The following is a 288,358-nucleotide window of genomic DNA, read 5'->3' as shown; positions in this document are numbered from 1 at the left end:
AATTCCATCTTCCAAAATTCATATTATTCAAAACAAAAATATTATATGCCAACATCATTTAACCAGTCACTTAAATGAAATTCAGCAGTAAGATTCCCATTCTAAATCCAGAAGGACAAATGATCTCATCTGAAAGCCTGTCAAACTTTAGGTTGTGAAACTTTAGTTTGTGGATATTTTTATGAGGTTTAAGGTAGAATAAGGGGAGGTTTATTAATGCAAATATTTTGCTGAGATTTTCTTTGTCGTGGGAGGGAGTTGGACTAATGCTACATTTCTGGAGTGGGGGAAGGTTTGATATCAGCCAAACAATTTTTAAAACCAATACCAACCTAACTGCTCAACTTCAAACTAAAGAAGACACTGAAAATTTAAATACATACATCGTATTTAATGGGGTTGTTACTAAAGACTATTTGCTTCCAAATAGAATCTATTAGGTATGTCCTAATATATCTGAGAGTATTTTGTTTAAAGAGGCAAAAATTCATTCTTTATACCTGCCCACCATCAATAGAGGGACCTCCTGGTTACTTAAACACTGGTATATTTAAATACTGGTTATTTAAATACTGGTATATTTTGGGTGGTTTCTTGACAATGGGAACTTTGTGTTGCATACAGTCAAAACAGCTGTGTTTTCCAACTCGATCTGAAATTTTGGACATTTGTCACCTTTTGTTGCTGTTGTAGTGTTGTTGCTGCGGCTGTTGGTTGTGGTGGTGGTGTGTATGCGTGTGTAGATGTAATTTAAGATAGGAGGAATACATCTGCCACTCAATTACGGAGTGTCATCAGTTTAAGGCGGCAGCTATTTCATGATTTCTGTGTGAAGCTCTCCCTGCAGTACTGCGTGATCTTAACCAACGGGACAAGTGATGCCCTCGCGCTATAGTGGAAAGAGCACTACTTTGTCTGCTTCTTAGGAATCCCGAATTTTCACTTTGCGTCCTGTGATTGTGCTCTTCCCACTGCGTGCCCTGGGCCTCCGTTTTCCTACAGGGAAAACCGAAAGCGTCAGGATGAACGTTTCCCAAATCTCTGACGTTGCAAATCTGTGAGTCTGAATAGTAGGAGAAGAAGGCTTTCCAGTGGCAGGAGTTCACTTGGTAGTTATTTCAGACAGCAATCATGTAGGCATGGGGATGGACAAAATAACCATCTCGTTTTTCTGGAGTCCTTGTGAATCTAGCTGACACTGAGGTGGAGTCGTGGGAGGATGACAGGCCCATCTGGAGGGCAGAAGCCAAAGTTGCCCCTGTTTGGTGTGCTCCTTCTTGACTGCCTCTTCCTAGGGCTCCTTCCCAAGTTTTTCCTCCCTGCTAGCAGCAGCCTGCCCTCTGCATGGCATAAGGCTCTCTTCTGGTTCAGAGCCCACAGCTGCAACCCCAACTTCACTCTTTCCTTTACCATCATTGAGTGGTTCTGCAGAAAGAAGGGCTATCTCAACTCCTTATTAGCAGTGTTACCCTGGTTCTCCTGCCTGGTCTAACACCATCACATGTGAGCCCTAATACATGTTCTCCCTGTGTCCATCACCTTCTCTAGAGCCATTCAATTGCTGTTTCCCCAAAGACATGAAGTAGAGCCCCAGGCACGAGAAGTGCATCACAAACACAAAGCAAAGTCATGAAATATGGGTAATGATAAATTCAGACCTATATTCTACTGTTGTGACCAACAAGCCTCTTCTAGATCTAACCCACGATGAAGTTCAGGGAAGGTGCATTCCCCTAAAGTAGCAGATTTTATCTCATCCTTACTGCGACTGTAGACCTACTTTGCAGATGAGAAAACTGAGACTCAGGACCAAAGATCCTGACTAGGACACACACAGTGAGTAGAAGAAATGAGGGTGAACCCAGGCTTTCTCCGAGTCCTTTCTTCCTTGCTTTCCTCATTTCTCAATTTTCTGCACCAGTCTCACTCCTCTCTGGTTGACCCCCAATCTTTGATGGTGCACTTTACATTCATGCCTCTACAGATGGCATCGATCTGATCAAAGGAAGCCTGCCTAGAACGGAGATGAGGTTTTGAAACCAGGTCATTTCTTCAAGCAGCGAGCAGTATCACGTGCTTTCCAACACTGATAATATCACTGTGGGGAGCAGGGGTGGGGTAGGGCGTTGTTTAACATGGCAGGTTAACTTGTCTATAGCTGAAGAAGAGCAGCCAGATTATGAGGTTCTCTGTGTGAGTTCTCCCAAGAGACATTCTTGGGTAAGTAGAGAACATCGTTTGGAAGGACAACACGATCTGTGAGCGTGGCTGTAAAGACAACCAGATGTCCCTGGCATCCTGAGCCATGGGCATCCTGGGCATCCAGACCCACCGGCATTTCCAAATTTGATGACTGAGGAAGATGCACACAGGTGCATAAAATCGCATCATAGAAATCACTCTTTCTCTAGGTGGTTCAATCTGGCAACTCACACTCTGAGTTTACGTCTATAAATTAGAGTCGGAGCTATAGTGTCTTCTGACCTCGGTCAGTATAGGGCAGGAGAGTGGGTTAGTGTGTCAGCAGCTGGAAACACAAGTGTAAGGCAGCCCCATGGGTTTTGTTTTTTAATGAAGATTGAGGCTCAAAGCAGTTTAATAACTGTGAATTCATACATCAAGATCAGAAGCTGGTTGACCTTTCTTCCAATCCAGTACCTGTTAGTATTTTCCAAGCATGACACTGAACCATCTTGTAACTGGGGGCCGCAATCCCCAAGTCTAAAGGTTACGTGTAAACAGGAGCCCATGGCATCTACACAGCTAAAGTGCTGAAGGCTACACTAAAGACCTAATCTTCCAGAGCCTTGGCATACAGAAAAGTTGGAAAAGAAAGAGAATGGCCTGTCGTGGCTGTGGAGTTGGGTCACCTAGGTGAAAAGCAAGGTGATCCTTGGGAGGCTTTGGAGGAGCTCGTGGGTGCCAGTCATTCATCCTACAAAAGTCAGCGCTCCCATCTTTGGAATGAAGTGCCAAACTTCTGGTCTAAGGCTGATTTCAATGCCCATCCCAATGTGTGCATAAAGTGAGGTTAACACATCTGGGTAAACAGACCACAGCTTCCTCCAAGGCTCATGGCCTGTGTTTAGAGGTCTGAATACTGCATAGATATTGCTTCATTTCTCTTCAGAGTGTCCCCATCAAGCCTCTGGAGCCATATTGCCACCCTTCTGAATCCAAGGGGAGTCTTGGTGATGGGGGGACGAGTAGAACATGTTCTGAATGGGGATGTGAAGGTTCTATGGGAGCCTCTGGTTACTGAACCTGAAGATGCAGGCTCTTGCCTGAACTCACCAATAGGAAGCAAGGAACCTGGTGAAAAGGTCCAGTGACCTCCACTCTCAGGTCTCTAGAGCAGGGCTCTCCCCCACTCACTCAAGTTTAATAAAAAAAACTATTAGATGGTCTTAAAACCCTTCCAATCAGTTATCTCATCTGTTTTCAAGTTCCTGCAGTTGGTGCCTTTTACCTCAGTCAGCATGTTGAGAGAGAGAGAGAGAGAGAGAGAGAGAGAGAGAGAGAGAGAGAGAGAGAGGACTTAGAAAATAAAAACACTTTGTCCCCACCCAGGAGATAAGAATCTGTTGAATTCTCTAAGCCCAACACCTTAGCCTCCTTTCAGTCAAGTCCTTGGTAGGAAGTCCATTCCTCTGAGTTCTGAGGAATGGCGGGCTCGGCCAGTCCCCACCTCACCAGCCTGATAGTTTTTCCAGACCAACTCCTGCTTGGTGTTGTATGGCAGCCTTGAAGCTAACGTCTGGTCTCATTCATTCTCCTAAGTCCTCTAAGGCTAGTCACGTAAGGGGGTGTCCCTCTTCTCTGCTCCTAGCCCCACTTCCCCCTTTCTGAAGAGTCAGCCGTTCTGAAGCGTGACAGGGAACCCAGACTCACGGGTCTTCTGGGCTGGCCCTTTGCAACCTAGACCCAGGCGGGGCGGCGCAGATTGGGTGGTGGAATCGACAAGACAGCCCCGGGCCACGGGCTCAGAACCAGCCATCGCAGGCGAGTGGTTGTAAAGGGGTTTAATTCTTATCGAGAGGACAGCTCCTGGAACCCTTGTTTTGAAGCTGGCGCATGCACGGAGTGCTAGATCTAGGATTCAGGGGAGCGGCGGAGCCAGGAGATTTCCAGCCGGGAGGAGCTGCTAGGCGGGCCGTTAGTCCGGGCAACCGGCGTCGGCAGAACGTCGGGCAGCAGCAGTGTGAGGGGAAGAGAAACCAGTCTGGCTGACATGTAAACAGGGGCTTCCATCTGGACCCGCCGCCTCAGCCGGATCCTCAGACAACACTCTCTTGCACCCCTCCCCACCTCCAGCTAGCCTTGTAACTGGCTCCGGGTATTGGGGACCTCAGCTAGCGACAAACGCTACCCCTGCCCGCGCCGCTCTCGGCCTCTGGCAAGAGGAAGCTGGCGGCCAGACGAGTGCCCGGCGCCGGAGCCAGGGCGCCCGGTTGCCGGGTGGGAAGCGACCCGGCGGTCTCCAGCCCTAGACTCTGGTCCGCGCCCCGGTTCCCCAGGTTTCGGCTGCCGGGTCTTGCAGCCTCGCGTGCGGCGCGGTAGAAGCTTATGGGACTCCACTGTGGCGCGAGGAATAAGGGGTAGATAGCCCTCGGCGGGAAGGCTGGCCGGCCTCCTCGGAAAGGGGGGACTCGCCACCCGCCCAGAGGAGACCGCGCAAGTCGGAGCGCGGAAGGAAGGGTGAGCGGCCACGTCTTCCGGGACCCCGGCGCCCAGTCCTCCCGCAGCCCCAGTCGGCCCGAGTCTCGAGCCCACTGCCCCCTGCTTACCTTAATAGTCCCGTCCATTTGGCCAAGTCTGCAGCCGAGCCCCCCAATATTCCACACATTGACCCGGTTACAGCCTGACCTCGTAGCCCCTTCAGATTAGCACGGTGCGGCCTCTCTGGCGCCCTGGGCCCTCCCTGAGTGCCCCCTGCGAGCGCCCTGCCCTCGCTCCCCTGTGCACGTTTGTTGTTGTAGCGGATCGAAAAAGAGACAGTTAACCGGATGAAACTTTTTTTCAGCTAATTTTGGGAAGTGACTTCACTTTGCGATCGGGGAGGAAGTCCTATCTCTCTCTCTCTCTCTCTCTCTCTCTCTCTCTCTCTCTCTCTCTCTCTCTCTCTCTCTCTCTCTCCTCGCCCTCTCCTCTCTCTTCTCTGCTCTCTCTTGTCTTCCCTCCCCCACACCCCCTCTTCCTCTCCTTGCCTAGCCCTGCTTTTCGCATCACTCGCTATATAAATATACGCGGAGATGCCCAGATACATTCATGCACTGCGCACACAGGATACTTGCTCCTGGGAGATAAGAGCTGGCCAGGAACAATGACGGGGTCTACGCCCAGTGTCCGCGCCCTGATTCCTGCAGTCTGCAACTCCCCCCCCCCCACCTTCTCCCCCCACCAAATCCAAAGCCAAACGCCTCTGGCCTCTTTCCTTTCCCTTGGGCCTTTGGCCGAAGGTGGCCCTCCTGACTCATTCACTTTCCGTTTCTTCCCACAGATACATCCATTAATGCCTTTTCCAGCCGGAGTCAAACTTTTCGGGAATGGGAGGAAGAAGGCGGGAGAGTTTGCTAGGAAAGGGAATAACCTGGCACCGACGCTAGAGAAGATTCGGATGTAGATCAAGGTAAACCGACCATTAGAGAGAGAGGGGGGGGGGCAGGGAAGGAAGAAAGGAAGGAAGGAAGGAAGGAAGGAAGGAAGGAAGGAAGGAAGGAAGGAAGGAAGGAAGGAAGGAAGGAAGGCATCCGAACGAACTTTCAGCATCAAGCGCTGAACTCCGGAACGGCTCTATGCGGATTCTGGGTGCCGCGGACCTGAGCTGTCAAGGGTGTGACTCAACACCTCCAGCTTTGTTAGGAAAGCGGTGCCCACGCGTGTGCGCCTCTACTCCCGGCTCCCCACGCCTGCTAAGGGGTGGACCAGGCGCATCTTAGGCTACTTATCTACGCCTTTTGGTGTTAAATCCTCTCTGTAACTTGTGTGTATTCGACTGCCAAACCTCCGCTCAGCATCAAGTTCTGCCCTTCAATACTATCGCAGCCATCAAGAAACTACTTTTGGGCGAGCGTGCCCTCTACACCAATTGGCAGCACTGGGGAGCGCGGCACCCCGCGGTTGAGCACAGCCCCAACCTTCTTCGCTGAGACCCAGAAGTCCGAGGGTTTGAGCTGGGGACTGTCATCCCCACCCAGTGGCGTGGCCCTCTTTGCCCGCCTAGTTCTCTCTGAGATCTCCTACCTCCCCTGCTGGACCCAGGAGCGGTCTACTTAGGCTGCCTCTGGGGTACCCGCGCTCGCGGCCTGACTCCCTTCTCCCCAACATCCAAAATAGATTACCTTATCCACGCTCTTCAGACCACGCTGTGGACTTCCTCACTTTTATTTAAGAGTCCTCCCGGGAAAAGAGGGTGGGGGAAATCCAGAGCAGATCCGAATAAATTGGAAAAAAAATTCAAAAGGGTGTCCACGGCAGCAAAAAGGTGACTTATAAATTCTTTATTTCTTCAGGAGCAATTGCGCTCCCTCGCCTCCCTCCCTTCCCCTCCCCCCTATCCAAATTAGTCTCATCAATTCAGCTCCAATTTGGGGTTCGAATACAGACACGGGTCTGAACGTGACCAGACCTGGAGTGGCGGCGCAGACTGCCAGCAATTGAGACTCGGTTTACTGTGGGGGGTGGGGTGGGGGCCGGGCCCACTCCCCCTCCTCCTGTCTGCTTCTCAATCCAGGGGTCTGCTCCGGGGCTCCCCTGGGACCGCCACATCTGGTTACCGCTAGCGGGGTCAGTCCCCCCCTTTGCCTGGGGCCACCAGTTCTGGAGTTCAATTAAAAGAAATCAGGCTTAACCCTTTCCTGCCTGCGGCCGGGCCGCCCGCCCTCTGGCTCTTCCAACTTCAGCGTTTCCACATGCTTTCCAGAGAGGAAAGAGGTTAAAGGGAAAGGAAGAATGAATTACATCCTTTCAAACCCCAAATTGTTTCCTTTTCAGCCCAGACTCTACAGACATTCAAAGGACAACGTAGTTTTCAGGAGGGTGCACCCAAGCCTTACCGTGCTTCTCTCTGCCCCCAAAGGACTGTTTACTTCGCCACGAGGTCCCCCTTCCAGGCACTGGACAGACAGAGGCCACTAATAGCCACTTCACATGTAGTAACTAACTCAGTCCCCCTTAGAAAGCACCAAGTAGCAGGCAACCATTAGGTTTTTCTTTCCAACTTTTTTGATCTGACAAATGACAGTCATCTTCACTACAGTGACCAGCAGTCGCTGGAAAAACCCCTGACTTCTCTGAGCCCAATTTCTTCTCTCATCAGTGCTGCTCAAGGAGAATCCAGATCAAAACGAAGACTTGAACTCCCATCTTAGCTGGGAAACTTAAAGAGTGCTTTTGTCTCTGCCCGCAAAACTGACACTATAAAACACTTTCTCGTTTTTTTTGGGCGGGAGGGGGAGGCTAGCGTGTACACACACACACACACACACACACACACACACACACACATCCCCTTGCCCCACATAGTTGGACATAGGGACCACTGCAGTCTTTGGCTATTTGCCACCAAACCCTCCATTCACAGGGATCTCCACCCAGAATAAGGCTCAGTCCCCCGGTTTGAGCAGATTTGGGATAGGATGTCAGATTCCTTCCATCCTATGTTGCCGCGCTGGTGGGCAAGTTTGCTTGCTTATGTAACTCTGGGTTTGGTACTCCACTCTATCCTCCTCCTGGTTCTTTTTTAAATCCCGAAGGGGGGAAAAGCCCTAACCAAACACAACAGTAAACAAGTCTGCCCTGTTTAATGTGGTTACCACCAGACATCTGGAAAGATGGTTTGATCCTGGCAGCTCACATTGTTTTCATGAGCAGCCAAAGAGAATATTTTGAATGTTTGCATTGAGACAAATTGATAGAGAGCCTGCGGTGAGGCCTGCTGCAAATGAAAACTGTCTTGTGCTGGGAGAGGGCAGGTCCCTCCCCTTCTCTCACTTCTCACTCCCCTTCCCTTTCCTCGCCCTCTTCCTTCTCCCCCCCTCCTTTTCTGGCTCTCTGTGGCTCTTATCCATCCTTTCGCCTGCCTGTCTACCAGTCTAGCTCAAGAATGGCAGTCCCTGCCCACACAGTGGTGGACGCCCTCTTTACCGGAGCTCCAAGGACTGTGGGCTTCACTGTTTCTCAGACTGGGCCTGGCAGGGAGCTAGAAGTTGGTAAGGTACCATCGCAGCAGTTCCACTAGCTCATTCTTCCTCTGATTTTCAAGTCAGGGGAAGCTCAGAGCCAAAGATGCCAGGCTACACATTTCTTTTTATAAGCCACCAACTGGAAAAAAAATTTCAATAGCAAAACATCCTGGCTCACATTTCTAAGTTGTATAGAAGATACAGCCACGTGGGTGAATATTTAGGAAGCATTGAATTTGGAGAATTTTCATTAAAGCGTTGATGAAGCGACTTGCTTTGTACCATACACACTTGACAATTTCAAAGATGCGGAAGTCCTGCTTCCCCAGGGAGGAGAACCGCCAACAAAACGTGTCTTGGCTCGCTCAATGTCAGCCCTTTTGACCGGGTCAAGACTTTCCAGACGCAGGCTTCCTGGGCTCCTTTGGTCCCAGCCTGGAACTGGAGTGGGAGGACCTAACAATCGAGCCTGAGGTGCCTTCGGATCCTGCAACGACTGGGTCATTTGAAGCTCCTAAAGGTGCCAGGTCTGGCAAAGCGTCTTGGGCCAAATCTTTTCCCAGCGCTCTTTTTTCCCAACCAGTTCAGAGGGTATCTAGCTGGCAAAGCAGGAGGTGGTGGCTGGGGAAGGGGGCGGGAGAAGGGGTGGGCAGGCGAGCGCCAAAACTCCAGACTGCACAACTGCAGCTTCAAGTGTCTGGCCTCTCGCTCGAGGCCATAATTAATTTGAGATTTATTTTTATTGGAGAACTCGAGTCTCGTCTGACCTTAGCCAAACAAGGCAGCTTGAGCCGCCCCTGGATGCGCTTGAATGCTGGGGACTATTTCTGCAGGAAGGCTCTGCAGGCGCGCCTGCTTTGAATTTGTTTCTTAGACTTCATCCACTCACAGACTGAAGGAAGATTTAGAGCCTCTGCTCACCCAGCCCACTCCCCACGTTCATTCTTGCTTTAGCACCGACCCAGTTCAAAACGCTACGTGGGAGGCCACAGCGCCTACAGAGCCGCAAGGGGGGTGGGAGGGTTCAGGCCAGAAGGGTCTTGGAGACCCGAGTCCCAGGCAGTTGGAAGCCGAACCCCCAGACCACTCGGCGTCATTGAGGAAACCCCCGAGGGAGTCAGAGGCTGACCAGAGAGCGCAGGCTGACAGGAGGTGGAGACCAGCCACGACCCTCATCCAGTGGCGGCGCCTCGATGGGGACTATGGAGGTTGCCGGTGGGTTCAGCTTCTGGAATCTCAGCAAACCCGACCTCCCAGTAGTCCCATACAATAGTCACTCCAAATATATCGACCACTGTGCTTGAAGCGCAGCTTCAGGACCTGCACGCCAGATACTTATGGGCAGAGTCTCTGTGCAGGTTCAGGATCCAGCAGCTTCGCCTTGTCTGGGAGCAAAGGTGGGTAGGGAGGACGTCTCCCCCAGAAAACCGCTTGGGCAGAATCCGCAGGCTGGTAGACTGGAGAGCAGAAGAGCACAGCGAAGAACAGAAAGAGAAGAAACCTGTCAGGCTTGTGCAGGGGTGGTGTGTGTGTGTGTGTGTGTGTGTGTGTGTGTGTGTGTGTGTGTGTGTATCAGATCTCAAGGATTTGCCCCCTCCCTAGATGGAATTCGTATTTCTTCCAGCACTATGCTATTACGGGAAAGAGTTACTGCTCTGGGTCTTCTAGTCCCTTTTCCACCCACCTCTCAACCCGGATGCCATGTTTGAAAATTCAGGCTGGACCACCCAGCTCCCTGGTTTCTTAACTTCTCTGAGCCAGTAATCCGTTTTGTACAATGACCTCTGCACAATGCCTCTCAGAAGCTATGGTAAACAAGCTTGGCAGTCACTACACAGTCCTTGGTGTCTGTGTCTTGAACTTGCCCCTTACAAACTGTCACATTAATCTTCCTGTGCAAAACAAACCACCCCTGGGTCATAGTAATAGTAATAGTATAATAACAGGGCCTGGCACAGGGAGGGAGCTGTCAATATCACCATAGAGAGGCACCGAGGACTCCTTGCAGGGTTCTCTAGCTCCCAGTCTGAGCCCTCAGTCTGCAGTAAGCAGCATCCAGAGACTGGGTGGAGAGGGCTCCTTGTCCTTCAGGGCAGGATTCAGCTCCTGGTGCCTGGGGCCAGGTCACCTGGGCTCCCTTGTTTGTCAACAACCCTGAGCTGGTGCAGACAGGGAACAGCAGGGGCTTGGCAGCTTGTGTCCCTCTGGCAAATGGTTGGTGAAGGAAGCCTGAAGAACAGACCAAAGATTGTCCCTGCCACGCAGAGATCTTTCACCATCAATGCTCTCCTTTGTGCAACAATACAAACTTTGTGGCTGCTGAAAAATCCATTTTCCTCCTTGAAAAGAGCTCCTGCGGCAAGCGGCTCCCGTGGCAACCCACATCTCTCACAGGGCCTCTTTGCCCACCCCAGGTTGCTTTGCTACATAGTCCTGGACCAGCTTGCTTCTCTATGACCCTTAACCCTGGGTCAGACCCTGGGCTTCCCCTTTGCCCTTTTGGTGTGTGTGGAGGGGTTATTATCTCTGAGGTTCTGGTTCCTGGTGTGTGAGCTGGAAAAAGTCTGCAGCCAGGATGAGGGTCATTTAGGACACTGGGTGTAAAAAGTTGGAAGATACCTTAGTTTGGCTTTTATGCTGGGAGAGGTGAGGAGGGAGGTAGAAGGAACTATACCTCTGTAAAACTGGCCAGTTTTACCAGAACCCTGATTCCTCCAGTCTGATCTCATAGTTTACCCAGGCACCTCTTGGGAGCCATCCATTCATCTCTGCAAGGGCTAATTATTGACATGATTTCACTCCAGTTTCTCCCCCATCTCTCCCATCATTGCTTAGTCACCCTTCCTGGAGCAATCCTCCTGGACCCTTCTTGAAGGGAACACCACTGCCTCTGATTGCAGGTAGACTGAGAGAAGGTGTTGTCTATTGCCAACAACTTTCTGAGCCCTGTTAGATACATAATTAGTGCTCCTTGGACCTGGCAGACAGGCCTATGCTCTGCCTTCCCCTTTCCAAAAGCTGGAGAATGCTGAGCCTGGGTGTGCTGGCAGGACACTTGGGGTAGGTCTTCTGGGTGAAGAAAGGAACCCAGTCCTAAAGGAGGTTCCTTTGCAACCTCGGGTGGGTCTTTCCTCCTCCACCTGGTTCTTGGCTGTGTGAAGTGAGGCCCAGTCTCTACCCTGGGATGGCCATCCAGTGTATACTCTTCGTTCCACCCACCAGAAGATTTTCACTAAACGTGTAACCCAGATGTCCCAGTCTGGGTTTGTTTACATTCTTGGGAACGGTTGTGGAAAGGGGAAAACAACCCCTTCAATGAGCTGTCAAATATAGCAATCTGAGTATTTGAGGGGTAGGCAGGCTTTGGTGGGTTTGACGGCCAAGCGAGTCCATCCAGTAAAGAAAATAATTGTGCTCATATATTTGCACAAAGTCGCACGCATGCTCACATGCACATCCATGCATGTTGAACAGGCCAAACAAATCCGTACACATTCACTCATCTGCAAACATGTGCACATGTTAAAGCAGGGCACCTACTGTGTGCCAGGCGCCCAGTGAGTCACACAGGTTTACATCTGCTTGTACACCCCCCAGTAGGCCCACTCAGTCTCCCAAAAGGGAGATCATGATGACTGAATAGCTAAGGATTTCCCTCTTTTCCACCCATTTTTACCCCTTGAAGGAGAACCAGATCAAAGGCCTAGAGTAGAGGTGGAGGAGACCTGTTTAAAGATGCTGTCTTGTCTTACCTTGACATAAGACGATGTGTCAGGGACAGTCTGAAACATCTTGTGCTAAAGAGGAACAATCCTCAAGGCTTCAGAAGCAACCTAAGTAGGAGAAATTTGAATCACTAAAAAGTGGAGAAAAGGTGAAGACCCGATGGTCTCAATAGAGAAGGCCACGAGATACAGAGGGGCCTTTGAAAATCTGTCTGGTCCTTTGAAAATCCTCTGTGTACGGGACTTCAGGCCAGGATATGGTAAGGACTGAACCAGCTCCCATGCTCTCTTAAGGACACACCAGACACTATAGCCTTCTCAGTAACTTGGGTGGCGAGGCATCCTGATTAGAGGACAGAGAGAGTCTTCAGGAAGGGGAGTGTGTTCTATCCAAGCTGCAGGTCTCCAGAGAGCAGGTCATAAGAGTCACCAACAGGCTCTGGGGCAGGGACTTTGTTTTTGGTGCTCCCAGTACCCTCCCACTAAGCCAGGCTAGGGGCACACTTTCCATCCATTCGAGGCTATGGATGTCCTAGGGAGGAAGACTCAGCTTCTGAGGTCTGTGGAGGCCCCTTTCAGAGGAACTAACATCTCCCTCTTTTGAAAGAAAACAGGTCCAGAGCAGAGCAGAGGATGCTGATCAATGGGCTCTCATTTTCATGGCTGAGGAAGTGGATCACACGGTCAGAACACTTGGACTGGAGAAGCAAAGCCACTTAAGGTGTCAGGTGCATATGCCCGGGCAGGTCTGTCCCCTGCTTTGATTAAGACTGGGGCTGTGGCCTTCTCCCTCCTATTCTTCCTTCTCTGAAACCATCTTTAACAAGGCAATCCCGGAGCTTCTCCAGCAGCCAATGTGTTTCTGATAAATCACTTTTCTCCCTACTAACAAATTCCAGCTTTTTTGACTTCTGAAGTCATAACACACGCAGGTACTAGTTCAGCGACTAGGTGTGTATTCTCTGGCTCTTGCATTTCCTTTCCTGATTCAAACCCCAGCACCTTCTTTTCACTCTCAAAATTTTCTCTGAAACCCAGGGCTGGTTTGCAAGTAGAGCGAGGGAGGTAGAAAATAGAGGAATGGGAGGAGGATCTGCTCAGAGAGCCCCATATTTTGTGATCACTACCAGGGCAGTGGTGGCTGGGATATGGGGGGAGAAGGAAGGCGGGAAAGAGAGGGAGGGAGGAGGACAGCAGCATAGAGAGACAGGCACACCGAGAGAAGGGATCCCACCCAGCCAATAGAAGCAGGATACTCACCTTTCAGGACACCCTTGACAGCTAAGCCCAGGGGCTCCAGGAGCTCCTAACTGTGGCCTCCATGGCATTTTATGTCCCAGCTCTGGGGACTTTGACAATGAGGAATTAAACCTAGTAGGTGCCTACAGTTGCAAGTTAGACCCGCAGCCTCAGCTCAGCATATCTTGGAGGCTGTTGGAGTCACCAGAGTTTGAGCGAGCCAGCAAGGGCTGCAGGTTTCCTCGCCTGCCTGCCTCTGGCAGCTCTGTGTGTCCTCTTCCTCAGACTTTCCCCCTCTTGTAATTTGATTTCCGTTTTCTTATCCATATTTCAGCTGCTGTCCGACGAACTGTTCTAAGGAGACAGCCACCCATCTGCCCCCAGCTGCCTTTCCAGAAACCTCCCTATGTTACCAGGAAACCTCTAGGAATACTTAGAACCCACAGAGGCATCGTACACAGACACACAGCTAGGAGACCAGGCTGAACACTTCTGGGAAAGATTGAACTTACTGCTGTGTAAATAAAGGCTTTCCAGACTTGGCGTTTCTGTAGTCCTTATTCATTTCCATCCAGGCTCCTGTTTTCCCGCTTGCCACTTATCTGAGCCCCTCTGGAATACACTTTCCGGCCACCTTCTTTCTTAGCCATCTTTAAGAGCTGGGTAAGACACACTCATCATAGAGATACTTTTTTTTTTTTCCTTTCTGGGGTTTTGATTTTCAGAGTTCAGGCATTGAAAAGCACTCGTTAACAAGTTGTTTTGGTCTTAGTTTGTGTTTTCTTGGGATTTAGAATGTTACTCATTTCTTCTCTTCTCCTGATAGAAGAACCTTGGATGGGGCTCAGGTTTCAGAGACCATGGTCAGGTCGGAGCCCAGCCCCCCAACCAGGCCTTTCTCCCCAAGGCTGCCTGTCAATACTGTCCAGTTGCCTTTGTGTATCAGGGTGGGCAGATTTCACACCTTTGCCCTCTCCTTGACGAGTCTGCAGGGGAACTGCTCACCAAGCCTGCCTGGATAGCGCTTGGGGAACAGAGTGGTGAGCCTTAGCTTTTAATTTAGGTGTCTGGGAAGAGGAAGAGGTGATGGAGAGTAGAGATTGACGTGTATCAGTGTGCAAAAATAAGCAGACAGCCACACACACTTGTGTGCCCAGTGCTGTTTCTCCTCTCTCCCCCCCCCCCACCCCCCGTGCAGTACTGAGATTCCTGGATGCTTTCGTTCTGAACCCTTTGACCAATCTAGTTTAGTATCATTCCTCTCCAGTTCTCCGCCTTCCCAAGTGGCTCTGGAAATTTCTGACCAAAAGGCAATTGACAAAATTCCATTTCAGGAGAAAGCACACTTATCTACCCAGATCTGCCCACGTGGGGGGCTCTGCTGAAGACCGGAGGGCTATTCATTATTTCCTTTTCAACAATATCCCGATTTTCTCTCCTGTCCCTCCCCCAAAGCGCCACATATTGAAACATTTTGCTCCTTAATAAGAGCAGACCCAAGAGCTAGAAGGTGAAAGGCCAGCCTGGGACCGTGACTGGAGCTGCCCGGGCTCCTTGCCCACAAACCATGTTACCCCTCCCAACACATTCCTGACCACAGCTTAGGAAAACAAGGCTGCTGAGGAACAGAGGGGGCTAAAGGACTACAGCCACGGTCCCTGGAATTCTGTTCTTTGGATTCTTGGGGAGATGTCTTCTTTCCCAAACGTCAGCATACTAGTTCAAACAATGGTCAGTAAAAAAGACCGTGTACATGTGCATCCTGTATTTGAAAGATAAGCTGTCTTTCGCAAAGGAGAGAGAGGTTTGAAGGGCTTCAGCTTGACTAGAGGGAGCAAGGATGAAACAAATTGTTTAGTGTCTCAGCGTCTCTGGTCTGACTCTGATACCCACCCACCCCCCGCGCCCCCATCACTCCCTTCTGTTTATTTGCCTAGGTTTGCAGTGTTGGTAGTAGGAATTGGACCTAGGGCTAGGTAAGCGCTCTACTACAAAGCTATGTATGTATGTATGTATGTATGTATGTACTTAATGTTTTGAGAAAGGGTCTCATTAAGTTGTCCAGGCTAACCTTGAACTTGAGATCCTTCCATCTAAGCCTCCCAAGATCACACGTCTGTGTAACTAAGGTTCTGACTTTTGGGGTGGGGGGGAGACTTCTAAAGGATCATTTAGTTACCTCCCTCTTAGCCAGTGGTTATCACCCTTCCTAATGTCGCCACCCTTAAGTACAGTACCTCATGTTGTGGTGACCCCTCCCCCAACCATAAAACTATTTTTGTTGCTACTTCGTAACTGCCGTTTTGTTACTGTTGTCATTGTTGTGAATCGTAATGCAAATATCTGATATGCAGGATATCTGATGAGTGAACCCCGTGAAGGGGTGATTTGACCCCCAGCAGGGTCACGGCCCACAGGTTGAGAACTACTACTCTAAGCTCCTCCTTCCTTGTGTTTCCATAGTCGCCAGGCCATACTCATTTGCTGAAATATCTCCTGGATGTTCTTCTCCTCGTTCGCTCATGAGCTCCCTGAAGATAGGCACAGGCGTAATTTCCTTCACAGATGAGGTCCTAATGTCCACGTAAATGCCAACAAGTACAGGGAAAAAAAAGAAACACTTACCTTTACCTAATGATCTTTCTCCTTATGGGTGACTAAAGAAATGAATGCAACATAAGCCAGAGCATCACATTGGTGCTGACAGCGAAGTTTTACCTACGTCGTTCTGTTTCACTGTCTGTGGTGCTTTTCCCACCTGGCACCAGGGTTCATTTGCTTCATTTACACACACGTGGTTTAACCAAGGACCTGCAGTGATCCCATCCTCAGAGGATGGCGGTGGTACCTGTTCGAGGCTCTGTAACAAAGCCTTGGTATCTGAGTCTTAGTTCTTACCCTTCTCGTGATTGCAGGAGCCAGAACGGATATTCATTCTCAGAGGTAGCAAGCGACCAAACCCGTGGTTTAGGAAAACATGTGAGTAGATAATGAACAGAGCATACTAGAGAGCCCCTTTCCGGTATAACATGCCTCCGAAACCTGGTGTGTGTGAGCGTGTGCACACGTGCAAGCGTGTGTGTGTGTGTGTGTGTGTACAAATTTGTCTAGCTGCCAGAGGCTGAAGCAAGTGGGGAGGGTGAAGAAGGAGGACTCATTAAAGCTAGCCTGCACCTCCAGGGCTTTCCAAAAGAAGGGTGTCGAGTCCATTCTTGACAGTTGGTTTCTACTGAACTGATTCTTGACTGAATTCAAGTCTGTAGACTTTCCACCCAGAGTCTAACAAGCAACACCAGGGAGGCCAGGAGAACAAGGAAGAGCTGAAGATTGGCCTTTAGGGGGCAGGAGAAGAAATCTGGGTGGTACACCATGGTTTATCCGGCAGTTCTGTGATTCTAAGCAAGACAATAAGGACTCAGTTTCTAGTCTGGCAAATGATGCTGATGCCCTTAGATGATGATGAAATGTGGTCCAGTCTGAATACTTTAGGTTCTGTGAAAGTGTTTAGCCGAGAGTATTAACCTGGAGAAGGGCAGGAATGAACGGCAAATCAATGTGCTAAGGTCTAAGGGACTTAACATTCCAGTATTGATTCTGTTCCTAATCCTGGTATTCTTGACTGAGCCGTGTGGCTTCAGAATGTCTATGCTGATGCCTTGGGTTCCTCACCTGAAAGCACTCCAGAATGTGAAGGACTGTAGTAGACAAGATATTTAAAGAGACCACACAGTAAAAAATAAAGCCAAACAGTTGGGCTCTAATCCAATATGGTACGGGTCTTTGTAAGAAGAGGGAATTAGGTCCCAAGAAAGACTGAATCGAGAAGAAAAACGTTGTAGAGATGCGAAGGAAGAAGACACCATCTTCCAGCTGAGGAGGGAGGCCCGACCTGCTAGACACGTGATCTTGGGCTTCGACTGTCCAGCATGGTGAGAAAATACATTTCTGCTGCTTAAGAATCCTAGACCAGCATTTTGTTTGGTAGACCTACCGAAGATAATTTCATTTTGCCACGATTTGGCTTTTCCAAGCCAGTCAAAGGGACTTGACAATGCTGACCATTTGTATACTTTCTCTGGGACCTACTACCTCAGTACCAGTTTATTATATATCAATAAAATGTTTGTTCATCTGCTTGCTCCTTTTGTTCCATCTTTGGCATTCTTTTCACTCAAAATAAAATCCAAAGGCACATTAGCCTTAGCCTCTTTCATGTTTTTTTTTTCCCTAAACTTTTCCTTGTAATTATGGGAAAAGAGGGAAGTTCTTTGAACACACAATTTCAGATTTTCAAAAGGAACCAATAAGGAGGCACCTTCCTTATCTCCCATCTTCTGAGGTCTCTTGTGGCCCTTGACAAGCTGCAGGTATACACCGAGTTCCTGGATATTTCAGGGACAGAAAGGGAGTGGGGAATCTGGAGAGGGAAAGAAGAAGCCCAGGAAATAGAGGCAAACACCAAAGCAAAATCCAGTGACAGAGTGATTGGACAGAGGTCTCTGCATCCCAGGACACAGGTGTGACCTGGCTGGACCTTTGGTACCCATCGTATGGAACTTGTCCCACCCCTGGCATTCTGACCCACAGTCTCAGTGGACAAAAGGGTCTTAGGAGGGATAGCAGGGAGCTGATGGGGCAAAGGGTCTATATGCAAAGAGGGGCAGCTGAGCACCCTGCCCAAGGCAGGCAGACACTCTCTCGGCTTACCAGCCCAACATGCACAGGGTTTGCCGAGAGGGACAATGACCAGTGAGAGCCATTGTAGACTATGCTGAGGCCAAGGGGTATGCCCAGGTCAAAGATTTTATCAGCCGCAGTTCCAGTCCTTCAATTCCCTCAGCAAGATTTCTTAGTTTTATTTTAAAATAGATATCAAATAATAATAGTTTTGTTAGATAATCCACTATACCTGTTCTAGCTAAAATTCTCATAACTCTGTATCTAGTCTAATCTGAAGCTCTTTTTTTTTTTTTGAATGGGTGGGATGTATTTTCCATGACTCTCTCTGTATAAAATTGTGGAATGGACCTTTTTCAAAAATTCCAGCATAATTCTAGAAAAAGCTGCTTTTTCTGACTGAAGAGTGCAGTTGGCTCTTTCATTCCTGTATGTGTGCTGGGAGGGAGGGGCAGTCAACAGGAGGGTCCTGAGCAATATCGATTCGTCATCACGGAGAAGGCAAGAGATTGCAACGCGTATGTTATCTTTGCTTCATCAATCTGGCCTTACTCAAGCCTGAAGAGGAAGAAAGAGAACAGAATTAAAAGAAAGCACTAGGTTCAGGACCCCTTGTAGGAGAAAAATCACCATTACTGAGAGGTCATCAGCAACCCTAAAGGGTTCAAAGCTTGATTTCAAAGAGCGAGAGAAGTGGTCCACGCGTTGGAGCTCTGATGGAGAAGATGATGTCTGCATTCATTGAAACTGAAGCAGTGCCCCAAACCTTTGGAGGACGTGCCACAGAACTGCAGAGCACAACCCCTGGAGCCACTCAAAATAACAAAGAGCAGCACTGTCTGAATATTGATGCTATATTATTTGCCCCTGATTTTCCTCCGTGAGCTCAACTGGGGTGTAGTATAAGGAGCAGGAGAGAACGAAAGAAAAATCTGGATAGAAGCAACCCAGTGTCAGTTATATTTGACATGGAGTCTCTTGCATTTGTATGCGTGAAGTTCGTTGAATAGGTAAATAATATCCTTGATACAAATGTCTGAGGATATTCTTTGGAGAAACAAGTAAGATCCACGAGTCTGATATGTTCTTGTCATTACTTCAGTGACCTTCAGGTTTAAAAGACAGGAGTATGGATGGGTAGGTGGGGTGGGGTGGGAGTAACGGGCTCCAGATAAACACTGTCTCTCCGTATTCCTTCATTATATGTCACAGCTGAGCACAAAACAATGTGCCCAAGTTAACACAATAAACACTGGGACTCACAGCCTTGAGCGTCCCTCTGAGGGAACCTGGTTTCCCTAGATAAGAGATCAAGCGTGAAAGGCATGCTTTCATTTTCTTGATGTATGTTTTTAAGCCAGATTTCGGTGAACTATGTGTGTCTTAGATTTTGGAAAACCTAAGAGAGGAAAAGGGGGACATATATTTACGTTAAAATTCTGTTTTTTTTTTTAAGTGATCAGACTTGGTGGGGTGTGTGTAACACATTTGCTTCAAAATGGTGGGCACTTGGGAAAGAAAAATGGATGGGGGCAGAGGTTAGATTTCCCTCTATCCAGCTTGCAAACTACGTCTCAGGCAAATGGTCTTTAACTGTTGGTTACTGAAGGCGTCTGGGAGGAAAAGATGGCTGTGAATGATCTGAGAGCACCCTGTTCTTCAAGCATGTAAGCCTGCCTCCATCTCTCCTCTCTCCACAAGTTCCTGCCTTGTAAAGTGAGTTGGTGGCCAGGCGATGATGGTGCATGCTTTTAATCCCAGCACTTGGGAAGCAGAAGCAGATGGACTTCAGTGAGTTCAAGGCCAGCCTGGTCTACAAAGTGAGTTCCAGGACAGTCAGAACTACTCAGAGAAACCCTGTCTTGAGGGCAGGTGGGGAGAACAAATGAGTTGGTTCCTATGGTTGCAGGAGCATGCTTGATTTTAAATAGTGACCTCTATCAGCTCAGCTGGCCACCTCTGCTAGCTATCTTGTTCTTTCGAGGGTCACATCCTGTCCATTTTAACTAGTATTTTATCTAAATGGCCCCAAACTATGAAACATCATAACTAAGGGGGAGGGAAAACCTCAGAAGCCAACACAGGCGAGGGCTCAAGGGTACTTCTAGCTCCAAGCTTGGGGAGCCTGACCCCCCCCACACACACACTCTGTTTTTGCGTGCTCTTATTCCTAGCTGATTCCAGGGTGCAGTCAGGGATGAGGGCCGGGGGCCCTCAATTTGCTATGGCAGCAAGACGCATGGTGAAAGTCCAGCAGTTGTTTGGAGGGATTTCCTCCAGTGGACCGGCCTGGGTGGATGATGGTCACGGTTTTCGGTTGGGCACTCCTTTCCATTTAGAATCAAACTGAAATTTGGTTTGTATTTCTAGAAGAGCAATGAGCCCTGGCTGTGGGGCCCAGAAGCCGGTCAGATGATAAGCACTTGCAATCTTGGGTGCTTATCTTCGCCTGTATCTGGCCTTCTTGCATTTATAAAGTAAATCGGGAAATCTCCCCGCAACAGGCTTTCCTGTGGAGGCTGGCATTTCCTGCCCTCCCCATTGGGGACAGGAATGGAGGGAACACAGGGCTGAAACTCAGTCCTTCTCGTTGCAGCTCCTCTGTAACCGCTTAACTGCTGCAGGGAACGTGGAAGTCACGGAGTACCACAATGCACTGGGCTGGAGTTGTGGAGGCAGACGCGGCCACACAGCACCATCTTTGCGCAAAATAAGAACACACACACACACACACACACACACACCACAAAAGCACATTTAGTGTATGTGTGTATGTATGTATGTGTTACTTGGGGAAAATGGCTAATATTAATCAATGAAACTGCTCTGCTACTGAAAAACTGGCCTTAAATTGCTTAAAGTTAAAGTATATTTTAACGTACTGGGGAAATAGCATAAAATCCTGATTAAACATTTCTTCCCGCTAGAGACAGGGTGTCATTATATAGTTCTGGGTGTACTGGAACTCATTATACAGACCAGATTGGCCTCAAAACTCAGGGAGATCGTCTGCCTGTCTCTGCCTTCCAAGTGCTGGGATTAGCTATCACTGTCCTGGCACAATTAAATATATATATATTTTTAAAAATTATAATCTATGTTGCCTTTGTAAAGGGAATAAACCCTTCCCACCCACTCATGTGTTTGATTCCAATGTGACTGAATTTGCTATCGGACGGTCACCCTAACGAAAAGGCAAAGGCCTCATTTCTCTCAGAAGATGTGAGTTGGGGCAGAGTGACCTCACTCTCCCATCATCACCCCTCATAACACAGCTGGTGCCACTGGGAGGCTCTGACAGAAACTTGTGCCCAATTTCTAGATGATTAGAGTACCGAACATAAACTGTTTCTTTGCTGTTGAAAATGATTTAAATGTGTATTTTATTACTAAGCATGATGACCATTGTCACTATCTTTAGCTTGCCCAGTGTCCCAAGTGAATCCCACACCTGAGCATCAGCAGGGAGTTTATGGAAGCTTGTGTAGCAGGGCAGCCCAGGGAGAGCCCGCTTGGCCCGCGTCAGTTCCGCTCTTCTGTTCCCAGGTTGAGTTGCTCTTGACTCTGCTGCCAGAGCTGACCGTGTGGCTGCTTGCTACGATGGTTGGTGGCGGAGGCTTCCCTAACAATGCCGGTTCCCTGTTTCTCATTATGTCCGGCTCATTTTTCATGCTTACAACTTTCAGTGTAAGTCAATGAATAAACAAAGGATTTAATGTCACCCTCTATTTCCCTCCTTTCCAGCCTGGGAAGGAGAGTTACAAAGACAGGACGGAGGGGGTCACACACCCAGCTTTGTTTCTGAGATGCAGCCTTAGTGCCCTGCTCGGGCTCAGCACTGGTTCGAGGTTAGCCGCCAAACTGTAGCCGCTGAGCTGGTTTTCCCTGCTGTGGTCCAGTGTTCTGTCTAAAATCCACCTTGCAGTCAATGGTTAGATGTCTTAGGTCGCTGAGGTCTGTGAGTCCTTCAATCTTTCCTCCTTTTTCATGACTTGGATATTTTGGAGCATATTGGGAAAACGTGCTGAGAGACAAGACTCTGCAGGTGTTTGGATTTGTCTGGAGTTTATTTATAATCATACTGAAGTCATGCAATTTGGAAGGCGCTACTGAGGTGAAGCCCTTTTTGTGGCATGTTAGCCAGGAGTGCAAGACCCTGATCTGTCTTCATCGCGTTTGTAGCATTTGGCTTTGTGTTTCTCTCACACGATGCTTAGGATAGGACAAAGGAGAGTGTGGAGTTCACAGTTCTGAAACTCCAGGCTGTCGTTAAGAGGTTCCTGCTTTGGGGGTCTAGCAAGGGTACGGAACTGCAGCAGCGGAAAATGGGCATGGACAGAACCAGGAAGCAGAGAGAAGAAAGACGCGATTGAGAAAGTGACAACCCCCTTCCAGAGCACACCTCTAGTGGCCAGAGGACCTTGCAAAGTGTTCTACCCTCAGCCACTAAAGGACCACAGCATCTCACAGTATGGCTCTCACTCCAGAGGCTATCCCTTTAGCACATTAACTTCTGAGGAATGCTATCTGTATCCAAACCATAGCAGCAGTAATGCTAACTTTGATTTTTTGAACAAAACGCTCCTGGCCAAGATTCTTTATTATAAACTTACTATTTTTTTTTGACAAGAGTTTGAAAGAAGATACTTAGCAATTGGCAAATACTTTTGTGGGGAGACAAATGCCTGTTTCTCCTTACTTTTTCTTTGCCTCATTGAGTTTAGCATTTGTTGGTGGGTTTTACATTGAGAAATAATTACAGCGGTGTTTTAAGGGTGATTTCACTTATCCGCTCTATAGTTGTTCTTTGGAACATGTTTGTGTGGAAGAGTTGTTCCGGGCCAGGCCTGATGCTACCAACTGCAATCCCAGTACTCAGTAGATTAAGACAGAGGAGGAGAGTTCCACACCAGCTTGGGATCCCCTGTCAAAATCAAAGCAACAGAGAATTTTTTCTTCCTTTCTCCTTTACATATTTGTTCGACTCTCTGTTCCTATCTGCGTAGATTTACATGACATAAGCCACTATTTTTTTTTTTTGGATTCTAATCCATTATTGTCACCATTTATGCTGTTCCTTATCTTGTTGGAGGATATAATAATGTTTGACCTGAGCTGCTGGCATCATTATTTAGCATGACACGAATGGTGCAGTACTGAAAATATAAAGTATGGGTTCTTAAGAGATTAAAAGTACTAAGTCTCCAAAGTGAGAACCGGAAGTCCAACGATAGTGTGTATGCATAGATTTTAATCTCTCTCTCTGTGTGCCTGTGCACACACTCAAGTACACACACACACACACACACACACACACACACACAATATTTGTGGTTTTTTGATACAGGGTTTCTCTGTGTAGCCCAGGCTGTCCTGAAACTCATAGAGAATTGTCTGCCTCTGCCTCCTGAGTGCAGGGATTGAAGGCATGCACCACCATGCCCGGCTTGTGTTTATAATTATATCTGTTCTCCTTCTCTTTTCTTTTTAGCCTGGGTTTTTTTGTAGCCCAAGCTGATCTCAAACTCACTCTACCAGCTGAGCTCTGTTCCCAGCACTAAATTTTCATTGCAAAATAAAGATCTCTAGAAATGTGATTATATATTAAGGACTCAAAATGGAACTGACTTAATAGAGTTATCAGGGGCCACTGGTGATTTCTATTACCTAACATCAGAAGTGTGCTTCGGTGGCAGGAGTCCAGCTTTGGGCAAACAGTTATGGGTTTGTGGCCCATCTCTGCTCTGCACCGCCTGCAGGACTCTGGCCTAGCTGCTTATCTGGCATTCCCAAGCCTCCATTCTCCTGTCAAAAAAGTAAGAGTTGGTGACAGCCACCGTATCTAAGGACTATAGTAAAGATCAAGTTATTATATATAGAAGCATGTAGCATGCTGGCTGGAACTCTACTTTTGGCATTAGCCATATTAATAAACATTAACATTAAATTCCCCAGGGTACAAATCACTTAATTAATGGAATATGGTTGCAACAACCTGAAGCAGTCAGCTTTGGTCACGCTGGCCCAAGTGTGTATCACCAGAAAAAAAATTCAGGGAAAGAAAAATCCCGAATCCTTTACATCAAAGTCAGTCCCCTCACAAGGGGTGCCTTCATAAATTTTCATTTACCAGGAAAACCGAAGGGATGAGTGATCGATTGCGGATTCACTGTCACACCGAGTCAGGCAACGTGGTAAGCAGCCTTCCTTCAGAGCTGTGTATTAATACAAGAAAGCTCCTGGTTCCTGGGCACAACCCCTCAGGCGTGAGAGGGGCAACAGTTGTGTTTGCCTTCCAGGAGTCATCTTGTCCAGCTGATAGACTGCCCTCTTTACTCATCTAAAAATGAGTAGTATTCGTATAATGCTCACATCTTCATGACTTTCGGATGATTGCAGGAAACGCCGTCGCTTTTATTGGCTCCAAATGCTCATCTTTTGGCTACAGAGAAGATCTCTGGCATGGTTGTGGCTGGAGAAAGGTGTCGTCATCGCCCGGCACATAGGATTGCATACTTTGGGATCCGTGCGTGAGAGCGGCTGGAATCTGAGGAGAAAAGAAAAGCTGTTTGCACTCAGAGCCTGTGAGTGCTCCGGAGGTCTGACCTGACACCCTGACTCGGGCAGGAGTTCCTGCATCTCCTGACCGCGGGGAGCCGGGTTTGCTGGGAGCTCTTACACGTAAGAACCTTTAAAAGTTTAGAACAGGATAGACCGGAAGGGATCACACAGGCTCAGGGGAGGTTGAGAATACACTGGGCACCTTTGTTCAGGTACCGACACAGCTGGAGACCTTGGGACCTGGAAGAGCTCAAAGAGCAGGCTGGGCTCTTTCCATGGTGGGTGAGTTTGAGTCTGCCTTCTCCAGTTCCATTTCCTGCCTCTAACTGCCACAGCTTGATCGTTGAGACTTAGCCACCCGTGACTGCCGAGGGAAATAGGGGGAAAATTGAGCGGCAGCAATCATCTCTTCTCCAGGCACAGGGCGAAGTGGGAGATGACTGAGCCCCGAGCAGGGCCCATCAGTCACCAGCGCAACCCTCAGTCTTGAAACCCTTCAGGATTGGCTTGGGAATGCTTTGAGCCTTGCGGGGAGCTCTTTGTGCACCACAGGTCTTTTACTTTGCGCTTAGGAATAAAGAAGGACAGAAACAATGCATAGTCAAAGGACAATGTTTAAGTTCCAGGGAGGGAGTCAACCAATCAGTAGGTAGAAATGAGACCAGGAAGGGTAGAAGCCAGGGTTTTTGCCCTGGTTGTGCGGGCTAAAGGATTGTCCTATCTGGGCATTCACCATCTGGGCTTTTCAATTATGAAAGTCATTTTCCGTCTCTCAAGCCTCAGTTTTTGAGTCTTATAAGTGGGAATCTCCCACTGAAAGTAGGCTGAGCTATTATGAATGTCGATGTCCTGAAGAGTATATCCCAGGTCCGTGTGCAGTGAGCCCTTAAAACTTGATTGAAAACAAAAACAATTCCCCAGTGGCTAAAAATACCCTGTTGACACAGGCCTGTCTGCACCCCCCTGATCTTACATTTTATGTGCAGCAATTTATGTTTTTCCATTTTCGTTGGCTAGGGTCCTGTGTTTTGAAGGTAAGGTGTGGGGAGTCCTTCCGAAGTTCAGTGGGAGACAGGGAATCGGATATAGCTTTTCTCTTTGGAAGCGACTTTCATCCAGATTTAGGAAAAAAACAATGTTTAGGCTCCACTTGCTACTGTAACCTCTAGTCCTCTGCCAAGTGGCAACACAACAAAGACAGCCTCCTTTTCAAGTTTCTGGTTAATAAAACAACACAAGGCAAGACAAATAAACAGAAACAGAAGGCTGGGGTTCGCATAACTCAGTGTTCGCATGTGTAGAGCTAGGCCCAGCCTCCGCTTGGACGGCAGACGGTGTGTCCGTTGGCCACCCTCCCTAAGACGGACTTCGAAGACTGAGGTTCTGCTGGTCTTTCACACAGATGCCAGGGGAGTCTGGGTGACTTGTACAGACCCGTGGCCTCATTGTGGTTTGTTGTTGCTGTGTGCCGTGCCCTTTAGCACCGGGATCTGTGCTCATGAAGAAGCTTCGTGGATGCCTGCATCTCAAGGCCACAGCTATAGATGTGCTGGTTGGGAGAGTGCACGCGGACGGATGGGTGGTGGTGTGCCATTTGGGAGACTGTGTAGAAGAAGGGTGACACAGGGCATATTTCCATGACAAGGTCAAGCTCCTTTCCTATTTGTGATAGCCCCTCTAAGAAGTCACTTGTGAGTCAGGTGAGAATTTGAGGATTCTTTCTAAAATCCGGAGGTGAGGGCTGTCGAGGAACGGGCTGTACTTAGCAGTATGGTGCAGGGTTCTGGAAGCTTCATGGAGTTCTTGCAGCTGCCTGGTCCCACGATTAGCTGCAGGGCCTGGGAGGGAATCTGAGTATCATGGGGAGGGATAACCCTTGCTTTCATCCCTCCCATTTTTTATCCCTTGATGGGAGAAAGAACTCATCCCATCTCTGTTTTCTACCAGGAATCATGGGGGAAGTGACTTTCATCACAGGACTACACACAAACTCCCTGTGTTTCCCAGCAGTCTCTTCTGATGTGCGATGGGGATTTCTCAGCTCTCCTTCTTTGCTCTCAGGAGACATCTTCAGGCCATTATGAGGTAGTAGCTGTGGACCAGCTGCTGCTAAGCCCTGGAAACAAAGAGTAAACCCAGCACTTGAAGAAGGAATAGAGATTTATGACGTTCCAGAGGAGAAGCTGTTCATGCAAAGAGGGGAAGCCAACTTCCTTGCGATGTGTTAAATAATGTGTAGAGTGGCTGTATGTTCCAAGGAACAAATGAGATGACAGGAGACACGGGTCGGTGCGGTTTGGGGGGACACCTGCCCTGTCAGGACTGTGTGGAATTTGCATCTTGAGGTCCTCAAGCCTTTTGCTTTTCTTTACCCTGTAGCTTCTCCTATTTTGGGTCAGTTTTTATAGGATCCCGCCTGGGGGAATATAGCCCCTGTATTCCTCTCAGAATCTCCATTGGATCTCACTTCCTTAGTGAGTGTTTTTTCAGACCACGTACGACTCAACAATCTGAAAGTTTGACGATGTCCTCAGCTGGAAGCGGGCATTGAACCATATGCTTCACACGCCTGTTCGGGAAGTGCAGTGCGACTGAGCGATAGCCCAACCCTAAAAAACTTTTAAGTCTTAAACATCTACGGGGTCTGGAGGCTGAGCACAGACAGAGCGCCCCGCCTGTCCTGTACTGTGGACTGGTGTACAGCTATTTCCTATGCTATCTGCTCCCCAGGGACCCTCGAGCCAGCCTCTGCTCCAGGCATAAGGAAGATTTGGCAACCTGAATAAAACAAGTCCATTCTCCCCACAAACGCCTGGCTCAGGAGCGGTTATAATAATTGCTATGTAGTGGCTTTGACAAATAGCACAGGCTGTCAGCACCTTCCTCACTTCTGTGTGGGTGTGCACTGTGCGGTTGTGTGCACATGCGCCTGTGAAAGCGTACAAGTGTTTGTGTGTCCGTGTGTGTGGCGGTCAGTGGTCAGTGTAAGGTGGCTTTCTCAATTGCTCTCTGCCTTTGGATTTTTGTTTTGTTTTGTTTTTGGTTTTTTTTTGAGAGGGTTTGTTTCTCACTGAACCTGGAGCTCATTAGCTCAGCTAGACTGACTGACTAATGAACTCTAGGGATCTGCCTGCTCTATCAGGCAGCACCAGGGTTACAGACATACTCTGTCATGCTTGGCTTTATAGTGGGTGCTGGGGATACGAACTCGGGTCCTCAGGCTGTCACAGCGGGTACCTTATGGACTAAACAATCCTCCCAGCCCCTTATCCTTGCTTTGTAATAATAAAATAAAAAGAGAGTGCATGTACATTCATGTGTGTGTGCATACCTGTTGGGTGTGTGTTCATGTGCATGTGTGTGTGTGTGTGCCTATGCTTGTGTGTGCATGCCTGTGCGTGTGTGCATGTGCCTGTGTGTGCATGTGCATGTGTGTGTGAGTTCATGCCTGTACATGTGTGTGTGTGTGCATGTGTGTGTATGCCTGTGCCTGTGTGTGCATGTGCATGTGTGTGTGAGTGCATGCCTGTACATGTGTGTGTGTGCATGTGTGTGTATATGCCTGTGCCTGTGTGTGCATGTGTGTGTGAGTGCATGCCTGTATATGTGTGTGTGTGCATGTGTGTGTATGCCTGTGCCTGTGTGTGCATGTGCATGTGTGTGTGAGTGAATGCCTGTATACGTGTGTGTGCATGTGTGTGTGCATGTCATGTGTGTGTGCATGTGTGTGCATGCCTGTGCGTGTGTGCATGTGCCTGTGTGTGCATGTGCATGTGTGTGTGAGTTCATGCCTGTACATGTGTGTGTGTGCATGTGTGTGTATGCCTGTGTGTGCATGTGTGTGTGAGTGCATGCCTGTACATGTGTGTGTGTGCATGTGTGTGTGCATGTCTTGTGTGTGTGCATGTGTGTGTGTATGTCTGTGCCTGTGTGTGCATGTGCATGTGTGTGTGAGTGCATACCTGTACATGTGTATGGATGTGCATGTGTTTGTGCATGTCTTGCGTGTGTGTGCATGTGTGTGCGTGTGTGTGTGTGTGAGCTCACGCACTGGTGCACATGCACTGAAGTCAGAGGAGAGTGTCAGATCTCATGGAGTTTCAGTTACAGGTGTTTGCAGGATGCCAGGCTCATTACTTGGGTGCTGGGATCAGAACTCCAGTCCTCAGGATTTCACAGTGAGTCCTCTCAACCCTTGAGCCTTTTCTTCATTCTCCACTCTGTGTTTCTCCTCACTTTTAAGAAAAACAGTAAGTTGTCACCATCTCTCTTCCCTTTCCCTTCCCCCATTCTGTCCCTCCTTCTTTCTCTCTCTCTCTTCTCCTTGGTGTTCACTGGCAACTGTCCTCTGATCCTAAAGGAGGCTCCCTTGAGAACCAGGTTGCCGCCCAGACAAAGGCTGATAAAGACTGAGTCCTGGTTGTGTGTCCTTGGAGTCTTCCCAACTTCTGTGTGAATCCAGCTGACGGCCAGATAAAGCTCATCGTTGTCTGAACTGTTTGATAGGAGATGGCAGTCAGCGTGTTGTGAGTTAGAGCTGACTGAGAGGCAGTTGATAGAAACTGAAATCGTGCTCAGAGTCTGGCTGAGCCGTCAGGTACCAAGCGTGTGTCTACTCCACCTTTGCATCTTGGTTTCTGAGGTCGAGGAGTGTGGCAGCTTCCACATTTGTCAGTCAGCTACATGTGTGAGAACCAAGTGTAAAGCATGTCGGACCATGTGCTGTCACCCCCATTTGCTAGTTCAGTCCCTTAACCTTCTATACTGAACAATGACAACATAGGGCAACCTTTCCAAGAGATCATGATGCGTCAGGCCCGATGCCGATGCTCGGATGGCCTCGCTCCTTTGATCTCCATTGCAACCCCACAAGTATGCAGTTACACGCCCAATTTGCAGAGCAAGATAATAATTAGAAAACTCAATAAACGCTTTCAGTGTTACCGCAACTGACAATGGTGGCATTTACTCATCAATAGTTCATTTGAGAATGAAGCTAACTGCCTGAGGGTAAGTTCAGGAAACTGTCACTTTCCCAAAAATTGCTGCTGGTCTCAACCTTTGAATGGGACTTGCTCCAGTGTGAGCATTTCCTCGCCCAGGCTTTCTTATTTAGTCTCCTTTTACTGCTTCCTAGTTCCCTTCATGAGTAACCACGGCACTTGTCTTACTGATAGAGGCAGTTTGTGCTGGTGCTGGTTTGCACCAAACCTACAAAAGTTGCGTGTGTGTGTGTGTGTGTGTGTGTGTGTGTGTGTGTTGGATATCGGGTTCTGAGGTTGGCACAGCTTCTGTATTAGAAGGGTGCTCTTCTACTTGTCTAGACCAAGACCTTTTGTCCCTCCATATTTTTTATGTCACACCGAGAGTTAATGTGCTGTTGGCATCTGATAGTAGAGTTCTGCTACTAACTAACTAACTAACTAACTAACTAACTAACTAACTAACTAATAACTAACTAAATTGCTGCTAAATGTCCTCTCATGTGAAGGATAGCCCCTAACATCCAAGAATTGAGCATCCTCAGACATTACTGGTGCTGAGGAAAATAAACTGGTTTAGACTTGTCAAAGACCAGTGTTGACTTTGATTTGTAGCCCCTGCAACTCGATCAGTGATAGGGTAGGCTGTCTTGACCTAGGGTGCTATGGGGTGTCCTTGAGTATTCATAAAATGGGGTCCACACTGGGGCTTAGTCCTGAAGGTGGCCAAGTGTCTTTCTACTAGAGGAGAAACAGGCTTACAAGATGAAGAATTCTCACTTGAAAGAACTGAGGTTGGTTTATATACACCCCGTGACTAGATTGGGTGGTCTCTAGTGCAGTGTGGTTAGCTGCAGGTAAAATTTAGGCCATAAAGACTCATCCCTCTCCTCCTCCTGATCCTTTCAGGTGTACTGCTATTGCTGAGACCTGATGGCTCTCAGCTCTCACCCAGGACACCTTTATTTCTGGTGTCATCCTCTTGACCATTTAGGGGAAGGCCCTTTATCATGGTCCATCTGTCTTGTTCTTCTTAGGGACACACACACACACACACACACACACACACACACCATCTTACACGCTTAGATTTGCTTTTCTGATGCCCAGGATCTTCGATTAAAGTTTAAATAACAAAACCTTAAATCTTTTCTCTTAATCCTTTTGGTATATGAGGTCACATTCTTCAGTGCCATATGATGCTTCTGGGTGTTGAGGAGTTAGGATGGATGAGAAGGAAAGAAAGATAAAATCATAAAGATGACCATGCCAAGATCTGATTTCATTACATCAGAGAGTTCATAGATTTTTCTCACCCAACTCTTTGGAGTTAGAAAGGAGGTAGAGGTGGCAGAGAATGTTTTTATAGGTTTTGCCAGATGTTAGAGACATCTGGCAACTGGATGCTCATTTTTTTAAAAAAAGAATTTTTGGTGGTTATGCTCATAGGTTGCAGACTGGGAGTTGAAAGCTTGCCCTTCTAGTGGCCCTGAGACTGTATGGTTTTGAGGTTAAGGATTAAAGGCACACGTCCCCCACCGCGTGCCTCCATTTTGTTATTTGGAGGTGAAGCATTCCCTGTTTCGGATAACATGAGTTTCTAGCAATTCTAAACTATATATTGCAGAGTACTTATTGAATGACAGGCCCTGTACTAGGCTCACTGGTCATATTTTCTTCCTTTCTCTCTGTCTCTTTATATCATTACTGTTCTAAAAGAGGTTTTTGCCAACGCTTTTTAAAACATGCCATTCCTTCCCTTTGGTATCTGAGTGGATATCCCGCTTTAGACATAAACATATTGCTCCCATGTTTTGTAGCTTTCCTGTTACCAGCCCCAGCATGATGCTTTTGTGGCTGTTTGCTTGTTTTCCGCATGGTTCTGATGTTGTGTCTTGATGTTACACACGTCCAAGAGCTCAGCTTGCTTAGAGAAGCTGCTAGGTGGATGGTGTCAGCTATGCCTGAGAAACCCTTCACATAGTATCAATGTACACACTCCATACTCACTGCCTGGGACCTGTATTGCATATGTTTTAGGCTCCAGATGTGTGGAAGAGTTGATACATTTGAAGAAAGCTCTATATATTTTACTGGGAAGTGACTCTTGTACGGGAGGCAGCCTGGTGAAAAAGGAGACAGCATTCATGACTCAAATTCATGCTTCACAAAAGGAGATCCCAAGCCAAGTTGGGTACTGCGTATTTGCGATCCCAGCCCTTGGGAAACCGAGGCAAGAGAATCCCAAGTCTGGGGCCAACCTGGGCTACATAAATGACGTCATGAGAATATGTTGGGCATGTGGACCAGCAGGCTGACAGAGAAGGTGTGAACAGAATCTCACCTCTTTCAACATTCTGGGACCAGCACCAAAAAGTTCATTTATTAAGAACAAGTTTCTGCCAGTTTGAGTTGTTTTCTCAGTGACCTACTGGTAGCTCTGATTTAGGGAGGCTTTCTGGGGTCCCCAGATTGTTTGCAGTAGCAGAGGGAAGCAAAAATAGAAGATAGGATCCAGAGTAAAACAGTTTACAACGGTGACCTTGAGTAAGGGTCAGCGAGAAACAAAAAAGTTTAAATTTTAGGAGGCTAGGAAAGATTGTGATTGGGTATCCGTACATAGGCAACCCAGACAGAGTCTACAAAGATTCTGGGAGATGTAGACCCAGAACTCTATTCTCTGCCCCTCTAGACCATTCTACCTTTTGCAGTGAAGAGAGACCTGGAATTCTTAGCACAGAACCTGGAAAATTAGGGGTCTGTAACTGATGAAGGAGCACACCAGTGCCCTGGAAGGCTCTCTCCTCATCTGTTTCTAGAAGATCTGTCTCATTGTTTGAACATTGTTTGAGACTTAGCACAGCTTAGAATATTTACCGGAAGTTGGCCTGCTTTGGCATGGGTAGGCTCTCTGTGTTCAGGTAGGCCAGCAGGTGTGGCATCTTGTTTTCATAAACCAGTGGGCATTGATTGGCTTGTCAGGAGGCCCTCAGCTTCAGAGTGGGGAGGGCAATTGCAAGAGAAAGAAGACAATGTTTTCTGGAACTTTTCCTGCACGCACAATGATGTGTATCCATCCCTTCAACTCTCAGAAAAGAAAGTTCAAGGTAGGAGAAGAACCAACAATCAGCTTCTAGCATGGAGTGGTTCTCGTTGTTCTTGTTGTTGTTGTGTTTTTATCCCAAATGTTAAAAAGAGTATTTTGTGAATGATTTTACAACAAACAAAGAAAACAGAATAATGACTGTATAGGGTATCAGCTTTCACTCACTGTTTAGAGATCACTACCCCTTGGGGTCCACCAAGCACTGTCTACTCTATAAAGTTTCCATTATTTCATTTGGTCAGAAAATTCTGTCAGTTCATATTTTACTAAGCCTGAAAAATTTTTAACTAGCCCTTTCCATATCTATCAAGTTCAAAGAGATAGTATAGTTCATGTATCAAGTGTCCATAAAGTTTAGCCCCAGAAGTGAGGATTACGTTTCCTATATTCATTGAAAATGTTTTCTTTGTTCAGTGGACGGCTTCTTTTAGGCTCATGGGCGTATGCTGTTATTGTGTGGTGGACTTAATTCATACGCTCTGCCTAGGTGACTCCGGCATCTTTATGTTCCTGACCATCACCTAAGATGAAAGCATTAAACTAAGGTAGACTTTAAGTATCTGGGCGTCTGTTTAATACAGCTCCTCTCCGTAATACTTATTTCTGGTCCTGGGCATCAAAGAAAAAAATGAAAAGTCGGCCCTGTCCTCTTAAAAATACGTCAAGGGCCCGCAACTCTTTAACAACACAGGAAATGTCAGATATTATATGGATATAAATAACTCAGTAAAACAGGGTTACAAGAACATCTGGCTTTGCACAGTTCCACGTACTCGGCAGGCTCAGAGATATTCCAGTAATGCTATCCAGTCACTGGGCTGTGGGGCACAGAAGGGAATTTGAGTGTCGAGTGAAAACTGGGCTTGTAAAAAGGTCTGAGTTGTTATCTGTCTAATCCATCCTAATCTGTTCAGTCATTTGCTCTGGGGGCTCTTAAGAGAGGAACACTGACCCTCACTGGAAGCCAGTCTTTTAGACAGATACCCTGGGGACCCCAAGGTTAGGAATGGAGGGCAGAAGGTTAACGGTCCGAAGGAGCAAGCTGCCCCAATGATAGCTAGGAGATCATTTTTAAAAGGACGTCTCAATTTTCCAAGAACTTCCAGGTCTCTTTGGACTCTGATGTTCTGGAAGCCATCTGCAGGGGCAATGGTGGCCTGCCTCTGCTTTGTTCTGGCTATTGCGCCTCTTGCCCCATAGGCTCAATTCTCGGGTTCTCTACCTCATTCCACTGATCCATATTCTCTAATGGAAATTTTTCCTTTGACTTTTAAGGTCTGGTTTCTTTGGGTTTTGGGCAAACTACCACTGGGGGAAGACAAGGTGTGCATTTCAGACTAACTGGTATTTATTTCACATACACCAACTTAAAGAGAAAGTAAAAACCTCAAACATATACACACATGCACACACACATGCAAGCACACACACACATCACACATGCACGCAATACATGTATGCACATGCATACATGCATATACACAGGTACACACATGCACATACATGCATGCACACACACGCGCACATACACACAGGACAGCTGAGGTTTATGGTTTTTCTCTATATCTAAATTATGAGATTCAACATGATTAAGAATAATAAAGAACAACATTATCTGTGTCAAAGGAGAGCAGAGAGAAATAGAAACATAGCTGTGTCTTAGATTCCCTGGGCTCATTGCCCAATCATGTTGCCACTTAATTCCTCTGTGGATATTGGTGATTATTGTGGGCTAAGCACCATGGTGGGTGAATCTCCAAACCTCATCTGGTCTTCAAGTGGGCTAGCACCTAGTGGAGCTTCTCGACATGACCAAAGGCGATGATGGCAACACCATGTTGTATGATTCAATAGAGTGCAACCTTAATTATAAAATAAGATGAACCATTTGAAATTATTTAATAAAAATAATTCACTTGAACATCTCTTGCCATCTGTTGGCATATCTATTTGTATTTCTATATTTTTACTGCTTCAACAGTGTTCTTTTTATATTATTACTTTTTAATCTTTTTAATAATTTTGCCTTGTTTATTTTATTTTTAAAATACATTTTTAGTTAAAATAGAATTACGTCACTTTCTCCCTCTCCTTTCCTCCCTTTAGTCCTCACGTGCCTCACTCTCAAACTGATAGCTTCGTTTTCTTTGGTGATTATTATTACATACATAGGTATATATGCATTTGTCTGCACAAATGTGTAAATAAAACCTGAGTGTGTTTTTAGCTGCTTGTGTGCATATGGTTTTAGAACTGATCACTCTGCATTGAATGAGCAACAAAAGGGATCATCGCTGGGTGAGGCTAATTCCTCCTCTATCACAGTCACAAGTTACCTATAGAGACGAAGAGACCTCTTCTTTGTCTCAGGGTGAGACAGACCCATGAAATTTCCCCCTTCCATGTTAACATGACAATTGCCCTTGTTCCATATTGTTTATTCAGCCATTCCTCAGAGAGACTGTTTGACGGCAGACATCCTGGGATGTGGGCTTTTATTGTCTTTCCACCCCACGCTATGCTCCCTGAGTCGTACTTGCAGGACTTGTTACATGGATGCATCTGTTGGGCTTGGCTCCCCATGGCCTCTTGAGCTCTGCGTTGTGTCCAGTCATGGCTCTCTGTGAAGGTCTTCATCAGCTGTAAGCAGGGGCTTCTTTGGTGAAAGGTGGTAACTACACTTACCTATGGATATAAGGAGAAAAGTAGAATATTGTAAGGAATTATGCCAGTCCAGAGAAGTGGAGGTAGTAGATTCTTTTCTAAGGTTCATGACCTCATTATCCCTGGGAATCTGGCTAGGTTTCTATTGCCTTGCATTATTTCCCTCCTCTTGAGTGGGCTTTAAGACCAACTAGACAGCTGTGGTTACCAAGAACATGTGAGTACCACTTATTGCACTCTGATGGATAATTCCTTCTTTTTCTGTTTCTTTCTTTTCTTTTTATTTATATATTTATTTATTTAATTATTTATTCATTCATTCATTCATTCATTTTGGACAAGGTCTTACTGTATAACCCTGGCTGGCCTGGAACTTGCTGTGTAGACTATGCTGACCTCAAACTCACAGCACCATAGTTAATACCAAAAAATAAGACAGAAGAGATGACCAACTCAAATCATCAGAGACAAATTAATTAAAGCAAGCTTTTTCATTCATGTCAGTGGTCAGCACTGAATATCAGTGAGAAAGGCAAGACTTTTTATAGCTCAGGGGCAGAGGGTTTCCAATGGGAGGAAATAGGTGAGATTGTGAACACAGAACATGACAGGTGGTCAAACAAGGTGACCCCCACATGTAGGTAGAACAAGATGGTCATGGGTGGTCATACAACTTTTTGAAACAAAGGTAGGGTTGCAAGATGGCTCTAAACAACTTTTTGAAACCAAGACGTGATTGCCATTCCTAGAACAGGCAGCCGAGAACTATTTATGGTTAAGATTGCAGGTGGGGCATAGCCCAATCCTCAAGAAACATAGATTGAATCATGAAAAGGAATGAGCTTAGTTTGTCTTTGCTATAAGACAGCTTTTAAGCCTAAGATGGAGGTTGGCTGGTTCTTTACCACCTGCCCCTGCTTCCTGAGTGCTGGGACTAAAGGTATGATGGCCATCGCACCCTGTTGCAGCAGCATTCTTATGACTAGGACATAAACATCTTAAGGATGGAAGGGATTATTTGGATCTACCCTCATCAAGATGGCGTATGGCAGCAAGAACAAGAGGCAGCGGCCATTGCACCCACAGTCAGGAAGCAGAGATGAGCTTCCCATGCTCAGTTGCTGACTCCTTCCTACTCAGTCTGAAACACCAGCCTGTGGGATGAGACCACCTATTTTTCTGGTGAATTTTCTCACCTTAACCTAATCTAGAAAATTCTCAGAGACTTGTCACTTAGTGAGAATTTATCCTGCCAAGCTCATAGTATTGACCATTACCAAGAGAGTTTCTGGAACTTATTTGATTGCAGAAGAGCATGCCTAGAACTCAGGAGCTGAATAGAATCACTCTGCATCACCAGGAAGCGGCAGCTCTCCAGAACAGGAAGTGGCAGCTCTCCAGAACAGGAAGTGGCAGCACTCCAGAACAGGAAGTGGCAGCACTCTAGCACAGGAAGTGGCAGCCCATGTCAGGAAGTGGCAGTGTTAAACCTAGTCTATTATGCACCACGAGGAAAGACAGGGACAACATTTATGGTTAAGATTTTATTAATTCACCACATAATCAGGTCACTGATCAATCAGGACTGCAGGAAATGGACTCGGGGGCCTTGTTTCTCCTGAAAGCCCTGAGCAGGGGCAGAAGTGGGGTTTATAATCACAAAAACGCAAACATTTGCTGTAGAATTACAGTTACAATTTTCACCAATCAGGATTTAGAGGTCAGGGGCTTTCTTGAATGTCCCATCATTGTCAATTGATATACAACACAAACCTTTCCATCCAACCAATCAGATTCATTTTTCCTTCTGTTGTTGGTAACTGCCATAATGTTTCTAGAGAACTAAAGATGCATAACAGCTATTTCTATGGTTTAACAGGGAGGTTGGTCAGCCATTGGAAAGTTTTCAGCTCCTCTAGAGCTTGGGAACCTGGACCTTATTTCACCCTATGGGTAAAATGGAGCTGGAAGTTAAAATGGCAGTACTTAGGCCAGAGTGTTTTTGGCTGCTCCCTTCAGCAATGAGTCTGATTTCTTTCAAAGCAGGCAGGAAGACTGAGTTGATCTGAAAGAAATCTTTTCATTTGGAGTGATAATTTAGTTTTTGCAAGGCTCCTAAAGGTTCTAAGGTGCTTCCTTTAACGTGTATATTTTGTGTTCTTCCTCAAATAACCATATTCCTTCCATTCCTTAGCTAACTGACTGATTCAGCTACTATGAATTAAACTCTGGCATAAACAGTTTCAGATGGCATGACTGTTTGTTTTTTCTACCGATGGTAAAATGATGTAGGAGAATTTTCTATCAATCTGTTTCTTTCATTGGTTAATTAATAAAGAAAACTGCCTGGCCTGATAGGTCAGAACATAGGTAGGCAGGGAAGACAGAACTGAATTCTGGGAGAAAGAAGCAGAGCCAGGCAGAGGCAGAGAGCAGACGCCATGCAGCCGGCCGCCAGGCCAGACATGCTGAATCTTTCCCGGTAAGCCACTACCTCGTGGTGAGATACAGATTATTAGAAATGGGTTGAATCAATATGTGAGAGTTAGTCAATAAGAGGTTACAGATAATGGGCCAGACAGTGTTTAAAAGAATACAGTTTCTGTGTAATTATTTCGAATGTAAGCTAGTTGGGATCTGGACAGGAACACAGCCTGCCGTTCCTTCTACAGTAAAACCCAGGGCCTCCCACATGCTAAGAACAGTTCTATCAACAAGCCGCATCCACAACCTCAACCACTTTGCATCCAGGGTCTAGGTGCTAGGGTCTGGTCAAGGATACACCTTGCTTTCAAGTCAGAGAAGGAAAGACCAGTAAACAACAGCAAAAGTATAGCACATGGGCATTATGAACTCCATGTTAGAGCTGAGAAGCAAGGTAAAGATTTGGGTAGAATGCAAGGTCCCAATGTGATGTGTTAGAAGTTATTCATAAACCAGAGTAAGCTTCCCTCAGAATATTAGCAAGTCTGGTTAGCCTCTTGCATGCCAACCTCTCCTGACTCTGTCTCACATTAATTGGATGCTATCCCTGTTCCCTTCCATACATACTCTGTAGATTTGACCTCAAAGTGGTCTTAACACAATAGTCATACTGTAGACTGAATAGGCTGCGTGGTGAGTTCCCTAGCATGTGGAACAAGTTTCTTAAGCTTATATGATGGCAGGAGCCCAGTTGTCCCAGCCTCTGCCACAGACCACCTCCCCGCTGAGGTCACCTCCCAGTCTGCTTGCTTTTCTGTGATTACACTCTGACCCTTCCCTTCTCATGCTCTTCCAGGGACTTGACAGAACAGGCTACACCCAGGCTCCTTCAGGACTGTGACACTGGCCCGTACATTCCAGGAAATTCGAACTGACAGAAGGCCCTGCCTTCTGCTGTTGCAAAAGTGGCTTTAGTGGAGCAAGATGCCAGCCTGAAGTCCTTGGCCAAGCTAGAAATCTGCAGCTCCTCATCCAGAGATGGGAGTGCCTGGGGGCTGAGTGCCCTGGCAGCCGTGACATAAAACACTCAGGTGAGGCATTTTCCGTCTGGCTAAGCAGCCCTCATTATATTGTCAAACAAGACTGCACTGTGCAGGAGAAACAGAGACGGACTCTTGTTGGATTGGGATGAGAGCAGGGAATTGTTTGACTCTGAGGTAAACGTCTCTGAAGCTGGGGTGCCAGGCAGTGTTTTCACCGAAGGAAGGGCCGGGAAGGTTCAGCATGGAGACTTTTGGTGCCTCCTGGTGCGTCCCAAGCCCGTCCTGCCTGTGGCGGGTCGCAAAGAGGCCAGGGTAGTAACAAGGGCCCTCCAACCTGCACAGAGTTTCCCCTCCACCACTGCTCAGAACCTTATTCTTGCTGCTGGAGCCCCTGACTGCTGCTGTCTCACATCCCTCCTTCTGGAGACGCCTGGGAAAATGATCTTGCTGCTGCCATATGTTGTTTTTAAGATTTTTTAAAAAAAGGTTTTTTTTTTGCCTTTAGCAATAGTGATTGAACTTAAGCCCTCACGTACATCAGGCAAATGGCCCAACACTGAGCTGTATTCCCATATATCTCCAGATATTTTTATTACCTTTTATATTTTTAGTTTTACCTTATTTTTTTTTTTTTTTTGGAAAAAGGATCATCATGTATTTCAAGTAGGCCTTGAACTTGTGATCCTCCTGCCTCTCATTTCCAAGTTGCCGGGGTGACAAAATGTTGCCAGTGAGCCTAGCTTAAAATAGCTTTTATAAGCTTTCCTAGATAGGAAAAGTTTAACGTTAGTTATTCAGTCCTAAGGATGCTCAAAAATGTGTACATGCCAATGCTACTGAGCAGCTAGTTGGGTTCGTATAGGAGGTTGTAAACCAGGTGAAACCCCTCCAGATGACTATGCCAGGGTCTTCCTGGCAGAGAATATTTGCATTTTAGACTGTTTAGAGCTAATGTTTAGAAAGCAAATCTTCTTTTTATTTTAAATCAGTACTGGGCATTGAACGTAGGGCCTAATACGTGTTAGTCAAGTGCACTGCCAGTGAGCAACAATCCCAGCCCAAAGTCATTGGTTTCCTTCCTTTCTCTTCCTCCTTCTACTTTAGGAGATTGGGTGATGATTGAATCTAGGACCTCATGTGTGCAAAGCAATCCATCCGATCTCCGATCTATAACACCAACCTGGTGAATCCTCTCCCTTTTTAGCCACTGACTTCTGTCCTAATTTTACTTTGAATCAGTAGTGTGTGTTTCTCATCCAAAACTCCTAATTGCATCTTTTCTTTGTTTCATATTTCTGTCTCTGGTGGTGTGTGTGAGTGAAGGTCCAAGGCTGAGGTTGAAAACCTTCTCCATTGCTCTTCTAACCTAATTCTTTGAGTCAGGGTCTCTCAATCAAGCCAAGACATCACTGGATACTCTCTCTTGCCAGCTTGCTCCATGGAGCTTCTGTCAATCTTCCCAGGCATTTACTCTGATCAAGTCCCTCCTAATTGTTTTAATCGTAAGCCCATCTTCATAGATTTGAACTTTTAAGACAGAATCCCTGGAACTAGTTCTTGTAGACCAGGCTGGCTTTGAGCTCACAGAGATCCACCTGCCTCTGCCTCCCGAGTGCTGGGATTAAAGGCATGCATCACCACCACCCTGCTTGAGACAGAATCTTAATGAGTAGCCTGGTTGGTGCAAACTCACAGAGATCCTCCTATCTCTGCCTTCTGAGCATTGGACCTAATGGCGTGTGGCACCATGCACCGTAGCTTTGGATTTTGAAGTTGCCTGTATAGGAGGTGCCATTCATTCACTTAGAACCCAGCTCTGGGTGGCACCTTCACCCTCTTGCCCCCAGCCTCCCCCAGCCACAGTGATTGGCTCAAATGTGGTCACATGAACTAAGCTGGTCCAAATGGGTAGATACATTTACCTTCTCTCCTGTGTGGTAAGGATGAGACGCCTGGAGCGACCACAGCTGCTCTGTGGATGGGAGAGAAGTTAATCTGAGGATGAAGGGGAACATCAAAATGGGCAGGAAAGAAAAGATTTGCAGGGAAAGAACACAGATTGGTCACACTTAACCTCGTTAGTGCTGTTAGCTTCAGTCTAGCCCCTGTCAATCACTCTGAATTGGGTTGTCTGTACCTGATAGCACAAAGAATTATTGACCAATATAACTTCTCTCCTACCGGAAGACTGATGTCTTTTCCTTATACATAACTCATAAAACACAAAGATGAAAATAAAAATCAGCTACAATTTTGACAAAAAGGATAATAGCCACGAAAGCTTTGGTGTTCCTTTCTCATTTTTCTCGGGCAGGAGGTAGAAAGTTAGATTTATTGTACTGAATACTCTTACTGTATGAAATTTCACGTGTCCCTATCGGGTCATTAAAAATGATTTCCAAAATGACATTGTATTTTGGCTATTGACTATAGTTATTTTCATAGCTGGTATCACTCAACTGTTTTTCAATCTGCTTTATATCTTGTGTATTACTTGGTAATCTCTCCCAGTTTTACTTGTGGGGTTCTGTTTTGTTTTTTTTTTTTTGCTTTTGTTTGGTTTTCTTTCTTTCTTTCTTTCTTTCTTTCTTTCTTTCTTTCTGTCTGTCTTTTCATTCTTCCTTTCTTCTTTCCTTCCTTCCTTTCTTCCTTCTTTCCTTCCTTCCTTCCTCCTCCTCCTCCTCCTCCTCTTCTTCTTCCCATTATAGGATCTCACTCTGTAGCCCTGGCTGGAATGGAGGACAGGGAAGAGGTCCTCGCAGGACCAATCTGGTATGGTTCCACAACTGGTGTCTAAAGGAGCCTGGGAAGTAGGTGAGATCTTTCCCTGCAGAGGGAAAGCTCTGAGCAAAGAAAAACTTTAAAGTCACTGTGGCTGGAATTTGGAGAGAAATGGTAAGGGACAGGAGAGAAGGCAGGGTCATCACAGAAGGGACCTTAGAGGTCATAGAACTTGTTTTTTTGTTTTTTTAAGAAAAATAAGAAGCCAAAGAGTTTTCATCTAGAGAGTGAACAGTCAGGGTGTCAGGTTGGCAAAGCTCGACAGGATAGCGGGCTGGTGGGAGGATGGGGGAATTTCAGCAGCCTGGCTGTGGCTGGTGCTCACAGAGGTAGACAGATTAGGCCAGAAGGATACCAAGGAGGTTCTGAGCAGGGTTAAGTGTGGACAAATGGAAGAGAGAGTCCCCTTAGTATCTGTCTCTGCTTGTGTATGGATGCTGTGTACCTGGGGAAAGGTGTAGGAGGAGGGCCCGCTTGTTCATCCCGGTTGCTCAGATAACTTAGTCCCGAAATAACCACACAAAAACTATGTTATTTAAAACACTGCTTGGCCCATTAGCTCTATCTTCTTATTAGCTAACTCTTACATCTTAATTTAACCCATTTCTAGTAACTGTGTATTGCCATGTGGTAGTGGCTTACTGGGTAAAATTCCCTGAGTCTGTTTCTGGAGGCTCCATGGTGTCTCCCTGACTCTGCTTTCTTCCTCCCAGAATTCAGTTCCATCTTCCCTTTCTACCTAAGTTCTGCCCTATCAACAGGCCAAGGCAGTTTCTTTATTCATTAACCAACAAAAGCAACACACAGACAGAAGGATCTCCCACACCAGAAAGGATCATGGGAGCCCCAGGGAGAGGGCATGAAGCATGGGCATGGTCTGTGTGACCGGGAACTTAGGAGAAAATCTTGGCTAGAGAGGCACATTTGGAAGCCTATCTAGAGTAGATAGAACCCACAGTGAGAGCCCAAAGGAGGGGGAGTAAGAGGAACCTAACTGCTCTTCTGGTCCAGTAGAGCACCCACATCTACTAACTGGCTAGAGAAGGCGACACATAGGGGTATCAGAGAGGAGAAAATATTAAACAGTGATGTCACTACAACCAACCCAAAGAAAGGGAGCCTATAAAAAAAAAAGGAAGGGAAAAAAGAGCTTAGAGCTTTCCAGTGCCAGCGGGGTCTGCTAAGGGTAGGACAAACACGCCTGTGAGATTTTTATAGCATTTGAGTCTTCAGTTTAATTAAGAGCTGTATATCGGCAGCATTTACAATTGTGTAAGGAGAGCTGCGGAAACAGTCTTGATGGGAAACGGCTAAGAGTTCTGCTGGAAGAGGGAACAGTAAGCAAAGGGTGCTCAACTTTGTCTACGACTATTCTGTGAGATACTTTAAAACTATCCCGGTGTTAATGGCCAGACCAATGACGTTGGAATTTCTCAGTGTTAGACTGTATGAGATAATTCATACAGTTTCCAGGTGACATTAATATATAATCAGTAACCCTCAGGGGAAACGGAACTAAACCATTTATAAATACAATCCCATCTCAGTAGCCATGAGGGCCAATTCAGGCCTTTCTCTGAATGCTAAGACCTTTGAATACATGCGTTTTTGAAGTCATATGGTTATCCTTCCATACACTTCAAATCATCTCTAGACTTCTTGTGCGACCCAAATGTCATATGACTATCATTGTAATATGCTGTTCAAAGAATTGTGACAGGAAAAAAGTCTCCACACATTTAGTATGGATGTATTTTTCTTTTTAAATGTTTTTGATCAATTCTTGATTGACTCACAGACGCAGAAACCAGAGACGTGGTGGGCAGGCTGCGTGCTGCAAGGACTGGAGAGAGCTGCACACTGTCGACCAGAAGTAGCTGTGTGAAAGTGCAGAACAGACATAGTTGATTCTGCAAAATCTTGAGAAAATAATATTCCACGCTCAGTGGAGAAAGGAGTGGTTTGGAGTAGAACATCTCATTTTTTAACTCAACTCTCGGCTGTTTGACAACTTTGAAAACACTTTATAAAGGTGCTGTCCTTTAATAATACAAGGCAAAGAGTAAAGTTGCTTTAAAAATATTTATTTATTTTTATTTACATGTGTGTCCTGTGTAAGCTGATGTGCACCATGTACATGCAGATCCCTGTGGAACCAGAAAATGTGGGCTCCCCTGGAGCTGGAGAATCAAAATGGGGACCCTCTGCAAGACAGGAAGTGCTCTTAAGGGCCAAGTCATCTCTCACGCCCTAAAGCCCCTTTTTAGTTTGACTTATTTAAAGACAAACTCTCACTCTGCAGGCTAGACTGATGTGGAACTCACTGTGGTGCCCAGACTAGCTTCCAGCATACAGCGATCCCCTTGCGGCAGCACCTCAAACACGGGCACCGCAGGCAAACACTGCCATACTTGGCTAACTACTGCTGCCTTGGGAAGCAAAGCCTATAGATGCTGTGGCTCCTGAGTCTTCTTACTTTTCCACGTTCCTCTTTCTGTGTTTTTTGATCCAGATGGTAGCTGGGCAATACCGTTTCCCCTCTGCATTATCGCTGTTAAAACCACTTCTGACATTGGCAGTTCATGTACCCATGGTAAACACAACCACTCAGGTGCCATTTCCCAGCTTGCTGCTTGCCCCCGACCCTGGCTCCAGGCTTCCTCATTCTTGGGCTGGGTAACCCTATCTCAAAATATGGTAGAATACTCTGTCTCATGAACACTTACATGGCTGAGGGTGCTTTCCTATTACCACAACTGAAAGACGGCGGCAATAAAGGCACGCTTGCTTGACTTCAGTGTTCTTTCTCCAAAAATTGCCCTGCCAATATCTCTCTCTGGCCCACTGTAGAGAGCACAGCTTCCTACTATGCGCTTATTGGGCCTTTTCCCTGTCAGCCTGCCTTTTACAGTGACTTTCCAGAATGAGGCAGTTTGTCCCCAATTGTGTTTGGGGTGTAGTAAAGCGTGTTGGTCTAAGTGCTTTCCTCTGAGGTGGGATTCTGGGTGTCCCCTCGTTTCAGCCTTTCTCGTTTGTTCTCAGGATCTCCGCTGTGCAGATACAAGGCCTGTATTTGCAGCCTGTATTTGCAGCCTCCAGCGCTCTGTGTTTTCATCATGACCCACTTCTGGAAGAATTTTTGTGTTTCTTCTACAACAGCCCTTTGCTTTTTCTGTAATGTCAGTTCTACTCCCTGCCCCGCCCCCCGTGTTCAGCGTTATTGTGCTAGTATATCTTTCACCCCATTGAAATTGCTCGCTGTCTAACTCAGTTCTCTTCCAGTTCCCCATCCCCACTTCCCTCCCTTCCTCCTCCTTTCCCTCCCCTATCTTCTCTGGCATTCAGCTGACATCATTATCATTCTTCTAGTCTGTGATTATCCACCCCCATCACCATCAGGTCCACGGGCCACCAAACGAGCTGCTGGTCAGTACGCACAGTGTGGGGGCTGCCTATGTGCACTCTGTGTACCCTTGGATGGCTTGAATTCCCTCTGCTCCCATCAGACAGGCATCTGGCTCCTGGGGTTCTTATCTGCCTCGTCTCTGTGTTGCCACTGAGCGCCCCCTTTTTGGGAGGCAATGCACCCACTTTGAAGCCTCCAGGTGACCGCCTGACCACAGACCTATGTGACCTATGTGAATTAGGGGGTGCACTGACTGGTCCTGATCCTGCATCCCAAAGCAGGGCGGAGTGGGAACAGGTTGCAGGATTATCTTGCCCCCACATCCTTGACAGCTTTATTCATTCAAGTTCACTGGGACGTCCTTTCAGATTCTGTCAATTCTGTTAAGACTTGAGCCGCGCGAGTGTTTGTCTTTCCCGGTCTTAACGAGAATGTTAAGAAACAGAAGAAGCTTTAGATAGCTAAGATCCAGGCCAGGTGGAGTTTCTTGATCACATTTTAAAATGTGTGTGGTGGTGCCATAAAGCAAAGCCTCAGTAAGTCAAGAGAGAGCTTTTTGCACAGATGAGCAAAGGGTGAGCAGGAAGCCTGCAGCAGGTGCTTTGTGGGTTCGTGGGTGTGTCACCCTCCCATGGCTGCCCTCCCCTTGGAATGGATGTTGCTTTTTGTTGTGCTTGGAAGGGCTCCTACAGGCCCAAACTCCCTTCATCCTTAGTCATGTTGATCTGTTTCTTTGAACTACTGGGGGGGGGTTGCCTACATCCCCTAAAATGGTCCCATTCCTTTCTGGTAGAGTGTTTAATCTACTTACAAGTCAATGCTGTGATCTGCTTACAAGTCAATGCTGTGTAGCCTGAGGACATTGTGACACACCCATTGAAAAAACACACATTTAAATATACATTGTGGCTTGAAGTAGAAGAGGCATGAAGGGGAAGAAAAAGTAAAGGGGGGGAAGAGAGGGTAACAGGAAGGAGAAAGACAAAACTGCATGTTTTCTCTCATATGTTCAAAAATAAAGGTATACTATATATGTAAACACACAGTATATATATATACATATGTGTATGTGTGTGTGTACACACATGTGTATATATGATGTACATACAGAAGAGTGTTTAATTGGAAAGGAGAACAAGAGTAGAGAAAGAGGTGGAGAAGAGACTGGGAGAGCAATTAGGGCTGATGTAAGCAAGGTGCAATGATAAATGTGTTTATGAAAACGTCATAATAAAAGCTGTTATTCTATATGCTGTATTGGTTACTTTCCATGCTGCTGTGATAAAATAGCTTGGTGATCACAGCTTAATGGAGAAAGGGTTTATTGGGCTCCATAAGAGGGTATAGTCCACCATGGTGGGGGAACCATCCAGGCAGGAACTGGAGGTTTGTGGTCGCATTGCCTCGACAGCCAGGAAGAAGGGAATGGATGGAGCCCTTTATCCTCTTGATTCAGACCAGGACTCCAGCCCATGGAATGTTACTCCCCACAGTTAATATGGGTCGTGCTACCCCTACCTGATCTAGATAATCTACCACAGGTATGCCTAGAGACTTGTCCTCTGGGTAATTCCAGATCCTGTAAGGTTGCTGATATCAACTATCCTGTATGCTGATCAAAAATTTAGCTTAAAAAAAATCTTCCCTTGACTTTTCTTCCTAACAGAGAGGAGAGGAGTACCTTGTACCGCTAGCCCTGTAGTTCCTCACTAATCCTTAAGTTTATGGCAATGAGTTGGATCTTGGTAGGTGGGGTTAGTTGCTAGAGGAACCAGAAACTTTCAGCTTCTGTCCCTGACTTCTGAAGAATGGAGGAGGGGCTAGAGGTTGAGTTTAATTATCAATGATAATAATAATAGTAATAATAATAATAATAATCACTTAATCCACCTTGCTCATGAAGTAAAGCTTCCACGACAGCCCTGAGCTATAGCACTTACACAGCCTGAAGGTTGTCACCGCAGTCCATGTGCTGGAGAGAGGTAACCGAACATCACCAACACAAGCTCAAGGTCGTTTTGTGGGCCTCGCCCTATTTAGTCTTCACCTGAATACTCATTTGTATCCTCCAAGTCTTTTAATAATGGTTGGTAAGAGATAGACTTTCAGTTTTAGGACCCATTCTTGCAAATTCTGAAACCAGTGATGGGGTGCTGGGGAACCCCCGATTGATAGTCTGTTGGTGGAAAGTGTGGTAGACCCATCTTCCTGATTGACCACTGATGTTGGGTTTTCTTTTGGGGCAGCCTGCAGTTTGGGGAACCTGACAAGACTCTAGTGGATAACGTGAATGTGAAGAAATCCAACTAGTGTAGGAGAAAGCCACATATTTGCCGTCAAAGTTCTTGGAAGCATAGGAAAAGCCAAGTTGTTCATTGATTTGCTTGCTTTGCTTAGCTGGTCTACCTTGTGTGTTAGAGGAGGTGTTGCTGGCACACTGAGCCTTTCAGGTGCTCAGTAGAAATCCCATAGGCTTAGCTGCTTCCTGAGTGAAACACTCATGGAACAATCAAAGGGAAGAGCTTTAAAGGGTTCTCTGGAGTACTTACCAATATTTCCGGGTACACCTGGAAGTCAGAACTTATTCCATTCATTTAATAGTCACCAATACACATTGAGAACCTACATCCTTCAGGCACTGAAACAGGTGCTGGAGTCTTTGCTGTGAACAAGACATCCTCTGTCATAATGAAACCCATCACTCTGCATGCTGACTACAAAACTCATCCCTCCAAAGACATTCTTGGGCATCACACAGATTATACTTTATTACTGGATACAGACAAATAACAAAATTGTGTGAGCTTAGATTTCAACTTGGGATACCCTGAGAAAATGAAGGAGGGAATTAACTAAGGGAATCTCACTGGATGTAGGGAAACTCTCTACAAACAACAAAAAAATTATATAAAACTGAGTCATTGCTTAAGAAAACTCTAGTATAGAAGAATGGGCTCCTAGATTTGAATAAAAGGAAAAAAAGCCAAGTCCATCAATTCAAAGTGAACACCAAGATTCAGCTGAGTTGGGTACTAAGTGTGTCTGGTGACTGGTAAATGTCTCAAATCCTGGACACAGACTACTTGGATGTGAAGCTCCCATCACTCCATTCCCTAATGAGGGGCTTGAAATTGGACCATATACTTAGTTTCTGGACCTTAGTTTTCCAATATATCAAATGAATGCAACAGTAGTATTTACCCTAAAATGTTTAATTAAGGATGAAATGGATTACTGCATGAAAATATTTAGAGTAATGTCTTGTATATAGCAAGTATTTAATACTGGGTTAGAGTGGGCACTTTTTAAAAAAAAATTAATGTTTCAAAATTAGGGAGAACAAAGCTCTGAGTGTCCTGGTGGAAAGAACATTTAAATAAGAAATAACGGATCTGAAGCTGTCTTTTCATCTCCAAGAGTAAAAATTAGGAAATATTGATATGATCTAACAACTAGTGACTCTGAACAGAAACTGGTGTGGGAAGTCTTTATGTATATGTATTGCTTTTATTGGTTAATGTTGGTGACTACATCCATCAAACCTGAGAGAACATTTTTTTGTTTTCAGATGGGTTCTGCTTACTGGCAGCAAGTAGGAGCGCTGTGGCTCCTTTAAGAAAGGTCCTCCTGATTCAGCAGTAGCAGAAAACAAAAACAAAACAAAGCAAAATGAAAACAAAAATAAAACAACTCCCCACCTCCCATCCCTGCACAGTTTCGAAAGGGAGACTTCCTGGTCTGTGCTGCCAGCACCAACTCTGGCTCTTTCAGGAGCCGAGCACTTGAACAGGGTCGGTAAGCAAGTGCTACAATCTGCTCAATGGCGCGACATAGAGCCGCTGCATACCGGGAACTGGGGCGGTGTGCACAGCTTGCAGAGGTGGTGAACATGCCTCTGCCATGTTGGATTGGTGGAGCCAAAAGGCAAAGCAGCCTTGGCCCTAGCCGTGCCCACTTAGCATTAAAAAAAAGTGCTCCTGGGCAAAAAATAATTACAGATAGGCAATTAAGACATATTCAGATGAAAAAGACCTCTAAATGGATCACAGTGTTAGATAAATGAATGTAGGCTTGAGAGAGAAGAAAAAGAGTATAAACAGTTATTATATAAAAGAATACAGACAGTCATAGATTAAAGGAGGAAAGATAATAAAATAAATGTTAAACTTGTAGAAAAAGTAATGGAGTAAGAAAAATAAGCCACATAAAGATGGAGAGTCTGGATTATGTTTATTATTGTGTTCTTTGAATTTTTGACTGTGAATGTGCTAAGTATAGAGAGGCATTTCATTGTAAGGGCTGCTAAGCTAAACCAGCATATATGTTTTAAAGGTATCTTGACTTCAAAATTTGGGTGTAAGGATTTGCTGTTTTGGAAAAGAGGTTCTGCTTTTGTTTCCACAGAGGATGAGAACCCATGAATTCCTTCCAAACTAAAGAGATTTCATGGACCAATACCTCCCAAAAGGTCACTTTGAATGACCCCCAAAATACTTTACCTAACAAAAAGCAAGTAGTAGTTTGGAGAGAACTATGCTCAACTTCCCAAATATTGTTTATAAATGCTTGTTTGCATTTAAAGGGGATTATGCTATAGAGATGGATACTTTGCATTGGTATGGATCTTGTTTTATTGATATAAATTGAAGGTCAATTTTGTTATATGCATATTTCTGTTCTTGATTAAGGCATTGTATTTGTTCAGTTCATTTAAAATGTACTGTATAATTAAGAAATACAGGTTAATAGATAGCCATCAATAATAGTCAGACTTGTCATCATGTTAGTTAGGTTTTCTAGATATATAGAGATGTATTTCAATTAGATAGGTATTCTTCAAATCTTTCAGAGACCTTCAGAATATGGAATATAAAATGTTTTAATAACTTAGGACTTTTCATGACATGAGACACACTTGCTACTGGCAGCACCAATAACTTCAAGAGGAAGATGGGCATTGAAGAGGCTCCTTATAGAGCTTATTAGCCATTTGGACAAGAAACTGCTCTTTCTTTGACTGCTTGACTGCTGAAGTTGCCTAAGGAAGTTGAGACAATCCTTCAGTATTCTTGCTTCATGAAAGAGTCTTCCAGACATTCTGCTGGCCACAGAAGAAAGTGACTGACAAGCAGTCAATATAGGCAAAATTTTCCTACTTCATGGAAAAGTCTGCCAGATGCTATGGGTCTATAGGCTGAAGATAGATGCTCTAACATTACAGAAAAACTTTGGGTGACTATCCAGGCAATGAGATATCTCTGTCAATTCTAGAGTTTTAGAAGTTGTTTACAATCCACTTCCTGTTTACTTAGGTAATATATTCTTCTAGAATCTTTGATGGAGTTGAAGAATAAATAGTTACAGTTATAGTTTTCCTTAGTTATGATAAAAGATAAAATAGATAAAAATATTATCACTATACTTCTTGCTTGATAATTTTTTTGCTATATGTAATTATACAATGTTAAATTAAAAACTTTCTTTTTATTTAAACAGAAAAGGGGAAATGGTGTGGGAAGTCCTTATGTATATGTGTTGCTTTTATTGGTTAATGAATAAAGCTGCTTTGGCCAATGGCTTAGTAGAATAGAGCTAGGCGGGAAAACTAAACTGAATGATGGGAGAAAGAAGGCAGAATCAGTGAGAATCTATGTAACAGGATACAGATGCCTCTACTGGAGCCTGCAGAAACCTTGCTAGTAAGCCACAGTCATGTGGCAATATACAGATTAATGGAGATGGATTAGTTTAGGATATAAGAGCTAGCTAGAAATATACTTAAGCTCTTGGCCTAATAGCATCGCAAATAGTATAGTTTCTGTGTAGTTATTTTGTGTCTGGGCAGCCGGGAACAAATGAACAGCCTCCCCCAACAAGAAACCTTGTACATTAGTGGAAGGTGGCCAGGGAAAGAATACAGCAGAAATTCCTGAAAGTGAATGTACACACCATAGGAAGGTAAGAAAATGTGAAATATTCCTTTATACTGTGTGAAGATGTGTCACTGTGACTGGTTTATTAAAGAGCTGAATGGCAATTAGCTAGGCAGGAAGTGGTTAGGTGGGATTTCTGGGGACAGCGGGATTTGGGAAGAAGAAAGGAGAAGTTGTCTGCCCAAAGCAGATGGGACAGACATTCAGGAGGAGAGGTAAAAGCCGCCAGTCATGTAGCAACATTTAGATGAATAGAAATAGCTAATGTAAGTTATAAGACCTAGTAGAACAAACCTAAATATAGGCTGAGCATTTGCAATTAATTCTATGTCTTCGTGCCATTATTTGGGAGCTGGCAGGACAGAGAAAGACTCATTACAAGGGAAGTGCTAATATTGCTTTCCAGTGGAGCAATTGAAGTATGTGAGGCAATGGAAGTAAGGACAAGTTTTGCAAAGGCTGCCTTTTGGCCAGCTAAGAGCAGGGGAGACATCATGCTCTAAATATCATGTATATTGGAATGGGGGAGAGGTGGGGACAGAACACCTTGGCAGGAGAAAAGAGAGGCCAGTTTTTCCAAGCAACAGCAGAGATTGTATTCCAAATTATGTGTCTTAGAAATAAAGAGGTAACCTGCAAGGAAGAGGAAATTCCAGGGAACTCTTTGGAATCTACTCCCTATGGTGGGATGCGTTGCTCAACCTTGATGCAGGGTGGAGGCACTTGGTCCTGCCTCAACTTGATTAGCCAGGCTTTGTTGACTCCCCATGGAAGGGTTTACCTTTTCTGAGGAATGAATGGAGAATAGAAAAGGAGGTTGGAGGAGAGAATGGAAGGAAAATAGGGAGAGGGAACTATGGTTACTATGTAAAATAGATAAAAAATTTAAAATAAAAAAGAAGGGAAAATACAACTACACCATAAAATAAGAAAAAAAAAGAAACAAACAACTTAAAATCGGTGACAAACGTAAATTAAAAGAGCAGCCATGGAAGAACAAGTAATGATGAGAAGTTCAATCATACAAAATGCTCAATACATGGAACTCTGGGTGAATTATTCATCTTCCTTTTCCTGCTTCTCCTCCACATTGTTGTTACTATAAAATAAATATAAATAGACCGGATTATTGGATAAAAAGCAGAGACTATCAGACCAAAGTTTCAGAAACTTGACTAATTTATTTGCTGTCCCTTAGGACAACAGAGAAAATGACTAAGGCAAGGAGAGATGCTTCTGTTCTTCTAGAGGACCTGGGTTTGATTCCCAGCACCCACATGTAGGACCACAACCACCCATAACTCCGCATCTAGTGGGTCTGACACCATTATCAGAGGGTACCAGACATGCACGTAAAGCACAGGCATTCATGCTGCTAAACACAACACTTCTAAAATTGTAAACTTAAATAAAGAATAAAATAAAGGAGTGAGGGCCTGGAGAAATGGTTCAGCAGCTAAGAGTGATTGCTACTCTTGGAAAGGTTCAGAGTTTGGGTCTCAGCTCTCCTATCAGGCAGCCGACAATCACATGTAACTCCAGCTCCTGACCAGGGGATCGAATTCCACCTGCTGGCTTCTGTGGATATTCACATGCATGTGCACGTATGCATCTACACACACACACACACACACACACACACACACACACACAACCCTAAAGTCACAAGAAATAATATAAATAGAGGGATAAGCATTAGAGCACATCAATGCTGAAAAAAAGTTAAAAAAACAAAAATTAATTGTATAACAGTTTAAAGGCACATAACAGTAAGAACTGGTATGTAAACCTAGAAAGTGTAATTTACAAGATATATATAGAACATGAATGAACTTATATTTAACAATCAATGCTAAAGCAAAGAAAAAAGCTGACAAAAATGCATTCAATAATTCACAGTATCATGTGGACAAATCAAATAGGGTTATAAATAAATGTTATAACCAAGAATAAGATTTAACTACATATTCATATGTACATGTATTAGGCTTATATATGTAGGAAGTTAGACAAAATTCAATTTTATACATATGTTTATATCCTCAGATTAAATGTGAATTTTCTTATAAGGGACATTTACAAAAATATTGCATGCCTTGATAAATTGAGAAGCTAGTATTTTGTCTTTAATGATTATATTCAGATTATCATTTAAGTAAAAGTAAGTGATTAAACAACCCAAGAACTCTCTCTCTCTCTCTCTCTCTCTCTCTCTCTCTCTCACTCTCTCTGTGTGTGTGTGTGTGTCTGTGTGTCTGTGTGTCTGTGTGTCTGTTTATGTATGTGTGGATGTGGGTGTGTAGGTCGACAGTTGAGGTCAGGCATCCTCCTTAAATGCTCCCTACCTTGGATTTTGAGACAGGCCTCCTACAAACCTGCTATTCACTGATTCCACAGCAAGCCACATGCATCCTCCTGTCTCACCTACCCTATGCCGCGATTGCACGTGTGTCGCTGGCTTTTTCCATGGATGCTGGTGATCCAAACTTAGTCTCTCTTTTTAGATGACTGTGGGGATTCCAAATTCAGTTTCTCCTGCTTCCATCATAAGCACTTTACAGACTGAGCTATATCTCCAGCCCCTCAAAAACCTTCCTTACTGGTAAATTAAGACTCTAAGATTACCCTGAATTAAAAAAAGAATAAAAGGCAAGATTGAAAAGCCTCTAAACTCCATGTGTGGTCTTGGTACTTGCCACAGGAAGGTATCAAGAAGCATTTCTCCATCCCGAGTTTGCTCGGTGTTGGGCTTTAGATATTATCTGGCTACCAGCATAGGAGAAGACCATGGCGAGCAGAAGAAGCTTGACCTTAGCCTGAAGAAGAGACAAATCCAGGCTTTCAACTCCTTCCTCTCAGATGGCACAATAGCAATATTTGCAAGCTCTTGGTGGAACAATTATGCTTCTCTACATATGAAATCAAAAGGATCCTGTGAGAATTCCAAAGACTTTCTTTTTGTAAAAACTGTTACGTTTTCAAGAAAGTTAGATAAAAACATTTAACTTATAATTAGATAAAAATATAATCAGCTTTGATTTGAAATGGAATGTTTCATTATTTACAATGAACACATCTCCTTTTTAATCTTCATAAATAACTTTGACTATTTTAATTGTGTTTTTCAAAAGATAAAATCTTATCATGTACTCCTTACTGGCCTGGAACTTGGTATGTAGCTCAAGCTGGTCTTGAACTGACAGAGATCCACCTGCCTCTGCCTCATGAGTGCTGGGATTAAAAGGGTGAGCCACCATGACCTGAAACATAAATTTAAAAAAAAATTCTTAAATTCCATGAGTTCATACTGTTGCTGTCTTTTTTTTCTTTTATTACTTTATAAATAATACCAATCAACATTCCCACTTCCTCCCCTCCTCCCACTTCCCTTCTGCTCCCCCCCCACACCCTCCCCTCACCCCCTCCAATCCTAAGAGAGGGCAAGGCACCCTGCCCTGTGGAAAGTCCAAGGCCCTTTTCTCTCCATCCAGGCTTAGGAAAGTATGTATTCAAAGAGAATAGGATCCCAAAAAGCCAGTACATGCAGTAGAGACAAATCCCAGTGTCATTATCATTGCTCCCCCAGTCTGCCCCAATTGTCAACCACATTCAGAGGGCCCAGTTTGATCCCACGCTCTTTCATTTCCCAGTCCAGCTGGAGTTGGTGAGCTCCCATTAACTCATACTGTCTTCTTTCTAATATCTTCTTTAATTTAGGTGCCAATGAAATATAATGATGATACTTTGATATAACTACATTTCCTCTTTAATACTGTCAGTAGAACATAAGTTTCATATGGAATAATGTAATTTATGACTTGGTTGAAATATGGGCATAGAGAAAATTTTAAGGACCAAATGTGCATGTCACCAATGGTTATTTTTGTTTGTCTTTGATTTTTCTAACCTAAACGTTGCTGCTATAAGAGATATCTGGAAGCCAAAAGTAGAGTGGTTGTTTAGCATGCATAGGGCCCTAAATTTGTTTCCCAGCACTGAAAAATAAATGTAAAAAAGGGTGGGGGATGGGGAAAACATCAAGACTTCAAAATAAGAATTGAATTGTTTTTGACATTTTCCTTCCTCGGTGCTGTCAGAAACATTCATTTCCAGTGCCATTTTTCTCCCTGATGTATGTGCTTTTGGAGTCAGGTTTTCTCTGTGTAGGTCTGCCTATTCTGGAATTCACTCTGTAGACCAGGCCCGCTTCAGACTCACAGAGACCTGCCTGCTTTTGCCTCCCAAGTACTGAGATTAAAGGAGTGTGTCTCTATGATCGACTTCCACTGGTTTTTATATCGTGTTATAAAGACGCCCAAGTTGGAAATATAGAACATATTTACACACAGTTGGTTAGCTTGAGTTAAACTTCTAAACATTTAGACATACGTTCTATCTTTCCACTTGTGTCCTTGATCTGCCTCCTGCACATGTTAAGGACAGGTCTGTCTCCAGAGCCTGGCCAGCACAGTGGCATACTAGACTGTTCAAGGGGACCTGCATCACAGAATGTTTTAAAATCTGAGAATCTACTCAGAATCTTTGTATCACACAGTATAATGCAAACTTGTACTCCGTAAGTATTGGCATCATCTCGCTCCTGCAACTGAGAAATCACACCATGAAATGAATACTCAGACTGCTTGGGAACGGAGAGCTTCGGGTTTGGGAATCTTTTCATAGAGATAATGCAATAGCTCGAGGACAGGCCCAAGTCAAACACAAAATTTATTAATGTTCTGCATATATGTACATACCTAGTAGCAAGGTATTTAGTGTAATTTAAAAATAATTTTGTACATGAAATCTAGTTTTGTGTGTGGATTTTCCACTTGGGTTGCCATTTAAGCTTACAAACTATTTTTTAGCTGAAAGCTTGGACTTCAGCATTAGAGTGGGTCAACCTGTGTTCATTTTTTCCGTTGGTGTGCAACGGAAAATGACATTTCAGCATAACCTTGGCAAGAACAGAAACTTTTAAATAGGGGGAAAATCTGAATGGCTTGGGGGCATCTGCTGCCCTTGCAGTCTCTGAAGCCTTTCTCACTTGTCCATTGCAAATGTGGTGAATGATGGTGATGGTGATGGTGGTGATGGTGATGGTGATGATGGTGGTGACGATGATGGTGATGGTGATGATGATGGTGATGATGGTGATGGAGATGATGATGATGATGGTGATGATGATGATGGTGGTGACGATGATGGTGGTGGTGATGGTGATTATGATGATGGTAATGATAATGGTGGTGGTGATAGTGATGATGATGATGGTGATGGTGGTGGTGGTGGTGGTAATGGTGATGATGATGATGATGGTGGTGATGGGGATGATGATGATGGTGATGGTGGTGATGGGGATGATGATGATGATGATGGTGATGATGATGATGGTGATGGGAATGATGATGATGATGATGATGATGGTGATGGTGGTGATGGGGATGATGATGATGATGGTGATGGTGGTGATGGGGATGATGATAATGATGATGGTGGTGATGGTGATGGTGGTGATGATGATGATGGTGATGATGATGATGGTGACTATGGGGATGATGATGATGGTGATGGTGATGGTGGTGATGATGATGATGATGATGGTGATGGTGATGGTGGTGATGGGATGATGATGATGTTGGTGATGGTGGTGATGATGATGATGATGATGGTGATGATGATGATGGTGATGGTGGCAATGGGGATGATGATGATGGTGTTGATGGTGGTGATGATGATGATGATGATGGTGATGATGATGATGGTGATGGTGGTGGTGGGGATGATGATGATGATGATGGTGATGGTGGTGATGGGGATGATGATGATGGTGGTGGTGATGATGAGGATGGTGATAATTCAAAGCATGAAGGATTTGGAGCAGACCATCCCTACATCAACACAACCTATCTCTATAGATTCCTGGAGGCATACCATGTCTACTCCTCATTCTGTGTCTTCAGGTCTAGTGCAGTTGCTGGAGGTAAGTGTTTGTGTGATAGAAAGTTTCTAGAAGTTGCAAGAGGCAGTTTTGCCTGGTGTTTCAGAAGTTGGTACTGAATCTATAGTGCCTGGGCCCAGAGCCTGACTGGACCAAGGGTATGCTGGATAAGAATTCTATCTCAGATCTCCTATCTTGTGCTCTCCTGGGGATGCTGGTGTGAAGGTGAACCAAATTAAAATATTTAAAGGCATGGATGAGCCCTCATCACTCAACAGGCACTATTTATGCCTTTGCCTGTTCAGTGGGGCCAGAGTTGATTAACTTTAGTTGAATTGAATACCCACCGAGGTTACTAGAAGCCCATGAATGTGGACTATATGGCAAGTGTACAGAGAGAATGGGGCCTAGTCTGTGTCTGACCTGGACAAGTATCATAAGGGACTTTGAATGAGTAATCATGGATCTGGGAGCAGTTTATCTTATAACATGGTCCTGAGGGCTGTGGGTACATATAGCAGAAATCTCAACTTCAGTTCTAGACAGGGGTGCCTTTTCTCTGCGTTCTAGTGACCCTGGCTATCATCTGCCTGCTGAGTGTGTAAAAGGGAGCAGAGAAGAAGTCTTACACATTAAACACCAGTGTTCCTCTTTACAGTGTCAGCAGGAAAGATCCCAGCATCTGGGTCCCTGTTTCTACCAGGTCATTATGTTTCTTAGAACCTGAGCATCCTTTGGTGTTCCTGTTTGTCTTAGCTTATGGCCAGGCAGGCACCACCTATGGGTTAATGGGGCACAGGTTTATCTTCCAAAACAGTCCTTCCTCTCCTAGACTTCCTCCCAAGTTTCCTGTTTCTATCAGCACCCACAAGCTCTCATGGTGGCAGTGAGCACTCCCCACAGGCTGCTTTCTTCCTCCCTTTCTTCTCTTCCTTCCGGGTTCATCCTTATCTCTCTGCTACATTCCCCACTTGTCCCAAATCCTTAGACTTCCTCTTCAAGTTCCAAACTAGGATTTCAGAGAGCTTGAGGCATCCACATCCTTTATTAGGGACAGAAACCTTCCTGGTTGATTTTATCATTGAATACGGTGGTTATTTTGGTGTCTGGTTTTGTTTTTGAAAATTAACGAGAATTAAGTAGCTGCCATCGTCTACCAGATAAAGCTGGCATAAGACCATCACAGTCCGTGCTTCTTAGTGGGGACAAAGATTGAAACAAAATTTTACACTGTGTTTTTTTATGTGATGTTGGGAACCAAACTCGGGGCCTTTTACATGCTAAGTCCTTAGCTTTTGAGATTTCAAATGTTGTACAAGATGGGAAGTATCAGCTGTTTATATTATGGAGTGAATTAGCTTCTGGGTCTCCTACCCTATGCACACCGCATGAAAGCTGTGTGATTTTCAGAATTAAGATGTTTGAAAACCGAGAAAAGGTGACCTTGGTAGTCTTGTATGAAGTTAGGCACCAGAACTATGACTTTCTGTCCATCTGTCTGTCCATCTGTCTATCATCTATCTATCTATCTATCTATCTATCTATCTATCTATCTATCTATCTATCTATCTATCTATCTATCATCCATAATGGTCTGAAGGTCTGTTGGTTTCTCTATCTTATCTACTATATCTATCCATTATTTAACATGGGGGCCTACAAGTAAAAGTCATTTCTAGATGACACTATTCTTACTTTCGGGGAATCCAAGAGTAAGTGCGCAGCCAGTGCTTGCATGGAGCTCCAGACAGCAGGAAGGCTGAGTACACAACTCTGAATCCCAGGAAAATGTACCAGGAAAAGCACAGATAATTTCTCAGGACCTTTGAGCTGAGCATGACCTGGAAGCGTGAACCTAAGCTTTCTAATTGGAAATAGTAGGGCAGGGATCTGATGGGGGGAGCAGGTTACAGCCCAGACTGTGGGAGAGCCCAACAGGACTTGAGGAGTGAAAGCAGCTTCCCGTGTGGTGGTTGCATGCACAAGAGACATAAGAGGGCCACAAGGTGTCACTGTCCCAGGGTGAGTGGGGCAGTCATTGAGATCACAGTCAGTGAGTGTGGGAGGGAGCACCTCCTCTGACTGAAGTCAGATCAATACTGTGATGTTCACAGTTTCCCTATAAAATCGAAAATCTTATAGGATGGAGAGATGAGAAGGAAGACGTTAAAGCCCAATGTCACAGGAAAGGATGAAACAAGACTTTTGAGAGATCTGGGTTGTCCTTTGATCTGGGTGTTTGGAGGAGTGGAAAATCCCGTGGGACACCTCTCCTCCCAGCTCTGGAGGCCTGTGCACAGTGATCAAACAGAAACGAAAGCAAATGGGGGACGTGGAGTCACCATAGCAAGTGAATCCGAGGTCCAATAGCTCGAGTCTGATTTTCCTGTACGGATTTGACAGGGATTGAATTAAGCCAATTTGCCAAAGCCTCCACTCTCACGCGATTGCCTCTTTGGAGTTGATCCCTTTGGAAGAGAAAGAGTAAGAAAGAAGGAAGCTTCCAGATTCAAAGACCACTGATTTCTGCTGAAGGGGGTACAGACATTAGTCTGTCTGTGGCCTGTTCTTACTAGAGCAATCCTTAGAACATCGCGGATGGGTTGTATGGTGACCCATGCCTTTAAATCCAGCACGGTGGAGAATGGAGGCGACAGAATAAACAAGAAGGGTGCAAGAGAGGGCGGCTCCTGAGAGAGACACTCCAGCTACCTGTATGCGAAGCCTAGCGCAGAGTCAGGAGCCCTCTTCGTGTTTCTGGTCGGTCCTGCCAAACTTTATTATCTGTTTTTTTGTTTTTTTAACATTTCAGTGATGTCTAACTCATGGGCACAGGGGCAGAGACAGGGAAAGGCAGAGGCAGGGCTTCAGATGTGGCTTCACGATCTCAGCTCTCCCTATGATGGAATCGGAGGTTGCAGTTGGAGCATGAGGCCAGTAGGGGGCAGACTCCCGGAAGGTCCTGGGCAGTGTAGCTCTGCGGCAGTTAACTCTTTCAGAAAGAAAGAACCATGGAGGTATTGCAATACTGCACTCTGTGGACAGTGCACAAATGCTGGTGGCAAATTCAGGAGACCCAAATTAGGGTCTTCCTGGGCGGATTTTCTACTCATAAAGAAAACAGAACAGGAGCATTTGGATTCCCACACATCTCTAGGCAAAGGCTGCTCTAAGTAGACTCAGTTTATTGTCTTAGAATGTGTTCCCGGTCTTTGCTGTTAATAAAATATTAACAGTGTTAGCTTTTGTCTTTCAAGTTCTGCAGCATGTCTGCTGTATTCCTTACACTCAGACCCAGAAGGGCCGTTATTTAGGGCAGCAGGCAGGGTTGACCTAACCTTGGGTGTGACAGAGACATCCCTCCTTACCCTTGCACACCACAGATAGCAAGTAACCCTCTCCCCCTCCCTCAAAGCTTCAAGCCTCAGGCACCTCAATTGCTGAGCTCAGGTCCTGGTTGCAACCCGGACAGGGGAGTGGGGGATGGGGGATGGGGGTGGGGGTGTTAAACCCACAGCACAGAGGCACCCATGAGGGCCTTTTTATTTGAGGATTCTCAATTCTGTCTTGAGTCCTAGGCCAGTTAGGGCATTAAAATAACTTGTTCTCCAAAGCGTGTCTCTGAAGTCAGCTACAAGGAGACATACTGCTTACGCCAAGACACTGGTCATTGCCTGTGACCTCTGTCCCTCCCCCTTCTCCCTCTTGTCCGCTCAGCTTTTTTATTTTTACATTGCTGGCAAGTCACAGTTTGTTCTATGACATGCACGCAGAAGTCAGGGGACAACTTGTGGGATTTTTTTTTCTCCTCCGTATGTGGGTCCTCGAGACCAGACTCAGGTCATCAGGCTTGGTGGCAAGTGTCTCTTTACAGGGCCACCTCCAACTACTTTTAGCCTTCTGCTTTTCTCTGCTTCTCTCTTGTCTCTTCTCATTTCTCCACCCCACCCCACCCCCAACTTTTGGAAGCTGCTAGAGTTCAGATCTTGGATGTCTCACAAAGGCCCCTTGGTTAAAGATTTGGGAACTCACCCTTTGTGTTACCGGAGGTGGTACAACCTTTGGGTGTTGGATCAAGCGGAAGGAAGCCCAGGCGTTGGGGTAGTGCTTTTGGAAGAACCTTCAGGCCCTCAGCTCCTCCCTGCCTGCATCTCTCTCTGCTTTCTGGCTGGGTAAAGTAGACAGCTTTGTTCCAACACTCAGGCCCTTTACTGACTCACAGGGTCACAATGCAGCAGGTCACCAATGATGGATGGAGACAAAATGAATTGTATCCTTTAAATTGATCGTGTTGATCATCTGTCTCAGAAAGTCCATACAGAATCTTCTTCCCACGTTTCATTGGCCTGTGCCTCTTTGAAGGACACTTGCCATGGTACATTTTCTGTCTCACGGTGACTAGGGACATAGCTGTGTGGTCAGACACCAGTCTAGATGGTGCAGTGCATATAAGCTCTGGAAAACATTTCCATCTTCAACACATTGCCTTTCATAATAGGTGGGCGGAAGGGATCAGATAATCGAGGAAAGCCCTGCCTCAGGAGAAGAGACCGAGATCCAGCCCCAGGCAAACAAAGAATTCTGCCTCTATTCTCAAGACGATGAACCACAACTTCACCACTACCAGAAGCACCTCACAGGCTGCATTTCCTCACTGGCTGAGCACCTGGAGTTATCTCGAACCCTCCTTTATTACTTGGTTGTGTAAGCCTGGCAGAGCTTTACCTGTCCTGTGTGCCCTGTCTTATCAGCCCCGCTACAGGTTTGGCCTCCTCCAGTCTCACAGCTACAGCCTAGACTCCCACTGAGAGCTCCCTCCCAGCGGTCAGTGTCCTACCCCACTGGCCTCTCACACTTTCCCAGCTGAGCACTTCACTGCGGCTGCTCTTGCATCTCACAGACGCTTGGGAGTCCCTGGGTTCTCTGCTTCCTCTAGGCCACCAACCTGCTCCACTCTGTCTTCCCCTTCCAAGCGTCTCTGTGGGAGACTGAATGACACTGTCAACCCTTGATTCTAAATGTCCATCTTTATTAGTAAAGTAGTATGCTGCTCTATGAGCCCCGCCCCAGACCTTAAAGTGTGTGTGTGTGTGTGTGTGTGTGTGTGTGTGTAGAGCTGCTAGCTGTTGCCTTTGGTCTCACAGCTTAGAAAGCAGTTTCCAGCCATATTGACTTTTTCCCAACTGGTTTCCTAACGCTACAGTTTTATTACTGAAGTGCCCGCTTTCCTACCTCAGCCGGTACACAGGGCTTCTCAACGGCATCTTTTCCCCACTTGTTTTTAGTTGGCTCCTTCTTCCACGCCCCTGACTTGATTAAACCTCTTCCCTACTCTCTCCCAGCCCCTCACTTTGCTCATTGAGCTATTGTCTTACTGTGTTGCTTATTCCCATTTTAGTGGAAAAGTGTATTATCTTTCGGGTACTTATCTGTCTCCATACCCTCTTGTGTCCTCCCCACTCCGCCCCCCACTCTTTCTAAGGAGTATCTTTGAGGCTGGACCCCTTCAGGACCATTTCCTCCTTCTTTCCAGAAAAAGGACCATCAGTAACTTTGCCTTCTGTCTGTCCCTAGGTTGCCAAGCCAACATTTGAGAGATCTACAGGACTGGGGATTCAGGAAAGGTCATATTTCTTTGCTTGGAGCCCCTGCAAGTACTAGGAGATTGTGAGGCCAGCAGGGAGGAGGGACACCTGCCTTTCTCCAGAGTTTGTGAGAGAGTCAGGTAATACTTAGGGGTCAAAGGGCCAGCTTGGGGGGGGACTCTGGACTTCATCTAATTTCCCAGTTGTAGATCAATTCAGCTGCTGAGGTTTGGAGGATAATGTGGCTGCTTCCACATTGGCCCTCAATACCAAATAGACTGGTTTTTTTTTTCTTTCTTTGTGCTCACACTGTCTGTCCAGGTGAGAGGCAGCTGAGCCCGGTCCCCGAGTAGTCCAGAGCAGTCTTCAGGCCCCCTGTAGGGCTAAGGATTTCCCAGAGATTGCTATGGCCAGACCTATGCTTACCTGAGTTAGGACAGAGGCTGCTGATTCCATTTGGGGACCTTATCTTTAGGGACATTTGGAAGCAACAACGATGCTAGAAAGAGGTCTGAAGATCTGACACTTGTCATTTCTATTCTGGCTCAACTGTCAATCACAAAGGGGCACCTAGTATGGCCAGGCTGATGAATATTAGCTGCCCTTAAAAGCTTTGTGTGCTTTGAAGGAGAACTGAAGGATAATACTTTAAACATTCCATTTTCATTTGTTGTTTGTTGTTTTGTTGTTTAAGTTACCTTTGAATTGGATTCTAGTGGGACCCAAAGTCTCACAGGGTGGGGATAGAGATTTTTTCATGGGTTTTGGGTGAATAATCCTTACAGGCCTCCTTCGACAGCCCCTGCAGTCACAACTTCACCTGAAAGTCTTTGGCAAAGAGGCCATAAATGTTTCTCAACAGAGCAGCTGAGGTTCCCTGGGAAGGACCTGTCCTGCCTCTTCCTTAGTGATGGCCCTGGAAGCCCTCTTCACTCTAGTGTTTTTTATTCTCTGAAAAGGAGAGGTCTCAAGTCACCAAAAGGTGGAACCCCAGCAGGACACACGGGATCCTCCCATCCCAGGGGGCTCTCACTGCACCCACTTATAGCTGAGCCCTGTGCCCGCGCATCCTCCCCAGACCTCGTCACATGCTCGGCCTCAGTGCTTCAGACCAGCTCCCATGGCGCCTCTTCTGCCAAGGTTCTGGTGCCTCCCTATGGAACCCCATTCTGTCGTGATATCACCCTCCACCCCTCCTGATTCCCCTATACACCGGGCTCTCTCCTCCAGCCATCTTTGAGTGTCTCGGGAAAAGGACTGGTGTCTGCCCTTCTCTGTCTCTAGAAGCTCCTAGACAAGAGGCTGGGAGACCAGGAAGGTTTCTCTGAACTCATGGTAGTTCGGATGAAGAGTTCAGGGCAGAAGAGACTTGGAGGGGCTGCCTATCCTCAGACCTCAGCCTCTTAGCATATCAGGACAAGCGGGCTGTCGGCTACATTGTACCACCTGCATCTGGCCAGCAGGGGTCTCTGCAAAGTAAAGTTCGTTTCTCTGCTAATTCCAAGGGACCGAGCCAGATCAAGAAGCAGTCTCTGGCGGAAAGGGTACTCAGGCTATGAACTGCTGTCCTGAGAGGCCTCTTTCGGAAGAAAAATGCCCTTTTAATGAGATTTCCTTCTGGAAGCAGTGTTTCCGGACCCCTCTCCACAAATAACACGGCTTCTTGGTGTTGCCCTTCTACCCCAAACTTACTTGTCCTTTTCTTAAAATGCACCATGCCTACAGGAACTCACCTTTTAAGTAACATAGCTTATCTAGTTAGAGAGTGCTTTCTGAACTGGCTTACCTCTCCTACATCTGCTGGCAAATAACAGGATTTAGAAGAAAAAAATCAAGAATATTAAGAATTTGTAGTTAGAAAAAATTGGTATTCTTTTAAAACTCAGTAATTTTCTGTGGCTTGTAGACTGTCCAAATACAGTTTACTGGCTTCTTTCATTGCCAATGTGACCTTTCATTTCCTCATCTTTTTCCCACAATGAGGAATCATCGTATACCTGCCAGAAGGCTTTATCAAAACAAGAACAAGCATTGGAGAGAGTGGGGAGAACCTGGAACCTTTGCACAGCTGATGGGAATACAGAATGGTCCAGCCATCATGACAACTGAAAACTACCAGGTGACCCAGGCGATCTTCTGCCGGGGCTTCCCCCAGAAGACCCAACGGCAGCATGACGAAGAGACCGCTTGCACTCATGGATCAGATGCGAAAATATCCTAGGAATCCACTGTGGTAGATACTTACAGTGAAATATGATTTACTCTCGGCAATCAGGAAGCCCTACCACATAAGACAGCACAGGTGAACCCGAGAACCTGCCTTTTATGGGTACGGACTACCAAGAATGAGAGTCTCACTTGAGTTCCTATTAACTGAGTATGTATGCTGGGCCAGTCACAGTTTCTTCTTTGCTCTCCCAGCAGAGGCACGTCTGTCAGTGAGCAGGGACCCCAGGGTGCAGTCTCGTTGGGTCTCCAGGTCCCATCACCTGGGCTCAAACCTGACTTGGCCAATCATCAGCGGTGGTACTTCTTAAGCCACTGTGGGCCTGGTTTCTTGTTGTTGCAGAGTGGATAACAATATAACCTAAACACAGGGTCTGTGAGGACCTGGGTTGGTGCATCTGAAAACAAAGATGCAAGGCAGTAAGGGGGGATAAAAGAAAGAGAAAAAGAAAAAGAAAAAGAAAAAGAAAAACAGCCGCTTCCCCCGAGACATGGCTCTGTGTACTCTCTAGCCAGGCCTGGGAGACTTTATCTGCAGTAACCGGGTGTGTTGCTATAGTTCCCGAAACACTACTGTAAAACAGTTACCTACTCAGCAGTTAGGCCGTGGAAGTCATTTGGAGCATCTCTGGACTTTACTGTTGCAGGAGCCGGGGTCCTGGAACCAGTTTCACAATGATAGCAAAAGGATGGGCGTGTCTTGTGTAAAGAGAGACATTGAGTCCAAGGGGTTAAGTACCACGCCTGTGCTGAGTTTGAGTTCAAGGCCGGTTTTATGCCTGAATCCTGCCCTTCTCCACCGTGTGGCAGGCACATCCGCATCAGCCTGGTGTCTGGACTGGATTTGTAATGGAGCCACAATGAGTGCCTAGAAGGGGACTTGGCCACCAGGCCTGGCAGTCCCAGGCGCCATGTCTTAGTGTGCTGCACCCTTCCCGGTTGGCCTTAAGAGGGCACCATTGAGCCGTATTCTTCAAGTTTCAGGCCAAAGGCCTCCACAGCGCCATCTGAAATTTCACAGGATGAAAAGTCAAACTAAAAAGGCTGAAACCCTAACGGCTACGACTTTTATCTTTACGACAAAAACAGATCTTAAAAACAAACCTGCTCTGCTGCAGGAACCAGAGGACTTCTCAGAAGTCAAGGTTTTTGAAACCTGTGTTTTTTTTCTTTGCTTTGCTCGACATACTTTATAGAGAAAGTTACAAAACTGTCTTAAAACAAAACAAAAAACAACAGAGACACACACCCACTCTGAAGGCAGTGTCAAGTGCAGGCTGCAGCCTTCACCTTGTCAAGGAAGGTGTCTCAGAGCTGGTCTTTCAAGGGCAGAATAAAACAAATGTTTAACTCCGGTTAATGTTAACAGGAATGGAGCCATTAGAGAGCACAAAAGTCCTAAAAGACAGTTAGGACCGGCTTTTCCTTTGCCTATCTGCCAGAGCCGAGGTTCTAAACCGAGTGTCTCCTCTAGCATCTTTCAACAGGAAAGTCGGCACCCACCTGGCGCATGACCACATCCACTCTGGGGTGCTTAAGCTGACTCCAGACTGCCCTCCTCCTCAGTGAGCCTCCTGGGCTGAGCCTAAAACTTTCTAGAAGAAGCCACAGAGCCCTACAATTGCCCTTTGTCTGTGCACAATGGGGAGTAGTGTCCTTGCTGTCACAGTCTTGTCTCAGGAGAGTAAGAGGCAGACCCTGCTCTATAGAGAACACTTCTAGGGACCAGGGTACAGTTTAGCGATGTGAGTGCTTGTCTAGCATGCAAGAAGCCTTGAGTTCTATCCTTAGTACAAAAGATGGAGAGAAGAGAGAAAAAAAGAACGAAAACAGGAGGGAGAGAGAGAGAGAGAGAGAGAGAGAGAGAGAGAGAGAGAATCTAATCCCATTACTTCTGGGAAGGACCCGACCATCTCTGAATTAAAGAAACTCCTTTTAGCTTCCCCAGCAATCTCGTGAACAACCTGTTTTACAGGACACAGAGCAGGCAAAGTGGCTTAAATGCTATATATCTCCTACTGCGCCTTTGTTGAGCCCCCAGCCTCTTTAAATTGCCAGAGTCTTAAGTTTCTGAGCAGTGGCCAGGGCTGAAGGTCAAGTATATGCAGCTTCATTCAGTCCCTGCCCCTGTCCTTTGCAGGGCAGAAAATGCTCTATGCCCCACCTCCATATTCTCGCCCACTCTCCCACATTTGCCCTCATCAAAAAGGTCTTTGCTTCCAGACCAGGCCCCCGCCTGGAAGAACCTGAGGAGTTCCAGAAGGTCTTGTGAATCTTCACGAGGATCCCCCATCCTGGTCGTAAGCTTTGTGCTGACTATTCGCCGTCTGTAGCTCTGCCCTTAGCCGCCCCCATCATCGAGAGATGGTTAGTATGGCCTCTAATGTCTTAATGAGATTCAGTTGATAGCCCCTTCCTTGGGAGAGAGAGAGACAGAGAGAGAGAGAGAGAGAGAGAGAGAGAGAGAGAGAGAGAGAGAGAGAAGAAAGGAGAGAGGAAGGGAGAGAGAGAGAGAGAGAGAGAGAGAAGAAAGGAGAGAGGAAGGGAGAGAGAGAGAGAGAGAGAGAGAGAGAGAGAGATCAAAGGAAGAGATGTGGGAATGAGTGGCTGTCTTTCAGTTTGGCTTAGAGCAGGCCCTGGTCAGAGCAAATGGGCTCTGAGACCACCCACAGTGAAATGGCTGGGAAGCAGTGTGTTCTGATACAGTGGCCCCTGACACTGACTTTGAAACCAACACAGACCGTTCCTGGTCTACCTGCATAAGCTTTGTATCAGCTACACAGCCCACAAACACTTCAATGACCTCACTGCAGCCGGAGGTCTGCCGCCACGAAGGTGACTGGAGAATCAGACATCACTATACAAGGCTTACTTCCTGCTGTATACAGGGGACCACTTGAGCAGTGACCTCTGAAAGGATTTAAAGAAGGATGACAATACAATGAAAAAAATTAGTCATGTTATTTTATTTTTTGTTTATGTCACACCCCTGCGCATTTTTTGAAGGCATCAGATTCAACAGTCTGCAGGCTTTTTGACTGGGGTTTTCCTTTTTCATCCTTTCTGAGATGTGTTTCTGCCTTACATTTAACAAGAAATTTCACACCTCCCTTGGAGGTTGTCATACCTGTGAAGACTGAGCTAAACCCTACTTGAGGTTTCAGGGAGCTCTCGAAGGTGTCAGATAAGATCCCGGGAATCTTCTGCAGCCCTGCGGGGGCCATCTGATGATGCCTAGGCCCCCGGAATACATCCAAACACATCCAGCAGAGCCAGAGGCAGCTGGATTGCCCCCAAAAGGTCATCCTCAGGGAGTGGGGGACACAGATAGGATGTCATACTGCCAGAGAGCACTCTTTCTTCATCCCTGCATTTCACCCGACTTCGAAAGATTCAAAATTCATGGCTGTAGAGAACTCTGCCTTTGGTCTTCATGCATGAGCTGGCTAAAGTGCTCAGGAACTGGGTGGAGAGAACGGAATAGACAGGGATAGGAAAGGGTGTTATAGGGAAGCCCTGCCCCTGAGCTCTTTTTCTTCCTCCCTTCTCTCTCTCTCTCTCTCTCTCTCTCTCTCTCTCTCTCTCCCACTTTTTACACCCCACTGTTTACATTTGGGTGACTCGAGTGTCCTCTTTGCTCATAGGGAATACAGCTCCCTTTGTTCTTCATGGTCTTTCCAGTCAGGATAGAGGGAACTGGCCAGTTCCAATGGTGCTCATTCTTTATAGGACAATAGTGAAGCCATTTTCCCCAAGTTAGAAAGCAAGAGAAGTGAATATTTTTTTTAAAAAAAAAACCTCCAGAGTGGGAAAGAGTTCAGCACTAATATGGCTGATGTGCCCATAAGGCCTGGTTGAGCACACGGATTCTGGTTTAGGTCTGCACTCTATTTTTTTTGTTGTTGTTGTTGGATTATTTGTTCTTTTGATGACCAATTTCTTGAGTTCTTTGTGTATTTTGAAGATCAGACCTCTGTCTGATGGGGGGTTGGTGGAGATAGTATTGTCTTGCTGACCGTGTCCTTTGCTTTACGGCAGCTTTTCAGTTTCAGGAGGTCCCATTTATCAATTGGTTCTCTCAGTTTCTGTGCTGCTGGGGTTACATTTAGGAAGTGGTCTCCTTCCTAAATGAGTGCACCTAAAGAGTGCACGGATTTCTTTCGTGTCCAAGAAGTCAGGGAGCAGGTGGAGGGTGGAGCCTTGGGTGGCTCTAGGGGTGACACCAGCAGTGCTCCAGGATGGGTACTGGGGCACGGTGGGGTGTGGGTCGGCCTAGCGGGCCACCCTGCCTCCTTTCTGCATATAGCATCTGCCGGACTCTAACCCTGGCAGCCAGCCCACTGGCCTAACAATTCATGCATCTCCCTGTGCCTTCCTTTCATTTTATTTAGTAACTGCACTCAGCCCAGGAAATTCTGGCTTCCAACCCTGAGTGTTTTGACTCAGGGACTGAGCTGTCTGATTTCTTGGACAAACACAATCTTGAGGAGTTTTTCTCTTGACACAATGGCTAGGATCTGGGAATGTCATGGCTTCCCATTCAGACCTTGCCCCCCTCCTATTCCTCCACCCCTTCCTTCAGACGTCAAACTACTTAAAATAAATATTCCCTTTGGTTTTAGGGGCCTTTCCTTTGGATTAGTCACCTTTGCCTCTGGGTTAGAGGGCAGTTGTGAGTACAGACCAGCCTGTGGCCGCCAGGAAGGGGCAGGAAGAGAAGCTGCCTCCAAACCTGGTTTAGATTTGGGGGTCTGGGCATCTGTTAGGGCTTTGAGGGTCCCACTCCATTGACAGGAGATGCTTTTGACCTCTGGGTTTCCCTGATTGGAGTGACCACAAATTGTCTCTTTTTTCCAGCTTCCATCCTAACGTATGCCCCCTACCTCCACTCTCTCAGGCCCCTTCCTTAATCAAACTGGTCATATCTATCTTCCTTCCACCCACTGGAAACTTTCCAATTCTAGTTCCACTACTCAGCAAGGCATACTGGGTCCTCCACCATATAGCTGAAGCTACCTCCGTCAGCCCAACTTCCCCTCACTTCCCCTCCATGCTCTCCTCTGTGCCCACCCACCATAAGGGCTTGCTTCAGCCTACCAGGCCTCCTGCCTGCTGTTAGACTCATCTGTATACCCAAAGCCCATTTGGCATTTAACGTGAGACCCTCCTACACAGTCTCTCGTCATGAGGCCTCTAAATAGCACGTACTGCGTTATGCTGTGCCCTGACTCACGACTTTTCCGTCCATCTGAATAGCAGCCAGCTCACTGCTCTCGTTTTCCCACCCGAGTACAATCACTAGCTCTCCTGACTTCCTTTCCTTCATCTCTTCCTTCTTTATTCTCTTTTCCCTCCCTTTGGGTACCTAATATGATCTTTAAAACCTGTTCCAACCCTGGGTGCTAGAAAAAGAAAATGGTTTGCATATTAATTTTTGCATGATCAGATAGCTACAAGTTAGGCCTGTTATCTCATTTAAATATTTTATGTAAAGCCCTGTGACATAAATGTCATTTCTCATTTTCACATGAGAAAAACTGAGAATGACATTGAGTTGAAATAAATGTCATGGGTCACAGGGTTAGCAACATTGTCCTGTATTGGCAACTCCAACATCCCAAAGCCAGGCTTTGTCACGTTGTCCTATAACAAGGACCTGGGAGTCAGTGTAGCAGCAGGGCTGATAGGCCTGGGGCAGAGGCTGACTATAAAGCTGGCTTTTCTGTTCCCTTATCTTATATTTGTGAGATGCAAGGAGGCACAACAACACGTGGTCCTCGGGGACCACCATCAAGTACAACAAACCACCTGCCTTTATCAGGTACTAAACACCCTTCTCTACTTTGATTGTTTATCCCATCCTCAAATGCATCATGCTTTCCTTGTTACAGAAAGCCAGCCCTGGGAGAGTGGAAAGGTGCGGCGGACAGCATTGGAAGAGAGCAGAAGTAGGGAGGAGGCATAAGACCATAGCACATTGTAGGATGGAGCAAGAAAGAGCCAGGCAAAGTGGGCATTGAAAGAGTGCCCATGTCCTGGAGTCCCCATGGCATGTGATAACTATAGTCCTCTCCAGAGCCTGCTTTTGGCCCCCTGCCCTCTGCTGCTCTGGACTTTATTCTTCTTTCATCCAGAAATAGAGCCACTGGGCTCATGGCCAATGCGTGGTTATTAAAACATCTACTGTGTAGGGGACACGAGGTGGCACGGAATTGCAAACTTTGGCCCTTTCTTAAGAAGTGGTGGCCAGGAAGGTATAAATATAAGCTGAGTATTCTTTATTCAAACAACATTATTAGACCCAGAAATATTTTAGAACTTTGGTGGAGGTGGCATCTTAAAATATTTGCATGCACGTGATGAAATAGCTTGAGAATGAGACGTAAGGCCAAACATGAAATGAAATTCCCTTTTTGTATCCACATTGTACACACAGCCTGAAGCCATTTAAGACATCATCTTAAGTGATTTTTGTGACTGAATCAAGATAACATGATGTGGGTTTTCTTCATGTGGAATCACGTTAGTGTTCAAAAAAAAATGGATTCTGGGGCACTCCGGATTCTGGAGTTGTGCATTAGGATGCTCAACCTGTGATGGATTCCTGAGCTGATTCAATGGTTTGCTGAATGTCTGGGGTAAGATAGGGCACTGAACCCAGAAGGTCACGTGGTGAAGGGTCCCGCTGCTTAAGAATACTACTGCAGGGTCAAGGGGATGTGGGAAATCTAATGAGGTGTGTAAATTAATTTATGTGGGATAGACCACAAGCTTGGAGAATCCCCGACACAAAACCATGCTCACTCTTGTACGCATGCGTGTTACAGTCACTTTACTCCCATTGTCGTATTGGGAGACTTTGGTCTCGCAGATAGGTTCTATTTGTGGAGACCTGTGGGCCAGAATCTTGAAAGTAGGTCTTGCCCAGAAAATCCAGTGTCTGTTGCTGCCCTGTTTTACTGGGGTAACACGGATGCATGGAACCTGAAATGAGCTGGCCCATTCACAGGGCTTTATGAGAACAGGCAAAAGGAAAGCTGTGCCCAGCCGCAGCAAGCCTGCTCCTTTCTGGCGATACCTGACTTTTTTGGTTTTAACTGAAGAAGAACCACGGGAAGCGGGCACCCTAAGAGTTCAGTAAATGCTGAACCTACTATGAGTTGGGCTCCTTTAGTCACCTGTTCTCTAGAAGCCACTTATTTAACCAGAGGGCCTCAATTTATTTGGGGTCTCCTGGAATTAGTATGAATCCTGAACCAGTATCCAATAGACCTCAGAAAGTCTGATTTCCCCCTCCTTCTAACGGACAATTACCCTTGTAAAAGGCCCAGGTCCCTCTGGGGAAGAACTGGGAAAAGGTCAACAGGAAAAACTCTTAGGTATTTTAAGCAAAGTCATTCTTTGGGGTACCCGTCCTTCCTTTCATTTTAGGGGTTCTGGGTCTGCAGACCGGCTCAGGTCTGGAAATTGGTTCACGGATTGAGATTCCCTTTTGCCGCAATCCAATGTAGGTTTTCTTTCATTTGTTTGAGGCATTTTCTGCTTAGACAGATCAACCAAGGATACAGTAGACTTCTTATCTTCCGCATGCCTGGAAACACCACAGTTGTTTAGGCAGGACCATCAGTCCATATGAATCTTTCAACATAAAATTCACTTTCCTGGGATAAGTGTTATGGACATTGCTTTGTCTGTGTTGCCCATCATGATAACTAGGGTCACCTTGTCTCTGATGAGCCAATGCTGACGCTTGGCCCCTGCTACCCTGGGGTCCAACTAAAGCCACTGCATTTAATCCGCAAGCAGCAGCATCTCCAGCCTTAAGGTCTGGCGCAAGGGAAGGAGCGACAGTGAAACTCTTCAGACATGCTGTTGTTCCTCCCTCTCACCACCTTGCACCTTACAGGATTGGTGAAGGGCCTGTCTTCTAGGCCTTCCTGATGTAGAGGATTAGGTTTTCCACAGCTTACCCACCCTAGCATTGCAGTTTCTCCGAACCTTAAAATCCATCCCTTCATCAACACTAATCCAAGAGCTAGGAAGCATCTCCAGCTTCTTGTCAGTAGGCCATCCTTTAACAAACACTTCAACTGTTCAAACAAACCTTTTACATTTTTTTTTAAAAAAGTGTAAGCTTCCATATTAAACTTAGAATCTCCATTCAATGGGGTCTATATCAATCAACTCATTCTGATCCAATTTCGTGTTTCTTCCACCATTACCTATGCCCTTAAAATTCATTCCCTCACGCATTCCCCAGACTTCTGCTTGAATGAATTAGCGAATCCATTAATCTCTTCCGTAGTATCACATCATGTACCACACTTTCTATCTCCCCTCTAGAAACCTGCTTAACCTTAGGCCCTATTATAGGTCTAGGTAAACTGTTGGTGGTCCCTGAGGGGCATTGGTATTGTCTTACCTGGCATCTCCTTCAGGAGAAGTCACACTGCTGGGTTAACAGACAATGATTAATTTTCTCCGTCAAAAGCGAAAAGGCTGCATTTCAAGGGGAGGGCATATGAGTACATTTTCTGCTGAGAGTGGAGACACTTCTTTCTCAGACGAAATAAACCCTTGAAAATCTGAGGATTCAACGTTCTCAACCTCAGTAGAGTCCTCCCACAGATCTCGCTCCAAAGGTACAGGATCCCAATTTTTTTTTTAATCAATCAATGCCCTTACTTTAACCTCCAACACCCTCCATGGCTGGGACTTGAAGTTTTACTGTAATTTAGCCAATATTATAATGAGGGTTTTGGTTTGATTCTTCTACAGCTTGAGCTCTGTGACTGCTGGAGAGAAGATTCTCTTCCAGGGCCCACTCAGAAACCTTTAGACTGTTCATGCATATCTGAAGCTGGTCGGTTTTACCACTGAGTTCATTGCTATTTTTCATCATATTCTGGGATGCTAGAAGTTGGTTAGTTTTTTATCATGAAGCTCATTTTTTCCCTTTGTCAACCCAGAGATGCTAAGAACGATCAACTAGCATCATTATTTTCCTCATTCTTTTCATAAACTGTCAAAAATTTTATATACATGGTCACCAGATACCTTGCAACTCACAACTGGTGAAGCAGAATAATCGAAAGCGTTTGCCTCCTTGAGTTTGTAATTTAGGTCACACCGAGGGCTTGCAGTACTCTCGAAGCTTCTAGGAGAGACTTCAGGGACTGGAAGAGGCCTCAGTAGCCATCGATGTGGGCGAATTGAGAAGCTTATTCCAAATACTTGAGTGATTTATTCTTATACTTCTGTTGCCCTAGAGCTACTCCTGGCACCAAATTCTCCTCTCCTCCAGCATTAGGACTGGCATCTGTTTTACCACCTCCTCTGACACATGTTGACTGTCCGACTGTCGAATGCTACATTTGAGAAGTTAAGTTGTCTTACCTGGTTTGTTCCAGGTCCAGAGGAAGTCAAGAGAAGACTGTTTATAAAGCCCACCGGCTCCCAGAGTGCATCCCCAATCTCCGACATACCTCTTTTCTAGGCCAGTGAAAATTAGCACCAGAGTTGTGAAGTTGAGATTTCTTTGAAACTCAGAAAGTCAGGTTGAGACACTAGGGTAGCTCAGTGGTAGAGCAGGGCTTCACATGTGTGAGGCCCTGGTTTCTGTCTGCAGCACTGTTCTCTGAACACGAAAGCTTTTACGTTTAATACTTTCTTTTTTCTCCTGGTTTCCATAATTCTCCTTCTGCTCTGACCCTCTGCCTTGGATTCTGACTCAAGCTCCTTGGGTAAGACCTTTAAGAAATGAGAGGAGTGGGCTTTGGAATCCCAACTTCTCAAGGGTTTCAAATGCACATCTGCAGGTGGGCAGCTGTCTAACGTGATTAAAATAAAAGATATGATCTCAACCTTGAGAATCTTCTTGGTTGTTCAGTTTGCTCCTTGTTTCTGGATATTTGATTGTACTGTGAAACTCTGAGACTGTGTTAACAAAATTAACATTGAATCAGGGAAGCCGAGAAGTAACCAGCTGACCTTCCTTTTTGGCTGAAGACCTAGCAAGAGAAGCATCTCTCCATACATCCTAAACTTAAAAGACCATGAATCTTTAAGTCCCTCCCTAGTCTTTCCTGTGTGTCTCTCCACTGTATTCTTGGGTCCTCTCTACATTCTGTGGCGAATTCTTATCAATTAGTCGATGGCTGTGCTCCCGAACCCAAGGTTAATTTTATTAACACAATCTTGGAGTTTCACAATGATCAACTATCCCATAACAGCTCATCTTTGTTTTCTGTGAATTGATTGGTCTGCCTCAGAGCCCAGCTGATCCATTCATCTGCCTCATCAAGAGTGAAAACTTCGTAAAAATAAGATTTCTGCTCTTTGAAGATAGATGAGCTTGTCTCTATCCTAAGTTGTTACTGTTATTCTGGAGTAGGTAAAGATACAATGGCCTATACCAGTTCTCTACTATGTCTGACTGTTCCCATCAAAATAAGGGCATCCTTTGGGGGACCAACCTGCACCCTCGGCTGGGTTGATGTAGCCCAGTACTGAACCTTAACTAGCATAACCAGTCCTGTTCTTGTGTCTTTCTGGGCCACATTCCCTCATTCTTTTCTAAACTTGGATTCTCTGATCTCTGTCCCTTTTCTGAATCTGAATTCCTGTCCCTGTAAATAAGGCCTTTCCTACTGACAGACGGTGGATATGAAATAAATATGGTCCTCGTGCCACATTTGAAAGATATCTTTCTCACTTCTTAATCCCATTTGATTATCAGCTGCTGAGAAAAGCTATAAAATGAAAGGAAACCCAAAGATGAAGTCAGTAGCTGAGAATCAGGAAAAATTTGAATCAAGGCCTAAAGAACCCAGAAAAAGGGAGAGATGGGAGGGGTCTACATGGCTTCATCAGTCTGCCATCTAAGAGCTAGGGTTCCTGGGCCTCTGGTATCTTGGGAACTTTCCTTCTCCCAGATCTTTGCTGCCATCCCATTTGCCCCAAGGCCATCTCTGGGCTTCTGAGAGCATGCTTTCTTGGACACACACACTTGGCATTTTCTTGAGGCATGGTTACCTGATCCCTCCGGTCTCTGCAGAACTTGGAGGCTGGAGAAAGGAGGATAAATTCTCTTCTCGCCTGCAGCTTCCTTCCTGAGAGAAGTTAAGAAAGTTGACAGCCTTGCCCAGAGACATTTGCTGAAATCATGTTTTCAGAGACAAGTTAAATCTGATGCAACGTGAACCGACCACCAAACTGTGAGACCATAGGTTCTCAGGCTCAGAGACCCTATGGGAAATCTACTATAGGACCCCACAGCCTGGGAAAGTGGCCCAGAGGTTTTATGGAGTGACTAATATCCTACAGGGATCATATGGGTCCCTGGACTTGCAGCAGGGTCACCAGTGCAGACCCTGTCGGAACAGCACCCCTGGGAATGTGGATGTCCATCTGGAGGAAACTGGTCACTGAGTTACATTCAAGACGTCTCCACCCCAGTTCTCACCCCAGCCAGTGATTTACACATCATTTCATATTTTCTATTGAGAAACCCCAAAGCATCTAAAAAAAGCAGGGACAAAGAGAAACAGGGAGCTGCTGCGAAGAAAACAGGGTAGAAGAGGAGGCGGATGCTTGATCTCCAAGTGTCACATTTCCAAACTCTCCCTGCCACTCAGGGTCCCTGGCAGGCAGGCAGTCATGTGCTTACATATACACAGCCGCCTTCTGCTCTGAGAGCTCCTTGGCCTTTTATCCAGGAAGCCCTGCAGGAACCTTTGTTTGGTTATTGTTGTACGGGAGGTAAAAGGTCTCCACACCTCCACTCCCTCTGTGCAACTCAAGCACAGAACCCCACACTGCCAGCCCACGTCCCCGGTGAGTGGGCACCCGGCTGAGATCTGGTTCTTCTGTACTGAGGACAGGCACAGGCTGCACCTGCGAGGACTCTGGGCTACGAGGGACTCAGAAAGCTGTGATACCTGGAACATGTATGATGCCCAGTGCCTTGAATCTCGCCTCAGTGGCCACAGGACTCCGCCAACCACATGAGCTTTAGTTTCTACCTATGTCAGCGTCGGTGAGGGTCATGTCAGCTGTTTTGCACGTGATCATTGGTCCAGTCATTTTCTTCTAGAGTAATCATAGTCTGCCTCCTTTTGTATACACTCCTTTATTTGACTGATTTGTTCAAGGTGATAAGGCCAGAACCCGCAGCCCCAAACCCCAACCCAGGGCTGGTTAGGAAAGACTCACTGTGTTCCTCCTCTGAGCAGGGCCTCCTCACAGCCCCAGCCATGAGGACAACAGTGGTCTGATGCCTCTCCTCCGGACCTGGACTCCACTGAGGATGTAAAACGGATACAAGAAGGCTGAGCAACCTCTTGCTTCTTGGGGACCAGCCATGGCAGCTGGCTTTCCCCACTGAAACCCTCTGGGTTGTAGCTGCAGAAGGCTGGACTAGGCATGGGGAAGAAGGAAGACAGCCCAGAGGAGGAACTGGCAGATGGCACTCTCCCTAGCAGGTCTGGCTGAATGTTGATAAGCCATCTTCAGCCATGGCCCTAGAGCTGTCTGCCCTTGCTTCCTCTGAAAGTCACGACTCAGGAATATGTTCACATCCTCAGGATGGCACAGGGGCTAAATATAATCCTGAAACGCAGCCCCAAACAGGTTGCGGTGACTCCTGCTTGTCATCCTCGTAGTCCAAGGTTGAGGGAGGAGAATTGCTGTGAGTTCAAGGCCAGCCTGAACTATATAGTAAGTTTCATGCCAGCCTGGGTTATAGAGTGGGGCTTTGTCTCCAAAACACAACACTAGCAACAACAACAACAACAACAATAAACAATGAAACCGAAAACAGTCCAGAAAGTCTCTGTGGTAACAAAGCAGCATATTGAGAACCAAAAGCAAGGAGCCTAGAAACGGAGGCTGCGGCAGGGTGAGAGGCAGAAGGGAGGGTTGAAGCTGGACAAGAGGCATACTCAGACACAGAGATGAAGTCACAAGCATGAGGTTAACATTTAACGTGGCTGAACCAATGGGCTAGCTGTTTCACACCAGGTCACAGCCTGCTCTCCTTCTACACCTAACTGAGCGTGTCCCCACACTTAACATTCTGCTGTTTTCCCCAGAGATGGACCAGCTGTCTTCAGTTATCAGTTCTGTGCTGGTGACCTTCACCCCTGACTCTGATCTCTGGTCCCTGATTACTCCAATCTTTCATGTTGCCGTTGGCAGTGGGTTTCCAACATTGCCCTGACAAGTCCTGAAGATCAGAGTGTGGGAATGGGGGATGAGAGCTGGGGGTCACTGAACTCCTCCTTGAAAACCACTGCCACTCTTTCTCGATTAGTTTTCTACTGGCTTTCCTCAGAATCTTTTATTTGGAAAGATTTCTGCTGCTTGGTAAGTTTGGTGGGGCTGAGGGTACAGCTGGGCAGTAGTGCATCTGCCTACTAGGCACAAGGCCCTGGGTTCCATCCCTGCATGTGTTGGGAGGAGGGTGTTGGTGGCCACTGCCTGGTGAGATGAAAACATCTTTGGAAAAATTTCAACTACCCTAAGTTAAATGTGCCCCACTTTCATCCTTTCCCTCTCCATTTGGTCCTATGAAGTCTTCTCAATCCCTCAAAGGTAGGGACATGATTCTGCCAATACACGTCTCCCCTTCTGCTGCCTGGGGCACGCTCTCAGAGGCCTTGGGGATTCTCCCGGGTCTGGAATGCTGTGGACTCATCTTCCCTCGAGGCTGCACACGCTTCTTTTCCACCGATGTCGCTTGCTGCCTGTCTGCAAAGGGATCAGCCATGGCTCTCCTCTGACCCCAGTCCCTGGCCCAGTCTCTTCCAGGGCTGACCTCCTCCTTACCGTCTGAGCTGCAGACCTTCCTGGGTTGACTCTTCCGGGGCCGACCTCTTCCTCAACATCTGAGCTGCAGACCTTCCTCGGTTGACTCTTGCTCTTCTAGTTTTACTTAGAAATGTTTTCACTGTTTGAAAACTTTCCGAACTTGCTCATTCTCAAGAGATCTTCAGGGGCTGGAGAGATGGCTCAGCGGTTAAGAGCATAGCCTGCTCTTCCAAAGGTCCTGAATTCAATTCCCAGCAACCACATGGTGGCTCACAACCATCTGTAATGAGGTCTGGTGTCCTCTTCTAGCCTGCAGGCATACACGCAGACAGAATGTTGTATCCATAACAAATAAATAAACAAATATTGTTTTAAAAAAGAGGTCTTCAGATTGAGCTTTTTGTGGTTCTTTTTTCTAGAGACCCCTAAGAATTCTAGTCCATTTCCTTTTCTGGGTACTTGCCCACTTTTCAAACTGTAAGGCATAGTTTAGCTAAGGTTGCCCAACGACTAGCCAGAGCCTGGCCGTGCATTAGGTATCTGCTAAGACCTTTGATGAGTGCCCAGGCCATCAAAGAAACAATGAAAGTTCCTGGCTACCGAACCCCATGACCCCTGCCTTGGGACAGAATGCTTAGGATCAGAATACGGGTAAGTTCCCAGACTCATCTATGTGGCCCTTTGTTACACTGCATTCCTAAGGCACCACTGGCCTCCTAAGCTCACAGTAGCCTGTGCCTAAACCACAAGTCTCAGGCAGGCACAGTAAATGCACAGTAAAGTCTGTGCACAGCCTTGATGCCACATGTGTGCGCATTTGCTATTGCTTTGGCTTGCTCACAGCTTTCAGGGTCAAGAGACTCTACCAGCAAGCAGGCCTTCAACACCCAAACCCAACTGCCCCCCCACCCCCGAAGTTCTGCTGTGGCTCTTCCTTGTTCATTTCGCTCTAGCACTCCTGGTCTCTGTTTTTCAGAAGCACCAGGCTTATTTTCAGCCAGTGTTTTTGCAGGGAACACTCTTGGCCAACAACTTTCACTGGTTCATTTTCCCAAATCCTCCCATTTACCTCCTGAGAGATGCCCTCCCTGATTGTCCCATCATACTAGGTGATCCCCAAAGAATGCCATGCGTTCCTTTCTAGAGTTCATCACAATGGCCACCACATGGCTAGTCCCTGGTAGGCTACATGGCAGCTCATACAGGAACCTGGCTGGCTCTCTTGCGGTACTTTCTGCTGTTCCTGGCACTGAAGTCTGTAGTGTCTGGCTTGCATCAGGATGTAGGACTTCTGACAAAGGACAGTAGAGGTATTTGGGATTGGATGTTGGAGTCAGAACCACATAGGATTTTGTCTTCAGCATCATCTTCTAGAATCTTGACCTCACTATTGGTGGCAGCCTTTTATTTTGTCTTGAGTCAAGGACCAAATTGTAGAGGACATCCATATACCATGGTGTTTGCATCCATTCTTTGCAATAAAATGCAAACTCTGGCTAAAATTATCCATTTTTACAGGATTAATGGCAGAGTCCCTTCTCCACCTCCCAACAGTTTACTCCTCCCAACAGGCTGGTAGAGATTAGAAGCATCAGATGAATATCAAGAGATGCATGCATGTCATCTCTGAGCCAGACGAAAAGGAGAATCAGGACAGGGTAGATGTTTCCATCAGAGCTCAGAGTTCATGAGAAGCTGGTGGGAGCACAGTAGAGATGCACAGTAATCAGCCATGCTGGGTGGCAGCTCTGTAAGTGCATTTTCCATCCATCCATTCATCCATCCATCAGTTCATCTATTCATCCACCCATCCATCCATCTACCACTCATTCATTCATCCATGCATGCATGCATGCATCCATCCATCCATCCATCCATCCATCCATCCATCCATTCATCCATCCACCTACTCACCCATCCATCCATCCATCCACCCATTCATTCATATACACATTTATCCATCCATCCATCCATCCATCCATCCATCCATCCATCCATTCATCCATCCACTCATCCATTCATCTATCCACCCACCCATCCATCCATCCATCCATCCATCCATCCATCCATCCATCCATCTATCCATCCATTCATTCACCCATCAATCCACCCATCCATCCATCCATCCATCCACCCACTCATAAATGCAATGCCTCTGGGTACATCAGGGTCAGAAGCAGCAAGATTCCTCTGCTCCCAGAACCCAGAGACTGATGGGTGACTCGGACACCAAAGAACATCTATCAACCATTAACTGTACAAGAATTGACCAAAGGAACAGTCAAGGCTCCTGGCTACAGAATCCTACGTTTCCTACCTTGGGCCAGGAGGCTTAGGATCAGAAGAAAGTCAGATTCCCAGACTCATTTTCCTACCCCCACCCCAACCTCTGTACCTGCTGGATGCCATTTCTAAGCCGCTCTCCATTCCCCGCGGCTGTTTTCTGTGTTCTGGCTTCTTCCTGAGCTGGTCCTTGCCTGCTTCTGCTCTCTAGTGATCACCATGTTGGAAAGCCTAGAAACATACTTCCAGTAGTTTTTCCCTAATGAGGGCTCTGGCTTTCCATGATCTGGGTCAATTTCCAAATCATTAGAGGTCACAGACTTGGAGGGTTAGGAAAGAACTTACAGAAGCCCTCATTGTTGTTTAGTGTTCGTTTGCCCCTGTTTCTCTGTCTCTCTCTCTGTCTCTCTCTGTCTCTCTCTCTCTCTCTCTCTCTTTCTCTCTCTTTCTCATCTACCATCATCCCTTATTTTTCCCTCCTCTGTGATTTTCCTACTAAGGGGCCTGAGAACAGGAAGAAGGAGAAGCCCCAGGCTCAGGCAAATACCTTGCTTCCAACAGGCCAGGATGATCTACCACAGGCCCCGCAGCCCTGTAGCTTTCTCTTCATCCTTCCCTGCTTTTGTCTTGGTTTTCTTTGTTCTGTCAGACTCCTGAGAGAAGGAAGTAGGCAATTTACTTTTTTTCTGTTACTTCAGGTGGAGAGGACCTTGGAACACCTGGACTGCGCGTTTTGATACACAGTAGATAGCTTTGCAAGCTTCTCCCTGCCCTTTCTGGATGAAATGGGAAAAAGACATTTGTATGTAATGTTTGGGTATTCTTTTTCCCCAGGCATCAAGGGAGTTGTATCAAGTGGCTCCCTGTGACAGCGAGCGCAGGGATCCTGTGCAAACAGTACGGGCTGGGAACAAATCACTGTGGAGATATTTCATTAGTTGTGCAATCATGGGAAAGTGACTTCCTTATTTGGAGACTTGCTTTCTCATTCATCAAGGAGAGAGGACATAACAATGCTTTGGCTGATCGCTCCTGCTTTGAAAGCTGAATCCATTCAAGTATCTAAAACATGGGAAACAATGTCTAAGTCTTACTCCTTGTTTAACTGATCACGTCAGCCCTAAGCCCCTTCCATTCTGAGCTTTGTATGGGGATTGAAGCCTGTGTGGGGTTCAGAGATGCAGCATCCAGCGGTGGGGAGATCTTCATAGACTTGGTCCCCCCTCACCTGGGGTGGGAGCTAATCTGAGCCTTTAACCAGTCCCTCTCCACAGGAGCCAAGGCAGATATTAAGGCCCATCAAGAGTCAGGAACTGGGCCTGCTGTGCAGTGTCTGGATGCTCTCAGCTGTCTGGCCGGACCTTTCTTCTTGTCTTCTAGGATCACTTATCAGCCCAGGCAGATGAGGCTCTGCTTTCCTTTCTGGCCCCACCTTCCTCCATAAACACTGGGGGCCAAGACAAGGCAGCGACTTCCAGCCCTGCAGATGAGCTTCACGGCAGGCTCTTTCCTTCCTCGACCCCCCACCCCACCTTCCACTGCACATGCTGTAGTCTTCATCAAAAAGACGGGTGGCTCTTGTATGGGTCTGGCTGCCCTTGGCTCCCCAAATGTTCAGATGAGCCAGATGTCCCAATCAGAAGGAAATTACAGCATGTTTCAGGGCACACAGGAAGGGCTGTCCTTACGTTCTACTTCCCCCATTATTCATGTCAACTCCCTCTGCTGCAAACCCCCTTATGGGTTTCCATCCACTTTTAGAGGTTAGACCCATCCTTGTGCCCTTTCTGACCCCTTTGAGAATCTTCAGGTGGAGGCTGCTTGGAGACGGTTTTCTCCAACAAGGAACCGTTCTCCTGCAACCTTTGTTGCTCTGCCCCAGGAGGTACGCCAGGCAGAGATTTCAGGTCAGAGGTGGGGAGGGCCCTTCTAGCAGCAGAGAGCCTTTGAGGAGATGAAGGGTTTCAGCCTCCCTTCGGATCACTCTCTAATAGTATGCCAATACTCAGAACTTAGGGTTCCTCCGACCCTGCCTCAATGGGGATTGAACCCAGGGTCTTAGACATCCTGGGCAAGTTCTCAACCACTGAGCTACATTCCCGGAACTCTTTTCTTTTTAAAAAAATATTTAGAAGATGAGAAGATGGTTCTGATGTTAAACTTATGGAAGAATTGGTTCCTAGCACCCACAGGGCAGTTTACAACTTAACTTCAGTTCCAGGGGCTCAGACATCATCTTCTGGCCCAATATGATGCAGACACACAGGCGAGTAAAACACGTACACAAAATAAAATAAATTTAAAAGTCTTATTTTTTTTATTTTCTTATTATTTATTTGTTCATTTCTGAGACAGAGTTTCACTAAGTTGTCTGGTTTCACCTTAACCTCACTCTTTTCAAGATAGGTCTTGAACTTGAAAGTCTCTGCCTCAGCTTCTTAAGTAGTCAGGAATGCACAGTGACCACCAGACTCAGTCCTCCTCGCTTGTGCCTTCCCACCCTCCTCTTCATGGGCAACGTCTTTGACCCTCTGCTCTTTCTCATTCAGGTCTCAGAGATCTCAGCCTGGCTCAGGACCTTAAACAGCATTTCGGATGTGTGATGATATTTCATTTTGTATTTTAGTAAATAAAACTTGCCTGAAGTTCAGTGTGTAAAACAGCTGCACTGATCAGCCTTACAGAGCAGGTAGTGGTGGCACACACCTCTAATCCCAGTAGCCATACTTGTTTGCCATAAATACCAGTGGGTAGTGGTGCATATCTTTAATCCCAGCACTAGAGAGAAATATAGAAAGGGAAGAGACAGTTCTCAGTCAGTCTCATTCTGAGATTCCTGGAGGCAGAATCGCTATTTCGGACTGAGGTAGAGGTAAGAGTCAGTGGCTTTTCTGACCTTCAGGCTGCACCCCAATTTCTGTCTTTGGGTTTTTATAATCGTGCTACACTGATGGATTAAGCTCAGACCTATAACTCTGGCTCAAACTCCCGGTGACTCCAGACACTCAGAAGATTCAGGAAACAGGCACATTGGGATCACGTGCACATGCGGAAGTCTGGCCTGAGCCAGACTTTTCCTCATCTCCCACACCATGATCTTGCTTCCACACTTCTGCTTCCTGAGACTTCTTGTGGAGTCCTGCTTGGCATCTCTGTACCTGTCATCCGCATATGCCAGCAGGTCCCGTTAGTTGCTACTGCTATTCCTGTTCCCACTTGAATGTATCCCGTGTGCATTTCTCCTGGCTGAGCCACCTCTGTGTCTCGCTTGGACTTCCACAATGGCCTCCTCTCCAGTTCTCCTCGCTCTGTGCTTGCTTTCCTGTCACAGAAGCCAGAGTGAAGGGAAGTGGTCTTCTTCCCTCTCCTTCTGTCTTTCTGGAAATGTTCTTCCCTCAAAGGGCTTGCTCTGATGTCCCTCCCCCAGCTTGCCCCAGGATGTAGAAAACATTCCTGCTATGGTGCCCATAGTGACACCTGCTCCATTTCATATGCTCTCAGCTTGCTGTCTGTTTTCTTTCCCCTTTGAGTCTGAGTCTAGTGTCAACCACAGTTGCTCTGTAGTAGGACTGACTGTTGACCCTGGCTTGGTCAGCTTTATCTGTCAGCTCGACAAAACTTAGAGTCTTCTGGAAAGAAACTCTCTATTGAGGAATTTTCCAGCTTAGACCAGTCTGTAGGGGTGTTGTCTTGATTTCTAATTGATCTAGGAGGGCCCAGCCCACTATGGGTGGTATAAAACTTAAGACAGATGGTTCTGAATTGTATAAGAAAGCTAACTGAGTATTAATCTGGCCAGTGAGCTAGGTGGCAAGCAACACCCCCCATGAAATTTGAATGAATGAAACGTATGCCCTGGCAATGCTGAAGCATGCATGAGCAGCTCATTTATGGCGGTTCTGCTGAACTTGTCCATATTGGTTTCTTGGTCTAAGTTGATGAGGACAACTGACCAGGTCTCTTCCTCAAGAGGGCACCAGATTTCATTACAGATGATTGTGAGCCACCATGTGGTTACTGGGAATTGAACTCAGGACCTTTGGAAGAGTGGGCAGTGCTCTTAATCACTGAGCCATCTCTGCAGCCCATGGCTCCTGTATTGATTTGGCTGTGAAGTAGGTTCCTTGGTTGGAGGTATTGCTAGGTGGGAAAACAAGCAGGCTGCCTGAGTTCCCAGTGATGGGGCACGATCTGAAGCTTCCCTCCCTACAGTTGCTTTTATTTTATCACGGAAACTAGAACAGACCCCACTGTCAGTTGTGGGTCAGATGTCACATTTTAGGAACTACTGGGTATAGCCTGGGCTTTGCTTTCCTATGTAATTGTAGGTTTCTTGTCCATGTCCTCATCACGTTGACTAACTCGCTCGTCTACCATGTTTGCTTTTACGCTCATTCTTAGGGGTCTTCCTAGGACCTCGCACGGCCCATAGGGAACAGGTATGATGCAAGTAACTGTTGAGTCCATGGGACTCATTTTTGATTTATTTCTATTTGATTATCACAGTTGTCCTGTGAGACAACGTTCAGTGTTGTAAAATTAAAAAATACCCACTTTGCTGTTACTGAAAGAATTCAGGTGGCAGAGAGTTAGATTTGCTCCCAAGTTCAGACTTAGGTGGAGAAGCCTAGATAACCACGTCTGACTAAACGTGAGGGTGTGTATAGGTGAACGTGTGTGTATGTGTATATAGGGATGTCTGTATGAGTGTGAGTATGTGTGAGAGTGTGTATGTGTCTGTAGGGGTATCTGTGTGAGTGTGGGTGAGTATGTATGAGTGTGTATATAGGAGTATTTGTGTGAGTGTGTGTATATGCGAGTGTTGTGTGAGTATGCATGAGTGTGTGTGTAGGGGTGTCTGTGTGAGTGTTTGCATGTGTGAGTGGTGAGTGTCTGTATGGAGGGGTGTCTTGTGAGTGAGTGAGTGTGTGTGTGTGTGTGTGTGTGTGTGTGTGTGTGTAGGGGTGGGGCACAAGAATCTCTGCTTTTCCTTCCTGACCATCTGTGTCTACCTCCTCGCCTCACCTAGATCTAAGCCAGTCAAATTCAGCGCTGCTACAAAGACATTCTCTTGAGGGCCTCTGGAGTTCTCAGTGCCTGGTCCTGGACAGTCCCAGGCTTGCCCATGTCCCCAATCAGCCTTATAAAGTCAAATGAAGCACATGCTTTTACATAAACATGAATACTGCATGCATGTGCGCCTGAGCTGCTTCAGAGTGTAATCCACCTGGTCTACACCATTCAGGCTCCTGCTGCCCTGGCCTGGCTCACCCTGGCAAGGCCACCATAGATCCATCACCCTCTGTCCTTCCTCTCCACAGCAAGCTTCTGCCTGCATTGTACAGAGAGGAGACGGAGTGTTTCTACAGGACAGGAAGGGTGAGGAAGAAGCAATGAAGGAGCTGCTACTGGTGAGCAGTGGGCACCTCCAGAGGTGGCATGCCTGAGCCCCTGGGAAAGGACAGGTGAAGGAAGACGAGGGCCTGATCAGAGCCCACGCCTTGGTGTTCTACTTGATCCCACAGTCGCCGCAAGCACAGATGTGATTGCTTCCCAGGAATTCAGGTGGCCACATGCCATCAGCAGCTGCCTCTGAAGGACAGAGAACTGAAGCCACGGTGGGGCTCAGGCAGGAGCAGAGAGACACCTGGGGTTAGGCAGTGTGACCAACCTAGCATCTTTGGACTGTTAGTCAGTCTTGCTGTAATGCATGGCCTCATATGTAGTTGCCTCAGGGCTGGTCTTTCATCTCCCTGGATAGGCAGGCTGAGAGCTGGAACGCAACGAAATGGAAACGCGTTGGAAAATGATTACCTAGGAATCCCTTCACCTCAGCTAGAACACTAAACACAACTGCCTCTGCCCACAGGGTTGCCTGCTATTTGCTGGTGGTAGCAGATCTGCCCTGCTGTGGGCAGCAAGACCCTGGGCTCAGCCCTGACGCGCAAAGCCTGGAAGGGTGGCTTTAAGAGAGTGAGCAGCAGGCCTCTGAGTGAGCCGGGAGATGTGAGCATCCCTGAAATCACTCGTTTTGACACCCCAGCTACACACTGACACCCACACCGAACACCTGTGCACATGGAAGTGTGCACACACGTGCGCAGACTTAATTCACACCAGGCAATCCCATTTAGTCCTGCTGCCTGGGTACAGCTCTACCAGTAAATCTTGTGTTCTCTTTTAGAAAATGACAAGCGTGGAGAAACGATTTCACGAACGGGCTGGAAGGTTGGGTGTCTGTGTGCCATTTGCTCAAGCAGTAAGTGCGGGTGTCTCTGGGCTGCGGGTCCCAGGGAGCTCTGCTCGGTTCCTTCTGGCATTGGCAGTGTCGTGGGAGAGTTTTACAAATGTGATGGGATGGTGTCTCCACCCGAGCTGGCTGTTGGACTGGTCGGATAAGATACAAAATATATGTTTGTGTAATTAAACTATTTTCATACCATTATAATACAAACGACACCGTGGGGGGGGCAGGAAGAGGAAGAGGAGAGAATAGAAGGGAGGTAAGAAGGAAAACAAAAGGAAGAAGATGGGCCACATCATCTCTGAGTTAACCTTTGTTTGGCTGTGTCTAGGGGAGACACAGAATGAAAACACCTGTGGCTACTCCTCATTCTGCTCCTGCGTCACTGACCAGGGCTCTTTTTCACCTGTGGTGCTGACTCTCTGACCCTTGGCACTAGGAAGTCGCCTTGAGGTTTGGGCCTCATCTTTAAGTCTGCTCCCCAAACTAAAATCCTAGCCTAGAGCAATAGAACATTCTAGGTCATCTTTCCTCCCTGAGAGCTGGCTCCAGCTTCCTGTCCAGCCTTCCCATTGCCAGGCCTGACTGTAGCTGAGGGGTCATATTCATGACCCCTCAGCTGGTCTCTGGCACCAAGCTACTCCTGGCACCTTTGGACTCCGCTGCTGAGCTGAGCTCTCCTTGGCAATCTGAACTCTGCTTTACCCCAGGTCTGGGTCTCTTCTTCCTTCTTCTCCCATCTGCCTGAAGATCATGGCACCAACGCTTGTTCCTAGGAGGGCAACCAGCCACAGCAGACACAGAGAAAACATCTCACTGGGAGGTGTAGTCTAGGGAGAACCTGTTAGGGCCCAGATCCTGGTGTCTGCGAGCTTCCCCACTGGACTAGAACAGGTTACTGCAGACTGCCACATTCTGGGCCCCATGGAGAAATGGGGTTCGGTGCACAACACAGATAGAGCATAGAAGCAAGGCTAACCACACAGCAGATACCCAGCACCCCACCCTCAACCCCACACGCGTGGCTGTCCCTGCCAGCCTAGTATGAGACATTTACCAGCCTCTGGTCCCTTTGCAAACCACAGGGCCCCAGGTTGCAGGTGGTAATTTGCATAGCGAGGCATTCCTCTCCCTGGAGGTTAGGCCTATCTAAGTTTCTTTTTGGTACAGGGGAGCTGAACAGAGTCTTTAAAAAGAAAGAAAAACAAGACGGGTAACTGTGTCTGGACCCAGGCAGTAAGGTGTTCCAAAGCCTCTGTGGCTATTTCTGGTCCATTGTCGTCTGGGTTGCAGAGGAAGGCCTCCTGGTAATTCTTTGCTTGAAAGACAGAAACAGAACATTGTTCCTGACGGCTTTGATTTAATGGCCAAAAACAGTTATAGGAAACTGTTGCGCAGATGTTCTGTGAAACTCAGAAAAGACTGGGTCTTTGAGAAGGGCTATTTTTAGACAAATGCTTCCTACCATCGGGGGCTTCGGTGCTTACAAAAGGGGATGTAAAAGCAGAGAAAATGTGTGAGGGAGCGAAGGAGGGAGAGAAAGAGAGTCGGAGGGAGGGGGGGAGAGGAAAAAGAAGAAAGTTTGTGCTTTGGAGCCTTGGCGTATTTTGACAATCACAGTTTACTTTTCGGTCCATCTTCCCATGGTGTGCTGGGTGCTAGGAGACATTACTTCCTCATTCATTACCTCCCATTCAAGCTCCAGGACCAGGCAGTGCGGCCGGCTTTCTGATCTCTTCACTTTCTCACCTCCCTGTACATAAATTGATACTTTCTCTTCATCTGTCTCTTCCGTCCATTTCCCTCCAATCATTCGTCTCAGACTCAACCACAAGCCTCCCCTCCTCCAGGAAGCCTTCCCTGTACTCTCTGGGACAAAATGGTCCTCCCCTTTCATCGTGCAGTGAACATGGTCACAACTGTCCTGCCTCTGTGCCTGTCGCTCTACTCAGACTGGGAGCTTTCGGAGGCTGTGGCCTCTTGCTGTTGTCACCACTTAGCACCTCTGGGTGCCATGGCGAGCCCAGAAACAGTGTGTGGAAGCATGGGTGTATGTGTGGAGCACGGAATGAGCACGTGAGGATATTCACTGGGTAAGCCCTTCCAAGTTTTACCTCCTGTGGCAGAAATTTATCTGTTCCGGCTTTTCAAATCAAACCCAAACCGTTACTATGATGAAGGACATAGCCCAGTGACTACAGTCTAAGGAAGCATTTGCTGTTTCCAGGAAGCCGGGACTTTGGGACAGTCATTTGGAGGGCTGGTGTGGGAACACTTTCTGGTGCAGGTATCACCTATTCTTTCATTCCGAGTTCTTTGTTTTTTTTCTTCCCACTGAGGACACGACTTTTCTGGAGTTCTGAGAGGGTAGAACCTCCGGAGAGCGTTGGGCGTGTGGCACCCAGGGAAGTGCCACTGGCACGGAAAGGATACACCAACAGGAGGTCGGGGAGTCTCAGAACACCTCACTTTCCGCTGCTGCTGGGGCCACATCCAGTTGGAACAAGAGGACTGTGAAGTTGCCCAGATGAAGACCGACTGGTGACGTCATAGCCGAATGAGCTATGACCATGAGCTCCTTCTCTTGGCTCGCTCTCCTTCATGGTCTCCATGACTTGACCAGCTCTCCCTGACCATTTTCCAGAGAAACCGTCTTCTGGCTGAGGTTAGGGACACTCTGATCCATGGAACAAGGGTCATCCTGGCCCTCATGGGGGCCAATGGCCACATCACTGCACTCTGGGCAGAAGCTTCTGAGTTTCCTGGAAGCCGAATCCAGCCAGAGCCACTTGTTTTGGGGGTTTATAGCCTTTTAGTGAATGTTTCCATCTCCTTTTATTTTTGTAGAGACCTTTAAACATACACACACACATTGCTATAGTAACTGTGCACTAAAAATAGTCAAAAAAAAAAAAAACAACCCATGCTTACTCTAGTGGAAAACAGTTTTGTTGTTGTTTATTTTGCTTATTTAAATAGGGTCTCATGTAGCCCAGGTTAACCTCAAACTTGCTTTGTAGCTAAGGATGACCTTGAGATCCTGATCTTCCTGCTTCTACCACCTGAGTTCCCAGAGTGTTAAATGCTGGGGTTATGGGCATGCATAGGCACACCTCATTCTTGTGGCACTGGGGTTCGAATTCAAGTCTCTCTCCATGTTAGGCATATACTCTGTCAATTGGGCTCCATCCTAGCCAGGGATCTGTGCATGCTAGGTGAGTGTACTCTGTCAGCTGGGCTCCATCCCAGCCAGGGAAACTCTTTGTCAAAGCACAGAACGTAAAAAATGCTTTCTGCAGAAGCGATGTCTTCCTAAAGCACTTGTCACTCTAAGGCTGAGCTCTGCTATCTTTGCTTTTGTTTTACGGAGGAAGTCTGCACTGGTCAGAGAGGTGGAGTAACTTGCTCAGGATCACACAGCAGCGGGAGTGTGAAACGCTTGCAGTTAGTTCGGGTTTGCAGGGGCACCAGAGGCCAAGTTCTGAAAGATTTCACCACCCCTTGCCATTTACTGCGATTTTCGTTTGCTTGCTTTGTCTTTCCGGTGTCGGGGATGGAACCCAGGGCCCTGTCCACACTCGGCAAGTCCTCACCACTAAGCTGCCTTCCAAGCCTCCCCAGGGAAGTTTTAACTGGGTTTTCCTTGGGATTCTTGAGTAATGCTTTCCTTTTAGTCTTTGCACCGTTTGGGTTGTGTTTGCACCTGGTCCGTTCCCTTTTTGAGGTCTTAGGCTTCCCATTTTGACCATTACTGTCTGCAGACCGAGACAGAGCCACCCCAGGTAGACACCTCGGACCAAACGACAATGCGGGGACGGCCAGAAGATGAGCCGTGATGTTTTAGAAACGCGAGCAACAGCAACGCAGTTACCCCTTTATCTGTGGTTTTGCTTTTCACCATTTCAGTTACCTATGGTCAGCCACAGTCTGAAGATATAAATGGAAAATTCCAGAAATAAAAAAGTCTGTGAGTTATAAATAATTGTTAACTGCTGTTAACCTCTTACTAGTTTATAAATAAAACACTAACCTAGAAATGTATGTATGGACCGCCATGCCATCCACACAGGACTCTGCCATGTCTGGCTGTGTGGAGATTATGTCTGGTCCAGCACAAGCAGTCTTTTGAAAGTTACTTTGTTTTCCTCCTTCCCTATCTCCTGTCTGAGAGCCATAAGTACAGGCATCAGCAAATAATTGCGGCATACTTCTGTGTGTCAGCTGCGATGGCTGTGCTGTGGTGGCAGGTGCCAAACCTCATTGTCATGCAGTCAGTCACACTTCTTACTCCTGCAGTGTGAACACTGGAGGCTGCTGGATGTGGGGGGGGGGCGGGGAGTGGATGGGTGGGGCTTTGCAACCTAGGACCAGGCTGAAAAGCAGCTGTCACCTGACGCGCGTGCCACAGGATAAAACATACAATGGCTGAAATTCCTCAGCGACGGCCAAAAGTGACCCCGCCTGAATCCCATCAGAGAAAGCAAACCCTCTGCCTGTGGCCTCTCCCAACGTCAGGGCAGGGAAGTCAGATCCGACTGTACACTCTGGGAAAGGACCGGGATATCTGTTGATAACGTCTCATAGACTTAATATTGGGTTAAGAACTATTGAACAAATGATTGTCCGTCTGCATCTTGCTTTCAAGAAGCTTTCCATGTATCTGGGATGCATCATATCTGAAATGGTTGGAGAACACTCTGAGGTTGTGTAAGGTCCTGTACCTCATCAAACCACACAGGAGGGGCAGTAGGATTTTAGATGGTGCTTGCAGCCCAGAGAAGGCAAGTAAATTAAGACCTGGAAACCATGCCTAAGTAGTGTGAGGTTTAAACAGAAAGAACAACTGCCTAGCTTACAAGATAAGAAGGATTCTTACACTTGATGGCTTTTGTTACCTTAACTCTGTGTCATCTAGCTCTTTGCAAGCCTCCCTTGAACATTTGTAGCAGCTTGTTTCTTCCTCCGATAAGCAACCAGCATTTAAAACGCAGAATCTCACTTTATCTTGTATTGTCAGTTCTTATCTTGTATCTGGGGCGCAGAAGGGTGTGTGGCTTGTTGTTTGGATGAGCTAATCCTGCTGAGCCTTCTCGAAACAGTTTCTATGAGAGCAAAGTGCACCGAGATCCATCCGGAGACCACCCACAGAAGCATCCTTAGCCCAGGACTCAGGACCACTCCTCAGTGAGGGTCCCAATACTCCTGCTTGCTCCCCATCAACGGGGCTGCCCTGACCACACTCAGCTCACCTTGGACATCTTCCTTCAGCTATCTTTTGCTGGACTATCTCAGGAAGGAAATGTCCTGGTCTTCTAAAGCAGCAATTACACTTCCCAGATGACATCTTGTCCAGCCTGGTGAGAATTCAAGAATTCTAAAAGACGTGAGTGTTTCATACTTGGAGACCTCCACATCCAGGGTTCTCCAATCTACTGCTGCTGGTTACTCTATGGAAAGAGACCCTCTCGCAGCTTAACAAATCCACCAACCAAGGCGGGCTAGGACACAGGTGGTTTTGACTCGGCTCTTCTGCTCTGGACTCATAGGTGCAGGTTTCCAGTTAAGCCTGCTGACGAATCTCACATTGACTTTGCCTTTGCCCTCATATTGAGACAATATTTAGAGCGAGACAGAAACAACCAAAGGCCACCAAAATAAACGTGGTGGTTTCTATGGCAAGAGGTGAACAACCCCACAGCCAACACAAAACAAGAGTTCCCATAGAAACCTCAGCTCAGCAAGAACATTTAACCTCCATAAATGATATCTGGGCCACACGGGTGGGGCTTGAAATCCCAGGGGAAGCAGGCCAACTCTTCAGACTGGCACAAGGGGGTAGTCACTGCGTGGAAGTTGTCTTCATTTTATAGGCATCTGAAGTCAATTCTAACTCAGCTCAAAGTTGTATGTGATTTCTGAGATCCGGGCTTACTACCTGTGAGGTAGGGTAACAACCATACTGTGTTTGTCCAAAATATCAAAAATGAGAGTGATAACGCTGGGTGAACGGTCCACAGACGTCAGGCCCATGGAGGAGCAGTCAAGAGATTCTTTCTACATCCAAACCCCAGACAGGAAAAGGGGAGATTATCCAAGGATACTGACTCAGGCATCTAAACTCATCCACCATTCAGGGTTTTGAAGAGAGAAGATAGGATTGGGGAACCACAGAGGCACACCGTAGTTTCACACAGAGGTACAGAGGTACAGAGTGGGTGGAGGTGCCCTGGAAGGTGAGGAAAGAAAACAAACACCTCTCACACACAGGGACTTGGTTAAAATCTTCTACTGAATACTGCCTCTCACTTCTCCCATCTGAAATTAATGGTCTTCAAAATAATAAACTAAGGGCATAAAATCAGCCTAACATTGTGGTCAAGGAGATGGGTTCAAGAGTCAGACTAGCTTGGATCTGAACTAGTTAGTCACTGCTGTGCCGCCTCGGGACAATTATTTGCCCCAGTGTAGCTTCAGTTTTGACCCCACCAAAACGAAAGCCATAACGTCACCTTTTGTGGGTTAAGGCGCATAATTGGTATCGAGTATTTATTTCCATACCCATCAAGCCATTCTATTGGTTCTTCCTGTAGTCTCTGGTAGGGAAGTGCTTCTGGGATTTGCGTTGAAACCCAAACTCACTGTCTAATGAGGCTCCCTCCATAGAAATGGATTTGGGGATCCTTGCTTCGTTTTTGCTTTACCTCTTCCCTGACAAACGTGGGCTTCTTTTCAAGCAGTCTTAGTTCATTAAGCATTTCATTAATCAGTTCTGAAATGCTGGCCTGGATCCAAAGAGAAAGGGAGAGTTAAGTTGTCTGGGAGGAGCTCAGTGAATCAAGACCAACTTAAGGATGTCACAAGCTGAAGCCACCGTGTTTCTTTAGTTGGCCCCGTGAAGCATAAAAGCAGGAATAGGTGAGCCTCCAGAGTCTTATTAGGGTCAGCACAACTGGAAACCTCTGCTTCCTGCCGGTCAGCGAGGTCCCACCCGGCCTTGTATGGAAATACGAGCTTTGCTTCCACATTACCTCTGCGGCATTGTTCCAACTTGGGATCATAATTAGCTAAGGCAAGGCCCTACTTCCTGTTTTTTGAAGCCATGTTTGCTGTAACCTAGGATAAATAAACTCCAAAGCAATCCTTAGACCAGGAAGCCTGCTTGGGACCCGTATCCTGCCCTGGAGGGGAGGTAGGATCCGATGAGCTCATGGGCCTCTCTAGCCTAACGGCTGTGACAGCTGCCGTTCAGATACTGGCAGGAGCCTCAAAACGGTGAGCTGTCCAAGGAGAGGGAGATGGAAGGTCCAGTTGACTTTGCTCAATTTTTGTCTCTATCAGCATAGGACAGTGTGAGAGTTATCAAAGCTTCCTTGTTTACTCTGCCCAGATGGAGATGAAAATTAACAGAAAATTGGAACCTTCATGACTGTAAAGCATAAGTCACCATAACAAAACACAAAGCTACATGCAGCAACATAAAAGAAATATGAACAGAAGTTCTGAAAACAAGCCCTTTGTAGTAACCAGCCAAGAATCACTGAAGTCCATCACCTCACTGAGTCCTTGGCTAGGCTTCAGTGGGACTGAGGTACCATTAGGTCTCTACATAAAGGTGACAGACAGACTCGGCACTAGGACATTAAAACAGAACCAGGCCTCTTGCTCAGTGTGGAACAGAGTCAAACAGAGCTGGGCGTGCGGGCCACACACAAAGTTCCCCTTGGATACCAGCTTCTAGCCAAATGACTACAATCCCCATTGTCTGGTCAAAGATGGAAACCTATTTGGCCTTATGGTCTATGGAGAAGACTCTAAAGTTAGAATGCCAAGGAGTCCAATCAGGTCTTCTTTGTACAGGTTGGCTATTATCCAAATCAATCTATCTGAGTTTCAATCACATCAAGCATTGAATGGAAAGAATACAGCCGGACACAAATTGAAACCTAGAAAGGAATCCATCCATGTGCGAAGCCGTTCATCTCCCTCCTTTCCCACCACACTCTGATCTCTACTCAAACTTCTTGGCTTGCCTGTACTGTAGACATTTATTTCCTAAGCTACATTTGGCTGCAGGGTGACGGAGAAAGACAGGGTTGGCACTGAGCGTGTATACCCAACCCCTGGATGTGGGTGGCATTGGATGGAGCTAGAAGACTGGTGACGTCTTTGGCTCTCTTTCTTTGTTCCTAAGTGTCTCCTTGGGACCATTTTTCTACCTCTCTTCCAGTTTATGGAGGACGGGGAGGAACTGAAGAGAGGTTGCCCCTTTCCTAAGCCTGACCACAGGGTATCCAGTTTTGTGGTCATCTATCTTATTCCTTGCCTCTTGGGTAGAGGAGGGGAGAGACCAAGGCAGATTTGAAAACTGTTTTCCACAAAACTGATGCTACAAGTCAACAAGAAGACCATGCCCAGCCTTCCAGACAGGATTTTCTAAAGAACAAAGACCTGATTCATAACAACTCATTGACTGCTTTATTTGTGATTTTTCTCCCCTAATATTATAAATGCAGGCAACAGGAATGCAGGCTTCCCAGATGAGGAGTTATACAAATCATTTTTGTTTTCCATTTTCTCAATATTTCCTGTGCACTCCCATCTCCAACCCAACATATCCCATCACTATAGGGACAAAAACAGGAACTGCTTTTGTCTGGAAAAGAGGGAGACCTGCCTGAGTGGGAGAGAGAGAATTTGCAGAATGCCATGGTCCACTATCCTCCACTCATGCCTCCCCTCCCTGAGCCTGATGCCAGAGGATGGGTGGGCACCTGGAGCCTGGCACCATCTCTTTGCACCAGGAAGGATGAGGCTGGATCTACAGACATCTGCAAAGGAAGCTCCCCATCCTGCACCCCGCCCTACCTGGTTGTTTGTGAGGTGGCTGTGAGCTGCGTAGGCGGATGGCCACAGAGTATGCAGCCCGTCAGCAATTTCTGAGAAGATTTGGAAATTTGATTCGCTACAGGAAGTGCTGGAGTGACTGGCATAACAACCGTACTGTTACTTAAATGTTTGGCACATTCACCTGCACGTCATAAATGCACTGAATTGTGTGGCCTGCTGCTACAACAACCGTAGGTTCTACAAGGCTGAGAATGACTCCTGAGCAAGGTTTCCGGTAGCCTTGGGACTCTGAGCAAGAAAGCAAAACATAAGAGGCAAGAACGGCATCAGAGGATGGGAATACTGGTGTACAGAAATATATTAAAATGTGTGTGTGTGTGTGTGTGTGTGTGTGTGTGTGTGTGTGTGTGTGCATGTGCACACATGTGGCTCATGCATGTAATCTCAGAACTCTGAAGGTAGAGGCAAGAAGATCTGGAGCTATCCTCAGCTACACAGTAAGCTGGAGGCTAGCCTGAGACATGGAATGCAAATACATTGTCTCAAAAATAAAACAACAAAACTCAAACCTAAACCCCAAATCAAATCCCAAACTGCCTATACTTTGAAGCTGCCATTCATTCCTTTCGATTCCAATGGCATGGTCTCTGTTTTATAATTTATAGCGAAATTTTCGTGGCTTTCTTGTAAGTTCTGGCAGAAAAAGAAAATCAAAATTTCATTTCTGGAAATCTGGTGTTCTGAATGATTTCATTTCCTCATAATGATTTGTCCAGGGTCCAGAGCAAATGGTCTCTTCTGATTAAAAACAAAAGGCTAAGGGACTAGAGAAATTGCTTAGCAGTTAGGACCCTTGCTGCTCCTGAACCTGGTTTGGCTCCCAGAACCCACATCCTATTCACATATGTGTGTGACATCAGGGCCAGATGATCCGATGTCTCCCCTGGCTTCTGTGGCTTCCCGCATGTACACGATTCATATAAGCTCATGCACACACGCATATATCAATATAAAAATTAAAATAATCTTATTTGTAAAAGAAAGTTTAAAAAGTAAAAGAAAGAAAAGAGGAAACGGATAGAAAAGGGGAGAAAGAAGAAATAATAAAGCCAGAACAGTGGGTGAGTGCACATCCTAGCTCTACAGTTGGTCATACACGCAGAAGGTCTCCATTTAAATTGTATTTATTTTTATTGTAGCACTCACTATAACTTAAATAGCATACTTTAATTTTTATTTATTCACTCACCGTAATTACACAATAAGTCTGATTCCATGCAGTGTAGAACATCGAAATTAGCAACATTGTATTTCTCCACATAAATTTCTCCACATTGTATTTAACCTACATCTACTATTATTGCCAAGGTGCAAAAAGTTGTTTTTGTTCTGTATGTAGATTTATTCTAAAAGATGAAATTTGTGTTAAGGCGATGTGTAATCATAGTAAGTTAATTAACTATAGAACTAAATTGTGTGCCCAGACTTATAGAAAGAGGCAGGATTCTGTGTCCTTGAAATAATAGACCCTTGAAAACTACTCCAAATGGCTTGTAAGGTCAGACAGACTCTCCGTCTTGCGTATTGTGATGGTTAGACTCAGACTGCATTCTCCCTATGAAACTCCGTCTCATCCTTCTGTGTTCCATGAAGTTTGTAGTTGCTTTAGAGTAGGATGTGCTTTCAGCTATCATTCAACTTTTAAGCTATTTGTAGCAGGTTATCTATCTCCCACTCCATTCTGATGCTGTAATTGCAAACAGTTTCTTTTAAACCTATTGCTCATCTATATGAGTAATTCCCACAGTTTTGCGAATTTCACCCTTGGATTCCATTTCCATCTCATTAAAGTACATCTTATTTTTTCCCAGAAAGGTTTCAGGAGAGGTAAACATTTGTATTTTTTATTGTGAATCTGAAAATATTTTTTTATTTTGTTATATTGAGAGCTAAAGTATGGAATTTCAGGGATAAAATAATTTTTCTTTAAGCTTTTTGAAATCTGGCTTTATTAAGATCTCCTAACACCCAGTCCTGTGAATCCCAAGCCTGGAGCCAGTCTTACTTACTTGCTGGTGATGGCAATACCCCGGCTTCTTTCTCAAACCTTTTTGTATCTTAAGTGTGGATGAAATTTTAGCTTCAAGGTAATGAACTTCTTCAGTTTTGTTTTTTTTTTCTGGCATCACCTCCCTTTTATTTTCTTCTTTTCTGTGAACTAAGAAGCAAACTCTGGGTATCTTACACTGGTCTTTTGTCTCCTAACATATCATTCTACATTCTGTACATTTATACAAAAAATGCTTCTTTTCTTCCAAGAGACTTAATTGACCTTTATTTACTACTTTATTACTTATTGAACTCTTATTTGGCCATCTTGGTTTTTAGCTTTAACAATTAAATTCACCTATCAATCACTTGCTTAGTATGGTGATTTGAACAGGAATGGCCACCATAGACTCATGTGTTTGAATGCTTGGCCCACAGGGAGTGGCATCACTAGGAGAGGTGGCCATTTTGGAGGAAGTGTGTCACTGTGGAGGCGGGCTTATATGCTCAAGCATGGCCGAGTATCATAATTTCCTTCTGCTGCTTGTGGATTAAGATGTAGAACCCTCAGTTCCTTCTCCAGCACCATGTCTGCCTACATGCCGCCATGTTTCTCACCATGACAATGATGGACTAAATCTCTGAAACTGCAAGCCAGCCCCAATTAAATGTTTTCCTTTTTAGGAGTTGCCATGGTCATGTTGGCTCTTCCTAGTGATAGAAACCCTAGCTAAAACTCTTAGTTAATGTCTTTTTGGTTTGGGAATACATCAAAGAATGAAGCTTACAGACTTTCTTTTCTTTTAATACTGAAGAGCTAAGCAATAAAGAACTAAACAGGTAAAAGCAGCATGTCATGGAATGGTACCTTCTGTGTAGGAAAACAGAGCGGAGAGGGTAGGAAGGACAGGATGGGGATGCTGAGGGTGAGGATGAGCAGGAAAAGCTCCTGTTCAAGAGCAGAGAATCTCTGGCCTACGTAGGCACCAAAGATTTCAGTTGGGCTGGTTCAATCGCTTTGGCTAAGGGACTACCCCTGGGAAGGCGGGCTCACTTCAAGCCGCGTTTAAGAGGTGGCAGAATAATTCATCCTTTAATAGACACTGTACTTTCCCTTCCCTGAGTCCCCACCGCTGGCAGCAGCTCACAGATCACAACCGTGAGAGGTACCATGTCTCTGCTATCCTGAACTCTTCAGAAACAGCCCCTTTCTTCTTCCTACTTATTTTTAAAGCCTGCTTTCTTCAACTCTTTGGACTTTCCCCCCAACTTTGGGCTTCCTTCCCCTTTTTCTAAAGCCTCCTCTCCACCACCATGAGGCTGCCCGTCAGTTACGTATCTCACCTCCATTGCATCTTGAACAGCGTGGCCTTTCCCTTTCTCTCTTCCACTCCCCTCCTCTGGGCCGCAGTTGAGGTTCTACAGCTTGCCAGCCTTAGTTGGATATTTGTTTTAAACTCTATAAAATTCCCTTTGTGTTTTCATTGGACTCCTCTCAAATCATTTTATTAATGAGACCAAGAGCACCCAAAGGGGCCCCGATTTCCCCTGTATCAAGGATGGGTGGTTTTGACCTGTCAGAGGTGGTCAAGTGTGGTAGTTTGAGTGTAATTGGCCCAAAAAGCTCCTGAGGAGTGGCACTATTAGAAGGTGTGGCTTTGTTGGAGTGGGTGTGGCCTTGATGGAGGAAGCGTGTCACTGTGAGGGCGGACTTTGAGGTTTCCTATGCTTAGGGTATTGCCCAGTGTGCCAGTCGACTTCCTGCTGTTTGCAAGATGTAGGACTCTCAGTTATTCTCACAATGCCATGCTCTCTGCCATCACAATCATAAATTGAAGTTCTGATGCTGTAAGTGAGCCAGCCCATTTAAATGTTTTCCTTTATAAGAGTTGCTGTGATCATGGTGTCTCTTCACAGCAATAGAAACCCTAACGTAGACTCAGGAAACTTTATAAGAAGTAGCTATCTTCATGTGACATATATTAGGTGAGGGAGCGAACTCTGTAAACCTATAATATGAAGAATGAGTACCAGGGCCTGGAGACTGAAGCTTCCTTGCTCGCTGGTGTTTTTCACAGTGGCCATAAATGATGTTTTGAAAGAATCTTAACTTTGTCTTAACTTAGTTTTAAGAGACTCAAACTTATTTCTACTTGAGGCCATCACAGAATCCATTGGTCATGAACCTTGAAGGCTCTCAAACAAAGCAAAATGTACTCTTTTCTAATGTACACCTAATTGTATAGAACATGTCTGTATTTTTAACCAAATAAATTATACTTAGAATTTCCAGAGGGCCACACGTCAGGTGAAGCTATGGTGATGCGGAGATAAGCAAGGCAAAGTTTCTGCCCTGTTGTGAAGGAGTAAGGCATCAGCAAGGCAGTGATTACAGGTCTGATTTGCACATACATGGGGATGGGGAGTGTGAATATTCAGTTCACAGTGATGTTGGTACTGTATCCACTGAAGGAGGAGGACAAGTATGGAGGAGAAGAGGAGTAAAGACTGGAGAAGACAAGTGAAGCTGGTTTTGGGAACAAGATGGATAATATTCCCACATGCAGAACCCATCAACAAGTGGATTTTTCAACAAGAGTTTTTATTCGATTCTGAAAGCCCAAGGGGAGGACAGGTCTACTAATTTAAATTCCCTGAGTAACATGGAGACGAAGGAAGGAAGGAAGGAATCATGAAGAAGACTCTGGGTAAACATTTCTTTTGACTTAAAATACCCATTTTCCCAGTGCCCTTCTTTTGCTTTCTCTTGCTATGATAAATATCATGACCAAAAGCAACTTGGGGAGGAAAGGGTTTATTTCGGCGTACACTTCCAGAAAATAGTCCATCACTGAGGGAAGTCAGGGCTGGAAATAAAGCAGGAACTCAAGCAGAATCCATGGAAGAACAGAGCTTACTGGCTAGGTCCCTCTTGACTATGCTCAGTCAGCTTTCTAAAAAATGCTAGGCCCACCCATGCAGGGGTGACACTATCTGTGGTGGGCTGGCCAATTTGTATCAAGACACTATTAATACAATTCTACACAGATATGGCCAAGGGCCAATCTGATCTGGTTAGTCCTTCTATTGAGACCCTCTGTCCTCATGTAACCCTTCGCTGTGTCAAGTTGACAATTAAAAAGCCAACCAGGACACCAAATACTCGTGATCTTCTCAGAAGAGACACACGGAACATGGGGTGCAGTCTAAGCCCAGTGCATTAGCTGTTCTTCCAACCTTGAATAAAGTGAATTAGATAGCATTTCTCTATGTTTGACTATTGTTCCTGCGTAGAACCAAAGTTTGCCTTTAACACTCCTCAGCTGTCCCTTACTGGTTAGTTTAAGGTAAAACGCTTCCTCGTCTACATTTCAGGCCTTTGCATCTTTAAAAGCAGCAGAGAAGATCGGCCCAGTAGTGGACTCACAGATTCCTAGTGCTGCCTGGAACCATCGGCTCTGGTTTGTTCAGCACAAGAACCTCCTACACAGCATCCCCTCCAGCCGCTTAGAGAGTACTGTCGCCATTTACCCAGGGCTTCCCTATACTCATTTCTATTTTGAATGGCTCCAGCAGTTCAAAGGCTCTTGAGATGCTCAAAAGCTCTTTATCATTTGGCTCTGAAATATGCTCCCCTGTTGTGCTTATCTGCTGATCTAAATTATGTGATGCTGGTGTGTTATGAGGCAGCCACAGACCCAACAATGAGCTACTCTGACAGGCTGCAGAAAAGAGGACCAGGCAGGATTCATCTGAGAGAACATCTCCAATGCCTTTCCCGGACAAACCCCTTCACGTTAAGTGAATTCTCTGTCTCCATGATCTCATTTTAATTTTCAACATCTCAACCGAGAAGCGATCTTTGCTGAGAGCGGAGGCTGTGGAGAGGGCATGGTGTATTGCTCGATTCGATATTGCTGTGTCTGGTGACGCTGCTGGAGAGAGGAAGACACAGTCAGACAAGGGATGCTCATTGTTTGGATGCCCCCATTCTCTGGAATCCCACTTCCTGATATGTAGGTATCAGCATCACCTAAGATAATGAGATGTGCTGGGACTGTGTCCGTCATAATCCCCCTATTTCTCACCAGAATTGCGAGTCCCCAGGTTGGGTATAATTGATGATAAAAGCAAGCCATCAGAAGCCTGTCTGTATCTTCCGCATGCATGTGCTCCAGAAGAGTCTTCTGGTAGAAGTTATTAGCATTTTTGTCAGACTTTAGAGATAAGCAGGGATAAAATTCAAAACCTGTGCCCAATCTCCAGATCTGTGTTGGATGTGCCATGAATAGCTTAGGTTGCCTGGGGCTTGAGGGACTCCACCTTCTCAGACATGGGCATGGTTTACCAGGAACTCAGTAGTGCAGAAATTGCACATTGGAGCTTCAGGCAACCCGACATATAGTTCTATCATTCCACAAACTGGAACATTAGACTCCAGGGATTCTGGTGCATTTTAAACTGCAGGCAAGTTGAGTCCCCCATGTTCAGAGTCAAAGATTGTCTCCCCAGTCACTCAATGACATGGAACACAATCTTAGCAGGGTCTTTGAAAAGAGAAAAGATGGGCTTTTCTGTTCCCATGGAGACAAAGTGTGCTTTTGAGTTTTCCTGGCTTCTCTCTGTTGATGCCTGCAGGAAGAAAGAGATTTACTGGGAACTCTGGTGTCAGTTTTTCACTTTGGAGGCAAGGAGTCTGACATCAGGAGCACACACAGGACATCTCAGACATGGAACCTTACATGAGGAGCACACACAGAGGTACCTGGGACATGGAGCCTGATACCAGAAGCACACACTTGAGACCTATAATCTGACATCGGGACCACACACAGGACACCTGAACCATGGACCCTGACATTAGGAGCATACACAGGGGGACCTGCTTGGTCCCTGAGCTGCAGCGTGGAACTTTCACTTCTAGAAGGAGACAGGGGCCCAGGGTACAGTGGTGGAAGCAGCCAATCTCCTGTCCTTCCAGGAGAAGATAAAAGGCATCACACTGCATTGTTTCAGAGAGAAGGAAGTGGAGATTATTAAAGGCAAACAAATCAAAGGATGACGTGAAATAGAAAATCCCTCTCATCTGGAACTCACTGAGCAGGCAAGGAGGGGCAGCTAAGACTCAGGAGCATGTGATCAGTGCATCACTAATCTCCAATTTGGAGGCTTTCTAGAAATCAGCTCTAATCCTTCACTTCACAGATAGCAAATCTACCAGCGAGACCTGACCTCTAACACATACCTGGTTAGGGAAAGCAGTAGTTGACTCCGATCTCATGACCTAAAAGTGTCAGTATGGCATGACATTACTAGATGTGTCAGTTTGACAAAACACCATTCTGGACTCAATTTCTTGCTTTTGAGGCAGATAGGTGAGAATTTTTAGACAGATATTATTTAAAAAAATACTGTGGAAGGCTGTCTTTACAGTTAAGATTTATGACTAAAAAAAATTACACTAAAATACCATCTTCAGTGCAGGTCTGCTTTATTTAATGCAACATAAAATGCTTATTCACATAGGAAGGACCAGAAAGAAATAAGAATCTACGGCAACATTTTCATTGCCGCCTCCAGATGAGGGTTTAGATACCCATTGAATCTTCTTGTCTTGACATTTTCTAGTTTCCCAGTTTTTAAATGATTGACACATTTTATTTTTAGTTTATAAAAGACTAAATTGAAGAAAAAAGTGAAAGAACAAGTTGCTTTTGGATTTGAGATTAGAATCCTTGGGGGCGGGGCTCCAGCCCAGCAGCTCATCTAGCATGCTCAACGCCCCAGGTTCGACCTCTCTGCCCCCAGCACTGCCAAAACAGAACAACTCATTGACTTTCAGTCCTGGAAAGTGATATTTAAAGGAAGATCGTAACATCCACATGGAATCCTCCCCCTGAAGGTGCTTGCATTTTGATCATTTCGAGGCAGACCTTCTCCAGAATCTTCTGTATCTCTGTCCCATCAGAATGCTGAGCACACTAAGAACAAGAAGAAACAATACTTTAAAAAATTATTTTACTTTTACTCTTTGTCTTTGTTAGGGTTTCTGCTGCTGTGAAGAGACACCACGACAATGGCAACTCTTACACAGCCTATGTTTAATTGGGGAGATTTCCTTACAATTTAGAGGTTTAGTTCCTTATCATCAAGGCAGGGAACATGACAGCGTGCAGCAGACGTGGTGCTGGAACTGAGAATACTCCATCTTGCAGGCAGCAGGAAGTCGATTGACTGTCACAATGAGGGAAGTTTGAGTGAAAGAGAGCTCAAAGCCTGCCCTAACAGTGACACACTTCCTCCTAATAGTGCCACTCCCGTTGGGGGCCATTTTCTTTCAAATCACCACACTCTTCTTGCACCTTTTTGCCCTCTTCAGAAGTATTCCCTATCCAAACACTCAGTATTTCAAAAGTGTAGGCTCTTTCATTATTTTATTTTGTTTAGTATGACAGAGAGAGGAGGGAAGGGGCAGAGAGAGAGAGAGAGAGAGAGAGAGAGAGAGAGAGAGAGAGAGAGATTGCATGGTAAGGAGTTCAGAGGACTACTTTCAGGAACGGGTTCTCTCCTTCCACCTACATGGTTTCTGGATTCCAACTCAGACTGGCACAGTAAGCACCTTCACGCCCTGAGCCATCTGGTCGACCTCCATACACACTGCTAGTTTTAATGCCACCCAAATCAAATCAAAAGTATTAGACAGCATTGTGTTGGGCCTCTGCCAGGGATGAGCTGGGATGTGAAACGAAAGAAGCTGCCTGATTAACTCAGTGTCTTCAGATAATGAGGCGAATGGTCCATAGTCAGGAGCTATTTGCAGAGAGGAAGATCAGTATCTTTGATGGCTTCAGATGCTTTCTGGCTGGTTCAAGACTTGAACTCAAAGCTATGTGATCTTCCTTAGTTGGTTTTAAAGAGCTCTTGGGGCAGATGTGCTGGCAAACCATTGGCTTTTGTAGCCAACATCTTCCTTGCCATACTCCGTCCTAGTCTGAAGTCAGGGCGAGGACAAGATTGCTCTCCACCTGCTCACTGTAAAGAATGCGCTTCAGCCGGGAGCAAAACATAACAGGATTAACACAGCTTTTCGATCTAAAACTCAGACGACCTCAAATGTGAAGCTGTTGTCTACTGACTTAGACAATTCTGCGGCAGGCACCGAGGCAAAGGTTAATGTGTGCCCTGGGAAATTCAGCCCATCCTTTGGATACCATTTGACTTTGGTCACTGTGCAGATCACTGTGTTCACTGCTCTGTCTGGGCAGATCACTCTGTTCACTATTATGATAGCTACAACACTAAGCAGCCAATAATGATATTCAAGGAACACCAAAAGACCACCTCTTAGTCAAGTTCGTGGGTGGTGAAGCAATTGTCTGTCTCAACAGTCAACTAAAACTGTGGAATGTGGGGAAATCATACTGTCTGTCTTCCTTCAAGGGTCATATTATTGAAAAAAAAATAAAAAAACTTTGTAGGATTTGCTTCCAAGGGAGATCATGTAGCCCCCAAATCTGGACTTAGACTGGAAACCACAGTTTCTTTTATGTTACTCCTCCTCAAGGAAAAATAAAATGGGGAATGTATCCAGACAAAGAATCAGGAATACCAGACCAGATGGAGACCAAGTTACCCAGATAATAGCCCCAAAGAGTGGTGACTCATTTTGTCTGTTTACACAGCCTGAATTTTCTGGTCAATTGTCATCTCTTCACTTTGTGCTATATAAAAGGTAAATTATTCTCCTGACAGGTTTATTTTTGTGTTGGTTGGGGGAAAACGGTTCATTGTGCAACAGTTTTATGGTGTCTACCAGAGATGACCGGAGCTGCCAGAGTGTGGTATTTCGTTATGCGACACCGGCAGAAGCAATGAAAAGATCAAAGAACAAAGCCTGGGGCCCCAGGTGCAGCTCAGTGTGAGAATATTTGCTTAGCACAGATAAAACCTGGGTCTGATTCCCAGCGCCACAAAAAATTAAGAAATAGTTAGACAAATTAGGTTCTATACATCCAACATTCAAATACTCATTTATCGGTATCTTTATCCATTGACTCACCCTTCTGTCCTTTACCTAGCAGTTTATCACTCATGGAACCATCCATCCACCCACCCATCCATCCATCCACCCATCCATCCACCCACCCACCCATCCATCCATCCACTAACTCATTTCACCCACTCACTCACACATCCATCCATCACCCATTCATCTCTCCACAGAGTCATCCATCTCTCAAGTATTTATTTAGCTTTGATTTAGATTTCAGGCAAGGACATGGGATGAATGTTGAAGGGGCAATGGTAAAAAGACCAATGCTTTTGCTAAAAGCAAAAAATGAAATATTGAAAAAGTAAAAATTTTGCTCTATGAGGGAAACAATATGTGATTAAAGCCCACAGTGGGAATCCAGAATCTAATGAGAAATGGGATACAGGAATGGCCAAAGACTGTCTCCTTGAAGAGATAGAATCAATTTCTGTGAAAGGCACAGAGTGGGAGACATCAGGACCTCTTAGCTCCTCTTCCTAAGTCCCTGAGGACAGGAGTGGCCTTTGCTATATTCAAGGAGGAAAGGAAGTATCTAGAATAAAGACGTCGGTAACAAACCTGGCATTCTGTTGACTGATGTTCTAAAAAGGCTTCAAAACAAGCTGATCTATTTCCAATCATTCATCAGCCTCAAGCCAGCACAATGAATGCATTAATAGTCAGCAAAGGTAGCGGTCTATAAATCTCTCAGCACACTCATGGATGCAGATGGCTGTGGTTGCTGGACTTAGGAGACAGCCAAAGTTATGGTGAACGCTCTGTGGTGAATTGGTGTTCCTTCTGCTTTCTGGTCTATGGGACCTGAAATATCCAGGGCAATCCACTGCTTTTGGTGAGAAAACGGGAGCTTTGTTCTGACAACAGATCAGCTTAATTAGAAATTTGCCTTTTCAATGTGGTTACTTAGCCAGTGATACTCTTCCAGCCTCGTTCATGATGAGCTGCCTGCAGCTGACATTCGAATGTAGGCTCACCATTTAACACCAAAGCTATGTGACACCAAGAGATTCATCTCTCTAACTCTGTTTACTTACTTGAGAGGTGATGAGGTTGCAAACCCCCAAGGATGCTTTCTATGCCACAGACTTTTGGCTTCAGAAGTTCTTGGTCATGGTGTTTCTGCTCTGAGAGGCATCTTTTCTCAGTAGATGAAACCAAGTTAGCCCATGGAAGGAGATGCCCAAGGCACAGAGCCACCACTTCCCAAGGACTCTGGAGAAAGGAGAATCCAGAGCGTTCCCATAATCCCTTGCAGCCTCCCACCAAAGAGAGAGAGTTGAGGATCATTTTTGTCTATCATAGACTAGGGAGTGCTTTAATGGTAGTGCCCCCATACCCCATGAAAGGAGTCTGCTGGGGAAACCCTAAGAGTTGGTCCTGTTTTGGTGTCTTGGAAAGATCTGATTTTGAGACTGGGATCAGGTTGCGATCAGTGAGCCGTTACTAAAAGGAAAAAGAAGACAGTTTCACATTCCCCCGTGTGGGCCACCAAACTGTAGCTGCCACTGTCTGATAGACTCAGCAGGACAACACCCTCTCTAGCAAGCACCTCCTAATTACCTCACTAGGCATTGTACCAACCTTTCCTGTCCTGATGAACAGTCCAGCATTCAGCCACGAGGCAGTCAGAACCCTAGCTTTCCGCTGATATGCAAGAGTCTTTAGGAATGGAGTGAGAAATAGTGTTGGGTTCAGCCACAATGCCAGTCGTTAGCTATTGGCGGAGGCCACTTGTTCATTCCCAGCTGCCCTGACCCAAAATAAACACACAGAAACTATATTATTTGCAACACTGTTTGGCCAATAGCTTACGTCTATTTGCGGCTAATCCATATCTTGAAACAACCCATTTCTATTATTTTATGTTTTAAAAATAATAAAAAAAAGTTTGTGGCCTACTGGCAAGGTTCCAGTTAGCAGCTCGTGTCCTTCCCCTCTGGTGGCTACATGGCATTCCACTCACTCCTCCTTCTTTCTCCCAGCATTCAGTTTAGTTTTCCCGCCTAGCTCTATTCTGCTAAACCACTGGCCGTAACAGATTTATTCATTAACCAATAAAAGCAAGGCGTAGACAGAAGGACTTCTCACGCCAATTAGCTACAATCTTTCCTCTCAGCATTGGCTTAAATACATTGTGCTCATTGGTTTTCTACCTCTCACAAAGATCTTCTAGGTATGTTATGTAATTCAGCAACTGTAAATAAAGTGCCCATGGTAACATAGAAAGAAACAGGGCTAGGCTGTGACCAGGTGATAGTTGGCTTTAAGTGTGCTCTAGGCTCCTATGCTTTAATGTAACCTTTATCAGGTGGAGACTCTTAGCTTCAGATCCACACCTTTTGGTTTGTAGATGTTTCCACCATGTGTTGTTCATCTTGTCTTTGTTACCAGGAATGTCCTGTGAGTTAGACTGATGGTGTGAAGAAATGAGAGATATTTTGAGAGAGAAGAGACAGGGGGACAGAAGTACAGGGAGAGAAGTGGAGTCCCAGGAAGGAGGGGGAAGGAGGTGGTGAGGGATAGGGCTTCAGTGGGGCGTTAGATAGTCAGCTCTCACCGGCTGCTTACATCCGAATCTGCGGGTTCCAAAGGCGGCTCATCAGCCAGGATAGGAATGGTGTGAAGATGCATCAGCAACCATCATACAAACCGCTCTGCCGAAGAAGCAGCTGGAGCCCTGTTTCTAGCCCATGCCATATGGCAGAAAGGAAGTTCACAACAGAAAGCTGGTGCAGGAAAGAAGGGTGCAACACATTAACCAGGTCCTGGAGGACGATGCCAAGAAGTCCATTTTCCCTTTAGATAGACTTTCTGGCACATGCAGAATGACGAATGCCTGGGTGCCAGATGTGAGCGTGCAGATGTGTGCCACCTCAGTTCCAGCTGGGGCTCGGGACAGGGCCTCGGCTTTTGATCATGTGAAGGAAGGCGATTCATTACAAAGCACGGGATAAGAGGTTCCAGAGCCCGGGTGTGACTAGACACAGGCTCTCCGCTCCTCTCCTTCCTTTCATCTTAGCTTTCTGTGGCCGCCTTGATATTTGGTGACAACGGTGCCCGTAACGGAGTCTGAAGTTTTGCCTCTATCGTTTTGATATTTTGTCCAGGTGCTGTCGTCCCATGAAAAGGAAGTCTTCCAAAGCATCAGAAGGGAGTTTTCTCCCCCACAAAAAAGTGAAAAGAATAATATAATATGCAAAGTGCAGAAAGTCATTAGTGGTTTGCACGGGGCTTCCTTAAATATAATGGTGCTCCTCATTTCAGACTTCGCTCTCCCTGTGCAGAGTGGCATACGGAACCCCTGGAAGAGGCTGGGACACAGCTCCTACCTTTTAGCGCCTGTGGTGGAATCGAGAGATGATTGGCAATGAAGAGCTGAAGGCCCTCGCCACGCATTATATCCAGAAATTTACTGCCGTTCCTTCTCTACTGTGCCTTGCACTGTAGCTTGCTAGGATGAGAAAGGGGAAAGGACTTCTTCACAGCTGGAACAGCCCTGGCTTGGAGGCCATTGCCCTGGAAATCCATGCATGCTCTAATGTCTCAGTGGCACCGTCTGAACCATATTGGCATCCTTCATTTAAGCTAACGTAAAAACATATGACTGAGAAGAAAGCTGCTTCTTCTTCTTTTTCTTTTTCTTCTTCTTCTTTTTTTGGTATAATTGTGGTTACTTGCTTTAATTGTCTGCTCGATAAAGCTAGACTCACCTACGAAGAGGGGCTCAGTGAGGGATGGGCAAGCCCATGAGGGAAGTTTTAAAAGCTGGATGAATGGAGAGATGTCCCCTGCTGAATGTGGGTGGCCCATTTCACGGGCTGGGCCCAGGTTCATACTTGTGAATGAAAAGGCTAGCTGAGCAGTTTCATGTATGTCCTCATGTCTTAGACTCTTGACTTCAGATGTGATGTGACTAGAAGCTTCAAGTTCTTGCTATGACTTCTCTGCACGATGGGGTGGGGGATTGTCACTTGGAATTCTAAGCTAAAGCTTGTCTCCTTGAAGTTGATTTCTGTCAGGGAGCCATCTCTATGGAATACAGAGACCACGCTGCCTGCCATAATTCAATACTCTCTTCTGGATTTCAGATGTGAGCCACCACACCCAGTGTATGCAGGGCTGGGTTTGAACCCAGGACTTCCTACATGTTAGGCAAGTACTCAACCAACTGAGCCACCTCCCTAGCCTTAGTTTATAACCCCTTTTTCTGACGGATTATTTATCTTTGCTCTGGGCCATCTGTGATTACAGCACTTATTCCCGTTATGGTTTGTTTAATACAAATTGAGACAGAGTAATTGGTTTTTATTGTTGCATAGATTTTCTTATCACAGCGTCTTAGAAGACTGTGCGGGTAAGCGTTCGTGTGTATGGAAGCCAGAGGCTGATGTCAGACGTCTTACTCAATCACTTTCCACCTCGTTTCTTTTGGAAACATGTACGACCCTCTCTTGTGTGTCTCACTTCCCACACCAGTGTGATCTTGTTCCATTTTCGTGTCTACAAAAGAGCCTGGCGCAGACACTTACTAAACTAAACTGGCTGAACCAGTACCAAGGAATTGGTTTTTCTTTTCTTTTTCTTTTCTTCCAAATCATGCTCATTCACAGAAGACTCTTGATTCAAGACCATCTGAACAGCATTTCTCTGAACTCTGAGCTTGTTCACGCGTCAGGACTAGCTGCATTTCTCTGAACCCGGAGTCTGCCCCTGCAGTTCTACTGGCTGCATTTCTCTGAACAATGAGCTTGCCCATCTAGCACTACTGACTGCGTTTTCCCAAACCCGGAGCTTGCCCATGAGATGTGATGCACCAGATAGACCCTTTCTGTTTCTATCTCCCCAGTATTAAGACTTCAGACACATGATGCCACATCCAGCTTTTCTGTGGGTATTGGGGATTGAACTCAGATCTCTCTGCTTGCACAGAAACCACTCTCCAGAGGTAGGAACCTAGCTTCACCACTTCTTTTGTACGTAGATATCTCTCCAATGCTGTGTTTCTGAAGATACTGTCAAAAATAGAACGTTCTGCTTTCTTGAGTATTCATTCTCTAGGGCCTAGAGGCTAGGCACGTTGTGCTAGCAATGGCTTCTTTTTTACCATTTGGATTTCTCCTCTCCTCTGTACTGTGACAGGTTGCAGAAGAGGATAGCCCTAAGGTCCTACAGGTGACTGTATATGAATTCTACAAGTGCAGGGCAAAAAAAGTCTCTCAATTATGTCATATACTTTGAGAGAACAAAAATGGACATCTATTTTTTTCCAGTCATCTTGTACACATAGTGGTTACGATTACAAATACTTGTGACGGATTTAATTGACCATGCCCTGTTGAAGCTGGGCAGCACGCCGGAACTAACTGACAGGCCGAAGTTGCTTAACTTCATAGACGTCTCTCACAGCTGACATTATGCTCTCTGAAGATGACTGGCTTGTGTGTGTCTCTTCTCACAGCAACGCGATCTGGTTAGATCCCTCATCCTGAGAACAGTGCCGGGTGTAGCCATTTATTAAACTAAACGGACTGAGCCAATAGCAAAGCGTGGCTTTCATCCAAGTCATGTTAATACACGGGAGAGAAGCATGAGTGTTAAATACTGTTTCAGCCACAAGTTTATGGGAACTGCGCTACTAACATGTACGACGAAGGATAAACACGATGATTTTCTGAATGACGCTGAAGGTCTTTGTGGACTTCCAAGTGGAGTATTTGTGTCTTCACTAAGAAGGAAAGGAAGCAATTGTGCAAATCTTGACTCATCCATTACTCAATATAAATGGAATCTTAGGGTCAAAGTCTTGGAACTGCAGGCAGATAAAGACTTTCCCAATGTTTCTCTGGTCACAGAAATGAGATTTCTCTTTGACATTCTTATCATCATCCCTGTGAATGAAAAGTGAAGAAAAGATGCTGTGCGCGTTTATCTAGAGTGGCTTCTAGGCTTCCGTGTTGCTTTTATTGTCTCAAAATGATACATGTTAATATTTCTGCCTTTTAATCCCGACGTCATAGAAAAGTCAGATCTGCCAATGCTCACCTATGCCAGAAATCACTTGAAGCCATCAGAACCACGGATGTTCGTCTTAGGTGATGTTAGGCATCACCTGAAACCACCAGGGCCACTTTTAATTTTTACCTATGGCCGGCATCACCAAAGTCATCAGAACCACTAATGCTCTTCCGTGGCAAAGGTCACCTGGAGCCAGGTTTATGTGAAGAGACACTTGAGCTTTATTCTTCAGAAACCCCAGCTTCCGGTTTAGCCATCTCCCCTCCACATACAATCAGGACAATGTGACTACATTTCTATCAAACCTGGTTCGAGAGTGGAGGCTGGTGAGATCATCTCGCATGATATGGACCCAAATCCTTGGATTTTTGTGAAGGAATGCACTGTGATGTTCAGCGTACACACGTGGTTATCAATCAGCAGACACCCAGTGTGAACCATGCACACTTCGCACATCAGGTTAATAAAGAACAACAAGAAACCTAAGTCCAGGTGAGCAAGAGGCAGGAGGCATTCCCCCGAGACAGTGAGAGACTGGAGACATTCCCCTGAGTGATTTTACAGCAAACCCGCCCCTACCCCGACTCATAGCCTAGGTGAACGCAGTTCCACTGAGAAAGTCAAACCACACGGAATAGAACTAATCACATGTCTAGTAGAGCACCCCCAAGTAACTAGCTTGCTCTCCTTGGTTCACCTTCCTCCCAACTATGCCCCTGGCTCAGTTATATTTATTTGAGGTATCACTTGAAGGATAAAAATAATCAGGTGTGATTTGGGGCTGCCACAGACAGCGACACTATTTGCTGGGCTTTTGACCGCTGCCCTAGTGCCAGAGGCTGCCTGGAGACCGCCTCTTCTGCTTCCCTTGCTTGACCACACCTCCCATTTCAGGAGGCAGCTCTATTAGGAGCATTATGGTCTCTGCATCCTCTTTAGCCTGGAGCGGAGGATTCGCGCAGGTAGTAGCTGGAAAGAGCCCGCGGACCTTCGGAGAAGCTCACTTCGTTCCTCGCCCAACTCTCCGGCAAAGTCGTAAGTGAGGGCTGAGTTTCTGTTGAAAACTTTCATCCCATTTTCCCTCTACTCCCCTATGTTTTATGAATTAATGGGTAAACTGGGAAAGTTTTAAGGAACAGCAAGTTTCTCTTCCTTTCCTAAAAACATCTTTCCTTATTTACCTTCTACATTGTTTAACAATGCTTTTTAAAATTATTTCCCAACCTCATTAAACAAGCTCAAAATCAGGACTCTTGTCACCCCCGCCCCCAAAGGCAAAACCACTCACATTGTAAATCCTTGCAAATGACACTTCACAACGTGAATGTCCTTTGCAGACCCTTCCGGAGAAATAAAACTGCACTTAAAAACTTGCTTTTCTTTTTTTCCTTCTCGGTGAAAGTCTACTGTTTTGCCTTTCCTGCCCCTTCCCCCTTACCAGCGATTTTATGAATGACTTTCACGGTGTGTGTGTGTGGGGGGGGGGGGGTAAATCGCTCTCCATTAGGACCTTCTGAAGGCAAGCCAGCCTATTGGGTCCTTTCTTCTGCCTTGTGACTTACGTCCTGCAAAAGCCCGAGAATTCTTGCAAGCCCTGTAGGTCAGTAGTTGTGGGGGTGTCTGCAGGTTAGAGGGGTCTTCTTCCTTGCACTGAGGGATTGGGCCCCAGCTACCGAGGGAGGCTGGAGTTGGGACATCTATTCCACTTTCCAAATGTCTTCTTGTTACTCTAAGAATGTCTGCTATAACTTTTCAAAGCAGACTTTGCTGCGAGGGGACTGTCCAAAGATGCTGGGTGGCGCGAGATCATGATATTCCATTGTAAGGCTCCCCCCATCTTTTTTGATTTTCATCCCAAAGCTGTTTTCCTTCCGACTTTGTATCACTGCATGGAACTGGGTGGGAAACAACAGGAAATTCAGATCCTGAAACGTACCTCTCTCTGGCCTCTCCGTTTGATTTGTAAAATTACTGACACTTTTAACTCTTTCATCAACTGGGGTCTGGATTACTTCAGCACCTTTTTAATCTAGTGAGAAACTCCTTTGGTTCGGCAGGCTCCAGATCACGCAGGGCGGGCTGGGTGGCCTCTATTCCTCTAGTTTACCTGCTGTTCCCAGAACCCAGGCCAGAGAGAGCTGTAAGGGGTTAATTTGCGAGAAGTGCTTTGAAGATGAAAAGGTCTTTTCATGTGTTAACTATTGCAGTTATTAATATTAATATTCAAAGAAACATGCCGCTTTTTTAATCGTAAATTGACAGCTTCTATACTAACCAGTCAGTAGTGGAATAACAAACTGCAGGCTGCAGCCACTCCGCCTCTTCGGTCTTGAATCTGCTGCTGGGGACGCGTGTCTGATTATCAAGGGGCTCTTCGCTTCACAAGGCACCTTACACCCAAGTGCTAGTTGCCAGAGGTGCCAGGGAGGGCTAGAGCAGAATCTGGGAAAGTGGGGCAATCCCCTAGCACCTGGCAGGGTGACCTTGGAGTCTCTTCTAAGCCCACACTTCCAATTGCCTCTTCAAATTCCTAAGAAGGATAGAGTTCAAAGACCAGGAGGGTCAGTGCTGAAATTAGGAAGGAGATAAGTGGGTAAGTGCTTGGATTCTATGCACGGCAGCCTTTGTAAGGGAGGACAGGTTACTGAATGAACATATCCCGCTTTTATTGTCTTTAAAATGCAAGTGATTACTGATGCCCCACCTAGTTTACAAAGAGGGCAGTCTATAAGTAAGCAGCATAGATCTTTGAAAAATAAAAGAGTCAACAGGGCCAGTGTAGTCTGAAGAAATATCGGTATCGGAAGACATTGGGTGTGTGGGTGCAGGTTCTGAGGGGAGGGCTGGGCTAAGGCAAACAAACGTGTTGGGGACAGGTCCTGGGCACAGATTTCTGCCTGTGATCACAGATAGCCTCAGTGTGTGGGCGAATTTCTCACCCTTAACTATGGTTCTGCTGAACCTGATGTTTTTTTAAGTAATTGACAGTTTCATATATTTCTATAAAGAATTGTAGTCAACCTCATCGCCTTCCTCCTTTCCTTAGGGAATCCATCTCAACACCAACACCCTTGTGCTTTCCTGTCTTCTTTTTAGGTGTGGTCTTGTAACTTCATTTCTTAATGAACAGACACACACACAGTCCCTGGCAATGACCCTTTTCTAATTGCCTATTATAATTCCTCAGCGGCTCACATCAAGTAGCAGAAGAGATGGGTATGTGTCAAAACTTGGGGCTTGCTCCCTCCCTTCCTTCTTCTGCCCCCTTCTGTCCCTTCCTTCTTCCCTCCTTCTTTCTGCTTCATGAGAATTTTAAAGCATTTAGTATATGAGTGGTATTTATATTTGAAGCAGCAATTTAATGACATTTAAGGCGACAGTTGTTTCTTTAATCCTGGGGAAACTTCTGTGTGAGATCCTCCTTGGCCTCCTTAACTCTACTGAGGCAGTATAGGGTCACAGGACTCTTTTTAACTTAACTAACTCCTTCACTGGAGGAGCTTGTGTTCACCTAGCGGGGTGCAGTTGGATTTGAGGTGCTCTACATGGATCTCTTCCTTTAAATCACCAGGGTGAGCTCTTGATGGGACCAGATCAGAATCAAGGAAACGAGAACCCAGGACTGGGTTTCCAATCACAGGAAGCAGAAACTCCAAGACATACAAAAGCCGCTAGGGTTTTGCAAGGTATCTGGGAGAGTATTGGGGATCAGGCCTGTTTTCCAAAGATGGATTTGTAAATTAATTACCACTTGCTGAGAAGACAGTGATTCTGGAGAAAACTGCATGTCTGGAATGCCTGGGTGAGCCATCCATCCCAGCACGGTCACTGAGCCCTGCTTCTGCTTTGTGCCCTGCCTTGTTTAGAGAGGGCTGCAGAATATATCTATGAACATACTTTCAATTTTATATAATTTACTTTAGAAAGCAATATTTTGCTGGGAAAAGTTGAAAATAAAAGACAATACAATTTTAAATGGTGTGATACAGTCTATGAATGTTTTCTGAATTCTAGTAACACCAAACAAAACAGGGTCTCGAGCAGAGTTGGGGAGAGGGAAGAATGTTTGTGATCATTTTTTTCTTCCTTGTAGCAGAAGGTGATGGATTTGATGGCCCCATGGTGTAGGAGTGGTTCCTGAACCTCCAGGGGAAACTGAGCCATCACTTGGTGGGCGTAAGACAAGGAACTTTTAGTGCCAATCAGGAGTCTACCTTTCATGGGGAAATATGATTTTCTCTTTTGTTGGCTTTTTTAAAAAAAAACAACAACAAAAAGCAAACAAACAAAAAAATCTAGAAGCAGGAAAGTTTGCAAAACCAGTTCAAAGAGGTTTTTTTTTGTTTTGTTTTTTTTGTTTTTTTTTTGTTTTTTTTTTTTTTTTTTTTTTTTTTTTTTTTAGACTGTGAGTCTTAATAATCGGGGCAAGTCAGTCTTCCAAATCATCTTTTGGTACCTCTGGGTGGAGGTCTTTAAAGGACTCCTGTTACTGTGGAGGGATCTGTTGCCATTCTGGTCCCCTGTCCTGGAATCTTCCTATATCCTCTGTCCTGGAATCACTTAAAGGATCCTGAGGGCTTCAGTTTCTTGAGGTTATCAGAGGCTAAGGAACTAGCCTGTTTCTTGGGCAAGACCGAGGCCTAGGCCATCCTTTGGCAAGGAGACTCGGCGCTTCTCTTGTGCATTTCTTTCTGGCCAGGTGTGCCTTGCATCTATAGTGTGCAGCCTTGTGCTCAGTCTCAGCAGATGTCTTTGCTTCTGTTTCCCAGGTGACTCTGCTTCCTAAGTACCCATCTTAGTAGACATGACCCAAAGTGTATTCAGGTGAGTCCTGCAATGCTGCTGAGTGAGATCCTGAGACTGGTAGCATCATCCTCACATGGCCATGGTAGATCTGGAGCTGCTTTGTAACCAGAACTGTGCCATTCAGTTCATGTGTGCTTCATAGTTTGGGTGCCCCGACGTCAGATCAAAAGCAATGACAGCTACAAAAATGGAAGTCCAAGGAAACAGGAACCTTTGCAATGCTTTCCAGAGCAGCCAACTAGCTTCCCTGTATCCATAAATAGTTAGTATAAGTGTTACTCCACAAAACGTGGATATGCGTTTTACACACACACACACACACACACACACACACACACACATTCAACTCAGGAAGCTGCTACAATAGTTCCTGGCTTGTATGTTTGTGTGACAGCAGCTACAGTCTTTCCAAGAGCTCTGTTGGAGCTATAAGAATATGCTTGTTTCTTGGTTGTATGCATACTCAGTGCCTAGAATGGGAAACTGTGGCTCTTCTGCAAAAAATTCCTGACTAAGGATATTCAGTCTGTGATCCTAAATGGGATTAATATTTTGGATGACTTAAATGTTATTTATTTAGATTTTAGATCATGGGGTTCTAAGCCTCTATCTCCCCCTCTTTCTTTCTCGCCTTCCTTTTTTTTTTCCCAAACAAGTCCTCAGTGGCTTGCCTGAAACTCACAGAGATCTGCCTGCCTCTGCATCCTGGGATTAAAAATATGCACTACTACATCTACTTTTTAAATAAGTAACCTCTGCTACCTCAATCTGTAAAAATAGTACTAATATAATAACTATACTAAAACCCATCTTTCTTACTAACAGCAAATGCCAGGTACTGCTGATGAAAAAGCAATAAAATAATTTATTGACCATTTTAAGTATGTATAAGAATGCAGCTAAATATTTTTCTTTTGTATATCCCTCCTCAATAACCCAAAGGGTTGTATTCTTATCTTCATTTTGTAATTGAAGAAACTAAGATGGCTAGGTTAAGAAACCCTGTCCTGATGGCACACGCAGGAAGGAGAGCCAGGTCCACCCACAGTCTGAAGCTTCAAAGCTCTTCTTGACACCTCAGTTCTCTGGCCTTAGCTTATTGAAATGAGATGATTTGATTCATTTTTCTTCCCGAGTCCAAAATTCACTGGCTCTGTGGAACCCCTCTTAGCCACAGAGTGCCAGCAAGCTGTTTAGCATTAGACTGGGAAATTGGAACCTTAGAATTTGGGCAATAAAACAAATAAAACCCCACCATGCAAATCACAATTAGACATAGTCCAAGAAGTTGCTGGCCGGATTTGAGAGATCCGTGTCAGCTGGTGTCTTTCCTTTCCGTTTTAGAGGAAAAATATTAAAACTATCCAGTTCCCTGTTGTTCCCCCAGTCTATTTATGACCTCTCTTGTTTGTTGGGATCTTCTGACGACAAGCAAGAACCCAATTTAAGTTCTAGATTGCAAACGCAGGCCACATGCTATGGGTTGAAAAGAAATTACTTAAGATTCCAGGGTCTTGAAGAATTTCTTTAGCAGCAAGCATTGGGCAAGAGTTGACATTTTGCCTTACAATTCTTCTTTGGGTTTGGCTTGGTCAAGGATCTGTTTGACCCTGACCTCTAAGACATCCCTGGTCGAGAAGAAGAAGGGTTTAACATCATTCTTCGAGATTCCTTGCTTTGGTTTCCATGGTTGAAGTTTAAAACGATCTTAGTTTAATCAGCTGTCAGCCCCTAACTTGGTCACATTGCTGCAGTGCATTTGAAGGCCGATTGTGTTCGACGGTTGCTTTTCAGGGTCCTACATGGGATGGAAGAACAATATCACCAGTGCACTTTTGTTGCCGCCGAGGTTGGTTTTCTTATGACATGCTCTACCTGCTAGCTGCCCGACTAGAAGGAGTAGCTTGTCAGCTTCTGATGGGTTTCAGCGACGACAGTTGTCACTGTCCTAGCTGAGTTTGGAGGCGATCAGAGCTCAGCAGAACCTTTGTGTCTGTTCTTGACAGTTCACTCTGACGGCGGGATGGCTGGGGGGCTTTCCTCTCCTGGACGAAAGGCAAAATCATCTATGAAGCTAGGAAACCCTATTTCCTAGCTCTATAATGTACTAGAGTAAAACCACTGTTAAAGATACTTTCTTTCTAAATTATATAGTTATGTGTGTGCGTGGGGCAGCTGCCTGCAGAGGATAGTGGAGGGCCTCAGATACCTTGGGGATGAACGGCAGGAGGTTGTGAGGTGACCAATGTAGGTGGTAAGAAATGAACACAGGTCCTCTGTGACAGGTGTATTAACTATTAACCACTGAACCATCTCTCCAGCTCCCTTAAGCCACCTTTTAGCCCTCTCTAGAAGACATCAGTGACCTAGGTCCCTAGGAAGAGCCAAAGAATATATTCTTAGAAAGTCATAATGGCATGAACCCATTTTAGTATCGTAAGGAAGACTGGTCATGCACATTCATGTAGGACTTGACAATGCTAGGCTTAATTAGAAATTTCAGAAGCAGAAGAATAAGAGGTGGGTATGAGCCATTTTATTTAAGAAGAGGCTAGGGACAATTGCCAGTGAAGCTGGAGAAAAAGAAGACATGCTGATTACATGGTCATTGTTGCTGCCTCAAAACTTTGTGAAGGAGTGGGTGACTGCTGACGGAGAGGGCAGCACACCGAAGTCAGAACATGGCCTTTATTGGCCAATGCCACTGTTTAAAGGATACTTACACTGGGAGCCCACAGTCCATCTTGAAGAGAGTGAGGCTTCTTCCGTCTTAGTAAGGCAGAAAGACTGTCCTCTGTTGTAACATGAGGGGGCCTGCTTGTTGGGGTTTCTGTCCCACCCAGTACCCCACAACCAGCAAGCTGAAAGAAAATCACACAGAGATCTCCTTAAGTTATAAAACTCATTGGCCCATTAGTTGAGACTACTTATTAGCTCTTGTACCTTATATTAACCCATTATTTTTATCTATGTTAGCCACATGGCTCAGTACCTTTCTCAGCTGGGCAGGCCACATGTTGCTTCTCCAGTGGTCTGGGAAGAACTGGGAGGAATGGGCTTCCTCCTTCCTAACATTCTCCTGTTCTCATTGCTCCGCCTCTACTTCCTGTCTGGTTGACCCGCCTATACTTCCTGCCTGGCCAATCAGCGTTTATTCAAAATAAGCAGCTTGACAGAATACAGACAATTCTCCTGCACCACTCAGTTCTAACCATTTATTCACGTTCAGTCTGTCTCTCAGTGGTCCCAGATTTCCTAACCCTGCCACTTTTTAACACAGCTCCTCATGCTGTGGTAACCCCCAACCATAAACGTATTTTTGTTGCTACTTTATAACTATAATTTTGCTACTGCTGTGAATCATAATGTAGATATCTGTGTTTTCTGATGGTCTCAGGTGACCCCTGTGCAAAAGTCATTTGACCCTTCAAAGGGGTCGTGACCCACAGGCTGAGAAACCGCTGCTTCACAGCGCCGTTTCCTAGAAGCATGGTAAGGAATGCTTGATTCTTTAATATGAGCTCTCTTAAAGCATTTCCAGAACCAGCCTTTGTAGCTTTGCTACACTAGCAGCAGAAGAAGATACCTTCCAAACTGACTGGAGAAAAGCCACGGGCCATGTGTGGGAACTGGGATATGATGGAGGAAGACAGACACAGTAGTGTGGTAGATTAAATAGATTGGAGCCAAACACAGCATTAGTTATAGACAACATTTTAAACTATCCATTGATTGTATTCTTATAATCGATCCCTTCTCTATTGCATTTAGGAAGCCCAAGTTCACTGTTACAAGTGAACACCTTCCATAACACACAGTGACAAAGTTTTGTCCTAAGAGATCTGTGTCTTTCTGGGTATGTTCTGGCACATTCCTTCACCCAGTTGGCAAGCAGGTTCCATGATCAGCACGGTCTCTCTTTCAGGCAACTCTTGACACTAGTCAAGGTGGTGGAATGCCATACTTTTTTCTGTTTTAGTGTCATTTATAAGAGGACAATCAGGGTGACCACAGAGCTCAGGACGTCTTTATATGGCATAGTCAGACCTCTGCTTTCACCCAACTAGCCAAACATGGAGACTATTCAGGAAAAAATTATACCAACTTTGAACATGTATAGACTTCTTTTTCTTGTCAATTATTGGCTAGCCTGGGCTGCATAGGGAGCTCCTGGTCAGTCTGAGCTATACAGAAAGACCCAGTCTTTAAAAAAAAATGATATTTTGGCAGTAACGAGACAGTTGTGGCTAATTATATATTATGGAATGCAGAATATTTGTAAGCATCTACAGTTTTCAGGAGATAGAGTAACACTTACGGACAGAAAAATGCCCACAGCATTATGCCAACTATCACTGAGAAAAGCAGGTTAAAACAGCAAATTAAGACAATAGCATGAACGTGTAGCATGAATGTGACTGGATGGTGGGATTGCAGGGTTTTTTTTTTTTTTTTTTTTTTTTTTTTTACCATTTGAGGCTTTTCTAAGTTATTTTCCCCTACATTTAGGAACTTATTTGTTGATGAGGAAAACAACAGAACCAACTATAAAATAATGCGGAGCAGCTCAAAGGAGACACCTCACTAAACAAGCATAACAATGGCAGTTGATTTTTACACATACATAAGGAGAACAAAAGGCATCTTTCAAATTCTGGTTTCCAAAAGTCAAAGTATTTAGCATTCAGAAATAGCAAAATAGTCTGGCATTCAGAAAAAAAAAATCTTTAAAAAAAGTCACCAATTTTAAGATTTTCTATTATGAATTTAAAGTATGTTAGAGAAGAAGGATTTCAAAATATGAGGGTTTTCAAAACATTTGCAATAAATGCATGCTATCATGTTAATCATTTATTTACGTAATTATTTATTTACTTTGAAATATTATTAGTTCACTCTGTAGCCCAGGATGGCCATGAACTCATTATGTTCCTGTCTCCCCCTTTTGAGCGACAGAATCGTAAGTGCATACCACTATGCCTGGGACGCAGAAAAAAAATAATCACATGTGGTTTATTAGGATAGTTGTTCAATTTGTTCATTTCCTCTAAGGGCTGATCATTTAGGATATTTTTTCAATTGCCCATAGAAGGGCAGATCATTTAAATGAAAAGCCCTTGACTGAAGTCTCATTTACCCACTGATGGAATCTAGCAGGACAGAGTTGTGTGAACTGGATTCAGCCCTGACCAAGGCTTATCTGTTCAGAGTCCTCATTCTCCTCTTGCTTTGCCCCCACTCATCCCCCCCCCCCCCCCCCCCCGTTACCTGCTAATCTCTTGGCTTTGTGCATCGCTGTCACTTGACCTGGGTGAGAAGGGGTGTGGGCTTGCAGGTCCTGGCAGGGTTCCAAGGCTCCTGGACCAGTGGAAGCTGAAAAAGCCACATCCTTTGCAAAGACAAAAACTCTCTCAGAGTGAACAGAAAGCTAGTTTCTGAGGAGTATACTGGATACGAGACATTCTATAGGCCAAAGGGTTGGCTGGTTCGTCTACCGAGAGCTTACCTGCTCCCTAAACTCCAGGATGAAGAAGGCGGGGAAGCAAAGGAGAAGGATGGAGCCCTAGGGCCAACTCTAACTGGGCAGCGAACGGGTGGTCTAGACTTCCCTATCATCTAAAAGGGATTAACATGAACCAAAGGCTGTGCGCAGGTTTCCTCTAATCCCCAGCAGTAATTTGCATGTCAGTCACGTGGCAAGACTCAGCAGGAACTCAGGGATAGATTAAGTAATGCTCTGGGGAGCTTGAATTCTGGTGAGGTAGAGTTTGAGAGGGAAGTAAGGTTAAGTGCAGAGGTGTGGCTGCTTGCATAGGACAGCGGGAACAGGCTTCTTCCATAAGGTGACTTGAAATAGTGATGTGACCATAGCGAAATCGATTTTGCTTAGAGATGGACACGGGGCACACTCATTTCAGGTGGTTTTTATCCAGACCTGGTCTATGCAGAGCCTCCAATTTATAAAACAAGTGCAATCACATCTGACCCATCTCTTTCATACTTAGGCAGAGAATTGTTTATCCACCCGCCCACCCGCTCACCCACCCACTCAGTCATGGATTTAAAAACATTTGCGTTTCTGTCATGCAAAGTGAAAAAAGGCGTAGTGCCTACCTTCAACCAGTTCAGGATGGAGCGGGGGAGATAAATAGAAACAGATGTTGGTAGAGCGGAGCGATAAGTGCAGACAATAGGAAGATAATACGCTGGCGACTGTCGGAAGGGAGTAGCTCGCTCCTGCTGGGGTGAAGAGTGGGGTGGGGGCACAGGGTCTGACACGGGCCTGGAGACCTCAGGAGACGTGGGACTCACAGTTCTGAAGGAACTGGAGGACAGAGGGCATTTCCAGAAACATGGCGATCCAAGAAGTGCAGCAGAGGGAGAAACTGAGGTACAGCAGTGGAAGGCTTTGGAGGCTACCGCAGGGCTCTGTGGGGGGTGGAAGGTTGGGAGGATGGCTTTGTAGTCTCACTTGCTAGCTAGTTCCATTGAGGAAAAATGAATTTAGCTCTGCATGGCCCACTGTTCCCATACATTCCCATCATCCCTGCCTGAGACAGGGCTCAGGGCTGCCTCTCAGCTGCTCAGTAAGGCTCAAAATCACACAGTTGTTTTCTATTTAGGTAATACACATGTGCAAAACCAAGACAAAATGTTCAAGTAGGGTTGATGTTCAAGAAGTTGTCATGTGGGAGGGAGTTCCTGTTGGCCAAAAAGCCAAGGGGGGAAAGAACTCACACACCCACAGATACACACACACACACACACACACACACACACACACACACCCCTTTTGCATCTTCAGAAAGGGTTAGGTCTCCAGCAGCTGTTCTGTGTCACGATCTACAAGTTGGAAAAGGGGCAGGTTCTTTTTTTCTTTCTCCAAAAAAATAATAAAGCAGCAATCGCTTTCTGTCTCAGAGTTATTTCCTGCGATGAGAGCCCTTGAGATCCCTGGCAACTCCTTCTTTTTAGTTTCCTCCCTGGGCAAAGGGCTTTTCCCCAAGGGAAGTGTCATTCATGCTGTGGAGAGGATGGTCCAGCACAGAACGCACCAGATGTTCGGCCAGAGGTTCCCTCCCTCCCTCCGTCCACTGGAAGCGAAAACATGTTTCCACTGGTCCTTGTTCCAAGTGTGTTGCTATGAAGGGGAGCGCTGTCTGGCTGGCAGACAGAAACTCTTGTTGTCTTGGAGCTGGGCTCTGGCACAGTGCTGCCAATTCGCAAAGTTCTTTCTCTTGTGAATATGGAAGTGAACTGGACATTCAGAAGGGTGTAGGTCCATTGCTGCTGAGGGAGTCTAAGTGATTCACAGGACCATGCTGTCGCATCTCCCTCTGCGGTCGTCCATGACTCCCTATTCCAAGTGCTCCGCAGAACCAACCACTGCTTATATTTCCATATTTTTTTTTGGCAAACTACTGATCACAGTGTGATAGAGTTGCATGTGAATTTGTCTTCTCCACTTCTGAAGCCACAGGCTCCAGACTCTGTCTTTCTCAGCCCTCTGCTCCCTGTTAGAAGCCAGGGGCCAGGAGGTCAGGAATCTGTATTTACTAGAATGTCCCAAGGGCCCTGCGCATTGCTTCATAGGAGGCGTAGAGGAACCATTGAAGGAATAAATAGATTCCTAATAGAGCCTGCTGTGGAGTTGTGAGAGGGAGGCCAGGCCTGCAGGGACACCAGAAGGTCGGATGACTCCCCGTGAAGTAGCATTCCCTCACTCCCGAATGTTCCCAGTACAAAGGTACAAATCATCCTGCAGGACCCTGGAGGGCTGGCCGGCTTTTCTTCAGGGACTTTCATCATGATAAACCATTTGCAGTGTGGCGTGGTCAATGTAGCTTTTGGGTCTCATCCTTGTATAGGTCTGTGCATTTTGAAGGTGCTTTGTTAAGAGCTTTGAAGTTAATTTTCAGATGAAAATAAAAACAAAAACTAGTAAGAGGGAATGCTTCAGCGAGGGAGGGGCCGCTGAGTATCTGGACACTATCATCCCGCACCTGGCTGGGACAGACCCATGGGGGACCCATGTTGTCTGTATCTAATTCTCAGTCTGAGACATGGAGCTGCCCACTAATTGTAGCAAAAGCACTGAATGGGCCAGAGGAGACAGACAGGTAAAAGCAACGTTCTTGGACCGGGCATCCTGGATCTTTTTCAGTCCTTCAGCGTCTCTTCTAAGGAGCTCTTCCTGGGCCCATCAGCTGCCGCAGAAACAAGGATGAAACCTTAAGTAGTGTGCCTAACCTAGCGACCTAGAACTCTTACTTAACTGATTTTTGTTTATTTGTTAGTTTTTGGCTAATGTTATTTGGGTTATCCTGTACTTTGAGGAGGTAAGACGTCTTTTTAAATTCATTAATTAGCTTATTTTTCTGTATCTTTGACATCATGCACCTTGATCCCATTCATTTCCCTGCCCTTCACATTTGCTCTCTGCCTCTGCACACTCCCCAAATTAAAAAAAAAAAATTAAAAGAAAAAATAAATAAAAAGGGAAAAGACTTAAAAATCTTGTCATGGAAACTGTAGTGTGACACAGTGAGTCACGTCGTGAACCCCTTTGTCCTTGTATCTTTACTCCCAGGTGTTCATTGCAGAGTCATTGGTCTGGTTAGAGGCCTCTGGTTCCTACTACCCGTCCAACCCTGGGCCCTCGCTAGACCCCCCTTCCTGAATATCCTGTTGTTGCCCTGTGTTGTGGAGATCCTGCAGCACTGGGCACAGGTCAGGTGCTTCAGCAGATCATAGATGAGGAGGAGGATGGGGTCAGCCAAGCCATGATACTGGGTCTGGGCCTGGGCAGCTGCAGGGTTGGTCAGCCAGATGAGAAATAGGGTCAGCTCTCCCATGCTCACAGCCTTCAGGGCTGACTCACCCACACCCACTCGGACAGGGCTGGCTCTCTTCTGCTGCCCTGGTGAGGTGCAGGGCCTGCTCTTCTAAGTGTTGCAGCTGGTGGCGGTCAGGGATAGTTCCCCCACTCTTATGACCACAGGCGCAGCTCTCGCACCTCCTCAGGCATTGATGGGCAGGCTGGAGGGATTCATTCCCCCACCCATGCCACCACAAGACTGATGTGAAGTGGGGAGAGCCTCCCATGCTCACAGCCTCAGGGCTGGCTCACTCACACCTGCGCTAACAGGGTTAACTCTATTGTGCTGGTGTGGGACGGAGAGGCTCTCAGGCTTTCTGGAGGGCTGCAGCTGCTGGGGGTCAGGGAGAGCTCTCAGGCTTTTATGACCCCAGGACTTGCCCCAGGCGTTGCTGGGGCGGGGTGAGGGATGGAGAAGAGAGAGGAGGAAAGACATCTTAATAAGGTACTTTACTTCAAAGCAAAACCCTACAGCTCTATGATAAGTTCTGCCTTATAAGCTCAAATTTCTCACCTAACTGACCCTGTGGCTGTAGCGGTCAAGCCCTTGGTGAGCAGGATTGCTTATTGCCGAGCCCGGACTACAATTTCTGTGAATGTGGGTATGCCGTTGACTATTAAGATAGTGAATTGGAATTGCGATTGAACACACAACCCATCTCTGAACTTTCTGTGTTTTCTTGAAATAGGTTGATTGATTTGGGCATACACAGGAATGAAGGGGCAACGGCAGACAGGAGCTGGAGAGCAGCTAGGATGAAATGTCACTTCCCAACAATAGGAATTTGGCCTCTGAACGATAGGCCCCGGAATGTAATCTTCTCAATCATTCAAGAGAGGCATGTTTTCATGTGTAGTATTGAATTTATGAAAGTGTGTGAACTTTTGCACTCTGGAGAGCACTCAACTCAACAGAAATGTTTGATATACCAATGATTTTCTTGGTGACCGGCAGCTCGTTGGAAAAATCCCTCTAAGTTAGAACATTCCAGAACATTCTTCTCATTCAGGCCTCCAATACAGATAATAGCTCTCAGCGAGAATGATTTTTCTAGCCCTTCTCTTGATATCAAATAAATTTGTCCAGCCTGTTTTACGAGCTTCTGCCTGTCTCCTGTGCCTGGGGCTGGAGGCGCCTTGTGGAAGCTTTTTCCTTTCCTTTCTCTAATGCAGCCTCTGTAAATGTTTCTATCAATAATTTATTTACTCCATATGGAATTCCTGCTGCGTGCCAGGTCTGGGTGGAGTTGGGGGCATGTGAAACATGCATGGAGATTTTATTTTAAAAGACACTCAAGACTTGGTCCTTGCCCAGAAATCCTGTCAAAGGAATCTTCTTTTTAGACCCTGTCATGTTCTGCAGCACACAGATGTGATCTGTGACCCACGCTGGCTGGTCGCGGCTAGGGTCTGTCCCACCTTGTCCTTCTCTGGGTTAGGTTTCCTACCTTTCTGAATCCTGTTTACTTTTCAGTCTCAAAAGAAGCTAAGAAGTTGGCTCCTGGGGAGATGCCAGGGGTCTAAGATTTGGATGCCTTGGGTGTGTGTGTGTGTGTGTTAATGTCCCTCCGCCCATGTATAGCCAGAGGCTCAGTCAATCTTTTCTTCTGCACAGGTGTGAAGCACAGAATGAGCTACTATGTGGATTCCGCCGCCGTGGGCAGCCCCACCACATTCTCCACCCCACGTCCTGCGGTGCTGGTGAGTGATGGTCTCTTCCTCTCCTCCTTCCCTGACCTGCCCAGTCTCTACACATTTCTTCTTATTCCTGGAGACTCGCAGAAGCCGGGGATTCAACTCTGGACCTCTTGGAGGAGTTCCAATGTGAGGTTCTCTACGTTTTATACGAATATAAAGTAGAAATTCAGAACTCCAGGATCTGGCGGAGGTAGCTTCAATGGATGTGACTCCTCCTAAGGAGATATTGCATGATGCCTAGACACATGTTGGGCTGCTCAGTTTGGGGACATGCTCCTGTCACTTGCTAGGAGAGGCCAGGGATGTGGCTAAGTTCCCTACGGCACTCCAACAGCTCCATGGCAAAGATACGAGGCTCTTAAAGTCAGTTGTCCTTCAGTCGAAGAGGCCGGTCCTCACATTTGAGGGCGGATCATCCTATGTGCCCAGACGGCTCGAAGCTGCTCTGGTTTGCCTGTAAACCATTGCGTTGAAAACTAACCGAGACAGTGTCCCTATTCCAGGCAGCTCCACTTAACAGCTTGTCTTATAGACAAATAAGCAATATTTTCTAGTTCTGAAAGATGACCAGGTAGCCGAGTCTCAAATTTTGAACTAGAAGTCCCACTAGCATTCTCTGGGTCCCTTGCTGTCCTAGACGCATACTTGAAGCAATCTCAGTCATGGTTGTCAAAGCTCAGTAGCTCTCAAGTAACGGCCCCTTGATGTTCTCTGCCTCAGGGCCAGTCTGTCAAAAGCATGAGTCTTCTGGCTTGTTAGGTCAGCTCCTCCGGGGAAACTGTAAAGAAGGATGTGATGTCACAGCCAGGAGGTAAAGAAACAACACTTTTGGAAGCTGTCTGGCTTTTGTGTGGGAGGGGTTCAGCTTCCAGGTACTTACATGGGTGGTGTGCGGGACCCTTTCATCTGACGGAGGAAGTGCTCTTTCCTGTTATGCTATTCTGGCTGGCCCTCGTGGGCCATGGAAGTTCCTCCAGCGCTGGTTTGTTACCCCTCATGCGTCATTCTTCTCCACATGCCACCCTGCTGGCCTACCTGGAGAAAGGAAACCACGAGGGAGCTAAACAGTTAGAGTTCTAACTAAACATGACCTCGATTGTGACCATCTTCCTGAAAAGGAGGATGTGTGGAGGAGGCTGTCAGGAATTACTGACCTTATTTGGGGGTCATGTGGCCAGGCTACTAGGAAGCACCCTGAGCACAGAAAGTAGGGGTAATGACTGCCCGCTCACCTCTTCTTGGAGCTGCAGGTTTTGAGACACATAATAAGATGCCCAGGGCCAAGAGTGGGCACCCTAGTGTACTGTACCACATGGAATGTCCTGGTGCCCAAGAGGTTAAGTGAAACTTACATTTAGAATTTCTTTTGATAAGACTCTATGTTTAGGAGACATCTCTTGTCTGTTTGAGGGTGGGGTGACCATGTTGAAAAGTCCCTATTCTTTCACCGTAATTCAGCCATATTTTATTTTAAAAATATAAATATGGTGCCTTTATTTCCCAGATAAAAACAAACTCAGAAATTGACTCACAGAACCGTAAAAGTAAAACTTGGGAATGTATCATATCAATGAACTCTAGGCTGGTGAGATGGCTCAGTGAGTAGTGTTAGGTTTCCAGAACCCACATAAAGATGGTAGAAAAACTGACTCCACAACACTGTTCTCTTGCCTCCGCACATGCCTCCTCCACACATGCCTCCATACACACCTCCATATGGACCTCCACACGTACCTGCACACGTGCCTTCACACGCATCACACTTACTTTAAAATATATCTAAGTTTTGTGAACCGTCCTGCCTTTGTCTGACAGCTGCTGTGTTATGTAGAGCAAAGCAGCACCTAGTGCTGACACTGAACCTGAGCTTCAAGCACGCTAGGGAAGTCTCCTGCTCCCGACGGAGCCACCTCTGGTCAGTCCTCTTTTGAAGTAAAAAAAAAATCTCAGACAGGGTCTCCTTAATCTTCCCACGTGACTCTTAAATTCTCTGTAGCCTAGGTGGACCTTGAACTTGTGATTGTCTAGTCTCACCCCATTGTATCACTGGAATTACATGTCTCTGCACCCAGTCTGGCCTCATTTGTATATTCTATTTACCTCCCATTGTGATTGATTGATTAACAGACTACACACACCTCTCTCTCTCTCTCTCTCCCTCACACACACACACACACACACACACACACACACACACACACCTCTTTGCTTCTGTGTTCAGATACTCTGGCTAGCAGAAGGGGAACCCAATTTTCTCTTTCCTCTTGCCTTATTTATAGCAAGTATTAGGTGCAACTTGTGATCCCAGGGCAGGCAGCTGTGGAATGCCCCTGGATTATATTCCTTTTTTTCCTGCTAAAACACAATTCTCGAGACTGTGTAATTTGTAAACAAACACATAAGCAACAACAACCAAAGACATTCATTAGGTTCTGTTCTAGGATCGGATAAGTCTCAGAATATGAGATAGTCTCTACTGAAGACCCTTTGGCTGTCATGCAAAGACAATGGAGTTACCTTAGGTGTGAGAGCATGCCTGAAGGGGGTGGGTGACTGTGAGAGAGTGAGGGTGGGAAGCCGCTGGAACTCAGCAGATTCTAAGCAGGAATCTGCTCCTACAGTGAGAGGAGAGCTGGGCCTTTGCCATCCAGTCAACATCAGTGGGTCCACGCTAGTGCTTACCCGCACAGTGCTTAAATTCTTGCTTGGTTTTAGAGAATAGTTCAAATGAGAGCAGCCTCACCAATAATTGCTGCGGAAATTACTTAAGCACTGGAGGCAGAACAGCCTCGTCGGTTAGTCCTTAAGCAGTGATGGTGAGCAAGCTATTAATCTCTAAGCCACACCAGTCTTGCCTACAAAACGGGCGACTATAACCTACCATGAAGGTCACAGTGCTGCTTCTCTGGGGACTGTCCTATCCAATGCCTCCAGGAAGATGGAGCTCAATTAATTCCATTTTTCTAACAATTCCCCACGTCTCTTCCTTCTGCTCTGGGTTCTTAAGTTGTGTTAAGAAGATTCTTGGTGGGGGGGAGGAATAGAGACGATTTTTACAGAGGTGTCTCTACAGGGGTGTTGTCAGAACAAGATGGAACTACTGGGGTACAGGTGGCGACATTCTTGTTGGGAAATCTTGCTTCATGCTCCCCTGAATAAGAAAGAGCCCTCTTGCCACCAGATCAAAATTCTCTTGTCATAGGTTGGTGGTTTTCAACCCCATTGGGTAACCAGACCTGCTTCTCTTATCTAGAGTAGCTGGGTTTAATTGGGCCTCCTTGGGCAGCAATTCTGTTCTTAGCGGCAGCTCTGGTTGTGGATAGCCTGCCTACCATTCTTGCTTCGGGAGTCCAGTTTTGAGTGTGTTCATGAAATAATCAGTCTCTGGGCTGTTTGTGCAGACACCATGCTTGCCATCGTGAAGCCATTCTAGGTACCACCCCAGCTCTGCGGGAATCTCACAGCTTCCTAGTTAGTGATTTGTTTAGGAAAGTGCGAACACTCAAAAGAAAGTCAGAATCACAATAGAAACCATAAAATGTGTTCTCCCTTTTTCTTGTTGTTTGGGGGTGATGATGGCTCTATGACTGATGAAGTTATGGAAGTATAATAGAGTACATATATATGTATGTGTTTATCTATGTATTTACCCCCCCTCCCCGCACACACCTTTCTAGCATCTTAGAGAACGGGGCTTCTTTTTTTTTTTAACTATTAAGGTCAGTCAGTATAAACTAGATATTTTAGAGTCAGGACACACACACTGGATGGATGGTACAACATCAGAAAATAAAGGCCCTGCACGGTTAACTGAATTGCCTAACTTTTTAATGCCACAAAGCATAGATGTGACCCATATCCCTTTTTAAATCTGTTTTTTTTTTGTCTCTATCACTAAATTTATGAGACCAGGAAATTTATAAAGATAGAGTTACTGCTCCAGTTCTGGAAGATAAGACAATTCAAGATCAAGGCATTGATAGGTTCTGAGTCTTGTAATGTCTTAGGTTCTCCTTTCAAGATGGCGTCTCATTGCTGTCTTCTAATGGGGACAAATGCTCTGTTCACACATGGCCGAGGGCTGGGAGGGACTGAACTACTTTCTGGAGCCCTTTTGCAAGGGGTTTTTCACCCTCAGTGAGGTGCCCCCCACGACTGTCACTTCCTTTTCATGTTATCACATTGGTTTGGGGGAACACATTCAGTCATAGGAAGTCCTTGCTATTGCATTTACTTTTTGAGGCAGAGCCTGGAACTCACTTAGTAGACCAGACTGGCCTCAAACTGGCCTTCGCCTCCTGAGTGCTGTTATTTAAGACGTGTGCTCTATTCATTTTTCAAAAAGACACTTGGTGGCATATGAAAACTTAGAACCCTTTCATTCATGTACCCACATACCTTGCTGATGAAAAGCTGACCTCCCCTGATCTAGAAAGGGGTCAGAACTCCATTACACAGACCGCTGAGAAAACTACAAAGCTGGATTCTACCCCAAGGCTCCAAGTCAGCATTACCACGTGATTGACATCATGGGGTACCTGAAACTGTCATCTTGTCGGGATTTTTAGGGCTTCTGGCTGAGTGAGTGGAGACTTAGAGAGTCCAGTAGTTCAAAACGAAGCAAATGACTTTCATCTTGCTTCAAACTCCCTAACAAGACAGCAGTATCTTCAGCCTCTCAGGGCCTTTTCATGTCCCGGCCATCTATGCCCCTTGGCTGGGTCTCAGTGAGTGTCTGATGTGAGTGGAGAGGCCCATGTGTTGTTGGCTGGCATGAAGATTCCCAGGGGCCTGCAGGGAAGCCTAAAGCTGGTCCACGTGAAGAACACACTAGACACTATCTTCCTGGGCCCTCCCTCCTGCTTCTTTTTCTTTCTCAGAAACCTGCAGAGGGTCAAGCCTGCCCTTTCACCAGGGGCCGAGCCTATCACCCTCATTGTTTTAAAAAGAATTTCCTGGCCTTGAGTCTAAAATTAAAATTGCCCCGTGGGACTTTGCTATTTTGTATGTTCCTGCCTCTCCTGGTGGCTATACCAACCCTTTTGTCCCTTGTCCTTCACAGTCACACTCAGGAGAACTCAGAGGACTTGGGCTATGCCTCCCTTCCCACCTCTCAACAGGACAAGTGTGCCCAAGAATCAGCTCTTGTCCCTGTGCCCTTCTGAGGCCAAGCACAGCCTGATCAGAATTCCTCCTTAGCATTACCAGAAGAGTTCCAGCTGACATGCTTGTCTGTCAGGGTAAGGCAATGCTGCCTCACCCTGCATCTCCCAAGGCTGAGAGACTTCAGAATGTAGTAGAATTTTGTGCTGGTGCATGGCAGTGTTTTATAATCTACACCACACGAGAGCCTGGTGGCTGCTCAACCTCAGGAACTGCCTAGGCTTCATTTTCTCCTCTCTTCTGAATAGTGGGTCTTATGGGAGGAAAGCCCTGAACTTGACTTTGGGAAGCATGAGGACACGGTGTGAACGTGACAGGGACACTGTAGTGAACTCCCATTCTGATTCTGGCAACTTTTGGCCCAATAGGCTTTCTCCTCTGTCCCACGGAACTGTTGATCTGATGAAGATCGCCAGTTACAAGGTCAGGAGCAGGAATGTGTTCAGGTCAGCAAAATGGAGAGTTTGAGTTGGCAAGGAACTTGCAGATCGGCAAGCTGTCCTCCTCCGGAAGCAAAAGCTTAGGGAGGTCAAGTGACAGGCCAGAGGTTACAGAGCTCTGTGGCAGTGGAGCAGGACTTACACACAGCTTTCAGCATTATAGGCCTCTGCATTCCTGGTAGAGGGTATGAGTGTCTGGGACATTCCCAGAACATGATACAGTTATCCTCGATGACAAATCACATAGTCCATCCTGCCCAGTGCTGACTCCACTGTAATTCTGGATTGAAAAACATCTTGAAGTGTGTGTGTGTGTGTGTGTGTGTGTGTGTGTGTGTGTGTTCTATGTTTATGGCTTGAGGATAAACCCTGGGCCTCAGTTGTCAACCGAAGGACAGGTAGTGTTTCTATACAGGCTCAAGGAAAGGAGAGGGAGGAGGGTGTTAAAAGATAAACACCTGCAAGCTGAAGGCTGCTTGGTTGAAGCTGGAGAGATGCTAGAAAAAGAGCTCACACACTACCACAGATACATTGACTCCATATGTTTGTGATTTGATAGTATAAAAACATGCCCTTAGTCCCTCTTCCAATCTGGGGGGGACTTACGAGACTACGAACAACTAGAATGGCTTTGAGATGTAGCAAGACTAGAAGAGGAGGGGAAATGGTGGCTCTGGAGACACAGCTGCCTGCAGTCCAGAAGGAACAGTAGCTGCAAAAGTTGCCGGACCTGACCCTGATGCATGGTCAGTGCAGCAGAGGGAGGGCACAGACAAGATAGCCTTTCACCATTAGAAGAGGGGACGCGGTCCTCTGAGAAAACAGCTAGGACATTTAGCCCATCCATTGAGAAGAACAGTGGCAAAGCTGTGTCTTTGGTCTCCTGGCTCTCAGAATTAGGTAGGAGAGATGTTTGGGTTGTAGGTTCCTGAATGCTCTCCCATAATGCTTTTCATGCAGTGACGATTGCTGAATTGTTCTTCACAAAGTAAAGAGAGAGAGAGCAGGGTGGAGACTTCAAGGGTCTGTTATTCGTCGGCTACATGGTTCCCACTCTTTCTTAGTGGATGCTTAGAAACCACCACCAGTGCTTGAAGCTCTGCTGCCGGCCACCGCATCTACAGACACTTACTGTTCTTTCTTCTATACCATTGACTTGGTTTTTATACCCTTATTTCTCCTGTCACTACAAACCTGTGGATCTGAACTATCCCCCACAGATTCATATTTTAGAGGCTTGGCTCCCCAGCTTGTGTTATGATTTTGAAAGCCATTGCACCTTCAGGAGGTGCGGCCTGAATGACACAAGAAGTCACAGAAGCGTGGCCCTGAAACATCCCTATTCCAGCCTAGGTTCTTCTTGGTCAGCTGCCGTGGAACAAGTTACCAGAGCACACGACCGTGACACAGACTAAGCTGCTTGACTTGGTCTTCCCTGGCATGGTGGACTGAGTTTTCGTGGACTTTTGAGGTCGAATAAACATTTCTTCCCTTGAGTTGTGTCTGCCAGGCATTTTTGTACAGTGACAAGAAACACAAGAGCCACAGGCACTGTCTTTTATCATTTTCCTTTTTGCTTCACCTGCCAATTTCCTTGAATCTGTGCTCAAACCAGGCTCTTTATGCAATCATCTCTAGCTTCATTCTTTCCTGTCTGAAGAAACTTCTCTACCAAGTTGCTCTGCCGTTCTTCTACCTGAACAGGACCCAAAGTTACACTGTCTTCCACCCTCCTTACATATGCCACACAGCTCAGCATTTTCACTGGACAAGAGCAAGACCTCGGTGCATCTTAGATTTCTTTTTCTTTTGTCTTTCATTGCCTCATTCAAAAAAAAAATCATGCTGATTCTTCTTTTAGCATACCACATGGCTGTTTCCACCTTCACCTCTGTGGTGACACGCATGTAAGTCTTTCTTCATAACTGCATTAGGCAAGATTAATGAGGCTTCGTGTGGGGTGGGTACTCGAAGTCAGAAATTCATCGGAAGACTATTTTAAAGACAATTTTCAAAACCATAATCGAGGTAAAAATGCATTATGGAAGTAAGCATTTAGGTTAAAGAATTTGCAAATGGAATGCTGTATGGGTCAACATCACAGATTTGTGTTCTTGCCTCAGCTCCCTGTGTAGCTTGACAGGGTCCTTACTGACCATGCCACCTTTCTCCTTATGCTTCTGCCCTGTCCATCCTACGTAGCACCATCAAGTGAATCTGTCTAGAGTATGTTGAGTTAATAAGTCACATACACAACCTCCATCTGGCGTGCATGGCTTACTTCTAGCTCGGCTCTAATCATCCATGCTTACCCCATTGCAGGACGCCCAAGATCATGTTTTTCTCCAAGGTTTGTTCCCACCAACTAACAGTCTCCAGCTTTCTCTGACCCGCCCAAGACTCTTTTCATTCCTCCTTCTGAAGTTGTGGTCTGTCTTGAACTGTAGGCCTGCCATCTTCTTCACTCTTTGACTGCTTGATCGTTCAGCAACGTTCAATGCCGCCAGCCCACGGTTCTCATCGTAGTCCGCTTTCTCTAGAAATTCTTCTCTGCTGCTTTCCCTTTCCCCTACAAACGGGTCCTTAGTGTTGCCACACCCTCTCACTAGAACTTCCTGTTTGCTTTTCTGTGTGCATCTGCTGAGTGACAATGCTTGTCCTGGGGGGACAAAGTCCACGTCTACTCACCCTTGATAGGCATCTCATGATGGAGAAGAGTACGGACACCACCAAAGTCCATCTTGGTGAACCAATGATTGTGATTGACATTACTTACAGGAGTATGGGTGAGGGGTTCCTTATAGAAGCAGAAATGACTCAAAGGCAGCTGCATCACCAAGGCCCACCCCAGCAGGCGTGACAGCTCCCAGAATCTGAGCACCTCGAGCATGCTCCAAATCCTGCAGGCAGCTAAGGAGGTTTGAGCGTGCCTTCCAAGTGACTCAGTTGCTCTTCCAGGGAGTTTGGCTGATTTTTGCTTCTTCCAGGAAGCTGGTCTGGTCTCAGAGTCTTCTTTGCAGCTCAACTTTGCTTCTCAGAGACGTTCTCTCAGCCTTAATTGCTTACTGTGGCAGGGAGGGGCCTCGGGAATCTGGTCAGTTTCAGGGACCCCCTGAAACTAATTTGAGTACTTTAACCTTCCTGCCTTAGGAGGTTTCCTGAAGAATGAAATGTTTCAATCTAGGAGGAAACCATTAGGCAGCAGCTCCTCAGGGTGTGGTTCATCTCACAGTCTTGTTATACTTTTAGCATCCCACATAATACTTGGCATAGCCTAAGTGTACCAGGCATATTAGTTCTGTGACATCAGCTTGCCATAATCCATCAAGCACTTACTATGGAATACACATTATGGAATTAGCTTTACTGAGGTAGAGTTGCTCTGTAGCATAGGTTGGGCTAAAACTAGTCATTCTCCTGCCTCAGCCTCCCAAGTATTGGGAGTACAAGTAAGTGTCACTGTGGCTGGCTTCCAACAATCAGTTTTGAGCCACATAGCTTCGTGTTGTATATGGAGAAGAAGAGGCAGCTGGAAACCAACCAGATCAGGGTTAGATTTTTGTCTCCATCATTTTATAAGCAAGAGCAGCCTATGCCAATCTGTTTTCCTCCTCCAAGTGTCAGCTTGCTCTTCTGTAAGATGGAGATAAGGGTGCTAGCTTTACAGGATGGTGGTGGGGATCCAAAGTGGCCACCCTCATAGGATGTGTAGCGTGCCTGCTGACACTGGCAGGTGTGTGGTGCATGTCAGTTCCTTTCAGCAACCACTTGGGCATGAGCAAGTGAGAAACTGCCAGATGCTTCTCTCCAAACTGTGAGAGAGATGGGTGTGTTACTCAAACATCTCACTGGTGCCTCTCCATTTGCAACCAAGAAAGGAAGGTGCAGGTGAAGAGCCTTTCCGTGCGGCAACTTAGTTGAGGTGGTTCCCTTTAAATGATGAGATAGGGCTGCACCACCCAGATTTCGGACCCACTAATACCCTGCTTCTTTCTCCTTGACTGGGACAGTTTCATAATGAATGGAAGCTGTTGATGTGGTTCTGTTGAGTAATAAGGTCATTCTTCTACTCTACGAAATGGCTAGCAAGTAGATTCGTGAAATGTCTAATAAGCAGGCAGGTGTTTAGAATACAGAACTGTGACAGGCTTCTCAGAAGCATGTGCCAGCGGAGGTACTTGCGGTTAGTGGCAGACCCCTACCCCTCGCTCTTAAAAACAGAGTCCTCGGCTTGATGGTAGGCCAGCACAGAGGGAACGTGTCTGAAAAACAGTTTTTTTTTTCTTTTTTTCTGTTTTGGTTGCCTGTGTATGTAGGTGGGGTGTGTGTACATCTGTGTATGTTCTCCTGCATGTTGGTGCACACATGTGTGTATGTCCTTCTGAACGTTGGTGCATGCACGTGTGTATGTTCTCCTGGGTGTTGGTGTGGACATGTGTGTATGTTCTTCTGTGTGTTGGTGCACACATGTGTGTATGTTCTCCTGCATGTTGGTGCACGCATGTGTGTATGTTCTGTGTGTTGGTGCGTGAATGTGTGTATGTTCTCCTGGGTGTTGGTGCACACATGTGTGTATGTTCTGTGTGTTGGTGCGTGCATGTGTGTATGTTCTTCTGGGTGTTGGTGTGGACATGTGTGTATGTTCTCCTGGGTGTTGGTGCATGCATGTGTGTATGTTCTCCTGGGTGTTGGTGTGGACATGTGTGTATGTTCTCCTGCATGTTGGTGCATGCATGTGTGTGGAAGGCAGCAATTGGGCTTGGGCATCTTTCCCTATTATTCTCCACTTTATTCACTGAGGCAGTCTCTCTCTCTGATTCGGCTCACCAATTCACTTCGTTTGACTAGCCAGCTTCCAGGAGGACCCCATGTCTCTCCTCACAGAGTTCTGGGATCACAAGTGGCCTGTCCAGCTTTTTATGTGGGCTTTGAGGCTCCAAACTCTTGTTGCCACGTGTGCAGAGCCCGAGCTTTGCACTGACCCATCCCCTAAGCACCACGGTTTCTTTTTAGAAACATTTGCTTATTGTATGTGTGTGGTGTGGTGGGTGCCCATATTCTCATGCCAAGGCATGCAGGTGGAGGTAAGAAGAGGGCATTCTGGAGTAGATTCTGCATGTTCCCTGGGTCCTGGGGATTGAACTCAAGTTGTTAGGCTTGGCAGCAAGTGCCTTTATTCTTTGAAGCTTCTTTATCACCCCCAGTTTCTTTCTTTTTTGTTAATTTCGTTAATTTTTTTGTGATTTCCCCCTTCCTTTTCTCCCTCTAAGCCCTCCTACACGCCCAATGTATTCCTCCTTGCTCTCCTTCTGATTCATTGCCTCTCTGTTTTCACTAATTATTCCATACATATATAAATATATGTTTATGCATATATATCCCTAAATATAACCTGTTCAGCAGTGTCATGTTACTTGTATGTGCATTCTCATATATGTGTATATGTCTATATACACATATATTTCTAAATATAAACTGCTCAGTAAATATAATGCTGCTTGTATATGTGTTTTCAAGCACTGGATAACTAATTTGTGTGCTCTTCCTTGGGGAAGACCACTGCTCCTGCTCCCAATTGTCCTCAGTCACCTATAGTTCTCTGTGTAGGGTCCAGTTTGACTTGGACATTGGTGTCTTGTGAATCTCACAGTTTCTTTTTCAGAATAAAAACAGACTATCTTTTTTAAAAAAAAAACAAAAAAAATCTCATTTTAATTTAAAAATTTTATTTTGAGGCACATCTCTTTAATTTCCTTGAACTTTCTACATAGCCAGGCAGCCATCAAACTTGCTGTGTTTCTGCTTCAGCCTCCTAAAGCTCAGGCAGATCTTGAACTTGCTCTTCTCCTGCTCCAGTCTCCTGTACAGCTGGTGCTATAGGCGTCTCCTGGTGCTGTAGGCGTGTGCCACCAGGTCCAGCTGTCTCTTAGGTTAAAATAACACCTACCTTGTACTGGTGACAAAACTTTACATAGAGTACTCATTGCATAAATTTCATAAGTACATAATTTTATTCAATAAATTTTATATTTGTTTTTTCTTTATATGTAATTTTCTCCTATATTTTTAACATTTAATTTTTATTTTATGTATGTGGGTGCTGGCTTACATGTATGTCTGTGTACCACATGTGAGCTTAGTACCCAAGGAGACCAGAAGAAGACATTGCATCCCCTGGAACTGTTATTGCAGGTGGTTGTGAGGGGTCATGAGGGTGCTGGGAATTGAATGCAGGTCCTCTAGAAGAACAACTCACTTAAACACTGAGTCATCTCTCCTGCCCCTCAACTTTCCTACTTTATAAGGTTTAGATGAAGGGTCAGGTCTGCACACCCATGAGTAAGTAGTACAGCCTGTGCTTGAACTTTTATCTACCAGAATTCATCTGACTTCAAGGGTGGGACTTTTAAATACTGTGAAATGTGGTTTTCTGCATAACGTGTTTGGTTTTCTCACAATATATATTGAGTGCATTTAATAAAGCTAGCAAGGAGGTTGCATAAATCTCCAAATAGCGCAGGAAATAGACTGTTCTTAACCAGCAACTGATATCATCAATACCTACCCCTACCAATTAACAACAAATGAAATGGATTTTTATGGTAGAGATCCATTCTTTTCTCTTTCCTGTGGCATTTATTTATCGCCTATTCTGTGACACGGAGTCGTCCTATAAGAACATTCTTCTGTGATGTTTTTATAGAGGGAGATAATCTTGAAAGGAATAGCCCAGAATGTGTAAGTCTGATAGATCAATATCCTGCCCTGCTGTTTACCGTGAAGGCTTTTGAACGTTGTAAAAGCTGGTTGCTCAGGTGTGTGAAGGTATGGGTGGAAATGAATGAAGTCATAATCTAAATCAGTAGTTCCTCTCATTTCCTGTGAGTCTGGCGGGCAGAGTATGTGGGAATGCTTGTCTGGTTTTGACTGACAGATCGCTTCTGCATACCTGTAACTGGATGGTGTGCAGTCATGCTTATAGTAGGACTGAACTCTCGAGAACTATTTTCTCCTAATACATGCCCTTTTATTTTCACTGGTCACAGAGGCAGGGACCTATTAACTTGTTTGAAGATCCTCGAACGACTTGCGGTTACCAAGCCAGTTATCATCAGCAAAGACCTCTTTACCCAGTCTGGGATGAGACCGCCACTCAGGAAGTTCCGACCGGCCTTGAACACTGTGGCTCAGGTAGGAACATAAACAAAAGCTGGGACTGTGGAGAGAGTTGAAGGGCAAGGGAAATCTGCTGAGGGCTACTTCTCTGAAATAACACCTCCATGGCTTCCCTGGGTACAGATGCTATTGTTCTCTCATGGAAAGCCCCGTGTCTTCTCGATAACTTTGCCCTACTTCATTGTCCAGCAAGAAGGTGAAACTACCAACGGGCCCAAGAGGGGTTGCTTTCGGTCTGTTTTGTGAATCGTTTCGTGCCTTCTGTGGCCTTTCCTCTTGCTTCTCCATTTAGGGTGGTTGTTGACAAACACATTTTGCCATCCCAAAGGATGAACTGGAAAGACAGAAGGTGGCGGATCAACCTTCCTTCAGGCTGACACATCTCTTGTTCTTCATTGCTCTCATTCTCCACTGGCATCTGCAGTCCTTTTTCTCCAGCCTTTTCCTGCTCACCAACCATCTGTGTCAGCACTTTTCCCAGTCCCCCTTCCTGATCTGCTGGCTACAGGGTGGCCCTCTCCTAAGCTGGAGTGAGACTCCCCAGGACCTTCTTGCCCCCACCAACCAAAGCGACCCGAGCTGTTGCCTGCGCTCCTCTTTTGTTCTCTTTGCAGGGCTTACTTCCATTTCTTTTCAACTCTATTAGTCTTTGTTTACTTATTAGCATTTGAAGAAAATAACGAATGTAGAACTTGAATTCGACGGTTTGAAATTTCATTATCTTTGAAACCATGCTCTAATGACATATATAAAATGCAATATGCATATGTATACATATTATTTCATATATATTATTAGTCCATGTAATTGTTCTAAACCTGTCAGAATGTTATTCCAAATCTGTCAGATTTTTTTTGGGGGGGGGGTCAGGATAAATTCCTAGCATAAGCAATGTCATTGTGCCTGCATATTGAAATACGTATTTCTCAGGAATTAGACAAGTAAAGCTGTGAGACCCGGGGTAATTTCTGAAACTTAGTAGAATTCTTTGTTGTGGTGGTTGTTTACTCTCTTCCTGACTTATGGTAAGTGACTTGTAAAACAGTGGGAAAATAAAATGAACATCTGCTTTGTTGCCCCTTCTTCATTCTGCAGCAGAAATGAACAGTGAGACACAGAAAACAGTGCTTGTTCCAGGCAGGGGCTTGCTGGGGTGGGCGGGGCTGCTGGGGTGGGCGGGGCTGCTGGGGTGGGCGGGGCTGCTGGGGTGGGCGGGGCTGCTGTGATGGGCAGGGCAGTATGGGAGGTTCTTTCTAGTTCCCCTAGCTCATCTCTAGGATAAAATGGCATCAATATTTGCTGGCTCCGTGAATGGTGATAATTGCAGCAGTCTGTGACTCCTCGGGGCTGCGGATGCAATCATGCCTATGCTATCATTTTCTTGTTGCTATCTCAGTCCCTTCAAGCGTTAAAAGCAAAAAAACGCACGCGAACCTCTCAGCTGCCCATCCGTTCCGCCACGAGGCTGGGAAGATTCTGCACCTGTGCAAAGGTTAGATTCAAGACTTCAGATGTACGGACGTGAAAAGGGAGCTCCTAAAATTCCAAACAAGTTGGGCGGTGGTAGGAGCACTTAGGAGGCCGAAGCAGGCAAATCCTCAGGTTCAAGGTCAACCTGGTCTAGATAGTGAGTTCCTGGACAGCCAGGGTTACACAGAGAAACTCTGTTTCAAAAAACAAAACAAAAAATCCAAACAAATTAGATTTCACCTATATAAGCACAAGGCCCACACAGCCGTGCCTGAATTTGTATAATTCTTGAGTACCATTAATGCCACAAGATTTAGGGTTTTTATCTACTAATTGCAACTGTGATTTGCTACTTGCCTTAAACTTTTGCTCTGATGGTACTTGTGCTTGCTATAAGTGGACTCTTACTTGTAGCTGAGGTTCTCTGCATACTCATCCATAACCCCAAGGTGAGAATGTCTTTGTTTCCCAAAAAAACAGACATAGTTTTTCTCTTTCTGAATTGAGGAGCACATAATTGGCCAGAGGGGATAGTATCTTATTGTCCTTCTACTTCAGGGCCAGGGAGACCATTTCTGTGAAATATATGGTTAACAAATCAATCTACCCTTAGCTTTAGAATGCAAAGAATTGTTAGCGATGTGCTACAGTGTTTGTGCCGTAGCTGATGGTTGCAAGACAGAAGCTGGGGTTGCCTTGACTTTGGGGTGGGATGGGAAGACTGGAGGGATAATGACTATTCTTAGGATGGCCTGACGTGCCTTCCATTGCAGCTTGGAGTGATAGGCTATCCATGGGGTCTGACTCCCTACCAGTTGGTGGCAATCTATTTGCAACTATAGGCAGTACCTCCCACTTCCTCAGGCTCCCTCTGATGGAAAGATCTGGCAAGAACCTTGCACCTTCCTTGTCTGCCCTTTGCCTTGTGAGCTGTCCAAATGAAGGAGCAGCAGCGGGGAATTCTCTCTGGTCTGTGGCCTAGTTCTCCTCGGTGATGGGTTGTCCTTTGGAAGGCTATTGTGGGGTACTAAAGATGGGAGATGAAGACATGTGAATGATTTCTCCAGCTGTGGCACTTTTTTTTTTTTTTTTGGAGATGTGCTGAATAAAAAAAGGGAGAAAAATACTCAAGGCTTTTTTTTTCTTCTTCTTTCATCCTATTTATAACTTCAGTTTCCTTCCCCTCCTCCGACTCATCGCTACTTCCCACTCCTGCTCTGCCTCACGTCTGTCCTCTCAGAAGGGATGAATGGACTTCTTTTCCAAGGTTTACACACCTGTCGGTGACTGGAATACTGACAGGAGGGGCCGGTCGTGCACACCCAGGCTCCCTCATAGTGTCCTTCACCCGAGTGTTCTTTCTGTTCGTTCATGAAGCAGCAGAGGCCGAGGAGGAGGAGGAGAGGAGTGGAAGAAAGGAAGGCAAGAGAGAAGAAAGCTGAACTAAGACTTGAGTAGGGAAAGCCTCGCCAATCAGGGGAAGGGAGACTCGGCAGCCAGGAAAGCTAGGAACAGGTAAAGAGGGAACTGCCAGAAATAGAGAGGGGGAGGGTAGTGGGGGAAGAAGGTGAAAGATGACTGAGGGGGGGGGGCAGAGAAGTGGGGAGCCCAGAAGATGACAAGGGAAGAAGGGGAGGAAAGAGAGTGTGAAAGGGAGAGAGAAAAATGATTCTGAGGACATTCACGACAGCTAAAACGGGAAGTCGCATTTGCATGCAATCGCCCGTGCAGCTGTGCATTGCTTCACAATGATCTTGCAGTCATCATTTTCTTTCATTTTTACCTCCTCCTCCCTCTGCCACAGCCCCCTCCTCGCTATCAGCCTGGAGCCATTATGGAGAGCCAATGGGGGCCGAGGGCTGGTGTTCTGCATGAATGAATGGGCCCTTTCTGTTTCAGCTTCTCGGCATCCCTCTGTCAGGGAACCGTGTGAATCAATGGAGCTCCTTAACAAGCGAGGGCTGTACTGTCTGTTACTGTTTATAGTCTGCCTGGAGTGTAGCCCACTGACCCTGCCTCTTTTCTCTCCCCTTCCTCTGTTCTGTCCCTCCGTTTCAGCACCTCCCTCTCCAGCATCATAAGAATCATTGTGTACGTCAGGCCCCTGCTCCCTGTTTTTAAGAACTCACTAACATGTTGCTGTCATGAGCCCTTAGGGCTAGTTCCTGCCCACATCCCTGTTGAGAAGTGACTGGGTAGATACAATCCATTCTCAGATAAGCCTGGAAGCAGAGCCAAGCCCCGACCAGAGTCAGGCAATGCTTGTTTTCTATTGGGAACCAGTAATCAGAGACTGCACTCCACATTCAGACAACAGGACCAGAGTTCATCCATAGCTGCCAGCTGTCCATATCGGATTTTAGCTTTTCAGTTAGGGTCATCATGAGTGACCAAAGCATGTCTCAGAAAACATGGTGCTCTAGCCTCCTTACAGTTTGGCATCATATTTTTTTCACTTCAGAAATTATTTTTCAAATGCAGAGATGGTTTTAGTCTTGGATCAGTTTAACTTATAAGAGTAGCATTTTGATCAATGTACACTCATGTCAAATACCTGCTTAGGCTGGGAGGCGGTGCACAGCCACAGAGGCTAGAAAAGAGCAGATTTCATTCTTCTCTCCATGGCCCTTGATTTGAACTACCAGGCATTGTTTTTCCCCTACTATAATGTAGTTTGGCATATTTTGTTTGCTGAGTTCAGTAAAAACTTCATCTACCTTCATGCACAGAATCCTGCCTCTTTTCATCTGTCTTGAGAAAGAATAAAGAAATGGACCAAGAGTAAGGGACCGGGCTTTTATCTATCTATCTGTCTGTCTGTCTGTCTACCTACTTACCTATTTATTTGGTTTTTTTTTTTTTTTTAGAGGGTTTCTCTCTGTGTAGGAACCCAGGCTCCTAGAGGAGATTGCTTAGGTTTATGATAGGTCTTCCTCATTGTGTGACCTTGGGCAACTTGATTTTGATTCCCAGTTTCCTTATATGCCGGGGAGATTCTCAAAGTATGTTCCACAGGCAGTGGCAGAAGCAACAGAAGAGGGGCAGGAGGCACAGGGTAAAGAGAGAAGAGGAGGAGGAGGAAGAGGAGGTAGAGGAAGAGGAGGAGAATCTTAGATACATAAAATTTAACTCTTGCTTTAGACTCACAAACTTGAATCTCCAGAATCTGCTAAATCACAGGCTTTAAAACTCTACTCCAGGGTTAGGGCTGAGAAATGTCTGCTTCTAATACTTTTCTAGGAGCTGCCCCGGTTACTGCTGCTGGAACTCCAGAGCTCACACTCTATGAGAACCACGCAGTTCACATCTGTGAAACTTGAAGCATGTCAACATACAGTAAACACGATGTGCATGTCGGCTATTGTAAACCATTGCCTTCAAGTGCCTTTTGACTCATTGTCCCGTAAAGTATGTTTTGGAAATCAAAAAGTGCTTAAAGGTTGAGTCAGAAAGTGACCCACTGTTTGGCTGAACTCATTTGACTGCCAGGGGCACATGGTGGGTCTCCAGAAGACAGATGGGGAAAGAGAAGACAGAGTCCTTGCCTGCAAGCAACTTCTTTTTAAAATTGCATATGTAGGGTACATTTTTTGCGGGGGAGGAGGGAGAGAGTAAATGGCTCCTATATGAAATAGCACACTTACATATGACACAGGCTTGGGAATATCGAGGAATGACTTTATATTTCACTATTTAAAATTTCTGAAGCAAATTTACTAATCAGATGGGGGAGTTGAGGAATGTCTTCCCCAAATAAACTTTAGAAGTTCATGTGGGAGACATGTTGAGAGGCCAGGTTCACGGTCTCTCTTGGGGCTCTGTCATCTGGCCCAGCGGCTGGGAGGGATCAAACCTGGGCAGTGTTTGGAAAGCTCCATCGACAGCCAGGTGGGATGTCTCAGCAGGAAAAGCAGAGCCTCCAGTTTGGCTTTCAAGTGTTGAGAGTGTTGTAGAAACGCCAGCCAGCAGGACTTCACTGGAGACTCACCTTGCCCCGGAATGTTTACGCTCCTAGCAGGTTTCCTCTTTCAACTGACTGCATGGGATGGCTGCGCAGCTTACGAACCAGCGCTTTCAGCTCCAGCTGCAGCGCGTATCTGTTCTGTCTTTCTTCAGGACACAGTTTTCTTTTTCTAGAGCCCTTTTTTAGGTTCTTTGTTCTTCCAGACAATTCTGAGCCTGTGGGCCCGCGAGTATCCTGGATGTTGTAACATTGCATATTCCTATGTTGAACTAATCTGTCCCAGACAGAGTGTTGGACTGTCATTTAGGGGGACCTCGGGTGAGGCAAATTCTTCACTGGTCCCATCCTCAACATTTTATTGAATTTTCTTGATTTCCCAACTCAATGTGGAACAGTCTAAACTTTCAAAAGGGAGTTCCTTGCAACTAGTTTGTGTATTATTACTATTATTGTTGTTATTACTATTATTGTTAATATTATTTTAAAATATGTATTCCCTTATTTTTGAGACACAGTCTCTATGTAGTCTGGAACAGGCTATGTAGCTCAACACCAGAGAATCCTCTTCTCAGCAAATAACGTCTGACCACCGAGGGAAATGGACAGTTTGTGTTTCTCTGAATCTGGTTTGACCCTGTGCGGTCTGGGATGGAGCTGGCTATAGTCCTGTCAGAACTTTCATCTTCCACAGAAGATCACGCTTGGGGCCTCGCTGCCCTGATTAGGTAGCCCAGAGGAAGGACCCCAGGGAACCTTGAGGCTGAACAGTCTTGTCACCTGTCACATACCCTACCTACCCCATCCCATCTCTGAGGGGTTTTAAGGACATGCTGAAAAGGAAGAGGAAGTAGGTGAGCCTAGCCTTAATCCTCTTACCACCATCTCCTCCACACTTACTGCCATCTTTTGCTTTTTCTAGCGAGGTATCTGTATGCCCAAGCCTTCTCTCTGCAAGCGAAGGTGGTCCTCTGACCAGCTGTGGGTGCCTGCTGCTGCCATGTTGACCCCGCTCTGCTGCCTATCTTAGACTCCTACCTTCTGCTTCTTCAACATCTTGATTGACATTCAGATTCCTTGACCATTTGGTGTAAGGGTTTGAATCTAAATGAAACTGTGTTGTCCAGGCAGAGGGCTTAGCCTGGTGTGGTAGAAAGAGCAAGAATACAAACAACATCATGTCCTGGAGTTTTTGATAAGTTCCTTGGGTGTCCAATTTTTAACAGATGGGTCTTTTATTTTTGAAGTTTCCTGCTGGTTCCATAGTACAAGACATAAAAGATCATGGCCTATAGCCAATAAATGGAACCCTTGCCATCCTGCATAGTCTGAGTGTAAATTTAAAGGAGCCAGAGAAAGGAGGTGTCTGACGCTGACCTAATGCGTCTGACTACTCTCTCGCTACCCGAGGCACACCCTACCCTTGAGCTCCCTCCTCCTTCTCTCTCCCTCATCTCTCCATCTCTTCCTCTCCTCTCCATTGTATATCACATGTTTACATCTACCAACATTACCCTTCTCTGTAATTTCACCAGCAGAAAGAGGGACACCTGGGAAGAAGAATCCGGACCCAGAGCAGTTAGGGGTTGGGGCTCATGCACACTGGAATGATGCAAGGGTAAATGGGGGTGGGGGTTGACACACACAACGTGTGTGTGTGTGTGTGTGTGTGTGTGTGTGTGTGTGTGTGTGTATGAATCCCTTCTACAGATGCTGGGAAAGGAAGGAGACCCAGGTGCAGAAAGGGCTCCTCTCATCTTGGCAGGACTAGTTGAGTGACAATTAGCACACAAGCATGCTTTGGCCTGACCACCTGATGGATAAATTCCTTGTTTCTCAAAAAAGTCAAGGAAGTGACAGCATTGCACTGGAACTCCCAGGGGACTCTGGAGGGGGGAAAGTTCTCTTAACTTTTTCAAACCGCAAAATGTTTAGTTCGAGTTGGGAAAAGGTCCCCGGGGCACCGAGTTCTTATTGGATTCTAGCAGTTTGACCCCTCTTTTGGAACAGGGGCGGGGGTGGGGTGGCCCCTGCAGGCTGGCGTCGCCTCTTCGTCTCCTCTCTGCTCCCGCGGGCCGGGCTGCTAGCGGGCGCTGCGGATCTCTGTGAATCTCTGTGAATGGAAGTGGTCGGGTGGGTGGATGATGTGAGAAGGCTGGAGCTGAGCTGAGCCGAGAGGGGGTGTGAGAGCCGAGGGGGTGGGGACGGCCGGGCAGGGACAGCCTGTGGTGCTCACGTCTGGCCGGGAGAGACTCTCTGCCTCCAGATGTTCAGTGTGTTTATAGCTGCCAGAGCAAGAGACCAGCTCCCTCGTTAAGAAGTTGCTTTCCCGAGCTGCAGCTTCTGCAGCTGGAGGCTGCGCCGCCCTCCCTTCCCCCAGGCTGGTCCCTCACCCCGACCCCGCCTTCCTCCTCTGCAATCCTCCCAAAATACACGAGCACACAAAAAGAAAAACACCAGCAGATTTTTTATTTCAGAGAGTAAACACTTGGGCCGTGGGGGTCTGGAGGTTATGGGAAAAGAGGAAACCATCCAGCTAATCAGGCAGCACACACTTCCCCCGCTGAAATAAAACAGAAATCTTTGCTCCGCAGGGCTGCCGGGTTAACCCCGGCACTGCCAGCCAGGCAGGGCCCCAGCCACCCTTCCCAATGTGGGGCGCCCTGGCCTAGGCTTGGCAGCTGCAAAGCTGAGTCTGGTAGGGAGAGAGGCGTGGACTGCTTGGCCTGCCTGCTGTCCCTTTGGTTTGTGGTGGCACATCTGTTTAAGAAATAAACGGTTGAAGCAGATGAGATTTTGGACTTAGATTTAGTTTGCAAGAGGCTAGTGGGAGTTTGAGATAGGTGGGCGAGCCAGCAGGTCACCCCTCCCTGCTCAGTCCTTGCAGTTTGCAAAGAAACAGAGCCTAGCTTCCAGGGCCCAGCTCTTTAGACCTGCAATCGACAGACAAACCACTGAACCTTTGGGAACTTCAATTTCCTGATTTCTAATATCAGAGTGCCAACCTCACAAACTTATGGTGAGACAGGAAACAAATAACCAAGCAGGTTGAGTGTGGAAATGAACAACGACCAGGCATGGATTCAGAGAGAAAACCAATCCAAGGTTTTACAGACTTCTGTGAATGCAAGGCCATCCAGCCAGCCAGCCTGTCTGCCTGTCTTCCTCCATCCTTTCCTTTCTCCCACCTCCTACCTCCTTTCCCTTCGACTAGTTCTTCCCCTACTAATGGCCTTCAGAGTCTATGTTCCTTCATTTACCCCCTTACTGTCTCTGTCCAGAGAACATAAATATCCTATGGGGCAGAAGTCAGGGGTCAAACAGGAGGCCTAATTGCGCTATGGGAGAGATCACCTCTCCCCTGATGTGTGGGCAGCCTTTGGCCCTCAGAGCTCGCCCCTGTGCTTGGCCTCTGCCTTTCAGTTCAGACCCTGCCCTGTCTCACTGTCTGGAGAGCTGGTCCTCTCGTCTCTGCCTCACTGTGCATTTTTATAGGGATCAGCTCCTCCTATTCCTGAACATCCTACTAAGACTTATTCACGGCCTTTGAAGACTCTTACTTTTTAATAAAATGGGTGTTCACAACCTCGATGCATCCTTTCAGGTGGGATTTAAACCCCAACCTCCAAAGCTACTTTTTTTTGCAAGTCATAACCCCTCCTTGGTAAACTTTGTCGAGTAGGGCTCGGAAGCAGAAACACCCATGATTTAAACATGTACAGAACCAGGTCCTAACTGCCTGGGCCTTCTATTGGATGTCCTGCTAGTACATCATCAGCTCTGACAGCATTCTGCCAGGTATTAGGCCTGCTGATTGTCAAGAAATGAGGGAGGGGGGATTGTCTTGGTTTTGTTGTTTCTTTGTTTTATCAGAACTGATTTTTAGAAAAGCATGATGCTGCTAAAAATATTACATGCAAGGAGTTTGCTTTCCCCTGCTTCTCCGGATGATCTGAGACTCCAGAGAGGTTAGGATCTTCTGCCGTCAGAGGGGCGGTTCCATTGTGTCCTCCTGCGGCCGACGGGGGCACAAATGCCTCTCTATCTTGCTTAACAGCAATGAATTCACTGGTGTCAACTTCCTTCCTGCAGATCCCTTTCCACTGCTCTTGTAGATCCCCAGAGATTGGATTTAAATCTGGACGCTGTTTCCAACCCATTGTCTTGGAGATAAGAATCGTGGCCTTGCCCAATGTCCAGACGCATCTTTCTGCTTTATTTTGTGCTACTCAGGATTTCTCTGCGAACTTCTTGAATCTACTTCTCGAAAACTCTCTAGTGGCCCTTAGATTGTCCTCACGTAGTGGGAGAAGGGATGGCGGCCGAAGTGCCTGGAGCAATCTCCCCGTTGAGTCAGGGTCTAAGAGGCAATTATGGCAGGTGAACTGCTGAGTGTTTCGCAATGGCAGACAACTGTCTCTACCTAGACATGGTCCTCTGGAGTCTTAGCTCTTCATATCTGATCTCTGACTTCTCTTGAAACTTCTGACCAGGGTCTGTTGTGATAAATTCACTTAGACAACTGATAATTTTCCAATCTCTCCAATCCAGGGAGAGATGGCCTCCAGATTAACCTAGGTGGACCCTTCTACATGGGCCTTCCTGGTTTAATGTTAGTGTATTCAACTTTCATCAGTATGTTCGATGAACAATCCTAGCAGAACAAGACTTAGGGCTGGCTCATGAGCCTTGGCTGAGTATTGTTTTTTTTCCTAATTAATTAACTTATTTTTATTTTATGTGCATTGTTGCTTTGCCTACATGCTTGTCTACGTGAGGATGTCAGAGCCCCTGCAGCAGGAGTGACAGACAGTTATGAGCTGCCATGTGGGTGCTGGGAATTAAACCAGGGTCCTCTGGAGGAGCCACCAATGCTCTTAACCGCTGAGCCATCTCTTCAGCCCCAAGTACTGGATTTTTATAATGAAAGTGGCCAGCTGCATCTGAAATCAGATGTGCCTGCAGGCTGTCCTGGGAAGCCCAGGCGAGATAAGGGAGAACAAAAAAGAGGCTTCATTCACTTCAAACCGGTCTGGAAGGGGTAGGCATTTTATCCCTTTTTAACAGAAAATTCTGAGTTTAAATTTCCTGAACAGTAAAGCCAGTAGATCTGGGCAGAACCCTTTCTTTGATTTTGGACTCTTTTGGTTTTTGACACAGTCGCAGAGCCCGAAGAGTCTCCTGTGAATATTTGCTTCTCTGTTAACCTCTCCTTGGAGAAAAGTATCAGATACGCTGATGTTGATCCGTGTTCTCCTCTGGTGAAAGGGGAGTCGGAATAATCCTATTCTAGAACGTTCCAGCGAATGCCTTTTCTAGAGCTGTGTGAGATGGAGTTGCCATTCTTTACACCCCCAGGGTGTTGAGGCCCCGTTCCTGGCAAGGCGATGTTATTTCCATTAAACAAAATGGAAAACTAGACTGTAGTTTCTGGAGGAAGAAGGGAGGGAGAGAAGAAGAAAATAGAGGAGGGAGAGATAGAAAAATTAGCTGAATTCGCTCTCTGATCCACTCTCTCACTGTATAAATTTTGTCTGCCGGGGTAGTTTCTGTTTTTACTCTTCCTTGTCACCTCCTCCTTCCTGACTCATGTCACTGTCCTGCCCAGATAAGACAAAGTCAGCTTTCCTACCAATCAGAAACCCATGAAAATCTCAGAGATAGAGCAGGGAAATGAGCCAGTGTCCCAAATATTTTTGGATCTCCTCTTGGGTTTCTTTTGCTCGGACACTGGTTCTTTGAGGGCGTGAATAAACCCGGCAATGTGCAAGGCTTGTGTGCAGAGAGTGGGTGTCCCTTTGTTGGGATTCGCCTGGGGTCGGGAGACTTTTCTTCCTCTTCACCTAAATGTCCCATTCCCCTTTGCTGCTTACCCTCGACTCCCCCCCCCCCACCCCCCACCCCCAGTTCGGGAAAGCTCTGTGAGCAGATGAAGGAGACCTTGAATGAGAGGAAAGTATTCAAAGCTTCTGAAAGGCTATACCCTTGAAGCCATCCGCAGTGTCCATAGCACGTGCTGAAGTTTACACAGAATGTTCAGACCTGAATAAAGAGACTAATTGTGGGGAAGCTGCTTTTCAGCACACAGGAGGGGCCATTCCCTGTGGGTTTTACTATCAAAAGGCTTTTAAAAGTGCAGCGAAGCCATTGTTGACTATTTCACAATGAAGTAAATACCATTTCTCTCCTTGCAGCTGTTCCCTGTGAGTGAGCGTAGAGTGATGTTTTTCCCCCTCCCCTCCTGGCAGAAGATGTCTGCTGTATAAATGCAAACACTTGGGTAATGAGATTATTTGTGTGCGAATTCTTTAGGAAAAGCATCTCTTTATTTTAAACTCAATGTGATGGAGGGCTGCGGCTCTGGAGCAGGGAGCTGGAGGGAGCGCCTGGCAAAGAATAGAATTGACAGGGTTGGGAGTGGAGCTGGGGGAAGACAGGGAGAAGGGCTGGGCTCTGGGTGCAGTACACTTGCCTCATTCCCGGGGCTGCCAGAAGCTCTCAGCCATACTGAGTGGGTGATGGAGGAGGGAAATTCCATTTTTTTTCTCAGTAAACAATTGCTTTCCCATCTGCTTTTTCAGGATTCTTTACTAATCTTACAGTTTTTTTTTTATGAAGGAGAAAGGCCATTCTAACATATGGTACAATGCAGGCTATGTTCCCTGTGTCCTGTGCCATCCACACTGTAGCTGGTGCTATGGTGGTTTGAGAATGTTCCTGAAGTTCCACAGGCTGGAACCAGCCCCGCTTTTGCAGAGAGGACTCTGGTGTAAAGTCATTTGATCCTTAGTTGGTGTTGTGTGGTTCTCAGGAGAGTGTTGTGACTCTCATGAAAAGTACCCCTGAAGGGAGACAACTCCCTGGATTCCCTTTTTCCACGTGGCCCTCCTCTCCACTCCTCAGTGTTTCCCCCAGTGTTAGCTTCTTTGCTAGGGGGACCTCACTAGAGCAGAGTGGTGACTGCCCTTTGCTCTGGTGCTGGGTACCAAATCAACCTCTTTCCTTTACTACTTAGCTAGCTTCCAGTATTTTGTTACAACACACACAGAACAAGATACCAACTATTCACAGATTTTGCTTACTTTTTCGGTTTTAAAAATTGTTTTACTATTTTTTTTACAGAAATTGAGCTCAGGTATGGAGTTGAAATTAAGTAAAACCAATTAACGTTAAATATGAGTATAAGTTTAACTCTTCTTAAAATAGCACCAGTAAAACATGGTAATAAGGGAGGGAGATTTACATTAGCTGGGAGGAAATTGGATTTTGAAATTAGTTATTAGTGGAGTTTGTGAGTTGCTTCCTCTCAAATACCTTTCACAATACCGTTTTCTAAAGGATATTTCAGTAGGGGCAGAAGTAAGTTTTTGGTGATATCTATCTGACTGATTCTTTCACATAAGATGTAAACTTTTAAAAAAGAATTTGATGGGGTTGTGTTAGGAAACTCCAGTGCAAAGAGCACTTTGGTAGAAAGGAAAGCCACTGAGTCCAGATTGTTCTTTTCATTCTGCTCCCAAGGTAAAAAGGAAACACTGGCTGGTTGTGTTGATTGTTGGAATGACCTGGTGGGGTCTTGGTCAAAATGGGATTCTGCCCCTCTTTTATTATTGGTCACTCAGTCCTTTCATGCCTTCCAGGTAGGGTGTCCAGTATTCATGGGCTAGCGGTCAGACGGAGGACAATACTTTCCCCATCTCTATAACCCAAGTAGAAGTTTTGAAGGATTGAGTAGGAAGAGCCCATGCTGGTTGGTTGTTTCTAATGCAGGCTTTGCCCTCTGCCTGGTTGTGGCTTATTAGCTTTCACACCCACATGGTTTAAAGTAGTCACTTGAAAACAACATGCCTTTCTGAAGATGATTTACAGATTAAAGAATAGTAGGAAAAGTAACCTAGTCGTATCTTCTGAGCTTTTAACACTTGGAGGTGTTTCCCTGGGTGTTTTTTTCTGTGCATAATCACCTGGGTTACACACAGGTCCCTGGGTTACGGGCCAGTCTTGCTGCTTGTCCCCCTGCCTCCAGGCCCTAATCTTCAATCTACTATTTTTTCTTGGTAAATTCATCGTTAGAAAACTGGCAGTTACTGACTCTCTCCTTCCCATTTAAACCTGTGCGCCAACTACAGCTCTTTTTGTTTCTTAGTTACAGAAAACTGATTCAAGTTTAAGAAGGAAATTATTGACTTCCTCCTGGGCAGGACAGGAGAGGAAGGAGCTGGGAAAACCCTTTTGCCAGCCCTGTGTGTTTATGTGGATTTGTCCTAAGGCGCTGGGGCTGCAGGGTAAAGGGACTCTCTTGAAAGATCTCAGGGTCTATGACATGACTTGATAGAGAACTCGGGCAGACCCAAGCCTGCTGGGCAGTGTCTCATGAGCTCTAGGGAGGAGAGAAGGATGAGAAATGTTTATGCCACAGAAGGGAGGACCGACACAATATGTTTCTCCGTGGAGCCTCCAAGTGAAGTGCAAGTGAGGGTCCCGGGCAATTGTCTGTGGAGCAGTCTCCCCCTCCAAACTTGGACAGTCTGGCTCACGAAGGGCTTGTTTTACTGGTGTTTAGAAGAGTGGTCACCCGGGTTCTGCTTTATGTATCCTAGATCACTGTTATTCTTTTCTTCCTACCCTGTGTTGACTTTCACCTCCCTGGTCAAGTCTGCCCCCCCTCCCCTTGGCCCTTTCGCCTGCCTTCAGGGATGTGTTCAGCCTCCCCAGCCCCCACATGCTGCCTCCCAACCTGAATGAGATAGTCCATTCCTGGGTCTGCTGCCCCTCACTTCATTAGCGTTCCTTGTGTTTATAAAGCCAGAAGATAATATTTTTAGGTTCCATTTGGAGTTCCCCAGCCAGCCTCTCTCTAAGCCACTTAGGAAGTTTAGAAAAGAAGGTCATGGAAATGTTAGACTTTTTTTTTTTCCACTGAACTTTGGTTAAGTAAATGGTCTAAGGATGATGTCCACAGACCCCACTGGGAAGGCTTTTCTAGATGATGAGAGATTCTTTCGCCTTTTATTTCTCTTGCCTTTGCCTCTGGAAAACTGACGTTGTTTTGTTTATCAAATAATCATTTGAGATAAGCTTACTGGGTACTATGTACTATACAATTAATTCTTTTAAAACATGTGTTTTCAAACATAATTTCTTTATTATTTTAATTTCATGTGCATTCACGTTTTGCCTGTATGGAAGACTGTGTAAAGATGTCGGGACCCCTGAAACTGGAGTTACAGACAGTTGTGAGCTGCCATTTGGGTGCTGGGAATTGAACCCAGGTCCTCTGGGAAGAGCAGCCAGTGTTCTTAATCACTGAGCCCTCTCTCCAGCCCTAAAATTCATGTTTTAAGAGTATTTTCTTAGTATATCTCTAGAAGTGTGCCACTGGCGTCACAATTGAACTTTAAACACTTCTGCACTTTTAAAAACACATCCCAGGGTACCAACAGCCAGTATCCCTCATCTTTCCCACTGTGGGCCAGCGCTGGCTGCTTTGATATCTGTCTTGGTGAATCTGTTGTTGGGTACTCACGTAAATGTAGGCGTACAATATGTGGCCCTTGGTGTCTGGCTTCTTTCCCGTAGCGTGATGTCTTTAAAGCTTATCCCTGTTACGGGGTGAATCAGTATTTCATTCCTTTTTAATCATCAAAATTCCTATTAGATGGCTGTGCCACATTTTATTTGCCCATCCTTTGATGGACATTTCGGTAGTTTCCACTTTGTGGCTACTATAAATAATGCTACTGTGAACATTCATGTGCAAATTTTTGCATGAACATGTTCTCATTTCTCTTGGGTATAGACCTGGGGGAGGATTTCTCAGTCATCTCTGTTTAACTGTTTATGGGATAGACAGTTAGCTAGCTCTGTTGGCTGCCCATGTTCTGTTCCCATCAGGTGTACGCGAGCATTTCACCTTCCCTGTATTCTCAACCATCCTTGCTTTTCTCTGTCTTTTGAATTACACCCACTCACAATGAGAGTGAAGCGGTATCTTCTTGTGGGTTTGCTTTGTATTTCCTTAAGATTAATAATACTGGGCATACTTAAATGTGCTTATTAGATGCTTGTATAACTTTTGTGAAAACTTGTTTTTTTCAAATCCTTGACCCACTTTTCCACTGGGTTATTTTTTTTGACTATTGATTTTTAGGAGTCCTGTATGTAGTAGCCTAGATGTAAGCCTCTCACTGGCAGCATAATTTGCAAGTGTTCCTTCCTGTAATGCCAATCACTCTTTGTCTTTCCTGATGCTAAAATTTGTGACACAAGACAAAAAAGAATTTTAGTTTTGATATAACCCAAATTCGTCTATTCACATGTGTGTTGTGAAAAGTTGTGAAGTTCTTAGTTTTTTCTATCGTCCCGGCAGAGTTGTATTGATTTAGTTGTTTCATTTAAGCCTCTGATTATTTTCAATTGGCTGTTGTGTGTCCTGTGAAGTAAGTGATAGGATTTCTTTTTGAAGCATACACTTATTCTGTTTATCTTATACCATTGTTTCCCCATTGCTGGGCTGTTCCTGTGCACTGAAATTTTAAACACATAGGCCAGCCTCATTTATGCCATTTTTCTTGATTTTGGGCATACATTATTATTATTTGCATTGAATAGCTCTAAAGACTGCTCTTTCTGACAGATGAATATTTTTAGGATTTGAGGATGCTTGAGTTGAAAGGTATATGTGTAGGCATGTTTGTTATATATACTGAAAGGAAAAAACAAACCCTTACCATCTGTTATTTACATCGAGCCAGACATCGTTAAAATTTTACATATATTCCCCTATTTGAATTTTACCCCAAATCCTGTGAGTTATTATTAATTCTATTTTACAGCTGAGTAAGTTGATCTTTTCATGATAATTTGTCATAAGTTATGACTTTAACTATCAGACCTTCAGTTGGGGCTCAGGTCAGCCTGAATCTCTATAACCTTGTGGTGAGTGCTGGGGAATCACCAGCAACGGGGGAAAAGCATAAAGAACATGGTGGGAAGGACTTGGGAAGAAGACACCATCTGCAAATCTAGCTAGGTACATGGCTAGCCATTTCCACATATCTAAATTGGTGTGCTCTGTTCTCCTCTGTGCTACAGGGAAACCCAAACAAACAATATTTCATTTCAGAACTCCTTCAGCTTATTTGAAGTCAACAAAGCTAGCAGCCTTTTGAACTATACTTTCTTTGTATTTTTCAAATGAATCAGTCAATAAATCTCATTGAAGGCAATTTCATATTGTCCTTGATAAATTTTAAAGAAAGTCACTAGCGGTCATCTGATAAACATCCTGGACCTACAAGTTAACCACAGACAAGAGGATTCATACAATTAATATATTTAATCTGGGCATTTGGGAGGAATAAGCCCTGAGTCTAAGGAAAGTGGAAATGTCTCTTATGTTGAAGTTGTCCATATGTAGAAGACTTGAAATTGCTCCTCAAGCCCCTTTCCTGTGTTGTTCCTTTTTTCTTTCTTTCTTTCTTTCTTGCAGATGGCTTTGCAAGATCAGGATGTGCAACTTTAGCACAGGGGAGCACCTCCCGGAATATAGTGTTTGTGCATTTTTCACTCCAGCTTCAGTTATTCTGAAATGTCTGTTGGAACACATGAACTACACTGGATGCCCCCAAAACACGTAAAATGAAAACAAGGCCTCTAGTAAGACCCGCGCTGTGGCCAGCCGCTCCATTTGCGAGAGTTTCCGATGCTTTCCTGCTCTAGCTTTAGGAGATACACAATAGACACCAAACTCAGGATACAGAGCTTTAACCCGTGTCAGTTTCCCTCGCCCCCTAGTTCCCACGGGAGGGATCTGAGTCCTCCCTCTGCTTCTCCTACTCTGAAGCTGGGAGGTCATTCTCAAGCTGAGGCAGATATGTCACTTGGAGCTTCACTGGCTCCACCTTCCAAGGACAACTCCGCTTATTCCTAAGAAAGAATGGGTAGGAACTGCGGGCTAAACAGCTCATCATCGGCCACCCCAAGCCTTCTTTCCTCCCTCTATATACTTTTTATTGGTGGGGAAATGATGACGCAGTTGACTCTTGGAGGAAAAGTGATAACGTGTCTAATAGAAATCCACAGAAGACAAAAGGCATGGCAGGAGAAAACTGCAGTTAAAGGTGGTAGATGGGACATGGGGGCAGTTTGAAACAGCAGCGCTAACATGTGTCTTTAGCAGTTTGCGCAGCTGTCTTGGATCGGAGTTCTACAAAGCACAGGAAAGAGCATCTCCACGCTGATAGATGGTACATACGGAGAGCCTGGGATGCTCCTCCTCCTCTTGGGTGTCTCTGAGATGCTGTGCCATGAAGTGGGTTGAAATACTCTTTGAGCTTCCATGCTGGACCAGCACTGTCACCCTGACTTCAGTCGAAGGAAAGGAGAGATGCCTATTCATAGTTGGTGCTGAAGTTTGATCCAGAAAGTTAGTGTGATGCAAACTCTGACCATAGCACGAAGCGAGTATTTCCTAGTGAGGGACCCTGGTTGTGGAATTATATGGCTAGCTTAATCGGAATCATTGCTTAAATCGCCTGCTACCTAGAATGTATTGATAAGAACTGTTAGTCCACTGCTCCTTCTAGCAAATTCTGAGCACTTCTTCCTCCTAATGAGAGGTGTCTTGATAAGCCTTTTAACATTGCTCAAAACTTCAGTTATTTTCAGAAAACAGGTATTTCTAGCTCACATAACAAATGCTAGTCTGACACCTTACATGATACTGTGTTTATCCGATGTACTTAATTCTTGTATCCAGTAACTCGACTGGGCACACTTGCAATATATAATTCTTCTAAACTTCTATTAAACTTTGATTAAAACCCATTGATTATATCCACATGATATTTTGTTTTGATTAATACAATGGCATTCTTATTTATACTTATTTACAATAATTCTCATTCAACCATGATTTCTGTCTTTTTTATCAGCAGTTCACGCGTGCAGTGCAGACTATTTGATACACCCTTGACAAATTAGCAGGTGTGGCTTTCCCAGGCTCGATACTCAGTGGCTGTTTTATATTCGTGCCAAGCCTATCTTGAGGAGACAAATCTATAGGAAAATGCAGACCTTTTGGTCTGTATTTATTGTCATATTTTCAATATGTCTGAAAGGTCTTGGATTAGTTTTCTTTTAGGCACCTCTGAGGATAGAAGGCGCTCTGGTGTGGTAGAGACAGGTAAAACAACAGCTTGTGGCCAGTCAGGAGCTGATCTGAAGATTTCAGGCCATTATGATCATTGCAAAGTGGGCATTCCGCTTTAGCACACAGGCTGCTTGCTGGAACAAAAGAAAGCCAAGCAAACCACGGAGCTTCTTCCCCGTAGTCTCAGGTCAGAGGTTACAAACTCCTTTACTATTATTATTTATTATCTGAGTATTCCTGGTTTTCCACATGAACATATCCATAAATACTAGAAAGCATGCATTTTTAGGAGCTCAGACTCTGATGATAGATAGCGAGCAAAGAAAATGATAGTGCATGGCATTGCGCCTAGAAGCAAAGCCGCGCAAGAACCCTCAGGCAGTGGCTTCTGCGGATTAATATGGCTGTTTTTGAATGTGACCATCAGAAATCCACCTTATGGTACTTCCTCTTCTATTGAGTTTGAGGCTCATAACTATTTCCTGGGAGACTTATTCAGGGTTGCTCACTTATGTGGGGCATCTAAGAAGATGAATGAGGAGTCCTCCTCCCTTCTTCCTCCTCTTCCCTCCTCTCTTCCTTTTCTCCTCCCCTTCTCTTCTCCTCCTCTTTTTTCTTCTGTTTTGAGCTGTCTCTCTCCATCGTTCAGGCTGCCCCCCCACTCTCATTATTTAGTATGTGTGTGTGTGGAGGGGGGGTGCACATGTGCCACAGTGAGCGGGCAGAGGCCAGAGGACAGCCTGCGGAAGTTGGTTCTGTCCTTTCCCTGTGTGGGATCTGGGAATCAGGCTCAGGTCCTGTGACTTGTCAACAAGTACCCTCAGCTGTCTCACTGACCCTGTCATTAACCTCTGGGCAGCCCTCCTTACCTCAGCCTCCCACATGTTGTGATGGCACCTGGGATGACTTTTCTTAAAAGCAGTTGGAAGGAAAGATTTTTTTTTTTCTTAAGTCCAAAAAAAAAAAAAAAAAAAGCAAGAAAGAAGCTTTAAGCCCAGGAGCTGGCATGAAAAACCCAGGGAGAGAGCCATTCAGTAGGACTGGGAATGCTTCGCCTTGCCTCCTTCCTGTTTTTATTTGAGAAGTTGTATACGGGGGTGTGTGTGGGCGGGAACACACACACACTCACACACACGCACATGCGCGCATGCACACACACACACACACAAACACACATGCTGCCCCTAAGTATGTTGGAGGAGAAGGTTTATTACAGATAAAAGGAAAGGCAGAGACAGAGGCAGGGACATCTGGGAGAGTCCAGAGTGGACATGACCAGACTGAGCCTGGCCATATAGGGAGAGGGGGAGGGAAAGAAAGAGAGGGGAACCAGGTGCAACAGCCACCATATTCAACATAAAATAGTTTCATTCGTTCATTCCTTATTTATTTTATTTATTCTTTTATGTATTTTTCCAACCTTTATCAGGTATTTGCTATGTCCAAGTCATCGTGTTTTAAGCTGGAAATTAAAATTTTAATTGAATGTGGTTCCACCAGTTGGGAGGGGCAGGGGCTCAGATTACCTTCAGTAACCTAGCAATTGCTCCATCAGCAGCCTGCCTGGACACACTTGAAGACTGCTTGTCCTGAGATCCCAGAGGAGGAAACGACTGATTTCAGCAGGGAAGACCCTGAAAACCTTGTCTGGGAGGGAACATTTGCTGATCAGTCTTGTTAGCGTAGTGGAAACAAGACAAGGGCTAGTAAAAAAAAACAAAACAACAACAACAACAAAAAATGCATAAAAATGTATAATCCTAGATTCCCAAAAGTCTAGGGTTGCCAGCTAGAGAGCAAGGGCCTTCTGTGGAAAAGAGGGAGAAATGACACCGAGGGGGAGACAGGGTGACAAGCGGGCCTCTGCCTGCCTGGCTGTAGGCAGTGCGCCATTATTTCTACATGATGTTTACCAAGAGCTGGTGGGGACATTTGCTTGTGTCCCACCTTTCCTTTGTATGGAATGCCTTTCCTGGAAGGCTGTGCTTGCCTTTTACATAGGTCCTGAGCCTCCCAATACAAAGAGACAACAGCCCAAGACTCCTTGGGTACATGTTCCTTTGGCCCTGTCCAAGTCTTTCACCCAAGCTTCATTCCAATGGCTGGGACATGGGGAGATGCTCCCCAAAGACCACAAAGCACTAGAAACTTTTTCCTTCCTGAATAAGTGGTCTTCAAAAGAATGTCAGTTAGGTCTGCGCTGTCAAGCTGGGAATGACTGGAGTGTGAGCTCTGGGGGAAATGGGACCGTGAGTGAATTCCACCATTCCACCGTATTGATAAGTGTTTCTTCTCATGGGCTATGGCTAATTGGTGATGCGGGGGTGGGGCTTCTGAGAAGCAGAAGATTGGATTGTCTATCTCCAGGCTCTTTGCAGAAGTTTCTGGCTGAGAGAAACTAATCAGGAGACCTGCATGGGGAGAGAGGCGTGTTATTTAATTAGCTTTACAATGGGCAGACTTGAAGGCACGTGGTGGGTTTAATAGAGGGAGATAGATGTCCTTTTTTGCGGGGCTAATTGTTGGGAAAGAGCAGGGTCTTTGTTGAAGCCCAGCATGAGAGCTCTGATCTCTTGCAGCCCGGGGCTGCCCCTACTTATAATTTTAGACAGAGCTATTCACGGCTGCTCTGCAGAGAAAAGAAGAACAAGAAGTGTATTGTGTGTGCAGGATCAGTGCCCAAACCTCCCCAAAGTCATTGGAAAGAAAAAGAGGAAAGAAAAGGCAAGCCAGAGGACCTGCCATGTGCCTTTTGGAGTACTTCTCCGTCGTTTATTTACTGTGGCTTTGGGAAAGGGCAAAGCTACACTTTTTTTTTTTTTAAACCAACTTGGAGCTAAGGTGGGGTGAGTTAACCAAACACCCCAGAAATACCAATTAACTCCGCTTTCCCAACAATACGGCATTGGTCTTGCCAAGATGGAGTAGGCAAGCGAGGTGATGACGCGAGTCCCATACTGCCAGCCTTGTTGGCAACGCGCCAGGCAAATGGCAGTGCCAAAATGCAAATTATGTAGCTGAAGCCCCCTGAATAGAAAATCTGTGGTGCTAGAGGGAGTCACTGGAACAGTGATGGCTCAGAAAGGCGGCCCAAAGAGTAGAATATCATAGCATTTCCTAGGAGCCTTCGGGGTAACAAGTTCACGCAGGTAGCCATTTTCAGCAAGGAAAATGTCATCTCACAACCAGATGGCAAACCTAGGCTTTTAGGGTTGCTAAATACATCCACAATTCTGTCCCTGACATGGATTAGAGATGAGTGTTGATGAATTCCTGCAAAAGATGGGAAGTTGAAGGAAGGGTGAGGCCAGATCCTTTAAGAAAATACGATGCTCTTCAAGTTGCATCCAACCTTCCACTCAAGAGAAGAGGGCCCGGGTTTGGAAGGAGCCCCGAGGGTACGAACTCATCTTTGCTGTTAATTGGTATTCAGCTATGAATGTGTGCCTAGGACTTCCTCAGCAGTGCCTCACATCTCCACAATGGGGATCGATCTCCTTTCCTCTACAAGGGAAAGGTATCAAGGATTTGTGTGATTTACTTGCTCAGCATCATCTTTCATCCCCGCGCCTGATGTTAACAGCACACACCAAGAGGGGCGCCAGCGCCTGATCTGTTTGTGAAGACAACAGCCTTCAGTGGTTTGGATTAACATTCTTGAAAAGTTTTGCACTCACTAAATCAAAAGTCACAAATCTGGTGTGGATAGAGCAGGGTGGGGTGAGCCAGGGTCTCATGGAGCCCAAGCAGTCCTCAAACTTGCTATGTAACCAAGTGTCTTAGTGTCTTTTCCTGTTTGTGTGATACAGGCAACTTGAGGGTGCAAGGGTTTGGTTCTTTCTCACAGTTCAAGGCATGATGGGCAAGTGAAGGCAGCGGGAAAGTGGATCAGTGTTCACATGGCATCCCCTGTTGTGGGGGCAGGGAGCGAGGAGTGAGGAGCTCAGTTTCTCTTCTCCACCTATGAGGTCCAGGGACCCATGCAGGGAACAGCACCACCTCCCACCCACAGTGGATGGATCCTCCCACCCCAATTAGTGAAATAAAGATAATTTCTCATAGGCACACCCAGAGGGCCATCTTCCAGGTGATTCTAGATTCTGCCATGTGGACAATTAACATTAACTCTTATACCAAAGGTGGCTTTGAACCTCGCCACCCCCTAACCTCCATCCTTTGAACATCTGAATTGCAGGCGTTTGCTACCACTGTAGGATCTAATCTGATTTCTAAAGGTGGTAACAGCACCTAAGAGTCAGTGGATCCTCCCTCTCTGTCACCCAAAATAAACTTGACTCCTGGGCAGCAAAGAAGTAGAGCAGTGTAGAGTCCAGAGCTGGGGTATGAGCTTTGCTACTCTACCTCTCTGCCGCCTAGGTGTTTTAGAGTTGAATGGTATATTCCGCATAAGGAGGACAAAGCCTGAGAGGCTGCTTGGCACAAAACTACAAGAAGTGTTCTTAGTGTCTGGGGACACAAGCATCTTCTGGACTAGCCTCCTTAACTCTACAGCTCGGCTCAGCTCAATTAAAAAAGTTCTCCAAGGTAGAAAGCATTATTAACTCTAAAATATCAGCATCTGTGTGAGCACTGGGTCTTTTCTGGATGTGGAATAGCTGTTGCCAGCCATTGGTCTCTCTCAGAATCGTGGAACTCCCTTAAAAAAAAAGGCTACAGTCTTTTTGATATTTTTTTTTTAAAAAAAATTCTCAACATTATTTAGAATTTTTAATTCCTGGAAAGGGGTCTCTCCTGGGAACCTGCCACATGAGAGCTGCTTGCCTTTTGTTCTTTCCTTCCAGACAGCTGCCAGCTCCTCACCCAGCTGTGTTCCTCCCCCTTCCAATGGGTCCCTCCGGGTGCGTCCCACCCTAGGTCCTTTTGTGAAGAAGTCTTTCAGGCCGGTTTCCCAGTCTGGGAGAACACGTGTTTCAGATCACAGGCAGAAAGCGTTTCCATTAAGAAGGGATTTCTGGACGGTTTCTTTTTTATTCCCCAACTCTCCTCCCCCGAGTTATCATTTCAAGTCAGAAGCTCTTGACCATGTGTGGTTCACAGGCCCGAAGGATTCCAGGGCATCCTTGCACGTCCTCCATGTGGGCTTTCCTACTCCCACATCACTGTCTCCAAGAAAGGAGCGTCAGTGCGTGGGAGCCAATCCCGAGTCCAGGGGAGCCTTGCGTCACCACCAGTGCACGTGGCCACCTCATTCCACCTTGAGGCTGAGGCATGGTGTGGAGGAGGCCCAGCTGGTTCCTTGCAGATGAACTGCCTTCGCATCTCTCTCTGAGCCTTCTTAAAGTAGCATTGAGTGTGACCTGCAATCCCAGTGAAGCGAACATATCCCTCTTGAGGCGGACTTTGATCTGTCAGCCATATACGGGTGCCATATTTGGTGGTACTTGTGGTGGCGGCTTGTGTGTGGGGGTCACAAATGTGAGTGATTACACTGGACACCCTAAAACTGTTTTTCCAGATTTATGCCCTGTGTAGTCATGACACTTACATTCTAGTCACACTTACACATATACACACACAAACACACACTCAGCATCTAGATTAGAAGCAGCATGAGAATTCAAGTGCTATGCATTCTAGATCCTCTGTTATTAGTTGTTGTTAGTGTTAAGACTGATAAAACTGGAATTCCTATTAATTCATTACGAAACCATAATGGGTCTCAAGGAAGGGTGCTTAATGTCAGCAAAATGTCTGCGGGTGACTGAAGGAAGTTACACAAACTGTGTTTGCTGCTTGGTACCACGTTCCCCAGTGTGACTTGTGTGAGTTTTCCCTGTTTTTTGGTAGTAGAAAGAGATGAAAACTACCGTGCGTCTGTTCACAATCCCAGTCACAGCCCATGGGTTTCTTGGGTTTTTTTTTTTTGTGACTTGGGATCAGCCAGATTTTCTGCTACTACATCTTGATTTTCCCACGCACAGATACAAAAGATGCAACAAGTGTGATTCTATCACTGCAAGAGAGGTCAGTCACCTTTCCCTGTCCCCGCGTGCTTGTCAGGCACCTGCAGTTCAGCGGCTTCCGTGTCTTTCCCCTTCCCATCCTGCTCAACCATCCCCACCACCCTCATCCCATCTGTACCCCCACACACATTCATTCTTTATCACTGGGATACCTTGTAGTCAGTTGGTTCATTTGAAAATGCAGTGTCCCTGGGAGTCATGTATTACTCTTTTTGAAAGGCACACAAACTTGAGTTCATTGCATGTATTTTCTCTTTCTTATCAATTATATATCTCTCTCTATATATATGTATACACACACAAACACACACACACACACACACACACACACACAGCAACTGGTGGTCAGTGGAACCGAAGATTCAGTCTGAGAAAGGGCTCCTGAGCAGAGCCTGAGAAATGAGCAGTATGCTGTAGAGATGCCCAGACCAACATTGAGATCCTTAGCTTGCCATGCGGTGAGCCAAAGGCTACTCTCCACAAACAACTATGTGTGTGACACCATGGATGAAAGTCAAATGCATAGAGTGATCTTGCCAACATTTCAAGTGTCTGGACGGATGCAAGGATAAGCAGAGCAAGCAGTATAAATTAGAATAAAATGCCAGAAGTATCTTATTGATTAGGAGAGAGTTGTTTAGTTCTTTAATGCAAACTTTGGGCAACTTGTCTCACTTATAGGTAAACCAAAACAAGTAAATGAGTTTTATTTTCTCTGTACAGATCAGTATTTGAGACTTTAAGAAATTACCTGCTTCTTAATGAAATATGGTTATTTATTGAGTTCCAACTATATTCATCTCCATGACACAGGGGATAACAGAAACTGGGGGGATAGACATGCGTGTTTCAACACATATCAAGCAGGCGTTCAGTCTGCTGAACACAAAATCGATGTCTCCTAGGGAGGAGATAAAGCTTCTAAAAGGAAATCCTTTCTTATGGCAGGTGTTCTTGTGAGGGAAGAAACCCCGAGAAATACCCATACATTTGAGCATGACCTGCCCTGCCATTGTCTGTGACCACTCCCAGGATCCTGCCACCTGAATTCTCCCCTGACTCCACTGTGGCTCTTTCAGCTTGAGGCTCTGTCTCAGAGCCCCCTCTCCCAGTTTCATGGCTGTTGGTCATGTGAGATGGTGAAGTTGGCTTCGTAAAAGTCCTGGGTTCATTATCAGGTCCTAATTTCATCATAGATTCTTGGAGACTCAAGACACAGAAAAATGAGGACTGGAAGCCACTGTGTTTTTGACTTCCCTCATGCCCTCCGTTGTTTCCAGAGGAGCCCCCCTTCTATTCCTTTACTGTCTACCCTGGCAGGGCTGTTTTCTAGCCTCCTTTGTTTGACTCCCAACTCCAAAAGCAGAATGGATAAATAAACTCATCACTTCATCTCTGCTCCTTCATCTCCAGAGTGGTACATGTAAAGTCTTTTGGGTGGACTGACTTGGAATTTAAAAATGAAAGTGAGTTGGAGGAAGGGAAAAGATTTCACAGTGAAATTATTTGAATGTAAAGTTCAAGCCAAGTATACAGAAAAAAAACCCGTCTTGAAGTTTGGCACTGTCTTTATAATTTTATAACTATAAAGAAAAACTTTATAGTTTTTCTAAAAGAAAAACTGGGTAAGATCAGGGGAAGGTTGTAACCTTCTGCTAGGATGAAACCACCTGAAACCCTTGGGGTAGGATTGAATCTTTTTGCCATGGGGTGAAAGCCTGTTGCTAGGGGCTTCTGCAATATTATTAGGAACCCAGTTCTCTTGCCATCTGTGCCAATGCCCTCATCCCCCATCTCTAATCTAATTTAGAACAACTTAAATTGGGATCCAAATTATAAGATCCCCGTAGGCTCATAGGGCAGTCTCCTGGCCCAGAAAGCAGCAGCAATCCCGAGAAAGACATTCAGTGAGATTAAGGAGAAACACACTGACCCTGGGTGTGAAGAAGGCCCCCAAGCTCTGCAGTTTTGATTGGCAGCGCCTCTCCTTTTTCGGTCTGTGCCAAGTCTGATTTGCTGTGAGAAGAATACGTGATGTCTAAACTGATGGATTTTAAAATGTCGCTTGGTCTGTGGATTAGGCCAATCCATCCCACATTGTTGGGGCTGCAGATGCAGTTGAATGGCTCATAATTATAGCCTAAGAGACTGCAGACAGCAATAGAGCCAAGCCAGACCCCCTTTCTCCTCCCAGCCCATGCCAAGCTATCTCCCACAGGGAACGAGGGTGCTTAGTCTGCAATGTACTTGCCGAAAACAGCACAGATTCCTGCTGGATTTCTGGGAACAGTGCTTGGTCACCTACCTGTTCGGACGCACATGGGCTTGGACTTTTGTGTGACAAGAGTAAGCTCATTTTTCTCCTCCGCTGGCTAGGAGGGCTGTACTTGGAAGTCACTAATAGGCTTCCATCTCGGATCACGTGGTGAGAAAGGGCTAAGGTTTTGCCTCCAGTACGATCTAGAACAGTACCTTTCTGCCTCACTTTCAGAACAAATACAATTCCATGGCTTTTTCTTTCTCAGTCAGTGCTGGAAATTCTCAAGCAAGGCCAGGTAGTTCTCTGTTCAAGACCCACAGAAGGGGCCTGGATTTTAAAAGTCAACGCAATAGTTATCTGAGCTCTCAGTTAACTAAGAATCTACTCTAATCCACAGAGTTGTCCAGGGAGACAGATTTAAATTGATATTCTCCCTTACTCTGGGTCCTAAAGACAATGATAATCTTCTGAAGTTAATTGAACACTTTCCTACCTTAGATTTCCTGCTAAAGTTTTGCACATTTGGCCTTATTTATTTAAAGCAAACAGATAATCTTAAAAGATGGGGGCTGTTATCTTCCCTGTTTCAAACATGGGAGCCTGAGTTTCAGGACTAAGTGGTAGCTTAGTAACTTAGTAAGAGCAAGTTGGTTAAGTTAAAAAGTCTGAATCTCACTTCTGAACCTCACTTCTGAACCCTTGCTGCTCAGTGTCTCTGTTTATTACAGAGTTTTCTGGGCCGAATGGGCCTTCAGTCCTCCCCACCCTCCTCCCTTTCTGCCAAACAACTGCAGCTCTCTTATGGTCCATTGTTTATTGTATTGCTCGAACAATAGCTAATGAGTGTATTCCATGCTAGAAAGATCCAGGGGTGGTTTTATTCCCTGAAGCAGAGAGGAGGTTGTGACACCAGAAAGGTTAACTGGCCTTGGTGAGGTCACAGAGCCAGCATGCACTCAGCCACACCACCTTCTGAGTCCCTGGCTTAGTTCCAAAGCTGACCCTGAGGCCTTTTGGAATTACAGTTTAATTGATAGTTATTTTAATTTCCTCCTTATCTCCAACTTTCCATTTTATTGTCGCTTAAATGGTAGATATTGAAGCCTGGGGCGGTTTTTTTTTCTTTACTCCATCCCCTCCTCCATACTTTGCACCAAATAGAAACTGCTAGGTACAGAGTTAAGTTTCTGACGTGTTTTTCAGGGTATGACAGGGCCTGTTGGCTTTTCTCAGCCTGAAAGGAGACCACAAGTGCAGCTTAGACAGGTTGCTAACTGAGAGTTTGAGAGCTTGTTAAAAAAAAAACAACAAAAAAAAAACCTTACATATCTACCAGTAAGTCAGCCTCTGTGAGTCATGAACCCGCTTGGGATCAGTTGTTAGTGGTCGAATGTTTTTGTGCTCCCTTCAGAGAGGCCTATTTTTAAAGGCTCAGAAGGCAGAGAATTCTAGCACACTTCTGCCGAGGAAGGCAGGAGCTTCCATAAGTCTTTGAAATTAAATGCATTTTTATATACTTACTGAGTTTGGGGCAGGACTGAGGGAAGAATGAAGAGGGATTTATTATTTTTTGCCCGATGCTCCTTGTGGTGAGGACATCCCTGTATAAAGGTGACTCCTGTCTTGATGCCATTCATGCCTTTTTGGACTCAATATCCCTATTCTCCAGAGTCCCAACCTTTGGTCACATGTAATTTGCTAAACTCTGAGGGTTTTTAAAGATACAAATCGGTTTCCTCCTCAGTAGGAAGCAAACTCAAAAGACACATTACTTACCCCCTCCACTCCCCCCCCCACCCCGTCCCTCCCTGCCAGGTGCCTTAAAAAAACATCAGTCTTGAAACAGTGTGCTCAGGTATAACGAAGATATATATATATATATATATATATATATGTGTGTGTGTGTGTGTGTGTGTGTGTATATGTATGTATATATATATGTCATATTTTTAAAAAACTCCTTAAGAATGTTTGAAGAAAAAAAATCTACTTGTGCTATAAAGAGAATACAAATTCCATTTGTCAAACATTAATTAAGTGAGCTACCGTCCTGGCTGGATTATTAATGTCCCAAACATGTAGAGCTGTCTTAACTGGTTCTCTCTCAGTGCTTTTCACCCTCCAGGGTGTTGCAGCCAGGTCCAGGGCTCTCCACAGGACTGGTGACGTTGGGAACAGCTGCCTTCAGTGTCATCCCAACCCACCTTCTGGTCTGGACATGAGCACATTTGAGCTCCTGCACTTTGGGACAGGGCGAGGAGCAGGAAGATCTACAAATGGACAGGCACCGGGCAAGGTTTACAAGGAACACATTCCCCTCGTGGTGGCCAGGGTAGAAAATGTTTCCAGCTCTGTCTTGGCGGGCTTCTTGCGTGTCTCAAATGCACGCGTGTAAGCAGTCGTGTAACTAGACGCTAGTTTAGTAGAGGAGAGGTGTGACGGGGGGGGGGGAGAGAGAGAGAGAGAGAGAGAAGTGATTCTGAGCAAGCTGCTTTTGCAAATAGAGTAGAACTCTCCAGCGTTTTCATAGGACCAAAGAAACAAAATGAAATTCCCCCAAGAAACTGTTTGTTTGTTCAGTTCTCCAGATGTCATAGTAAGTCAGGACCAGCTCAAGAGTCTGTCCCTTGCTGCTTGTTTGGCATGTGAATGCACAATCCATTCATCAGCTGGCTCCCTAAGCTTTTCCCAGGATCCGAAGTGTCTGTTCTTGTCATCTGGAGGCCAGCATTGTTTTCTCATACCTTGCAGAAACACAGCTGGACTGCAACAGTCTTTGTTCTTTCAAAAACAAAAAAAGGGAGGATTATCACATACACATATTTTTCTCTGGTGACCAAAGAAGGGTGGAGCCCGGAGGTTGGACCAGGACCCAGAGATTGATGCTTTATTGCTGTTTCTTCACCCTGATTTGCTTTGGGAATCCTGTACAGTGCTAAAGCCCAAAGGGGGTAAAACAAACAACAAAAGCTCCCCCCCCAACATGCTTAGATGAAAGTTAGCAGGTGTGATGGAATTTCCTAGAGCAGAAGTTACAGTTGCAGACATGGGATGGGAGTTCATCACATGCTTAGAAATCAGGAAACAGTACCAAGAATAGCCTTCCCTAAGGCTGCTCAGGAAGATTTATGTTGTCTTCTAATCAAAGGTAGGATGTCAATGCCTTGTTCCTGCTACACATGTGCTACTATGTCCTGGGTAATTTGTTAATGTATGTTAACTAATTATCAGTGGCAAGCTATGGATTATCCTGGCTCGCCTTTTTATCTGGAGCATTGGGAGTTCCCAAATATCACAACGATGTGCATCGTGATTCTCTGGGCTAGCGATGAGCCCTAGAGATTCACACCAGAATACTGGTGGATGTGGTGATGTAGAAAAGGATGTTGGAATTTTTTTCTAATAGAGCGGAAAAACTAGTTATGGATTCTGGACTCCTCGCTTAATCCAGGAGTTTTGGGGCTTGAGTTCTGGGGGTCTCTGGTAGGCTTGGTTCTGAGCTAGGGAAACTGGTTAAGGTTTTCCGTTCACCAGTGCTGGCTACCCTTGTCACTTAACCATCCCAAGGGTGGGATTCTGAGTCATGTCTCGGCTGGAGGCCTCCCAGAACACCCGCTGTGGAATCCCCCGCACGCGCCCCTCGGTGCGTACCCAAGCAAGCCTCACGTCCTGTGTGTCAAGCTTTGTGAATGAATGATGCACACGCACTTAGAAAACTATGCTGCTACCGGAGCGGGCCGCAGCGGTGACCAAGCCCTCAAGAATGCGTGCAGAATCAGACGGACTTTCCCGAGATCGTAGTAGCAGCCCCTGCATGCCAGCTCCCCGCGCCCGCCTTTCTCACCAGAGGTGGCCTGAGGCCCTTGCCCTGCGTCCGCAGTAGCCGGGGCTGCACAGCGCTGCGGGGTCCGGGTCCGGCGCGCCCGCCCTTCCTTTCGCTTTTGGGAGACGGGCGGTAATTGGCTGCGGGGTGTAGGCCCCGCCCCCGCCGCCCCGCCCCCGCCGCCCCGCGGTGTGGGCAGGGCAGACTCTGGGACCCTGGGCCTGGGCTCCGGGAGGAACGCCCTAAAGCGGAGGCGAGCTGCACAGCGCCAGCGCCGGCCAGCAGAGCGAGTGCCGGGGACTGAGGAGAGAGCGAGCGGGCAAGCGGGCGGGCGGGCGAGCGAGGCGCGGGCGAGGCTGGGATCCGAGCGCGCTCTCTGCTCAGCCAAGTGCCAACTTCGTGCGGCTGGGCTGGGTGCACACCTTCCCGCGGGGCAGGCAGTCAGCGGGAATTTGAGATTTTAGGGAAGAAAGTCGGCTTCGCCCTGTCCCCTTTCCCCCCGGGTTCAAAATCCCCATTAAAAAGCAAAACAATATTTACAACAAACTTGCTCTCATCCCGCCGGCCCCCTCAACTCCCGGCACCATGAAGGCGGCCGTCGATCTCAAGCCGACTCTCACCATCATCAAGACAGAAAAAGTGGATCTGGAGCTTTTCCCCTCCCCGGGTGAGTGGCGACAGCAAGGCCCCCACCCCAGCTCTGGGTCCCCTCCACTTCTCCTCTGGGTTGCGCTGCTCCCTCAGGAGCCAAGGATGCAGAGGCCAGGACGACTGACTGTTGGTGGCCCGAGACCCTTGTTTTTTTTGGGGGGGGGCGGTATTTATTTTCACAGCTGCTTTTTTTTTTGGTGACTAATGGGAAGAAGCTTATAGAATTTCCAGCGCCCTAATTCTGGTGTTTCAATTTTCACACATAAGCGAGAACCTTCACGTTAGCAAGGGGGGCTGACACTGCCTCTCAGGTCACCCCCTAACTCCGTGTCTCCCCAGAATTGGAGCTTGATGGGAGGGCTCTGCGGAGTGTTGGGGTGTCTGCCTAACTGCCTGGCCTTCAAGCACATTTCCAGCACTCTTGAGTACTGAGCACCCCTGTCACAGGTCCCTTAGGTCCCTCTTTGCTAGGTTGAGGAGGTACCGGGGAGGAGAAATGAAATGAATTTGTTTAATTTTGGGATTCATGTAGGTTACCAACTTTACTGGCTTTCTCTGCTGTGTTTTGTCCTCTGGTACCAAAGGTCCTAGAAGAAGGAAAGCATCCCACCACCAGATGTGACTTAGTGTCGTTGGTTCATGGTTTCATTTAGAAGGCTTAAAGGATTTAAAGAAGAGAGGGATAGTAAAGACACAGAATTCTGTCTTAGGAGGAAATTTTGGTGCTCAACAGATGGAGTCAGCTCTTTAGGATCTCCCAAGCTAGCGCAGTTGGAGAGGGAGTTGTGCCTCCTTTTAGGATAGGGAGCCTGCAGCTGGCCTCAGAGCAAAGGACCCTCAGAGGTGGAAGGATGTAGAAGGGTACAAGGAGAAGGTGATGCATTTTGGGAACTAATCAGCTGTCACAAAACAAACCTCTATTGGGTCCAATTATCAATAAGTTTAGTTGCTATTCCTAACCTATTTCTCTGCAGCAGTGAACTCCGTATTTTAGCCCTTTCTTTAAACTTTCAAACAAACAAGCCAAAATGAGGTTTTGACATTCTGATACACTGCTTCAAAATGTTAATAAGGACATTTGGGTCCCATCCCTTGCCCCCCCCCCCACCGCCACCCGACTCTCCTGACATTCATCACAGAGCTGACTCTATATAAAAGCTGGGCTTGTGTCTTGTCGCAGTGTGATGACAATCAGAACCATGCTGAGGCCTCTCTTGGGCCAGTGGAGACTTCTCAGGCACTTAGAGCTACAGGTAGAAACGATGCTCTCGAGGTTGTTTTTTGAGTGTTCAAGGGAACCAGAAGTTCTCTGTGTTACAATTGATTGAAACCATATCTAGCAGAAGAGAAAGGATAGTTCCCAGCAAAGATATAAACTCAACTAATAGGCCCTTTCCTTAAGAATAGTTTGTTTATATGTGCAATGTGTGTTTATGGGGAAGAGACAGATTTGGGCATCTGGGAAACATCATGTATATTACGTCAGTTCACATACCTGTCGCGAGTGAGAGCCCCTTGTAGCACGTGTTTTAGATCATAGCAAACAGCTGAAGCATGTTTTTTGGTAATTCAATATTACATATGTGAGATTTTAAAGCATTTGATGCTATTACTTCAGTTATTGATAAAAATAAATTGTGGGCAAGTAACTTTATTGAGCTGTCCCACCAGTAAAATCGAGCTGGGCAGGCCTCATGTTGCAGTCATACAAAGTGTCTTTACACCGGCTTTTTCTCATCAGAAAAAGTGTCCAAGGCATGCAAGTTGGAAGCGAACCTGAACTACATGGTGCACTTAAAACCAACTTGAACAATACAGTAAAATCCATTTTCAAAAAAATAAAAAAAGCTTCCAAGCCCCTGACCAGGTTTTATAAGTGACCATCAATGCAGTGCACCAAAGCAACAAAATTTCCTTTGGTCCAGGAAATCAGGAGTCTTCTGCTATTTACTATGATGAGATTTTTTTTTCTGGTACTTTCTTAGAGAAAATGAATAACAATAATTTGTTGATCATTATCATTTTGGGGGGGTTGTAGTTGCATTTATGTAACTATTACGTCCTTCCCTCAGATGGGGAGCTAGAGGCACAGAACAGTTAAGCCACTTAGGCAAAATTCTCCACAGACCCAGTGGCCAAAGAGAAATGAGTCCCTGTTTCTAACTTGTCAGCGTACAGACACTGAGCAATACTGCAGGTTACCTTTGGGAAGTGCAACAGAGAAACTTCAATGGAGACTTAAATTTTCGGGTTGCAAAGATGGTAAAAACCCTGGCCAGGCCTGCCAGCTTTCACGAGTAGAAGGATATCAGGTGCAGCTTTACCTGCTCCATCAGACTCGTAGGCCACCTGTGTCTAGGTTGCATGGCTTTTTATCCGGGACTGTGACTTTCGTGATTATTGTTTGTTTGTTGTTTTTGTTTTTTCCATTATATTGCTTAGTTTCTTATATGTAGGGACAAGGGTGGGGTGTGATGTTACCTCGGAGATTAAACCAGAACTTCCTTCCCCTCCCCTCCATAGATTCCTAGATTCAAAGAGGTGCAGTGGGCAGTCTGAGGGTTGAAACTGGAGTCAGAGGAACTGGGATATTTGTCAGCCTCTCTGTGGCTAGGACTTTACTGAGAATCTTTATTCACGTTGTCTTTATGTTGAGGTCTGACAGGATTTTGCCTGCATCAAATATCAAGTTAATATATACTTTAAAATAGCACTGGCGTTCAATTTCCCCTGTAAGTGTAAGGCAGGTCATACTATTTCATTGCACACTTCTCTCGGGCCTGATAGAGGTTTAAACCAAAGGTAGCGCTGACTTGTTCCTGGTTCCTTCCTGAACAGTGGATGAGGCTACGACAGCAGGGTGTGGGAGCAGATGCTGCTTCATTATTCTCCCCTCCCTCCCATTCTGCTCCACCTTTATGGGGAGGCGAAGACAACGGCCATAGAGGAACAGTTTTCATCCTGGCTGCTTGCCCATTTCTAAGACTTAAAAGGTTCAGCCCCTACTTCCATCTCTCTTTGAGGCTATGCATCCCCTGGGGACTGTTACTGTCCTTCGAGATAGGAAGAAGCAAGTGCTTCTTAGTTTGGGACAGTCTTTGTGTCGCTGGAAGCCAGAAAGAAGGGGAGCGTTCCGGGCCGCTCGATCACTTGCTCACCGTGGTTCTAGATCCCTCTTACCACACTGTTAGTGACTAAATAGCCCAGTGGTTTAGACAGGGACTGTGGAGCCAGCTTGTCTGGGTGTGAATCCCCAGTTAGGAGCTGTGTGACTTTGGGCAGACTACTTAATCTCCCTGTGCTCCAACTCCTGCATGTGTGAAATGAGTGTAATAATCCTTGGATGGAGAAGAAACCCGAAAATGTGGAAAGTCTTAACTCAGTACCAGATCAGTCATGGAGTCTGTTGAGCAGTTAATGAAAAAGCAAGTCAACAGAAACCTTGACTAGCATAGAGCTTTCAGAAGACCTTGGAAAGTTTGGTAGGGTATCTGAAGGGTGGTGTATATATGTGCCCCAAATCTACCACTTGTGGAGGAAGGTAGAGTAGAGAAAAAGATTTTCTGGCCTGACATCTCACCCAAGCGGCTGTGTTCTGAGCTGTAGACAGCAGGTATGGTGAGGCCATACAGAGCGTCTGGGAGGCCTGACTATCACTGTACACAGTCCAGAGGCTGGTGTATTCCTCTGGGTGATAGAGCCTGTCAGTGATACCTCAGAGCAGGGAATCTTCACAGTCCAAAGACAATGGGGCCATTTGCAGGGTTTGGGGGGAAAAGTAAAGTTTTTTCCATCTTGCTTGGTTGAGAAATGTGTCTTGTCCAGTTATTATAAAATATCTCACATTTTATTTATTTACTTGGTTGGCAGAGCTTGCATTCCTGGCATTTTTTGTTGGTTTGTGTTGCTGTATTTTTTTTTTTTGGTCCATGTAACTTTTTTTTTTCTTCCCTCTTAAAGAGGCCAGACCACCCTGTAGGAACATCTTCTCTCCTAGGAGACAAAGCAGTCGTGGTCAACTTCCCCAAACCAGCTTGCTCTGGGCCCCACCACAGTTTCTGCAAAAGCAAGAGCTGGTTAGCGGCTGCCAGGATTTTCCAGGAAAGAATCTCCCTGTTTCAGAGTATGGTGGCTAATTCCTATTGGCACATGCGGCAGCGTAATTATAGACGGAATGAAAACAAACTCTTTAACGGAATGATGGCATTCCCGGAGCTTATGTTGGTGGTAGATTCTTGTTAGCCAACTGTCGTAGGGAGCTCCTGAAGTGTGCATCGGGTGCACTTTGTATGTTTACACACTGACACACTTGCACACGGGAGCACTTGATCACACTCAACTTGGGGGGAATGATTCTTATCCCATGATTTTTTTCAGATGGAGAAAGTGATATTCATAGGTGTCCATACCTTCTCTGAGGCCACCCTTTAGACGTTTAGACACTGGTGAGATGCGGCAGGCATTTTGTACCTGAAGCAAAAGTGTTGTGTTATTTTCAGCAACTCTGGAAATTAAACCACAGTCTACTTTATATAAGAAGGCAGTGCTGGCTGATGCTTTGGAGGTCCAGGGACTATAGGGGATCCCTGCCATCCCTGAAAGAATCCCCTGAGCTGAGTTGTCACCTGTGTACCGTAGACAGCTTGGTGAAAGGGTGTCCCCAGGCATGGCCATCCAGATGTGTATTTTTTGGAAGATGCTTATGGCTCCAGTCACTCTGACCTCAGATGGTGAAGCAGAACCAGGATTCTGTTTCAGTGATTTTCAGGCGTTCCAGCCTTGGTCTCTGATGGGACCATCAAGTCCCTGACCCTCTAGCTTCTGCCCATTTTATCTCCTTCGTCACTGGTGCTGCTGTGAACTCCATTGTTTCAAGTCTGGATGGCGAAAGATGTTGACTGGCAAACTCAAGGCAGTTCAAGTTCGATTTCCTGCTTTGTAAGGAGGCTGGGGTTCATTTCATTTGGTCTCAACATAGCAAATAACTGCTACCTTTCCCCTAAAAGTTATTTTTTTTTTGACTCCAGTTACTGTGTCAGGGCATACTGTTCAGAGGGCTGATAGGGAAGGTAGGGCAGTTCCATCAGCCCATAGCTCATTGAGAAACAGACTCCGGTTCCTCATCCATGGTCAAGGTGGGAATTCCTTTACCATTGCCTTATTGAGAGTGTTTCTTCAAATACTTAGCATCCTTGAGTCATGCAGCCATCATAGAGAGGAACTTGTTTATGAAGAGACAGATCCATGCTGTATTTATTAGTTCCATAATGATGCATTGTTCTGTTCTCTGCTCAGATGGAATCATAAGTAGCATTTTCCTCTCTGCAGAATTTTAGATATTTTTTTTCTGCTTATAGCTGTTACACTGCCCTAAATCCAGGGTTAGAAAGGTCGGAGCTGTTCCCTAATCTGTCCTTTCCACGCATGAGCATCTGTAACTACTTCTCTCTCTAGTTGGATTGAGGATACCTGTTTTCAAAACTTCGGGAAATGTTTCCCAAATCGCACCAATAAGCTGTTTTAACTTGACTATGTGTCTGAAGCCTGTGTCTGTCTGACTTACCGGCTAGTTTGTGATGCTTATGCTGGAAGGAATTGGTCTGTATATAGGGTGGTAGTATATAGTATATATCAAGGCAGAGACCCGCGATAAGGTTAACGTCCTGCAGTACAAGTCTGAAATCTTGATGTCAGGTTCTTCCCTGCTGCCCCTGCTGTGCTCAAGCCCATCACTACCCAAAATGCAGTGGGTGGGTTGTTTGTTTTGCTTTGTTTTTTTGTTTTCCTTCACCTCCTATTCAACTGCTTCTTTCTGGAGCTTTCTGTTCTGTTTCAGAGAGATGTAAATTGACGTTCACAGTGTTTTTCGACCTCGTTAGCACTGGGGATCTTTAGGCAGTTGGATTTGAGATCCTGGAGCAGTATAGATAGGAGAATTGTATAACTTACCACCCAAATGACTCTTTTGAAGGTGTGTGTATTAGCAGTAATCCCAACAGAGTGATAAAACGTGAAATAGGGCCTTCCCATCAGAAGATGGTCTCCAAGCTTAGGCACCTAAATTTAGTCCAGACTATTCTCTAGAATATTCTCTGTCAGTTGCTCATTTTCAGGTTTTCACTATCCAAAACAGGCAACCTGGACTAGTCGGAGTTTCATGTCTTCCCTCGACTCTGAAGAGCAACACTCTTCAATTCATCTTCCACGTAAAGCATAAGGTTCCTTAGCCCCCGAGACACCACCTCACACTAGTTCATACTGAGTGCTTGAAACTTCGAAGAAGCCATGGGTAACTGTGATAAGCTGCTAAGTGTGTTTTGCAGAGTTCCGCAGGGGAACTGTATACTTTTTGCAGGAAGTGTGTGTGTATTGGGGCTGGGGGGGGGCAAGTAAATGTGTGAGTGAGAAAAATGAACTTTTGAGTTGGGGGGACAGTAAATATCAGAATATCAGTGAAGATAATTAGAACTTTGTTTTGTTGTAAGGTTTATCCAATATGAGTGTTCATAATGTTGAGGTTAAATTTAAAAAAAAGAGGCAAAAAGAAAGCAAAGTGGGTTTTCTTTTTGTCTTTAAAGTGGATGAGAACAAAACAATACTATACAAACCCTCATCTGCTCAGGAGGGGAGGAACGGTGAGTTCAGTTGCAACATCTCTTTTGGCTAAAAAATGAGAAGGAAGGAAGGAGGGCAGGAAGAGTATGAAAGCACTAATAAAAGAATAAAAGGAATTTAAGTGGCATTTCATAGACTTTTAAAAACATCCTCCTCGGGACTAAGCATTGTCCTGGACCAGAACTTTTTGTCTCAGGTAGCGTGGTGGACAGTCTTGGGCCCGGTCTCGCTGTTTGTGATGCCATTTCCAAACATGTAAAGCACATGCATCTGTGGCTGGTCAGGACAATTCTGATGTTATCTTTCCCATGTGCTGGCGTCCAGGGCTCCTTGTATTTTCTATGCCTGATGAGTGTCTTTTTCAATAGTTCTTGGCTAGAATGCTTTCAATAGTTCGTGGTCAGTTTTCTGGAGATCAGGGGCCCTTTGGAGGCCTTTGAAGGAGCCATAAGAACAAGGGAAGAGTTATTTTTAATATAGAAAGACATGATAACATTGCAAGTTTGGAATGAAAGAATGACTTGGAGGAAAAAGTATTGATCATAGAGTAGAGAGAGAAGTTAGATGCCTGATTCTGAGAGACATAGGGAATCTCATGAAGACCCTTTGCCTTTCAGAAAAGGGGGTGGGACTGAAAAGGTGGTCCATACTTAGAGAACATACTGCTTTTGCAGAGGATCTGAGTTCTAGGTACTCAGAAACCCTATCTTGTAGCTCACAGCTGTCTGTAGCTCCAACTCCAGGGGGACCCAACACCTCTGGACCCAGTGGACACCTGCGGTCCCATGCACACTGCCTCACAAGCACAAAATTTAAAATAATAAAAAATTTCAACACTTAAAAAAAAGTATGGCGGTTTCAAGGACAGAGCAGGGTTACTGAGTAGGCTTTTGAAAGGGCTGAACTTTTTTTTCTTGCACGACTTTCCCTCCCACTCATACTGTTAGCTGCTAAAACCTCTATATCAGTTTATCAGAATAGGCGTTAAACCTCAACGAACATGGCAGAATCAATCAGGTACATATTTTCAAGGTAAGAATGGAAAATAACTTAGTCAGGCACTTGTGTTTATAGATGAAACTTTTTTTCAAGGCTTTGGGAGCTCTCACTATATGCCAGGCCTTGTAACTGTTCTTAAATTAATGGTGTGTGTGTGTGTGTGTGTGTGTGTGTGTGTGTGTGTGTGTGTGTAGTGAAACTCTTATTTTCCTAAGGCAATTCCTTGTCATCATTCACATTCAAAAGAATAACGTATGATGGTCTGATTTAAAGTGTATTTTTGAAAATTCATTACAGAGAGCCCACAGTGGAAAACTTCCATGTGACTGATTTTATACTGATTTTTATTTTTCTTGCTATTTTTTTTTGCCTAAGTTTTAGATTAATGTCATGACTTGTGCACAGGTTTTCTTACATCACCCAGATGCTACTAATGTTCAGAGTTCAATGGAGAGTGGGCATGACTGAAGAACATGGCCTATCAGCAGAGTGGAATTAAGTACCATGCATGATATATACGGTTCACTTTGTAGGCTCAACACCACAGACACAGAGACAGAGAGATCGAGACAGGGAGACAAATCAGGGAGTCAGGAGGATGCTGTGTACTACCTGTTTGTATGACTTTGGGAAAAGCAATTTTATTTATTCTGAATTGCACTTTCTTAATTAGTCAAATAAGTTAGTTAGGGAAGATAACCTGTAAGGTTTCTCTTAACACTGCTCTCTTGTGACTTTAGGCCGCAGTAAAGGCTGGTTATTTAAGAGCTAGACAGAGCCCTCAGTTCTATTGATAGGTCACTGGGGAATTCTGGGTACCTCTGTAAAGAACATATCACAGAATGGTATTAGGAACTGATGAAGGAATTGCTCAGAGCAATCATGTTAACTGAGTGCTCCACTTTTAACCCCTGGCTCAAAGTTGTCTTTGAATATGTCATCTCAGGCTAATGCTGGGCCAAGAGTCATGTCTCCTCCTGGTCTCCTAATACACAATTTCCTTTCTGCATAAGCTCTGGCCATGGGACCAGCTGAAGGCAGCTCCAGTGAGGGGTCTGAATGGGAGGAAGAGAGATGTGGGTTGGTAGTCTGGTAAGTATAGCAGCCAGCCCAGCTGTGTCCTCACGGCTGCCCATGCGGTCTGAGTAATGGCTTATTTCATGGACGCTGCCCCTTCTTGTTGTTCTATTCTGTTGAGAAACAGTCCCCTCCTGCAGCAGGAATGTACTCTGCTGTGAACCACCTCAGCACCAATTCCTGACAAGCCCAGTGAGTCAAGGTCCTTACTGCCTGTTTGCACAGAGGGAAGGGCCCATGCTTGCTTGTGGGACTCACAGGTGGTTCCTGAGCAGCAACCAGCTGACCCCTCCATGGGCACGGCCGGCCTGGTGGAGTTGGGGGCAGACAGGGTGCCACCTGCTTTAGCTTGCCAGCCATCCAGGAAGCTATAACCGTGCACTGGGTGTGGTAAACACCGACCCTCTCGCTTCTCAAAGGTTGCCTTTGCGGCTGTGGAGTCGCCTACGCACATTGGTTATCTGTGATCTCATTTTATTGATGTTATTTCTACATTTTGAGAAAGATCTGTCACAGTTGCCCTTCTTTGGGAAACAAGGGCCTAAGTTCAGCATGTCTATCTGGGAGGAAAACAAGGAAGATTGCCATTAAATTCTTATCGGTGGGCACATTGAATTCCTACTCATCTTGGTTTTCTTGGTGGTGTTGAGTTTTGTTTGTTTTTAATTTTTTTTTGTTTTTAGGTTTTGAATGTTAGGTTTCTGCCTAAGATCCACATTGTTTTACCCTATTCTGTGCTAGTCAAACATTTCTTCCCATTTTACAGAAGTAAGATGTTAAACCTTGTAAAAGTGCTAAGCGCTGTTTGCATTCAAGCCCAGTTGCAGCCAACTCTAAACTTACGTGCATGCTATGCTCACGGCCTTCTGAAGCACTTAGATGTTGAATTTGGAGGGGAAGCTGAGGTATGCTATGCACATTTAGCAGTCTGCCGAACTATGCCTCATAACTTGGTTCTGTGTTAAAGATGAACATATGACTTTACCCATTAGAGACCCAGTGATCCTCTGAAATGCCAATATTTAGTGACTAAGGGGAGTATACAGCCGGGATGCCAAGTTTTCTCAGTGTCACATGCAAAGAAATGACAGAACCAAAGCCGGACTTGGTCAGATGTCCTGGCATGTCCATTCGGCCACTCATCTTAAATGTTTCTTTTGTTTGATGAACACCTACATAATAGCCACGATAGACACTGGCATGGGATTGAAATGTCAACAAGACACCCACCCCCTTCTCTGTTGCTGGAAGTACCCTTCCTCTGCCTGTTTTATACATTTTTATCACATCCCATATAGTTGGGACATACAGGGCTTTGGACAGGTTGCCCAGACCCTTGTGGTGTCAGATCTAGGAGAATGGCATAGATATTCAAGACGGCAGGCTACTGGGCAAACTGAATAGCAAGACAGGTTAATTATTTGTCAAGAAACAAAAAGAAATGCGGGTTTCTCTATAGACTACTGGAGAAGTGTGCACTTTTCCATTGTGAAAGGTTGGACTTGAGCCTTAAGAAGTAATTTTTTTAAAAAGAATTCCCCAATCCTGTTTACTTATTTTAAATTAAAAATGTTTTTTGCTTTGGTCTTCTAGACCTTAATTTATGTTATGTGAGATCCATTTTGATGAGTAGAAGGAAAGGTGGAGAGCTAGAAGCTTCTGGAAAACAACAAAACAGAGGAGAAAATTCTGACCGTCACAGTACCTGTTATATAAAGTAATTGTACCGAAGAGGCATACAAGAATTAATAATATCTTAGATGAGTAATTTATTATTTCTATTTAAAACAGGGTATTTGCTATGGTACTAAGTGTGTGTGTGTGTGTGTGTGTGTGTGTGTGTGTGTCCACTCAGAGGTTAGTTAGATTGGATCAGATCCCTAATATAACATATTATTCTTCTTAGGAAAAATCAGCACACTCGCATCTTGCTGGAAGCCAGTGCATTCCCAAGTCAAATGACAAACTCTTGGCCTGAGAAGTATACTTATGGGCTTGCTACTGTTTCCTTGTAAGTGGCTGTAAATCCTAAGTAGCCACCAGTACCCTGGGTTTCTCTGGATGATTGAGCATGGGGAGGTGGAGATGGGAGAGAGGGGATGGTACAGTGGATTATAGCAGAAACAGAAAGGTTTTAAGTTCGGCAATTTTTAGTCTGAGCATTCAGTTCTTGTCAGGAAAATTTTAGAACTCACATAAAGTTGATCTAATGCATCCATAAGGTGAGTCTTCTTCTCAAACCAGGGTCAGTCAGTATCTGAATTAGAACTCCTTACTTGTGAGTAGCTCAGAGCAGGCTTAAAAGGTGAGTCCTTGCTCTTATCTTGTCTAGCTTAAACAGTTCCTTTGTTGTGTACAGAGCTGGCCTGAAGAGGTCCTCATCGCGTGTCCTTCTGTGGCCTGATGTGAGACTCAGGATGCTGGGTCTGTTTTTACTCCAGGCCTTCAGGTAATTGCTAGGTGATCATATTCTCTGTATTCTCCTTGAAGGATGGTGCTCAGAGTGAGCTGTCGTTCTTTGGAAGAGAGAGTAGGAGGGTTCATAGGTTAGAAAGTGCCCGAGTCACAGATGATGCTTGGAGAGCTGTTAAATTAGTGGGAGATGTGGTGTGCAGAGCTGATGCTCATACAGATGAGCTCTCCAAGGTGAGTCACATGTGTGTGTGCAGGAAATGCATCCCTGATCTCACACAGATCAAGAGTTCAGTCGTACACCTTCCTTGTAGCCTGACAGAAAGAGAGTATTCTACAAGACATGCGAATGTTATTGTGTTCTACACATTGCTGTAAATGAGGCATAAGGGTTGAGAGAGGTGAAAGTGATGTTTGTAGGGTACCTCCAAGGCACTAGGAGCTTTACAGAAGCAGTCAAACCCTCGAATCACCTCTGTGAAGTTAATGTCTATCCCTGTTGCTTTTAGATAAGAAAATGAATCTCAGAAATTTTCAAATAATTTTCTCAGGGCCATCGAGGCTCATGGTCACAGGTCTGCATTTAAACCTTTATAAAAAATCCTAACCTAAACAGACACACCCATTTGGAGAGACACCTTGCCAATACTCTTGAGAGAGCATTGATTCCTGGGATTCAATTCTGTGTGTTCTATTTCCTTCTAGGATCTTCATCATCAGGGTAAGGAAAAGAAAGTCATCCAGTTATTTATAAATATTTACCGTAGGGATGGGCTTGAAAATTTTCCACCATGTATTTTCAAGTCCAAGATGGATAGATGAAAGGTATCTAGCAAATTCGCTAACCTTGCACAGAGAATTGGCGCTTGGGCCCCCATGTTGCCGACTGGAAATGGGAGTGTGTGTGGGGGGAATGATGTGAGAGCTCTGCCATGCCTGAGAACTTTCCAGGGAGGGGACAGAAGTTTAGGCCTGGAGGCCACTTGATGCAGCAGGAATGTTTGTAGAAAAATAAACAGGCACATGGAATAAATCAACATCTGCCTGCTGGACCCGGGCTAACCTCTTTAAAGCAGGAGGCGGAGCAGCAGGGGGCGGAGTCCTTTGCTGACTTTCTTTTTAAAAAAGGACACTTCAATAAGGCCTCTCTTAGGGGACCCTAGTGACAGTTCTTTAGCCCTTACCCACAGTCTTCTGCAGTGGGTGGCCTCGTAGAATAACTTACATTTCCTAGACTCCAGTGACTTTGGGGTGCTGATTGAACAAAATAGCAACAAATTTTCAGGGAGGCGGGGCCTTGGTGAGTTGCTTTGGCTTCACAGGGCTCTCTGGTCAGCAGGCACTGCCTGCTGGCATGGCTCATTCGGTGCGTGAGCAAAGATGAAGCAAGGCTCTGGTTGCTCCCAGCTGCCATGCCTTGTAGGAAAATAATATTTCCAGCACATTTACCACTCGACCAATTCCAAGGGGTTAGAATTTGGGTTAGCAAAGGCTGGCACAGGATACACACTTGTCTCCTCCTACATAGGCTACTCAAAGTATTTGCAGAGCTTCCCCCAGTTCCTGTTCCAACAGAGTCTAAATGTGATTCATCTCATTTAGTCATTAGTGCTGGGTTCTTAAGTTTGTCAGGTGGATTTAGTTGTGCGGTGGGTTGCTTAGCATAATCGTATGTTACAGACCAATCTCCTTTCTTGATTGACAGATGAGACCTAATCGAAAGGAAAGGCTCATAGTTAGGTTTCCAGCACAAAGTGATCTCTGCCTTTGGGTCAAGCATACTCCTCAGTAAAGGCACCTGAGATAGCCCTGCTTTGATTTCTAGATCGTCACTCCCAAACTTGTCCTAAGGCAAATGATTTAGCTTCTCCAAGCCGTGCTTTTCTGATCCACATAAGGAAGGTGGTGATAAAACCCTTCCACGGTGATGGAAAGGATTAGAGATAATTCCTCTAAATTCCTCTGGACCACACCACAGGGTCTCAGGAAATGGTGTCACCATTGTCTTAGCCCACCAGGTTCTGTCCTAGGCTTCTTTTGCTGCTGACACCGTTCTTACTTCGGTGGTTGTTAAAATTGCGGTTGCTGTTAACCTGGTTACAGAAAATTTTCCACTTGACACCCCTTTAACCAAGTGAGCCAGAGCGGTCCTGTGGCTGGCTGCATTATTTTCCAGTCTCTCTCTCCGCATACTTACCATATCTGAGTTCAAGCTTTGGCCAGGTTTCCAACTGCAAATCATTATTTTCAGACACAGTCCTTCCAACTTCAACACGGAGGCTTCGTAGGATGCTGATTATCAAAGCTCCGACGGTTTTCAGTGTGGAAGCTCCTCCTCTTTGCTCCAGAACTCTTGTCTTTTTCTGGGAGGTGGCCTAGACCATGAGGCTTAAGGAGGAAAACTACTACCAGATACCCCAGCTTAGCAAGTAAAGGTTCGGGTCACTTGCTGAGCCAGGCTGTCCCTCATCATAGGTGCATAAGTGAAGGTGTAGGCGATGAATCTACCTGGCAGACTTTCAGGACACAGAAGCCACCCACTGTCTGTCTTTCCTCGGGGTTCTTCATCCTGTTCCTGAACAGGTACCTGCTGGACTGTCCCAGTTCATCCAGACTTTCCCTAAAACCCATGCACCTCTGGGCTTCACAGTTGATGGTTACCCCGGATGATTTACAGCTAGAACCTGGCACCGAGGAAAGGGGATCGTGTGCCTTTAAACAGCTGTGGGCCAGTGTGCTTGCTAATCCAGTGACTAATTCAGTATATTATAAAGCAGCAATGAGCCTGCTGCCAAGTCGGGGCCCTAGCCCAACTGGAGGGAGTGTAAGGCTTGGAGAATTATTTCTTAAGCACGTTCTCTCTCTCCTCTGAAGTTCATCTCATATGTTCTCTGAACTACAGAGTCCTTCCTTGCCTTCTTGATTCCTGCCCCTCAGATCTCCTTTTCTTTGTTCTCTCCTGTCTCTATTCCCTGCTTTACTCATCAAGGGTGCTGCCTGTGCCATTTGAGCAAGGGCCAGGGAACCAGTGTTGTGCTGGGATATTCCAGGGGACAGAACTTATTACCCAGCTAGAAAGTTGCCTCAAATACTCTTGTTGTGACTGGTCCTTCAGTTCCCAATCTGGGCCGCTGTGCCCTACAGATGTCTGTTTCCCCGAGGTCCCATCCTATCTGCCCCTCTTCTGTTACCTCCTCGGGGTTGGGAGAGAAACCTTCAGCCAGAGGCGGGGACCAGAGTAAAAGGTACATTTCCTTCTGAGGATCTTTAAATGAGGGCAGGGGAAGCCTCTTCTGGGTGTGGTTTGGGATTAGTGTAGTGGCTCTCAACAGTCCTAATGTTGTGTTCCTTTAATACAGTTTCTCATGTTGTGGTGACCCCCAACCATAAAATTATTCTGTTACTAATTCATAATTATAAGTTTGTTACTGGCAACAATCGTAATGTAATTATTTTTGGAGATAGAGGTTTGCCAATAGTGTTGGGACCCACAAGTTGAGAACCACTGGACTAGGGACTCAAGAGTTTCCAACCCCCCCAGAGTCTGGGGCCTCTACATAAGTGTTCTCAGAAGTCACTGACACCAGGTGTCTCTTCTGGAAATGGCCCTTGTCCAGCTTCTCCCACAGTGTCTCAGGGAGGCTCACACAGTCTAGCAGCCATCTGAAGCATTTCCATGTGTCAGAGGTGGATGTGGGAGGTCCCAGCCTGTCTTGGTCTTCCTTCCCTTCACTGTAATTGGCATCATACTTGTCACCTTGGTTCCCTCCCATCCCAGGACATCTGCAGGCTCCTCCTTATCTCCCTTCTCAGAGCCTCTGGAATCCAGCCACGTTGGTCTCTCTGCAAAGTCTTGGCATCTGTGCAGTTGGGAGCATGCACTGCTGTTTGCATATTTACCAGCATGGTTTTGTCTCACCAGAAGGGGAACTCCAAGTGCAGGGTCTAGGTTGTCATTTGTCAAGGTACTCCCATTGCCCTCTGGGTCAGTAGCTCTTTTATCTCTTCTGATAGAATTCATATAGCAGAAGTTCAGTGGCTTTTAGTACATTCACGGAGTTGTGTAATTGTCACAAGTGCCTCATTTCAAAATGATTTTGGTGTTCCAGACAAACTTCATGCACACCCACGGCCTACAGTGGACACCCATGGAATAAAGGCATGTCATCAGTAGGGACAGGTTCCCAAGGAGTTCTCAAAGTACACGCTTGACTTGAGTTCTCCATCTTCTGATCCCCAGGGACCTACTTTCCAATTGCCTCTCCCAGCACTCAAGGGCTGCTCCACTCTGTGGGCCAGCTTGCTTAGGCGTCTCCGTAGAGTAAAGCCCCGTATTGTAGGGTGGAGGTAATGGGTAATGAGCGCTTTCACCAGCTGCATACAGACACAGGCCCAGGGAGCTTGGGCTGTGGTGGCTGCAATCTCCTAATAGCTTCCTGATGAGGCAGAGCCAGTTATTAGCATTGGATGAGGGTAGTGCATCCAGGCCTCTCTGTCCCACCTGACCCAGGCAGACGGGGAGAGTGGCTTCAGCTACTGCCTTCTTATCATTGATCAGTGCTTCTCTGATCTCCAACTACTGGCCTGTCTAGCCCACTGATCTGAAGATTGGGTCTGCCTGGCGACTGGGTCAGAGGCGCCCCTAGCTGTCTGCTGTGGGCCTGTGCGGGCAAGACTTTGAGGCAGCGGCATGATTGTCAGTATGCTGAAGTCTGGGTGCGTAGGGCTGTTCTGAGAGACCCAAAGTAAGAAGCCTGTGTAGCTCAAGGTGTTAACTAGGAGAGATGTACCATTCCTTACAGCTGTAGCTCCAATACTTTGAATATGTCTGCTTTTAGAAAGAGAGGGACTAGCATTGCTCCGAGGCCTCAGACCCTCTGGGCAGAGGCAGGCAGTTTCATTCATTAAATGAGGTTTGCTTCATAAGCCTGCGCTCTGACTTTGGGTCCTGGGTAGTGTTGTATCTTCTTGACGTTCTCTGTATCTTGGCTACTCTGTTGGGCTCCTCAGAAGAACTGAAATGGAAATGTTGGAGAGGCTTCAGATGGCGCAGTGACTCTTGGTTCCCCTTCCAGTGGCTTTTAGATGCAGTTCTGTAGATCAGACATTAACTGATGTTTCTACTGCTTTGAGAAGAATGGCACCCCGGGTTTTCAGAGCTGGGGCACGTTCTAGTGTCATGCCGCCAAAGACTGCTTCTTTAATAATCACTGATATAGGAACCCTTCTCTTGGTGGGAATATCTACAGTTTGGTGGCTGTCACTCAATCACCCCTTGTGAGCTCTAGTGGTGGCAGGTAGCACAGGGCTCCACATGCGTGTTGGCATGTTGGGTAGTTATCCCCTGGGGTTTCTGAAGAACGTGGGGGAGGGGAATAATTCTAATCCAGAGTGATGCTCCAGGACTTGGTGGTGGGAGAGGCATGGAGGACCTTCTTCTCCCAGTCTATGGCAATGAGTACACGGGTGGTGTAGATGGGAAAAATACTGGACAGGGAGTCAGAGGGTCTCAGATGAGTGACCACGTGGCTAAGTCAAGTGTGGGTCGCCTCCTGGACTTCCTTTCCCCATTAGGAAAAGAAAGAGTTGGAGGTAGATGACATCTGAAGGTCCTTCTAGTTCTTCCAGGAGTAGCGTGGGACCCTTGGCCAGTGACACAGCTCCGCAGCTCCTCCTCCACTGGCAAACTCCCTTTCATTCATCTTCTGATTATGTCTGGTTGCCAGGCAGGAGCACCTCCCTCCCAGGAGTCGTTAAGGTTTTATAGCAAATTCTGTAAATTCTTTTCTGCGTCTTGGCTGCAGATGAGGCTTTGCATAGCCCGAGCGAGGGCATATAGAAGAACAAGACCAGAGAGGGGTGAAAGCTCAGGCAGACTGCACGGGGTGACTCTTCAGCCAAAACTGAAGAGGTACGCGGGCCCAAATTATAGATTAGGTAGATCTGCACCGGCCGTGGAGAAGGCCAGATGACAGGGTTAGCTGGGAACCTAATGGTACAGGGAGAGTAACTATCCTCTCTTCAAAGTGTATTTCTGGGTCTTTAACTCCTTAGCAGCTCAGGAGACTTTAGCAGGGACTGACTCTCAAATGATTCCTTTAATGCCTGAAGTCCTAGGGGTCTGGCTCATTAGAGACATACATTGGGATTTACAGGACCTAGAGGGCCTTTAGTCTGTGAATTGTTGAACATACAAAGCCTGAGGCTGTAAACTCCAGATGTTCCAGTGTGGGGCAGGGCCTCTGGTTGCTGGTGTGTTTTGCTGGCGTGCAGGGAATTTTGAGGGCTGATAGGCCCCGAGGAGGGCTGTCTCATGTCTTCCCATGCAAACAATGGATGGGAATTTTCGCATCTTCTCTGTCAGCCTCGCTTCAGGTCTGAACGTTATGAATGCGAGTTTCTCAGCCTTCTCCCCACTCCTACCATGTGGCTCCCATGTGGCTCCTTTGAATTACACTGGGATGAGTCAGCAGGGCCTTTGGAAAGAAGCGGGTGTTTTGCCTGCAGGGAAAATGGGTGGGGAGAAATGAAGGAAGCAGGGTTTGAATGAAAAATGGAATCAGATCACATGTTCCACACCCACTTCAGCGGCCACTGTCTGGTGTATTTTTAAGGTGGTCGTCATCTGAGTTTTGCCTTTACCATCTGTACCGAGTGACTAGATTGCTTGCTAGTTGTGGCCCTGAACGTGGTATCTCAGTTATCTTGGCAGCGCGGGTTTATTAGTGTGCCCTCTGGGTGCCCTGAAATGGACTTGGGAGTGAAGGGTCTGGGGAAGGAGCACAGTAGAACCGGAAGCTCTCCTCTGGGTCTGTTGACTCCAGCAATGCCGTGCCTTGTCTGCTCTGTGCCTAAGTTCTAAAACCGCCACCAGTGCCTTCTCAGCCTGGCGGAGTCTCTCTCTCACATTCTGAGGTGTTTAAATGAAAAGGAGGATAATGGCCTTACTTTGACTTCCTTTTGCTTGTCTAAGTGCTGGTTTTCCAGGAATAAAGAAGGAAGTCACTGCTGGAGACTCAGCGGCAGGAGTGGAAAGCTGATTATATTGCCTCGTAGGGGATCTGCATTGGTCCCCAAATTTCTTGCCTCTTGGAAAAACCTAGCCCCGTGCTTAGGATTCATAGGACTGAACCCAGTGGTCATGGTTGCTGACTCTTGGTTGCTTATTAGTCCTCAAAAGATACAGGTGACGTGTATGATGTAGGTAGGCAGCAGGGTGACAGCTCACAGGGACTCACTGGGGGTGGGGGTGGGGGATGGGCGCTCTCTCCTTACATCTTTCTTCTACTCTGAGGCTGTATGCGTTTTCAGGTAGTTATTTATTACAGGCTAATCAGACCTCTGGGAGCCATTTTAGTAAGTTGGTGGGAAGAATAAGAATCCAAGAAATTCAATAGAGAGGGATTAAAATTGATTATCACAATATGAAGTCATGTTAGAACAAAAGATGATATTCCCTAAAGAATACAAAGCGATAAAAGGGAATGGAAGATCTTTACCTTATTTGTGTCTGCATGGTTCAGCCCTTGGCCTCTTTAGGCCTCTGTCAGTGGTGCTGGGCTGAACCCAGATAGAACACATCAGGTGTTCCAGCCTTGAGATACACTCTTAGTCTTGCCTGTTGGTCCCTTTGTTCAGCTCCAAAGAAATGAGCTGGGCAATGTCCCCATAGAAAAGCACTTTTGTAGTGTTGCCGGCCGCGTGCAATGAACAAACCTGCTAAGACCGTTGTCTCAGGAGCTGTAGCTTTGATCTCTATGGGTTGCTTGATTTGTCCTTGGCATCCCTACCTTCTTGAGCAGTGTAGACAGAGGCCTTAATTGCTTTTCGGGTCTGCCCATCTCAGAGGGGACTAGAGAGGGCAAGCACGCTCTACACTTGGCTAGAGACCTAATAGATTCAGAAGGAACAGTGTGAGCAAAAGAATAGCTCATTCCTCAGCAGGCAGCTTTCATGGTGACCTCATCTTCCTCCCAGCTCTGGTCCAGTTGGAGCTATGCATACAGGGCAGACTTCCAGTTCCTCCTGTCTGGGACTCACAGGGGCAGATATAAATAGACCAAGACTTTGTCTGTAGCCATTGTTCTCTGACTGCCTATTGTTTCTGATGCTGAAGCCTACCCATTACCCCTCCTCCCATTGCTCCTGCCCCCACCTCTTTCTCTTGGTGTGCAGAAGTCTGAATCTCAGCCTGGTTTTTCGTTTGCACTTGTTGGGTGCTGGGGGAGAATCAACCTATGGTGTAGATCAGCTGAATCCTAAGCCTCCTATTTTGACACCAGCAATGCTTTAGTCTGAGTCTTTGCTTGATAGATTTGTGGTGGAGACAAAGATATGTGGATGTGTTGATAGTGGGATCGGGAGGATTTGTAAGAGGTTGAACACCTGTCCCCACAGGAGTTTGATTAATGTGTCTGTATCAGAGTAATACATAGTCTGTGGTCTTGCTTTATAGCGCTCAGTACTTGGCCATTGCCTTTTCGATTTTTTTTTTCATTTTTTTTTTATATCATCAGGGGCTTAGAATAAAGCAAGATGCAGGAAGCAGTCTTAGTAAGTTGCAGATGGTGCAGAGGCTGGGATAGATAGCTAATAGGATGTGTGCAGATTCTTGCTATAAAGATTTTTTACATGGAGAAGTAGGGATCAAAACAGTGCAGTTTGCTGTAGATAAATGTGAAGTCCTGCTTTGAAGCCAATGAATGCCAGGCCCTAGGTATGGGATTCACTCCATGTGAGTTCATGTGGAGCTGGCGGTAGAGTTTGCAGCATAGTTGCCAGTGTTCTTGATTTTCCATGATCGTGTCATTGGTCTCAGTTTACCATAAAAACTAGGGTATTCTCTGTGGAGGTTTATGGTACTCTTTAGGGGCCCAGGAGTGCAGGCTTGCAATATTGCTTTTAGGTGAAGCGAGAGGCCACTGTGAATGCTTGTAGGGAGTTTTAAAACCTGGACAGAGGGGTTAGCAATGGGGAAGGATAAAGGCTGAAAAACTGCTACTGTACTACAAGGCTTCAATGATTAGAACTAGATCTGAAGGACACAACTCCCAAGCAGGCGTGTTTTTTTTTTTTTAACTAAATGGGTATGATTATTCTTTTCATAACCATCATAGCTTATTAATGAAGCTGAAAGGCTCACCAAGTAAGGCACCACTGAGTGTCTTCGGCCAGAAGACTGTTAGAGCAGAATGCTGATTTTTGCCCAGGTTTTGCCTTTCCTTTGACTGCCACTCTATTGTCAGGCTGAGACACTTAGTCCCCAGATGTGTGGGCTTATGGAGCCACGTTAAGTGTCTCTGTCTCCTCTACTGGGAAAATACACTTGCACACTCATTTTTTTTTTTTTTTTTGTCATGGTCTTTCTGGTTTGAATACAGACGGTTGCACTGTGTGAATGTGTGTGGATGTGCAGTTTTCTTCTCCGTCCAGATTTATTTATTAAAAGAAAAACACATCTGCATAAAAAAGCCTCAGAACACAGGAAGAATGTCTACTTTGTTTTTCTTTCTGTAGCACCAAGACATGCCGGCTTCCTCTGAGGGATTTTGAAGACTGGCTTTCATCTCAAACAAGACTTCCCCCCCCCCACTGGAAAATTGTCCTTTTTAGAGGGGAGGGGGCTTAAAATGTATTTATATAATCTCTAAATAAATAAGAAAACGGGGAAAGAATTTCCTTTCAAGCTTCACGGAAAATGTCCCTTTCTGAACATCATTAGCTGGAGTAAATTGAGGCACTCTGGAGCCCCTTTCCACTTGGCCTTCTGCCTCTTCTGGCTTGGTCCTCCTTGCTGTCTCTGCTGTCCCCTCTCCCGCTGTCTCTTCCCAGGCAGCCCCCCAGCTCCTCTCTCTTAGAACATCTCCAGTTAGCTTTTGAGGCCCTGAGCACTCAGTGAAAGAGGCCTGGCTCTGTGTTTGTTTCCTGCGTGGGAGGGAGAGGCAGGCCTTGAGAGAACAGTTCAAAAGTGCAGGAAAACTTTACCTCTTCCAGCCTAAATAAACGGGCTTAGCTCCATTTGTTTGCCCAGATTTTTCCTCTGCCCATGGAGAAAATGCTTCATTTCTACCTCCCCTGGATTTACTTTCCTGGGGGTGGGGGTGCCCGGGCCGCCCTCTTTTCTTTATATTTTACCTTCCAGTGAAGTACCACTGAGGTTCTGAGCCAGGAGTGGGAACAGATCAGGCCAGGGAGGGCTTATGCAGTGGTGTAGGGACATAGTGGCACCTGGAGCCCCGTGTTACAGCTGCTGCCTGCTATCCTGCTGTCTCCGGGATTGAGGTCTCCCCTTCTCCGAAGCACGCAACATCCTGTGGCAAGCCTGTCTTTTCTGGCTCCCCTGCTTGTATTTTACAAATAGATACAGAGGAAATCTCTACCTTTGTGTCTAAAGATCTGGACTTGAATTTCTGGTTGCGTCACTTTCCTGTTGGCCATGGTGGTGAAATAACTGAAGTAGCCTTCGTGAGCCTCAGTTTCCTCAGCTGGGGAGTGGAGGAAATAGTACTAAAAGATTTGAGAAAATACTTTTTACGTTCTAAAATTCTGCTTAAAAAGCAGTGATGGTAACGATAGGTGGGAAGCCAGTGAGATTAAAATAAGTCGATTATCCTAATTAATTAATTAATCCTAAGCTCTTGGGATGGGAGATGCCCAGGCCATCGAGACTCATCAATAGTCCATAAGCAACACATCAGAAGTAGTACCCCTTGCTGGGATAATAACAAGATGTCAAACGTCAGATAGTTTCCAACATTTTGAGAGCGGTTGTTTGATGGCATGCCATTACTGAGCCCCTTCTGACCCTGTCATGAGTATTTTAGTTAAAGGTTAGACTAGTAATACCAGAAGTATAAGGGGTGGGGCTGGGGCTGGCTTTAGAGAACCTGCCCAGCTTGTGCAGTGCCTGGGTTCCAGTCCTCACACTGCCAAGCCAGGAGGCAGAAGACAGAGAAAGAGCCATCCGTGTGCAGGATGGCTGAGTGCAGTTGCGGGCACATCCACCTAGGACGTCCATGGAGACTACAGCCTGGTACTGTGTTTATCAGGAACAAGGGATCACACTGTCCAGGGACTCTATGAGCGTACACAGGCATATTGTGCGGTGAGAGCTGAAAAGAGCCACCTAGGATGGAAATGCACTGAAGTATGTGACCGCCTTGTAAATGGCTGAAAGTGATCCTCTAAGGGCATCCATGTCCTGTCCAGGTGCTGCTTGTGCAGAAGAGCTCTGCCGTAGGGTGGTAGGACCTGAACCCAGGGCTAGCTGTAGGCCTTCTGCCGTAGGGTGGTAGGACCTGAATCCAGGGCTAGCTGTAGGCCTTCTGCCGTAGGGTGGTAGGACCTGAACCCAGGGTTAGCTGTAGGCCTTCTGCCGTAGGGTGGTAGGACCTGAACCCAGGGCTAGCTGTAGGCCTTCTGCCATTGAAGCACACCCCTTGCCCGCCAAACATGGCTTTAAACTATGGGAGAATCGTTGAATTAAAGGCCCACAGATGACTACTGTGGTCTGTTTGGTGTAAGCAGAGGCTGCTCGTTCTTTCAGAAAATCTTCACATATAGGACAGAATTTTGAGTACAGAACTATACATTTTCTTTGTGTCCTGTTGACTCCTAACGTGGCACTCACGGGAAGCTTTTCAAAACTAACGATCTCCAGGTTTTGTGTAGGTGTGAAGTGCTGTCATGGCAAACGCATTTTAGATGACGGCCACTCAAAGGATTTCCCCTTTGCAGGTTGGGTCACAAGATGCAGAGTGAATAAGACATCGCTCTGTTCCTTCAAGGAGGTGGAGAGAGAGAGAGAGATTCAGTGGAATCGATTTCCCTGAGCTTGCTGTGCCTCCGGGGTGTGCTCTGCCATGACGGTTATGGGACAGGCATGTGAAAATGCCCAGTGTCTAGTGGGACGTAACAGACGCTCAGCAGAGTGTGGTGTCTTTATTGAACTGGCGCAACTTTTGACAAGAAGCAGTGCATGGGATTTTCTTTGCAGTGCCTGGAAGGACAGCAGGTTTCAGGGATCGGTCAGCCTCCCAGGTGTACGGAACTGTGAAAATGAGAACAGAATGGAGAATCAGATCTCTGTCTTGAGACCATTTCCTGGGCCTTCACTTGCTGGGGCTGCTAGAGACGATTTATATTTCAAAGGCCTTCAAGCAGGGCATCTTCATTCACGCGTTTCCTCCTTGGGGGTTTTGAGTGGGAGACTTGAGCCATCCTAGGGACAGAGTCAGAGCACCGATCTGCAGGACTCAGGGGTCGGTTCTACTTTCTGGCTTCTCTCCTGGAACGGAAGAGCCTTTCTGGGTTTCCCTGAACACCTGGAATTGATTTGGGTCCTGCTGTGCCTTCCTATACATATGCTGAGGTGGAGGATGGTGGAGGGGCTTGGAAAGAAATAAATCCAGTGATTAAAAATAGCTTTTGCATGTCAGGTGCCTGAACGCATTTGGGAACATGCCTGCAATCCCTTTTGTCTGGCAGGTCTGAACTCTGGCGCTGCCGAATTACAACTGCTTTCATTTGTTTTTCCTGCTTCCCTACCATGTAATGGTCAAGGGCTCATTGGAACCATGTGTGAGCCTGGTGACTCACCAGATCCTCAGGACTTCAGTGGTAATAATGTGTTAAAACTCCTTTTGGGGGATAGGGCAGGGGATGGGTGAGGGGAAGGAGGGGGAAGTCTGAGGTCACTTCCTACAGATGTTCACTGTGCCTGGTGGACCCTGCACACTGCTTTCTCAGGCTCGGAGCAGCTTGGAGCACTCGCTGTCCTTTAGGAGACCCTCTCTTTTTTGTCCTAGGCCAGCATTTCTCTGAGAAGAGGCACCTATCTTTGAGTTGGCACGGTGTCTCCAGTGTGTGTTCTCTGGTGGCTGTGTGCATTGGCACAGAGAGATGCTGTAATCTGAGACTGGCTTACATTTTTGGACGGCCAGGTCACTGGAGGGTGAATTGGGGATTTTCTATGCCACTTCTTGCTGCCTTCTTTGGATTTGTTTTTACTGGCTGGTGCCTGCTGGATGGTAGGGTAGAGGAGAAGGACACATACCCAGTTGTTTGTTTTTCTACCTGAAGGGAATCTATTCCATTTCTCATGCTGTTCCATTGTTTGGAACAGTGATGCATTGCATGGCTGGAATGGGTGGACCCAGTGGGGACCCCCAGGTTGATGTCTGGTTATTCCTTCATCACATCACATCACTTCATTAATGAAACCGGAGCCAGGGACTCCAGAAGAACTCTTGCCTCCCACCTGCCCCTGGGATTGAAGTCATGTGTGCTCAGTTTCTGCTGCCTACTAGGGGACCCAAGAGCAAAACTGAAGGCCTTGTTCCCCTTGACTCTGCTTCTCCTCTACTGTCTGTGAAAGAGATAGGGCAGTACTCACTGTTTTTGAGATTCCCATTCTTCTGGGATGGTTGGCCCCTGTAGTGGGTGTGTCCTTTTAGAAGCCAATAGCAACTTCCAACAACTGGAGTTTTCAGCTCCTCTGGCCACTGCCATTTTTCTCCTTGTGTTATTCTCCTATACTGGAGTTTGTTCTAGGAACCTTGTCTCCTTGAAACTGCCCTTTTGGTGTTTGTCAGAACATCAACATTTTTGGTGTGTTCTTAGTTACAGTTGAAAGTTCATAAGGCCATGAGCCATTAGGAAGACAAATTAGGAAGTCTTTCCCATGTCGGACATGGAAGTCTCAGGATGACTTTCTATCCTGGTCTGAAGTCATTTCTCTCTGCTTCCCCTGTGCCAATTTCTCAATCATGATGATATTGCCTTAACAGAAGTTCTGTGGTTCAAGTGGGCCAGTAGATGAACTGTAGACCTGGTAAGATAATTTCAAGCCCTATTTTCTTTGGCTTCATCTGTCTCTTAAGATTTCATTCTGTAATACTTATTTATCTCAAGTCCTCAAGACAATAGAAGGCGAAATGACTTGTTGCTTGGATTATCTTTATTGTGTATTTGCATGTGTGTGTGTGTGGGGGGGGGAGACAGAGATATGAAATAAGGGCTCATTACGCTATTACGCCTTAAAATTATCAGATAAAAATTATAAGTGATACAGGGGCTGCCTCTTAATAGAACTCTTTTTAGAGATGAATTGGTAAGTGGCTTCCCTAGTGTGAGTTGCCTAATGGAGAAAGTGACAGTAGAGTCTACAGATTTTGATCAAGATGGCAAGTCAACCGTATGCATGTCTCTTGCTCTCTTTTTCCCTTGTCTTTAGAACTTCATCTTTGCATTTGGGCATTCTTCAATTCGTTTGTTTGTTTGCTTCTTCCCTCTCCGTGTAAGCCAGAAGGCGTCTTCTCGGTTTCTGCTTACTCTGAGAAAATTTCAACAAATCTTTATGTAACTACTTAGTCCTATGTCATATATACAGCCACCCATCAAGCTAACTCGGGGGTGAAGACAGACAGAAACTAGCCAGGTTGCTGTTTAGCCTGTCTGCTTCATGTGGATGGAAGGAAGGAAGGCTTCCCTTAGTCCCAGGAAAGAAGAGCAGCAGATGCTGCAAACAGGGTTCCATAATTTCTTTGGGGGTTATCTGTATGAAATGAAGAGTTTGGGAATAGTTTTAATTGTTAAAATAGCTCAAATTTATCTAATTTTCAAACAAAAATAAATCTTGTCTCTTTCTGCCTTGAAATCTTTACATCTTTCGATTATATTTATGCAGCCTGTTCTCCTTGGTAGTGGAGTTGAGCAGGAAGACCCTGGGTTTTCAAGAGTAGAAATCTGTCTTCTGGCCCTAGTTAGTTTGTCTTGTGACTGTGACCATACGCCAAGCCCTTCTGGTGTCTTCCTTTCCACATTTGTAGAAGGGGAACCCTGAAGCACTTCCCAACACCTCCCACCCAGGATTGTCACCCTGTGGGGATATGGTAGAAAAGTGTATGAACAAAGTCTTGAAAAGCTACCACGAGGTAGCTTTCCTATCTCTGTCTCTGGCTGCTCAGTTTATGGCAGTACCCAACCTAGGCCTGGGATCCTTGTCAAGTGCTAGAGCTTCTCCCGGTGTAGCATTTGCACAATGCTGGATGCTCATCTGGGATTCTTGTCTTCGGCTCTGTTGCTCACTATCTTACTGTAGATTCCAGATGTTGTGGCCAACAGCAGGAGAAAGAACTTGTAGTTCTATAAGGCCCTTAAGCCTTGAACCTCTTGCTGAGTAAAAACTACCTCAAGTAAGTTCTTTGTAACATTGTTGGTAGGAGCGGTTATGTTTTAGAGAACTCCAAAGAATGGTTGAAGAAGACACACGAGACACCTTTGAAGGGTTCTTGGAAACCAAACAGCCCTTAACTTGTACTGACACTCAAACAGACTAGAAACTCTTGTTTTCCATTTCCTTTGAAATGGTATGGGGTTGTTAGGGCTGGGCCACATTGAAATGCAGGCTGATGTTTCCCTGCATTCCCAGTGCTGCTGGCTCAGTGTGCCTGGAGATTCCAGGAGAGCTGTCCTGCCTGCTTCTACTTCACATTGGGTACCTTGACATGGGTTTTTACCGTTGTCTTCTCAGCAATGTGGGATGAGTCCTATGTTGTTGTAGCGGAAGGGTCCTGTGAAACAATCAGTAGACCAGAGGTTTAATATATGACTCTAGATTCCAGGCATTGTGTTGAGAGTCTCCAGGGGATTGGCACGCTCTTTCTTCAAGTCAGGATCTCTGCATTTTGAGAACTGTGTTATTTGATTTTAAGATATTGCAATTATTACCACAAAGTCTATCTCAGTATTTTTCTAAGAAATACAATTAGTTCATGGAGATACTGATTAATGTCCAGATGCCGTTCCTAAGATTAGAGAGCATCTGTAGAATGCTAAGTATTATAGTAATGAAGTAAATGTAGGAACAATAGTAATGTCTTCTTTCCTAAACCATGTCAGGTTCTCCATCTGCCTCCTCCACATCCTCCTCATCATCTTTAATATGAATAATTACCAGAGTTTACACAATCACAGATAATATTGAGGAAACTTTTGCACTGGTCTTTTAAGTAACAAGCTTAATTTATTCACTCTTAAGCATGATGATTGATCTCATTTTTTGTTTTTTGTTTTTTTGTTTTTCTCCTCCGAGACAGGGTTTCTCTATGTAACACCCTTGGCCGTCTTAGAACTCACTTTGTAGACCAGGCTGGCCTTGAACTCTCAGAGATCCACCTGCCTCTGCCTCCCAAAGGCTAAGTTAAAGTCCTACGCCACCATGCCTGGCTATTGATCAGTTCACACCACCGAAAAGACAACACAGCCGGCTGTTGTGTTACTGCTGTGTAAAGAAAGGGCCTGTTTTTTTTTGTTTTGTTTTGTTTTGTTTGTTTGTTTTAAGTCCAAATCTTGAGTTTTACAAATGCAGAAAAGTTCTGACTTTCCTCTTTAAAGCCTTTGGTTCCAAGAACAATGAGAGTGCTGTCTGATGGAGCTTACATTCCAATGCAAGTGTCTTAGATGTGGAGACAGTTTTCTCTAGCTGACTTGAGAGATCTTCCAGGAGACCCAGAGGTTGGATCTCACTACAGGAGGGACGGAGCCAGGTGGCTGCATGTGATCTAGACTTTTAGAGGGAACACTGAGGTGGACAAGCCAAGGTAGTTCCAGACACTTCCATTAGAGAAAGCAAGTGAGAGTGTGGACATGCTTGCTACCCCAACAGGATGCAGAAATCTGCATCAAAAAGCATCCGCTTTCCACTCCTGGTCCTGGCAGCCTACCAGAGCGCTGCTGTAGTAGAGGATGCAGCCTGAGGGAATCCTCCTCCTCCTCAGCCTCTCTGCCGTGGTCCTTGCTCTTGGCTGTCTTCTCATGAGGACATCTTATTGCCCCAGCTTTCATGTTTAGAAGTTAATGTGGGGCCAGCCTGCCAAATTCATTCTAGGTTCAGTTTATGGCAGCCCTATAGACACTCTATTAGCCTTGGCCTACATATCCCACGTGTGGCCTCAGCCAGTTTCCACTATCAGTAAAGCCCTTTTCATGACATTATTAATCTAATGAGATTGATGAAATAAGGCCTAATGGGGAACATTGATGTGTTTCTTAGTGACTCATGATTATTTCATTGTTTGAAGGGATGGGTGTTGTGTAATCAACAGCTATCCCTTCACTGAGCCTTTTATTTTATTTTTTTTTAATTCCAAAATCTGGGGTTTTCCATCATTTTGTCAATCTTCCTGGAGGCATGCTCTGGCGATTCAAATACTCCCTGGGACTTGAGATTCCTTGTCACTGGCAGGGCCTGGGAGAGTAGCTAGAGTCTACCGTTTTCTGCTCTCTGGCAGCATGGCTGAAAGCTGTCCTCAGTCATGTAGTGTTGTCTCTGTTCATTTTGTCTTTCTGAGGCAATATATTGAACTTCTTTTCTTGGAGGTCATATATTCAGAGCCAGCCTGCCTGCCTGCCTGCCTGATTTCCTTCCTTCCTTCCTTCCTTCCTTCCTTCCTTCCTTCCTTCCTTCCTTCCTTCCTTCCTTCCTTCCTTCGTCCCTCCCTCCCTCTCTCTCTCCCTCCCTCCCTCCCTCCCTCCCTCCCTCCCTCCCTCCCTCCCTCCCTCCCTCCCTCCTACCAGGGAACTTCTCCAACAAGCCAGCTAAGGAACTTCTAGTCACCTTCCCCCAGTTTCTGCATGTGGCAGTGAAGGTAGTCACCACATAAAGTCACAGAAAAGCTTGGAGGGGTTAGCTTTGGGGTGAAATAGCCTCAAGATGTGTTTAGACGATGCTTGGTGTTGCCCCTGTACCTGTGCTCATATGGGGCGCAGGGCCTGCAGGTGTAGGAGGGTGAAACTGTGTGGGTCTGGCAAACGGTGACACTGGCAGGTCTGCAGGATTTGATCCTCACTGTGCTTTCCCTCCTACGGAGATCATCATTGGGACTTCCTGGATCTACTTCGGGCTTGCCTGCCTGTCTTATCAGCATCGCTGCTGCTTTCCTAGACAAAGCCGCTGTCGTCTCTCAGCAGAACCAATGCTCCCACTTTTCCACAAGTCCCCTTGCATCCATTAAGGTGCACCGAAACCACTCTGTACAAACTAACAGTGCAGCGAGGCCGTTCCTCTGGTTAAATTTCAGCAGCTTTGGGTTTTCCATAGGATAAAGTGGCCTGTTCTTTAGCATGGTCTCCGTTTACCTCTTCAACTTCATGTCAAACAGCTGCCCGCCTGAGCACTCTGACTCAATAATCTCTCATCCTTTTTTTCTTTTAGTGTTACTAGTTTTATTTCTCTTTCTTTTTCTGGAATTTTAAAAATGAAGTTTGTTCTCTGAAAATTGTGTGCGTGTGTGTGTGTATTTTGATTGCTCCCCTCTTATCTCCTTTACCATTCCTGTAAATCCTCCCCACAGCCGCTTTCCTAGACAGGACTTTTACTTTTGTTTTGTGACTCAGTTAGTTTAACCAGGGCCGTCTGTGTGACCTTTGGTTTGGATCTGTTCATTGGAGCCTGGTTGCCACCCATTGGTGGGGTCACCCCTGGGTACACAACTAAAGCAGTGACTCCTTATCTGCCTGAATCTGTCAATTAGCAAATAGCTCACAGTGAAGGGTAGGGCTCCCTAGGCCTCTCTCTCATCCATGCTGGACTCTGGAGGAACTTACTCTTGTGAAGACCCAGTGCAGGCATCCACAGCTGCTGTGTGTTTGAGATGACAATGACTGTGCCTTCCTCAGAAGATGATATTTTGTAACACATCTCTGTGTCATATAGATCGTACATTATTTCTGTCTCCTCTTCCTACTTTCCTCCCTATACCTGAGAGGGGACAGGATACATGTCTTGTTTAGGGCTGAGCATTCATCTGTCACTTATTCTCAGCACCTCATGTAGCTGTGAGTCTCTTCGTTCGCTACCATTTACTGCAGAAGAGGCTTCTCTGATTAAGGATGGGAGTAGCCTGTGTTGATGAGTATAAGCAGAAATATTTAGAAGGCAGTTTATGCTATGCCAGTTTAGCTAGACAACAGTATTCACTTCCCACCCTGTATAACCTAAGACCTCCCATACGTCAGTTTTTGATAGGGCTTTCTGTATCAGGCATGAATTCTGTCCTGTGAAGAGGGCCTCAAAGCCAGAGAACAGTTGGTTACCCCATAGCAATAGTGCCACTGGTGCACAAGCGAGCACATCTTGATCATGCATTTTGTAGAGTTCCCAGTTGTGTAAGGCAATGGCTGCCTTTTCTCCAGCAGTCTCCATAGCAGGTTTTAGGATGACGAAGACTAGATGGAGGGCAGAAAGCTTCTAGCTCAGTCTTAGCTTGGTTTCCCTATATCACTCAACCGAGGTGTGTCTCTACTGTCCTGTCTCTGTTCCTGTTTAGTATAGTGCTCAGTCTTTTTAAAGCATAAAAACAGAAACAAAAAGGATGCACATGGAAAAGAAGTCCAAGTGCCCCTGTTTGTAGGCGACATGGGTACTGTACATAAACAGAACATTCCTAACCAGTTAGCTTTCAGCAAAGTGGCAGGATACAAAATTAACATACAAAAAATTAATAAAAGTCAGTAGTTTTTCTATACACCAGTGACAGAAGCACAGAGGAGGAAATCAGGGAAATAATCCCATTCACAACAGCCTAATAAAAATACCTTGGTGTAAACCTAACCAAGGAGGTGAAGAATCTCTACTTTCACCTTTCTGATACTTCTTATCTCATGACATTCCTTTATGCTGTGCCCAAAATTGAGCTGCTTAAGTTTAGTGCTCAGCACTGGGCTTTGTGTTGAAAAGCAAACAAATAGGCTCTGATCCAGTAGGCCTTCAGGAAAACTGGAAATTTGTATCCAATCATTTCCAGGCAAGGCTGGTATGCTTGCTTGGGGTACCACACTCCGAGAACAGCTAGGCCAGAGTGTGCTTTTCTTCCTTAGTTTCTGAGAATCCCTCACCTCTCACATCAACCATCTCTCTGCCTATGGCAAATTTTCCCTGGAAAAAATTCTGGAGTTGCTGTAGTTCCGGTTCTAGACTAGTGTGCACCTTCTCCCTTGGAGCCCATGTTGACACTGTATTTAAACATCTGTGCCTGTAGGTTTTTCTTAACTGAATCCTCTGTAAGAATCTGACTTGGGCAGTGCTGTTTCTATGGTCCCTGCTGTTTTTTTGTTCTGTGCTATTCCTGTCCCTTGCATATTTCAAGCACGAAGTAATTCTTGGTTGAATGAATAATATTGTTTCTTCTTTTTATAGGTAACTGAAAATATGTAGTAGCAAAAATGGTTTCATTGAATAGGAAGGATAAATGGGGGCCATGGATAGTAGAGATCAGAAGAAAGAATAAGCATATTTTGTTCACCAGGGTACAGAGAATTGTAAGCAAGACACAGGGTTTTTTTTTTTTTTTTCCAAAGGGGCTGAGCATATTGTGGAAAACCCCTGCAATTTTACCTGCTGTGATGAGGACAGTAACACAGTTCCTTCTCAGCTTGCATTCTCTGGCTCATTCGCACCCTCTCATTCTTTGTGAGTGGTTAATTACCTGTGTGGTTTTCGTGTTTCATATGCTGGTTTTGTTTTTCCTTACAGATATGGAATGTGCAGATGTCCCTCTGTTAACTCCGAGCAGCAAAGAAATGATGTCTCAAGCCCTGAAAGCTACTTTCAGTGGCTTCACAAAAGAGCAGCAGCGACTGGGAATCCCAAAAGGTATTCTTTTTACAGTAGGAAAAGGGGCCACTCAGGCCACAGTGTTAGGGAAGGCTCTTGCTCTCCCCCAGCTAGGCTGCCTTAGAGTAGCCCCACTGGAATCAGCAGTGGCCATTGCAGACATCCGTGAGATACAGGGGCTGAGGATTCACCCTCTCCCGGCTTGTCATCACCATCTTGGTCTTAGGACAGTCTTTCTCGACCTGTCTGTACATCCGACTCTCTGGATCTCTGAGAACTTCCAGCTAGGCCCCAACCTAGAGCACTGCAATCTCAACAGGTGCTAGATAGCTCTAATTTGTAAGCTCCTCAAACAATTCCAAGTTGCAGACAGACATGTTTGGAAGCATTTGTTGTAGGGTCAGTCTGGGCTACCGTGCATGAATCCCGGGGGCTGATGTTTACGCTCTGTTTGCTTCCATGTCCTTTGGCACGTGTGCTCGCCCGTTGGGTTTATGGAGAACGGAAAGGGTCTGGAGCTGTAAGAAAGAAGTGAGCTAAGAATTATCAGCTTCACCTAGGAACATTCATTGGACAGTCAGGAGCAGGAAGGCTTTTGTTGTTATTGTAGTTAGGAAAGTTGGAGGAAGGCCGTCTGTATCAATCACGCCTCTTCCTCTGCTGGATAAGAGATTCCCAGCATGGCCAGAGTAGGGCTTTAGTTTAGAGTTTTGGAGTATATATGTGTATTTTTTCTTCTGTTTACAATTTTACCCTAAACCTGGGTGGAAAACAATCCCAAACATTCCATGAGTACCAGAAGGCTGAGCAATATAACCTCTGAGCATCTCATGAAGTTAGCTTTTGGATTCAAGTACCAGTCACGTGGCCACGGCAGCCCGTTGTCATTTGAGCCCCTTTAGTGATACTGGCAGATACAGCTCTGTCAACCCTTAAGTCATGTATGCAGATTATATGCCATCACTACTGTTCAAAGTAGGGCCTGTGGCAGGGGCAGACATTGCAGGGCATATGTCTAGTGTAGTCACTCATAATGACACTTGAGTGACTTGCTATTACTGATTGTGGCGATTGTTATAAAATAATAAGTGGCTAAGATGAAAATAACCCCGTATAAAAACCTCCAGTGTGTTGAAGAGCTGAGTGCCATTTGTGGAAAACCTTTTACTTTGCAACCTACTGCTTTTCAAGAAGGCGCGTTCCCTTCTCTGGGGCTTTTAAATTTTTTAATGGAAATAAGGGTGAGAGATATTGATGGGAGTCTTGGTCTGAATGAAAGCAGAGCACTGTTGGTTGACTGACCACAGCTCCTCCTACCTGGCAAAATAGGGGAGGTGGAATGTTGAGTGTGGGGAGAAAGTATCAGAAAGGAGCTGCAAGGTTCATTTTCACAGGATGCTGGTCCCTAGGTCTGAGGGTAACTAGTATCCTCAGCCTTGTTCAGCCCCTTCACTGTCTGCTCCCCAGCCTGACCTACCCCGTCCTCATTTGGTCTCTCTTCTCAGACCCCCGGCAGTGGACAGAAACCCATGTTCGGGATTGGGTGATGTGGGCTGTGAATGAGTTCAGCCTGAAAGGCGTGGACTTCCAGAAGTTCTGTATGAACGGAGCGGCATTGTGTGCCCTGGGTAAAGAATGCTTCCTCGAGCTGGCTCCAGACTTTGTTGGGGACATCCTGTGGGAGCATCTAGAGATCCTGCAGAAAGGTAAATGCGTGAGCACAGCGAGGAGGAGGTTGTGTGAAGTTTTTCCAAGAGTAGGGGGGAAAACTTGCCCAATAGCAGGATGCCCATGCTGTTGTCTGTGGGTGCTCAGCCCTGGCATAGATGGTCGGTGGGGATGTCTTTGGTACAGAGCCTAGCATAGTACAAAAGATCAATACTTGCTGGTTTATTTTTTTGTGTGTATGTGCATTAGGAGTTAATATTTTAATTTTTAGCAAGATTGAACTTCTTTAGTGTCTTGTATGCAAAAATACGATCCAAGTTATTTTTGAACAAATAGTTCCCACAGCTAAAACCTGTATTTAAAAAAATATGTTTTCTTTTTCCTCAGTAACTTTAATATATCCTCTCTTGATCTGTGATGTATACTCCCTGGTACAGGAGAGCACAGCTTCTCCAGTCTTCTTAGCAAGACAGATTTCTCTGCCGCTCACTGACTTGGGATTATGGTAGTATAGAATACCTTTTACATTTGGAGCCAAAGCTGGGGTTATATTAGGACATGGTGTTGCAACCTTGTAACGACACAGCCTCCTCTACCGGCCTCTTCTAACCTTTTTGGACCAAGTGACTCATGTCCCGTAGCTCTGGCTGAGTATAGAAACAGCAGCAGGCGGCAAACTTGGGTGTTTCTGCGCTTATTTTTCTGAATTTCTTCTTAAAATAAATTATAGTTACCAGCAGTCAGCAGTGCCCTGGAGCTGACTGTAAGCCTAGATGCCTGCTACCCTCTGTAACCAGGCCCACCCTTTCCCTGTGGTCACCAGGCCCAAGCTGTAGGCGCAGCCACTGGGGGCAGGGCATCTAGCTCTTTCCCTATAATACCTTTCTTTGTTTAAGAGTATGGCCTTCTCTGGGGCAGAGGAGAGACCTAGTCCCGGTCCTCTGGACACAGAAGTGTGATGGGCACTCCCTTTCCTCAGCTTCTTGTTGAAAATGATCAGCGGGTGAACACAGTCAAGCGGATGAACACAGTCAAGGACTTGGTGGCTCCTCCCGTGGACAGCAGCCTTAGTATGCACTGATGCTGACCCCTAGGCACTGTCACGAGGGGAAAAGAAAGCTGTGGCAGGCTCCTCGCAGAGCTGGTTTAGCTGCTGGCTTTGGAACACAACAGCAGGTTGCACCAGACCATGAAACCAAACATAGTCTGTTAATACAGTGCTTCTCGGAATCTGAATGAGCTCCCGAAGATGTACCAGTTTCTTTAGCTTTGGGTGGGCTCAGTCCACCACTGATCCTGACATAATCATATCCTTGATTCCAAAGTGTTACAAAATAGATTTGTCTCTTGGAATCGTCCCCACTTAGTGACCAGCACTTTAAACTCTGCCCACTTTTAAATCTTTTTAGGTTTCACTTCCCATCCTGTGCTCTTGCTGTGATACTGTGGGCTTGTAGGAAATTTCCGTCTCTGAGACAGGGTTGGACTGTAGACTCTGTTTACGCTGTGGAGGACTGTCAGGGAATTGAGGTGAAGGAGGGGTGTAACTGAGTACTTTGGGAAGGCAAGTCCTGTCATCCCAGCCAGTATCTTGTGGCTCGAGGCAGTAAAGCTGTCTTTCTGTGGGTCCGTAGAACTGAAGAGCTGGTCAGAATGTTTGTGATCAGGACAGCACGGCAGCCAGCGAGCATCGCAGCTTGGGCGGAGTTAGAGGCCAAAGGTGCAGGGGCTGTTTCAATCTGATAAGCTGCTCAGCCAGAGTTTAATCATTTTATCTCAACTGGGAACTTTTTTTTTTTTTTTGAGTACAGGCATAAACTTGTTTTCCCATCAGCCTTTGCTCTTAGCAGGCTAGCAGATACCTGAGGAAAACCCCGTATCAGTTGTCTGCCTTTACAATTGTGTGTTTTTTTTTTTTTTTTTTTTTTTTTTTTTTGGCAGTGAAATACTGCCAAGGTTCTGGTAAATGTCAATAGCTGTTGCATTTGATTCTAGTCAGGGGACCCTGAGCCCACCACGACAGTTCTGTTCTCCACTATACCTTCTCTCCATTCCTTTCTGGGTCCCAAGGAAGTTGGCATCTAGGTGGTTTAGATATGTTGCATCTCTTACTTTACGTAAGTCTCCATGGTTCACTGAGTGGAGTCGCCTTACCAGTGTCCTGCTTCTTGTCTGGGCCTGAATTTGAATTCCAAGAACAATGAGAAAAGCACAGGAAAAAAAAATTTTTTTTCAGACATCTGCAAAAACTGGAGGATACAAAAATCTACTTGCCCAGAGACTGAATGCATTTCTGAAGTGGTTTTTAATTTGTCAGTTTGAGTATTAGGCGCTGATCAGGGTCCTTGAGACATCCCCAGAGGAGCCTGAAGATGCAGCTCTCTGAACGGAAACACCAAGACATCACAAATTTTCCCAACCCTTAGACATTATCCACTGGGTCTCCTTCCAAGACAGTTAAATCTCATTTCACAGCCCCTGAAATGATAAACTCAGCCATACTTTTGTGATCCTATTCTGAGACAAGGCCCCAGTCAGGCAACTAAGGCACCAACTCCTTTAATATGCTTGAAGGTTGGTTTGTTTGTTAGTTTCTTTTCTTTTCTTTTTCTTTTCTTTCTTTTTTTTTTTTTTTTTTTTTTAAGAAAAAGGTTGAGGTCGTTGGGGTCCTTGTGTGTCCAAGACCCTCATGGACCAAGTGTTCCTTGCATATTATCTTTATTTTATTCCCTGATGTGTTTCTTACAGAGGACGTGAAACCATATCAGGTTAATGGAGTCAACCCTACCTATCCAGAATCTCGTTATACCTCGGATTACTTCATTAGTAAGTGCTGGCTCCCACTCTCCTCTCGCTCTTTATGGGAGGGAACTTGGAAAGGCCCCTGTTTTAGTCGGTCTCAGGTGCTTTAATCATAACTCTATAGAAATTAATATTTTCTTAATTATGTTCTGCTTTTGGTTTGTTTATTTTATGGCTTTTCACAGAGTCCAAGCATTCAGCTTGTATGCATGTCAATCAGTCTACAAAGTCCCTGCAACCCGGGAAGGGCTGCACCCTGGCCAGATTTTGATCTTCTTTAATCTCATGTGTGATAGTGGCCTGGGGAGGGATGGGTCAGGCATTGGATTTTGTCCCACACGCTTTCCTTGTCTATTATTGAGGATGGCAGCGTTTTAAATGGAATCCCTCTGGAAGAATGGCCCATATAGCATCACATTCTAGTACAGAAAGTAAAGCCTTCTCCTTTTTTAGTGTAAGATATCTTAGAACGCCATAGAGGCGGCCAGAGGAAAAGAATGCCATTGGATTTCTCTGATGGCTCTGCCTTTAAACAGGTGTGATGTCACTGTTATCTTTTTCTTTATTCCAGTGACAACACTTACACTCACTAGCCATCAAGAGCATCACAAATGTTGCACACATTGTGCACACAGAGTCTCATTTACCCTCACTCATCACAGTGCTCCCAGGAGGACTTAATCAACCTTCTTTTACAGACAAGTAAACTCAGTCCCAAAAGGCAGGTATCTTACCAAGGGCTGCAGATGGCAAGTTGTAGATCAAGGCTGAAACCAAGCCCTTCTGATTTACTCTCCCTTTATCCTTTAAGGGAGTCCATTCATGTCACATGCTGGGGCCTTGATAGGTAGTAAGAATTGCTTCCTTTAGGTATCAATCTCTCCAATTGTACAAACTCTCCTTTTCTAGGCTATGGTATCGAGCATGCTCAGTGTGTTCCTCCCTCAGAGTTCTCAGAGCCCAGCTTCATCACAGAGTCCTACCAGACGCTGCATCCCATCAGCTCAGAGGAACTCCTGTCCCTCAAGTATGAGAACGACTACCCTTCTGTCATTCTCCGGGACCCTCTCCAGACAGACACCTTGCAGACAGACTACTTTGCCATCAAGCAAGAAGTGTTGACTCCAGACAACATGTGCATGGGGAGGGCTAGTCGTGGTAGGTCAAATTTACTTTCAAATTCCTTGGGTACTGGAATGACCTTTATGAGTTTTTCAGGTCCTGTTTTACTCATTTATCATCCGTCTGGTATTCATCAGGTTCAGCCATTCTGTTTTTGAGCGTGTAGATAATAAGACCTTTTACCATGGGATTTTAGCCTTATACAACATGGCTGTAGTCGGACTTTCTTTTCTGCCTCTAGTCCCAAATAACAACACGAGACTTACAATTAATTAAGAAAACTCGGCCTTAGCATAGGTTTGTCTCATTAGCTCTTATAACTTAAATTAACTCATTTACATTAATCTACATTTTGCCCGGTGGCCTTTTACCTTTCTTTCATTGTGTGTATCTGACTCCCTCTGTGTCTCATTGTCATTTCTCTCAAGCACCTAGAATCATCCTGGGTTCCTCTCTTTTCCCCAGAAGTCCCACCTATCTCCTGCCTAGCTATTGGTCCTTCAGCCTTTTATTACACCAATCACAGCAACACACCTTCACACCGTGTACAAATATCTCACAACAGATGGCCAAGAACTTGGGGTCCATGCTGGAACTAAGTATGGCAGAATAATAATCAAATGTGTTATTAGGGTGAAATGGTTTGCCTATGTAATACTTCTAGTTGGATTTTGAAAAGTAGACTGCAGCTTCCTTAAGAGACTTTTGTTTGAGAGCATAATCTTCTTGAAGGTTGACATGTGCCTTGGTGTTCCTCGTGGGGTACACCTGGGCCACACTGTAGAACCTGACTTGATACCTGGGATGACCTTTGCTGTTCATTCTGGGAACTGAGCCACTTGTGACATCTTTGGTTTGGGAACATGCAAGATGGTTAACCAATGGTTTATTTGGAACTGGTCATCAGCAGTGTGGTGAAAGTGTGTATTTAGCTAGGGGACCAGGGAGAAGAGGTGGCAAGAGGCTTCCAAATGAAGGTACTCTTGTTGACAAGGCTATTATAACAACGATAAAAGCATTCACTGGCAGTAAAACCAGTGTTTCAAAATAGGTCTGGCTGACCTGACGTTCCAGAGGTAAAACATACGTGTTGTTTAAGATGAGGCCATAAACATTTGATGACTAGGAGCAGTGTGTTCAGATTGTTTTGTTGTTGAGAGAAGTGTAGTCTGTGAGAAGGAGGGGCTTCTTCCTCCAGGAAGAGTCCGCTTGTTTCTGAAAAGCTAAAGATGCTTTTCATGGAGGGTAAATGGGAAAGTGGTAAAAACGGGAGGAGGAAGGTGGTGATTCCCGCTCACTGAATTACCCTATATTACCTGCGCAGAGCTCTCCAAAAGGAGGAGAGCCCAAAGGAATACCCTGTGGCCATTGTAAACCATGCCTACTGTCAGACTCTTCCTGTCTTTAGGCTCATACTTCCTCCCAGCAGGCCTCGGGATAGCTAACTGGCCTTGCGCAGGGAAAGTCCCTGTGAAACCAGAACCTGAATGGTCCTTCTTAGACTCCTGGGTTGTTTGTATTTCAAACCAAAGGGAATGGGTGGGACCACGTTTGTCTTCCCCTTTCTGTCTGTCATTTATTTTTGGGTGTGTGTCTATTTAAATACATGCTCACAACTGTATGCATCTGTGCACTTCTTCTCAAGCAGCTTGAAGCTTTAGAACCGTTTTCTTCCTTATGGGGCGGTCTCTGTGTACGTTCAACGAGACTGAGTTGTGGGTTTAGGGTTCAGCTATGTTGTAAATCTGGGTAGATCTGTAATCATGTTGTTTTACAATTGTGGCCGGTTTCGCATTTGTGTAAATGTCCCTTCTCCCTTCCCTTTTCTTGGTTCTTGGGTCCTCACTACCCCTTCGAACCCTAACTAGTGATTAAAAGCCCAAACTTATCCTTACTAAAGGACCTCAGGTGTTTCTTTGTGGCTCCACTGTCCCTCCTCTCCTTCAAGCTCAGGCCCTAGAGTTACGGGGGAGACCAGCTTGTGCGGGCCTGCTTGCTGCATGGTAGATGTGCCGTAGCAGGGCTGGCCAAAGGGCCCTTGATTCTGAGTGTTGTGATTGGTCTAGACGACAGACGTTACTGTTAGCTGACTATTAATAATCGTAGTATTCAGATTGTGTGTCATAGTGCACAAAGTGCTTCTCTGTCCCTCTTGTGTGTGCCATAAGGCCGGTCTTTGTGTGAGGCTTCTCTGTGGGTCGCTGTGAGGCCACTCGTCTACTGTTGAGAGCGCTGTTCAGTGGAATCGGTTAGCTTTGGAAGGACCTTGCCGAGGCAGTTCTCGGGAAAGATGGTCCGTGCTTGTCTTAGGGCATGCTTGCCTCCCTGGGTGAACTCAGAAGCAGAGCTGAGTGTCTAATCCTGTTGGATTCAGCCAGTGTTGTGGAGAAAACCCCCGTTATTGAAGACTTCCAGCTCTCGGGTTGTGACAGCGAACTAAAACGAAAGCTGCAGTCTGCTCTAAACCACAGCCTGCACCGCGTGGCATCTGATGAGGCTGCAAGAGGGCAGTGACGCCTACTTTAGCACTTTGGCTAAATGAAGTGCTTTCAGCTCCCGGCCCTCCAGATAGAAAGATGGCCGATAAGAGTAATTGCAGGAGACTCGGGCAGAGAGAACCCCTACATACCGACGACTCAATGGGCAGGGCATCCTTCATGAAATCTTAGGCTTTTGCTCTATTTGTGCCAGAGTAATCAAATAGCAGTTAACATCCATAGGCTGTCCGAGAGAGCCCCTTTCTATGAGACGCCAGAGAGGTTTCTGCCCTGTGGAAAAGGCTATGGCCTTCTATGTATGAGCTGCTTCCATAGGATATTGAATGTGACTTACAAAGGTGGTACTGGAAAGGGGCTGATGTGGTACTGGCTGGGCAGGCTGGGCAGGCTGGGCCGGGCGCTCCTCGGGCTCTGCTTTGCCTTCCTTTGAACAGATGAGCAGAGAGAGGGAAGTGAGCTGGAGCTCACTGTCTTAAGCATGACAGGGGGGAGCAGAGGGTAAAATGTCCACAGTAGTGGGTTGTACCAGAAGTACTTGTTTGATTAAGGCTTAATTTTTTTTAAAGCATGTCTTTCCCATGTACTTAACTTTGATTTGGATAGATGCTTATGTTTGAATTATTAATTAATTAATTAATTAATTCTCACCATCATGAAGAAGAGGGTATGCCAGAAGCACACTAGTACGTGGTTTTATAAGCCATGTTTACTTCAGGATTTAGCCAGCTTTGCACAGTTGAGAATTGATTTGGGGGTATTTCTGCAAACACATCTTGCTTGGACTGGGTAGAAGTAGAAGTAGCCATCCCATCTCCTGAGATCTGCTTCCAGTTGCCAGAAAAGTCACTGGACAAGGAATATATATATATATATATATATATATATATATATATATATATTCCTGGGAATCTTTTTAGATCTTCAGTGTATTTATTTTTCTCTTAAATTTTTCTTATTAGCCCCTCTTTTCTTGGCTTTTTTTTTTTTTGCCAGTGGAAATTTCTCCAGGAATGATTACACAAGCACAGCAGCTGTGTATGAGCTGGTTTGGGAAATGAATGAACTTGCGTGATCTTGTGGTCAGTGAAGAATGCCTGAAGCAACTCACAGAGTGGAAGGTTTCTGCCCTGCTGTGGGCTTTAGCTCCTCTCCCTTCTTCTCTGCCGCCCTGGAGTATGAACTCCAAGTGCTAAACTGTGTCCGAGAGGATAGACAGTACAGTTTTCTGTCCGGAAGAATGACAGTGAGCTTTGTTGGGCATAGTTTTCCTCTCCTTGAAGGCATCCTCTGACTTCTTTCTCTCTCTGAGAGGGCATAAAGGAATCACTCGGTATTTGGGAAAAATGCTTAAAAAGTAATTCAGTGCCAAGGTCAAGGGAAGCCAGTCTGCTCTTAATCTAATGGAATCTTTTCTCTTATGATCACAATATTTTGCCGAACTGGGCCTTTTGAAATCATTTCATTGGCTGGAATTGAGAGAAAGAAATTCCACCTGACAGGGTTCTGTTTGTTTTTTTCATTAATCCACTAAGTCTGACATATTAACCAGGACTCTCATGACAGGTAACATTCCAAGCTTCTACATTCCTGGCTTCGGAATTCTCCAGGTTCCAATACTGTTGTGTCCACATGGCATATCACAGGGATAGAACCTGATTTCAGGTCTCTATGCTGGGAACTATAAGCCAGGCTATGGTAGCGTCTCTGAGGCGGTGGCCAGACCAAATCCCTTCCCCCAAGAGTAGACTCATCACTTCTGGGGCTCCTGTAATCCTGGGCCCTCTCTCCCTTCATCCCTCTCCAGGTCTGACTAGCAATCTGTCCTCCATAAGAGGGTTTTTACAGTTGTTTTTTCCCAACCCCTCCTCCCTGCCCTCTTCCTACCTCCTCCTTTACCTCCAGGTAAACTCGGGGGCCAGGACTCTTTTGAAAGCATAGAGAGCTACGATAGTTGTGACCGCCTCACCCAGTCCTGGAGCAGCCAGTCATCTTTCAACAGCCTGCAGCGGGTCCCCTCCTACGACAGCTTCGACTCCGAGGATTATCCTGCTGCCCTGCCCAACCACAAACCCAAGGGCACCTTCAAGGACTATGTGCGTGACCGTGCTGACCTCAACAAGGACAAGCCCGTCATTCCCGCTGCTGCCCTGGCTGGCTACACAGGTAGGCACCCAGCCCCTGTCTAGGTGGCTATTTGCATGCTTCTATGGGCCAGGTCAAGTGTGAGGCACAGAGACCCACGCGCACCCTCTTTTCTTTTTGTACAGAGTAGCTGTCTCTCAAGGGTCTTCTGTCTCAAGCCATGCTGCTTGGGAAAAACTGCTAATTTTTTGGAAGCCAGTAGTATCATCCTATCTCAAGGGTTCATTTTTAAGAGTGGTAGAAAATTTAACTTTTGAACTTCTTCCATATCTGGGGAAGGGACCTGTGACGACTGGGAGTTTCTGGAAACTGCCTCATGGCTGGTATTGGGGGACTTTTGCTCTGGGGAGACCATTCCAAATATGAAACCAGAAGCTTTTTTTTTTTTCTTCCTTTAATAGTCGAGTTTAGCAGCCTGCAGGCTGGAGAGTTTCACAGTACGTTTATCATTGCAGTTTTCCTTCTGAATTTAGGAAGTGTTCAAAGCCATGTCCAGAACCTTAGATCTGTTTTGGATTTCCATAGTAAAATATTTAACAACAACAACAACAACAACAACTTAGCATTATGGTTGCTTTTCTTCCAGGCATGAAAGCTATAGTTAAAATAGCGGTGATTTCAGAAAGATCCTGAAGAGAATGGACTTTGAGAGAGAATCTGGTAGTAGAGCAAGGTAGTTCACCGTTCAGATGGACAGCGGTACATGTGTTGCTTAACCCAGGAGCCTTGGAGTAGTTTGTCCGAGAGAAATCCAAGGAATACTAAATAATAAATGTACTGAGCATCAGGGCCTTTCTGTAAGACTGCGGCGCTTTCAAGGCTTAAAGCCTTATTAGAGGGGAGCCTTGGCTGAGCGTGGCCATTCAGGTGTGCTTTTGCCGCTGTCCGCTCACACCGTCCTGCATGGGGACAGGTAAGGGCCCAGTGTGACTGGAAATAAGCAACAGGCATGGTATTGCTGTTGACATCCCTGTCCGAATCTACACGTGAGCTAGGGTAGTCTTGGAGCTTTTTTCTGAAATTCAGCTGATCTTCAAGAACAAAATTCATAAACTTAGAAAAATTACTCCTTCCAAGATCAAGACTATATTATCTATATGGTCTTCCATGAAGTCCCTACAGTCACCACTGCATCAATAGTGTTCAGGAAATGTGTTTATGAATGGGAGAGGTGCAAGGTCCATATGTCGAATCAGGAGCCACAGATACACTTGAAGATTTGTGTTCTTTTTTTTTTTTTTTTTTTGAAATGCCTTCTTATCTTTTTTGGAGGTGTTGGTAGGTAAGAGACTGGCTACATTTCAAGAGCATCTTTTTCTAACTCCAAAGAGCAGATTTTGGAGGCATTTACTCATTTTCATCAAAGGTATTTGAGATGAGAAAAAGTACCCTGGAACTGGAACTAGACTGTCTCCAGCGGGATGTAGTAATGAATGAGGAGGGAAGAAGGGCTGCTTCTAAGGGAAGAGAAAGACAAGGCCAGGGTAGTGCTCAAATGATTGACAGTATTCTTGTTTGGATATTGTTCAATAGACTTTTTCCTTCGCTCTCTCTCCCTTCCTTCCTCCTTCTCCACATGGGATGAGGGATTGAAACAGTCAATACGTAGAAGAAATGGGAAAGCGATCTGTCACTTAGCTTTCTCAAAGACTGAACTCTTTAAATTAAAACAAAATGTATTTTTAAAGCATCTCCACATTTAGTTTCTGTTTCTCTACAATTGTGGATTTGACTTTTTCAGACTCAAATGGCGGTGAGAACAATAGCTCAGAAAACAGAAGTCCTCTGAGCCCCCTCCCAGCTCTAACACACTGTGTGATTTTAGGCAAATTTACCTTGTACCTTTTTCTACTTTCGTGAGTAGAACTGTTCACCCTTATCTTGACAGTAGGAGACGTGTGAAAATGCAGTTGAACCAAATCGATTAATTAAGTGAGTGCTAGACGTTGTGCTAGACACAGTGAGAAGAAAACTCTACTTGTAACAAGTTGATGATTTCAGCAAATGGGCACCAACCGGGTGTGGAGAAGACCCCCACAGGGGTGTTCTGTCTTGTTCAATCTACTCTAAATGCCATTAGACTTAAACTAGAGTCTCTTGTTGCTGTGGTCCAAATCAAGCTTGAGATTTGTTAGGTATGCGTGAACAGACCAAATTTTGGTGTCTTTTCCCATGGGCCCTGCCTTTGGAGAACGCTTCCTGCCTCCACCGCAGGTTCTCTGATCCTGTGGCTTTATGGCCCCTTCTCATTTTAGAAACAGGGATGGAACAGGCCCCTGCCTTGTCTCTTACCTGAGGTGATGGCAGTAGTGTCTACAAATGGGTAACTGGCTTTATGCCGGCTTGGTAGAATGAGCTGACATTTGAAAAGTCTTTGAAAAGTGGAAATCACTGTGTAACTGTGGGTAATACTTTTGTCATGTTTATATATATGTAAAAAACACACTCATTTTCTCCCTCTGGTTCTTCCCCTTTCCTGTCCTAAAATTCAGTTGCTGCTGCTTGTATGTGACCCACACTAGGGACATTCAGACTTCTGCACCCTGACTGCATGGCCTGCGCTACATGTATGTGCTTAGGTGCACCTAGCTGAGAAGAGGATGTAGTTTCTGCCCTAGTCCAGGGGCTGAGGTTCCTGCCCACATCATCTCCCCAGGAATACATTCTCCTCCTTCCTGTGATATCTTAGCTACTGCACTGTAAGTGTGGAAATCAGTTAGAAGCTGATTTTCACATTCTCTTGCTCAGTTACATTCTTCCTTCAAAGATAAGAAAATTGCATCAGCCTTCACTGGGCTCCCATGGCAACTTGTTAAATTAGGTCGAGATGTGGGGGCAGATAACATGGCTTGAAAGCCTGCCTGTTAGCTGAGTGAAGACTACATCAAATGCAGCGTTGGCTTCCGCCAGAATGTACCTCCTTTCCTTGCTGCTTACGGTTATCAAACTGATACAATCGGAAAGCTCCATTTTCTCTCGTTCATAGATACATTCTGAACCCTTTCTAATTATAACACAGAGAGCAACTAGCCCACTGTTTTCTGTGTGCCTTATAGACCTCAGAAAATTGCTGAGCACTCAGTCTGGGCTTGCACGCTGGGATAATCAATTCGTTATGATTATGGGCCCTTTCCTCCTATGTCTAGCACAATTCTAACATTCATTTATGTAATTAATTGGTTTGGGTATAGGCATCTTGATTTCAGTTTCAAGGTAGGGCTAAGACAATATACAGGATTATTAAATAGTAGTCTTCTTTCCTCTCTGTCCTTTTAGCCCCATTTTAGAGATGGTGAAACTGAGCACAAAGAACATGCTTTGTCCAAGGTCAGGTAATTTCATTCTGCAAGAAGGGCACTCCGCAATGAATCTTAAGTGTTGCATGTCTTGCTTGAATGCACCATCTGTTCTTCATGTTAAGGAATGGGAACACTCTGTGGGTATCTCTATGTCCTTCACGCAGGGATTCAGACCCAGGTGGCTTCTCATCACTAATTAACCCTTCATACATGTGGTTGAGGGCATGGGGGAGGGGTAGATCTGGTTTTGGCTTCAGTAGAGTTCCTGGCCTGTGAGTCACCGTTATTGAACTTCATTTCATATTCTAGTCACAGGCACAGATAAGGGCCCATGCCTCTCCCTGCTGCAGGGGATATTCAGCTGATCCGCTGGCAACCCATGTCTAGGTATGACATCGCCCACTAAGCTGTGGTCATGAAGGAAGGAAGTCTTCCGGGAAGAGCCTGGAAAAGCCTATGCCCAAAGCCATTCATTAATGATCATAAAAGAATGTTTCATATTCTCTCTCTCTCTCTCTCTCTCTCTCTCTCTCTCTCTTTCTCTCTCTCTCTCTCTCTCTCTCTCTCTCTCTCTCTCTCTCTCTCTCTCTCTGTCTGATATCACACCAAAAGGAATCAGCTTTAGAGGAAAAGCAGCCCCATATGTCTCCTTGTAGGTCCCCTTAAATTGCCTTTGGTCTGAATGAATTCTATTCTGTTCATTTCATAGACGACAGGAGGGTCAGTCTAAATTCAATTCACAGAGTAAGAAAATCCCCAGTCTAGCCCAGAACCCTGAGGTCTGATAGTCGTTGAGTTTTAGGGTGCAGTAACCCGAAACTACTGATAAAATGCTTTTGAAATACAACTTGACGGCACAAGGAAGGCTGACCAAGCCCCTCCGTTCAGGACAGGGCCGGTGATTCTGGCATAATACCTGCACTCACAGTCTGCTGAAGAAAACCGAGTTACAAAGTCATCTACATTTACTAGGGCACAAAATGATAACAGTGTTGGGAAACTTGGTGAGTCCAAGTTAGCAATCAGAGAAAGGGAGGTGGGTTGCTGAGTTCCCAATGTAGTGTGCATCTGTGTAGATTTCAGATATTCCCAAACACGGGTTAGGGAAGGTGCTAGGATCTAGGAGACATAGGTCTCTCCATGCAAGCACTGCTGGGATAAGACATTGAGAGGTGGATAGCATTGAGATAGGCCAGCTTGTAGTGGGAAGAGATCCTGGTTGCCCACTGTGAGCATTAGCCACATTTCCAGAAGCCAGGGAGGCTGGGGAGTGGCTTCTCTGAGCTCCCTGAGTCTGGCAGGGCTGGAGGTAGCTCAAGGGCTTGCGAAAGCCAGCGCCCTCGGAATGTGAAGTGTTTCTGGGCAGTGTCTACATAAGGAAGGAGGCTAGGAACAAGAAGGGCAGAGACCGTTTTCCTTTTTGATCTCTAATCGCAGGAAAGCGAAAGGAATCTTCCTGCCTAATAGCAGCCCTGAGACCTGCAGGATTCTTAGTCCAGCCTGATGGCAGATCCCAGGGGCTCATGCTGGGTGGACTTGAGTCTCAGTAGAGGCCTGGGTTAGTTAGCCCGCTGTTAAGTTATAGGTCAGTGGAGAATTACTTTAGAGTACCAGGGAGGAAAATTCCCAGAAACAAAACTGACCTGGGTATTAGGAGAGCAGGTCTCTGCGGCCACCTCACAGCTTCTTCTTCTTAACTGCTTAGTGCGGTGACCATTTTCCACCAGTCGAATTCCTATAGTTGGAGGGTTTGGCCACATGGTTGTTAACTTTTTGTTTCTGAATGTCTTCAGAGTTTATGGGAAGAGGGATTCCTTACTGTTGCTTGTAGTTTTGAAAGCTAGGGTTGGCTGAGTTTCCTCAAAGCATTGGGCCAGAACTGTATAAACTGCCCTTGGAGTGGCTTTGTGCCATCTGACCTGCTGGCGCATTTGCACCTCTCTGAGACCTGCGTGCACTCCGGATAACAGGCTGACTCTTCTCTTTCAGGAACAGCTCCCCGTCTGACTCTGAGAAGCCTCTGTGTCTCACAATTTGGGGCTCACTGTTTCTTTAACAAACTCTCACTATGCACAATGGAATTGGGTGGTGTCTACTTGGGAATTCCATGCTGACTCTAGTGTGAAGCTCCACCTTTTTTGCCTTTGAAGCAGGATGTTTCCATTGAGCAAAGTGTAGCGAGCATGCTGTGAGACATTAACACAAGTCCTGGCTGCCTTTGAGCAATGGTTTTGGAAAGTCCCCATGGCCTCTGGCATGGCCCAGATTCTTTGAGTCTGTCATGTGAAGTCTCCTTTTCTCTGTGGTGCCCTTCTGTCCTGGCTGTGGAGAAACTGCTCCTTAGCGCAGAGACTGAAGTCCAAAAAAGCACCCTGTTCCTATGTGCACCCACACTCCCCGAGTGAGATTTACTTGATGCCACGGCTTCAGTGACCTCAGCATCCTGTCTGCCATTCAAAAGTGCCTTCACAGTGAAGTCCAGACCAGTGAGAGGGTGGCCACTCTGGGCTGCTCCATCATGAGGCTATCACCCATAGGGATCAGGAACACCGACTTGGATTCCACCACTGCCCAGCTGTGGACATTTTACCATTCTGTGTCCCATTTGTTTTGTATCTGAAAGACAGTAGTAATAATGGTTCCTGTCTTGTAGGCATGTGAGAATTATTGAGTTCGTGGAACCATGCAGAAGAGTGATAGCTTCTCAGGAGTAAGCCAAGAGTGACAGCTCATTCCTACCCCATATCAATCTCTCACCCTTTCGTCTTTGCAGTATAATTCTAGTTCTTTGAGGTGAGGAGATACATTTCGCTTATGGACTTCCAGTAATTGCTGACAGTATCACAAACAAAGGAAGACCTTGAATGTTAGGTGGGCCCCATCTGATATGCAGCCTAGGCTGCTGCGTGAGTTAAGCACCTACTATGTCCCGGACTCTTTCATATAGTAACATTTGTTAACTTTTCACAAAAGGCATACACGGAAGCTTCTGTTTTTCCTCATTGTCCAAGTGTGGGATTGATTTTGAGGGGGAGGGGGAATGTCTAGCAAAGCCACAGAGCACCTAGGATGCTCTCAAAGTTTTCATATTGTCTCGCTAGCAACTAAGAAAATATCCAAAGTAGCAAGAAGCAGCTAGGGATGGTTAGCTATGCAAGCAATGTGTGTGGGAGCATCTCCGGAGGAACAGAGGAGGAGTCAGGGAAGCCGCCAGAACAAACCGTGGGCCTGGACAGAGGCGTTTTAGGTAGGAAGTGGCTCTGCTCTGTCTGCATCTCAGCCTCTGAAATGGTTCAGCCAAGCCGGCAGGGAGTCTTTTGGTCGCAGCTGCCCAGTGGAAAGACCTCTGTGTATTACAGGTCTGGGCCTGCAGGTCCCTTGCGATGCTCTGACCCACTGACCTTTGGACATGGTAGAGGAGGTCTATTGTACCCCCTGCGGCAGGACACCTGAGCAGCGGTTAGTGTGATAGCTGTATTGGACCTGACCCACAAGGTGGCCTCTCAATAAGCTAGCATAGCTTTTCTGTCTGGCCCAGGGTCACGTATCTCCATGTTCACAGTGGCACGATCGGCTTTGGGGTTCTGAGCATAGTGGTGGCTGTAATGAACCCGGTGGTGTGACTCACATCTGCCTGATAGATAAAGAGAGTGAAAGTTCTCCTAGGGTGACTGAATTCGAAAGTTTAGACTCTGAGAGGAGGGTAGGACCCAAGGTGTTTAAGAGGCTGGCAGGACACAAGCCATGTGGAGGAGTTTGACATTCGGAGTGGGTGTGGCGGTTTCTTGGGAAGGCCTCTCCAGGCTCCTTCTCTGGCCCTCATTCTTCAAAGGCGGCGTAGGCAGGACACTTTCAGCTTACTGCATTATGGTGAACTAAGAGGGTTTTAGCTCTTGTTGCTGTTAATATTCCATTTCATGTTCCAGTCGAGCTACAACGCCCTGCACTTGAAGCATGTTCAGAAATTAGTTGCTGGCTGAGGGCTTATAAGAGCTAGAACACACCAGTGCTCACTTAGGATTTAATGCCTTCCCAAGAGTTAGAGCAGGCCAGGCTGGCAACGTTCTTCATTTGGAAGATGCAGGGTAACCTCTCCCCCAGAGTTAAATCAGTCCCAGACTTCAGAGTTACTCTTCAAGTCTGGAGGCCCGGGCTCATACCCCTAAGCGTTCAACCTGTCTTTCTTTCGTTGCTTACCTAGGTACCCAGAGCAAGGTGTTCGCTTTAAAGTATTTATGTAGGTTAGGGGAAAAAAAATAGTCCGTTGGTTTAGAACACAGTTCTTTTCCTAGCACTGATCTTAGCCTGAGCCCTCTCGGTAGCTTCTTAAAAGGTCGGTTCCCTAGAAAACACCGGGAGGAAAAGGCTATAGGGAAACCCACTTCCTGACTTGAGGCTCACTGACTGGCTGTGCAAGTTCACGTGCAAGTAGGCTGCATGGCCTTGACAGCATCTGTGGCAGGCTTAGAGGAAAGAGGTGGCTGTGTCAAAATCAGCAGTTTCCAGCCGGTGGGGTGCGACCCCACAGGGGTCGCATATCAAGTATTTACGTTATGATTCATAATAGTAGCAAAATTACCCTTGTGAAGTAGCAACGGAATAAGTTAATGATTGGGGTTCGCCACCCATGAGAAGCTGTATCAAGCTGTTTAAATCTACGAAACAGCTTTAGGAAGGTTGAGAACCACTGATCTAAATGGAGGTAGCCCCTTTAAGGGAATGGAGCAGTCCTGTGCCACCTGCTGCTGCCCCCACTTGGGGACACTTGAACACCTGCAGGTGTACAGCGCAGGCCTTTCATCACACGTTACAAATGTGTAACTGCCTTCTCCAGCCCACGGCAGACAGCCCAGCGCGTCTCACTGAAACCTGTGCCAGGTGGGGAAGCCCAGCTGGCCAGTCGCTGCCCACTGCACTTGGTGGCCAGCTTGCCTAGGCCTTGGTGGCTAGACAGGGTGCTCCACTTCTCAGTTAGTGTTGGTGGACCACGTTTGTGGGAACACTGGGCTAAGGTGGCAGGGGCCTAGGCCAGAGCATGAATGATTAGGGAAAAAGCCCAATGTGGGAAAGAGGATCTTAATCTGTGTGCGACCCAGCTTTCCCCATGCCGGAATGGCTTAGAATGTTTTCACTTGCAAAGCAGTTCGCTCTGCTGCCTCTTCTGGTGTGTACCAATTTTTAATTGGAGGAAGGGTTTCAATCTCATTCTGAACTTAAAATAAAAAAAAAACTTCAGTGGTTATTCTGTTAAAGTATTTTTAAAAATTGTATTTATATGATTGACGTTTAAAAAAAAATCTCAGAGTTTCTGCTTTTTCAAAGTTGCCACATAAAAGGTTGATTTCATTCATGGAAGCATCATTAAACTTTATCCTGGGAGTTTACAGTAAAAACAGAAAATCCTGTTTTTACAAATACCTTTTCTGCTGTCTTGCACTTTTCTATATGATCCCAATGTTGCTTCCTATTCTTCCCAGTTTGCTCCATTCTGAGGCTGATTCCTTAGTGCGCTTGCTTTCTTCCTTACTCCCCCCATGTCTTTTTAATAAAGGCTTGATTTATATCTCTGTAAGTTAAAGGCAAGCAGAAATTTCTATTTCCATTTTAAGAACAGGAAAACAAAGCCCAGAGAGTTTGTTTTGCATCAGATTCCATTTGAATCAGGAAGAAGTAAAATCAAAGATCTGTAGGGGTCACTCCCTGTGGGGGCTTCCCTAGAGGTGGTATGCATATATACACACATACATACATACATATATATATTATTCAATATATATGACATGATTTATGTGTGTATGTATGTTTGGTTTTTTAGGATGCTGTCACTTCTCAGTCCTTCATTGCCTGCCATGTAACATTTTTTAAAAAAGTTTTTTGAAATACTCCCTCTATGGGAGTGACAGTGTGTATGTGTGGGGGTGGGGTGGGGCACAGACATGATGGGCCTGCACTGGATACTCAAAATCTGTTTGAGAACGGTTTTCCAACTCCTTTCCGTTGTTAGATGCTGGTTATCTCAGCAATAAACTGATGTAGGTCTCTGGGTTCCTTTTCACCATTGTGTTTATCAAATATAGCGTTAATGGTCTCTTCGAGCTTGTGTTCTGTTCACTACTCTTGAGTTTCTAGGCGTCAACACGGGAACGTAGTTATAGATATTATATATATATTTATAGGATAGCAGGGACTTTGACCATGGCATTTTGGGCAGGCTGTAAAATACACTGTATGTGGGTCTTGTTAGAAGTGAGATGGGACAGGACCATGGTACCGGGAAGGTGTAGGTGAAGCAGGAAACGACAGCTCTAGGCATAAAACTGAGTTGGAGTGTCGAATCATCTTTGCTCTTTGCTTTCAAAGTTCCTTCCTGGCCTACAGTGTCAAACCAGAGAGCAATATCATCCTGATACAGAGCCTTGCGCAGTTCAGTCTGCAGCCTACTGCAGCCTCTGTCTGATCACAGCAAGAATCTGTGGGATGATTTCTATGTAACTGGCTCCGAGGCACCATGACTTAATGGAAACAGTAAGCTTCTGGTGTTGTCTGTGACTTAGAAGGGTGTATGAAACTCTGGTGTCACGCACCCTACCTCGGAGACAGGTGCTCCTTGGGGATATAAAAAGGGAGGGTGTGCTGAGCAGACGGGTCATTTCCGGACTCCGGTGTTCTGTTTTTGCTGTCACCGTTGGCTGTGGGCAGAGACACCTGGCTGGAAGGGAGGGGCCAGCCAGGCTTTCTTCGCTGTTTTAGGGCCACCTGGCAGATATGTGCTCTCAGGGTAGAGTCAGCCCCGTTGCAAGGGTGATCAACCATGAGAGTTTCATAGGTTAAAATAAATATGCCATCCTACCCACACTGAGGTATTCAATTTGAATTTCAGAGTAGAACTAAAGGACTTCAACTTCTTAGAGCAGCATGAACCCCCTAAGGACAAGAGGTGCGGTCGCTTTATTTTAGGAGCATGTTGATGCAACATAACTGGGTGTCACCCATATTTTGGTCCTAAATATAATTTAATAGAGAGAGGCCTTTAGGTACCTTTCAAACCTGCATGCTTTGTTTTGCTCTCTCTCTCTCTCTCTCTCTCTCTCTCTCTCTCTCTCTCTCTCTTCCTCCCTCCCTTGCCTTTCCTCTCTCCTCCTTCTCCTTCCTTCTTTCTTCCTTCTCTCCCTCCCTCCGTTCTTCCCTCCCTTCTTCCTTCTTTCCTTCCTTCCTTTCTTTTTCGTTGGGGCAATGGTGTTGGTAAAGCTACCCATTAAATGTTGATGTACCACAAACAATACAGAAACAAAACTGGAGGCATTTGATGAATCACATTGCTAGAGTTGATGACTGGGAGGTGTGTGCTGGCGAGATGCTATCCTAGACCTCAGGATCGGAAACAGGGACTTTCCTGGGACCATGTTTTCCAATGATGAGAGAGAGATGGACCTTGAGCAAACCATCAAGTCTTGGTGTTAGGAACCATAGTGTAAGTGGCTGGGGAGATGGGCAAGTGGCTCAGTTGGTAAAGTGCTTGCTTCCCAAACATGAAGAACTGAGCTTGATCCCTACTTAGATAGCACCTACCTAAAAACCATGGCATGTTGATGCACATTTGAAATATCAGTGCTGGGGAAGAGAAGACAGGATGAACCATGGAGCTCTCTGATCAGTTAGTCTAGCTTCCTGGGTGAGCTCTCGACCAGTGCAGACCTGCCTCAAAGGAAATGGATGGCTTCACTGAGTGTGGTACCTGAGGTTGTCTCCTTCCCTCCACCTATGCATGCACACACATGTGCAACACCCTCCACATACATAAAATGAAATCACAGTGACAATATTAGCAGTCTGCCAGGACAACAGCTTCTAATGTTGACTTCATCTGTATGAACTCCTCTGTCCTGTGTTAGCCTAGGGCACAGGTGATAGCCGTGAACTTTGGTTGAAGGGGAAATGAGGAGAGGGTAGAAGAACCTGAAGTCCAGTCCTTCTCCCCTTTGCCAGCCTTGAGGTCCCTGCTGTGAGCAGGTGGTCTGCAGACCTAGAGAACAAAAGGAATGACAGTGACACTCAGCTTCTCAGAGGACGGGGCAGGGAGATTGTAAGATTTAGGACAACTTTAGTGAGAGCCTTTCTCAAAAGACATGCATCTATCTATCTATCTATCTATCTATCTATCTATCTATCTATCTATCTATCTATCTATACATATATATACATATATATATGTATATAGATATAGATATAGATAAGTAAGTGCATAGTTGAGGGCATGACTCAGTCTTAGAAAACTTGCCTAGCATGTGCAGGGGCCTAGGCTTAGTTCTCAATTCTGTAAACAACAATAGCCGAAAACAAACAGCAAATCTCAACCAAACAAGCCAGACACATGTGCACACATGTGCACAGGCACATACATTAATAAAATATATTTCTAGCTTACTTTGATTGTGATCAAAAAGCAAGTAACGTCAGTAACCAGTCCTCAACATAGGTGGTAGGCCTTCCCATTCCTAGATAATGACAAGGTAATCAAATAGGACTCAAATGAACAGGAATTTATGTGAAGCTGCTTCTGATTTGTGACCTCTCTCCGGTTCCCTGGAGGGCAGCGTGCTTGCTGTTCTTTGTCCACTTGCCCAGGCCCCTCCGTATGCTTCTTCCAAGTCTGGATCATGCTTTGCAAACCAGGATGACCAGCATTGCATAAGAATTTCCCTCTCATCTTGAGACTGAGAAGGAAAAGCAGTTAGAGGAAATTCCCTAACTTGGGTGGCTGGAAGAGGGCAGAACAGGGGGTATGAAGTCAACCTAGGAGATGGGAGCCTGGCTGTGGGTTTGTGTGTGTGCCGGACTCCTTCATGCCCCGCCTTGGAACTTCCTTCTAACAGGGACCCCTCTGTTGTTGTGGTCCGAGCTCCACAGAAGCAACATACTTTCCCAGTGATGCCACTGGATTCCTGATGTGTGACACCGCAGGGCAGCATGGTGAAGGGTGGCGTTGACTGCCTTGGGGCCCCAGACAGGCCTGCCATTGTGAGTCACATTTAACATGTGAGCTCCCTTTCCCATGACTGGCACTATTCTTAGTACCCATTTCTGCTCTGGGGGACAGAGGTTCGCTGGGGCTCCAATCCATTTGGGGAGGTGGATGGAGCTGGGATCAGGAGGGGAAGGTGAAGGGAAAATGGAGGAGGCTTTGAAATTTCAGAGCATGTTGGAACAAGGGAAAAGGATGGAGTCTGAAAGCTGAGGGTGTGAACAGGTCTATGCTAAGCAGTTTAGAAATGTCCTCAAGAGACCTGTAGCAGGGACTGCAAGTCTCATTCATGAGTCTGGGGCGTGGACTTGGATGTGATGCGGCTGGCAGATATGCAGAGCCAGTAAGCATTGTAACCCCAGAGCTGCCTTTGTGTCTGCACCTCCACATGAACCCAGTTTTTCCTCCAGAAGTGAAGTGAGTGAGGCTGATGCACTGCTGTAAGAACAAGGTCCTGGTGGCACCATTGAGGGATGAGAAAACCATGAAGCCACAGCTCTGTGCCCTTCCTAGCTCTGTTGCTTTCTCCAACAGAGGGGAGATGTGTAGAAGTCAATGAAATGGCACCAGAGGGGAAGTGTAGTTTTAGGAGGAACCATGGAATTGTTTCGTGGGGTACAACAGTGTAAGTTCTTACCCCCCTCTTTTCGATGGGTAGGGGAGGAGTCTTGCTACTAGACCAGGGTAGCCTTGAACTTCTACTTGTCCCTATTCTGCCTCCTGAGTGGGGGGGATCACACAGGTGTGTGCTAGCACACCTAAATGCCTGCAGCTGTCAGAAGGCGTGCATCAGCTAACCTGGGTTTTCTGCAAGAATCCCAGGAATGGGGCTTGAGCTGACGTCACTCCTCTCTCAGCTGTCTTGTTATGGAACCAGAGACATTTCTTCCCGTCCAAGTGCCTCCCTCTCCTTAGGCACCTGTTTGCATCCCTTCATTTTGGTGGATGTGGAATAAAAGACCTCAAGAGCGGGCAATCCTAAGAATCGGGTTACCAGTGCCCAGAATTAACATTTTTGTGTTCCCTTTGAACATAGGAAAACTCACAGTGAGAAAAAAAATCTTCTCCAGCCAGGATTCCCATGTCCTCAGCCATATTCAGCCATCAGTGGGCAGATGCGCATAGGCTGTATTAGGGAGCGCTTTGGCATTGAAATTTAGGTAAAACTGCAGGAAAATAGCTGCTTCTGCTCCCTGGGCTGGTACTGATTATATGATCTGAAGTCCCCTTTTCTGTTCCGGCCTCAAGGGGAGGGACTTTGCTTCTCCCGAGCCTTCCTCTCTAGGACCTGCAGATGCTTGCTAGGCCCCTGTCAATGACTAGGATCTGCCTCAGTCTTTCCCTCTCTGCATCCCTCTGCTGAGCTTGATATTCAGCTTCTCTCTGAGAGATTTTTAAGATAATGTGAGAGAGGATCTACTACTGTATAACTTAGCCACTGCAGGGCTTTGAAGGGGCTGGCGATATCACTTATTAGGTGTGTACCTAAGTTAGTAGGTGGAGTGTCTCTTAAGAATTATGTGACTACTGTGAGAGGCCAGGAAGGTGGCTCCTGAAAACCATTTCCATTTAGCACTTGAGTCACTGCAACCGGGCAGTCAGTTTAGTTAGGTTCATGGCTTTTGGTTTGAACAACATATTGAAGAATCTGAGGTCTTGACCTAGGCCTTCTATTTCTCATCTGCAAGTTAATACGCATCCTGTCCATTAGATTTTCTTTCTGCTGAAAAGTAATAGAAACCATCAGACTAATGACATCTGCTAGAGCCACTGAGGATTCAAAAGCAGACGGTAAAGCATTGCCATGCCCAGTGTCGTGGACTCTGCAGTGAACTGCATGGCTCCCCTTAGTGTTTTGTTAGGCGTTTTCTTGTATCTGAGGTCTGTAGTGTTGATGCACAGTAATCAGCTAACTCTGATGTCAGCTTTTCTGTATCCGTCTCTTGAGGATACTAGTAGTTGTATAAGATAACTAAGCATCACCAGGAAACTTAGAATTGACATCAGGACTATTATAGTCCATTTCTCAAGAGCCGTTTGCTTTCTTAGCTCCGAGGTCACTGAGAAGAGCATCTCAGTGGGTCTCTCATTTGCCAGTGGCTGCTGACTTAGCTCGACTCCTAAGAAATCTCAGCATGTCTCTGAGTTGTATGCTGTGTGGCTTTGTACAAACGGGTAGATGTGGAGTGAGTGAAGGCTTTACAGCACTCAGGCTTGTTTCTTCAGATAATTCATTTGCATGGAAGGCAGTGCTGAATGCTTTTATTCCTAGCTATGTATCTTGCAAGATGGCTTCAGTGTGGTGAGAAAGAGCTGGTTCATTTAACACATGCAGCTTGTGTGTGCTAAGGAGAAACTGAACTTGTTCGTTACATCTGTTGGTGTCTGGTCCTACATGCTTCCTCCTGTGCTGTTGAGAAAGGCTGTCCTGGTATTGAATCTGACTTTGGAGCAAAGTCACGTCAGTCTCCTGAGTACCAGTAGCTTAGAAACAAAAGGGCTGCCTGAGCCCTACTCTTGGCCAGTGTGGGGCAACTGTCTCTGAGCATACCTTGAAGGAGTATAAGATAGAGGAAGAAGTGAGCCTCATAGGGCATAAAGGACTTTCCTTTTTTGATGGAGACAATTCTAAAGTCTGTTTCCTGTTGATTTTGAGTTTATTTTGGAGTATAAATATTAAAAAAATTTAAGTTTGGGTATTAGGATATTAATATCATAAAGTGCAGTATAGACATTTTAGGTATTGACAATTAAACTTATAATTTTCTATCTAGCCATACCGATAAATTAGTTAGGATTAATTTCTTCTCATTTCATAATAGAAAAATAACCTAATTCCTTTAGAATAAGAGATTTCTGACTGTTAGGGTATACTAGGCCTTCTAGAGTTAGATGGGGGAAGAGGTACAATGAGAGCTGAACCTGTGAAGAGAAACTCTGTAAACAATACAGGGCCGTCCTCATCTGGCCTCTGAGGATCCTCTGGGTGGCAAGCTAATTCCTCACGTGGTGGCAATGCATTCCTTTCTTAGTCCTGGCGGGAAGTAGCAAGGGTGGAGCAATGGCAGAGAAAACCATCGTGACTGAAGCACACCAAGTACCCGTTCCTTGTGAGAGGGTCCAAACATAGAGATCGATCCTTCTTTGTCACAGGGCAGGGCCAGAAGCCCCTGCTCTGGAAAATGCCTCTGAGCTTTGGCTTCTGCCTGGCCCTGGCAAAGACTTTTCTTTCTTCTAAGTCAAATGTAACGCCTTAGTGTTTAAAGGCACACAAAATACTCCCTGCCAGACATGGTGGTGCACACCTTTAATAATAGCACCAAGGAGGCAGAGGCAGATGGATCTCTGAATTGGAGGTCAGTCTGGTCTACATAACAAGTTACAGGCCAGTCAGGGCTACATAGTGAGTACCTCTCTAAAGCCAAATAAACAAACAGGCAGCAAAGATTATACCTCCTTAGAACATCTTTGAAGACCGACTATATTTTCTTCCCAGAGTTTGCATAGCAATGGAAAGACCCTGAAATTAATAATAGTAAAAAAAAAAAAACTGGCAAGTGATAGATTATCTTATGTAATTTTTCTCGTTTCCTTTGGAAGGAAGATCTTCACTTTTTCTGAGCTCAGAGTACTTGGACTAGTATTTGTGGTGAACCTTGCCTCAGTTTTCTCCTGTCTAGACAGGCTGAGGGGAGAGATCTGGGGCTGCTGGGGGGAGGAGGGGGGCAGGCAGGGGCTGCTGCTGTGGGCCTTGAGGGTGTTGGTAATGATTCCCCGTGCCTTGTGCTTCCAGGCAGCGGGCCTATCCAGCTGTGGCAGTTCCTTCTGGAATTACTCACTGATAAGTCTTGTCAGTCTTTCATCAGCTGGACAGGAGACGGCTGGGAATTCAAGCTTTCTGACCCAGATGAGGTAAGAAATGAGCGACCGGGAATCCCAGACTGAGGAAGGGGGAGAGAAAACCCTGAGCTTGTGATCCTCTGGGCCTGGATGGCAAGCTCAGCTCTGCTGCTTCTTGGGTGTGCCCGTGAACGAATGATGCAGCCTGCCCGCGCTTCAGTTCCACTGCTGACAGAACAGGAAGCGTGCACACTGTCCATTTGCTTTCTGGGACAAGCTGATATGCATGGAAATTTCTGGTGTCCGGTTGGCCCTTCGCCGGAAGAGGCACCTTCTATGCCTCACTCTCCTCCTGGCTGCTGGCTCTGGGGTGGTGAGTGGCCTTGTAAGATGGATGCCCTTCATGCACTTTGCATCCCTTGTCCCAGAGTGCTTAGCAAGTGGTCCATCTGTGCCTCACTCCATTCCAGCGCCAAAACATTAGCGGCTCTGAGAGAGGAGATCCTTTTCTAGCAGATATAAGAAATTTGTACCCAGGCACAGGAAGGATGCTATTGGCTTGTGGACGCAGGGGTGGCAGCTCTGCCCTTTCCTCCGCAGCTTCCTGTCCAGTTTTGTGCTTTCAAATTAACGACACCTGCTTATAATGTGGGCAGAGGGATGTCTGTCCCTTGGCTCTCCTTTTCCTTTCAAATCACGTATTTTAACCCCATCCCATAAGAGTCACCATGTTTTCATCAGTTTAGATAATTAAATTGAGTCCAACGTTTGTAAACTAGAACTTAGAAATTCTAAGGCAGTAATGTGTCTGGACTGGGGACAGCATCCTATTAAGAGGAATACGCTGGGCTCAGAGAGACAGCACATAGTCTCCCTTATGTTTAGAAGCTAAATTGCGGGTACCATGGAAGTAGAGAATAAAATAGTGATTACCAAAGCATGAGCAGGGGGAAGGGAAGGGAGTGAAGAGACAGTGGCTACTGAAGCCAAGGATGCTGTTACAGGAAGAAGTAACTTAGAGCTACTGCAGTAGGGTGGCGGCGGAACATTCGTCAGCGATTTCAGAGTAGCCGACGGGGGTTCTTCTGAATGGTCCCCAGGAAGTAACAGTAAGTAGCTGAGGTTTAAAGACACGCCATTTAACCTGATCTGATCATTGCACAGTACATAGCTATATTAAAATGTGGCTTTGCACTGTTCATATTTTACTGAAATATTCTGAATTTCCATGGCCCCTTAGTGTACCGTTCCACGTACAGTTACTATGAACGATGCAAAATATGTTTAAGAAGGCAAGTGGGGTTCAGAGGGATCCACTCAGAGCTCTGGACACACACAAATGTTCTGAGCGTTTTATTTGGCCATCATGAGTCATGGTCATGATGTGTACCATGAGGTGTAGAAGAATATTCACTATATTCTGGTATTGCCTTACAGACTTTGACCTACTTCCGTTTAATTCAATTTTATTTCAGGTGGCCAGGAGATGGGGAAAGAGGAAAAACAAACCTAAGATGAATTACGAGAAACTGAGCCGTGGCCTTCGCTACTATTATGACAAAAATATCATCCACAAGACGGCGGGTAAGCGCTACGTGTATCGCTTCGTCTGTGACCTGCAGAGCCTGCTGGGATACACCCCTGAGGAGCTACATGCCATGCTGGATGTGAAGCCAGATGCTGATGAGTGACGGACACAGAAGGGTCTGAGGGCACCCTGCTGAGACCTTTAAAAAAAAAAACAACAACTGCGTTGGCTGGACTCTTAATTTTTCGTGGTTATTCTATGTTTTATTTTCCAGAACTCATTTTTCACATTCAGGGGTGGGAGCTAAGGGAGCTGCAGCTGTATTCCATTGGCCGTGGGTGAGGCTGGAGAGAGGAAGTGAAGACCTCCGGGGTGGGTGGGTCAAGAAGCTCCTGAGCAGATTTTCCAGGAGAGAGGAAAAGGTCTTCTCACAAGTGTGATGGACCGGGCTTGCAGGAGGAAGAAGCTAATGTGTCCGTCCAGTCATTAAAACAAGTCTAAGGAAAAAAGTCCACCTTGACTTCTGGATCTAAGAGCAGGAGATCACGGTCACATCAAGAGTCATGGGATTGATGAAAACCAATCAAATTGGAGGGTGGGATGAAAACATTTTCTTCAGGGGATTACTAAAAACAAGAATTATTAACCTTTCTACTTTTTGAAACAAAGACGGACTTCAGTGGAGGGGATCTGCAACTGTTTTTCTTTTTTTTTTTTGTTAAAGTTTATTTTATTAAATTTTGTGCCAGTATTTTTTTTTTCTTAAAAAAAAAAAAAGTTGTCTCAAGCTCTAAGGTGGTCTCAGTATTGCAGTATTGTGAGTTTGTTCTGATTTGCTGGCTGAGGATTCTGTGACAGTGAAAGGCAACCGTTTATATAGACCCCACCGGACAAGTGAAAGCTCGGCGACCCCAAACTCACCTGACTTAGAGCTAAGGGAAGTGAATGCCGATTCGGAAGCATGTGAATCCGACCTGCAGTTTGTATCATGTCTTCACGTCCCTTTACTTATCATGGAAAGGACTGTCAGGCTTTGGGCTTAGAGTTAGTTAAGGGGCATTGAGTCTTTGCACTGAATGTATTTTGCAGCTCTGATTTGAGACTGTTGTCAACATAGGAACACCGTTAAAGGTCTTGGAAAGGAAATCGAAGGAGGAAGATGAACCTGGTTTTGGCTTAGCTCTCTACCTGAAGCATAGATGACTCAGAATAAAAGCTGTTTGCATGGGCATTACCCCTCAGGTCTTAAGGAAGCCCTCCCAAATGAACACTCTATCATTTCTCCTCTAGGTCTTACTTTCCTAGCACCCCACCTTGTAGCCCTCTCCCGCCCCAACCTCATTGTTCGGTAGAGTGGAATGTAATGCTTTCTGATAGGCAAGTAAAAGTGTGATTTCAGATATCACAGCATGAATCAAAGAGTACAGACTTGCTAGGCCCAGAGGTCATGGAAATCCAGAGCGAATTTCAGAAGCATGTAACTTGGCCTCCTTTGGGAAGAGGCTTTCCTTTGAAGAATAGGAGCTTGTCAGGTAGGACTTCAGGTGAGGCTGCACGCAGAGGAAGTGGTAGAGAGTGCTGGAACCGGGAGCTTGACCTGTTACCTTGGCAGAAGGCAAGTGAAGGTCAGCTGCAGATTAGAAGAACGGCTTAAAGTTGAAAATGCAAGGGAAGGGGCTTGGTGAGGAATATAAGGTGGTCCACGATATTTAGATATGCTTGTAGTTTCCGCAAAGCTTAAATACAAAAAGGTAAGTGAGGCAGTCCTCTTCCTGCCAGGTTGGGGGGGGGGGGGACCTGAAAAGAAGGTCTTGGGGGTAAAGCAAAACAAGAAAATATGCCTGGTAACATTAGAATCCCTACCACTGGATACTTGCCTGGTTAAGACAATGATAGTAGATGCCCATGACAGAAAAAAGGTGATTGAGATGGGCATCTCCATCTTTCTCCATCTCACTCCTTTTGGGGATTTCGCTAAGAAAATGAAAGTTGTAATGACCTTGTGTCATCTTCATGAGATTTGATGACTCCCAGATTCTCTCGCAGACTCTGAATTGCTAAGAACGTAACTCTTGTCCATGGGTGTTCTGTACTGATTGATTGGAGCATCCACACAAGGCGGTGAAGGCAAAACATCCCAGCTATATATTTTAATCTTACAGATGCAGGTGCCTTAATGAAGCTCTCAAAATATTTAAGAGCTGCTCAGGGAGTATTAGGTGGGATCATTTGGATTACGTTGTTTTATATTATGTGATCTTTGTTGGGCACTGGCAGTGTGTGTGTGTGTGTGTGTGTGTGTGTGTGTGTGTGTGTATGTGTGTGTGTGTGTGTGCACTTGTGTAAAACTGCAACTGAAGTAATACTGAATTTTCTACTTAAGTCTGTCCACGTTTCTCCAATGGTGAAAGAGTACAGCCAGGGCCGATATCATTGCTTGCTGTTTGCCACAGGGCTTTAAACAACCCCTTTCCCAAGTGATCCTCCTTCCCTATTCAGTTCATGCTGAGAACTCCCCTTCTGTGAGTCTAATGCCTGCAGTCCCTATGGCAGATGAGTGGAGAAAGTGCCTCCCCTTGCGCTCTCAGCTCACTGACTTGCCACGATGCCCTTTCTCCCTAGGGCCACCGTTTTCAGGCTCTGTAGATAGTATATTAGTCAGACAGCTTTGTTGTCCATCTGGCCCGATGCTTTTTCTCCTTCTGTCCAGAGGCCAGAGACCATCCCAGGAAGAGTGGTGGGTGGTTTATATACACTGGAAATGGAGCAGCCTTGTTGCATTGATGCTCTTTAAAAACACGTTCACTTCAGAGGGAGGGGGAAGAAATCTGATCGAGCTGGGTGACGCTCTTGTTTCCCCAGAGACATGCTTTAACCTACGTGTGGCTTTTGCCTCAGAGTCCGGGAGAAAGGGGGCTCTCTACGTGGAGCTCTGGTTTTGTGGCCGTGGAGATTGGTGGAAGCATTTCTAGATCAGAGGCACTCTTCCTCACTTTGGAGACCAGCACTCTGGATTGTAAAGCATTAACCTTCGTGGTGAAATCACACCTCTCTCTTCCAGTCATGCTGTGCATGCTGCTTCCTCTGTTGGGGTCTATATAAATTTGTTTAACTCTTACGAACATTCCAAAGACGTTTCAAGGAACCACAAATATATGTATACAAATACATATATGAAGTATATATGATAAAATGAAATTATCTCTATCAGGAATACTGCCTCAGTTATTGAATTTTTTTAAGAATACTTTTTTTTAAAAAAGCTGAGAATTATTGGGGTAAAAAGATGTTATATTGTGTTTGACTATTTTCCAACTTGTATTTTCATATAATTTATATTTTTTAAATGCTGAAACTTAAAAGCAAGATTTAAAAAGGAAAAGCAGGTGCTTTTTAACAATCAGAACTGAGGTAGCTTAGAGATGTAGCGGTGTGAGTGTCTTCTATGTTTTTTTTTTTTAAACAAATGCAAATAAAATTCTTATGGGGGAGTCTTTTTGTTTGTTTCTTTTAGTAGCTGATGCTGGCACATCATTTTGCTGGAAAGTTTTTTATATACTGTAGCCTGATTTCATATTGTATTTTAAACTGTGTGAAATTAAAGAAACAAAGAAATTCATTCATAACGAGGTGGCTCTGGCTTGATTCTTTCCTGTCTACATCATGGGAAAATTAGGAGACAGTAATCAACCAGAGAAAAGCAGAGAAGCAATACAGTTTAGTTGCCCAGATCCTGCAGCTTGGGATCATTTTCGATCAAGATTGACTCATGAAAGGTTAGAGATATGGGGGGGAGGGGCATGGTCTTAGGGTCCCAGTGATTACCTTTATTGTTTATTTCCTCTTTTTGTGGATGCCCCGTGCTTTGTCAAACCTCATTTGTTCATGTCCGAAGGCCTAAGAACCATGTAAATAAAAAATTGAATGGTCCAATAGGTAGCCATTGGAGTCTAGCCAGATACAGTTCCTGATATTAATATAGACAGACAACAGTGTCTTGGTTCCTTCTGATTAGAACTGTGTTCTTTCGCAGTTTGGACTTATCACATCCATCTCTTTGGCCCTAACCCTTCTACTGGGGCTGGGAATCAAGAACTACAATGTCTCTTAAAGCCCCTCCACCCTGTGGTATGAGTAGAATATGTACGTCCAAGTGTTGGGGGAGGGGAATGCGTAGGGCCGTATTCTGCATCCTGCTCTCTCATGTTGAAACTGTAGAAGAGGTGGATGTTTTTAATTAACACCAGCGTTTGCAACATGAATCCAAACTCACAGCTGGAAGGAGAATTTTTGCTGAATTGTTCACAAAGAGAACTCTGGTTTTGGAAAATCTGTTTCTTCGGGCCTGGAACTTGAGGTTTGCTGAGCACATGTTAAAAACACGGACTGTGTGGTCTAGTGGTCAGGGAGCCCAGCTGGCCTGGAGAACGGCTTTGGTCTTGGAAGCCCGATAAAGCTACCACCACTAATGGACAGAATTGGGGGTGGGGAGTTTAGGTCCTCAGATTTTGTGCTTCTCAGCTGCAAACCTGGGCAAAGGCACTACTCCCAAGCCAACCTGAAGCCACATCTGAGATCTTCTGTCCCTGAATAAACAGTTCACAGAGAACAGATTCCATCCTTAGTCAAGGCTTGGGGCAAAAAGTGTTCCGAGTTGACATTATTTCTCAGAATATCTGACTCCATGCTGACCATAGTGAACAGTATAAGGTACACGTCAGTCAGCCTAGTCCTTTCTACAGCTAGAAGTCACATTTCCAATGGGGCATTCTCAGGCAATTGAACCTTGGTGTTCTCTCAATGACACCAGCGAGACTGTACTGAGGCCACTGTGGAGGAAAATGGCCGCAGGACAGCAACCACTGCAGGCCTGGGTGGGACGGGACCAGGTAAAGTGGAAGGAAATGGAGAAGGAGGAGTTGTTTAAAAGGACGTTGTGATACACAGATTTGACATGCTTTCAGAGGGTGGCAGATAAGATGTGACAAGTGTTTTGCATCCTTATTATCACGACACTGTAGCAAGTTGCCAAAACAAAGCTCTGACCGTGCTTCCTGAGTTGGTCAACTGGTACCCGCTAGTCTGTTTTCTGTAGCTGTAACAGAATAAGTGAGGTAAGAGTTTTCTTTCGATCATAGTTTTGGAAAGCAAAATCCAAGATTAGCAGCCTTATGTATTTGACCTCCAGGGAGAACCTGATGGTGGGTGCCGTCATGTTGGGAGGACAGAGAGACCTTCCCTGATGGGATGGGAAGTCACAGGGAACCAGGGCCAACCTTACTATTTTCATAATAACTCTCATGAGAACTAACTAACTCTTCAAGACCAGCATGAATCTCTTCTAAGGGCTGTGCCCTCCGCACCTAACCACTCTCCACTAGACTCCGTCTCTTAAAGGTTCTGCCACCACACGGAGGATTAAACCTTTAGACCACGAGTCTTTTTGTATGGCTATATAGGTTCAAACTATCCAAACCATAGCAAGAGTTTTCCAGCAGACTGAAGTGTAACTGTTTTAACTTCAAAAGAGATTATGATTGATGCTTTAAGCAAGATAAAGGAGATTATATAACCTAGTGGTGACACACAATATCCCATGACTGAGGTGGTCCATTTGTTTTTCAAAGTGTGGGACCCACTTGCACAGCCCAAGTGCGTATCCTCCTGACATAGATGGGAGCTCCGCATGGGCACTGAATAAGCTATCACCTTTGGATGAACGTGTCTCTCCTATTTCATCCCCAGAAGACCAGCATCCTGCATTGACATGCTTGCCTCTTCCGGTTAGAATGTGAGTTTATGACTTCCATGTAGGTATCTGTCCTCAGTCGGTATTTATCTGACACGAAGCTTATTGAATTCAAGACCCTCTAGTGGAAGAGAGTACAAGAGGCCATCAGGGTACTCAGAGAGCCACCTGACTTCTAAGCCCTGGTTCTTGCCATAATGCCATGTGGTTGCCATGGAACTTGAAAGACTTCCTTGAGGACATAGGGTGACGGCTTGCCATCTGTGGGAGCCGTAGTTCTGCTACCCAGAAGCACATCCCACCCTCTAACGGTGGAAGGGGACAAAGTCTCTTTTCAGCCAGGGTGCTTCTCACCCTTCAGAATCCTCCCTGACCTCTCCCTTTCTGCAGAGTCCGCCCAGGAGGTGGTTTTGGATGTGGTCCGCTTGCACAGAGCCTCTTCTCTGTTTCAGAATGAGAGGGATCCTTGACTCACCTGGAAACCGGCCCCAGGACCAGCCCTAGCTACTTGGTGCCTGTCCCATTTTGGCTGAGCTTGCTGTTGGTTGCTTACCACCCAAAGGGATCCCTCCACGTTATAAGAACCCACTTGGTCCTAAGAGCAATGAATAACAGGATGAAAATACTTTCTTGGTGCCTGTTGTAATGAGACAGTCGCTCCAGGGGTCTAATTACAGCACTTTTGGATCAATTGGTGAAAAACCACAAGGTTAAATTGGGAGTCACACCCATTAATTGAGAGCTCAGAACCCAGGACAGGGGATAAAGTGGCCCTGGCCTCTGACTTTGGGTCAATGCCATTTCCTGTTTTACTTCATGTCCCAGTCCCTTCCTTTGTTTCCATTTTCCTGGCTAATACATCTGTCCTGGGAAAGTCACTATTTCAATGGCCTGGCGTATCTCTGTGTGCTGACGTCCAAAGTAATGATAGCAGTGACCAACTGCCCACAGCAACAAGAGGAAATCTGCAATGGCCAGGTCTTGTGACATGCTCCCCAGTTCCCAAAGCCTGCATGGAGTTTGCGGACCTGTCTCTAATCTCTCATCGCTGTCGTTCAGGCTCTGATGCTCTCAGCCGCAGCGCTGTGTTGGACTTTGATGCTGGGTTGGCTCTGATCACTCCCTGTGATACAGCATAGAGAGGTAGAGAGGCAAGGAAATTTTCAGCAGCCACTTGCGGTAATTACTAAGGTCCAGAGATGTCCAGTGTCTCTTTGGTATGTCATGCTCGACACTATCAGCTTGAGCCATTGGATCTGGGTCATAACAGGCCACTGTAAGCTTTGTTTAGACAGATGTGGAACTACAGCTGGCTCTTTAGGTCCTGTTCCCAAGGTGTATCTGGAAATGACAAGAAAGCAGAGACACTTGAAGTGGCACCAGACTTCAGAGGCCCACAACACTGATGGTAACTATTGACTTTCTCTAAGACTGACTTGTTGAGACAAGACTCCTCCACACTATGGAGGAGGGATGGTACTAGGGACTTTCTATATACTTCAGTGGGAATTATGCAGTGTTCATAAGGAATGGTGGCTGGCTTCACAGGTCTCTAAGACAGCAAATTCAACACAGAGCTAGGGATGTAGCTTGGTCTGACAATGGAAAGAGAGGGAGGGAGGAAGAAAGAAAACAACACAGTCCAACCCCAAACCAATCCCTAACAATGACTGAGGTGAGATCCTATCTTTCTTCCAAGGTGTCATTTAGATCGGTCTTGTTTTAACTTTTCTGACTTCAGGGGAATAGAAGATTCACAAATGCAGTGCATAATACACAAATAAAGAGGGTCCCTTAGTGGGGGACATATAGACACATCTGTATGTACTTTGAACACTAATATATATGCATCTTAGATAGATATGATGATAGACAATGACTGCTGGTTGGAGTAATAGATATTTATGCGGGTATCTGCATTATAGCCAAGTTTTCAAGACACTGATGGATATCTGTGGCCTGGCGCCAAGGAATTTAAAGTAGATTTGTTTGTTTGTTTGTTTGTTCTGTTGTTTTAAATCATAGAGCACCGAAAAATTCAAGTGTGCCACTTGATGGTGGTGGTACATGTTCTTTGCTCTAGGAACCAGTGTGTGTAGCTCCTTAAAATCCCACATCAGAACTCTGACTGCAAATTCCAAATAGTTGTCTCTTTGTTGCTGTAAGTGATGACCCAAACCCCGAAGCCTAGTCAACAGGGACAAAATTAAAACCAAAGTGCAATCATACAATTCAGGAAATCTGGGGTCATCCCGTGCCCATGCGTCATCCTGGGTGGCTGCTTCTTGCAGTTCCTTCTCTTCCATCGTTCTTTGCCAGGTCTCCTTGGGAAGTTCAACAGTGGCCAAGTCATGTAGGTGTGTCCAGTCTTCTGACATTTTATCACAACCTTTTTCTCTACAAAGCCCATAGTCAATCAAGTTACAAGAGAAAAATCAAATTACAAAAAAACCCCATCATTTTGAATCTTGGAATGTTTTAAACTAATGATTCTTGTAATGGAACACCTTCATAGTAATTCCTGGGTACATGTGGATCGTGAAACCCTCGTTAGACACTCACAGAGCAATGCTGGGTTGAGGAGCAAATGCCAGAACTCTAAGACTACAGTTTTAGAGCCCAAAGGTGCCTTAAACTGACATTATATAATCTCTTCCATAAGACACAGAATTTGAGAGCTCAGAGAGGGCACATGACTTGTGTCCTCCCAACAATCACCCCATTAGTGACAGGACTGTACTAGAATGCAAACCCAATTTTCCCCATGTCCCTGTTCTCACACTTGGTTGACTCCGATCCAATTTCCAGGTAATGCATCCTGGCTTACACTCATCGCTAGAGGACTTAGTCTTGATAATTATTTGTATTAGTTTTGATGGATTCAATACTCTGCTAAATCTGAGGCTTGCCTAAGGAATGAGAGACTGAGAGAAGTGAACCTTGGGTGGAGGGAAGTCCTTTTAGATATCAGTGTTCATGGGGCTGTCAGATGTTGCAGCTCGAAGCCATCCTTTGTAATAACACCGCAATGTATTCCTACAATCAACACTTACTGATCGTCTGCTCTGTGGCTGACATTGGCTTGTGCTTGGTAGGCTATAAGAAGAAAATAAACATGGCTTAATTATTAAAGGTTAGACACAAAGGGGGACGTTCTCTCCAATGAGATTAACATTGCAATTTGACACCAAGAAGAGGAACCTAAAGGGATTCATGGCCTGCATGGGCGAAGAAGGACCCAGGTAGGTGGGAGTAGAGGAGTGTGAACGAGTGAGGAAATAGACAACCCGGGAGAGAACCTGAAGTTGGAAGACAGAGCAGACGCTGTGCAGGCCAAGGTTTGAGCTCAGAAGAGATGGACAGGTGCTGATCCTGTGTGATGGGCCTGGTGACGCACACGGCAGTCTTGACTCTGCTGCCTTAGCCACGGTCTTGTTTTGTGCTTAGAAAAGTCACATTGACTCTGAATGGCAGGTCAGAGGGGACAGGCTGGAGGAGGTAGGTGGCACACCAGAAAGCTACTAAGTTGGGGGCAATGGGTTGGTGTGGAGGTGGTGAGCACTGCGGTAGGACTCTGACCATGAGAAGCATGTAAAGATGGCAGGGTCAGCCACCCACTTGGTTTCCCAATATCATCAGGATAAGGATTTGAGATCTGGAAAGAACATTAGGGGTAAAGACCAGTCCATAGAAATTAGGAACTAAAAGTTTAGGAGACTTTAGTCATATTGCTTACTGGTGACTGGCTGAAGAGCTGGTTCCAAAGTCATCCCATGGATTTAAGAAAGGTGGGAAACCTACCCACTCAAGGGTACCCAGAGGGGAACCAATTCCCTTCTTTCCTCCTCTCAAAGTGGGCTGTTTCTTCTCCTAAGGGCACTACCACCCTGACTAAGCCTGGTGCCTGCTCCACACAGGCTGTCATTGGAAGAATAGGAGAAGGTCGGTAGTCACTCCTCAGCTTCCGTTTCTGCTCATCTAGCCACGCAGAGGACTGCCGGGCTGTGCTTGGCAAGTGAACTCAACCAAGCACTTTCCCAGAATCCTACTGGGCTCTCTGGCCAGTGCTGAGACCAGGTCATGTGTCCTTGAGTTCCCGCCAAAACGAAGCATGTGTTGTCTTTGTACTTAACTCTCACAGCCCTTCCTCTGGGCTCACAGCCTCCTGCTTTTAGAGACTCCATAAAATCCTCATCTCTGGTCATTTCTCTTCTGTCTCTTAAATCTGTTCTATATATTCTCCACCTTGCCTTTTCTCTCCTTGTGTCTTACACCTTGCATGTCTAGAGAGAACTTGAGAGTGGGGACGGTGAGGGAGACAGTCAGATTGAAGGTTAGGTACTCTGAAGGTGGACCGCTTGGTTTTAAATCCAGGCCATGCCTTTTGTGAGCTGCGTGACAACACAGCAGCTTGTGTTCTCTGTGCCTCCATGTCTTCATTTCTGAAACAGGAAGAACAATAATGACCTCCAGGGTGTGATGTGGTGGTTACCAGCTGGTCTGTGTTGGCTCTGGACGTGGAGTGGGAGCTATCTCCAAGGAAGTGGGTCAGTGTATCAGAAGCTCTGCTTGAGACGTCTTTACTCCCTTTGGGGAGCCATGCTTTCTCTGAACCCATGGGATGTGGACTATAGAAGGGTTCCCTATAGTGAGAGGAGGCGCTGACCTCCTCCTTCCAGCCCTTGGGCATGGCCACAGGCACCCACGCCTTCAGCAGGTCACCACAGCTGCAGGTGGGCAGAGCAGCTCCCAGCGCCGAGCCTGCCAACTCTGGGACTCAGCATTTTCCACTACTCTCCGCTACTCTCTCCTCTGTTTTCTTCTCGAGGCTCCCCTGCCCAGCCAGGCCTTCTGAATTATGTCCAACAGCAACGTTGGGCAGCCCAAAGTGCTCTCCCACTATGGCACAGGGCTCCAAGGTCTCTGTTGGCCTCCTGCTGTTGGCAGGCAGAGGGAAGGGGGCGGCTGGCCCACTTAGAAGGCTGACACACAAAGTACCATTGTATGGCGTTGGGCTGTGGGAGACAAATGAAAGGGATTTCAAAATCAACGGCAAGTTATTTTTATCTGCGGAAGGGCTGAAATGCCTTTCTTTTACATCTTGGAAAACAAACCGTAAGGGCTCATTGTGCTCTGGGGAGTGTTTTCATTTATCCTGGTACTTAAGAATTTAGGAGGGCAGCCTCAGAAAGACCAGGACTCAAAGGGATTAAAGCTCCAAGACCCAGGCTGGGGACCTAGAGAGACGGCACGGTCCCTCATGGTGCGGTCTGGATCTGTCAAGTCTTGCTTCTTGCCCAGGACTGAGGGCACAGCGTGATCTCCTGGGTGGTGGGGGCAGCAGAAGCAGCGGCAGCAGGGGTAGGGGATGGGTTGGTGGGGGACAGGTGGGTACCGTCCTGTTCTCTTCACCTGCCTACCCACATGCCTGCCCACTGTCCCTCCACATCTTTGCTGGTCTGCTCTTCTCATATTACCCATGGTACTCTGTGTCCAAACAGGGCCTCTTTGGGGAGTAACACAGCCCTTCTGCAGGGCAGGGATCACCAAAGGGGGATGTGTTCACTCCAACCATCATGGAGGAAACCAGTAGAACCTCAATTTAAATTATTTTTAATGTAACACTAGAAAAGACCCTTTCTTTACTCATATTGAAAATGCATATCACTTCTCCCTTAGTCTGGCTTTCTGGGTCATTTGCATATATACAAATTATCCTGAGGGACAGTGGGAATCTTGAGTGTGTGGGTGGGGGCCTACACTGGTACCCTTGTTTCTCTTTTCAGCATGTTACAGTGTCTTAGGTTTCTATAGGTACAGTGAGTAGATTTACAAGCCAGATGAGATAACTTTACCCAGATAATCTTCAAGAAATGGATGCTTGGTTTACATGTCTCAGCAAAGAAAACATACATTGTAGACACTGCATACAATTCAAACGCAACAAGATGAGGATAAGGTTCTAGTGCTTTCCTGCTCCTGAAACAAATTGTCATTAGTGTATTATAAGTAAATTGCCAATGACTTAATTAGCTTGACAAGATTTATCCCCAAACTTCTCCAAATTGTCACAGCTTTCCTGTATGTGACTTGTGGTTGCCTCAGTCAGTGTTTTATTGTTGTGAAGAGATACCTGATCACAGCAACTCTTATGAAGGTAAACATTTAATTGGAGCTTGCTCACATTTCAGAGGCTTCACCTGCTATCATCATGGCAGGGAGCATAGCACACAGGCAGACATTGCTGCCGGGGAAGTGTCTGAGAGTTCTACATCCAGATCTTCAGGCATCGGGAAGAGCAAGACCCTGAATTGAGCTTTCAAAGCCCCAAAGAGACAGGCTTCTTCCAACGAGGCCACACTTCCTAATCCCTCTAAAATAGTGTCACCCCCCGATGGTCAAACATTCAAATATATAAACCTCTGGGGGCCATTCTTATTCAAACCACCACAATATCCATTGTCATTATTGATGATTGATGCTTTAGTGTGTGTGTGTGTTGGTAATGCTATCTGTCATTGATTGGTACATGTAAATGATAAATACATAGTAATATATGTGCACTGGAGATGACTCTTAAAGAGATTTGCCAAAGAAAAACCATTGTCAGAGACATCTGAAGATGACTGTTGAGGTGATCAATCTTGATTGCTAACCTGACTGTGATGACAGATGCCTAGAAGATTAATAAGCACAGCTCTCGGTGAGTCTGCTGAGGGTGGTGGGCTGGGGTGGCGGTCAGATCACTCTCAATGTGGTTGCTTCCATCCCATAGGTTAGGGGTTCCTGGTGGGGTAAAAGGGGATAAAGAAGGAAACTTAGAGCACAGGAGCATATTCCCCCACCCACACACTTTCTCTCCCTCCCTCTCTACTAGTTGTTGGTCATTTCTGCCATCCTCACCCACTCTGTCAGGCTGAGAGCTCAGAATCCAGGAGCCCAAATCTGTCTTACCTCCTACACACTGTATTTCCAAACTATTTTGTCATAGCAATGGAAAGCAATTACAAATGTTGTGAATACTTGTTAGTGACCCTGAAGATGTCTGACTGTGCTGGGAATAGCCCACCACCTTCAACCATGAAGAGATCAGAGCTCAATTCTTACTTACTCCTCTGCTCATGCAGAATTCACACACTCAGTTTAATAGGTGGCTTTAGAGAGCTGTCTAACTTCTGTGGGCCTCAGCTTCTCCAACAGGACAATGACACACAAAACTCACAGGCCTGTCAAGGAGGATGAGAGGCTTCTGTGGAGATTCTGGGAAATATCATGTGTTTGAGATGAGAGGGCATTTCCGACAAAACCCAGCTATGACTCTGAGGCTGAGCAATGTGAGCCCGTGCTGATTCACGGCATTGATAGGCTATTCTTGGCCCTACAATGAAAGGTGATGCTTGTGTGTATATGGGGGGGGGGGCAACGCACGTGTGTGCACACACGCAAAAAAAATGTGGAGATTGGAGACTTCCTAACACGTTTCCAATAAATGGTTACACCCTGATTTCAGTTCAGAGCCCAGTCAGGCAAACTTCCCTTCCCCTCCTTCCCTTCTCTTCTTCCCTTCCCCTTCTCTTTTCCTCTCTCCCCTTTCATCATTCTCCCTTCCCCTCTACTCCCTTTTTCTCTCCTCTTTCCCTCCCCCTCCCTTTCTTCTTAAAAAGAAAAGGCGTTATGTCTATGGGGTTGGGGTCAAGCCAGAGGAGATGCGATTTCTTCCGATTCCTTTCCCTGCCTTTCACTCCACGTACAGTGATACAAGTGAGGATGGTGACGCCGTCTAAGCCCAAGACCCACAACCTCCATTCCCACCACCTCTTGTGCGCATTGTTGCTCAAGCAAAGATTTATGTTAGCTGATGAAAGTCAAACATTCACTGAGTGGACCAGCTTGCACACAGAGGGGTGGGGTCAGCTAGGGTAGGGTGGAGTAGGGTGGGGTGGAAATTTACTCACCCAACCCTTCATTTTAAACAGAACCTTAGACTGCAGCCTTAATCTTAGTGCCACCCTCCCCTTTAGGTGGCCCTGGGCTTGCCCTTTGGGCTCCAGAGAAACTTTCCAAGGGACAGGATAAGGAATGTTTCACTTTCGGTTCTCCCCTGGGTGAAGCAAGGGAAGGTAAGCAGGGCGGAGGCTGCTTGAGGTGTGTGTTGTGGGTCTTAAAGACACTTTGTCCACACAGCAGCAGCCTCCAGCAGAGGCGCCTGTGAAGTGTTGTGGCTAGAGGATATGATCTGAATGCAGTTCAGGGAAACAGTTCTGGCCCGTTGCTCTCTGCATGACCTCACTGCTGCGTTCTCCACAGTCTAAACCAGACAGGTGACCAACCTGTGAGTCAGGCTTTCCGGAACTGGAGGAGCTGATAGAGGGAAGACAGACACTAGCTCCATTCTGTAACCTGACGGCCTTGACCCTGGCCTCCCAGGTTGTTCCCCCGTTTGAGGACAAAGTAGCCCTTGTTTTTTACAACCTACCTCCAGGGCGTAAGCAAGTAGGAGAACATTCCTTCACCTCCCTACAGTCTCCACGCGGGGTCTTTTCATTTGATCTGAGCCACATTTCTTGTCTCATATAAGACTTCCCGGAGGCTCAGATGAATTCTGTGTGGTGTGGGGCACGGGCATTAGGACCATTTGCTCTGCTGCTCAAAGAGTCCAGTATCCAGTTCAATAATACCAGTGTCTCTGCCGTCCTGACAAGCGTTCTTCACCTTCCAAGTTTAAAAACAAAACAAAACAAAACAAAAAACCTCTAGTCTTGGGCGATTAAGTCTCTTTTAAAGATCAAGAAAATGACTTCAGAAGGCTGCAGACCTAAGACCAACCTGGGCAAGTTTGGGCACATGGTACCTGCCATTTTCATCTTGCAAATGAGGAGGTAAATCTTAACTTCACAGAGTAGATACATTGCCCAAATAGGATAACATAGTAAAGTCACCCTTTAAAGGATCTGGATCATAGAATATTAGTCCTGTCTCTTGCATTCACTTTACAAGGTAGAGCACCCCAACGTAGTTTCAATAAATACTTGTGCGATTAAGAAAAGAGTCGCTCCAATTTGGATCATAGGCATTTCTCAAAAGTCCACATTTCCGTATTGCACTACTGGGAGGTGGTAAAACTTTCAAGAGGAGATTCCTTGTGGGGAATCGCTAGGCCACTGGGACAGACTTCCAACAGAGATTGTGGGGCCATGGTTTCCACCTTGCTTGCCAGCACAAAGGTGAGGCTTTGCTTTCCCATACTGTCTACCACGATGAGATCTCTCTACCATCAAAGAGACCTAAAAGCAACAGGTCCGCCACCTTGATGTGCTTTGAGAAATAGGTCTGTTTAAGGTACACTCCAGACAGTCCCCATATCCAGCTCCTACAGTTTGGCAGAGTACTGTGAGTGCTGTTCTCAAAGGTTAGTTTTGCTCGTGCGTGAACTGCATGAGTCACACATCACCGGAGAAAGGGTGGAAAAGGTTCTGCATCAGTAGTGGACTCAAATTAGCCCCCAACCAGCGTTGTTTAATTCTAGCTTTATTGGTTTTAAAACAGGATCCAGAAAAGTCACACTATCTCCAAGTAATTTCAAGTATATTTTTAGGAGTGTAAAACTCTCCAGAAAGCCTACATTGTGTGACATCTAACAAAGGATTACCAGGCATATAGAGAAGCAGGGAAATGTGAACCACAGCAGAGGAAAAAAAAACCCAGTTGCCTGAAAGTTTCTGAGAAATTCTCTAAATGAAGCATTAGCAATAAAGGCGTTGAAACAGTAACATCACGTGGTTAAGGAGCCAGGGAAAGACTGAATGTGTGAGGAGCACAAAGAATCTGAGCAAAAACTCCAGAGGAGAGAGCTATTGTCTATAAGATGAAAAGCACTAGGTCAGATTGATGACAGGCTCTGCTCTGGAAAAACTGAGTGGATTTGAAGATGTAGCAGCAGAAGCTGCCCTGGATAACACGCATAGAGAAGGGGGCCCGCAAAGCGAGACAAGAAACATGGGGTCTTGGGTCTGCGGGACAAGTTTTGAAGTGTCTGGAGATATGAAATTAATATTTGGGAAATAGTGGGGAGGTGGCTGAAAACCATCTGAAGAATTGCTAATGGTTGCAATTATTTCAAATTTGTCTAAAATTGTCAACCCACAGATGCAATAAATCGGGAGCATGAGGAACATGAAATAATTTTACCAAGAAGCCCTGAAATCAAAGTTCTCAAAACCAAAACTGAAACCCAGTTCTTACAAGTAGCCAGAGGGAGGCCAGCAAGCTGGCTCAGTGGACTAGGGTGTTTCCTCTCAAGACAAGTAAGTTGAGTTCGATTCCCAGGACTCACATGGTAGAAGGAAAGAAAAAGCTGCTACACGCTGTTCCCTGATACCGCACGCACACTGGAACACTTATGTGCCGCCTCCCACTCCCTAGAATAAATAAATGGTGATATAAAAAAAATCTACAGGGGCTAAATGAGATGGCTCAGATTGAATCAGTTCTAACCCTGTGGGTCGTGACCATCAGGAAAATCCATATGTCCTATGGTCTTAGGAACTGAGACACCACTCATTACAGTCATGAAGTAGCAATGAAAAGAATTTTATGGTTGGGAGTCACCACAGCATGAAGAACTGTATTAATGGGTCACAACTCTAAGAAGGTTGAGAACCATTGACTCAGAGGGTAAAGGCACTTGCTGTATAATCCTGACAGCCTAAGTCTGTTCCTCAGGATCCACATAAGAGTGGAGAAAACCAACCTCACAAGGTAAGCGGTGGTACACATATATGAGCACACACACACAGCCAGAGAAGAAGGTAATCCTATAGAGAGGGTTTCCCACCAGGAACAAGTCACCAGGAAAACAGGGTACAGCAATAATGACAAAAATTCAACCTGGAGTTCTGTATCTCATGAAAATATCTTTCAAAGAAAGGGTTCCTTCAGGTGGCGCTTATTGGACCATCTCAGTGTTGTCAGACAGGCGCAATAGGAAATGGTAAAGGCTGCCCTGTAGCCAAAGAATGACAGCAGCGGGAAATAAGGATGTGCATGATGTAATTAAGAGCCTTGGAAACAGTGATTGTGGAAGTAAACAGTTTTCTTTTCATTTAAATCCCCTTAAAAGACAACTGAGCGCTTAGAGCAAACAGGAGAGCCGGGTACGGTTGGCTGATTACACAGGCAGAATAAAGTGTATGGTAGCAGCGGTACAAAGTTCAAGCGCCAGGGACGGATGCAGGCTAATGCGGGATTTGATAGCATGTGCAAGTGGGATGGTTTTTATGAAACCTGTGATTAAAGAGAAAACACAAAGAGGCAGGATGGGGAACAGATAGCAGATGGAACAAATAGAAGGCGTTTGGAGACCAGCTTATACAGGACTACATTAAACCCAAATGAGTTCAACTCATCAAATCGAAGTGAGTTATAGTACATCGCTCAAAAATAAAGCCTCAATAGCAAGATGGCTTACTGGGTAAAACGCTTGCAGGATGAGCCTGACAACCCGAGTTCAATCCCTTGAACCCATGTACAGGTGGCAAGGGAGCAATGGCTCCCCAATGCTGACCTCCGACCTCCACATTTGTGTCATAGCAAGGGTCCCTTCCACCCTCTCCTCATAACAACACAATAATAATAAGTAAAAATTTAAAAGACCACAAAGGAGATAAGGGTGATGAAGGGGCCTGAGGAAGCTTTTGCAGTGGATTAGATGTTTGCTTTGATGGCAGTGATGGGTTGGCCTATACATTCATAAGAGCTGGTCCAATTACGCATTTCACATGTGTGTAGCTGAGTGTACCTTATCTGGACCTCAGTACAGTTCCTTTGTCAGGTTTCCAGTGGCAGTGAGCTCAGATGACTGACGTCCCGTGCTAACAAGGTCAAGGCCAGGAGCCTGAGTCACCGCTAGGCCACAAACTTCTCTATTTCCAGCAGCAACCAAATGCAGCCCTATTTTCATGAATTTTGAGGTCGTAGAATTAGAATGCGAATGGCCCAGGAAACCCATAACCACTACAAGGAAAAAGTAGTTTCTCAAAGTAAACAGTTTACAGCCAGTGCATCTTAGCTGATCCTCGCTTTACATCGGAGAGCACGATTTTCCCCACCTTGTTTAGAAAATGGTTTCCAAACAATCCTACTTAATTCTGAATTTCACTTTGTCTTCCACTGGTCTAGACTTACTGGTGACATCTGAAGAGTAAGAAACAAAGTCGCTGTCATGCAAGCAAGCACTCACGTCTCTATGCCATTTTTTTGCATCTAACTAGCTCCTTCTTCCTTTGCTGCTTTTAAATAAAAATCAAAGCATTGCACTGAAGTATAATTAACATGCAATAAACTGTACAAATTGCAATTACCCTTTGATAGGGTCTGGCACAATGTACACTGTGAACCGATATATTGTGTATACACTATACTAAAGCTAAGGAATACATCCACAACCCCCACAGTTTGCTCAAACCCTATGTAATTAGCCACTTCCTACCCCGTGCCCCAGATTCCTCGATCACCTGTTGTCAGCAGCTTCTGATGGCGGGGTCTCTTTGAACGCTCTATTGAATTTGTATAAATTAATTGTGCGCCTCATAGTCTTCTGTTTGGACAGGTTCCCTTCGGGTAATGCTTTGAGATCACTCGTGCTAGAACTACACTGGCTATCCTGTCAACAATCTGCCCTTTTAATTAGTAAGACATATTCCATTGTGGGGCTCCATGACAATTATTTATATGCTTATTTATTTTGTGTAAGTATGAGTGTGGTTTATGTGCGTGTGTATACGCAGGTATGTGCACCCATGCACAAATGTGCAGAGTCCAGACGGGGACACAGACCTGTTCTCCCATTCTACCTGATTCCTTTGAGCCTGGAGTTAGGCAGGCAGGCAGCAAGCTTCAGTGACCTTCCTGTCTTCAGCCCCAAACAGCACTTGGATCACAATGGAGTCTTTTCTTTGTACCCTGGGGATTTGAATTCAGATCCTCAGGCATGAGCAGCAAGCCATCTTTGCCTCTTTACTAAGTCATACCACAATTTTAAATCCCTAAGTCTTGTGGGTTATTTCTAATTTGCTCCAATATATATTTTTTTCATTACAAATAAAGGCTGCTTTCAACAGTCACAAAAATGTCTTTACAAACCTGTGTGTTTGTTCCCCTTTGACTCAACGCGTAGGAATAAAATGCCTAGGAAGGGAGGGAGAAGGATGTTCAGTTTTTGTTTTCACATTGTATATTTTCATGTTTTGAAATCCTTTTAAATTTTAGAGAAAAGCTGAAAGATGGTACTGATAGCCCAAACATGTTTTTCCTTCTAAAGCAGTTATTAGTATCTTAGGAAGTGTTTTGCAAGTAATGAGCTAGTACTGATGCGTTCTTAGGACCTCAGATGTTTTGCTCACGTTGCATTTTTACTCAATTTCCTTTTTGGTTCAGGTTCCTAGCTAGGTCATCTAAGTCATGCCTGCCTTCCTAACTTCATGTAGCTGTGAGGATTGCTTAGGTTTTCTCCACTTAAGTTCTTACAGATTTATTTATGTGTGTGCATGTGTGTTTGTGTATATGTATATGTGTATGTGTGTGTGTGTGTGTGTGTGTGTGTGTGTTTGTGTGTGCCACAGTGGGTGAACAGGGATCAAAGGACAACTTGGAGCAGTTGGTTCTCTCCTTCTATCATGTGGATCTTGGGTATCGAACTTAAGCTGTCAGGCTTAGCTGCAAGCACTTTTGCCCGTGGAACCAGCTGGTTTTCTTAGTTTTGATGACAGCGACTCTTTCGAGGGGCATCATTTGGCTAGCTTGTGGGATATTTCTCTATATGCTATTTCTGTCATAAACACATTAGATTATATACTATTGAGAGGGGGTGTTTGTCTTTTAAGAGATCTTATGCACTTTTCTGTGGAAAGTCTAAGCTGCCTTGCGGTCAGCAATGTTTGAGACCTCCAGTTGTCTCTTCTCATTGCCCACACTGATAAGACTTTCATTTAGACACCCAGTGAGTTTGATGAGATAGCCCTGTGGGGTTGCACTTTCCGAATGACTAACACTAGCTGACACTTCTTTGGAAGTTGATTGCAGATTTGTAAGTCTTCTTCTGTCTGCTATGGTTAGGATGAGTGTCCTCAATAGGTCCCCATATTAAAGGTCTGGTACCCAGGAGGCGATGGAACTCTTGGGAGGCAGAGCTTGTGAGAGCTCTCTGGAGGCAGGCACGCCATCAAAGAGTGATGTGCTTCCCCGGTTCCCTTTCACCCCATTCTACTTCCTGACTTAGAAACGGCTCCAGCCCAGGCTCCTGCTAGGAGGCCCTGCCTCACCAGATGACCTAAGCAATGGGATTGCCTAATCTTGAACTCACACAACCATGAGCTAAACAAATCTTTTCTCTTCACATGCTAAATGCTTTTGGAATTTCATTGTAGTAACACAAGGCTGACTAACACAGGGTCGGAGTCTTCTGCCGCTTTCTTAGCATGTTTGTCTTCCTCTTCTTTTAAATTCCTGGAAGTATTTTGAATAAAAGAGTAGAAGGGGAAGAGAGAGGAAGGGAGGGGAGCAGAGAAAAATGTATAATAAATAAAATAAAATAAGAATAATAAAAAATTAAAAAGTAAAAGAGTTGTTTTGTTGTTGTTTGAGTTTTCGTTTGATAATTTTGGTCAAATATATGAGCTTGAATATGTTCTTTACAGTGTGAACTGAATTCTCTATCTTTCTGTCTCTGTCTTTCCCTCTGTCTGTCTCTCTGTCTGTCTGTCTGTCTGTCTCTCTCTCTCTCTTACACACACACACACAATTGTAATCCTCTTATCTCAAATGGGAGCTGCAGGCAAACTGCACCAGGCTACTTTACATTTTCACAATGGTATCTTTTCAAAAATCCATCTTTTTGACTACTTTTCCCCCTTAGGTTTTTGGGGTTGTGTCAAAAAATCTTCCCTAACCCAAAGATCTTGCCCTAAGTTTCCTAACATAAATTTGGTACTGCTAGATTTTTCCATTCAGGTCTGTGATTAATTTGAGTTCTTTATATTGCCTGAGGTTAACTCTTTACATAGTTATGCCCGATAGTTGTACTCTTACTTGTTGGAAAGGATTCCCCACAATATTATTTTAGTATGCTTATCAAGCCACAATTGGGAAACATGGACCTCTTTCGAATTCCTCAGTTTTACTCTGATCAGTTTACCTACATGATCCCCTCAGTGACTTGTCACCTGCCCCAAAGCACACTTTTCTCATTGTCCGCAAGTGTGCCTTGCAATTAGAAAGGATGAGCTTGCCATTCTGTGCACTGCTTCTTTTTAAAATAGAAAAATTGCTGTGTTCCTTTTGATTTATACTAACTTTAGATTGTGTAGGAATTTTGAAAGGAGAACTTGGTGGGTTTTCGATGAACTTTGCATTAGATCTATACATGAATGTGAAATTACTATCTTTGCAATATTTGGTCTTTCTACCCGCAAGCATGGTTTACCTTACCATTTATTCTTCTCTTTGAGCTTTTCTGGGGAATATTTTACTCTTTTCAGTGTAAAATTCCAGGGCATTTTGCTATATGTATTATTATGAACTTTATGGCAACACTGTATGTAGAAATTTGGATCATTTTCCTTTTTATTCACAGCGTATAAGCATAAAGTTAATTTTAAATGGTAACCTGATACCCTACAGCCAACTAATTCTGTAATCCTCTGAGCTTCTTGTCATAAAAAAAAGAAAGAAAGAAAAATCATACTGTCTTGGCTGTCCTGGGACTTGCTCTGTAGACTAGCCCAGCCTACTACTCACAGAGAATGGCCTGCCTCTATAACTGTGTCAATTATTTTTTTTTCATTTCTCTGTCTCTCCTTTTATTACAGTAGATAAAGCCACGGATAATTTTTTACATATAGCCCGTATACCCAAGAGTGAACTAGACTCTGAGTGATGATCTTACCATAATTCAGTACACCATCAAAACCCCAAAACAAAAAACAACAAAAAAGAAGCAACCAAAAAAAAACAGCAACACTTAGTAATAAAAGAAAATAAATGTATTTAATGTGATGATGGAAAAATATTACTTTCATTTGCTTAGAATAATGGAACATTAACACCTCATTTACATGCTCAAAAGTATCTTTGTATAACTCACTTAAGTGGAAAAAATAAGAAACAAAAAAGTCCCAGGGAATCAATAAGTATGATGTTTTAGAAATCTGGCCTCTGGTGGCAGTATAGGTTTTATAAAAAATAATGAGAAATGTCTATTGAAGCAATTTTGGGGTAAATGGGGACATGCCTTACGTTCTAATGGAGCCTAGAAAAATTAAAACACTGAGCATCTCTAGCTCTGAGTTGCAGCAGTCACACAGTAGATACACAGTCAGGGGCTGTGCACTTAGTTCTGGGGGCAGTGTGACAGTGTGCCAGCATTTACTCAGATCTGCACACCAGCTTGTGAGAATAAAAAAGTCTACCTTGCTTTGGGGTTCCTTGCCTAAAACCTTCTGCAAGTAGTAAGGGCTTAGTCGGAGAACTGCTCTTCTTAGCCCTGGCTGGTGATGATGATCATCATGGGATGGAGAAGCAGCCCAGGGGCGGGGCATCCAGAGTTAGCCATCAAACTTCTCCTTAGCCAAGAAGGGAAACTCAGTAGCAACTGCTGAAACCATCTGTGACTATGTGCTATTATTTACAGAAAGGCAAGTTAGCATGCTTGTGCCTATAGACTATCTGCGTCTAGTTTGGACTATAACTAATGCAGAATTTGTTGAAAATTACTTTTCCTTAGGTTTTCATGTCATAAATAACTATTAATTCCTAAAGCTGTCCTAGGTGTGCCTGTCTGATGTTTTCTGTCAAGAACAGTAGCGAGAAAAGGATATGAAGACGCTCTGCTTACCTCACTTTCCCAAACATCAGATGTCTCAAACGACACTCGTTGAGTAACACTCTTGAAAGTTTTATCTATAAAATTTGGCTCTGGTTGATAAATTCAAAATAGTGATAGAATTAAAAAAAATCCTGCTATTTGAAAGGCACTATGCCCAACACTTACACGATCGTCTTAAAAAATTACAACACCCATATTCTGGGCTCCACAAGGGTTAAACAAGGAAAGGGAGTAAGGCATAAGACCATCTCAGCACAGATTAAATATTAAGTAAAAAAATTGCTAGTAATAGCAGCCCGTGAGTGCTGCCGTGATCTGTCTTTACTGAATTTACATTGGTAGCCATTATCTGTTCTGTTGACTGCTTATCATAATTCCATTTTCTATTTTCTTTACATCACAACTTTGAATGTCGGCAAGCATCTTCCTCCAGAGGCTAAGTCATAAAAGTGAGATTAACATGGAGATTTACTTAGTTGCAAACAGGAAGAAATAGTTTGCATTCTTCTAAGCTTCAGGGGTGAGGGATGGGCTCCTGCAATGTTCAAGAAGACAGCTGGTCTGTGGAAGTTCTAGACCATCGGACTGAAAAGCCACGGAACCTTCCTTTCTACTTCTTGTTTCTCCCTTTGAGAGTCCGTCACATTCTTCCTTCCCTCTCTGCAGGCAAACTCCCAATGTTGTTCTTGTCACAGATGACAGGCTGCGTGGCCTCAGGGCAGTCACAGCTCATGTATCATGGGTGCAGCCGCATAGCAAGGGGATGACTCTTTCTCTTTGGGCGACAGTTTAAAAGGCCCATAGGAAAGGTCTCAGTTCCTACTCCGGGCCGGACAGCTGTGTCTGTGAGAAAGACATCCACTCCCGAGGCCTGCAGGCTGCTCTCCTGAGTGGGAAGACAGTGCTCAGAGCTGAGGCAACTCCCGGAACTAACTACTCTACTAGGTCAAGGTTCACGCACAGAACACTTTTAATATTCTTTGTTGTATTTTGTTCCCAAGGATTCTCCTTTTCCACCCAGCATATACATGAACAGATGTTACCGAAAACTAACTTCTTTCCAACCCGCTTCATTTGGTCCAGGCTTTTCTACGGTAATATTTAATTTAGGTAACTAAAATATTGAGGATAATTAATGTTAAGTCCTTTACTTCCTAAAGAAGAACGCTGCTTCCTCAATGCTATCCCCTCTCCTGCCCGCCCTTTTTACAGGAGTGACCGCTTTGCCCTAGCCTTGGAGGCCTCAGACTGTGAAAGCTGACTTCACCTCTCAGATTGAAAACCTTTCGTAAGCATTTACCATTTTGTAATAATGAGTTCCAAAATTAGCACCCCCTTCCTAACTTCTTATGTCAGTGGATGTATTAGCTAGTTTTATATCAACTTGACCCAACCTAGAGTCATTCAGGAAAAAGGAACCTCAACTGAGAAAGTCTGCCCCACCCCCTCAGCCTGGGTTGTGGGTAAGTAAGCCTGTGGGGTATTTTCTTGATTGCTCATTGATGTGGGTGGGCAAAGTTTACTGAGCAGTGGGTGGTGTTGGGTGATTGATGTAGGTCATCCTGAGCTGTTTAAGGAAACAGGCTGAGCAAGCTATGGGGAACAAACCAGTAACATCACTCCTCCATGGCTTCTGCTTCAGTTCCTGCCTCCAGGTTCCTGCCCTGAGTTCCCACAAAGGCGTACTTATAAGTCATAAGGTAAAATAAACCCTTGACTCCACAAGTCTCTTCGATCATGCTGTTTTATCACAGCCATAGGAACTGTAACTGAGACAGTAACACAATTCCTAGTCTGTAGCTCTTCATCTAGCTGAGGAACCTAGTGCAACTTCAACCACACATGTTTGCATGCCAGCTGGTGCTGCCATTATGCAGATCTTGATTAGACAACTACACTGTTGAGCCGTCATGGGTGTCACTTCCCTGTCATGTTTAGAAGATCTCACCTTGAAGCAGTTATACTGAACCTCTGACTCTTACTATCTTTCTGCCTACCCCTACTTCCATCACGGTCTCTGCACTTTGGTGTAGGTTTTGTATTACAGTAGATATCCCAATTGGAGTTAGGCGCCCGTTGACATTTTGCCATTTTTGAACAGCTATGAATCTCTGTAAAAAAGTCTGCATCTGGGACAAAGGGAAGATTCTTTGATGAGGGACGAGAACTAAATTTTTTGTGCGTATAAGTATTCAGAATACAGTTAGAAATGACAATGGTTTATGAAAATGTCAGAAGTAGTAAGTTCTTCCCTAGGACCCATGAACTCTTCGGTCCCAGAAGCGTAATTCTTACACTGATTATAGCCCCGATGCTGAGACACCACCTTGAATGCTCCTTCCCCCCACCCTTTTGCTTGGTCTGATCCCTTTTGTACATTTTCCGTCATGTACATAGGTATCCATTCCCCCTCTTTGCCCTCTACCCATTTCTGTTGTCTTTTCCAGATGCAGTCAACAAATGAGCTCCTCGGCTCAGTTCAGATGTCATATTTGCTTCACTAACAGCCTCTTATCTCCAATTCCAAATTGTTTCAGTGGGACACATTCCTTCTCTGGACCACGGAGGGACGATGAAAGCAGAAATGAGATCTACGTAGAGCTGAGTAGCTCTGGCCTCCTCTGCAGGGACAGTGCTGTTCTGGGAACAAAAAGGTTTTAGGAGGAAAATTCTGTACATGGGCTCTGACACAAGCTACCAGAACATCATAGAAAGAAATGTAAATGTCATTAAAAGTCAGCTTTTGGGGGTATGTTTAGTACACTTTTGGTGGACTTTAGAGTTAACCAAGATTTTTCTGGATAAACACGGCATCATTTTATATTGAAACGTTCATTTTACTCTATTATGGAAAAAGCTGAAAATGAAAATATAAACGATGAGAAAGGATATATTCCACTTTCTCGACTTGCCTCTGAATGGAAAATTGTGCTGCCTTCCCAGACTCTGATTCTCCATCATCCAGGGAGGCCGCTTGGGAGTCTCCTGATGACCAGGCTCATGGACTCCAGATCCCTGTGGCCTTAGTGACAGCAGTCCCAAGTGTCCCTCCTGATGAGTTTGAATGCTCTTAGTGACAACTGCCTTAGGGCTGTGAAGAGTAAGCACATAGGCCTCAAGAGGCTCCCCATACCTTGATATACACCACCCCTTCTGCACTCATGAAGTAAATAAGGAAAACATCAAACTTGGGAGAGTCGCCCTTTCGGCTGACTGACTTTCTGATATTTTTATGAAATAGTCTAGGTAGAAAAAGGGCATCGAGCTGATTCTGCCTCTCCCCTCACATTGTGTATTCCTCCTACAAAGAGTTCCTTTATCCAGGGGCTTGCTACACAGGTTTCTGAAACTGCTGCAACCACTGGCCTTGACTATAGAAATAGTCTCCTTGTGTGTGTGAGCATGGTGTACTTTCTTTCTTTCCTTCCTTCCTTCCTTCCTTCCTTCCTTCCTTCCTTCCTTCCTTCCTCCCTCCCTCCCTCCCTCCCTCCCTCCCTCCCTCTTTCTTTCTTTCTTTCTTTCTTTCTTTCTTTCTTTTCTCATTTTTGATGTATCTGGATGGTCAGTCTGCTCCTGTGCCAACACCCAGCTCAAGCATGTCCGTCCCTACGTGTTTCTTTCCCTGGGTCTGTCTGTCTTTCTTTCTTTCTTTCTTTCTTTCTTTCTTTCTTTCTTTCTTTCTTTCTTTCTTTCTTTCTCTTTCTTTCTTTCTTTCTTTCCTTCCTTCCTTCCCCCTCCCTCCCTCCCTCTTTCTTTCTTTCTTTCTTTCTTTCTTTCTTTCTTTCTTTCTTTCCTTCCTTCCTTCCTTCCTTCCTTCTTTCTTTCTTTCTTTCTCCCCCCATTTTTGATGTATTAGTTCCTTGCCAAGCAAACAGACCTCAGTTGTTCACCCTGCACCACTGAGTAAAGAGCTTGAATACCTGCCTTGTGACACATGTACGCACACATGTGCGCTATTTGACTATACTTGGATCGGATGATAAAACAGAATGAAAAAGCATTATTTCTACCTCTCGGTTGCTTTTATTCTCATGAACATAAAGGAAAAGGCCCCATAACAAACCCAAAAATGATAATATGGACATGTTCATAGGAAAAAGAAGAGGTGATTTTCTCTCCTCCTGTGTTTAAGGAAGAAGGGTTCAACAGTAGAACACTCCCAGCCGCTCTCTGCCTCCTCGCGGCTACGCTCTAAGGAATACTATCAGCGAATATTGCAGGAGATGAGTCCTGCTGAAATGGGTTCATAATCCTTTCTCTTGTCCATGCTCTGAATACACAATGGTGTAGAACCCTGAGTGGGAGCCATGGCGCTGCCGATCTGAGTCTCCCTGAGAAGCATGCACCCTAATTCTGTGTCACCATGAGGAAATTCTCGTGTCTGGTTCCACATCAGTATAAACTCACCCTGATTAGAATAGTTTTTATCGATTCTGAGGTTAAAATTTCAGTATTCCCACCGGCTTTCATTTTTGGTCTTGTTTTAAGAGGTCAGGTAGGAAAAGGTGACACTAAGGTGTGGCTCCTGGAAACCTTCCCCTGTTACCCATGGTGATAGGTGAAGCCTTCAAATGGCTGAAAGGGGCAAAAAGAGCAGAGTCACAGAAGAGGCTGTATGAGAACTCTTGGTAGAGGTTCAGGGGATGGAGCACATTTGATAGAGTGCTTACTTGAGAAATACCAAGTCCAGGGCTTGATTCTCAGCACCCAACCAGTCAGGTGCGGTGCCACACAACTGGAACCCAGGAGACATTCAGGAGGTAGAGGCAGGGGACCTGAAAGTGAGGATCGTTCTCAAATGCATTGTGAGTAATTTGAGACCAGTGAGGGATACTAGAGTCTCTAAAAAATAAAACAATAACAACAGCAACAACAACACACACACACACTATTTCTGAAGAAGTATAGTGTGTTATTGGGCAGCACAGAGGGACTGGCCCTGACGGAGGACACCACCTCCAGAGACAGAGTATGCGATTTTCTTAGAAGACAATGTCTTCTCTGAACCAAGAAGATCTAGAGTTGGGATGGGCTAGGCAAATAAGAATCACGACACAGAAAGCTCTGTGATGTTAAGGAATTTGACTTTCCCACGGGACAATGAGCTGAAACTTTTTTTTTTTTAAATGAGTGCCAACTAAGAGATGTACCCAGCAGAAAGAAGCTGACTTCTGGAGTGTGGGGAAGGTTGGAGACCTAACATGGGCTGGGATTAGTTTCTGTGAGAGGTGATTGGTTGAGGAATTAACAGAGAGGCCCACTCAATCCCAGAGCAGTAGAGCTTGTAGGATGTAGTGGTTGGTGTGGCAGCAAGTGATAAGGGAGCTCGGAGGGCCCACTCAGGGTCTAAGGTTGCATTTTGGGCACCTGAAACTGCAGAAAAGATGAAGTGCCCTGTGGCTCATATGTCTGTCTTAACACCCAATTCTCTGTGTTTGTGATTCCTTCCTCACCACAGTGGTTATAAATTTTGATTAAAAAAATTGTGTTTGAGTACACAGAGCATCTTAAACTTTGCCAAATAAACACTAAGCAAAAAGATACTCGTTTGATTATTTTTTTTAATTTTTTTTTGAGACAGGGTCTTACTCCCTATTGTCACCTAGGCTGGTCTTAAACTTTTAGTGATCCTCCTGCCTCAGCTTCTGAGTGTTGGAATTACATGGTGAGCCACTATGCTTTAAATGCATTTTAGAAAAACCTTTGTTACAGTTAAAATTTTGAATGCCCCAAAGGCTCATGTATTATTAATAATGATCATCATTAATAACGCTTGACCCCCAAGTGTACACTCCAGAGGGTAGTGTAATCTTTAGGAACTGGACTGGCAGGGGGTCCTCAGGGGTTGAAGGTGTGTACTGTGCTTCCTGGGTCTTACTTCCTGTCTCTTCCTGATTATGGAAAGAGGCTTTCCTCCATCATATGTTCCTGACGGTTTGGGATGCTATAGGTCAAAGCACCTGGCTTTTGTCCTTGGACAGACGTCCTTTGCTACTTACATCTTTATTTCCTCTACCACCTGAGCCACTTGATGGAAGTAGCTGTGTCTAAAGTGGGCCTGTGGGAGAGTACCTAGCATTCATCGATTTTGCTAAAATCAGAAACAGAAGAGTCAGCCAGGTAGATACCTATGTGGCAAGGTGCCAGAAGCACACAGGTCGAGTAAGAGTTAGGGGTGGTGTGGGGTTGCTGAAAAGCAGGTAGGGCCGGGGACTACTCCATGGTGGGGGGCTGACTCCTAATCTCATGGAGAGAGTTCCCTTTCAGAGGAGGCTCTGGACATCTGTTTCCCATCTGACTGTTCATTTATGATTTTCTTCTTCTTCCTCCCTCTGACTCTTGGGGCTCGCTGCAGCGGGAAAACCATGTGGAAGCAGCGTTCTCAGTAAATCACAGAGGAACCTCTAGGGCTTTAGGGCTCATTTTTCACTGGGAAAGCCAAGTCTAGCAGAGGCTAGTGAGGGCTAAGAAGGCAAGCGCAGCTTCGGCTATCTCTATGTAATGGGTGAGGTGTGTGTGTGGGGGGGGAAGGAGCATGTGCATGCATGCTTATGTGCGTGCGTGTGTGCGTGTGTGTTGTGTGTGTGTTGGGATATCTGTATGTGACGTGTGGGGAGTGGGGTGGGGGAAGGAGGTCATGATAATGACCATGTGCCTGCATGCGTGCATTCATGTGCGTGTGTCTCTGTCTCTGTCTGTCTGTCTGTCTGTCTGTCTGTCTGTCTGTCTCTCTCTCTCTCTCTCTCTCTGTGTGTGTGTGTGTGTGTGTGTGTGTGCATCCCTCTGTGCCAAAGTGCTGACTCAGAGCCTTCCTTGTGGCTCCTGATAGAAGTCAAGTTGCTGAACTTGGGAGAGCTCCCCAAACACCTCTGTCCAGGCCCACTAAGAACAAGGTTGCTGTCCCTCCGTGAGAAAGTTTGTGCAGAGCCCAGATCAGGCCCAAGACTCTTGCTCTGGACTTGCCACCCTCAGACCTCACATGGAAGTTAACAGGGTCTGGGAGCAGACCCTGAGATTAGGCAGTGTGGCCACACTGGAGCTGTGCCAGGCAAGGGAGGCTGTGGGACCATAAACATTGTTAGGAAGCACCATCTCCTAGATGGCGTTGGTGGAGTTAGTGGTAAAACTGAATTCTTCAGTAACAATGTCTCCTTTTGTGCAAGTGGCTGTCTATGTTACCGTGTCACTTTGGTGTCCTGCATTAAGGGACAGCTAGAGTAAGAGGCATGGGTCCAGAGGCAGAGGAAATTACAGATGAATCTGCTAGCATTGGTAGAGATAGCAGAGCGCCTGAGCTCACAGATTTTACAGTTTTTCATAGCCTGTTTAGCATCCAGCTCTTCTGTTACCAGATTTTATAACTCAAGGGACACTGTGCTAGGATTAGGTGGACTTTTAGTTGTTAGGGGAAATAGTGACTATTATGAACTTGATCGTTCTTGGGAGAGTTTCGTTTACTGGAACTTGAGGCTGTATTGGTTCTTCTGGATGGCTTGGAATCGTCTGGGGCAAGCCTTTCAGATGTAGGGCTTGGCTTTGCATATTATCTATTTCTTGGCCCGAGTAAGTCCTAATACGAGAACAGAACTGATTTTCAGCCTAGGGATATTCCCATTAATCCTTTGTGCAATTTAACAGACCAGATTTGAGACTCACATGATATGGCAAGGATTTCTGTGTCACATCCAACATCCTGGGAAATGTGGTTTTCAAAAAATGGTGGAAGTTTATGAGAATAGCAGATTATGTGAAATGGAGACCTGTCTGGACAAGCCAGGACTCCAGCTTCCCATTTTACAAGTGTCTTTTCACTATATGGGACTAGATTCTGTGTTTATTCAAAAGCTTCCATTTAAAATATTTGTGCATGTGGGCGGGCATATGTGTGTGCATGTGTGTGTGCCAAGGTGATGTCATGTGGCATGTGTGGAAGTCAGAGGTCAATTTGTCAGAGTTCATTCTCTCCTTCTACCACGTGGACCCTGAGCATTCTACTCAGGTCAACAGTTTTGGTGGCAAGTGCCTTTACTTGCTGTACTATCTTGCCAGCCTACTCAAACTTCCATTTGACCTGAAGAGTAAGTTTTTGGGCAATGCCTGCTGGCAGGGTCTGAAGGAAGTGTAGACGGCTGTGTGTCCAAGCTGAATGGAACAGACGCTTTCCATCATCCTTGCTATGGATAAAAGTTAAGATTTCTATTAAGAGGTTATTGATTCAAATTATGACAGTGCCAAGGAACTTCCCCAAAGCTTTTGAGACAATAAAACTTTGCTATTGGGACAATTTATTGTACCTGGCAGTCGTTTTCCTTAGGATGAGTCATACCGAGCACCACAGAGATCTGGTGGAAACTGAATTTTGGGATGATGTTGACCAAGGATTCCACAGAGATGCACAACTTGTTGGATCCAGTTGTTTCATCCAAACGACTGAGTGAGAGCAATGAAAATAACAGCAACAATAATATCTAACCTAGGGCTGGAGAAATGGCTCAGTGGTTAAGAGCACTGACTGCTCTTGCAGAGGACCTGGGTTCAATTCCCAGCACCCAAATGGCAGCTCACAACTGTCTGAAAATCCAGTTCCAGGGGATCTGACACCTTCACACCAATGCACATAAAAATAAAGATAAATAAATCATAAAAAAATTTTTTAAAAAATAATATCTAACCTATGTGGGGACCTTGCCGATTGCCTGGAATAACTGTCGTTTAAATCGTAAGAGACCCTTCGAAGAGGGGTGAGCTTTTATCACCCCCACTTTGCATGTGAGGCAAAGGAGCCAGCTAAACAGCCTGCGCAAATCCGCACCACTGTGGCTGAGTTTACACATCTCTGGACTAACAGACTGCAGCTTGTTCCCATCCCTGTGTTGCTTGCTTTTCTAGAGACATCCTTAAGATGTAAGTTAGCACAGCCTATAGCCTGCTTGGTGTAGCAGCTGGTACCTCCGTGCTACCAGAACCAGGAAGCACAGTTGGTGTTGGAGTCCAGAGTGGGCAGTTCTCCAGGAACTGGATGCTTTGTAACTTTTTTCCATCATCCCAAGAATAGCTACTGACCATGCTGTGTTAATCCCACATCTGCGGCTGGATGTGGGTGGGAAAGGGAACGGGTGGACCTGGATACTGTTGCCCAACAGAAATGTGTAAAAGAGTGTGAATAGTCCTCAAGATTATAAGGATATGACCTCTGAGCAAATTCAAGGCAGGGAGAGGAGAGGGCTGTTGATTCTATCTCTTCCGCCATCCTACTCACTTGGACACATAAGACAGAGAGGTCATCAAGCTGAGCCTGGCTGAGGACAGTGGTAAATTCTCCAAAGCAACTGAGAAGTATAACCTAGGATGATCGCACTCAACTAGAGGGTCTGGATCCTGTCCCCATATCCTGGGAACCTAACAAGATACCACCCAGGGGACTACCTACTTTCAGGGGCCTGCTGTTCTCCATTGTAAGTGAACTGTGTTCTCTGGACATGGAACATTCCCTCCTCAGACTGCAGAACTGATCCATCTGGGCCACAGGCCATGCTCCACCTTTGCAGGAAGAGCCCTTGTTAACTCTTGGGAATGAAGAGGGTGTGTGAGTGCGTTCTGAACCCTCTCACCACTGCTATGAGCACCAGGCAAGATCTGAATCTCAGGGAAAGGTGTGATTTGCATATCTTCTCTACAACTTCCAGCAACGTGCTGGCCAGGGGCTGGGGAGCTGTGTGTACAAGGAGCAGCGGCTGAGTGGAGGAAATCTGTGCCTCCTGCAGTACTGGAGGATCCTCGGCCATGATGACAGCAGCCAGGAACAGTGCTGCACAAATCTACAGGCAATGCAGGCTCCTGAGGAAGTGAGCGGCTCTGCCTTCACCATGGCCACAAAGGTTGACTAGGACCCCACTTATTATACTCTCCAAGGGGCTCCTAAAGTGGACAGGAGTGCTTGTTTTCTGCCTGGAAACTCCATGTGCCCTGAAGTAGAGTCATACCGAGCACTGATCTCATTCAAAGGCCTGGTTTTATAGTTAAGCAAGTTGCCAAATCCCTCATCAGCCAATCAAAATTAAGAGTGACAAAGCTGGGGACTGTGACTCCCTTATAATTCCAGCACTGGGGAGGTAGAGCCAGGCAGGTTGATGGAGTTTGCTGGTCAGCTATCCTAGTTAGATGTTGTGCTCCAGGCTCAAGGAGAGACTCTGTGTCAAAAAAAAAAATAAGGTAGAGAAGAATTGACAAAGACACACCACATGGCCCTCTGGCTGCTACGTATACTACATATATCCCTTTTCAATGTGCACACGTGCAAGCACACACAAACACAGATTGAAAAACAGTGCTTGCCATTCTGTATACCAACTGTAAGACTCAAGTATGATTGTCACATATATTAAGAAGCTTGTGGACTGTAACAGAGCATTCTAATATAAACAATGAAGAGTATTATTATCAAAACAAATACAATGCTGACTACTTAATAATGTAACAATTAATATTTATCTAACAGGTACTGAGCTAAATACCTTAATAAAACATACAGCTACATCAATATAAATACATAAACATAGTGCCTACTGGGTGTTAGAAACTGCAGTAGGAACTCTCTATAAACAAACACGGGCCTACTTCCTACAGGGGGGATGGAAACAAAACATGAAAATAATAGAGACGAATTCAGACATCCATAAATATGCAGGGAGAATTGTGTAGAAGAAAGAATTAAGCATTGTGAGGGGAAGGCAGAAGTTTTAGATGGATGGCTCTCTTCTGAGATAATTTTTGTGGCATAGAAGAGGTGACATTCCCTGTTGGAATGACAGGGTGGGAAGTAAAATTACGGCCATGAAGGCCTTGGTGGTATGGTAGGGGAAGATCTGTGAGTGGTTGAGAGTACCAGGGCCACCAGATGGTGTGGGTAGATCTCATTTCCGGTGGAGAGACGTGGTGGGGGCGTGTGTGTCTCAACCAGGAAGCAGAGATGAACGTCTCTTTTAAAAATGACACTTTAGCCACTGGTGGAGGAAAACTGAATCAGGCAGTTGTAGAAATGAGATCCTACCTACAATAATTCATAGAATGAAACAAGCAATGAAATGTGGGGTTCTTAATGAGGACCCTGGGGTTTTAGGGCATCCACGGGGCTTTTATGCAAAGTCAGCATGCGGCGAGGTAAGGAGCCAGGGTTAGAAACCAGGTGGATGAGACTCCAAAGCTGGTGCTCCACTCACAGAGTTTTAATGTTTTTTTTTTTTTTTTTCCACCCAAAACCTTTGAATTGAAAGCCACCGCAAGGAATGCTGGTAATTGCGGCTCATCAGTGAGTGGCGCTACAGAGGACTCCACCACAGGTGGAGGCTGGTTTCCAAGGGGCCGGTGTGAGGCGGCTTGAAGGCCTGACCTGGCTGGGGCTGGCTGCTTCAGGACTGGGCTCCACTCTCCTGTGGGGTTTCCATTCCCATCAAGTGTGTCCCCAGAGCGTCTCACGGAGGCCTGTGGCCATGCCATGGCTTCTGTCCACATTCTGCCACAGTTTGCACGCCGTAGGGCAAAGATGGGACAGTTCTGTTTGCCACAACAGTTGTCTCCATGGCAACAGCCTGTGATACCGCTGGAGAAACGATTGGTGAGAATTCGGACTAGAAGCGGGAAGGCAGAACTGAAGAGGGCGGAGTCTCTGTGCAGGGTCCAGGGCTCTGTCCACGGGGGTCCCTTTCTGTGATCCTTGGCCTATCAGACGTCTATTTATGCTTAGCAAATCCAGATGTTCTTCTAATAGCTCAGGCCTATTTGGTCCAGATGTAAACTTGTTTTCTTCTCATCCAGCCTGACAAATATTTGTAAATGCTTCGCAGTGTGAGTCCCAGGAACTCTTTGGGCTGGAACGGGTTAATGAGGACAAATTCTCCCCAGATGGCCAATTGCCCTACCCCCAAACCAGGTTTCTCTCTGAGGGTCTGAGGCCAGCAGGATTTGTTGTCCAGAGGACCTCCTGAGATATCCAAGCAGTCTTTTCTTAGAAACAGGAAACTGGCTTCAGCCAGGTCCAAGTGAAACACCCAGAAGTCCGAGACGGCTCCAAAGCCGGGGCCTGGAGGCGAACTGGGAAGGCTAGGCTCTGGTAGGGTCCCTTTACCCATCTCCTGAATATTATTTACCTCAGCTGTGATCTCCACCTTATCAATGCTCATGGGTCCTTTTGGAAGTGCTGGTTATAATCCCACTGAAACAGTTGCATCAAAAGTTTACATTAGCCATACCTACATACAAATTAACCCAAGGTTACTTCACTCATTTTTGTGCCGTCACAATTTAATTGGACAGACTCTAATCACTGATGGGATTGGAAAGATTACTGACATACGACTCAGGCAGGCATTTGAATGCAGCAAAAAGGAATAACAAGAAGGCCATGTTTCCTTCTAAATATTGCAGGAGCCATGATGGAGACTCTCTTTAAAGGGTCGGCATTTTTTGGTGCCTTATTGGCTAAGCAGTTACATAAGTCTGTGGATTTCTTTTTGAGCATTAAATGGTTCTACCTTCCTTGAAGACGGGGATACATCTCCCTGTTCGTTGTCTTCAGCACCTAGCCTGATGATGGGGATTCTGTAGGTACTCAAAAAGTAGGCACTGGATGAATAAATAATCAGACAAATCAGTGAAATCCGCTCTTGACTCATCGAAGTTGTAGGAAGCTGTGTGCAGTGCAGGGAAAGAGCAGAATGGAGAAAGAAGGTAGGCACGGTGGTGGACAAGTCTTCCTCCAAGGCTGTGAGTAGAAGAGCCATCAGACTTGAAAACACAAGACTAGCATTCAATCTTGGTTTTGTACAGCTGTGTGATCTCAGACAAGTAGTTTAGTCTCTCCGAGCATGAATGTCTTCATCTCTGGAGCAAGTGCATTGACACCTGCAGACACTAGTCTACAAACCTTGGGATTAGAGGGGACAAAAGGGAGAGGCCTAACAGCTTGTCTAGGCCATGTTGGCTCTGCACACTTGGTCATCTAGCATTTCATCTGGTGCTGCTGCTTCGTTTCTTTTGAATGCATGGCCCGGTTTGTTTTTCCATTGACAAGGCTGGCTATCTGTTTTTCCAGTCAACCGGTGTCACACTCTTTGCTAGTGTTCTTTCCTACAACTACACTGCCAGAAAAATCTTCCTGTCCCAGCCATGTCTCCTTCCACCCCTCTCTGCTTAGCCGTTCCTCTCTATGACAACTGCCATCACTGGAAGCAGCCTGAGACAGCAAGTCAAACAACCTTGGACACATCCTCATGTGTTTTTGGAGCTGCGGGTTACTATCCACTGGTGGAATGCGTGCTCGTGTTTCCTAAGACTGGGGCTGGGGGTAAACATTAATTATGGGGCTGGGCCCACCCTGCTGTCATGAACAGCCCATGTTCCCCACACCTCTCTTCCTTCCCATCCCTGGCCCCACCTACACACCAAAGGGTGCCTCTGGGACATCTTTTCTCGGGGCACCCCTTCCTCCCATGGCTCTTGGCTTTCCAACAAGCTGGCCAGCTGAGGGAGTGGTTTCTGTGGTACGGTCTGCCACAGCTCATTTTCCATGAGGGTCACCAGGCAACCGCCAGAAATGACAGCTCCTGACGCAAATGCCGCTTCACCCAGCGACAGGCTCTGTATCTCATTACTCAGTCTGGGCTGGGTCCAGGCTGGTTATGCCAGGACATCCTGCTTGGAAGGATGGACTGGGAAGTTAGAGCCACATTCAGTATCCCGGGTAGCTCGGGCTATGCCAATCTCGTGAGGGCTTGCTGGGCAGGGCAGGGCAGAGCAGGACAAAACAGCGTGTTTTAAACTCAGCTGTTGATCCCAAAAGAGTACCTTGCTTTCTTCCACATTGACGAGACATTTTCCTATCAGGGTGTGACCTGGGTAATAAAGCACTGGTATTTAAAAAGCAAGGGCAACATTTTGCCTTTGTACAGTGATTTATATTGCTGGAAGCAAATATGCTTCCATGTTTAAAAGTTGTCCATTAAGTAGCTATTCCAGGGAAACTTGGTAGAGGATTTTCTTTCCATTTTAGAGGCAGGGAAACCAGCTCAGAGAGAAAATTATTAGCTGACGTTCTATCAGGGAGAGATTGACAGAAAGCAGCCTTAGATCTTCTTTCTGTGTGTAACTGTAGTCTATTTGTGTTTCTCAAGAACTACGTTTCTCTTGGAATACTAATTAACGAATCCAGTTAGTATTTATTTATTCATTTCCAAGTCTCTGGGGCTGCCTGTGCATGCCAGGTGTGAACAGCGCAGTGAGAACACCCTCAACACACCTGCCCATCTGGGGTGTCAGTTCTGAGGACAGGCACAGTACTGAAAGCTTCTCTGCAATACGTGGCACACGAGGAAGGTGGAGAAAGGGGGCAAGGAGGCCAGAGAGAGCCGGTGTGCTTGTCTGAGGGCTGGAGAAGAGTTTCCACCTTACACGGAACGGGCAGAGGTTGAATCTAGTTGGCTCCTGGGAAGAGTGGGGAGTGGCCCCCCTCATGGTTGTCCTTAGGCAGGAGTTGTGTGATTTGTGGGTTGCTATCTATCTGCAAGGCAGCTGTGGATGGTCTGTGCTGCTACCCAGTGACAGATGAGAAGCCCTCAGAGGGGATCATGCCCCAAGTCACGCAGCTGCAAGTAGGGGAAAAGGGCAGGGTGGTGTCTGGCTTCCGAGCTCTGCTTAGAACCGTCAGCAGTCCAGTCAGAGGCCTGATATGCCAATTACACCAAGGCAAATTCAGCAAGACCAGCAGGGGCTGTTTTGTTATTTAGCTTAATTTTCATTTCATCTTTTTATTTCCCACGAAGCAAACCCCAGAGTTCAGGGATTTCCTTTCACATCAATTGCATGGTGCTGGACACACTAGAATCAGCATAGTTCTTCAAATAGCCCTTATGTTTAGAGGTGTGCTAAGTTCGTTGCATGTAGTATCTCACGTAGCTTTTACAAAACATCTGTCCTAGGCATACAAGAATCCCTTCTATTCAATGTTCTATTTTCCACAGTTTTAGTTACCTATGATCCAAAAATAGTAGGTGGACAATTTTAGAAACAAACAAAATTTAAAGAACACGCCATCTTAGGTAGTATTACCCCACATATATATCTTCTGCCCTGAGTCATGAATTTTCATTGGGTCAATGTGTCAATGCTGTATATGCTAATTGCCTGTTACTGAATATTCACCATGGTTATCCGGCTCTCAAAGTACCATAGACCTTACATATAGGATTCAGCTCTATCTATGGGTTTAGTCACCCATTTTCAGTCTTTGAATGTAGCCCCAATAAGGGGTACCACTGTCCTACCTTCTTCTTCATGTTATAGATGATGAACTTGAGTTAACGGGCATGGCCAAGGCTGCCCTGCTAAGTGATTTTCTTAAGATTGAACTCATCTCTTATATCACAGGATGGATGCCTGAAGGTCTAGGTGTGGGAGATCTTAATGAACAAGAGCCAACAGAAAAAAAAAGGAGGGCAAGTCCAGGAAGTTGCTAGGGACAGGTAGCATGTGTGTTTCTATGCAGAGTAAACTGGGATTGGTTCTCTGGAACTGAAGTGTGGCATCATAGAATGCAGCTCACTGCTTCGTTATGAATGTGGGAGGATCTCCTGACACACATGACATTTTCATTGAGCCACACAAGGACAAGTCTATCGCTACCTAGGCATGTCAGTATTCTGCCTTCTTTATAGTCATTCTTAAAATACATAATTCAATTTAGACGGTATGCCCCCCACCGTCAATCACAACGGAAGGCCAATTCCCTCTTGAGAACTGCATTCTCCCTTGTTTTCACTACCCTGCACTCAAAACCCTTCTTCATCTTCCTTTTCCACTGTGTTTTCACCGAAAGGATTCCCAGCATTCTGTTAGAAAAGCCCCGGCTTTATCGTCTGCAGAGAGACAGTGTAAACAGACCAGGCTCTGCTACTGAGCTATACTACATTCTCCACCCCCACAAGAGCTCTGCCTAGTCTTCCCTAGACTGTGAACATGTGTGAGCAGACAGCAAGATTCACGGCTGTCTGGCCTCTCGCTGTCCTCCCCCAGATGAGCCGAAGCCAGATGACAGCATCAGGCAGACCTGAGGAGGATCGATGGCAAGCCAAGAAGAAAATAAACGGTATCTGGTCCCAGTTTGGGCTTTGGCTTAATCGCTACCACATGAGCACAGCACTGGTCACAGCACAGGGCTGGGATTAGAATGGAGCTTGCTTCTAGGATAATAAGGGGGAATAATAACTCATGGTACAGGAGATAGTCCAGTGCCCAGGACACGATCCTTCCTGATATTAACTGAATGCCTTCCAGTTGCCCAGCCTGATAGGAAATGTTCAGGACTGTTACCACATCAATTCATCTAGCACATAGCTGGGCAGGTATTGCTGGTAGCTCCGCTTTGCAAATGAAGAGCCCTGGGCTCACCAAGATGAGAGAATGTAGCCAGTCACCCATCTAGTAAGTAAGTGGTGGAATCGTCATCGGACATAAGGTGGTCTCACCGTAGACCCTAAGCCTTTACTTGAGGTGTATTTCTACCCATTCTTTCTCTAGCACACTCCGTTCTTCATGAATTCATCCACTTGTACCATCCATGCATTCACTGTGCACATGGACACACTGATTCAATCTGTTAGTGTCTCTCATGTCAGCCTCAGAGCAGCTTCCTCGGCTTTGTGTCTGCCTTCAGAGAGGGTTTCGGCTTTGGCTGTACATTGGAAGCACCTGAGGAGACTTTGGACATTCTAATCCTGTCATCTTCATGGCTCCCATTTCTTTTCTTTCTTTTTCCTTAACAGAACTATGGTTACTTGAATATATGTTTTCAGGGCTGACCATTTGGTACCGGACCACCTGTTGATGTTATTCCCTGGGGAAGGCTGTTTACCCATTCTCAAACTTCCTTAGTTACCTGCAGGTGTTTGTGTAGAGTTGAGGCCGTGTGGGCTTATAATTTAATTTCCCATCTGGGCTCACAGTGTTCCTCACATGAGCCCTCAACCATCCAATGAAAATCCCAACACTAGGCATGAGAAACCATCTTTTGGGTTGTTGGTTAAGGGTTGATCATGATCAGGAGACTCTCAAGATCCTTAAGGGAAAACTTGAACAAGGTATAATCCTAGCCCAGAAGTTGTTAACAGTTTAAAAGCTGGGACATGGGCATAGGATTGAAAATTACAGATGCCCTTTAATGGGAAAAAACTGAGAAATGTGACTGGGATTATACTCAGTGTTTACAGAGTAGGGAGGAAGAGCGGCTTGAACCCACCTAAAGGAAGTAAGTTCCCTGAACATGCTTCTCAGAAGAAATGCTTGAGGTTACAATTCCACAGCCAATGGGTGTGGTGCAATGGCTATAAAAGTGGTCCTGCCATGGACAGGATGACTTTTCAGAATGATTAATGCAGTATTGAAATTTCCATGCAAGACAAAGTACACCCTTCCCACGATTTACACAGAGAAAATTCCAACTGCACAAAAGTGCAGAACATGTAAAAACCAAGTCCTAGGTGTTTTTATGTAAATGGGACTAGGAATGTCTAGACAAACATGCAGAAGCACTTGGGGAGATCCTCCTGTGCCTGAGAGGGCACTCAACACTCTAGGCCGTGACAGAAATGATGGAAGTTCTCGCTTCATCCTGCGACAATGTCAGCTTCTAGTCAACTTCACAAAGCTCTTCTGCCAGGGTGGTGTCACATCTGCACCGAACTCCCGATGGAAAGAGAAAAATCAAAGTAGTTCCGAGGGACTGACATGAGGGTTTTTATGGAGTCGCACAATTTGAAGTGACCTATGTTGTCCGCAATGAGTCCTGACACTCCCCGACGCCTTGGACGTTCTAAACCGAGGCCGCCGGCTGGTGGATGGGAAGCAGAGCCCCTGTGCACTGTAGCTCTCTTTCTGCAAGTGAGTAACCAGGAAGTCAGAGCTGCTAAGAGAAGATGTGAAGGGGAAGCCGGCACACCCGTATTTCAACAGGACGGGGAACAACCCGTGCACAAGCCAATTTTGTGAAGTTTCTGGGAGAATGATTCTGAGTGGAGCCAACCCTTGTTCATTCTCATTGATGGAGAAAGTCTGCATTAGTGAGAAATCCTTATTGCTGGACATTTGTAATTAATGCCTTATTTTGAAGAATAATGAAAAGCTGAATGTTTGAACCCTTACAGTATGGTTAATAGTTGTTCCAGTTGCTTTGAGAAGAATAGTAAATTTTTATGAGCCTCACAGAACTAACAAAATTTTTCTGAATCTGTGGGTAATATATAATTGTGAAAATTAATTAGCAAGATAAACTGGAAATGATTGGCAAGAAGGTCAGACCCTAAATGTCTTGGGAGTTTAAGAACGAAGACGTTGAGAATCAGAATAGTCAGAGACGTTTTTACCAAGGATAGGGCCAAGCCCTAAATGGTAGATACAGATTAAACAATAAAACTAAGGAGTGCTTTCTATGTGGAACTAATAACAGGGACAAAGACAAGGAAGCAGTGATCTTAGTGTCTCTCTTGGCCAGGGAGGAAGAATGGGGAGAGGAAGGAGCAGGTGTGATGCAGACAGAACAGCAAAGCCTCCTTCCAACCAGGTTCAGATATCAGAGTTGGGCTTTTGAGGGACAAGGTATCTGATAATTTTGATCAAAAGGTTGCAAGACCAAAGGTTATATCAAAGTTGAGGGAAAATCTTTCCTATTTTTTTTCTGACTTCTAATTCACCATGGACAAATCTTGGACACAGAAACACTCTTGGCCTCTCTGTTGCCCACCCCAAAACTCCCAAGGGAAAGAGGAATGCTTTCGCTCTGATGGATAACTTGGGAAACAAGCCTGGCTGTCCATGACCCAACCTCCTCCTGCCTCCCTTCCTGAGACAGCCCCACAGAACACACATATCCTTGTACGTAGCACTCTGTCTTTTGTAGACACAGCTCCACATGGTGAAGCCTGTGTCCAGATGTGCTGTGACTGGCTGAGCAGGTCTGCCTAATTCAAAATGAAGCATTAGCAAGCCCGCTTGGCTGCAAACAGCTGCGCTCCTCACGGAAAAGCCTATCTGTAATAACACTGACATTTTGATCCCACCTGTCTGGCTCCTATGTTTCTCTGCTAATTAATTCTAACTTGGGTGGAAGATGGCTGGTGCTTACTGCAGATAAAGCATCCAATTAGACAGGAAGAAGAAATGCTTCACCTATCGCAAGACCCTTTAAAAATCACTTTAAAAAAGCGTATGGCTGATATAAATTGACTTGGAAATAAAGTTGCTTATAGGATAATTAAGATCCCAGGGCAATAGATAGAGAAACTTCAGGATGAGTTGGGCCAGGTGTTGACAAACTGGCCAACTAGGTCAAATCAAGCTTGTCACTTTCTTTTGTAAATAAATTTTTATTGAAACACAATCACGATTGTCCATTAGCATATGGTCTATAACTATTTTCACAGTATACTTACTTAGCTATAGGTTGCGCATTTGTCATCTAAAATACTTAACAATATTTCAGATTTCATACTTTTCAGATTTAAATTATGCTTAATAAATTGTCTTGAGGATGGGCTCCAAATCTAAACACCAAATTAATTATGTTCCATATACACCATATGTACTTACCTGAAGATGATTTTATACAATATTTAGAATAACTTAGTGCATTAAACAACATTTAAAAGTGTGCAATTTTCTCTTTAAGGTGTCATGTCATGTCAGAGCCACCCCCTCCCAAATTCTGGATTTCAAAATTTCAGATTTTGATGTTTTGAACTTGGAGATGTCAGACTGGGTGTTCATTGATCAGATATGACCAAGCTGTGACAGAGACCGAGTGGTCTGAGAAGGCTGAGCCATTCCTGAATGGTCACTGAGATTCTCCTACCATTTATATGTTCAATTTCTTCTTGAAAAAACAAAGTGCACTAAATTGAAACTTTGAGATATCGCATGGGGAGAAAAAGGTCTTCCTCTTACAAACAGCAAAACATTGAATATTAAAAGTTAAGCTGCACACAGAATAATAGTCACGACAAAATCGCCTGTATCAGTTCATTCTGTCCATGTAATCACTGCCTGTACTGTTGGATACAAAGTCTGGGCTCATGAAACTGTCTGCTTTGGAGCTAAGGCAATTCCTGGAAATCCCCATCCAGCCCCACGGTAGGCTCACAACTAAGTTTTGTGAGCACTGTGCTCGGAAGCCAGCATTTCTGAGTGCCGACTCCTCGACGCATCAACAGTTCAAAGTGTTGCTTCGATCCTCGCATGAGACTCTGAGACAGCCCTTTGTTCAGGACAGAAAAGGCTCCCAGCTTTTGAGTGAGCCTTGCTGGGAAGAGGAAAACATTTGTAGACAAGACTGAATTAGCTGTAGACGGTGGGGCTAATTTATTAAATTTATCAATGATATCAAACGGAGGAGATAAAATTCTCTACTGGGGATAATCCATAACAATTTTCTGAGGGGCTGATTGGAATTTCTGCTGAGGCAAGAATGTACTGCTGAGAGCTGAGACACCTGGACATCTTCAGGAATGTCTTGTCCACAAAAGGAGCAGTCTCTGAATGTGTAGTCATTGGTTTCTTTGGAGACAGGCTCTGATTGTCTATGCCAGGCTTCAGGCTCTCCTGTCTCAGCTTTCCCAGCACTGGGTTTATAGGTGTGCGCCACCATGCCCAACTTCAACACTTATTTTATTTTCACCTATGTACAATTACCTTGTTATCTCCCAGCTCCTTGCATGCATCCCTGGAAATACCATTGACTGCTCAAGCACAGGCCATAACAAATACATCCATTAACTTCTAGTATTTTTTAATTTTTATAATGTGAAAGAAAAGTCTTCTAAATTATATAGAGCTTTTTGGAAATCTAAAATAGTTTTGGTATCATTTTTACTCCTCTCAAATTTGGGGTATGATTTTGAAAAACAAATTCATAATCATCAGAGTAGAACAAAGCTATAAATGCCCAAAAGACAATGAGTGACTGAATTTATAGATCAACTACTCTGGTTCACAGTGACTAGATATTTGGTCAAGATTAAGCCTGGACATTTTTTTTGAGGGTATTTTTGGATGAGGACTTTTTTACATAAATTAGATTGTTCACCACAATAAGCTAGGACCATATCTACTCAGAGACAGTCTGAACAAAAGATTGAGTTCCTCCCAGGTCTCCCGATTGCCTGCCTCACCTGCAGAGTGGTGACTGCAGTCTCCAGGATCACGTGGGAAACTGTGGAACGTGAAGTGTTCCCTGCATACACACTCTGGTGCATTTTAGCCTGGCTGCTTCTTCAGCATAATGGCAAAGTTTTTTTGAAAATAACTTTTATTGATTCTTTATGAATTTCCCATCGTGTATTTCAATCCCATTTTTCTCCTCGACTCTTTGCGTCTATTTTCTGCTCTTGCAACCTCCCCCTAACAAGACAACATTTCAAAGAAAAACTGAAAACTAAACAAAAGCAATCAAACAAACAGAAAGAGAAGAAGCTTGTTGTGGAAGCTGTAGTGTGGTCCGTTGAGTTACACAGTTTATCCTTAAGTTCATTCATTTTCACTTGCAAGTGATCATTGCCCCAGTCACTTCTGTGACACCACTGGTAATGGGGTCTCACTGGGGGTCATCTTGGCTATCCTGTTGTTGTCCTGTGTCACGGAAATCCTGCTGTTTTGGATCCCCATAGGTTCGTCTACTTCACTACTCTTAACAGTTCACAGATGAGGTGGATGTTGGGGTGGGCCAACTCTTAGGCCTGTTTCTGAGCCGGGGTGGTAGCTAGATTGGTCAGTCTGCCAGCTTTCCCTCATACGTCATAGGTTGTTTCCTAAGCAGCACAGACTCAGATGTCAACATGCTCCAAGGTGGCAGTGCAGGGTACCTGGATTGTTATCGGCCCCATAGCACTACGACCCTTGGACACCAACATGGCTCCAGGTAGTGGCCCAGACCCCTGGCATTGGCATGGGTTTTGATGGTATCAGGAACTACATATATAGACTCTGGCTGCTGTATACAGCTCTTGGCAGCAGCTCTGACCCAGATGAGACCATGGCCCCAGGTGCTGATCATTTAAATTGGCTTGGTCTGGTGTCAGCATAGCCCTCCTACAGTAACAAGGTCCTAGGTTATGGCCTAGATCCTGGGCATATGTGTGGCCTTTGGTGGCAATGTGGATCAAGAATGTCAACACAGACTCTGGCTATGGCAGGAACATGGACCCAGATATGTATAGGCAACAGCCAAGGTCTGAATGTCACCATGGGCCCAGGTGGCAGCCCAGGCCACCCAGCTTGGCATGGCCCCTAAGGCAGCATGGCCCGTGGACATCAACCTGGCCACAGGTGCCAGCCCAAACAGCAGATCTCTGCAGAGCCCTCAGTGGCAACAGAAACCACAGACATCAACACAAGCTCCCTTGGTTGAGTCTAGTCCACAACAACAGCAAAACATGGCACACAGATATTGCTTTTCTTCTCTTGTGTGCTGGACCTAGATACCACGGGCACCCTATGGTATGATGGTCCCCGACTGTCAGCTCATGCCTAGAAAGTTCCCTGTCTCACCTGGTTGATTGTGCTCCCCCACCCCAGACCATGAGGTGTGGGGGAAGGTCATCTGTGTCCTCTGCTGGCTCAGGCCTGGCCAAATGGTAAAGTTTTTAATAAACACAGAGGATGGAACAATTATAAGAACTATTTTGTTTATCTATTATTTTATCCATCAAAAAGGAAAAGAAGAAAACTTTAAGTACATCGAAGCATAGAAAATTTTTGTATTGAGAAAGTGAGTTTTAGTTCTCTGAGTAGATTTTTTTAAAGTGCTTGGTATGGGACAATTGTCTATATTCTGTCAATTATGATTTAAATAAATACTGATTGGCCAGTAGCCAGGCAAAAAGTATAGGAGGGACAACCAGACAGGAAATAGAGGTGGGTCAATGATAACAGGAGAATTCTGGGAAGGAGGAAGCCCATTCATCCCCAGTCCTGTCCAGACACCTAAGAAAAAAGATGTGACATGCCCCACTGAAAAAGGTACCAAGCTATGTGGCTAACATATAATAGAATAATGGGCTAATATAAGTTATAAGAGCTAATAAGTAGCCTGAGCTAATGGGCCAATCAGTTTATAACTTATGTAGACCTCTGTGTGATTTTGTTTGTGGTTAAATGGCTATGGGACCTGGTGTGAGGACAGAAACCAGGCAGGACAGAAACCTCAGGTAACAGGTGTTTAAAAACAAACAAACAAACAAACAAACAAACAAACATTAGCTAACCACTGCTGAGGGGCAACTAAGTACTTCAGATCAATCATAATTTAATGGTGAATGCCAAATTCTAATTTTTCTGTGACTCATATTTGATACATTTAGCCTTTAATGACTATGTTATGAAAGTACCTAGCAAAGTGGAAAATGTCATTAAAGTTTTGAAGTGTTTTATAATTTTGTCAAATTTAAATTTACAACATTTTAAAACAAGACACATAAAATGAACTTTTTAGAACCCTTTACAACTTTGTCAATATTTCAGCTCCTATTATATGTCTGGGGTTTGCTTTCTCTATTTTCTGTCATATTCTGGAAAAGCCAGCGAACTCAACTCAGGGAAAAAAAAAACATTCTTAGGGATTTTGGTAGTGTGTGTGCAAGTGCACATGATATATGTGTGTTTGTACATATGTGTGTATATGTGCATTCATGCACGTGAATGTTGGCGCACCTACTGTATACAGTGCCCTGCTTGTGGAACTCAAAAGTCAGATACAGTCCTCAATTACACCATGTTCGAGAGACAGATTTTCCCTTCTCTAGCTGATGCAAAGGGCGACTAGCTCTTTCTTCTGTAACCAGTGCATAGAACTAGCTCTTCCTTCTCTAGCTGATGCATAGGACAGTTCCTTCTCTCATTGAGGCACAAGACAGGCTAGCTCTTCCTTCTCTTGCCAATGCACAGGACAGGCTAGCTCTTCCTTCTCTAGCTGATGCATAGGACAGGCTAGCTGGTCTTTAAGTTTCCAGGGTTTCTTTTGTGTCTTCTTCTACCATCTCTCCACAGAAGATGAGATTGTAGGTGCTCATGCTATGCATCTAGATTTCTATGTGGGTTTTGATCTCAGGTCCTCATTCCTGCACAGCAAGCACTTCTACCCACTGAGTTATCTACTCAGTCCATTCTAATATGTGTACAATGTATAAAAACATAAAACAAATATCTTTATAGCCATACCATGTCCTGTTGATTCTTTGCAGAACTCTTATACATTCAGATACCTTGAGAGCTTGTTGTTCAGACGGACAGCAAAACATTGAAATCAACAGTTTCGGAAAATCTCAGAAACTAGTTACTATGTGTGCCAGTATGGCATTAATCAACCATAGCAACCATAATTGACAATGAAATTAACCAACTTTGACATTCATAAAATAAATTGGGCACTAATTGATAACTGCCCTTTCATAAGCTTTTTAATAGACTTGACATACTCACATACAACACTACCTGCTATAATTACATACAACACTGTCTTAGTTATGATTTTTATTGCTGTGACAAAACACCATGACCAAAGCAAGTTGGGGAAGAAAGGGTTTATGTAGTACAAATTCTAATTGGTTTTAGTAATAAAAACTCAGAGTCAGATAATTGGGCATGAAAACTTAGAAATCATAGAAGCAGTGAAGCCAGTCACTAGAGGAGACATTTTGCCTCTACTGAATTCTTAGACTGAATGGGTGTTTATGTCTCTATGAATTCTCAGACTGCATGCTATCTCAACGAAACCTTAGACTGCTCACTCAGATTTCTCCTCAGACTGTGATGTAGGAGGGTCATCTGTCTATGTGTTACTTTCATTGGTTAATAAAGAGACTGTCTTGGCCTTTGATAGGACAGCAGCTTAGATAGGCGGAGTAGACAGAACAGGATGCTAGGAGAAAGAAGGCAATGAGTCAGACACCATGGCTCTCCTCTCCAAGATGAATGTGGGTTAGAATCTTCTCGGTAAGCCATGACCTCGTGGTGCTACACACATTATTAGAAATGGGTTAATTAATATGTGAGAGTTAGCCAATAGGGGGGTGGAGAGATGGGCCAGGCAGTGTTTTTAAATGAATACAGTTCCTGTGTAATTATTTCGGGTAAAGTTAGCCGGGATCTGGGCAAGAACGCAGCCTTCTGCTCCTTCTACAGAGTAGCGCCCACTGCCTCAGACTGCAATATGCTTCTGTCTCCTCCCTCCTTATATTCTTCTCTCTACCCAGCCATATCACTCCTGTCTCTACCTCCCTAGTGCTGGGATTAAAGGTGTGTGATCCCAAGTGTTAGGATCACCTCTGTGTGAGCTGTTTCTCTTTTAGACTGAATCAATTTTGTGTAACCTAGTGTGTGGCCTTGAACTAACAGGGATCCATCTGCCTCTGTCTCCCAAGTCCTGGGCTTAAAAGTGTGTGCCACCACTGCCTGCTCTTTAGAGGCTTAGCTCTGCACTCTGATCTCTGGGCAAGTTTTATTTGTCTAAACACAAACAAAATATCGCTACATGTTTATTTCATCTTAAATTTCTAAATAACAGACCATCGATGAGGAAAGCCAGTTCAGATATTTAAGCAGAGAGAGATCCTGGAGGTAGGAGCTGATGCAGTGGCCATGGAGGGGTACTTCTTACTGGCTCTCTCTTCATGGCTTGCCTAGACTGCTTGCTTATAGTCATCAGTCCAGGAGTGCCTCCACTCACGATGTACTGGACCTCTCCATATCAATCATCAGCCAAGAAAATGCACCACAAGCTTACCCACAGGCCTGTGGGGTAGGGGTATTTTCTCAGCTGAGGTTCCATCTTTCCAAATGACTCCACGTTGGGTCAAGGTGAGAGAAAACTAGTCAGGACAAATTCTCCTATACCATACGAAAGTGGAAAGAACAAATATAATCATTCACCTTATGTGAAGGTATTATTATTTCATAACATGTAAACTATAAAACAAAAGTTTGCACACACACACACCACACAGAACCACACATTGTGATTATTGCTCTAGTATTATACAGACACCTTAAGATCATTAATTAATTAGAGTTACTCTCTGTGCAAATTCAAGTGTGCATGTTGACAGTTTTAAAACCCAAAACATTATAAATATATTAAAACTTTGTTAAATGTATACATAAACCTAATCAAACCAACATTTAAAAAATTTTACACTTAGTGATTTCATGGGGGTACTGTTAGTTAATTTGATGAATGAGCAAATAAAATAAATTCAGGACATGCTAAGATCTTATGGAAATAAGATATATCTTTGAACTGTACTTGGTAGTATTGAAATAATGGGAATTTTATAGATTATTTTCAAGCAAAATGACTAAATCAGTTTGCCCTACTTAAAGATTCACTTTAGTTCTATAAACTTTAACCTAAAAATTCTGCCAAGCTGGCAGTTTTGACAAATAGGACTCTTTATTCACTCATAAATATAATTAAAATATTAGCTCTAGTCTTCTAATTTTCCAGTAAAATATTCTAAATTCTATGGAATATTTGATTTATATAAATAGTTATTATCCCTGAATCAATTAGGAAAAGGTATTTTATTTTAAAAGACTCCATCTATTTTATATATGTGTAAAATATACAGTTCCATCTATTTTATATATATGTATAAAATAAACAGTTCATGAAGTATGATAAAATGGTTCAATACAAATGAATAGTGTATAAGAATCAGATCCAGGTAACTTGCTGTGAGAGCTCCTTCCACTTCTTCAGCCAATAGCCTTTAAAATACCACTTGGGTGTGGTCTCTTATGCCATAAATGCAGCTGTAAAGTCTATGTTTGCTCTCTTGCTTCTGGCTTTCACTTCCAACTGCTAGACTCTGTTCCTGTTCCCCTTTTGTGTAGAGGACTGTGATTTAGGACAGTGATCTGTAACTCTCCCCTAAATAAATAACTCCTTATTATATGTAATACACTGAATTAGTGTAGGATTATTTTATATCTTCCGCCATCATCTGGTGCCCGAACATGGAACCAGTCCACACTTTTTGGTATCAGTCCACCAGCCGCTTGGCATGTTGAACACTGATTCTCTTGGCTGTTGCTCAGCGCTCCCCAGCTTGCAACCCACATGCCAGCCCACACACCGTTGCCTGCCATCCCCATGGTGCACATAACCCACAACTCGCACTGATGGAAAACATTGGATTTTTGCTTTATCCTGGGTCCCATCTCTCAGACTCACTTGATCACCTTAATAACTGTTCGTAATATGTTAAACAAAGCATATTTTTCAGTACCTAATTAAGCAACAACATGTGTTGTTCACTGCAGCTAGTGTCTCTCAGCCATGTGGCTGTAATTGTTACATCTGCTGGCCGATAATACTTTTACACTTACTCTAATTCATTGCAATTTGTTTACGACAGGTAAGAGCTGAAAAGCTACAAAAAATTACTGATAATACCCAGGAGTTCAATAATTATTTTGCTTATATTGTGGAAGGTATTGCGCAAGACTTATGCTTCCTTCCTATTATTTGATTCTGTGAATTATCTTTGTTTTCAATATTATCTCATTTAAAAAATGGTTCAATACTACAGAGAGGGATAGCATTGATTTGACAAAATTATCTGAAAGAATTTGTGCTGTTGAATCTAACTGTTGGAATCTGTTGAAAAGTCAAGGATGAGACATTATCTTTACTGAACAAGTTGGAATTCTCAGTGAGGATATTAGAACAGAACCCTGGACAGGAGATTCAGACTTTAAAAGAGGCAGTAGTAAAAATATTTGAAAAGATTGAGGAATTTTGAAATTGATGATCATGGACAGAAGGGAAAAGGACAGGATTTAGACTCATTGGTTTATGCAGACCCCTGGATGACTTACACAGAGTTTCAACTGCATATCTAGTAATTTTCTCAGAAATACCATCTGGCACAAAGTACCCTAATATAGTCAAAGAATATGCATGGAAACCAATGCGTATGAGTGATCTAAAAGAAATAAGCAATAGTTTCTTATGGGCTGCTTTCACCATTTGTCAGGGAGATGGTGAAAATGTGGTCTTCAAGCACTAAGGTAACCTCACACTATTGGCTTTAATTAATCTCAGCAGTCTTAGAAAATGGACCTCAGCTGCTTTGGAGGTGCTATTGGAGAGAAGAGGCAAAATTTTTAGAACAGGGGAAAGTAAAAGGATTTGAGACTTCCCAGTATCAAATTCTTGCTGAGGGTCATTACTCTGATCCTCAGGAACAGGCTTGCTACTATGAACACACCTTGCCCCTATGTAGTACAGCAGCTTTAAATGCTTGTGACAGGATTAAGAAACTAGGAAAGAGGACTGAGTCATATATTATGGTTAAACAGACTCACAGATAACCCTTTACTGACTTCTTACAAAGATTAACCAAGGTTGTACAATTAGAAATGACAGACACTGAAGCTAGATGTGTACTAATTGAATCCTTGGCTTTTGAAAATGCCAGCTTAGGATGTAAGAAGATCCTTGGACCTTTAAAGGTTAGATCAACACCCATAGATGAATGGATCTTTGCACACAAAGAATGTTAAAACATTTAACTATAGTACTGAAGCTTGGTTAGGAAAAGTGATTTCCAGTGGTATGAGGAGACACTGAAATGCCAAATGTTTTAATTGTGGAAGAATAGGACATTTAAGAAGGGACTGTAGACAAGGAATTCCTAGGACTAATGTCTCCTCTAAGAATGGCAAGAATAGGACTTGCCATATACTCAGCCTTCTGGTATATGTAGGAGGTGTGGCAAAGGCTGACATTGGACTAATGAATATAGGTCAACAAGAAACAGACAAGGCAACCTGATACCATTGGGAAACTCCTTGGGGGGGGGCTCTCTCAGGCCCCACTGTCAAACAAGGCCCAGCATTCCCAGTCACTGTGGAGAACATGTATTTATCATATTGCATTGTATATTTTTACCTCTGATCAAGATATTTATACATTATTTACATTTGATTTGATTGTTCTCATTTACTGCACAGTTGTTTAAAGATTGTTTAATATTCTGATATGATGTCTTAATCTTTAAGTTATATAGGTATTAAGTATTATAGCTCAATAGTCAATCATGTTTGTTATACTTTTAGTCAGACTAATCAGGTTCTTTAGATACATAGAGATTGTATTCTGCATAGATAGATAACTTTCAGCCACTTCAAAGATCTGTAGAACACGGTATTTAAATAACTTAGGATTCCGTTGACATGAGACATGATTACTCCTGACAGCACTGATCTATTCCTGAGAGAGTGTTGAGCACCAAAGACACTCCACTTGGAGTTTGAATTCTTTTTGTCACAACTGGCCTTTGGGCAAGACACTGCCCACGCCTCTACGACTGACAAAGTGCCCAATGTCCGGATTGGACAAACAGGATACAAGAAAAAAATTCTCAAATCTTGCCAAGACAGGGTAAGATGGTTTTGAAAATTTTCCTGACTCTGAAAATAGTCTGTCAGTTACTCTAGGCCTTAGCAAAAGTTGGTTGCTTCAGCATTGCCAATGAGACTTTGGGTGATTGCTCAGGCAGTCAGTTGTCTCTGTCCTTTACTGCACATTTTGAAAGCTGCTTGATTGCACTTCCTGCCTACTCAAGTAATATCTCCCTTCTCAGGCCTTCAATGGGATTAAAGATTAGATAGTCATAGTTACTGTCCTCTTATGATCTAACCAAGTCATTTCCAATACAAGACTTAGACTCCTTAGAATAGAATGCTTATTAAAACATTTAGCATATGTTCCTTGCTTAATATTGTTTATTTAGGTTGTAATTCTAATTTTATCCTTGATATCTGTTCCTAATGTATATAATTTTGTATTGGGTTTGGAACTATGTTATTTAAACAAAAGGGGGAGGTGCTGTGGGAGCTCCTTCCACTCCTTCAGTCAATAGGCTTTAAGGTACCAGCCCACTTGCATGTGGTCTCTTATAGTATAAAATGCAGCTGTAAAGCTGTGCTTGCTCTCTTGCTTCCAGCTTTCATTTCTGGCTGCTAGACTCTATTCCTGTTCCCGCTTCATGCAGAGGACTGTGATCTAGGACAGTGATATGTAAGTCTCCCCTAAATAAAGAACCCTTTATTATTAATTCTGAACTAGCATGGGATTATTTTGTATCTTCTGCCATCAGTAACTGGTCCATCAACTCAGATATCTATCATTGCATTGTGAATATTCAAAATTCCTCTCTATGAGCTGTTTTAAATAATTGGTATTTTAGGTGTAAAATACTAGAAAGAATTTCTCATATCCTGTTTTACTCCTGTACTAGTAAAGCTCCTCTTTTCTCTCTCCCTTTGATGACTCTGGCAATCATTATTTTATTTTCTTCTTGGAAATCAAATATTAAAGTTTCACATAAAACTGAAAACATGCTGTATTTGTATTTCCATTTGGCCTTTATGTTTAATATACTATTCAGTACCAACTGTATTACTGCAAATGCCAGAATTCTGTGTATTTTATGGCTGTATAGTATTCCATTAAATTCACATCACACTTCCTTGATCTAATTTTTTTTTTATTCAAAGTTTATTAAATTCTAAAAGTCTCCATTTCCGCCCCTCCTCCCAACACCCTCCCACTCCCCCCACTCCCTCTCCTCCTTCCTCTCCATCCCAAAGAGCAGTCAGGGTTTCCTGCCCTGTGGGAACTTCAAGTTCCTCCCCCCTCCCTCCAGGTCCAGGAAGGTGAGTATCCAAACAGACTGGATCCCAAAAATCCAGTATATGCAGAGGAAACAAGTCCCAGAGTCATTGTCAATGGCTTTTCAGAAAGACTCCAGGCCAGTCACATTCCAAGAATCCGGCCACATTCAGAGAATCTGGTTGGATCACGTGCTCATTCAGTCCCAGTCCAACTGGCCTTGGTGAACTCTCATTAGATCAGTCCCCTTGTATCAGTGGGTGATGGCACCCCTCGCAGGCTGATTTCATTTTTCATTTTCTTCCTCATTCTGCTCCTCATTTGGACCTTGGGGTGCTCAGTCCGGTGTTCCAATGTGGGTCTCTGTCTCTATCTCCATCCATTACCAGATGAGGGTTCTATGGTGAAATGCAAAATATTCATCAGTATGGTTGTGGGCCAAGGTCGGTTCAGGCACCCTCTCCTCTGTCCAGAGAACAATCTGGGGATCTCTCCTTGGACCTGGGATCCCATTTGATCTAATTTTTATAATATACTACAAGAGCTGAAAGATGAAAGTTTATCTTGCTTATACAGAGGAGTCCATGGTTTCCATTCTAGGATGTTAGCCTGGATACAAGTTCACAGTGACTCATTGCACCCAGATCTCATAGACTTGGTCTTTTCTTCAGAAAACATATCTTTATTTATTAGAGGTCACAAGTGGATCAAGGACAAGCAAAAACTAACAGATCTGGATCTCCATTGTCCTTTCACTTCAGAGATCAACCTGTGATTAGATAACAGCACAGTTCCCCATATACAAAACATACCCAGAACTAAATGGAAGAAAACAAAAATACTAACTCAGAGAGAAAAACAAGGACAGATGAAGTCATAGATGTTGTAGCCACCATTGTGAATGATTCTGGAAACCCAGAAAAACACATTCCTGGCCTTAAACAATTAGATCCATTAGATGCAGCTACAGTTTCATGAGGTTGTGTTCAATGTGGCACCTCAATGAGACCTTCAAAATTATTAAGGAATAACTTTCAAAACTTCAACGTGGTTCTCATTCACATATTATGATGACATTCTAAGTCTATGTTCTTTCATTACTGAAGGAACATATCACATGGTGATATGAACTCAAAGCAGACACCTTTGAGGAATCAGATGTGTTTGAGACATTAGAAAACAATTAGAATAGACAACAAATTTCCAGTTGTCTACAGCACAACAAAACTGTTGCCTTTGGAATTACTTTTTTTTAATGGGATCCGAATATACAACCCATCTTGATGTCTACACACTAATGAAATTGTAAAAGGAGAACCAAATTGTCCAAGAAAACTGAAGACTTTTTGGGAGGGTCACTGGAACAATACTCTCCTGTGATAGAAACAGCAAATGTCATCCATACTTTTGACTATTTTTCTCTTTATAAAAATTAAGAAGTAGTTCATTGTGCTATCTTATTTATTTGATCCAAACATATTGTCTATTCATTCTCTGTAGCCTTCCGGGATCCTCTTGTACTTTGTACACAGTCTTCATTCCTAGAGAGCATTGTTTAATTTTTGAGATCATAATATAATTACAACATTATCCCTTCTTTTATTTCTCTCTCACATTGCCTAAATACCCCTCCTTTTTCTCTTTCATATCAATACATTTTCCACTAATTGTTACTATTTGTGTACATGTATGCAGATATATATTCTTAAATGTAACCTTCTTAGTCTGTATAATTTTACTTATATGTGTGTTTTCTGGATTGAACAGACATGCTCAGCATTTTTTTGTTGCCAGCAAGAAATTTTGACATAAATATTTAATGTTCTCTTCTAGCAGCTGGGTTTATACTAATTTTGTGTATGTTTCATCTGTGATACAAAAGAATATCCAGGAGATATTATTTTCTTTTTTTCCTGGTTTCTTAAAAGTGTTAATTTTTTTTAGGATTTGAGTTTGGGAGAAGGGGGCTGTTTAGGACTCCAAAGTCTAAAATTATTTTTCAAAACTTCATCATTAACTAAGGTGTCTTGGTGACTCTAGGTTATACTATAGAATATTATTTTAACTATGTAAAAATGTGCTACATTTGTTTATGTGATGGGATATAACTATGTGATGGTGTGTTCCTACTGTCTTTGTTAATGATATAAAGATGTGCTACATTTGTTTAATTATTTAAAGATTTGTTGCATTTGTTTCACCTTGTCTGCCCAAGGCACCTGATTGGTCTAATAAAAAGGTGAACAACCAATAGCTAGATAGGAGAAGGATTGGCAGGGCTAGCAGGACAAGAGAATAAGTAGGAGGAGAAATCTAGGCTTTAGGAATGAGAGAGAAGAAGAAAGAGGAAAGAACAAGGGAGAAAGAGGGACAAGCTTGAGCCAGAGGCCAGGCAGCTGCCAGCCAGGCATGGAGATAGCAGGAAGATAAGATAGATAGAAAGAAAGAAAACAGAAAGAAAGAAAGACAGGAAGGAAGAAAGGAGGGAAGGAAGAAAGCAGGCAGGAAGGAAGGCAAGCAAGCAAAGTCCCAAAGCAAAATGTAGATAAAGAGAAACAGGTTAAAATAAGACCTAAGCTAAGGCAGAGCATTCAAAAAGAATAATAAGTTCCCGTGTCATGATTTGGGAGTTATTTGGTGACCCAAAAGAAAGCTGGCTACAAGGATCTATAGATTAGTCATATATTTTAAAGTTAGTCCATCCACATTTCTCCTCTTGAATCTAAAAGTCATTTAAAACAATAACAACAGTGAACAAAATTATGTATAGCTGATATAGAATTGTTCCTGGCTTACAGACTAAAAGCAGGCACCTCACATGGTAGGGCTCTGTGGTACACACCAACAGTAGGAACATTTGTAGCTTAAAGTCCATTTGGGAACTTAGTTGCACCAGAAAGCAACTGTTCTGCACATCCCCTGTCTACCAGGGGTTCTCCTCTTCTCTCTCAGCCACAGTGCCTACAGCCCAATGTTAGGAACTCTTTTCTCTTTGATTGAATCTTTGTCAGAATTAAGAGTGATCTCATGTGTGTAACAAGTCACCATACATCCCTGTTGAACTGCTATTGTGCTGAGGTTTGTGAATGTTAGGAAGTGCTACTCACCTTCAAACAAAGCTACCATAAACTACAGTGGCCCACATGGGCCAAAATTCCCTATGGCTTTCTTCTAAAGCCTGCAGGTCACATCTGCTTTTGCTTTTGCTTGCTGAGGTAGTTAAAAACCAACCACACGACTATAGAGACCAGTCCCCTAATATAAGGTCAAAACCCCATAATATTTACAGTTGATGAATTAATTTTACAGCCTAAAGCCTGCAACTGGGGTTCCACTGAGACTCTTCAGCTACAGGTTGCATTTAGTTTTCATAATTTAACTTCTTACTTCTGTCTAAAAGCTTCTAGCCTTGAAGAAACTGGTTTCAGAGGGGAAACTAATTAGTACTTCTATTTGTCCCCAGTCTTAGCTTCGAATCAGCTGAGTTGGGTAAACACACTGAAGATTAAGCTTCACCATGTTGTTCAATGAAACTGTGGGGTGACATGGCCTAAATGTGATGATGAGTCCTGACCTCCTGATACACAGATGACTTGAGGGGCATGTGTCCTGGAGATGGTGGCTGATTAAGAGTTCATCAATGTGTATGGCAACCCATGCAGGCAAGGCTGACAAAGATACATTACTCTTCTGAGGGACGAGGGAGTCGAGCAAAAATGGGAATGTTCCTGATGCAACACTTTCCACTACAACTCACAACAACCAACCTGAATTGCAGAACCAGACTCATATTTTAGACCAGGCCCTTGGAATGGAAGCACAGATTGAAATTGAACAAATCCATACCTAGGGTGACTTCAAATGCAAGAAGACACAGAGCCCCTCACTCGGGATGTGCAGTGGGATGGTGTAGGAGGGTCTTCTTTCTATGTGTTGCTTTCATTAGTTAATTAATAAAGAAACTGCTTGGCCTGATAGGTCAGAACATAGATAGGTGGAGCAGACTGAACAGAATGCTGGGAGAAAGAAAACAGAGTCAGGCAGACACCATGAAACTCTGGCCCAAGATGGACGTAGGTTAGAATCTTCCCAGTAAGCCACAACCCCATGGTGACACACAGATTGGTAGATGTGGGTTAAA

At 45.3% G+C, this 288,358-nt stretch overlaps 2 protein-coding genes and 3 long non-coding RNA genes across 9 annotated transcripts in view; 2 read left to right on the top strand and 3 right to left on the bottom strand.

The window, feature by feature from the left end:
- Nucleotides 1–5,176, bottom strand: part of Fli1 (Fli-1 proto-oncogene, ETS transcription factor) — a 116,642-nt gene extending 111,466 nt beyond the window's left edge. The window contains exon 1 of the mRNA XM_048458682.3: nt 4,788–5,176. Within this exon, the coding sequence (XP_048314639.1) occupies nt 4,788–4,805 (18 nt within the window). The 5' untranslated portion in view covers nt 4,806–5,176. The remainder of the gene's footprint in view (nt 1–4,787) is intronic.
- On the top strand, nt 3,847–13,690 carry LOC125416028 (uncharacterized). Of its 2 annotated transcripts, none has more exons than XR_015737738.1 (4): nt 3,847–4,002; nt 5,501–5,629; nt 12,516–12,636; nt 13,482–13,690. It is a non-coding gene; the product is annotated as an uncharacterized LOC125416028 (long non-coding RNA). The 2 variants fall into 2 exon arrangements; XR_015737739.1 differs by lacking the exon at nt 3,847–4,002 and adding an exon at nt 4,009–4,698.
- Nucleotides 13,691–112,678: 98,988 nt separating this feature from the next.
- Nucleotides 112,679–234,503, top strand: Ets1 (ETS proto-oncogene 1, transcription factor). Of its 4 annotated transcripts, XM_048458792.3 has the most exons (10): nt 112,681–112,811; nt 127,076–127,161; nt 139,808–139,952; nt 202,876–202,995; nt 204,462–204,662; nt 207,373–207,450; nt 208,336–208,584; nt 212,949–213,209; nt 229,303–229,421; nt 230,825–234,503. In XM_048458792.3, the coding sequence occupies exons 1-10, from the start codon at nt 112,694–112,696 to the stop codon at nt 231,038–231,040; spliced, it is 1,593 nt and encodes a 530-aa protein (XP_048314749.1). In that variant the 5' UTR covers nt 112,681–112,693; the 3' UTR covers nt 231,041–234,503. The 4 variants fall into 4 exon arrangements, with proteins under 4 accessions (XP_048314750.1, XP_048314749.1, XP_048314752.1 ...); XM_048458793.3 differs by lacking the exon at nt 212,949–213,209 and having other exon boundaries at nt 112,679–112,811; XM_048458794.3 differs by lacking the exons at nt 112,681–112,811; nt 127,076–127,161; nt 139,808–139,952 and adding an exon at nt 170,878–171,255.
- On the bottom strand, nt 118,095–122,191 carry LOC148122395 (uncharacterized). The gene is made up of 3 exons (XR_015737735.1): nt 121,851–122,191; nt 119,306–119,443; nt 118,095–118,627 (listed from the first exon to the last, which is right to left on the bottom strand). It is a non-coding gene; the product is annotated as an uncharacterized LOC148122395 (long non-coding RNA).
- Nucleotides 169,090–170,697, bottom strand: LOC148122394 (uncharacterized). Its single transcript, XR_015737629.1, has 2 exons — nt 170,610–170,697; nt 169,090–169,546 (listed from the first exon to the last, which is right to left on the bottom strand). It is a non-coding gene; the product is annotated as an uncharacterized LOC148122394 (long non-coding RNA).
- Nucleotides 234,504–288,358: the final 53,855 nt, after the last annotated feature.

Source organism: Myodes glareolus, chromosome 4 (genome assembly GCF_982192425.1).
Source record: "Myodes glareolus chromosome 4, mMyoGla1.1, whole genome shotgun sequence".
NCBI lineage: Eukaryota > Metazoa > Chordata > Mammalia > Rodentia > Cricetidae > Myodes > Myodes glareolus.
This window is presented reverse-complemented; position numbering and strand designations above follow the sequence as displayed.

Coding starts and splice junctions, on each gene's coding strand:
- Ets1 (XM_048458792.3), top strand. CDS start 112,694: ATGGTCTCTGCATCCTCTTTAGCCTGGAGCGGAGGATTCGCGCAGGTA. Junction 127,162..139,807: donor CCCCACGTCCTGCGGTGCTG/GTGAGTGATGGT, acceptor CACTGGTCACAG/AGGCAGGGACCTATTAACTT. Junction 213,210..229,302: donor TGCCCTGGCTGGCTACACAG/GTAGGCACCCAG, acceptor TTGTGCTTCCAG/GCAGCGGGCCTATCCAGCTG.